At 50.9% G+C, this 253,783-nt stretch overlaps 13 protein-coding genes and 1 pseudogene across 44 annotated transcripts; 10 read left to right on the plus strand and 4 right to left on the minus strand.

Annotated features, from left to right (window-relative positions):
* Positions 1–2,788: 2,788 nt before the first annotated feature.
* Positions 2,789–23,112, plus strand: ADAM9 (ADAM metallopeptidase domain 9). Its single transcript, XM_085208448.1, has 22 exons — positions 2,789–2,980; positions 8,658–8,755; positions 9,723–9,787; positions 10,544–10,622; positions 11,875–11,951; positions 12,582–12,774; positions 13,464–13,529; positions 14,014–14,085; positions 14,304–14,473; positions 14,967–15,048; positions 15,333–15,466; positions 15,605–15,776; positions 15,891–15,983; positions 16,226–16,421; positions 16,895–17,000; positions 17,503–17,686; positions 17,891–17,971; positions 18,058–18,163; positions 19,443–19,581; positions 20,071–20,176; positions 20,489–20,616; positions 21,035–23,112. Exons 1-22 carry the CDS (start codon positions 2,893–2,895, stop codon positions 21,147–21,149), a joined length of 2,550 nt encoding a protein of 849 aa, XP_085064574.1. The 5' UTR covers positions 2,789–2,892; the 3' UTR covers positions 21,150–23,112.
* A 182-nt stretch (positions 23,113–23,294) lies between these two features.
* Positions 23,295–30,649, plus strand: LOC104914239 (disintegrin and metalloproteinase domain-containing protein 32-like). The gene is made up of 20 exons (XM_085242691.1): positions 23,295–23,298; positions 23,378–23,442; positions 23,641–23,702; positions 23,896–23,974; positions 24,054–24,130; positions 24,201–24,357; positions 24,567–24,671; positions 24,903–24,974; positions 25,071–25,237; positions 25,345–25,426; positions 25,549–25,685; positions 26,290–26,476; positions 26,687–26,776; positions 26,999–27,197; positions 27,351–27,459; positions 27,713–27,896; positions 27,994–28,074; positions 28,200–28,317; positions 29,398–29,545; positions 29,628–30,649. The coding sequence occupies exons 1-20, from the start codon at positions 23,295–23,297 to the stop codon at positions 29,734–29,736; spliced, it is 2,232 nt and encodes a 743-aa protein (XP_085098817.1). The 3' UTR covers positions 29,737–30,649.
* On the plus strand, positions 29,839–35,716 carry LOC100548260 (disintegrin and metalloproteinase domain-containing protein 32-like). The gene is made up of 17 exons (XM_085242692.1): positions 29,839–29,983; positions 30,508–30,572; positions 30,795–30,856; positions 31,318–31,396; positions 31,638–31,714; positions 31,787–31,979; positions 32,104–32,160; positions 32,309–32,380; positions 32,636–32,802; positions 32,887–32,968; positions 33,091–33,227; positions 33,445–33,856; positions 34,017–34,215; positions 34,355–34,463; positions 34,607–34,790; positions 35,023–35,103; positions 35,370–35,716. Exons 1-17 carry the CDS (start codon positions 29,839–29,841, stop codon positions 35,502–35,504), a joined length of 2,256 nt encoding a protein of 751 aa, XP_085098818.1. The 3' UTR covers positions 35,505–35,716.
* Positions 35,717–35,758: 42 nt separating this feature from the next.
* LOC104914240 (disintegrin and metalloproteinase domain-containing protein 32-like) lies at positions 35,759–41,209 on the plus strand. Of its 6 annotated transcripts, none has more exons than XM_085208451.1 (17): positions 35,759–35,884; positions 36,240–37,121; positions 37,218–37,392; positions 37,571–37,636; positions 37,888–37,959; positions 38,076–38,242; positions 38,338–38,419; positions 38,561–38,724; positions 38,811–38,991; positions 39,120–39,209; positions 39,343–39,541; positions 39,699–39,804; positions 39,929–40,112; positions 40,322–40,402; positions 40,522–40,615; positions 40,706–40,850; positions 40,982–41,209. In XM_085208451.1, the coding sequence occupies exons 2-17, from the start codon at positions 37,021–37,023 to the stop codon at positions 41,025–41,027; spliced, it is 1,953 nt and encodes a 650-aa protein (XP_085064577.1). In that variant the 5' UTR covers positions 35,759–35,884; positions 36,240–37,020; the 3' UTR covers positions 41,028–41,209. The 6 variants fall into 6 exon arrangements, with proteins under 6 accessions (XP_085064577.1, XP_085064576.1, XP_085064578.1 ...); XM_085208455.1 differs by lacking the exon at positions 35,759–35,884 and having other exon boundaries at positions 36,396–36,702; positions 37,045–37,121; XM_085208450.1 differs by having other exon boundaries at positions 35,768–37,121.
* Positions 41,210–41,765: 556 nt separating this feature from the next.
* IDO2 (indoleamine 2,3-dioxygenase 2) lies at positions 41,766–47,739 on the plus strand. Of its 3 annotated transcripts, XM_010723137.4 has the most exons (11): positions 41,820–41,976; positions 42,755–42,850; positions 43,269–43,388; positions 43,482–43,600; positions 43,891–43,905; positions 44,432–44,531; positions 44,628–44,745; positions 44,954–45,005; positions 45,962–46,110; positions 46,832–46,973; positions 47,136–47,269. In XM_010723137.4, exons 1-10 carry the CDS (start codon positions 41,878–41,880, stop codon positions 46,969–46,971), a joined length of 1,008 nt encoding a protein of 335 aa, XP_010721439.1. In that variant the 5' UTR covers positions 41,820–41,877; the 3' UTR covers positions 46,972–46,973; positions 47,136–47,269. The 3 variants fall into 3 exon arrangements, with proteins under 3 accessions (XP_019478196.3, XP_010721439.1, XP_010721438.1); XM_019622651.3 differs by lacking the exon at positions 46,832–46,973 and having other exon boundaries at positions 41,766–41,976; positions 42,759–42,850; positions 47,136–47,739; XM_010723136.4 differs by lacking the exon at positions 46,832–46,973 and having other exon boundaries at positions 41,821–41,976; positions 47,136–47,739.
* A 6,740-nt stretch (positions 47,740–54,479) lies between these two features.
* On the minus strand, positions 54,480–150,837 carry ZMAT4 (zinc finger matrin-type 4). Of its 5 annotated transcripts, none has more exons than XM_085242729.1 (7): positions 150,427–150,837; positions 118,043–118,144; positions 109,729–109,818; positions 106,226–106,382; positions 101,640–101,864; positions 98,380–98,476; positions 54,480–55,722 (listed from the first exon to the last, which is right to left on the minus strand). In XM_085242729.1, exons 2-7 carry the CDS (start codon positions 118,142–118,144, stop codon positions 55,485–55,487), a joined length of 909 nt encoding a protein of 302 aa, XP_085098855.1. In that variant the 5' UTR covers positions 150,427–150,837; the 3' UTR covers positions 54,480–55,484. The 5 variants fall into 5 exon arrangements, with proteins under 5 accessions (XP_085098855.1, XP_085098853.1, XP_085098854.1 ...); XM_085242727.1 differs by lacking the exon at positions 150,427–150,837 and adding an exon at positions 134,478–134,651; XM_085242728.1 differs by lacking the exon at positions 150,427–150,837 and adding an exon at positions 133,841–134,019.
* TCIM (transcriptional and immune response regulator) lies at positions 60,227–61,420 on the plus strand. The gene has a single exon (XM_003212461.5). It carries the CDS (start codon positions 60,305–60,307, stop codon positions 60,623–60,625), a length of 321 nt encoding a protein of 106 aa, XP_003212509.1. The 5' UTR covers positions 60,227–60,304; the 3' UTR covers positions 60,626–61,420.
* A 150-nt stretch (positions 150,838–150,987) lies between the features above and the next one.
* SFRP1 (secreted frizzled related protein 1) lies at positions 150,988–161,141 on the minus strand. Its single transcript, XM_019622653.2, has 3 exons — positions 160,426–161,141; positions 157,409–157,486; positions 150,988–154,023 (listed from the first exon to the last, which is right to left on the minus strand). The coding sequence occupies exons 1-3, from the start codon at positions 160,946–160,948 to the stop codon at positions 153,701–153,703; spliced, it is 924 nt and encodes a 307-aa protein (XP_019478198.2). The 5' UTR covers positions 160,949–161,141; the 3' UTR covers positions 150,988–153,700.
* Positions 161,142–171,811: 10,670 nt separating this feature from the next.
* On the plus strand, positions 171,812–176,026 carry GOLGA7 (golgin A7). 3 transcript variants are annotated; one of them, XM_010723143.4, is made up of 5 exons: positions 171,812–172,103; positions 172,526–172,678; positions 173,491–173,592; positions 174,038–174,101; positions 174,793–176,026. In XM_010723143.4, exons 1-4 carry the CDS (start codon positions 171,960–171,962, stop codon positions 174,083–174,085), a joined length of 447 nt encoding a protein of 148 aa, XP_010721445.2. In that variant the 5' UTR covers positions 171,812–171,959; the 3' UTR covers positions 174,086–174,101; positions 174,793–176,026. The 3 variants fall into 3 exon arrangements, with proteins under 3 accessions (XP_010721445.2, XP_010721444.2, XP_031412611.1); XM_010723142.4 differs by having other exon boundaries at positions 174,796–176,026; XM_031556751.2 differs by having other exon boundaries at positions 171,822–172,070.
* Positions 176,027–176,228: 202 nt separating this feature from the next.
* On the plus strand, positions 176,229–180,565 carry GINS4 (GINS complex subunit 4). Of its 3 annotated transcripts, none has more exons than XM_010723145.4 (8): positions 176,229–176,391; positions 176,594–176,680; positions 176,867–176,980; positions 177,390–177,487; positions 177,831–177,919; positions 178,176–178,266; positions 178,351–178,466; positions 179,581–180,565. In XM_010723145.4, the coding sequence occupies exons 1-7, from the start codon at positions 176,299–176,301 to the stop codon at positions 178,445–178,447; spliced, it is 669 nt and encodes a 222-aa protein (XP_010721447.1). In that variant the 5' UTR covers positions 176,229–176,298; the 3' UTR covers positions 178,448–178,466; positions 179,581–180,565. The 3 variants fall into 3 exon arrangements, with proteins under 3 accessions (XP_010721447.1, XP_019478200.1, XP_019478201.1); XM_019622655.3 differs by having other exon boundaries at positions 178,351–178,454; XM_019622656.3 differs by having other exon boundaries at positions 178,351–178,447.
* Positions 180,566–184,659: 4,094 nt separating this feature from the next.
* Positions 184,660–186,007, plus strand: LOC100549028 (protein phosphatase 1 regulatory subunit 3C-B pseudogene; annotated as a pseudogene).
* A 43-nt stretch (positions 186,008–186,050) lies between these two features.
* GPAT4 (glycerol-3-phosphate acyltransferase 4) lies at positions 186,051–194,932 on the plus strand. Of its 4 annotated transcripts, none has more exons than XM_085242744.1 (14): positions 186,051–186,180; positions 187,688–187,839; positions 187,942–188,585; positions 191,114–191,183; positions 191,466–191,763; positions 191,921–191,995; positions 192,414–192,503; positions 192,616–192,709; positions 192,940–193,055; positions 193,167–193,222; positions 193,389–193,474; positions 193,704–193,832; positions 193,914–193,993; positions 194,568–194,932. In XM_085242744.1, the coding sequence occupies exons 3-14, from the start codon at positions 188,421–188,423 to the stop codon at positions 194,674–194,676; spliced, it is 1,368 nt and encodes a 455-aa protein (XP_085098870.1). In that variant the 5' UTR covers positions 186,051–186,180; positions 187,688–187,839; positions 187,942–188,420; the 3' UTR covers positions 194,677–194,932. The 4 variants fall into 4 exon arrangements, with proteins under 4 accessions (XP_085098870.1, XP_085098871.1, XP_085098869.1 ...); XM_085242745.1 differs by having other exon boundaries at positions 187,688–187,790; XM_019622660.3 differs by lacking the exon at positions 186,051–186,180 and adding an exon at positions 186,975–187,129 and having other exon boundaries at positions 187,688–187,790.
* Positions 194,933–197,482: 2,550 nt separating this feature from the next.
* On the minus strand, positions 197,483–200,976 carry NKX6-3 (NK6 homeobox 3). Its single transcript, XM_003212403.5, has 3 exons — positions 198,940–200,976; positions 198,071–198,240; positions 197,483–198,002 (listed from the first exon to the last, which is right to left on the minus strand). The coding sequence occupies exons 1-3, from the start codon at positions 199,316–199,318 to the stop codon at positions 197,772–197,774; spliced, it is 780 nt and encodes a 259-aa protein (XP_003212451.1). The 5' UTR covers positions 199,319–200,976; the 3' UTR covers positions 197,483–197,771.
* An 86-nt stretch (positions 200,977–201,062) lies between these two features.
* On the minus strand, positions 201,063–250,634 carry ANK1 (ankyrin 1). 14 transcript variants are annotated; one of them, XM_085242849.1, is made up of 44 exons: positions 250,494–250,634; positions 225,201–225,302; positions 221,772–221,870; positions 221,002–221,100; positions 220,213–220,311; positions 219,915–220,100; positions 219,680–219,778; positions 219,376–219,474; positions 218,932–219,030; positions 218,521–218,718; positions 218,314–218,412; positions 217,931–218,029; positions 217,684–217,782; positions 217,353–217,550; positions 217,104–217,202; positions 216,921–217,019; positions 215,660–215,857; positions 215,371–215,469; positions 215,107–215,205; positions 214,727–214,825; positions 214,546–214,638; positions 214,252–214,324; positions 213,910–213,933; positions 213,015–213,117; positions 212,620–212,767; positions 212,312–212,409; positions 212,008–212,232; positions 211,657–211,811; positions 211,260–211,471; positions 210,939–211,143; positions 210,690–210,786; positions 210,295–210,523; positions 210,086–210,211; positions 209,886–210,005; positions 209,682–209,766; positions 209,389–209,463; positions 209,109–209,240; positions 208,775–208,921; positions 206,837–206,909; positions 205,994–206,252; positions 204,827–204,910; positions 204,372–204,536; positions 203,955–204,078; positions 201,063–203,253 (listed from the first exon to the last, which is right to left on the minus strand). In XM_085242849.1, exons 1-43 carry the CDS (start codon positions 250,617–250,619, stop codon positions 203,980–203,982), a joined length of 5,421 nt encoding a protein of 1,806 aa, XP_085098975.1. In that variant the 5' UTR covers positions 250,620–250,634; the 3' UTR covers positions 201,063–203,253; positions 203,955–203,979. The 14 variants fall into 14 exon arrangements, with proteins under 14 accessions (XP_085098975.1, XP_085098965.1, XP_085098971.1 ...); XM_085242839.1 differs by having other exon boundaries at positions 206,837–207,389; XM_085242845.1 differs by lacking the exon at positions 250,494–250,634 and adding an exon at positions 233,630–233,671.
* Between the last annotated feature and the right edge of the window lie 3,149 nt (positions 250,635–253,783).

Below are 253,783 nucleotides of genomic sequence, written 5' to 3' on the forward strand. Positions count from 1 at the left end.
AAATTGCTTTTCTTGCAAAGTGGAAATAACTGACAAGTGGCACACCTCGTTTGAGGAATTTGTTCTGTGTCTTCTCCCATCCCCTTGCTCTCTGCTTAAGCACAGGACACAGTGAACTGCAATTTTGCAGTGTCTATTGTCCAGGTCCCAAAGGCTCAATGGTCCCACAGGTATCCATATAGGCAAGATTGATTCCAGAGCTGGCAGGTTCACATTTGGCCCAAAACATGTGGTTAAAATCCTTCCCGCCTCCTTTCTGGTCTGTTTCTGCAGTTTGAGGCTTTGAGGTGTGTTTCTGTGTTGCAGGACTGGAACAGCATTGGTGAACAACAGGAAAAGTCAAAGGAGATGTGCACAGCTCTTGCTAAATGCAAAACTGGGAATGTCATGCCCCTCAGGCAGGAACCACTTTTTCATGGTATGATTCACATTTGTGTGTTATTTGTACTGTGCACAGTGATAACTGTGATCTGTGATAAGATCATAATCCCTGGGAAGCCTTATGTACCTCAGGTAAGGTAAAAGCCTGGCTTATGAGCAGCACTGGATATTACCTGACTCAGAAGTCATGCACAACTTTTATGGGGGTTGAAGATACATATCCTGTATCCCACATGGTGTTTTTCCTAACATCAGGATGGAATAAAATTTTCTGCCTTACCTTGCAGAATTACGTTACTTATTGTGCTGGCATTTTGTCTCACTTTGTGCTGTGGTCCATTAGAGTAAATAAAAGTGGCTTCAGGAAGCGGAGTTGTTTCCTCCCTCCCACAGGAACAGGAGGTTATCTGCTTGCTAGAGGCTCCAGGGAAAGAAACCCGAGTCAGAGGCTGTCTTCCTCACAGCTCTGGAAAAGAATGGCTGGAGATTTCTGGAATGTGAAGGGCCAAGCAGCCTTGCTCCTTAGCTGTTCACTGCAGCAGTATGAGCTTCCTCCTGTACCTTCCAAGAACTCATCATTAGGCCAAAAGAGAAGGCTTGCTCCAGTCGGTCAGGTATTTATTCACACGCATTCAAAAGCTATTTTTAAAACACCATAGATATCAGCCAGGCCCGTGAGAGTGTGGGTGTGTGCAGGCATACGCTGTTTATACTACAGCATGCTCTGTCTACTATACTGCAGCTTCTCCACAACCTGCTCAGTGACGTGAGTAATTTATCACATGTTGTTTATGCCATCTGCTCTCAGAGGAAGGCACTGCGCTGTGTTTTGGAGAGGTGTTTAATGCGTAGCTGTGCTATCAGAGGCAGTCACAGATTGATGCTCTGAGCGGAAGGCAGTAAACTCTGACGGTGTTTCATTCTGGAGTTTATTTCCCTTACTCACCTGTATCATGTGGGATCAGAGTGGAATGCTGATGTGAAGCTTTATCTTCACGCTGTAATGCAGGTGATTGGTTTTTCTCTAAGAAATGTAGGGCCAAACTCTAAAGCTGGATTTTGGCAGTCCTTGCCACAGGAGGAGGTGGACAGATGTTCCTCCTCAACCAGCAGAACCCTTCCAGAGCCACGGTGCTGCTCCATGTGGCTGAGGTCAGCTCAGCTCAGCCCCATGCTGCAGGGCTTATGTGCTGGGCTCTCATTCCAGCAGTGCTGCTGTGGGTGGCACAGTGCAGCTCTCATCAATGCCACACTCCTGCCCTGCAGCCTGGCTGTGTGAGATTTGCACAACTTCTTACAGGGCTGTCCTTCAGCCAGTGCCCACATCGAGTCCAAAGCTGTTGCTGCTGTCAGCTTGTGTGAGGCAGCTCTCAGACGCATTGATGCCATCAAGCAGCCAGCTGAGGGTTTTTACCTGCATTACAGTGTGAAGCATGTGAAGATAAAGCTTCACATTAGCATTCCACTCTGATCCCACATGATACAGGTGAATAAGGGAAATAAGCTCTAGAATGAAACACCGTCAGAGTTTATTGCCTTCTGCTCAGAGTATCACATCTGTGACTGCCTCTGATAGCACAGCATTAAACACCTCTCTAAAACACAGCTGAACTAAGTGTAGAACATTGACGTCTCCTGCAAGCTTGCTACCCAGCCATATCATACATAAGCTGGTTTTTGGGCCTGTCTGTGTCCTCAGGTTCCTGGAGGAATCCCGTGTCAAAGGCCCAGATCTCTCCATCTGGCCCCTCACTGCAAGAAAGACGTGGAGGCCCTGGAGCGGGTTCAAAGAAGGGCAACAAAACTGGTGAGGGGTCTGGAGCACAAATCCTATGAGGAGCGGCTGAAGGAGCTGGGGTTGTTCAGTCTGGAGAAGAGGAGGCTCAGGGGAGGCCATATTGCTCTCTATAGCTACGTGAAGGGAGGCTGTAGCGAGCTGGGGGTCGGCCTCTTCTCTCGTGTAACTGGTGATAGAACTAGAGGGAATGGCTTCAAACTGCACCAGGGGAGATTTAGGCTGGACGTCAGGAACTCTACTTCTCTGAAAGAGTGGTCAGGCACTGCAATGGGCTGCACAGGGAGGTGGTGGAGTCACCGAGCCTGGAGGTGTTGAAGGAACGTTTGGATTTTGTGTTGAGGGACGTGGTTTAGTGATTACTATCGGTGACAGGTGGATGGTGGGACTGGATGATCTCGCAGATCTTGGTGTTCTGTGATTCTGTGCTTTTGTAGACCTCCTGACGCCGCGCATCGCGCATCCTTCGAGCACCGGATTCCACGCGAGACAGAGCTCCGGCCTCAGCTCTAAACCCGCAGCCGGGGGTTGGCAACGAGAGGCAACAGCACCCCCGACAAGCGGGCGCTGCCCTCGGGGTCCGCCCCGTGTCCGCCGTGCTGCCGGCAGCGGGCGGAGCAGCCCCGCCCGGGGGCGGCGCAGCGCAGGCTCCGGCCCGGCTGCATAAGCCCGGCGCTCTGCCCGCTCCGAGGTCCGCGCGGCCGAAGCGGTGCACGATGGCTTGGGCGGCACGGAGCTGCCCCTGCCTTCTCCTCCTCCTCTTCCTGCTGCTGCTGGTCGCCCCCGCGCTGCCGGGCCCCGCGGGTGAGTGCGGGACGCGACCCCGGGGTGGAGCGAAACGAAGCGGCCTCTGAGGCCCGGGAGACGGCGGGGATTCCGCTTCTCTCCCTGCCCGACCCTGGTGTGACGGCTGTTGGGTCGTGCGGTGGGACCTTTTGTCGTGGGAAGGCCGGAACGTGGGGCTCTGAGCTGCTGGGGCTTCTCGTCATCACCTTGTGAAGCCTCGGAGGGATGCGGGGAGGGATGTGTGTTTGTGCTCCGGCTGCAGGTGACTGCTGGTCCATGGGGAATCGTGGGTCTGGATGGGCAGCGTGGTCACAGCCCTCCCAGAAGCACTTGGTGAGCAGAGAATCACAGAACGGCCAGGGTTGGAAGGGACCTCAAGGATCACGAAGCTCCAACCCCCTGCCACGTGCAGGGCCACCAACCTCCACATCTCACAGCAGCCCAGGCTGCCCAGGGCCCCATCCAACCTGGCCTTGAACACCTCCAGGGATGGACGGGGCATCACAGCTTCTCTGGGCAGCCTGTTAAATAGAAAATACAGCAGTGCTGCTGCCCAGCTTGGAGGATGCTTGTGCTGTCCTGCATGGAGGTGACCGTACAACCGTGGTGTCTGCAGTGCATTCGGAATCATAGATTCATAGAATGGCCTGGCTTGAAAAAGATCACAGTGATCATGGAGTTTCGATCCCCCTGCTATGTGCTGGGTCGCCAACCACAATGATGCAGTGGGATGATGGGGATGCCCTGCTCCTCGTGCACAGCTGCAGCCATGGCTGAAGGCACTGAGGGCATCACTGGGGTCCCTCCAAGCAGCTGCTCCCTGTGCAGGATCTCAAGTGCAACACAGTGCAGCTGTGACAATGCAATGACACCGTGCTTTGTTCGTAGGCTTTTAATGAGTTGATACTGTGCTCTGTTATAGTTTCAATTCTTTGAAGCTCATACTCTGTTTATGGACTTGTAATGAATTCAAACAGTGCTCTGCTCTGGGCTTCAAGGATGCTGATCCTGATGCTCCATGTAGATGTTAGGCTGAAACATCTCATCTGTTGTGCTCTTTCTATGGAAAGGGTAGTGTGTTAAACTTGTGTTTGTCATGAACACACAGTTTTATTGTCAGGACTTCATAATTGAGAAAGCTTGTCTGAAGCTAGTAGTGCTGAGAAGTAATTCACCTGTGGTCTGAGTGGCACAGCTGTGAGTTGCTCGCTTGGCACCCAACGTGCTGCTCTGGACTGGCTTGGAAAGTTGGCTTCTGGCTGGTCCTGGAGCCCCAGGTGTGGCACCCATGGGTGCTGTGTGCTTGTGTGTACCACAGGCTGCTGCTGGCAGAGGGTTGGTGCTTCCATCCCTGCTGGGATAGGAGGAGCTGCAGGTCAGTGGTGTTACTGGAGGTGCGCAGGCAGGGCTGCTGTGACAGCTGTATCCCAGCTAGTCATCCTCAGTCTGTGACAAAGGATAATAGACCTTTGCATCATCCACACCTCCAGCTTCTCGGGCTGAGATGTGAGCGCTGTGGGTGCTCCCCAGTGAGGTGAGATATGAGGCAGAAATGAGGTGTTGCCGGAAACTGCTAATTAAAAATTCCTGAATTAATGTAATTGTAGAGTGGCAGGTGACCATAAGGGGTTGCGTGTCATGCAGCTTTTCCCCTCCTGTTTGTGTCTGTAAAAGACCTCAGCCTTTGGCTGTGTAAATTCGTAGAGACCCAAAGCAGCGTTGCCATAGGCATAGGCTTCTTGCCTCTTGGTCTCTTCTCTGATATCAGGTTGGCCTCGCTGCACTTCATCAGTCTTTAAAGGAATTTTTTAAGTGTCTGAATGCTCAGGTTTAAATTTTAGGTGGAGGTGCAGTGTTTGGTTAAGATAATTCATGAGAATTATTCATAGTTCTTGAGAAGCACGGCCCTGCCTCCCCTGTGTTTTGAGAGATCTGGGACAATCGTTCTGCAGGGTAAAGAGGTTTTTGTGGCTATTTCCTCTGTGTGGAGAATAAAAAGAGGAAAGAAATATCAGCGTAGCTCACGTTGCCTCTTGTAGCAATTTGTTTTTGGAAAAAGGAAGTTTGAAACATGACTTTGTAGTTTCTGCCTGTCTTGAACGTTCTCATTTCTTAAGAAAAAGTTTAAAAAAAAAAAAAAAAAAAAGTTTATTTGCTCAACTCTACTGAGTTCTGTGATTGAATGTGTGCTGCGTGGTTTCCTTTGGAGACCAAACACAGACAGCAGCATTTCTGAGAAGATGCATTCCCACGAAACTCTGCTGCGAAGAGAGCTGACATCCAAAGGGCTGCTGAGGTCTGGAGGAAGTGAGTGGGCTCTGGGAGCAGCACGGGTGGGAGGGCTGGGGCTCCTGGGCCCCCAGCCTGGGAGAAAGGTTGTCTGGGTGGGCTCTGACATCTGGCACCGTGGTTTGGCTTTGCTCTGTTTCTCTTCGAAGTGAGGTGCAATGATAGAAGGTGTTAATGGTGATACCAGGAAACAAGAGCAATGGCTCTTCTTGCAGAACAAGAGTAGCTGCTGTCCTGCAGACTGATCAGTTTGGCTGTGGAGAGGGCAGAAGGAGTAGTAGGAGCCTAGGCAGGAAGCACTTACAGCATCAGCTGGAGTTTCAGCATGAGGGACATGAGAGCATTCCAGCAAATATTGCCATAGGAATGCTCAATATCCTCATTAACTTCCAGCACCTCCAGTAAAACGTTAAGAGGAGTTACATTAATCATTCTTGTCTGGTTTAATGCTAAACAAATATTTCATCAAGTGGATGAACGTGCTTCTCTTGCTGTGACAGCCGGTCATCCTTTCCTGCCTTCTGAACAGGCTCTGTGACACAAGGAGAGACACAGGGAGACCTGCCTTCCCCTGCACGTAACAGGTTGGGGTGTACCACCAAGAGATCAATGATTGAGTGTCATTCTGCAAGGACATCTGTGTTCCTGACCACACAGGTCTCTCCTGAAACAGGTGCTGCCTGGCAAAGTCCTTTGTGGTTCTGATCATGAGATACAGGGAATGCTTATGGAATTTGCACTCAGAAAGGATTAGCAGTGCAGGTAATGTGGGGGTGAGAAAAATGCCAAGCAGTGAGGTGCAGCTTTGGAAGGACAGATGCAAAGTGCATTTCTGAGGTGGAAGTAATTGTCTGCACAGTGTGAATGGGGTGCAGGAGTGTCTTGACAGGAGAGGAAATGAACCTTAGAGTAGGTTAAGCTGCAAGTGAATCATCCTTGCTGCTTGGTGCGGGGAAAAAAATAAACCAATGTAGGTAAATAAATACACAAAGTCATCTTTCACGAAGCATAGGAAGCCTGACCAAACTTTTAAAGCAGCTTCAGCCTTCCTTGGAGCAGCAGGTGGCTGTGAGGTGGGTGCATGCAGGCTCCCTGCAGCCTGCACCGGAGCAGCTGCGTGCTGGAGCTTGATTTGTGCAGCAGAACTGCAGCTGAAACTTCAGTTTGTTTATTTTTCCTACCGATGTAGGGTGTCTATCTGATCTCACTGGAACAGGCCTGGGAAGGAGTTAGGGTAACAGAAGGGTGATGAATGAGGTGATGTGTTGGTGTAGGCGACTGTGGCTGTATTGCTGTAACTGAGCCAGCAGGCATGCCTGGGCTGTGAAAGTGGGGATGCTGCCTGACCTCTGAATGCAGATCTTACCTGTCAGGGTAAGGGCCTGACGTCTCACCTTGGTGTCTGAAGAGCCCTAACATGGCTTGTTTGGAGGGCTTTCCTGCTCACAAAGTTCTCACTGCAGATCTGTGGCGGGGAGGGAAGGTGATTCATTTCTCCCCAGTTGCCTGGTAATTAAGGCAGTCTTTAATGAGACAAGATAAATACAGCGGTTGTAGTTGCTTTTTTCTTCTTGGAAATAGCGTGTGCTACAGCCAGGTGGGATGATAAGCAATGGGCTCCCAGGTACAGTGCACAAAGAGCAGTGCATGAAGCCCTGTAGGTTATTGCAAGCTGCTGTGCATAGAAGCCATTCTCATTACACTACAGTAAGATTTTTCAACAGGCAGTGGGGTAAAAGCTAAAAAAAAAAAAAGAAAAAAAGAGCTTATCTTGGGAGAACACAATGAGAAATCTTCAAACTACAGACCAGCTGAACATCAAGGTTTGGTTTTTGCTGTTACTTCTGCACCTCCTTCAGAACAAATTGCTATGAAGTGAGTTGTCTTTGTACCGAAAGTTGTGGATGGATTCTCATGGGCAGCATCCATCCGTCCGTCCTGGAGGGTGGCATCCTCCTGCAGGCATCACTGATGAGTTTTTTGCACAATGAAGGAAAAAGGAAGGCATTGTAGCCACGTTTTGATCCCCAGCATGGTGGTGGTGAAGTGGGGGAGGACAGAAAGCTGGAGGAGAGGTGTCAGGATGCTCTGAGAGCTGGAAGTGAGTTCCCCATACTGATGTGCCTCAGAGCTGCCGTTCCCAGAAATCCCTCCCACTGCTTTGTGCAATGATTCACTCTCCCAGCTGCTGGGGGGGCTGGGGTTGAGCACACAGCCTGCTGGGCGCCGTGGGGCCAACGCTTCTGTCCTTGTGATAAAGGCTGTTAAAGGTTGGAGCATGGCAGAGCGGGGCTGTGCGATGGCTTGGGGGCAGGACGTGAGCCTTGTGCCTGGAAATGGAGAGCAGTGCCATGCTGGGGCACACGGTGTGATGGGTCATCTGGGAAGGAAGCGGCCCTTCCCTGTGCTTGGGGCCAGGGAGGTTCTGACACTGTATTTTCTGTGGCCTCTGAACATAAGGGCTATTTTCAGGAAGTTTCTCTGATTATTTTTTTTTTATACTTTTTTTCCTCTCCGGCAATCACAGTAATTAATGAGAACTGTGCTGCAGAACGTGCCCCCTGTTTTTGTTATCCTCTATTTCTTGAGAAGAAATCCAGCTTGTAACCGTGTGACAGAATGGCTGCGTTACAGATGGTCGTCCTGCAATAGCTCTGCATTCTCTGAGCCGACCCTCCTGCTTCTGCTTCCACCAAAATAAAACCACCACAGGCACGTCCTGGTGCCAAGGAGCACAGCTATTCCCTGCCCCTGGGTCCTGCAGCTCGCACTCTCCTGATGAGCTCACTGATTCCATTGCCATGAGCTAGGAGAAGTGCTGCTGCTAATCCTGCCCAGGGAGCAGCTCCAGGCAGCAGCATGCTGATGGGGAAAGTGATTAACGTGTGCAATTTGTTACTGTTTACGTGCCTGTGCAGAACTTGCAAAAAGTGCTGTCTTTTTTTTCTTTTCTTTTTTTTTTTTTTAATTCAATCAGGTGATCTGTTGCATATGCAAATAATTGATGAAGGAATCTGCAAAAAGGCTGCTTGCCTGTTGTGCTTCGGTTGTTTTTATGAGGTCTGTAAGTGCTCTCTAAGAACACAAGGAGCGCTGGTTTTGTCAGCAGCTTGGTGAGATGTGCAGAGCTCCACGGGGCTGGCTGGGAGCTGAGCACTGCTGGAGCCCCAGGGGAGTCAGAGGAGGCTGCAGGCAGGGCCTGAATTTGGCACCGTCCTTCTGTGTGCCCTTGAGCAAGTTATCTGTGCTGGCCTGCTTTAGGTGCTCTGATTTCTGCTAATGAAAGGAGATGGAATATGAGATGGGACTTGCCTGTGGCATTTTCTCCCCCTCTGCCTCATCCTTCTGGTTGTTTGTTTCTTTGGCCAGACTAACTTGGTGGTGGCAATTCTCTTTTGCTTTCTAGGTTTCCAGGAGGTTTCTCAGTTGTCTTCCTACGAAGTTATAATCCCACAGAAGTTAGGAAGAGAGCGACGAGAGACCTCCAATGTCTCCTCAACACAGGTACTGGGTTACCAATGCCCTCAGTTCAGTATCTTCTTCCTGACAAGGCCTGTTCAAAATCAACCTTAAGTTCTCACACACAAACAAATCAGCCAAGTCATCTTGCAGCAAATAAGTATCCCTCCTTACAAAAGACATTGCATGTAGCATCCACTTCCAGCCAAGCTCTGGGAGATGCTTCCTTGCTGCAGAGGTTACAACAAAGGATCTTTCATCTGTGGTAGAGTTGTTAAGCACTCGGGAGAGTTTCAGAGAGGTGAAATCATTAACCTGGGAGATGCTGTGGATGTGATGGAAGAAGCCCTGAGCTGCCTGGTCCTGCTTTAAGCAGTGGTTGGATACCTCAGGGGTACTTTCCAGCCTGTATTGTTCTGCTGTAATCACATAACCAAGGGCTGCACACCTCGAGGTATTTGGATTAGCCCAACTGTCTTAGTCACAAATCTTATAACCGTGGCAGAATTTAATATTCAGAAAAACGTCTTAAAGTATATTGCAGTCATTAGTAGCACCAGTAGTGCCCTTGCTATGATATTTAATGCAGAGTTCAGGTGATTCAGCTTATCCACTTAGCAGCTAGGGTCCTTCCGTGTTAAGTGGAGCCAGCTCACTGTGTTCAGTAATAATAAAACAGTATTGTCCTCTCCAGCTGTAACTCAGTTTGTCTGTGGAAGTCTTATAAACAAGGAATGTGAAAACCATGAAGCTATTTTGAAATAGCTTCCTTCATGTGAGTTTTCCCCAACTACTCAAGAAATGCCAGATTCTGGAGGTAGGGACAGTTATAAAATAGGCTTCAGGCTCACCTCCATGTACTTATTTCTGCTGCAGTGCAACCAGCAAGATCTAACAGGGAAAGTCTGTCTGCTCAGGGTCAGGCAGCTTCCATGTGTGGAAGTGATGTGTGGAATCCTAGCCTGCTTTGTGCTGAAAGGGACCTTTAACAGTCTTTTATCTTTACATCCAGGACAAGGTGTCATATGCTATTGAGATAGAAGGAAAAGAATACACAATCCATCTGGAAAAGAACAAGTAAGTGATGAATTTCTTGATTTTTTTTTTTTATTTTTTAAATTCCATTTGTTGTGTCCAAGTAACAAGCTGGCAGGTAGCATGCTGGTTTTGGTGGCTGAGGTTCTTTAAGAGAAGGGCAGCCACAACCTAGCTCTGAGAAATCTGCAGAGAAAGTCAGTGAAAGTGAATCCAGTCCCACAGTCTTGGCTACCGAGCAGAAATGTTGAACTGAACTCTGTGATCCTTCTCAGAGAAGGAAGCAGTAGTTTGCTCAAAGGGGACCTGGGGAATCGTTGAAATGATTCTTCCTTTTCACATCTAAAAATAAACAAGCTGAGCTATATTTCAAGTAAATATTCTTGCTTTCCTCTGGGTTTTGTTTGTTTCATTTTTTCCTCTGTCTCAGTAGCAGAAGTCAAAAGAGGAAGCTGACTTTATCTCCCAGGTCTTAATATCTATAACTTACAGAGAATATGTTGTCTGTCTTGCTTTTAATTTTTAAAGGGATACTTGCAGCAGCAGCAAGTAAACATATATCAGGCTATTGCCCTTGTAATACTGTTTCACCCTCCTGATATCTTGGATTTTGCTGCAGGAGAGCACAACTTCTTTGTTAGTTTGTGAGAGTTTTCCTTTGAATGTTTCATCATTTAATTGCAATTTATGTGTTAGCGACACTCTTGGTTAGGATTGTCTTACTGTTCTGCTGTAGCATCATAGTCAGGTCCTGGTATTCCTCTGGTATTTATTCTTCTGTGTCCCCTTTCATTGCAGGGATTTGTTACCCAAGGATTTTACAGTTTATACCTACAATAAGGAGGGGAAGTTGCAATCTGAATACCCAGATGTCCAGGTAGGGCTTCTTTCCTACTTGCATAGCATTGCATTTAATCCATGCTTGCAGCTTTTTCTTGGCAAGCAGACTGCCTCTAGGCTGCCTTTGAAAATTGGATTGTTTCTGTAGGGTAAGAATTAACAGCAGCTTGTGTGATGCAAAAAGCATGAGAGTATTTCTATTGGCTTCACTGCTCTTACAAATCACCATTGCACCTTTGTAAGGGAAGCATTAGTGCCTTGATTTGTAAGATCTGGTGTTTGAAAACAGAGCACCTGAGTTGACTATTTCCTTCCTGTTAAAAAAAAGAAAAAGAGTTTAAAAAAATGAGAGAAAAAGCTTTTTCTGCACAAGATCCCAGAAGTCTCGGTGACCTTGATTATTACATGCCTTAGCATTAATTGCCAAAAGCACAGGCAACGTGATTTACCTGACCCCTATCGTAGCATTTAAAAACACACTTGCCAGATAATTTTAAATGTCTTTGCCATGTGTTGCCATCTCGGTTAGTTCCCAAAATGTCTAATGCAGAGGAGAAAATGGAAGTATTGTGCCTCGCAGGGCTGATGAGGGACGTTCTGTGTGACTGAGCTGTTCAGGCTGCACAGCGCCGTGGTGAGGACAGCAGATGTTGGCCTTCTCCTCGTTAGCAGGGGGCTGCACACAAGCCAAATATTCTCCCAACTGTTTCTGTAGATGTCTGAATGATAATTTGGCTCAAGTCTGTAGGGAGGGGCTGGCCTCAGAATATTTGGGGTGGGGTGAAAGGCTGCAGTTCAGAGCAGGATAGCTTAATGTCAGGCTAAGAAATCCAGTTGCTAGGTAATGCTTCTGAGCCCTGCTTGTCAGTGTTACAGCAGGGTCAGCTCTGAATCCAGCTTCAGGTAGAATGAGTCAGTGAGGGGGTTTCCAGCTCAAATCTAATTGGTCCTATCGAGTTGTGAGGAGCAGATGCCTTACAAACAGGATTCAGATCCCTGTCTCCCTGCATACCTGACCTTTTGATTAGCTTTTCATGTAGAAATCCTGCTGGCATTAAGGCAGGTGAAGAAGTTTAGGTGTGTGCTAGAGGAGGAAATGCTGATACACTGTAGTAAAGCCCCAGGAAAATTAAAACTAGACCAGATACAGGGTGCATGGTGGCTTCAACTTTAAACATATGATGCTGTGGAATTGCAGGCTACTGCTGGGCAGTGGCAGGCAGCAGTTATGTGATCGCTGGATGTGCAGATGGAACATGTGTGTAATGCACCTTTGTTTTCCTGTGTAGGATCACTGCCATTACCAGGGATACGTGGAGGGGATCCTGGACTCTGTTGTTGCTGTCAGCACTTGCTCAGGGCTCAGGTAGCAAACTCACCCTTTGTTGCAGCTGTCACGTGGGTCTCACAGCTCACTGAACACGAAACAAAATTCTTGCTCTGTTTTTAACTACTGTTCAACCAGATGGGAATCATTGACAGGGACCAGCTGCAATAGTGTGTGCCTTCGTGTGGTTTTACTGCAGTACCTTTTGTTCAGTGAGCGTTAACAGATACGTGCAACATCTTCAGTGATGGAATAAAATGTAAAGTGGAGCACGAGTCTGCAATTTTTACAAAAAGCTTCAGATGGGATTGGAAATTCCTTCTGCATTGGATTATCTTCCCTATTTTCTGGACTTTATTTGATACAGAATCATGTCAGGCACCAAAGTTGGGACAGTAATTGAACGAAGTGTTTCTGCTTAAGGTCTGTGATTTAATTTCTTGGGCACTGCAGAATCTTATGACTGTGTTTATTTTGCTGTATTTGCAAAAGCCCTTCCAGGTGACAGGCTGCTTCCAGGCATTGAGTGAAGCATTCTGGTTTGCAAGGGCTGAGATGTAGACATGCCTTTAGTTATGAAAGAATAACTGTTGTTTTGTTTTACTGTAAAAACCTGCCTAACCATCCTGTGTTTAATGCAAGAATTCTCTGCACGCTGCCGTGTCTTAGGGGTTTGGTGACAATAGGGAACGTCACCTATGGCATTGAGCCCATGGATTCATCCTCTGGCTCTGAACACATCCTGTATTCATTGGATAATGTGAAGAAAGAGCCCTCGACGTGTGGAGTAACCACTGAAGGCCATGAAGAGGGAGAACATACAGGAGAAAATCACCATCCTAGTATGACTCAGCTGCTACGAGTAAGTGCACCACCTCCAGTCCCCTACAGTGGATTTCATGAATGTTCAGCTAAGAATATGGCAGCAGCTTATCAGATTTCTCTGGGGCTTAACACATACCTAAAGGTTTCTGATCCACTGGGTTTTCTGCACTGCTGGAAAACAGCTTGGTTGCAGTTTCTGCTTCTGCACACGGCAGTGAGAGTTCAGTGGCTAGTGAGATTGCTCACTGGCAGAGCTTTTGGGGGCTTTTAAGGGCAGGAACATTGGAGCTTCGTTGGAGAAGCTCGTTACCAAAGTATGACGTCAGAAGCCAGCAGCATCTTGTGTTGTTTATTCCATTCTCCTTGTAATCAGAAGAACAGATTGATGTGAAGTTGTCGTTTAGAGGCTGGCTATATTGGAACAAGGTCGCAGGAAAAGCAGGAGCATAGAAAAATTCTTATTCAAAAACAAACCAGAGGGCTGCTTTGGTTGACACTGGAAGTCCTTGTATAGCTCAATTTCAGTATAAAATGCTAGTAGGGAAATTGTCATTGCTTTGGACTGCTCTTCTTGGTTTTGGCTTTGGTTTACATCTTGGCAGTATGCCTTGGGTGTGTCTCTCAAGCCACTAGTTGTATCGAGTGAAATATGACAGTATATTTTTTTTGTTGCTGTTTACACCTGAATTCATCAACTCGAAATGGTCTCAAACCTTTTTTCCACAGAAAAAAAGAGCCATCCTACATCAAACGAGATACGTGGAGCTATTCATAGTTGTGGATAAAGAAAAGGTACGGCTTGGATTGTGGGTCGCTTTCTCTTCCTTCTCCCCAGGAGATGAGTTGAAAAGCTGCCAGTCTCCATTACTCCCAAATGGATTGTTGAAAGACAGCCACGCTTTAGCCAAGATTATGCAAATGTTTTATACCAGCCTGTAACTGAAGAAACATCTCCTATATGGTACGCCTCTGGAAAACAAAAAACTGTCAGACGTGGAGAGGTTCTATCAGCAAAGAGTTTAGTAATGATGGAAAGCATATGGCAAAAGCTGCCTCTTGTGTTTTCTCTTGGATTATTGAGCAGCTGAGTAATAGCAATGAAGATGCTGTTTTCCTGATGAGTGCCTTCCAGGCAGGGATTCAACCTCATGTATTCTAAGCAGAACATTGGGAGCCTGGCAAGAATGACTTCGGTTACTAGTCTGAAAATACTTTATTCATTTTGCTAAGCCTTGTCTTTATCTGCTTTTCGTGACTGAGTTTCTTTGTCTTGCAGTTTGAAGATTTTGGGAAAAGTGAAACAGAAGTAAGAGAACATATGGTGCAGTTGGCAAACTTCCTTGACAGCGTAAGTTAAAGATGCACCATCATTCCCATTTAATGCTCAGTGTGACTTTTCAATCATCGATCCTTTTGTTAATCAAAATCTATCTCACTGGGAAAATATCGATTTGAATTGTTTAATTAAAAAGTAAGTTTTCACAGTCGGATGCATAACACAAAACCACCCGTTCTTCTTTGAAGCTCTTCAGAAATATTTCTCCTCCTTATGTTTTTCTTCCCCAGATGTACATCATGTTGAACATCCACGTCGTGCTGGTTGGCCTGGAGATTTGGAAGTATGAGAACATCATTAGCACAGATGGAGGTGCTGGTGATGTGCTGGCAAACTTTGTGCAGTGGCGAGAGAAGAACCTTGTTTTGCGCCGGAGGCACGACAGCGCCCAGTTTGTTCTGTGAGTTGAGGTTCCTTCCCTTTGACTTTTAAGAAGCTTATTCTATTCCTGTCTGCTCAGCCTTGCCTTGCTATCAGGGGTGGCTGCTCACTTTCAGCAGAGAATCCAGTGCTGTGTTTTACATAAAAACATTCCGTGCCAACTTAAGCGTTTCAAGGTTTCTCTGGTCTGTGAACTCAGCATCTTTTCTGACAGATCTATTTCTAAATCATTTCTTTTCTTGTCTCACACGTCCTGCAATGTTGTATTTCATACTGTGGACAGCTTGTAATCAGATAATCCTTTGTGAGGATTGTACACTGCTTAGACTTGTAATGTAGGGCTTTTTCACATGAAAAGAGTTTAAGCCTCGTGCTGAGCACTGCATCTGAATGGATCAAAAGCTGTTTCTGCATTTGCTATCTAGAAACCAAGAACACGGTGTGAGCTCTGACACATGACATTGTGTGTCTGTGTGGTTGGAATGATTCTCTTTTTCTCTTAATGACTGTAGGAAGAAGGGGTTTGGTGGAACAGCTGGAATGGCCTATGTTGGAACAGTGTGCTCCAAGAGCCACGCAGGAGGCATTAATGTGGTGAGATGTCTTTAGTAATACTGTGAGTATGAACAGGATTTTAAAAAGTGCCTTCCTGGAAGTGCAGAATCTTTAATATTAAGCAGAGCTGAAGTGGCACACGTGAGGAGGTGACAGGATTTCTCTGCTGATCTTTTAAACACCCCTGCTTTATGTTAATGCAGTGACAGAGTAACAGAATTGTCCTTTTGGCATTTAAGTGAACAATCACTTAAATTGGCATTGAAAACAAAAATCTCAATGTAGACTGCCCACTGTTTTTTCTCCGTTTTGCTCTTGTGCAGTTTGGAAAAATCAGTATACAGATGTTTGCTTCAATTATGGCTCACGAGCTGGGACATAACCTGGGGATGAACCATGATGATGAAAGGGTCTGTCACTGTGGAGCAAGCAGTTGCATTATGAGTTCTGGAGCATCGTAAGTAACTGATAAAACGGGAAGCTTTTCCCTTTGTATGTGCTCAGTTTTTGGAAGTCATAGGGTAGCAAACATTATGCTTGCTCTGTAACCTGAGGGGCTGATTTGATGTAGAAATCTTCTCGTTTTCTGTTACAGAGGGTCAAGGAACTTCAGCAGCTGCAGTGCAGAAGACTTTGAGAAGCTGACCCTCAACAAAGGGGGAAGCTGTCTGCTTAATGTTCCCAGGCCTGATGAAACCTATACCATCCCCTACTGTGGGAACAAGCTGGTCGACATGGGGGAGGAATGTGACTGTGGGTCACCAAAGGTTTGTAGTTTGCCATGTTTTACAAATGCTGCCTGAGTCACCTTGCCTGCTGGCTGGGGGGCAACCTTTGCATGCATGGCTGTGGGTGTGATTTCACAGAATTTCTGTTTTCAGGAATGTGAAAGTGATCCTTGCTGTGAACCAGGCACGTGTCGGCTCCGGTCCACTGCTGAATGTGCCTATGGAGACTGCTGTAAAAACTGTCGGGTAAGACTGAAATTTCTTATTTGGGAGTGCACTTCACTGCTTAAAAAAAGGAGAGCGTTTGCCTTGTCAGTGCATACGTGGGAGCAGCAGCTCTTGCTGTTCTGGGGAGCATCACCCAACACCCACAGAGAGCAGCAGATCGATGCCTTTGTTGTTGAGGGCGCGCTGTGGGTTGGGAGCACTGCTCTCTGCTTTGAGGTTTGCATGCTCTGATGCAGTTTCTCCCTCAACTGTCTCTTCAGATCCTTCCTGGTGGAACTGAGTGCCGGGCGAGTAACAACGAGTGTGACCTTCCAGAGTACTGCAATGGCACATCCCAGTTCTGCCAGCCTGACTTCACTGTTCAGAATGGCCACCCCTGCCACAAGGAGGAAGCATACTGCTACAATGGCATCTGCCAGTACTACGATGCACAGTGCCAGGATATATTTGGCTCAAGTGAGGAGGAGCACGGTGTTACTGTTTTCCTAGCAGATGTAGTTAAAAGAAAACACTGAGGCTATTTAAAATATCCAGTTGTTTTCCTGTAGCAACGCAAAGAATTTGGAACAGTGGCATTTATGGCTTTGCCTTCACATGTCTTTTGTTACAGTTAATGCTGTGCTGGTGATTCAAGTAGTGATTTTCTTGCTTTGAGCATTATAGTACAGCTTCTGGCTTATAGGGCTTGCAGAAATAACATCCAGCCTATTGTACCACTTGATAAGTGACTCTTTTTTTACGTGGGACTTTGTAGTGCTGGCATTTTTCACTCTTTATCATTTTGATCAAGCTCATAGGCTATCTGTTTTGCATGGAAATTGTTAGACGTAGGAGAATTGGGCTGGAGAATGGAAATGTAATGGTGTGAGATGTTTCTGTCTCTGTTTAACCTGGTTCCTCTGTCTGGGGGGGTGGGCTGTTGTTTTCAGAAGCCAAAGCTGCCCCCAACATTTGTTTTGCTGAAGTGAATTCCAAGGGTGACAGATTTGGCAACTGTGGTTTCCATGGCCATGACTACAAGAAATGTTCCAGCTGGTGAGTTGAACCAAATGCATTGGAAAGTTCCTAAATGTATGACTGACATTTTATTTGGGTGCCATAGTATTAAATTGGGCTTTTATGGGCAGAATCACTTGGGAGAGTAACATTATGCTATAATCTAACCTTAGTGGCAGTGCTGACATCATTCAGAAACCACCAAGAGATAGCTTAGAAAAGATCTGTTTTACTCTGAATTCTGATGCTGTTAGTAAGTAACACAAAGCCCTCACACTTCTGCATTTGTAGGTTTTGTTGGCTTTTGTTGTAGTTTGTCTGGGTCCAACTCTTGCCCATGATATTTGAAATGAGCATGAAAGTTCAGAGGGTTCTTCTGTAGCTGAGTTTGAAGCTGTTGCCTCAGGGTATCTTTGCCTGACACGTTCAGATTTGGGGCTGTAGCAGGGAGAGTTTGTGCTACATCTCCCATCACTGATCTCCTAAGCTCTTCACATACAGGAAAAAGCATCACTACAGTATTTGTGTGTTGATGTTGTAGGAATGCCATGTGTGGGAAGCTGCAATGTGAAAATGTGGAAACTATGCCTGTTTTTGGAATTAAGCCTGCCATTATCTGGACTCCCAGTAATGGCACCACTTGTTGGGGTGTAGATTTCCAGCTGGGCTCTGATGTCCCTGATCCAGGAATGGTGAATGAAGGCACCAAATGTGGTAATGGAAAGGTAATTAACACATTAAAAGTGACTTTTGTAGAAGAGTTGTGTACCTGTGGAGTTGAGGTTTAACATGGAGGAGTATGTGACTTGTCAGAGAGCAGAGCAGCTGCAGAACCATCGGTGTGGGAACAGTGAGAGGGGAGAAGAAGTGGGATATTTTGGTAAAAAGTCATCTTGTTTGGTTAGCATGCATCTCTTAACTCCCTGTAGGTCTGTAGGCACTTCCAGTGTGTGAGTGCTTCTGTTCTGAACTATGACTGTGATGTGGAAAAGCAGTGTCATGGACACGGGGTAAGTGATGCCTTCCGAGTGAAACCTTCCCAGTTTTGTTTCGTTCCTGTGTTCTTGTAATTCTTGTCTGTGTTGTTTGCATATAGGTGTGCAACAACAACCGGAATTGTCACTGTGAGCCAGGCTGGGCCCCTCCTTTCTGCAATATTAAAGGCTATGGAGGGAGTATTGACAGCGGACCTCCCTATAATGGCAAGTAAAACAGAGGCAGCTCTGGGGCTGTGGGGCTGTGTTGCTGGGGATGGTGCTGGGCTGAGTGCAGAGTGCCTGTTGCTTTGAAGCAGCTCAGTTCTGAAGTGCTGGTGTGGGGCTCTTCACCAGGTTTCACCTGCTAGCAATCCTAGCTAGGGTTTTGAGCTCGAGGTGTTGCACTTCTTTCTTTTGGGATGCTGGAGATCTTTAAAGAAACTGGCCTGTTTTAACTTTCTTCAGGTGATTTCTGCCACCTTGGACCAAGGTCAAATTGGGCTTCTCTGTATCGAAGCTGGATATTGAAGTCCTTTCTAATCTTAGATCCAAACAAAACATGAAATTTGACATAGGGTTCAAATTCATGGATGTCAACAGGCATCCCTGTAAGGATGGACTCCTAGCAGTGGTGGCAGAGATGGGTACTGCCCTGTTCTGATATCTGCATGTGCACCTGCAGGACTGTCAGCTGGCCAACACGGGGTGTTGACAAGTCACTATTTTATTAATGTTTATTATTTGAGTGCAGACAGCATGCTTCGTTGGGTAGTAAATACAAATGTAGTCCCTGCCCCAAACATCTTACGGTATAGAAGACAGATACACCATAAAGAAACGGGGAGAGACAGAGGTTTGTGACACTGCATTGTTTGCAGACTTTTGGTTTGCTTTTTTTTTTTTTTTGGTGGAGGGAAGAGATGGGTGGGGAGGAAATTTTGTCTTTGTTTCATGTTTTTCCCCTCTCAAGGAACAGGTGCTAGGTCAGTGTTTGACACAGCAAGAAGATGCTGTATCTGTGCACGTAGAAGATACCTGTATGGGTTTACGTGGGGAGAGTGGTGCCTGGGGCAGCACAATTCATGCAGAGGAGAGAACAAAGTGAAAGGCTGTGACACTTCTCACTGATAGTTTGAAGATGAAAGAGGAGGCTTTAAGTTGGAGAAGACTTCTGCAGTGAGTTTGTGGAGCGTATAAAGAAGGGCCTGGTGTGGCTTCCTAGAGGAATAGGGTGGCAGAATGAACCTGGAGACCCTTGTTCATGAGATGGTGTGGATTTTGAGAAGCTAGATAGTAACAGCTGGGAGAGTCCCACCGTAGTGGGAGGATCAGGCCTAGAAAAAACATCTGTGCCTACATCTTGCAGTCTTAATAGATGCTTTAGATATTTCTGCCACGGAAAATGGAAGCTTGTTGTAGAACCAATCCTAATAAATGCTACAAGATATGTGACGTTACCACCACTCAGTAATTTCTTCCTCTCCATCCTTTTGTCCCCCAACAGACAAAGACAACTCACTGAGAAATGGGCTGCTGGTATTTTTTTTCCTGGTCCTGCCTCTCCTTATAGCTGCTGCTTTGGCATTTGCAAGGAGAGACCGACTGAAACGATGGTTTAGAAGGTTAATGTCACGTTGTCATTCGTAAGTACAGTCCCCTCTTCACCTTCTCTTCTGCCCTTTTGAGGTAGTCCTTAGATATTTCTTTACATAAGCCATTGCTGAAGTATGGAGATATATTCCAGTCCCAAGCTGTCGAGCAAAGACAGCTGCACCGAATGATGCATGTAAATTGCTCTGGGCAATGGCAGAAAAAAATAGATCAATTTTACATAGTGGGAGCAGAAAACTTTATTTTTTACCTTTATGTTTGTTGTTATGACTTTGGTGATGGGTTTTATGTTTTTTGGGTCCTATCTTTGGCGCAGAGGCAAAATAAAGCTGTCATAGCCCTAAACAGAAAAAGGGTTATGTTGTTTCTTAGATACATGGCAAATACCATCCTCCTGACACTTGGTATTTGCTAGGATGCTCTAAATCCATCTAGCAAGTAAGAAGCACTTGGATTCGTAGCCTGCTCGGTCATTCTGTCAAGGTTATGTGCTCACCCAGGTAACATCTCTTGGGTTTCAGGTCACTTCAGTCACCACCACCTCCTAGAACAGAAGCAGAACCAAGAGATTTCCCTCACAGAGGCGTTCCACATGGCATGCCTTACCCTTCAAGAGGTGTACCCGTGGTAGGAATTACTTCTGTCTGTTTTTATTTGTCTCTGAAGTGAGTGATGAGTGCAGTTGATGTTGTTGTTGTACGTGTAGAGGCTTCAAAGCTATTGTATTTTTTCCACTTCTCTGTTAAGAGTGAAATAGAAGCAATATTTCCTAAATGGGTTCAAAAGCTCCTCAGTATTCTTTCTACTGCTTAGAAGGAAATAATAACTGTCATTTCCAGGTCTGTTTGCAAGCAATCTCAGATATCACCTATATAATGAAACAAATTTGATTCCCTTTAGTGCAAATCTGTGAACGTTCTCATTCTGTTTTATCCATAGGACATGGAGCCAAATACTTTTCCTGTGCCATCCTACCCCATTAACCAGCATCCTCAGCAGGCTTACCACCAGCCCTACTACCCATCTCCACAGTACCAGGCCCTGCAGCCACAGAAGCTGCCTGCAAGGTTGGTTTGAGTTACTGCCAGTACTGTAACCAGCTGTCCTGGTGTATATGGCTTGTTGTTGCCTTCATCTTTGTAAGTATTAGGATATTTCATCAAACACTGTGAGCAGAACTGACCTTTTAGTGAAAGGAGTTTCTCCTTTGATTCACACTTGGGAATAAAAGCACATTTGCACATTTTATGCTACAGGGTGCTCTGAGGGCAGCAGAATTTGACCGTGGGGTGTTGGAAGTGAGCCTGCAGTGAGGCAGCTGAGTGTGCTGGAAGGGGAGAGTCTGTAACAAGTGGGCTTGGGCCGTGCTACTGCAAAGCGAGAGGAAGATAGGGCTGCTTTGCTGTGTGCATTCTGGGCAGTGTCAGGGCATTTTAGATGATGTCATTGTGTGGACTCACAGCAACTTGTCTGTCTTTACCATAGGCCACCTCCTCCCCAGCAGAAATGTGTACCTCAGAGACCTCCTCCATCACAGCAGAAATGTTTACCTCAAGGACGTTACTTTCCTTCTCGACCGGCACCTTTGCCCCCCAAATAGCTTTTGACTTCTTTGGGACCTTCACATGAGCTGACCTGTTCACTGAAGCAAAGCTGAAATTGCATTTATCCTTCTTGCATCGAGTGGCCCATGGTAACCCCAGGAGAAGCCTTCCTTCTGCAGCCATGGATAAGGCACAAGAGATATTGAAACGAGGAATGTAAACCTTCAAACAAATACCTCTACCAAAGCTCCAGGAACAGAAAACATCAAACCTGTTCTTAGATCTGAGTGTTGTGGCTCTGCAGCAGGGCTGTCCAGCTGGAAGTGCAGCAGTCTGCACTTAAGCAACCCTTTAAGTACAGCGCTCAGGAGTTGCTTTAGGTTTCCCCATTTCTGCAACGAGCCCTAAAAATGAAGTTCTTTGTTGTCGTCTTTCTAAATGTCCGGTGAAGAGTTAAAGTAGTCCATACCATGTTGAAATCAAGGAAATCTGGCTAATTAATCTAAACTTAGTTTGCATGGACTGGAAAACGTTACCCATTTACATGTAAATGGCACAAGTGGAATAAGGTATCAGTGTACTTTATCAGAGAAAGATAAATATATTCTAAACACGTTTATGCATGTATATATGTTTATTGATGTGTAATAATGCACTTAAATTCTTAATTTCATGCTGACTGACACTAAACTACGTGAACGTTAAGTTTTATTTAATGATTTTAAATCAGTTATTGTGAGTTGCTAAGTGAGAATCCTGTACTAACTTCCACTAATACCACAAATGGGTAGGGAAACAAAGGTACGACGAGACGTGGCCATTTATTTTTTTTTTGGTTAAAACAAATTGAGTTTTTAGCTCTAGGTTTTAAGTTGGACCTGAAGACTCTGAAGAAATCCCTGCGGAACACTGAGAAGCAAATAATGTGAATCTGCTGAGACCACCTGAGCTTCTCTGAGCACTTTAAGCAGGAGCCTGTTGACTAACGCAGCGTTGTCACCTAATCTTCAGCCCTTGTTAGTGTCAGTCAGGATGCTTACCTAGGCTTACTTGCAGCAGGTCGGGCTGCCATCGGTTTCTGTGCCACTGCTAAACCAGGTTTAATACAGTTCCCAAAAGAAGTGCTCAGCACTTGGTGTCACGGCTGTGCTGTGGGTAGAAACTGATGCTGGAGACAAATAGGAGAATTAAAACGGGGAAAACAACCCTGGAAGGTGTGCTTGGCTTTTTCACTTTGTGCTGGCCACTGAGTACAAACTTGCTCTGCAAAGATCCCCCATAGCATTGCCAAAAAAATTCTTATCTTCTGTATATACATATATAAATATATAGAGGGAGAGCGTTTGCATTTGCAGTAATAAAATACTTGAACTCCTGTGGTTTCCTATAAACATAGACTAAGATTTATAACACTATTAAAATCCATCAGGTGTCACCTCTGCTATCAGCAGACTTGTCCATGGGGGTCTTCTGTCTGTCCCAAGATGTTCCCTGTTCCCATTGTGTCCCACTCGGGTCAGGCTCTGCCATTTCCTGGCTCTGCTTTGTGTTTGGCAATGTGGGTTCCAAAGTGGGGAACTCACATCACAAAGTAATCCAGGATGTCCTTAATTGTACTTAAAGCTGTACGTGTGAACTAAAACTATGCTGAAAACGGTGCCTTCTAATAAGTTTTTATACTTCATTGTGCATGTTAGCAATATTTACAGGGTGGTGGTGTAGGGCAAGGAGCGTGCAGTTTTTAGACGTGCTTCGATGGAAACGGCTCCGATTTTAAATGTGTTGAATATTGCAGATGACTACTGATTTCCTTTTATAAAGCATACGTTATCCCTGCCCCCATTTGATTGGGGGAGGCTTCCCACTTACAGTGCTGCCCCGGGAGCAGCATCCCCCCCCCATTCCCATGAGCTTCTGGGACGCAGTGTGTGTGTTTGTAGCACTCGGGTGCCACGGACTTGCTGTACCCAACCTTTGTAAGAGCAAGCAAGCAATAAACACGCTGGTTTTGTACAAAAACCCCCTTTTGTCCTCTGCTCCTTTTCCATCTGCGTGTGGACAGCCCCCTGGCCGTTCCGTTGGGGCCGTTGCTGGTGGGGCTGTTCTGTTGGGGCCGTTACCAGCAGAGCTTTGCTGCTTGGCGCTGAGCAGGCAGCAGCATGGGGCCGTGCCTGATGTTGGGAGCTGCACTGCTGGCTGCGATGTGTGAGTGCTCCCCTGCACAGCTGTGGGGCCGTGCTGTGATGCTGCTGGCTGTGATGCTGCTCTGCTGCTCTCTCCCCAGGTCCACGGGCGTTGTCACAGATCACAACCCCAGTGCAGCTGCCTCCCAATGTGACAGGACTGTCGGTACAGTGCTCCCTTCCTACCCATGCAGGGGTGGGTGGGTGCAGTGGCTGGGTGATGGGGTGATGTGCTGGCGGGTGAGGGGCCCTGCCTGCCCCTCGGGGAGCGTTGAAGTTGGTTGAGCTTCCATCATCTCCTTGCTCTCTGTGCTTTGCTGTTCTGCTTATAATTCTCCCCTTCTCTGCTTTTCTGCACTCCAAGGACACGCTGTCCTACATCCTCACGGTGGAGGGGAAGCCGTACACCATCCATCTCGAGAAGCAGTGAGTTGGACCTGCCCTGCTGTTCTGGCACGGGGCAATTCCCACCTGTGGGCACTGTGAAGCTGCCATTGCCCCGCTGGGGTGGAAGGGGTGGGGGGTGCTTGTGGCTGCAGCCCCAAATGGCAGCAGTTTGGGGTCTGCAGGGAGTGTGGGGTAATGCTGCAGTGTTTGACTTAACACTCTTCTTCTGCAGTCTCTTTATACCCGAGGACTTTAGGATTTATATGTCAGATGAGACAGGATCCTCGATGTCTGATTCGACCCATATCAAGGTAAGCTTGGGTTGTTATTATTTGCTGACCAGCATTTGAGACTCCCCAGCTCAAAAGAGTTCCCTCTGCTTTGCCGTAGGGCGACTGCTACTACCGTGGCTCCATCGAGGGCATCCCTGGTTCAGCAGTGACCCTCAGCACTTGTGCAGGGCTCAGGTATGGGCACAAAGCTCTCAGGTAGGGGGTACCGTGCCTGGCACTGCCAGTGGCACCGTGTCCCCTGCAGGGGTCTGCTGCAATTCCACAACACCAGCTATGGGATCGAACCTCTGGGCTCCTCTCCCATCTTTGAGCATTTCGTTTATCGGCTCAGAAATGAGAACACGGTGGGGTTCCTGTTTGCTCAGAGCCACCCCGGGGCTGCAGGAAGAGGGCTGCAGGAGGTGAGCGTGGGGCTGTGCCCTGTGGGGCTGTGCCCTGTGGGGCTCTGTGCCTGGGCAGCCTGGCTGGGCAGTGATGGCAGTAGCTTGCAATGAGCTGTCGGGTGGTCACTGTGCTCCTGCCTCGTCTAACAAGCGAGGAGCTGCCGAGCTGGAGTGGCTCTGTACATTACTGAGATTTACATGGCAGGGCTCAGGGACACAGTTCCTAGGATGTAGGAATACAGAGCATCCAGCTGTTCTCTTTTCAGCCACCATCGGATGCAGCACAGCTGCCCAAGTACATTGAGGTGTATGCAGTTCTGGACAAGGCTCTGGTAAGTCAGCAGCAGCTGTTTCCTACTTGTGTTTGCTTTGATTGTGCCATTTCCAGCTTCCACTAATTCGTGGCTTCCCTTTGGGGTGGTATTTGTGCTGAGGGTTTTGCAGGAGGGGAAGGTACACTGGTAGCTCACACTTACGTGATGGGCATGGGGAACATTTTAATGTTGTCTTGTGCAGTCACAAGCCATGCCTCGCCTATTTTCATGTCTCATGCTGTTTTTCAGTACAACTATTTGGGCTCAGACCAGAACGTTGTGACACAGAAGATGATCCAGGTTTTCAATTTTGTGAACAGTGTAAGTTTGGCAGAGATGCAGCCCCTCGGGCTGACACAGAGGTTTAACTGCTCTGAGACCAAGGTGTGAGCAGCCACTGCTGCTGCTGCGTTTCAGATCTTTAATCCCCTGAATGTGACCGTGGTGCTGTCCTCCCTGGAGCTCTGGATGCAGGAGAACAGAATCCCAACGGATGGGGCAGCAGATGAGCTTCTGCAGCGGTTCCTGCAGTGGAAGCAGTCACACCTGGCTCTGCGGCCCCACGACGTGAGCTGTCTGTTTGTGTAAGACCAAAACACCGCAATAACTGGAGATGAGCAGAACTCAGCCCCCAGCTCCCCAGCTGCAGGGAGTCACAGGAAGGTCTGTGCACAGAGCTGCTGTGTTCCAGGTACCGGGACCAGGCTGACTTCACAGTGGCAACATCTCCAGGCACGCTGTGCCGCAGTGATGCATCCGGTGCTGTGGCCGTGGTATGGAGCTGTGATATGGGGCTGTGTTGTGGGGCTGTGGTATGGGGCTGTGGTACAGGGCTGTGCTGAATGGGGGGATGTGGCCAGGCCATGCCACAGCCAACAGCACTGCTCTCCTGCAGCTGCAGCGCGCCGTGACTCTGGAATCGTTCTCCGTCCTCCTGGCGCAGCTGCTGGGGCGCAGCATGGGCATGGGATTTGATGATGGCCGGGGCTGCCACTGCCCCACATACAGCTGTGTCATGGAATCGGCAGCAATGTGAGTGCCTGGGGGTCCCTGTGTTACAGATACCCGCAGCAGAGGCTCTGCTGCAGATGTGGCGGCGGTGCAGGGATATCTGGTTCGGAAGGGAGGAAGGATAAATAGGGGTTCGCTATTGAAAAGCAAAGCTTTATTTCTGAAAGCAAGATGTTCCTGAATGCTGCCCAATCCCCATCAGAATCACAGAATGGCCAAGGTTGGAAGGGACCTCAAGGATCATGGAGCTCCAACCCCCTGCCACGTGCAGGGCCACCAATCTCCACATCTCACAGCAGCCCAGGCTGCCCAGGGCCCCATCCAACCTGGCCTTGAACACCTCCAGGGATGGACGGGGCATCCACAGCCTCTCTGGGCAGCTGTTCCAGCACCTCACCGCTCTCACAGCAAACAACTTCCCCCTGACATCCAACTGAAATCTGCCCTCCCTCAACTTCAAACCATTTCCCCTTGTCCTGCTGTTATCTCCCCTTTCCAAGAGTTGATTTCCCTCCTTTCTGTAGGCTCCCTTTAGGTCCTGAAAGGCTGCAATGAGGTCGCCTTGCACCCTTCAGCTCTGCACGGCAGTGGCAGTGCCAGCAAAACGACTCATCCTTTCTTTCAGACACATCAGCGGGACGAAGGCCTTCAGCAGCTGCAGCACTGCAGACCTGGAGCAGTTCCTCAGGCGTGATGCAGGGCGCTGCCTCCTGCACAGCCCTCAACTGCGGGGCTCCTCCCCACGCCGTGCACCCATCTGCGGTAACGGCGTGGTGGAGCAAGGCGAGCAGTGCGACTGCGGCAGCACCGAGGTGTGCACTGCAGCATCACCAGACAGAGCTGTGTGTTGTCCAGGCAGAGCAATGAGCTGTGCGAGGCTGTGCTCGGATCCTGGCATCGATCATGACGGCAGCTTTGTGTGCTCTGGTTTGATTTGCGTTGTGGGGGGTGAAAAGGGGAGAAGGTCTGATGATGGGGGGGGGACAAAAATGTGGTGTAATGTGGTGCTGCTGTGTCCTCAGGCATGCTCGAAGGATAAATGCTGCACTAAAGGATGTGTGTTTAAGCCAGGAGTGAAATGTTCCTCTGGGCTATGTTGTGAACAATGTCAGGTAAGGCTCTGATCTTGTAACCATCATCGATTGTCGGAGAAATATCATTTCTTAGGGATGGAGACAAACTGCTGCAGTGCAATTGAGGTGGTTCCCGGGTGGGGATTTCCAGCTCAGCTCCCTTAAATTCTGGATGGATGTTACTGGGGGAGGTGTTACTGCTGGGGGTGTGCAATGCCCCAAAGCCACGGGCTGCAGCGAGCAGTTGGTGTTTAATCCCAGTTCAAAGCTGCCAACACTCTGTGCCGTCCCGCCGCCGACGCTCAGTGCGATCTGCCCGAGTTCTGCAACGGCTCCTCCGCCTCCTGCCCCCCCGACGTCTACGTGCAGGATGGGCACAGCTGTGAGCACAACACCGGCTACTGCTACCATGGGCAGTGCCAGTCTGCTGAGCTGCAGTGCCAGCGGCTCTATGGGAGAGGTAGTGGCACCTGGCGCAGCACTGGGGACGGCGGGTGGTGGGATGCTGGGTGGTGGCAGCGACTGGGATTTGTGTTCTGCTGTGTGCAGCCTGTGGAATTAGGAAGCTGTTGAGGGCTGTGTGTTATGACCAACGTTACTGGCAAACGTGCAGGTTCGAGGAGCGCTCCTGTGGTGTGCTATGAGGAATTGAACAGCCAGAGGGACAGATTTGGGCACTGTGGGTACCACCCCCGGCACGGCTACAAGGCCTGTGCGTGGAGGTAAGCAGCTGGGGAAGGGCACTTCCCTGCTAAAAGCACACTGTTGGGTTTAATTCGGGCTGTGCAGAGCAGGAAAGCATCAATGCTGTAGCTGTGTGAAGCAATAAACGCAGCACTGTGTGCGTTCTCCTTGCCAGCACTGCAGCCCCTCTCCACACTGAAGCTGTGAGGCTGAAGGATGCTGATGTTTCACCACGCAGCGTCTGTCCGTATCCATGTCCACACATCCATCTCATGCAGGCTGATTTTACAGGAACCTTCGCTGTGGCAAACTGATCTGCACGTACCCACACAGCACCCCGCTGGAGATTGACAGCGCTGCAGTTGTTTATGCCCAGGTACGGGAGCAGCTGTGTGTATCTCTGGATTTCCTGAAGGCACCGCCAAGGCAGGATCCTCTGCTGGTCCCACCGGGCACAAAATGCGGCTCCGAAATGGTAGGAAAATATTTTATATGCATTTTATTTAAAATGCGTTGAAGATTTTGCTCCGACGTGGGGCACTGAGCTGAGCACTCTGACTGTGATGTTCCAGGTGTGCATAAACAACACGTGCCACCCTCACTCCGTGCTGGGCTACGACTGCAGCATCCAAACCCAATGCCACGGCCACGGAGTGAGCAACAGTGCGGGGCTGCGATTTGTCGGGGGGATTCCCTACCCACATCACACCATGGTGGGCAGCCCTGGGCAGAGCTGTGCCTGACCTGAAGCTCCTCTGCCCCCCCGTATCTCCCCCAGGTGTGCAATAACCACCGGCACTGCCACTGCTATCCAGGATGGAAACCGCCCGACTGCCGTGAGCGTGGGTCGCGTGTCGGGGGCAGCGTGGACAGTGGTGTGCAGCTGGTGCAGCACAGTGAGTGCAGTGTGGGGTTATAGAATCACAGAACCATAGAACCATAGAAGTGCAAGGTTGGAAACGACCTGCAAGATCATCCAGTCCAACCGCCCTCCATCACCGCTGCTACCACAAGCACTAAACCAGATCTCGCAGCTCCTCATCCAGACGCCTCTCGAACGCTGCCAGGGACGGCGACTCCACCACCTCCCTGTGCAGCCATTGCAGTGCCTGAGAGAAAAAGTTCTTCCTTATGTCCAACCTCAACCTCCTCTGTACAACTTGCGGCCATTTCCTCGGCTCCTGTTTGTTGCCTGGGAGAAGAGGCCAAACCCCTCCTCAGCACAACCTCCCTTCAGGAAGCTGTAGAGTGCAATGAGGTCTCCTCTGAGCCTCCTCTTCTCCAGACTGAACAATTCCAGCTCCTTCTGCCACTCCTCATAAGACTTGTGCTCCAGACCCCTCACCAGTTTTCCTGCCCATCTCTGGACACGTTTCAGTTCCTCAATGTCTTTTTTGTAGTGAGGGGCCCAAAACTGAACACAGTACTCAAGATGCAGCCACACCAGTGCTGAGCACAGAGGGATGATCACCTCCCTGCTCCTGTTGGCCACAGTATTTCTAATGCAGGCCAGGATGCCGTTGGCTCTCTTGGCCACCTGGGCACACTGCTGGCTCATGTTCAGCATCAACCAACACCCCCAGGCCCATTTCTTCTTTGCAGTCATCCAGCCTCCTGTAGCGCTGCATGGGGTTGTTGTGGCCAAAGTGCAGGACCCAGCACTTGGCCTTGTCGAACCTCATCCCGTTCACCTCAGCCTGGAGATCCAGCTTATCTAGATCCCTCTGAAGGGCCTCCCTATCCTCCCAGAATGGCCAGGGTTGGAAGGGACCTCAAGGATCACGAAGCTCCAACCCCCTGCCACACGCAGGGCCACCAACCTCCACATCTCACAGCAGCCCAGGCTGCCCAGGGCCCCATCCAACCTGGCCTTGAACACCTCCAGGGATGGACGGCGCATCCACAGCCTCTCTGGGCAGCTGTTCCAGCACCTCACCGCTCTCATAGCAAACAACTTAACTCTCTCTCTGCCCCAGGGCCCCACCAGCACCGGATGCATCAGAACGCGGCGAGGAAGGCAGGGTTGCTGGCCGCCTGCCTGCTGCTGCCCGCCGTGCCCATGGTTCTGCTGCTGCTGCTGCTGCACCGGCAGCTGCGGATCCGTCAGATCGAGAGCGGAGAGTGGTGAGTGCGGGGCGGTGCGGGGCGATGCGGGGCGGGGCTGAGCCGCTCCGTGCGCTCACATCTCCTTCTCCGTTCATCGCAGCATCGCCGAGGAGCGCAGCAAGGACGCGGAGGAGGAGCAGGAGGAGGACGAGGAGGAGGAGGAGGATGAAGCGGAGGGGAACGCGGCGGAGCGCAGCGGGAGCGAATAAAGCGTTGGGAGCACCGCGCGACCGCGTCTCTGTCCTGGGGATGCGGGGAGGGGGAGCACGGAGGGGCCGTTACGGTGGGGCCGTTACCGGAGGGCTCGCAGTATGGAGCTGCTCCTGGTGATGCTGCTGGCGATGCTGGCCGTTCTGCGTGAGTCTGGCCCTTTGCGGGGCTGTGCGGGTGGGGGTCCCGGTTCGGAGTTCACCCGCCGGGTGATCGGTGGGCAGAGGGATGAGGATTTGGGGCTTTGTAAGGAGGAGTCCTTGGGAGGACCCCGTGCCGGTTGGCTTCGCTCTCAGCAAACGCTGAGCTCTGCTGCCGGGGACTGAGCTGCTCAGAGAGCCCTTCTGCTGCCCGGGTTGAGCACGAGTTGTGCTGCTGTGCCCGATGTGCAAAGTTCGGTTCGGGGACAGCAGCACCGCGGCTTGGGGCAGAGCTGAGCTCCTCCTGAAGCAGATGTTTGTGTACAATAAACAGTGAGCGTGAGCTCCATGTGTTCTGGAGAAGGTGAGCTGACCTGGAGCCTCCCCTCGTGCCCCCATTGCTCAGGGTTCATATTGCCGGGCTCGGGTCCAGAAGTGGAAAATGAACTTTGGTTTAACCTTCATAAAAGGTGCTGCATGGCCGCGAGGCAGAGCACAGGTGAAGTTCTGCAGGCACAACCCGTGCAAAGCTGCCTTTCCTGCTGTGCATGGACCCAACCGCAGCTCGCAGATGCCCACAGGAGGTGCTGTTCATCTGCGGTGATCACTAAATCCAGTTCGTTTCTTTAGATTCACAAGTGCCTCTGCACATCACAGTTCCCCAGAGGGTGCTCTCAAACACAACTGGAGAGACGGTACTGATCAAATTATTCTCTGTGTGTGTGTGTGTGTGTGTGTGTGTGTGCATTCCTACCAATGCAGGAGTGCAGTGTGCAGCCCTTACAGTGCAGCTCTGGGAAGCGATGCTGAGCTGTCCCAACGTGGGTGATGAAGTTGGCAGCATCTTCTGTAGCTGCTCCCCGTGTTTTGTTTCCCTTTCCTAATTCTCACTTTCTCTGCTTTTCTGCCCACGCAAGGACACGCAGTCCTACATTCTCTCAGTGGAAGGGAGGCTGTACACCATTCACCTCAAGCAGCAGTGAGTTCATTCCATCCTGTTCTTAAGTTCTTTATTATGAGAGAGTAGTGAGGTGCTGAACAGCTGCCCAGAGAGGCTGTGGATGCCCCGTCCATCCCTGGAGGTGTTCAAGGCCAGGTTGGATGGGGCCCTGGGCAGCCTGGGCTGCTGTGAGATGTGGAGGTTGGTGGCCCTGCGTGTGGCAGGGGGTTGGAGCTTCGTGATCCTTGAAATCTCTTCCAACCCTGGCCGTTCTGTGATTCTGTTTTGTCGATTCCAACCTGCTGCCACCATCCCATGGCTGCACTGGGGGGCTGGGGGTGCTCATGCCTGCAACTCCAATGGCAGTGGCTTGGGGTCTGCAAGGACCGTGGGCTCCATCCACGTGCAGTGTGGCTGCAGCAGTTGGTTTGAGCTGGGGAAATCCCAGATAAATATTTCCTTGGGTGTTTTCAGAGCGTTTTGCTGTATTTCTGTTCCAGGTTCTTTTTACCTGCCGATTTCAGCATTTACACATACAACAAGACAGGATCGTTGCGCTCTGATTCACCCTATATCAAGGTAATCTCAGCTAGCTTCCCTCTGTTGGTAGTTTGCAGGGTGGCCTTCCTGCTCAGTGCTTTCAGACCTGTCTCTCCTTATTACAGGAGAGCGGAGTTTCCTTTCTTTCTCCACTTTCTGGCATCCTAAACCATGCAGGAGGTGCCGGGGTGGAACAGAAAGCTGTCTATGCAGATACACAATCAGAGCCATCGTTGGGAAGGTTTTGGATGTGCTGAGGCTTCCCTTTGCTTTGCCGTAGGGCGACTGCTACTACCGTGGCTACATCGAGGGCATTCCTGGCTCAGCAGTGACTCTCAGCACATGCATGGGGCTCAGGTATGGGGCACAGTGCTGCTGTGCTCAGTGCTGCCCGGCGCTGCCCACAGACTGATGCTGTGCCCTCTGCAGGGGCCTTCTGCAGTTCCACAACGCCAGCTATGGGATCGAGCCGCTGGGCTCCTCGCCCTCCTTCCAGCACGTGGTTTATCCCCTGGGCAGTGGGGCTGCAGCTGGGGCTCTGCTCCCACACGACCACCCTGGGGGCAGCAGGGATGCGCTGGCGGCTGACAGCAGCTCTGACAAAGCACAACCAGCTCTGAAAGTGAGTGCTGTCATTGGGACTGACCCAACACCGGCATCTCTGGGTCTGTCAGAGCTCAGCACCCTTTGCGTCTCAATTACATGGATAGATTAATTAACAATGACCAGCTTTTTTTCTCCTCCAGCTTCTGTCAAAGCACCGCAGGGAGGTTTTGCTGCATGTCATTCTGGACAAGAATTTGGTAAGCCTGGTGCAGCCAACTCCAGGCTGTGGTTGTCCTCTGCATTCCTGCAGAGCTTTGCAGTGGTCCCACATCGCTCTGTGCCCATCCCGTGGCCGTCAGCCCATCACAGCACTGCCGATAGCCATGGTGCATCCCTGTGTTCCAGTACAGGCACCTGGGGGACGACAAATACATCATGACACGGAAGGTGATTCAGCTCATCAGCTTCATCGACAGCGTGAGTTTCACCTGTGTGCTTTGTGTGCTGCAGTGGGAATTCTGCTGGTTGGCTTCAGCTCGGCGCTGCTCGGCTTTGTCTCGTGTTTGCTTTCAACAGTGCTGTGCTGGGATTACTCCCAGTCCCTAAAATCGCTTTGGTGCCGTATTGTCCTGTAACGAAATGCTCCACTGAGGGGCGATGGTGCTCCGTGCAGAACGGCCGCGGTCTCTTCCCTTCCCGACATGTGGGTCGTCTCTTTCGTTGTACTTCCAGATGTTCAGCGCCCTGAATGTGACCGTGAGGTTGTCCTCCCTGGACGTCTGGAAGACCAAGAGCAAATTTCAGACCACAGGGTCTGGAGAAATGGTGCTACTGCGCTTCTTGAATTGGAAGAGGAGAAGAGCAATCCTGCGGCCCTACGAAGTGCCCTTCCTGCTGATGTAAGAAAGCCACTACCAAAGAGCAGTGAGCTGCTAAACCTTTGTGCTTTGGATCATTGGGCATTGCACAGAGCTGTGTTCCAGGTACCGGGACCAGGCTGACTTTGTGGGTGTGACCACTCCAGGGACGCTGTGCCTCTATGATGAATCCGGTGCTGTGGCCGTGGTATGGAGCTGTGATATGGGGCTGTGTTGTGGGGCTGTGGTATGGGGCTGTGGTACAGGGCTGTGCTGAATGGGGGGATGTGGCCAGGCCATGCCACAGCCAACAGCACTGCTCTCCTGCAGCTGCAGCGCGCCGTGACTCTGGAATCGTTCTCCGTCCTCCTGGCGCAGCTGCTGGGGCGCAGCATGGGCATGGGATTTGATGATGGCCGGGGCTGCCACTGCCCCACATACAGCTGTGTCATGGAATCGGCAGCAATGTGAGTGCCTGGGGGTCCCTGTGTTACAGATACCCGCAGCAGAGGCTCTGCTGCAGATGTGGCGGCGGTGCAGGGATACCTGCTTGGAAGGATAAAGGCTTCACTATTGAAAAGCAATACCTTTCCTTTCCAAAAGCAAGATGTTCCTGAATGCTGCCCAGTGCCACAGCGGTGGCGGTGCCAGCACACAACCACCGAGGTCCACTCTTTCTTTCAGACGCATCGGTGGGGCAAAGACCTTCAGCAGCTGCAGCGCTGCGGATCTGGAGCAGTTCCTGTCGCATAACCGAGAGTGCACCTTCCTCAGGCCCCTGCAGGCGCACCCCGACTCCAAAGTTGCCATCTGCGGTAATGGCTTGGTGGAGCAGGATGAGGAATGCGACTGTGGCAGTGATGCGGTGAGCGGGGTGGGGATGGTTGTGGGGCTGGGATCCCTGCCCTGCTCCCTGTCCTGCTCCCTGACAGCAGGACGGGGCCAGCACTCATCCTGCAGTGAGGCAGTGGGGAGCGGGCAGCAAAAGTTCCTAGTGTGCTTGCAGGCGTGTGCCAAAGATGTGTGCTGCACTACGCAGTGCAAGCTGAAGCCCGGCACAAAGTGTTCCTTGGGACTGTGCTGTGAAAAATGTCAGGTGAGATGTGCGAGTCCCTGCTGGGAGTTAAGGCAAGCATCACGCTGAACACGTCAAGGCTTAAATGCTGGATGGGAGCTCAGCCCCACACCTGCAGGATGGACGGGATGGGGGTGTGGTGCTCACAGAGCCGCAGCGAGCAGTTGGTGTTTAATCCCAGTTCAAAGCTGCCAACACTCTGTGCCGTCCCGCCGCCGACGCTCAGTGCGATCTGCCCGAGTTCTGCAACGGCTCCTCCGCCTTCTGCCCCCCCGACGTCTACGTGCAGGATGGGCACAGCTGTGAGCACAACACCGGCTACTGCTACCATGGGCAGTGCCAGTCTGCTGAGCTGCAGTGCCAGCAGTTCTATGGGAGAGGTAGTGGCACCTGGCGCAGTGCTTTTGGGGCCAGGACCCCCCCACGCCTGGCAACGGGTCCCTTTAATCTAAAGAACTGATCTATGCTAAATGCAGCACATCTGTGTGAGCTTCTCTTTTGTTGCTTCCAAACTTCCAGGTGCAAAAAATGCCCCTTTGGCGTGTTATGAAGAAATCAACAGTCATCAGGATAGGTTTGGGAACTGCGGTAATCGGCTGCTGGATGGGTACCAGCCCTGCTCCTGGCTGTAGGTGTAACACAGTGTGTTTGGTTGGTGCTTCCCTTCACTTCCCAAGCAACACTTAATGCAAAGATCTCACACTGCTGCGGCGTGGCTGTGTTCTGCACACTGACTTTTTTCTCCCTTTGCTGTGCTAATGAATTTCTTAGGAATCTGGGCTGTGGAAAGCTCATCTGCACATACCCAAATCGAGTTCCCTTCACCAAATTAAAGGGTGCCATGATTTATGCTCAAGTGCAAGAACATCTGTGCGTGTCTTTCGATGTAATGGATGCACCCCCTGAGGCAGATCCTTTCCTGGTTAAGGATGGCACAAAATGTGGTCCTGGAAAGGTAAGAAATGTTTCCCAAGCATGGAAATGATGTACCATTATCACAGGGTGTAACAGCTTTAGAAATAGCTGCTATTTTGCAGTATGATTTAAAGGTGGTCTCTGCTTATTGCCTGTGCCATTGGCTTACTAATCGTCCCTCAGACCAAGGGATCTTTTATAGAGCAATGGCCAGCTTGATGAAGGGAGATAAAAAAGTGCCCAGCAGGGTTTTTTTCCTATTGTATTTGCAGGTGTGTATGAATGGCACTTGCCACCCACACTCCATTCTGAACTATGACTGCAACGTAGAGAAAAAATGCCATGGGCACGGGGTAAGTGACAGCAGTGCTGCTGGGGAGGTGGTGCTGTGCTGCTCAGTGCTGAAGAGGAGCGAGAGGTTATTGCCAGGTGTTTGGGACTTGGCCAAACCTGGGGGTCCTCATCCTCTAGAATCATCATGCAGCAGTGTGGGACAAATTAAGTGAGACTTTAATTAAGACCAAAATGAAATGGGATGGAGGAACATGGTGTATTTGCTCATGTAGATTAGCAGAAAACTGGAAACGGGGTGTTTTCCTGTCCACTCTGGCATTTGCAGGTGTGCAATAACAAGAAAAACTGCCACTGTCACCCAGGCTGGAACCCACCCCACTGCAGGATTCAGGGATCTGCGCTGGGTGGCAGCATTGACAGCGGGCAGAGGCTGCGGGAAATGGAGAGTGAGTGCCCGTAGGGGAGCCCCGAGCAGCCCCAGGGCTCTCATCAGCATCACCTGGCACTGACCTGGGGCTGCTGTGTGGTTCTGTCCCCAGGCCATTCCCCAAAGGTCTCTCCGAAGGATATGCTGAAAAACGCGCTGCTGCTGAGCTTCTGCCTCCTGATCCCCATCCTCATCTGCATCGTCATCCTGGTCATGAAGTGGAACCGGCTGATGCGGCGCTGTGCCAGGAGGGAGATGGAAGCTGCTGAGTGAGTTAACGTTGGGTTGTTCCTGCAGTGGGTGAGAGGTGAGCAGGGATCGGTGGGAGCTCCTGGAAAGCAGCTGAGATCCAGAGGATGTATTCCATGACACCCTGCTGGCTGTCTGCATAAAAGGCCTGGGAGAAATTGCTGGTACCAAGGGAAAGGAAAGTGTAGAAGGGGAAAAGTTAGATGCAGGAGGAGCTATAGGTGTCACAGCTGGAAAGCAACGCATCTGTCCTGCTGTGAAGGAGTGAGAGAGTGAGAGAGAACGTGAGAGAGCAGGGCCAGGACAGGGCAGGCATCTTTGATGCCCCTCGGGGCATCACCATGTGCTCCGTGCCGGTGTCCCCAACCCAAAATAATGGGGCACAGATTTTGGGATGCACACATTTTGGGAATGGAGATGTGATGGGGTCCGGCAGTCGGTCCGGCTGGAGGTGGGGTGTGAGAGCAGGGACTGGACTGCGCCGAGACCCCCGTGCTGAGCCCCCATTTGTTCCTGCAGCTCCACCGGCGGGGAAATCAGCAGCATCGGGAGCAACGAGAGCAGCGGGAGCAGCCAGAGCAGCCGTGCGGGGATGGAGCCGGAGCCGGAGCGTGGCTAGCATTGCGCGAGGGACTCACGCGAGCAATAAAGACGTTGAAGCAACCGGCGGTCGTTGGGGCGATGCGGGCGGCTCTGGGGCTGGCGGTTCTGCTGCCGGTGCTGCTGGGAGGAGCGGCCCAGGGGCGGCCCCGGGTCCGAACCTTCAGCATCCCCATCGCTGGCCGTCCCCGCACCGTGCGGCTGCGGCAGCAGTAAGCGGGGGTGGCGGCGGCGAACGGGGGCGGCCCCGGCGGGGAGCGGAGCGGAGCGGCACCGCGGAGGGTCCGTCTGTTCTGTGCGCAGTGTTTTCTTGCCCGAGGAGGTCCGGATTTACACCGACGGCCGCGACGGAGGCGCGCAGTCCGAACTCGCGCATCTGGAGGTAACGGTGCGGCCGTGCGCTGCTCCCGACGGCTTTGGGCAGGGCTGGAGGTGACACCCGGAGCAGCAGCGGTGCAGCTTCCCTTCTGCACGGAAGGCTCTGGGCCTCTTGCTTTCCTCGGGATGCTGTTCCGCCCCGGGGGAGCGCACGCAACCTCAGTTGGCGATGCGCTGAAGCCGGGAGGGGCGGCCACCAAATGCCGTCGGTTCGGTGCTCGTTCCTCGGAACCTGCGGGGATGGGACGGGACCACACGCGGTAGCGCTCAGCTCTGGTGCCCGGCGCTGTCTCTGCTCCCTGCTGCTCCCCACACCGTGCTGATGGTGCGGCTTCACTGCTTCCAGCGCGACTGCTTCTATGAGGGCTACGTGGAAGGTTTCCCAGGGTCACTCGTGGCACTCAGCACCTGCTCCGGGCTTAGGTAAGCTGCCCGCCCTGCTGTGACAGCAGGAGCACAAACACGGGGACTGGCAGTGCTGCAGCAGAGCCATTCCTGCCCTACACCTTCACCCTGCAGTGGGATCCTGCAGCTCGCCAACACCAGCTATGGGATCAAGCCTCTGGAGGCTGCATCTGGGTATCAGCACCTCGTCTATCAGATGGAGGGGGAGAACGTGGGCACGCAGCTGCTGGGAGGAAGCAGCTCCCTCGCCTGGGCTGCAGAGGTGTCCCTACAACCATGGGATGGAGCGGTGAGCACGGCTCGGGGCAGTTTGCTTCGGTGAAGTGATGCCGTAGACCTGGGAGATCTCCAGCTGTGCAGCTGGGTTTTGTTCCTGCATTTGTTCAGTCCCTCAAATGTTAATGACTCCCTGTTAATATGTGTATGGGGATTTTTGTTGCTGTTTAATTTGTTTTGTTCTTCTCAAGGCGAAGGAAGCTGTTCCTAGGTCCCCTCGGTATCTGGAGATGCATGTCATTCTGGACAAAGCTCTGGTGAGTTTGCATCTTCTCCATCTTAAATTGTTTTCCCTAGGAAAAACCTTCACAGAACATCAGAGGAAATGTGCACAGGGCTTGGTAGGCCCCATGAGGTGGGAAGCAGCTCCCGTGGGCATGGAAAATGACATGGAATAACAGGGGCTGCAATGGGAGAGCTGCCCAGTGTGGAGGCAATGCGTGGTGGCATCTCTGTGGGCAGACCCTGCACGGGGTGCTCCTGTGCTCTGCAATTTGTCATCTTTCAGTACGACTACATGGGAGCAGACAAATACGTGGTGACAACGAAGATGGTGCAGCTTTTCAGCTACGTGAACAGCGTGAGTGCTTTCAGTTGGGTGGGAAAAGTGCTGCAGTGGGATGGAAAAGGCCCCGCACCAAAAGAGAGTGGGGAGCAAAGGTGCCCCGACCAGCCACGGTTTCTGCCTCTTTCCAGATGTTCACTCGCCTCAACCTGACCATAGTGCTGACTTCCCTGGAGTTCTGGACAGAAAAGAACAAGATCCCAACCACGGGAGCTGCTGAAGAGTTACTGCACAGATTTCTGGAGTGGAAAAGCACGCATCGTACCTCACGGCTGCAGGACATAACATTCCTGTTTGTGTAAGGAGGGGATGGCTGGTCTGGGAATGACAGGAATAGGAGTGTTGGTGTAGTTGCAGAGCATCACTATAGGGCTCGGTTTGTGCTGTCCTCAGCTACAGGGAGCAGTCCCATTCCATGGGAGCATCCTCTGCAAGGAAACTGTGCCTCAAGGACCGCGCTGGAGGAGTAGCCTTGGTATGGAGCCCTGTGTCCATGCGGGTAGCCCTGTGCCTGGGTACAGCATTGGGCTGTGCTCACCCGGAGGGTGAGGGCTGCTGGCAGCAGGGATTGCTCTGCTGGGTGCTGAGCTGTGGTGTGGGGGCTTTGGGCTGGCAGTGCCCCACAGCTGCGGTGCCCTCGCAGTACCCTCGTGCCACAACGCTGGAGGTCTTCTCGGTGGCCGTGGCTCAGCTGCTTGGGCTCAGCTTGGGGATGAGCTACGATGACCCCGGGAGCTGTGGCTGTGTGGGAGCCACCTGCATCATGCAGAGCAGTGCAGTGTAAGGCTCCTGTCCTCCTAATGTGCCTTCTGCTGATGGGAAGGGCCGTGGAGCCCCGGCGCACAGACCTCACCCTCTGCTTACAGTCACTCAGCTGGCACCAAAGCCTTCAGCAACTGCAGCATAAGAGACTTTGAGCGTTTTCTCACCTCTGGAGAAGGGCAGTGCCTCCTGAACAGGCCACTTGTGAACGTGTCCTACAAAGCTCCCGTGTGTGGCAACAAAGTGGTGGAGCTGGGAGAAGCCTGTGACTGTGGATCAGCAGAGGTGGGTGGTGAGCCCTGGTGGGAGCTGTGCCTGGGGAAGAGCCACGCCAGGAACCCCGGGAGCTGTGTCCACATATCCCTATGGGATCAGCATGAGCTCTCCTGACTGTCTGTGCTCACTGCTTCCAGGAATGCCGGCGTGATCCGTGCTGCACCGTGGGCTGTAAGACAAGGAAAGGGGTGCAGTGCCTGTCGGGCCCGTGCTGCTCCAGGTGCAGGGTGAGCCGTGCTGCAGTGGTGTTGCATTGCTTGTTTGCAAGACCTGCGTGCAGAGCATCATAACAGGACCCTGTGCTGCTGTCTGTGGGTGTGCAGTGTGCAAAGCTCCTCTCGTTTTGCCTCTTTCTACCAGTTTATGAAAAAAGGCACCCTGTGCAGAACTAGCTCTGAGGATGAATGCGAGCTGAAGGAGTATTGCAATGGCACCTCTGGGGAGTGCGCACCCAACCTGTGGGTCATGGATGGGCATCCCTGCAGGCAGAACACTGCCTTCTGCTACAGGGGAGTGTGCCAGACAGCCGACAAGCAGTGCCAGGAGATCTTTGGCAAAGGTGGGGCAGCGTGCTGCTGGGGGAGCTGTTCTGCAGGGGTTATAAAGGGCCAAGAATCAAAACCACTGGGTGCAGCACGTGGCCCCAGTGATGATGCCCAGCTGCGAGGTGGGGCGAGGCTTTCTGGCAGTCTATAAGTGATGGTATGTGTTTGCAGATGCCAAAAACGGACCCTTGGCCTGCTATGAGGAAGTCAATGGCCAAAGGGACAGAATGGGGCACTGCGGCTCTGATCACAGTGGTTACCACAGCTGTGCCTGGAGGTGAGGGCTGTGGAAATGCCTCTCTGCTGTGGCTGCGCTGAGCCCTCCCGTGTCAGAGAGCGACACGGAGAGGAGCAGAAGGGTGAGGATGGTTTGCAAAGCCCTGTGCTCCTCGTGCCTGCAGTGATCTCCGCTGCGGGAAGCTCATCTGTGAGTACCTGGGCACTGTGCCCTTCACCAAGGAGAGGGCTGCAGTGGTTTACGTGCGGATGCAGAACGTGCTGTGTGTCACACTGGACTACATGCAGCCTCGTACAGAGAGGGACCCCATGCTGGTGAGGGATGGCAGCGTTTGTGACGACCGTAAGGTGAGCAGTGCTGAGGTGTGGGGTGGCTTCTGTGAAAAGGAGGAGCTGTTGGAAGCATTTCTGCAGCAGTGGAGACCCAGGGGCAGTGGTTTTTCCACTGGTTGGATCCCAAACGAGTTGAGATCAATAGTATGAATGCCACTGAATGGGGTGAAGCAGGAGGTGGGTGTTGGTGTCCATCATGAGCTGACTCTGTGTTTGTGCTTTAGGTCTGCATGGAACAGAAGTGTGTGTCTGCTGCTGCCTTGAACTACAGTTGTGACATAAGGAGAAAATGCCACGATCACGGTGTAAGTGACAGTGCTACGTGTCCTTGGTTTTGGAACCACTGCACTCTCCGCAGCTTGCAGACGTGAGGATGTGTTCATGGTCAGCTGATAGAAATCATTTCTCTCCCTCTGTCACGCAGGTGTGTGACAGCAAAGGGGATTGCCATTGTGATGTTGGCTGGAAGCCCCCGGATTGCCGGGAGAAAGCAGAGTCCCAGGGAGGTCCCAGTGGTGGTGAGCAGGGAGGGCTGTGAGTGCAGGAGGGGCTGTTTCCCCTCTGTTTCCCCTCTGCTTGCTGTAGGCTGAAGGAATTGTTCCTTGCAGACCCCTGGAACAAGAGCTCGCTGAAGACATGGCAGCTTCTCACCTTGTGTCTCAGTGTGCCCATCCTCATTGGGCTCATCTTCGTGGTGATAAAGAGAAAGGAGCTGAAGCAGTGTCTGTCCACAGAGCAGCCACAAGAAGAGAAGTGAGCTTGCTCCCCTCCATGAGGTGTGGGTGGCAGGAGGGGCAGAGCCCAGAGCTTGCCATCCGCATGGGGAGATGAAGGCAGTGCTGTTTGGCACTTACAGGAACCCCCTTCTGTTTCCCACTCTGTAGGTTTGAGGAAAGCATTGACGAGGAAAGGAGCACAGCGGATGCATAGCAGCATAGCTGGAAAGGCCTTTAAGGATATTGCCAAATTCATGGGTGTTTGTGATGATCTTGTGAATGGAGGCGGCAGCAGCAGCAGCAGCATGGACCCCGGGCAAGGGGCTGGAGTCTGTCTGAGGGACACTGAAAGGCTGTGTCCTTGTGTGTGTTGTTCAATAAAAGGTGTTTCTGGTGCCTGAGGTCTGTGATCCCTGCAGGGCAGGGCAGGGTGCAGGTGCTCCCTTCATATATTACTTCTGCTCTCATCTGTCCCGGAGCTGTTGCCATGGGAAGAGCATGCCATCCACTAATGCACATTTAATCCATCATTACAGCCTTGTGCTTTGACAGCGGGAATTTAATGACAACCTCAGCTCGTGTTCAGCCATTAAGAAGTTAGCTGGAAATGCAGATTAATCCTCAACCGACATGAAATGTGACTCTGGGAGCTTTGCTCCCTGCTATGCAGCACTTACTGCATGGCAGCAGCTTCAGCTGTGGCTCCCCTTAATTTACCTTGGCTGCACTGAGGCTGTTATGAGCGCGTAAATCAGCAGCACTGTGCAAACCCAGGGCTGAGGACTCAGTTGGTGCACACACCACTCCCCCAGGGACAAAATCCCCTGTCCTGTAGGGAGGACACCATTGGGGTGCCATGCTGGAGCTTCTCTCCATGTCCCCATACTGGGGGCACAGCTCACAGCCCCATCCCCAAGCCCGCTGCAGGGGTTGGAGCTCAGCGCTTGCTTATCAGCAACCTTTACTCATGTTTGCTCAGCCCCTCCGGCCACAGGCACCCCCCCAGGACAAGGTTCGGGGCTGGCTCAGCACAAAGCAGGGCAGCACAGAGTGTCCCAGCTGGGATGGAGGCCGGGGACGGGAAGGAGGAGAGCCCACAGCCCATGGCACTGAGCCGCTTCCAGCTCTCCGAGGAGTATGGCTTCCTTCTGCCCAACCCTCTGGTAGGACACGGCCGTGCCCTCGGGTCTGCGTGCTAAGGAGAGTTGGGGCAGATAAAAGTAAAGGCAGATATTGGGGTTGGTGAGCGCTGTGCTGGTTGGGTTGCCACTTAGCAGCGCTTTACAGTCGTTTATAGAACCAATGGGGAATGCATGCGAGATTTTGGCTTAGGCAGATTCATAGGACAAATTCCTCACTTTAAAAATGATTACGCTGGCTGCAGCAAACGGCACAGGGGAGAGGAGCAGGAGCTTTGCAATTCAGATAGTGGCTGTGGATTTACGAGGAGGGAATTTAGATGGCAAATCTCCTGCGCTACAAGCGGTGCCATTTGTCACCAGGCACAGCTTACAGCAGGAGCTCTCAGGGACAGGCAGACAGTTGTTTATCGGCCATTAGTTCACAATCACACGGGCTGGTATTACAAGTGGAGGAACCAGACACGAGCCATTAGCTGCAATCTGAGGGCTGGATGGATGCTCCTGGCCCTTGCCACAGAATCTTCTCCCATGCAGTGGAGCACTGCCCTGTGCACACCTGGCACTGCCATTGTGCTCCCTTTCCCTGACCTGCAGCTGCTTTGCACTGCAGCCCAACCAAGATGAAGCAGCTGTGTCCAAGTGTAAACCTGCAATGAACCAAAGTCTTTGCCCGGTACTGTGCTTATCTCCCAGCCCTCTGTGCCCTGAGCAGGATCAAGCTCCCAGCCTCAGAATGGACCTGTGTATCTCGCTGGTCCCCAGTGATGTGCTGATGCTCTCCCTCCTGCCATCTCCCCAGACAGAGCTGCCACCCTCCTACAGCCCTTGGATGGACATTGCCCATGAGCTGCCCCAGCTGATCGCCAGCCACCAGCTCCGTGCACGCATCCACCAGGTACATGTCACTGCATCTAGCTTTGGAGTGCTCTTAAACTTCAATCTGATGCAGCCGGGTCTGCAAAGGTCAATGCAAAGCAAACCAATAGTGCTCTGACTGGGTCAGGTTAGCACCAGTCACTTTTGTGCCTGCAAAAGCAAAGGCTTAATTTGGCACAGAGCTAACTTATTGCACAGCTGCTGAGACACCTCGTGATGCAGGGCAGCGAGATCCCAAGGGTTACCAGGGTTCATCACATGCAACCCAACCAGTTCCATCAACAGCAAACCCTGAAGGGGTGGGAGGGAAAGAACAGATATCCACAGGGAGAGCACAGGGCTGGGGTGTGCAAGGCGAGGTGCCAGGAGGGCACTGCTGGGCTGGGAGCACACAAGGCACGTGTGCTGCCCATTGCTCGTGAGGGTCTTTCTGTCAGATGCCACAACTGAACACTCAACACCTCCAAGGACGAGAGGAGCTGCACCTGGCCCACCTGGTGCTCAGCTTCCTCACCATGGGCTACGTCTGGCAGGAGGGCGAGGAGGGCAGCGTGAAGGTAACATCAGCCCCTGCTCTGGGGGCCACAGCCGTCCTGCAGGAGTGATGCAGAGCTGATACAAAGCCCCGTGCTGTGCTCTGTGCCCCCCAGGTGCTGCCCCGCAACCTGGCTGTCCCCTTCTGGGAGGTGTCACAAGCCCTGGGGCTGCCCCCCATCCTCACCCACGCAGACTTCATCCTGGCCAACTGGAGGAGGAAGGATCCCAGCGGGTAACCAGGCGAGCGCGGCTCCTGTCCAGCACAGAGCTCCCATCACAGCCACAACCATTTGGAACCACCACAGCCTGGGGCTGACCCGTGGCTGAGAGCCAGGGAAGGGTTTTGCCCCATGGTACACGTGGGGGCAAGTGGCCAAAGGCTGGATCCTCCCACTGGCAAGCAACCCTGTTTGCATCCTATGCAGCACAGCCCACTGCTAGAACCGTTTATAACATCTCTCTATCTCTCTGCTTCTCCCCCTTTTCATGTGTATTTGCTGTCGATGCTCAAAATGCCTCCAGGCCTCTGGAAATTAAGTAAGTATTTAAGATGCTTATTTATTTTCTAACAGCATTAGTTTTGTTTGAATTGGCATAGTGCTCCCACACTGCAGGGCTCTGCTGGGTTAAACCTCTCTCTCCCAGCGCACAACAGAAACAATTCAGTCCTTGGCACACAGACACCACTGCAACAGCAGCAATGCACCATGGCAGAACAACAACTGCTCCAACCTCTGCAGAGCAATGCTACCAGGGAAGGGTTTAGGATCCCTCAGAGGCAGAGCAGAGCATTTCTCTGCCTACCTGTGCTTGAAGAGTGGGGCATTTTGCACCTGGAAGGTTTTTCCCCCAAGGACTGAGCTATGCTCTGGCCCAGCACTGGAGCGTGGCAGCTGCACGCTGAGTCCTGTGCAGATCCTCCAAACCACTCACCCATTTCTGGGATGCAGCAGTACATTGGTGCTCAGTGCAAACTGCTGCAGCCCCTGAGCACAACACACACGTGGTGTCAGGGCTGGGGACAGGCAGGGACAGAGGGAAACAGCTGCTGGCTGCCCTGCAGGAACCTGGAGCCCATCATATCACTGCCTGGGGGAGAGAGCCTGCACGGATTCATCCTCGTCACACTCCTGGTGGAGAAAGCAGCTGTGCCTGGCATCAAGGTAGGGTGCTGCAAGCCCCACAGCCACCTGACCCCACAAGTATTCAGGGCACATCTTAGCCCATCACTTCATGCTCTCCTTCTCTGCTCCTTGCAGGCCACCATTCAGGCCATTCACGCCCTCCAACATCTTGATGACGAGCGCCTGCACCGAGCCCTGCAGGGGCTGGCAGCAGCCATTGGAGACATGGACAAAGCCCTGCAGCAGATGCACGGTACTAGGAATGGATGCACAGTAACAGCACTCTCAGGGCTCATTGGATGCACGGTGTAAATGCACTGTGCCTTAGAGCACCTCTCCAAGCCCTGCTCTGAGAGCAGAGAGGGGTCCCATCTGCTCAGGGAGCCCATGGGAAGCATTGCTGCAGGAGCCATCACCTGCATTTTCCCCACACTAACACCTCTGGTCTATTTTCCACCTAGATTACGTGGATCCAGCAGTATTTTACACTGTGATCAGGATCTTCCTCTCTGGGTAAGTGGGGTGCATTTCCCTCCACCCACATCACCTGCTCAGAGCAGCAGAGCGCAGCGCCGTGGATTTGCTGTCCCTCAGCTCCTCGCAGGGCTGCCAGCATCACAATCCACTCTGCTCTTGGCCTTCTCAGAAGGTTTCTATTTTTATTTCTGTTCAGCATTTCTCAGCATTCCTAAGTCAAAAGACTCCATGCATCCTGATGATGTTTCTTTCATATTTTTTTTTTTTAATCTGAGCTGACCTTGTCTTGATGGTCATCAGCCTGGAAAAACATGTCTTTGAATTCCCTTCTGCTTATAAGTACTTCCCACTAGTAAGGGTTACTATAAATACATCCCTGGGAGAACTAAAAATATTAAGGTATTCGATAATGAATCTATTTTCTCTGCAATTTGAGCAAAATCTGCTCCAGCAGCCAACACTGAAAGCTCCATGAAATGGTGCATTCTTCAGGAGGTCAGGAGATATTTTTGTGCCAGGCACATTATGGCTCTGAAATTATAACTCCTCTTTCCATTTGTAGGAGAGCATTTATCCATTTTTGCACAAGCAGGGTGACACGGCTGTGAGTTAATGGTGTGCAGAGGGGGAGGCAGCAGAGCAGCCCAGTTCCCGGCCTTGCTGGGATGAGCATCTTTCATGAGAGGGAGGAAATCACATTCTGGGCTTGTTCTCTGCTGAAATAAAGGCAGTGGATGAGGATGCAGCCCCGGGGCTCATAACAAAACACACCATTATGGTTTTCTCCCTGCACCACGGCCTTGCAGTGCACCTTGACGTGCTGTTTATTCCCAAATTTATCTCACATTTTGAGGACAGCTCTCAGGGCGCAGTGATGCATGGCTGAGGGCAGGAAGGCAGCACTTCATCTACCAGCCCAGGGTCACTCCTGCAGCCCAGCACTGCTTGTGCTGACCTGTCCGTGTCTGTGCTGACCTGTCCGTGTCTTGCAGCTGGAGGGACAACACGGCCATGCCCCACGGGCTGCTCTATGAAGGAGTCTCCAAGCAACCCATGGCATTCTCAGGAGGCAGCGCAGCACAGAGCTCCGTGCTCCACGCCTTCGATGAACTCCTAGGGATTCAACACAGCCAGGAGAGCAGTAAGTCCAACACTTCTCCCTTTTCTCAGGCACTGCACACAACCAACCCACTGCCATTGGCCGTTGTGCAGCTCCCATTGTGCCTACAGCAGGTACAGCAGCCCACCTTGCCCTCCAAAACCCTTCCGCTGCCTCTGGCTGTCCCCAGTACATAATATGAGGAAGTCCATAAACCAGGCTCTGGCAAACTTCCGTGCTGCTATAAATTCCCGGAGGAACAGACTTTGTTTTTTGCACGTCAGCTCTTTGCTGAGGTTATATATGGGTACAGAGCTGAGGAGAGGAGCACGCCAGCACCCTGCCAGTAACTGAGCTCATCCATTCACATCGCTCTGCCCACAACAGAATGTGTTTATCAGAAATTAGCAAAGCCAGCCTAATAGCAAATAATACATAAATGCCGAGAGCAAAGGCTAAAATCTGCCTTTTAGGGTTAAAGCCAACGCTAATGAAGCGCTGACCTAATAAGGGTTTACTTCTCAATTAATTTAATGTGCTCGGAAAGAGCTGAGGACAAGAAGCTGCGCAGGGATCTTGCTGGTACTGAACAGCAGAACTCAGTGCCAGGGGCAGAAGGGAAAAGTCAGCAGGAGGCTGGTTTGGGGGTTTTGGGGTCCCCCACAGACCCTGCAGCTGTAGGGTCCAGCACAGCCCTTCAGCAGGGCTCAGCCCCTGCATGCTCTTGTGCTCAGGGATCTGAAAGGCGAAACCTTCTCCATAGGCATCCAGGAGGAGGAGGAGAGGGCAGGAGCAGTGCCAGCAAATGTCAACTTCTTGGAGAGCATTTGCATTGAACTGTGGACAGGGACTCAGCATTCTGCATCTCCTCTTTCCTTGGATTTACATCACACCAACTTCTAAAGGTTCTCCAGTGGTTTAACATTAACTTTTCTTCCCCCCCCCCCAACCCAAGAGCATAGGCAGGCCTTCCAAGGGCAAACAAGAAGGGGAAAAGCAATCTAATATTTCCACCTACAGAAACGCCTCTTCTCATTTCTCCCAATGTCTCTGCTGGTGTTTTACAGCCACGTTCCTGCACAGGATGAGGGACTACATGCCCCCTCCCCACCGTGCCTTCATCAGGGACATCAGCCAGGCTCCCTCCCTACGGCAGCACATCCTCAGCTCTGCAGACCCGCGGCTCCGCGAGGCGTTCAACCACTGCATCACAGCACTGGTGGACTTCAGGTCCCACCACATCGCCATCGTCACCAAGTACATCGCTGTGGCCAAGGCCAGGGCAAGGCAGGAGGAGGCTGGTTCCATTGGCAAGCCCCCAGCTGCACTGGAGGCCAAGGGGACCGGCGGGTCACACGTCTTCATCTTCCTGAAGAGCGTCAGGGACAGCACCAGAGAAGGGCTGATCAGTGCCTGATGCCTGGCATGGTGCTTGCTGCACCTTCCTGCTTGTGCAGGTCTCAGCTCACTCCTCTCCACTGCATCCTTGCCTGCCCTGCAGCACCTCTTCAGGATTTCATGATTCCACGCTGCTCTGAACACAGGCCTGCCTGAGGGAGGAGAGTGCTGCCATCCATCACCCCAAAGCACCGGCAGGATTGTGCCACCCGATGGCCTCTGTGACTCTGCTGCAGGAATAACACAGCTTAATAAAGCTGCAGCTCCTAGGAACGAACCGTGCTGCTGGGCTCGTTACAGGGGCGATTCCCAGGCGCTCATCTGCCCTAGAACTCCCCAGAATCCCAAACATGCTCCCCCGGCTGAGAGCCCGCTGCCATCACGAGGTGGCAGCAGAAAGCTGCTTTTCACTCGGTGCTGTGCAGCTGCCTGGGTGCGAGCTGCCAACAGCATCACCGGTAGCCCAGGAGAGGTGAGGAGTGGGGGAGAGAGCAGATAAAACAAAACATTAGTTTGCACTTCGGGAGCGCTGACTGCGCCGGCAGATTGCAGGACAGCGTTTCCCACCGTGACCCAAAGTCTCTGACACCCAGACCTGGCATCTTTTGGGCACAGACCCTCCTGCCTGCACAGCAGCAGAGCACAGCATTGCAGTGCTGGGACAGGGCATCATTCTGAGCCCAGGGGGTCCCAGCAGCCACGTGTCACAGGCAGCTGCAGGTCACCAGGAGTGAGATACAGTGATTCTTGTGGCCCTTTTCAACCCAGGATACTCCATGACTCCATAATGCCTGGGCTGGAAACAGCAAGCTGTCCAGTCTACGAACAGGGCTCTGATTGCCTTGCATTTCATTATTGCTTCTGTGTCAGACAGTTTTGCTTACTGCAATCCCTGCTTCCAGGCTGAGTAACAGGCAGAAATCCTAAACAGACGTTGCAGCCACAGCCGGACCACAATTACTCACAGGGTGTCTGCTGGCTGGCACTGTCTGCCCAGTCACTGCAATGCTCCAACCATCCAGAGCCAGCTGGGATGGAGAGAGCAGAATGGGTGCCCTGGGGCTGCACGCAGAGCTGCAGCCCTGTATGTCTGCAGGGATTCTCAGCTACACCCTGTGCACCCCTTCCCCAACCCAGGCTGCAGGATGGGGACACGCAGCCACATCAGTGCCAAGATGGCTGGGAAAGCTTTTTCCACAATGCCTGCTGTTCAACTGGCCTGGCTTCACCGAGAGTACCCCCAGATTTCCCAGCATCTCAGGGGAAATCAGGCCATGCACATCCATGCTTTGTCTGCCTGGGTCTGCTGGCACAGCCACCAGAGACAGATTTCACACCCAATCAGTGTCTCAGTGCAAAAATAGCACTGGCAGTGCCACTTCTCCTGCACTTATCAGAAGAAAGTCAAGGTCCTTTGAAATGAGGTTTCATTCCCATAAGGGCAACAAAAAGCTCAGCACGCTGTAGCTTGAATTGTTAAAGCTCCTTGCTAAATTTTATTTGGTGCCCTCTTTTGAAAGGCAGTCTTAAAACTGGAGCTTAGGAGGAAATATCTTCAGTAAACAACCTATAGGAGCATGGCAGCATCTTTAAATCTTTATCTGGCAGCCCTCGTTCCACTCCATCTTCGTTCCTGAATAGCTGCTGCATATTTTATGTAGGAGATATTTCATGCTGATGATTGTCTTGGGCTATTACACTTCAGACCATTTCAGGCAAACAGCAAACTAGAGCGGGGGAAAAGTTAATCTAAATGCAAAAGGTAAGGAGGGCTCTCACAGTGAAATGAAAGGGGGGCAGAGGGGACATGGGATCCCCCCTGCATGGCCCTCAGCTCTACCAGTACTGCTTAGGGATGAGAAAAGGTAGAGACAACTCACAGCTTTTCCAGGCGGACAAGGAAGGGCTTATTGTACCTGTAATGCTAAAACATGATGGGAAGTACAGCAGTAACAGCAGAGTGGCAAAGTCTTTGGCTGCAGTAGATGAGGACAAGCCCAGATGCAGCAGCCATAGGTGTAAAAATGAAGAAAAAGAGCTGCTTACCTTCAAAAGGCCACAGGTAGGCAGGGATCTCCAGTGAGAAACCCTCACCTCCACTGCCAGCCTTTAAGTGAGGGCTGGGAAGGGGAGGATCCTGGCTCCAGCTCTTCAGGTCACTCGGGTGCATTGCTTACACCTGAGCTCCCCTGGTTGGCCCTGCCTTCCCATCAGATGCTCCATCACTGCTTCAGGCCATGATTTAGCATTGCCATTCCAGCACCCACCTGCAGTTTATGGAATGCTGCGTGAGAGCAGCGCAGTGACAGCGCTGGCACAGATCAGACCTGCTCTGTACAGTGGATGTGTGCAGATCCTGCAATGCTCAGCCCTTCCTGTCTGCTCCTGGCAGCTGGGACGGCTGCTGTGCCAGAGCTTTGATTCCCCTCTGTTTCCAAACCGCTGCTGTCTACTATTGATCACAAGGCACAGACATCTGAGGTCTCAGGTGCATTACAACGGGAAGCAGGCTGCATTTCAATAATTCAGTGGGCTCTCTGCCTAAAGATGTTGTGATGAGTTTGAAAACAGCACAGCGCTCCACGCTCGTTGTACAGGAGCATAGCAAATTTGGGTGAGTGGAGCACGGTGCATTGGCACAGGAGGGCTGTTTGTTGGGCTGTACTCAGCTTCATGCCTTCCCCTGCAGCCCCAATGGCTGGGGGAGTTCCTGCCATGCAAGCCCAGCACAGCAACGGTGCCATAGAGCTCAACCACAACCACAGACCCAAATTAGTGCTGCTCACACAGCAATCTGCCTTATCAGTACAAACAAAGGTGCTGCACACAATTCTATTGTGAGCCTGCAGCACAGGAGCCACCCAGCACCATGGATCAGCAGAGCATAGTGCAACACAGCATGGTGTGGCATAGGATGGCACAGCACAGCATGGCCCAGCACAGCTCCAGGTGTTTCCCAGCTTTCATAAACCCACGCAAGAGCCCCTGAGCTGCCTTCCCTTTAGAAGCCACAACCAGCTCTGCTCCACAGCACCCACATCGCATGGCACACGGAGGTTGTGTCTCTTGCTACAGCTTTTGTCCCCGTGAGCATTTGAAATCGAACAAAAATATAAACATTTGGATTCCAGACACTTCTCAGCCCTAACCTTATTTATCATACTTGGCTCTGCTCCTGGAGTCAGGGCCAGAAGAGGCTCTGAACATTTTGAGTTATTTAATATGCTGCACATAGATCAATCTTGCTCTCCCCTCCAGCCACAGGTTTCCCTTTGTGGTTTGCTGCACAGCTATTATGTCCATCAATATCTAAGTAATTAAAATCCACCATTATGCAGGTCCTGGCTGCCTTATGAGCTTCTCATAAGCTATAAAACATTTCACGGTCAACTTTCCTTAAGTGCTCAGGAGGTCTGTAGCACCATCACAGATTTCCTCAGCTGCTGCCATTATCCTGAAGGTCCCATGCACAACCACCCTGCTGGAAAAGCAGTGAGCCCCTACACCACCTGCAGCTATCCCTGCACCACCCTGTGATTTATGCCAGAGGAGACAAACTGGGAGACAAGTATTTGTCCTCCTGCGCAGCTCAGCCGCTGGTCTCATAGGGATTTATCAGTAACAACCAAGTTTGCTTTGCAGTTTCCACTTAGAAGGAACAAAAGGGCATGGGATGTAACTGCCATAACCTCCTTGGCACCTCTGCTCGCTCGAGACAAGATGCTGTGCCTAGTGCATGCACTGAGTCCCTCAGAGCACCTGGCCTGGCTGGAGGGCAGAGGGCTCTATCGCTGCCTGCGGGATTGCTCACCTTGGCAAGAGTGACTGCAGTCCAGATACGATAAAATGATGTGACTCAAGCCAAAAAGCGCTAATTACAGCTCAGACGGAGGAGGAGACAGGAACTGCTACATTATGCCTAATAAGGGAGAGGAATAAGGAACAGATTGCAGAGCCATCACTGCAGAGGTGATGAACAGGGGCTGTCCCAGTGGCACGGCACTGCTGGGAATGCCCGGGGCGCAGCATCTCTCATGGATTGCTTCCACCATTTGTGCACCTTTGCAGTACCTGCCACACCGCGCTCCTTGCTTTGGGTCCTTGCCAATGTCTTCCTGGCCCTGCCACCAAACCCCAAAGCAGCCAATGCAGGAGGCTGTGTCTGTGTTCCCATGGACTCAGTGCTGGGAACCAGAAGCACTGCAAAGCGAGCAGCCAGCTGGAGGCTGCCCCAAGGGCCCTGAGGGAAAGGAGTTGTTTTGAGCCCAAAATCCCCAGGGTTGGTGCAGCAGCTACAAAGCTTTGCACCATTGAAGCCGTTCATAAATAGAAAGAACCAGCAACTAAAACATTAGCAATTGAATAAAAATAACTTTGCAAAGCAGACAGAGCTAAAACCAGGTCTTGGCAAAGGTCTCTGGCCTCCTTCTAGGATTGAGAGTGCAGCAACTGCATGCATCCCTACAGAGCATAGGAACACCTGGGTGTGCAGGGACAGGACAGTGTGCTCCCCAGGCTGGGGACACAGTGAGTGCTGTCCATTAAAGGAGCCAGGAGCACACAGCCACCTGTATGACACTGAGCAGGGACGTGCTTTGATTGCAGCATTGCAATACCAGGGCTGTCGCCTTCTGTATTTACTCAGAGCCGTGCACAGCGGGTTCCTTCTTTATGATGAGGAGCTGGGGTAATTTGAATAGTAAATACTATGAAGAAAGTAGATTACTATGAAATACAGATTTTTTTCCAATAAATAAATCATGCCTGTATTTGCATGTATAATACCAAAAGGAGGCATCTGGGACCGCTGCTGCTAGTCGCAGTACTGCCTGACACGATGATTAGCAATAACCCAACGTCTCTCTCCTCCAGCTCCCCTGCTGCTCCACTTGGTTTCATGTTAGGGATAGTGGGGTGCTGCTGCTCAGGCAGAGCCCTTTTCCTGCATCTCCTCATGGAGAAAGCTCTGCTACGAGCAATGGCTGGGAATGGTGCAGCCCCAGCACTGCCCATGCCTGGCCACGCCATGCCAGTGCTGGATGGGCAATGCTGGGCGCAGTTCTCTGAGCACATGCAGTGCCTCTCCTGGGTTTATCACCTCAGCGTTCTGCCGATGCTCTGCTCCTGTTTGCAGTTTGTCATGCAGTTCTGGTTGCTACATTGGGATAAACAGCAGCAAACAGCGACGGCCGCATCTCCAGCAGAGCAGTGCTGCAAGGCGAGCCGCAGCATGCCTTCCATCAGCTGTGTCAAATGGATTTCTTAAATAAAAAGAAAAAAAGGAAAAAAAAAAAAAGTAAAGGCTCTGCTATTATTGCAGTGAGAGGCTGCCTCATGCTGGGCTCTGCTGCTAAATCTGTTCTGTGTTTACTGTCTGCAGGAACAGTAGGAAGCCTTCCGAAAAGGCACTGGGGTTCCTCCGTTTTTCAGCAATCAATCATGCTTTGCTTGAGCCATTTTTATCCTAACAGAAACGGAAAATATTTTCCTGGTGTAATTTCTACTGATCAAAGAATTTTCCTCAACAGAGAGCAGCCCCAGGGCCCCGCGAGGAGAAAACCACAGAGGAAACTATTTCCCTAACGAGGAGCAGGGGAACGGGTTGCATGTAGGGGGGTGAACCAGGACACGAGCCTTGCAAGGCCAGCAGCGAGCAGCAAGGCTGGCAGTTCTTTTCCCAATTAGTTGCTGAACAAGAGCCTTGGTGTGTGCCTGCATGCAGCAAAGCTCAGTGCCTGGAGGTTTCGGCACCGCTCTGCGTGCAGACGGGGCTGGCAGAGGCAGGAGCAGGCTCTGCTATTGGGGACCAAACCCTGTGCTAAAGGACAGCCACCAGATTTTGTTTACTTTCTCCATCAGCTTTCCCTAAACAGCTTCAGTAAACGTTCTTCACTGTGGCCGGAACTGACTCAGCTTGCAGCACGGAGGGGTTTTTGTGGATGGGCTCACCGCTCTCGGTAACCCCGCGATGCAATCGGTGCTGTTTATTGATGGAGGACTTATTTTAGCTTCCATTTGTGGTTGGCGTCAGAATGGCGCACGGAGCTCCCAGACCATCCCTGCAGCCCCCACACTCCTGGGACAGAGCGTCACGGGGACAGCCAGGACTGCTCCCACTGCAACACGCTCATCATCAGCAGGGTGCCCTGCAGATGTAGCACCCCCAGCTCTGAAATGCTGTCACATTTCCCTGCCTACTGTGGGAGCAGAACCCGTTTGGCCATGTCTAAATCCACGCACACGGCATCATCCTCGTCCCCTTTTTTCCCCTCTGACACAGAGCTGAAATAAACTTGCAGCACTAAAACTGTTCTTTTGTGTTTGAACTGTGCGCATAAATAAACCGATGCAGACAGATGAAAATATCCATAAAGCAGATTTGACATTTGACAAGGATTCAAGGGCAGAGCTCTAGAACAAAGACAAGGCTTCCTTGTAAACAAGGCATCAGTCACTTAGATTACAGTAATTAGGCAAAGCGACTGCTGGGAAACTTCTCCAAAGCATCGCTGCAAAAGCAAAACGCATCGGGTGCAGCGCTGGGTGTGCAGCAGCACCGCAGGACCCGCATTTCTGCCCTGCTCTGCCCTACGGACTTCAGCCCAGTGCTGGGAGCTGCCGCCTCACCTCATCCTGGGGATGGGCTTTACAGCTCTGTTATTGTTCCTGATCAGGAGCTGACGTGTGATAGGAACCAATGCTGGCGCAGAGCAGTGACCTGACCTGACCCCAGCCATAGGGCTGCGCTCCTGAGGGCAGCACAGAGCCATCGTGGGGGTCCCATTTTGGTACCCCTCCGTCTGGGAACATCCCAGACCAGCAGCCAACAGCTGGCATTCGTGCTATGACCACATGCTGTTGGTGTCACAGCCAAGGCAAAGCCCGGCAGGTTTGGGCTGTGGTGTGCCCCAGGAATAGCGCTGAGATGGGGGTGCAGAAATTGCTTTTCACTGGGTACAGAGTGAAGGCTGTTGGGCCACAAGAGAGGGTGACAGAGAGGCAAACACCATCTGTTTTCTCCAAGGAACTCTTTTATTACTGAAGGAATGACACAAGACTGATGACACCGCAATTTCAAGCCGATCTCCCACACAATTTACATTCCCACTGATTTCCTGATAAATCCCCACAGCGCAATGCTGGGTGTTTTCCCAGCTCTGATGAGTTCCCTTCACTCAGCATCACCCAGCTCAGTGCTCCCCAACCCCGCCTGCACGTTACACCCAAACAGCTGCAGCCATGCCCAAAACAACAGCCAAGGGAGGATCTGACATTGCCTTGCCTGGTGCTGGGTGGCACTGCTGTGAGATAAGGAGCAGAAATCTGTTCTTGCAAGGCTCTGCTATCGGCCGTGCCCTTGGGTGAGGTGCTGAGCCTCAAGGTTTGGGTGGCATTGTGGCCCCAGCAGCAGCACAAAGGCACACAGCCCCACTGCAGGGCAACCCAAAGGCGGTGGCAGCCCCAGAGTGGGGGGCACTGCAGACCCCCTCCCCTCCCACCAAGCAGGATTTCCTCCAGCCCATCCCCTCACAGCAGACAATGCGTTGTCTGACAGCCGCCGCCGTCGCCCTGCTGCAGCTGTCGGGAGCTCCAGGAAGATCAAACAGGAAAGTCAGCAGAGAAAGAGAAGTTATTTCGTGCCTGGAAGTCTGAACTTTCATGCTCAGCCTGACTGGCGCGGGGGGAAGATGTTGAAGTCAGCACGTTGAGAGCTGCCCCACTCCCCTGGAAATACACTACGCAGGGCCCCCACCCACCACTGCCCAGGGCAGAGCTGCTCCTTGCAGCTGTACATCACTGCACCTACACAACAGCTGGAGTGCCACCACACAGCACGGCACTGATGCCAGCCACAGCCTCCCCATCCCCAGCAGCCCCAGACCCAACGGAGCCTTTTTCTCCAGAAATCAGCGTTGAAGCACTGCTTCTCTGGAAGCAGCCTTTGAGAGCTGCCAGAAGTTTCTCTTTCTGTTCTGTTTCTTCATAGGCATGATTTACTTACTGTAAGTGGCTATTCATTATGTCCTGCGCTGCATTATTAACTCAGTGATCGTACATTTAGCAGGGAATTTATGAGAAATGGGGAGACATTCATTATCAGGAATACCACAGACCTTACTCTTATATGGTCTCCCTCCAGGCAGCAGCTGAGCAGTGCTCTCAGCCCGACGTGGTGCTGCTGTGCCAGGGCTGCACACTGCATGCAATGCCATCACCTCCCGGGGGTCACTTCCCTCCCAGCACTGCTCCCCAGAGCTGTAGAGAAAGAAAAGTATTAACCAGACTTGGCGCACACTTTTTCCCCTATTGACAGTTTGGGATTAGACCTTATCACGTCTTCCTGCTGCTGAGAAGTGTTGGCCTTTTCCCCATATTTTAGGCAGTTTTGTGAGCGCAGCTGCAGTTAGAACACACCACATTGTGCTGCACGGCTCTGCACAGTGCAGGCACCTCAAACACACTCGGTCAAGTGGATCCCCTGCTTTTATAAGCCAAGAGCACAGCCTGCACTGTGATCAAGGGGACAAAGGTTCCCAGATACTCTGCTAAAGAAACAACCACCACCAAATCAATAAAAGATAAAGGGGGGAAAAACAAAACCAAGAACAAAGCGGAGTGCTGTGCACATCACTGGGGCGCTGGGCAGAGGCTGCTGGCAGCTGGGCCAGGTGCTGCCACGAGTGTGCCTGCAGCTCTGAACATGATGAACCGGTTCCTCCCTCGCCTCCCACCACCCACAGCACTTTGGGTGCATTTCCAGATGCGTCTCCTAGCCAAGAGCAGACAAGTTATGAGCAGTTGGTATCGCTCCTAAGAAGGGCAGAGCTCCTCCAGTCTGCACAGGCAGCAGGTTGTGGCTCAGGGCACGCCATTCCAGGGGGAGGGTGGGAGAAAAGAGCTGCCCTCAGCTTGTGGCCACTGTCAGAATCTCAGATTTTTGTTCTAAATGATTGAAAGGTGATCCTTTGTGTTCCCAAAGGGAACCCCATACCATGCTGCAGTGCAGGAGGAGCTTCGCTTTGCACCGAGGTGTGAGCCCTGCATGCATAAATACAAAGCCCATGTGTGCTTTAAGGCAATAATTTCCCTTCTCTCCCCTCTCGAGAGCCTTCTAAATGCTCTATTTCTGAATATTTAAGATAGGACTTCGCCAAACGAAGATTAGAGAGTTAATCCTCGTTTCTTTATGAGGAAAGTAACATGGTTTAACAGCTCACTGCTGCTCTAAAGGCAGCTGGTCTGAAAGGCAGAAAACTCCATTCTCTAGGGTAAGTTGGCTGGTTCCCATTTTTTTTTTCCCCCTGAATTTATTACAGCTGAATTCCTTCTGGCCAATGAATCTGATAACAATTGGTGCCATCGAGCACTGATTGAGCTCCCACCCCCGTGTTTGAGCTGTCTCAGGTCTGCTGCCTTATTCCATCCCGAGTGCCAGAACCAACAGCTGCTCGTGTTCCGCTGGCAGCTGAGCACAGTGCCATCCTGCTCTGATGTCTGCTGCCCTCCCACAGCCCTCGGGAGGTGTGTGAGCAGCTCAGCCCAGCTCCAGCTCTTTCCTTCGGGAACAACAGCATCCTGGAGGATTTGAAGCCTTCCTGGAAATCTCTCTGAGGGAACAATGATTTTTTGCTTCTTGGGGGGCTGCAATTTCTCCAGCACCAACATTCTTTGGGATTGCATCTGGCAATACCGAGGCGATGTCACAAGTCATGCAGGCTCAGGCAGGCTGGTGAAAGAAAGCTATGCAAAACATGCTTTCACAAAATGCAATTCATCCCAACTTGCCTTGTTTGGAGCGATTTTGGACTGCTGCACAAAGGCAGACCGGGTTCTCTGCAAGGGTTTGAGGGGCAAAGGCAGTGGCAGCTCCCAGCTGCAGAGCTGCAATCCAACGCTATGGGGTTGCTCTGGGAGCAGCACTGGGCTGCCCTGCACTGCTGCAATGGGGCATTGGGGTCCTGCCATGCCCTGCTCCTGTCACAGACCAGCTCAGGCACTGGGGTTGGTGTAACCCACAGCAAATCATGTCAGCACCCACATCTTGAAGGCCACAACCTGGAGTGGGACAGCTGTGGGGTCAGCTGGCAAGGAGCACTACTGGTTGCTGCAGGAGGACCCCAAAACCCAGACCTGGCGTCCTGCTGACAGCCCTATAGCAGGATCATCTGAAAGCATCACGTCCTGAAAAGCAGAGCACAATTAGGGCTTTGGCTAAACTGTTCTGCAGAGACAGAAAAGTGGGTTGGAATTAATCCTCCCATTAATGTGTGAAACAGAGCGTTTACATTCATGAAGCAATTATACAATAATAGCAGGAGAGCTACGATAGGAATCACATCGTGTCTGAAGTTTCACTCCAACCCAATACATGAATAATTCCTCCTAGGCATTGCTGTGAAAGCAATATTAAAAAAAGTAGGAAAAAAACACCAGATGAGGCATGCTTCATCTCTCAATTAGGGTTGAACACAACTAAATTTATGCAAAGTGGGAAGAGAAGCTTGAAGAGGCAAAGGCATTTGTTACTGCTCGATGCAAGATGAGCTCACAAAACGCATTCTTCATCCTGGCAGCTTTCTGATGTCTTACTCCTGAAGCATCAGTTTTATTCTCGGTTTCCATGGCAGATACTTTTCTGAGCTTGTGTCTGCCATAAATACTGCTGATTTATTCTATCAGCCATATCTCTGCAGATACCTGCAGCATGATTCCATGTGCAGTCGGGGTGGTGAGAGGTGGGCACGTTAACATTCCTCAGCTCTGCTTTTCAACCAGGGGAATCAAACCTTGCAAAAGGAGCACTTATTCTCTGCTGCTACACAATCACTGCTGATCTCCTGGTCCTGACTTTGTCCTGAGTCCTTTGCAAGTGTGCAGCGTCCAATGAAACATGTTTAACAGTTCGGTCAGACACTTTGCAGGCAGATTTCGACCCCAAAACACTTTAGGCAGCAGTTGTCCTTTCTGCTGTTTCCCCCATGTATTTCATTTTAGCAAGCAGTGATAAAACTTGCGGCTCTTCATGGGCAGAGACAGCAGCTAGCCACATCACAAGGCCCTATTCTGAGGGTGGATTTACCCCATGCATGCTGAGCAAACACTGCTCGATGTGTACTTCTCTCAAACTCAACAAGGCTACAATGCAGTACGAGGCTTTTCAGCTCTTCTGGCAGGAGGAGAACTGGGAGGTTTTGCAAAGGTAGCTTTTCAGACACTGATAGACATAATAGCACATCCAAAAGAAACTCTGGCAAAACTGCAAGAAGGAAGGCATGCAGTGCAGCAAAGCAGAACGGGAGGAAGAGCCCCAACACGTGCAGTGTGCAGGAGAGCCCCGCAGGAACAACCCAGGCCAGCAGGATGCAGAGGCAGGGTGTGCCGCCCTTAGCTGTGATCCTAAACTCACAGATAGGAAAGCTGTCAAACATTTAAGTGCAACCCACTCCCTCTCCCAAAGATAAAAACCAAAGAGCCCCGCCAGAAGGAAGTGCACTGGTTCAGTTATTGTCTCAGTGCACGGGGCTGGGGACTGCCCATTGTTTTGCATCGTCCAGCAAGCAGCACAGCCCACAGTCATTCCTATTTTCTATTCTTTGCTCACACAAAGACCCAGCACGGAGACTCGGTGTGCTCCTCTCAGTCTCCAGAGGTGGTTGGTTGCAGGATGGGGTTCTGCAGGGCTGTTGTGTGGGCGCTTTGCTCAGCTCTGCAGCAGGAACCAAAGTTTTGGAGGAGGCAACAGGACTGGTGTGCAACCAGGCAGCGTCAGCACTCTGCTCCTGTGGGGGCATCCCCACAGCTCTGTAATAAGGGAACCCCCGGGGGTGGATGGTCACAGCACACGGGGACACGTTGGTTGTGCTGTCCTCCTGGTGATGAGTAACAGGGGTCATCTTGTTATTGGTAAACAAGCAACTGATTTTTCTAAACATTGCCTCTGCAGCATCCGGCCCGCGCTGAGCTGGTAAGCAATATGCACTCTCCACTGCCTTGAGTTACCTTTGTACCCATGGCCAGCCTCCGACTGTCAGAGCCACATCCTCAGCACGAGGGAGTCAGAACCCTGGGGTGCACAGGCGGGGTGCTTTCGGGGTGATTACGTTTTTAATTTGCACCGCTGAGCTGAGCATTAGAGCAAAAGGTGCTCGAGGCAGGAGCAGAGCAACCGAGCGCTCAGAGCACTTTTGCTGCAGCACTGTGCTCGAGGTGGGGCAGATGTTTCACCTGCAGCCCTGCTGCACCCAGCTAAGGGTGGAAATGTCCCAGGAAAGTCACTGTGGAAGACACTACGGAGCAGCTCCTTTCATAAAGCAGTTGCCACTTAGAAAGTCCAGCTCCTTGGGAGCCCTCAGCAGGACCCACGGCCATCTGGGAAGCAACAGAAGCATCCCCTGCACAGACCTGAGCAGGTTTCACTGTTTGCTGTGCTCCTGTCTGACACAAGCACATACCTGCAGGCACAGGCTCACAGCTAACACCCCTCATTGGCATGGCAGCAGTCTGGCACAGCTGTATGAGCACAAGGAAAGGCTTTCAGAGCATCCCCAAAACACAGAGGTGCTGGGGGTCGTGCAAAGCCCGTTCTGCACGGGGGCAAAGAAACCATCCCCATCATAACAACACAGCAAACCGTTCCACTCGGTTGCACGACGGAGGAAAGTCGGCAACTTAAATGTTAAACTTGCCTGCGACCGAGCGGCGTTGACATCAGCGTGACCTCACCGCTGTAACTTGAGCTCTCCGCTTTCCCTCGGGCTGCCTTTAAAAAGCCGTGCGGAGCTCCGGGTACCGCACAGATCCCTCCAACAGAAGGAGAACTCCGGAGCAGCGGAGGTAGATGAAAGCAAAGAGAAGGAACACGGCCTCAGCCATGTCCACGTCGCTGAGAGTGAGCCCGTCAGTGCACGGCTACCGCTTCGACACCGCCCTGCGCAAAAAAGCCGTGGCCAACATCTTCGAGAGCATCGACGAGGAGTCGCTGCAAAAGCTCTTCAAGCATTCCGGGGACAAAAAGGCGGAGGAGAGAGCCAAGATCATCCTCGACACCGACCAGGACGTGGAGGAGAAAACAAGAGCGCTAATGGCTCTGAAGCAGAGGCGGAAAGACAAACTCCTCCAGTTCCTGAAATTCCCGAAATATTCCATCAAAGTGCACTGAGCCGGAGGGAGCAAACACGGAGGAGAACGTTTGGGGACGATGCTGCCACAGGCAGCACACTCCATGTTGCTGGGACGCTCCTGTGCCCGGTGCTGCCGGCAGGATGCTGCGTGCCCAGCGCTGCAGGTGGGACGAGATGCTGCTGTCCCCAGTGCTGCTGTGCCCAGTGCTGTGTCCCCAGTGCTGCTGTGCCCAGTGCTGTGTCCCCAGTGCTGCTGCCAGAACTTTCCCATGCCCAGTGATGATACCAGATGGGAAAAAACCAACACACCCCATCCCACGACGCTGCAGCAGGGAGATGAGCCGACTGCACCCATTTGCTTCACCTGCCTGAACTTCTTAGCTGAAGTTGGAAACTTTCTAAGCCTCGCTGTTGTCTGCAGAACGGAGATCCCAGACATTGATCAGCTCCTGGTCATCCCTCATTCTGCATTTGTTGAAATGCATCGTGTGACTGCAACACATTCAGCCTTCAGGGAATGCATTGCCCTATGGACACTGTGCGACTGTGCCTTTTCTCTCTCCAGGAGTGTGCTTGCATTAAGAATTGTTTGCACAAAAAGCAATAATAATGACAGATTTCCCTGAATTTACTGTGAATTGCCTTAATATTTTGTTCACTTCCCATTAACATGAATATTTAAACACCATAATTGCAGTTCATATTTGTATTGATTACATTCGATATTAGACAAGTACTTCATGGTATTATTTTATGGCAACGTTATCATTATATTGACTATAATTTATTTCATATGGCAACCTGACATTTAATAAATTATAATGCAAATATAATTTCTCGTCTGAAATGCTCACTTCTCCAGGAGGAGGGGGGATATCCTCTTGTGGTTATTCCTACAGTTCTGTTTTATAGAAGTCTGCCCACACCTCTCCATAATGACCCAGGATCCGAGGCTGAGCTCCACTGCCAGCCAGCAGCCCCTCCTCCCCCCTGCTTTCCCCAAGGCCCCAGCACAGCACCCAGCCCAGCAGCACCAAAGCTGCACCCTCTGGCATTCCCAGAGAGACCTGAATTTGCATTCACTGCAATGCAAATTCCACTGCCAACTTCTCCTGCATAATAAAAGAGAATGGATTTATTTTCTTTCTTTTTTTTTTTCCCCCCAATATTATAATCAGAAAAGCCAGACTAAAAAATGAACAGCGAGTGGAACAGTGCTCAGCTCTCATTATTCCTGCAAAGCAGACAGAGTTAGGGCTTAGGGCTCAGCCAGCCAAAAAAGCCCTTGAACCAATAGTGCTACAAGCACTGTGACAGCAGAATCGGCCTTTCCAGAGGTTATTCAGTACCATCATGATAAAGTATGTAGAAAATATTTATAAATAATAGTCTTGGCTATTTTTAAACATGCCCTCTAGTAACCTCATCCAGAAAATAAATGTTCCCATGGCTCTGTTTAGAGCAACAAAGTAAAAACTTTTTCAAAGAACCGATTCAAGGGGGGTTTTATCCTCCAGTTCAAACTGCAAATTGCCCGTAGGACAAGGAAGAGGAGAAATAATCCCTTATATTACTTAAGAGAATGGATAACTGTGATTAATTACAGTGTGCTGCAACAGATGCAACTGCTCCCCGGCAGCATGGCATCACCACATCTGGAAGCTGAGTGTCCCCAGCACAGCCCTGGCTCAGGAAAATCTGCTTCAAGGCGACGTTTGCGCAATGGGCAAATCATTGCTTTCCTGCTTTGCTCAATCCCGGAGTGCTGCCCACTGACCCACGGTGCATCCTCACAAAAACCACTGCAGCAAAACAAAGTGTCTCAGAATGGCTGCTACCAAAAAAGGCGAATCCGGGCAGAGTCCAGCTGTGAGCTCACAGCCGCCCCCGGGTTCTGTGATGCAGCTTTTCCTCCCGTTCCAGGAGTTTTTCCCATCAGAGCCATTTCTCATACAACAAACATTTCACAGAGAAGCTCAGTGAGGCCAAAGCCTTCAGGTGATGGGGTACAGTGTGCGTCCACCACCCTCACAGGTCTGCACGGTGCTGACAGCCTTATATTGGCAGCATAGCATCCCCAGCTGCTGCTGCAGCCGCTCTCATTGCCGGCACCCAGAGCTGTGCTACCCATCCCCTGCTGTCAAGGGGCATCCAAAGGAAGTTGTGATCACAGAATCACAGAACGGCCAGGGTTGGAAGGGACCTCAAGGATCACGAAGCTCCAACCCCCTGCCACACGCAGGGCCACCAACCTCCACATCTCACAGCAGCCCAGGCTGCCCAGGGCCCCATCCAACCTGGCCTTGAACACCTCCAGGGATGGACGGGGCATCACAGCCTCTCTGGGCAGCTGTTCCAGCACCTCACCGCTCTCATAGCAAACAACTTCCCCCTGACATCCAACCTCAATCTGCCCTCCCTCAACTAAAAACCATTTCCCCTTGTCCTGCTGTTATCTCCCCTTTCCAAGAGTTGACTCCCCTCCTGTCTGTAGGCTCCCTTTAGGTACTGAAGGCTGCACTGAGGTCACCCCACAGCTTCTCTTCTCCAGGCTGAACAAGCCCAGCTCCCTCAGCCTGTCTTTGTAGTGGAGGTGCTGCAGCCCCTGCTCATCTCTGTGGCTCCTCTGGACCCTCTCCAACAGCTCCCTGCCTTTCTTGTACTGGGAGCTCCAGCCCTGGACGCAGTGCTGCAGATGGGGCCTCACAAAGCAGAGCAGAGGGGGACGATCACCTCCTTGTCCCTGCTGCCACCCCTCTGCTGATGGAGCCCAGGATCCCATTTGCTTTCCGAGCTGTAATCACACACTGCTGGCTCACGTTCAGCTTTTCATCCATCAGGATCCCCAGGTCCTTCTGTGCAGGACTGCTCTCAAGGACTGCTCCTTTCAGTCTGTGTAGATGATCATGGCAGACTGGAAGAAGTGCCAATGAAAACAGCTGCTGCTGCACACCTGCTATTGCCCAGACATTCCTGCTCTCGGGCACTTGCACAGCGTGATCAATAAACCCAGTCCCTCTTGTCTCACTGCATTTACATTACTGGCTCAAGTGGTTTCCTGATAAATAAAACCTACCTACCAAAAAGTTGCATTTATTTGATTTTGCAGCTTAGAAAAGGTGGTTTTCCTCGGCCTCAGACCGTATTCAGCTCATGAAGCTGCCAAAACAGCAGCGCATCTTCCAGCACGCTGAGTACAAACTGCAACTCATCGTTACAAAACAGCCGATGACGAGTTGGAGCAGAAATGCCCAAACACTGCAGGCACTTCTCCCTCCTGCTGCTGAGCGGGGCTGCACTGCTCTGCTGTGCACACACCAAAGCAGTTTGCTTTGCTCTGTGATCCCAGCACAGTGCACGAGGGCAGGGCACCCACATTGGGCCGGGTCCTTCCTGAGAGCTGCTGCTGCAGACTCAATGTCTGTCCAAACACGTGTGCTGACTTCATGGGACGGCTCAGGAATGCTCCTGCCAGACACAGAGCCCATTGTCACCCCACGCAACAAAAAGAGGAAGAAGTCTGTTCAAGGTATTTCCTCCCCCCAGGAGCCGGGTGTTTCCATTAATTCTTCTCTGCGAGTCAGACTGGCTGTACTGGGTGTCCCTCTGTCGCAGCATCCTGAGGAACATGCGTCCCAATAGCTAATTTTATCTGGCTTATACAGTGCTGTGCCACAGGAGAAGGGGCGAGGGGACACCCCCAGCCTGAGCCAACCAGCAGGGTCCCTATGGTCAGCAATGGGCAGAGAAGCAGGGAGAAAGGCAAGCAGAAGTCCTTAGCACCCAATCAGGGTGGTGAAAGAACAAGTGGCTCGTTGGACACTGGTGAGGAACAGCAAAGGGAGTTCAGCTCCAGCGTCACAATCCCTGACCCCATCTGACTCCAATGCCCACCACGCCATCATCCCACTAAAACTGCAGCTGTTCTGCTGATGGGAAAACAAGGCTGGAAGAAGGCAAGAGTCCAACTCTACAGCTTCATCGTCTTTGGAAAGAAATGGGATGTTCCCCGATGTCCCAACAGTGGGGACAGTGACCTTCTGTCAAACACACATTGCAGGAGCAGAGTCCGATGGGAGCAGGGCCACGGCTGTGTGCAGGGACAGGACAGGCTGCTCCAGCACAGCCCCAGGCAGCCGTCCTCCCATTGAGCAATGGGTGAGTTAAACATTGACTGCTGAGCTGAGCTCCACGTCTGCATGACCCACACGTACAAAAGCAAACGGGTGATTCAGCAGCCTGGGTGCACCCAGAGGGATCGGCACCCGTGGGCGAAGAGCTGAGCACAAACCACCCATTGGGCAGCCAGTGCCAGCACACAGCACCCAAAGCCAGCTCAGCACCAGGCGGAGCACATCTCAGCTATGGCTGCATCTCTACTAGGAAGCCCTTTAAATGCAACTGAGGGGATGTAACGTGGTGAAGCTTATGGGCAGGGCAGTGTACTTCTCGCAGCAAAGGGCTGGCTGGGGATTTCAGAGCACAAATGCTTCACAAGCAGCAAAATGATACTACAGTGCCATTTTGGTGTGATAGATGGAGGCTGTTTAGGAGAAGAAAAGCCTCCAAAGGACTGTAGCCAACAGGAGATGGCACAGTTGCCATCTATCTCTGCTAAAAATTAAAAGGTAAACTATGATCAGAATCTTAATATAGATGTTTTTCTGAGACATTGCCTTTTCAAAGCAAAGGTGCTTTTATGCCTCAAGGAAGTTGACAAGCTGGCATACAAATGTTGTACAGAACACACGGTGCTTTCCCAGCCCGCTTGCTTTCTGCTCTGGCATTGTGATGTCTATACCAAGGGACCAAGCACTGAATATATGAACTTGAACTGACTTGCATAATCCAAAGGAAAGAAAAAAAACTGCCAATGTAACGTGCTAGTGCATATTCTCCAGCTGGGCCTCTATTCAAAGTTCTCCTGCCATCCCAAATGGTAAAGAAGTTCACACCCAGGTCTCTCCCTTTCTCACACACACAACACTGATTGTCACTCCACAAATTGCCGCTGAGCCACCCAGCCCCACACCTCTGTCAGAGCTTTGGGGAGGCTCTGAATCACATCCACCCACCCTCCCCTGAATGCTGTTTTGGAGCCCAGGAGCAGAACGGCTGCAGAGGGCTGACAGAGTTCACAGACAGAGGCAGCACTCAAAGCTATGTCAGAATTCTGCCCTGAGTGAGGGCTGAAGGGCAGCGAGCTGCAGTTTGTGCAGAGGTAAAACCTTGAATAAGGCTCTTCCCAAAGCCTTGTCCGTTCTAGCAGCAATAGAAAGTATGCAGAAATGCTTTATGATGTTGGAGAGATTTATCAAAGCCAAGAAGCATATTTCCCCCAGCTAACTGGCCAGGACATAAAATAGCTTTTTAATGCTTTGTGTTTGCTTTATCTACCTTGTGAAATTAATTATCTGTGGATCAGATATAAAAAAATGTGACCTACACCTCCCCCCCACCATCCATAGGCATTCCTTAGAGACAACAATGTGCAGAGAACATTCTGTTTGCTGTAGCATTCCAGTGTCTTTTAGGGCACTTATTTTTTTTTTAATATGGCAAATAGAAAACGTTATATAAAGCAGCTTGGTAAAAACAAGGTCTGGAGATTGCTTGTAAAGCAATCTGAAAGCTCATTGATGATTTACACCTGGAGAAACTGTTTGCTGTGTGAAGTGTGCAGCTCTGGCTCATGGCTGCACTGCACTGCAGGGATGTATGGGGATGAGCAGAGATGCCAAGATGTATAGGAATGCACTGGGATACTGGGAGCAGCTCCTCCAAACAAACCCACGGACGCTTTATCTCCTGCACAGACCACAAAACTTCTGCAATGGGGTTTGAGCCTCAGCATCAGAACGTGCATGTTCATCACATGGGGGCATGGCCCAGCAGGAAGGATTGCTTAAGCCACTTCTTCTCTCCAAAGAAAACTCCTCATGTCCAAAACCACAGCGCTGTCCCAGTTGCCTCCTCAAATCCCTCATTGCAATGGCAGGAAGCAACAGAGCCACGTTCAGAGCTCTGCAAACCTGCACAGCCTCTCTTGAGTTCAGAGCCTGCACGCACACCGCTGCATTGCAGATAAACCCTCCCTGCTCCTGCCAGGATGCTCCTTCTCCTTCCCCTTCCTCCTGCATTACCCCCTCTGTTTTGCTGCACCCACAGGATGGTGTCACACACCCGTGCACAGCTGATGGGAGGGCTCGAGGTCTGCCATAAGTAAATAAATCAGGTGTGATTTGGTATTTAATTGCAAGAACCACTGTTTGTATGTTACAGCTTCCCAGGTGAGCGCTCAGTAATTGAGCTCAACCAGGTGCCCGTGGATCCTCCCAACTCAGAGTGCTCCCCTTTGCCTCAGGGGAAGCTCTCCCCTCAGCTCTGTTTGTTTTGCTCTCTCTTGCACCACCGCTCTCAGCAGCCCTTGTGCAACCTGCACGTTTGAGCCCTTCTTCAGAAACAGCTCAAACAGGCCCTCAAACCGATTGCTCCAAGTGCCATCCTGTGGGAACCACGTTTGCAACATGAGCTCTTCCCACATAGCTGCAGATAAAGGACCCGAAACCCAGACTGCCAGAGGAAAGCCAATAAAGTAACACCCACTACTTTTGGGGGGGGATTCCATGTCTGCACTTGTTTCTCGGGTCCTAACCCAGAGTTGTTCACTCTGACTGCTCCCAGGTTGGCATGCAAGGGTTGTTCTGAAGGACGGGGAGTGATGGGAGCCCATTGCAGGGTGATGGAGCTTTGATTCAGCAAAGCAGAGTCATCCCCAACTGTCTGAAACATCCCTGAGCCTGCACCAGCTTGGCCTTACCCAGTCAAAATCCCATTTACCTGAGCCAGAACTCAGCTTAAACAGCAGCTGAGCACCGAGTGCTGCAGATTGCCCATTTTCATACCATTTACATTTTGCATGAGCTCCTTTGAGCCCAACATCTGTGTTCTCCCTCTTGCCAGGGCATCCCTGAGCCCTGAGCTCCCAGCACCAGCACTGCTGCACTGCAGAGCACCCAGCAGCAGCCACTCAAACAAGACCAGGTTTTCTGTTTCAATTGCTTCTCCAGCTGCTGTAAACACACAACAGAACAGCCAGTAATGTAAAACTTCCCCCCTCCACAAGAGATTTAAAACTGAAAATACTGTTTGCATACGAATGGTGCATTGAGGCTGAGGTCCTGTGTCCAGGTCCCAGGAACAGCCTGTAAATCACTCTGGCTTCCCAGCTCCTCCAGCCTTCTTAGTACGGTTTCTGCTCTGCTGCACACTTTGTGACCTTCTGACCTTCCTTTGATACTCAAAAACTAATTTGGGGGAATAAATCTGGGTTTGAAAGCTAATTTCCATCTGCTTCTGGAAGCCACGCAGCCTGCAGAGGGGAGAAGTGCTGGAAACCTCTCCTGGTTTGTGGTTAGAACTGCTCTGCTGGTGAAGTCACCTTGGGACAAACCAAAAAAAAACAAAAACAAAAAAAAAAACAAAAAACCAACCTTTGCAATGAGTTTTCAGAGCACTTGTAGGGGAGTTTGAATATTTTAACAGTAGCTCAACCTGAGCTGCAGATGCTGTGCTGTTTGCAAGCCTTGCTGCCAGTCCTCACAGCTTGCTGTGTGCCGCAGACCGTGCTGCTCCACATCGCCTGGCAGCACGAAGCAAAGGGGCTGCAATTGGCACAAAGAAAGCCAAGTGTTTTCAGTTCATTTACAAATCAATTAATTCCCTCCTCTCCTGGGCCCTCCTGACAGCATTACTGCGCTCAGCATCTCCCGCCAGCGCTGTGAAATTTCAGCAACAGCCTCAAATGCAGCAGCAGAAACTTGAGTGTGGGGCCAGAAAGCAATCAGCTGCTTTTGGCAATGAGTTTTGGAAACGTGTGCTGTGTAAAGCAGCCCATACACACACACCAAGTGCTCCGGGCAGGTATTAAGGATCTCACCCCCCTTTTTTTTTCCTTTGAAGCAGTTTTGTTTTCTAGCAAACGCAGCAGTCTTGGCGAGCTGGGAAAGCACTTTTACCGCCCTCCTGTGGTTGCAACACTGATCGAGCTGTAATAAAATCAGCTTCAAATTGGGATGTGGGAAATTTGCATTTCTGGCCTCGGCTTTGCTTTGGCTCTGATGGAGCTCCCAGCTGGCACCAGCCTCCAAATGAGGGGCTCCATACACCACCGTGCTGAGGGCCACGCTCACTGTTTGGCTTTGTGTTGCCATAGCAGAAGTTGCACTCGAGCAGAAACAAACAGTGATTTCCAGCCCTGCGAGAAGAGTTTTTCCAGGCCTCCCTCGTGCAGACAGCAGCCCCCAGCACTGGCAGCTCCTCTGCTCCGAGCTCACACACCCAGGATGCTGCTCCTCCCGGCCTTGCACAGCTCACACAAACCTCAAGGATTGCAAGGAAAGAGATTTGGGACAAATGTTTCATTGCAGTGACTCACCCACTTCCAAGGTGCGTTCAGGGTTTCCCAGCTGTGCTATGGCAACAACCAGAACAACACATTTTTGTGCAGTGTTTCATGCCATGACCTTTTGCCAAAGTGGAATTGCTAAGAAACCACGTGGAGCATCGCACAGCCTTCAGCCAGCAAGGGAGAGCAATGCACAAAGCTAACAGCACCTTTAGAAACTGCAAACTGCTGCTTCGGTGCAGAGCAGCCATAGATGTGTGCTGCCAAACTGCTGCCCCTCCGTGTGCAAAACAGCAGATTTTAACCAAAACCAAATTCATTTTTGTTGAGAAAGTTTTGACTGAATCTCCACGGCTCGTTTCTTGGCCAGAGAACAGACATTCTCCCACCAGAAGGATTTTGGTACAGCCCAGACTAAGATCGTTTCTGCTCTTGGCTGACTTTAAGCAGAATGCCATTCAGCAAAGGGAAACCAAACACGCACAAAGCACACTGCATCGTTCATCTGATCTCTGAAGTCTTTGCTCTGAGAAAGACTAAGCAGAGAGGTGACTTTCTTCAGTAAGAACTGAGCCCTGAGTTTTGCAGACCAGCTCTGTGGGCATCAAAAGTGAGATACCAGGCAGAGGGAGCTGCTTCATGGCTACCATCTCAGCTTCTGTTTGTTACCTTTAATGCCAGCAGGGAGTTTATAACCACCCAGGAGCAAAGAAGTCTATTTGCTTTCGTGCTAGCTTTACTTTTTCCACTTCCAGAAACAGCATTTATCGAAACAGTACAAAAACTGGAAAGCATCTGAACTCACACAGCACTTGGTGAGATCTTAAGGCTGCGGACAGGGTTCAGCTCAGCACCTGCATCCTGCAGCAGAGCTGAGAACAGCCAGCACTGCCCCCATTGCCTGGTGGGTGGAGGAGCTCAGCCAAGGCATCGCCCTGGGTCACCACGCTGTGCTGCACCCATACCCAGCAGCATCCTGCACTACGTCAGCATGCACATTTCCACACCATAAACACGCTTCATTAGCCAGCACAGTCCAAGGACTGGCAGCTTCACAGCCAGAGCTGCTGGAAGCAGTAAGGATTATGCAACAGCTCTCCAGGAACACGAGTGTTTTATGGGCATCGTGAGTTGCAAGGGAATTGTGCTGCATCAACGCAATCCTGCATGGATTTGTGATTAAAAGCGGGCTCGATTCACTTAAAGGGACGTGTCAAAGCCTCCCTTAATTGTGATAAATCCCTCTCTTTCATTTGAGAAGGTGACATTTCATGGTAAATAAACCCAAGAAATTGGCTGGAACAAGGAAGAGCTTCTCGTTTGGTGATTCCCTACAACGAACAAAGCACAGCACGAAGGCAGCAGGCTGCATGCCTGCTGCTGAAGGTTTCTGAGGTCTTCGCTGATCCATCCCAAGAAGCAAACCAGGGGCCAACCCCCCCCCTCTCCAAGCAGAGGGACCAAAGCAATCCCTGGTGCTCTGGGAACTGAGCTGTTTCTCCTTCTCCTACAGAGGGGACAAACTCTTCCTCATTTACCAAACCCAGCACATTCCCACACAGAGGAAAGCACACTACCCCAATTATTCCTCGCCATTTGTCTGACATTTTCATTATCCCTGATGCAGTACCCATCAAATATCGTCTCGTACCAAAAGCCATTTCTGTCAAATTAAGTTGAAAGGAAGGAGCAGGAAACTAAAAGCTCCACATCTAATCCTACCACCTGGAAAATCAGCAGAGAAATATAATTTTGTAGCCTTTCAAATTAAATCAGATTCTGGGCTCTCTACTGATGAGTTAATCCAATGCTGCATGGAATAGCTCCATTCAGCCATGACCAGCCTGAGACACATTCAGTTCACAGCAAAGCAGTTCCAGCTCACAGACACTGCTTTTATTTCTCTTCTCAAGCTATTTCTTTTAATTTTATAATTTGCCTCAGCTGCTCCCAGTTAAGAAGCCATCAGCAGGAGGTGGCTGTTAATTGCAGAGCTGTGTGCTCCCTGAGCCCTGGGGCAGTGCTGTACCCAACCCCAGCCCTGGATCCATGGTGGGACTGGTTCAGGAGCAGGGCTGGCTCAGATTTACTAGTAGGAAATGTTTATTATTTTCCATTTTTATGTTATTTTTTAAGAGTTGCCTCTTGCGACAAGTGTCCATCGGGCTCCTGGCTGGAATATTATGAGGATTTATGGCTGCTAGCAAGAGGAACTCAATATTCATCAAGCACGGGGCTTTCAAATATTGCCTAAAGTTGCAGCAATTTGATGGCTGTGCCATTCCTTCTGCTGCAGGGCAGAGCCTGGGGGGACAGCTTGCACTGCAGGGCTGTGACTCAGAGAAGAGAGCTTTTCCTTCTGCTTTGCACGGGTTCCTCACTCAGGCATGAGCACACACAGTGCGTGCTGACAGCCCCATTATTTCTTTGGGGCTCCCTGGGTGGCTGTGCTGTGAAATTGCTCTCGGGCTGCTGCTCCCCAGCGCTGTTCCCTCTGTGAGCAGCAGCTCCCACCTCTATTTGATGTTTTATGTAGAATTGACCCGCAGACGGTTCTGTGTCACTTTATCCCCCTTTAAATGTATGAAGTATAACCAGGAGTCTCTCTCGTGCTTTATTTTATTCTTATTTTTTTTCCCCCTTTAGAAGTCTAGAATGTCACATCTGATCTCCCCTGGTTCTCCTGCAGCTCTTTGGGGAAATCTGATAGCAGCTGTTTCAGAAGCAGAAAAATAATTGAAAGTACCACGGTGCTGAGTGGTTTCCACAGCCTCCTGTCCCCAAAACACTTTGAATTGAGTGCTCTGTGCAATGGGGTGGGCACTGTGTCCTGCAGACAGCAATGCAGGGCTGCAGAGGTATTAACGAGAGAGCAGAAATGAAGGATTTCTTCAGTTATTTGAAGGGGAAGCATGGGTGAACTGGTTCGCTCTGAGCTTTTCTGATAGCAAGAGAAACAATCTCAGCACAATATGGTGTTTTTGGGTTGGTTTCTATTTTGTTTCCTTAATTTACAATGCGTTTTAGCATCTACGCAAAATATCCCTCAGGCTTCCAATGGCAACAGGACACGGAGCAGTGATCTTATGTAAGAGAAGTTGTTTCCATGTGTCATATACCCAAAGCACAGAGGGGTTAAAGCCCTTCAGGATAGGTGCCAACCATCACAGCCCTACCCACACCACGGGGAGCGATGTGCTGGGAGCAGCCTGACCCAATGGATGGTGACAGGAGGAGAAGGGAGGGCTGAGCACTGCTCCCTTCACCTGAGTCTGAACCTTTTCATGTGCAGGGAAACCAGTTTGCACTGCAGCCCCTCCTGCAATCGCAGAGGCTGCTCGAGAATGGGATGAAGAATTCCTCATCTCCTCTGGGCAGGCGGTGATGGATCGTGGCTGGGGCTGTGGAATTTCCCCAGCCCTGGTGCAAAATCAATCTCCTGGCAATGTCTCGCTGGCCATAAAAAGGGCTGTTTGGAAACTGCTGGGTCCTCCTGTGTGCGGCTCTACCTGCAATCATCTGGGCTGCAGCGTTTTAATTTGTTTCCTTTAAAGAGACCCAAGGGTGCCATCGAGAGACAGTTTTCAGGACTCAAAGGAGACGGTGGAATTTGATCTCCTTCCATGGCCTTGTATGTAATTACTGGAGAGAATGAGGCAGGCAATACAGATGCAGAGGCTCACAGAGGTGAAAAAGAGTTGTTCAGAGCCAGCAGACAGAAACACACCTGCCTGGTTTGGTGCAGGAGTGCTGGCACTGCTGAGCAGAGAGCAGAGCCAGGGCTGATCACAGCACTTTTGCACATCCCAGGGCTGGAAGCATCTTCTTGGGAGCTGAAAGGAACACATCACTGCCTTCCACCTGCAGCAAGCACAGCCCTGAACAGAACAGAACAGGCTCGGCTCCGTTCATGGCCACATTTCATTTCCCCCACCCCTTTGCAAGGTGTTTCTTCGTGCTGTATAGTTATAGAAGCTATGCAGCTTTGGATGCTTGCAATACTCCAAAGCAGTTTGTTTCTCTCTTGTTTTAATTGTACCTTACTTCAGGGCATGACCTTCAGCTAAAAACCATTGCAGGCTCTTGGCGACACCGAGCTCATCCATCTGACTGCACAGCTCTGCACTTCAACAGCCCTCAGCCCTCCTCAGCACCACCACTTTCAGAGGATTGCTTATGTGCCATCTACTTTTAGTGCCATTCTATTTCATTTGCTACCTTAGCTTAATCATTTTTTAACACTCTTTCAGTTTGCTTTTCTATCTCTTTTCATCATCATCTGTTCCTGAGATTTTATTTTTCCAATAAACTGCGTAATGTAATGGCCCTAATCCCAAGTCTCCTATTTAGAGCAGGGATGTGGAGCTGTGAAAGGAATCCCAATTTAAATCTGTCACTCAAATGTAATTTAATCCATCTCTTTACATCTAAAACTGCTTCTTTGGATGAAAAGCATGGCTGGAGTTCTGTTTACCTTTCAGACACTCAGCTTTACAGCTTCCTACTGCTTGCTTTTTTACACATGGGCTATTAGAAGATGACGAAACCACGCTTTGTGCAACAGGAAATCATCACGATTCAGGTCTAGAGGCAATCACGTGGGCGCTTAAGTGTCCGAGGACACATCCACCTCAACCTCTGCCAAAAAATACCATTTTGGAGCGTTTCTTTGCATTTCTTTCAGCATTTGGTTGCTCTGAGGGCAGCCAGAGCTCAGCACTCGGAACACCGTTATGTTTTCTCCTCTCTCATCCTCTTCTCGCCCTCCCAGCAGTGCTCAGCCCTGGGCCGTTTGCTCTGCCTGCAGCCCAACCTGCAGTGAGCAGCAATTCTTTAATTACCCTTCTGCTCCAGGCCCATCCGAGGGGCAGGAAATGTTCAACAAGGCTCTGTGCGCAAAGATTGCGCCTCTGCAATCAATCTGTGTGAGACGAAGCTGTTAATTACCACGCAGGCACATGCTGCACCTCTCAGCCCAACTCCCACACGTTGGCAGCTGCCAACACAGGAAGGCTTTTAGGCAGCTCCAGCACCGCGGAGCTGGTTTGTCATGGGTTTGTCATGACGTATATAAAGGGAAATAAAGGGAAACAGAATCACAGAATCATAGAATTGTAGGGGTTGGAAGGGACCTCTAGAGATCATCGAGACCAACCCCCTGCCAAAGCAGGTTCCCTACACCAGGTCGCACAGGTAGGCGTCCAGGCGAGACTTGAATATCTCCAGAGAAGGAGACTCCACAACCTCCCTGGGCAGCCTGTTCCAGTGCTCCGTCACCCTCACCGTGAAGAAGTTCTTACGCACATTCGTGCGAAACTTCCTGTGCTGCAGCTGATGTCCGTTTCCCCTCGTCCTGTCTCCACGTACCACTGAAAAGAGCCCGGCCTCACCGCTATGGCCGCCACACCTCAGATATTTATAAACCTGGATCAGGTCCCCTCTCAATCATCTTTTCTCAAGGCTGAACAGACCCAGTTCACTCAGCCTTTCTTCATAGGGGAGATGCTCCAGGCCCTTCACCATCTTTGTGGCCCTCCGCTGGACTCCTTCCAAGAGATCCCTGTCTTTTTTGTACTGGGGAGCCCAGAACTGCACACAGTACTCCAGATGAGGCCTTACCAGGGCAGAGTAGAGGGGGAGGATCACCTCCCTCGACCTGCTGGACACGCTCTTCTTAATGCACCCCAGAATGCCATTGGCCTTTTTGGCCACGAGGGCACACTGCTGGCTCACGGCCAACCTGTCGTCCACCAGGACGCCCAGGTCCCTCTCTGCAGAGCTCCTCTCCAGCAGCTCATCCCCCAGCCTGTATTGGTGCATGCAATTATTCCTCCCTAGGTGTAAGACCCTACGCTTGCTTTTGTTGAACCTCATCCGGTTTCTTACTGCCCAGCTCTCCAGCCTCGCTGAAAAAACCCTCTTGTCTTCTTCCACTGCTGGGTTCGGTGGGTGGAATGGAGGCTCGGTGAGGAGAGAACCTCTTCCCCCAAAGCACCGAGCGCCGAGCAGCCGCACTGCGCCCACGAGACGAGCCGTGTAACTGAGATGTCACTCATCGTGCATAATGAAAAATATTTCATCAAAGTTTTAGCAGCAGCTGGATGCTCGGCGAGGGCTGCTTGCTGCCTCCGGAGCTGGCAGCTGAACAGTGCAAGGCACCACACAAACCAAAGGCGCAGGGAATGCCTCCGTGTGCCCCGCAGCCTCGGTGCCACGGGCTCCAAGGGCACGCAGTGGATGTTTGGTTCTTCCCCTTTGCTCCACCTTGATATACAACCATAAATCTCAGGCCTGTATTCAAGCTTCCTGCAGTATATCTTCTCCATAAATATCTCCTAAATAGCCCCGCCCTCAAATGCACAGCTAATAACAGCACTTTTTATGGTTATTAGGAAAGTGAAATGTCCCTGGACTGAGCAATTACCTTCAAATATCTGCTCAGAACTGGCTGGGAGTGGAAATCAGTTTTTCTATCCCAGGTACAAATCCATAATAAGGATTTATTTCTGAAGCAAGTGGGAATGAGGTAATCTTTCTCCCTCTTAGAGTCAGATAGGGAGCAAAAAACAGAAATAAAGTGATGTAAGTTTATACCGAAGCACCTGGAAAAGCAAATGATTTGCAGGAGGAAGGGGCAGGAGAGAAGAAATCGTATCATCCAGGAATAGAAACTGTCACCCTCTCTCTGTTCCCCAGCAAAGGCAGCAAAGGTCTGCAGGAGAGCCCTATGGAAATGCAGTGATTTAAGAAATAGTGCAGGTTTGGATAAAGGCGGGCGCTTATGAGAAACAGTTGAGCAAAATGCCTTTTTGCTCTGCTGGGATTTCTGCTGATCAGCTCTGCTCGCTCCCAAACCCAGCTCTGTGGTGGGCAGAAGGGGAATTTGTTGATGCTACAGAAAATGAAGACCTGCACAGCCGTCAATAGAGAATAATGGATATCAATTACACAGCTGGAACCGCTGACTTGATCAAATTGTATCCGTCTTTACACAGGGAGTCTTTTTAATACATCCACGGAGAGAAGTGTCATATCCTTTACAGCAATATGTTCCCACGTTTTATTTTCTATGAAGAACAACTGGCAGTTTCACAAAACGCTCCTTGGAGTCTCTATGAAGGTATCAGAGCTGATGGAAGGTGGACATGAGCGATTTGTTCTTTAATGCAGGAACCAGTTCGCCATAGTATGAGCAAATTGCTGCTGGAAAGCAGATGGATTCCCTCCCTGCTGTTCCAGCCCTGCTCACAGCACCCTGCAGGTGATTCAGGGGGAGCTTTGCAAGGTGCTGAGCACCTGAAAGCAAATCACCCACTGAGGAATAGCTCTGCTGCAGTCTGAAGGCAGTGCTGTGCCACAGCTGTGCAAGCAGCTGCCTGGAGCAGAGGTAAAACAGCACAGCCATCCAAACCAGAACGGGAGCTGCAGCCAACAGGGAAAATGAATTCACCCTGTATGTCACTTGCAGACTTCTATCTGCATTTTTATTTAATCCAGTCTCCATCTCGAGCACAGGAGTCTGGAATGCAACCTTCTTGCGTGGCATCTTCCCTATGGTAAATCTAATTAAATAGCCATTAAAATGTGTGTTAGCTGGATGTTATCAAGGTGACTTGGAGCTTCTGCTAAATGTTAATAACAGCATTCCTCGCTCGCTGGCATCCAGCAGGCTGTGCCGTTTCTATTGATGCTGCCTTTGGATGAGTGCAGTTATTAAAGCTCTTTGTGTATCAGAGATTCCCAAATAAATGTGTATCTCATTTCTTGGCAGCTGAAGTGCTCCACGTGCCCTTCGTATCCATCCCAGCAATGATGTGGTGCTGCTGATGGGTCCCCAGCCATCCCCTGGACTGACCTCCCTGCTCCCCACTGGGAGCAGCAACAGACATTCTCCTCATCGTCTCTTCTCAGGATCACAATCATGTTTGCAAAACTCCATAGAACCCATCTCCAGATCTTCATCCAGAGCAAGATCTGCTAACGATCAACAGCGAAATACCTTTCTGCAAGCAGGCAGTTTACCCTGTGAAGGTTAATGATCACACAGTGCTAATGATCAGAGGGAGAGCTGAGAGCACTACTTGTCCATGGCTGCAGTTTTCTATCGTGCACTCCAAGAAGTATCATTCTGTCAAAGAAAATCTTCTCTGTGTAATAAAACAGAGATCTGCATCTTAAAAATGCCTTCCCCTGACGCTTACCTTACGTTTGACTCTACAAGTTCATCCCTAAAGCTGCAGCTGCAGTTCAAAATAGGAAACATCCCACCATGCTGCAAAATAGCTGAACAGGTGGGAAATGTCTCACCTCCCCCCTGCACATTTCAGCAGAGAGGATTTGGGCATTTGGGCAATGTGACTGCATGCAAACCCCTCCTGTCAACAAGAAGCAAAGACAAAACTAATTTACAGTCATCTCCAGCCACCTCGTGGCGTCAAACGTGGGGCTCAGAGAAGGACAACGACAGCTTCTAAAGCACAGCATGATGAGGGTCCCCACCTCAGCTCCTGCAGATCTGGGGGTTCCATCTGCTGTGCTGGAGCCCGGGTTGATGCCTTCCTGCAGGAGCAATGCCTTCCTTCCGTGGTGGCAGTTATGTTTTAGTCTTATGGCTTTGTGAAGGAACAGAGATCGCTTTGCATGATTATGCAAACAATCACCCGGGCTAACAGCTGAAAAGACAAACAAATAACCGAGATCAATGCTGAAGGATGGAACATAGCACTAATGAACTGGGCTGGATTCCAGGGCTGTAATGGTGAGCGCCACACAACCATTCCTACAAGGAAACCCAGGCACAGCTGTGCTTTGCAGAACGGCCTGCAGCACCGCCAGGCGAGTGAAAACAGAGGAATGATGAACCTTAATTGGGGGCAGAAATTAAATAACACTAAAAACCAACAAGAGGAAGAAAAGAGGAAGGCTGTAACGCAGAGGGCTGCTGCTCCGCTGGCTTTGGCACCTCTCGCAGAGGGAAATGCCTCTTCCAGGGCTCTTTTCACATTTCCTTTTGCATTTATCCAAAATAGGTTTGCTGTGAGCGCTTTTAGAGTGGTCAGATGTTAAACTGTGCTCAGCGTAGAAAATGATCAATGCACTCACACAAAGGATGGCGTGCACCAATTGCACAATAATTCTGCAATCATCGCTGCAGTCCGTGAGCGCCTTTCTGATGCAGTTTGTTGAATGCCCTTCCCCATGGCAGTGCTCCTCAGCTGCTGCTGGAGGATTAAGCAGCGTTATCTACGTCAGAACGGAGGTTGTGGACGAGGAATAATCCCAGGGCTCACTTCTGGCCTTTTGAGGCTCACTTTTATCGGGAGCACCGTGTGTCCATTGCACTGCAATTTCAACTTGGTAAAATCTGTGTGTGTGTTTTCAGATTTTTGTTGTTCTTTACTGAGTTTGTGTTTCGATTCTGAGCACAAAATTCATTTCACTTGTAAAGCATGCCTTCGTGTTAATCCTTCTGCTATTGAGATATATCTCTGCCTAGTATAGAAGGTGCAGTAAAAATAACACCCCCAACTCTCAGCACTCCCATTTATTACTATTACAGCAATACGTTAAGCTGCAAGAAGCTGCTCTTAAAGGCTCACAGCAAAGGGTGCACAGCTCATTTAGCACGTGACTGCTTGTGCAGGTGCTGCAGGAAAAGAACGGGCACCCATGGGTGCAGACCTGGGCAGCACAGCCACCAATGCCCATATGTGCAGGGGAGCAATGAGGAGAAGGGAAGGAGAAGAGAGAGGGTGGGCGTGGAGGATTGCTGTTGGAAGGGACATGTGTGAGCTTAACAATCAATTCTATGTGGGAATCCGCCGAATTTCACAGGGGTAATGAATTAAATGAAGTGGAAAGCGTAGCGCGAACTGGAGATTTGCTGTAGTGACTAATGCAATTAACCTCTATTGAAATAATTAAGCCTTCCAATTTGTGCCACAAGAGCAGCACGACCAAAGGGCCGACAGCAAGCAGGGGACACAGGAGAGGTGTGAACCATTCCTTCCCATCCCACTCAGGTCCCTCTCTCTGTGCTTCTGCTCGTGGAAGCAGAGGATCCCCATGTGCAAGCCCAAAGCATGGACCCACGGGCTCCAAATGTGCTGCTCCTCAGCAGAACATTACTTACAGCTGTGCCACCACAGAAATAAACCACACAGGTTTAGGAGAGAAGACAGCACGGCCCATTCCTTTCAGGCCTGACCTGTTTGCTCGTAAACTGACGCGCTCTCCTTCCCTCGGCAAAGCATTGCTTCATGCTGGCCTGCAAAGTGGGCTTCTGTTGTCTCTAGTTATTAATTCACTTTTATTGGCTGCGGTGCCTTTCCCTGCTTTATTACCGAATAGCTCACAGTAGCAGAATGACTGTTCTTTTAGGGTATCCATAAAGAGCGACTTTCCCAAACAGGTGCCAAGGAGAGGCAAAAGCCACCGCAGCTCCATGCTCTGCACCCATCACTGCTCAGTGCATGGGATAAACAAAGCAGAAGCTTGAGATTAATTCCTTCTCTGTCCTAAACATATGCTCCCGAGTGCTTTCACTGTCACAGCACTGCTCTCTGTGGCAAGGAGTTATTTTTCCTCCATAGCAATTAGTTTCAATACCACTACTGGATTGACTGTGCAGACCCAATGGTGTTGCTTAAGGTACTGGAGGTGGGGACTGCATGGTTGGGGGTTTGGCCACTGAGCTGACATTCCTCACCCTGCCTGTGTCTCCAGGCTGAGCACAGCTCCCATCCTGCCCACATTCTGCAGCTCTCTGTCTTCCATATATTTATTTCAGTTTGTTTTCCACTCGGCTCTGCAGCCCTGCGATAAGGCATCGTCCCGTCGTTACAGTCTGGATTTTATTGCTTCTCCTTTCCCCCCCCCAGAGTTAATTGCCACCTTTTTCAAAGAGAATCTTCTTGCTGATGGCTTTGTTCTGCTGTTTTTTTTTTTTTAATAAATATCACTTATTTGTAAATCACGACATGGGAAGGGCTCCAGGGCAGGGAGATGTTATTGGTGTAAACGTGGCAGCAAATGGGTTGGAAAAGCAAGCAGCAAACTGCAGATTTCAGGACAGTAAAATACAGCTCAGCCAAAAGAGAAGTTTATAATCAAGATGCGTAGCACTGAGGAGGTTATTTGCATTTAACCTGGACGGGAACATATAACTGAATTTACTACAACGGTTCTCCTGAGATGCAGCACGCGGAGCAGCACTTTATCTTTGCCTTTGCCAAACTTGGCTGCAACGACAGATGCAGCAGCCAGGCTGATTAGGGTCATTAGCATTCATAGATACTAAGTGGCAAATTAGCATATTCTCAGAGGGCGTGGGGATGGGATAGATGGTCCATCCCAAGGACTGCCAGCACTTGGGAGCAGTTCTTGCTGTGTAACTCCTTCGCTATGGATCACACAGATGCCATTTTCCTGTGCTTTGTTAACAATGAGCATTCACATAACTCATTTCTGCAAGGACAAAGGAGAACATTATTGATGATTTGTTTCCCCTCATGCATGTCAGGTATTTTCTGAATGCAAACTTGAAGGAGTAGATGCCACCCAAACTCCTCAAGCAGTATTTCACTGCAGACGAAGCACAGGTGCTGCTGCACTCAGAGTAATTTTGCAGCATCAAACCCATCAATTGCATACAAATAACAGAGCAGGAGGGATGGGTACCCAACTGCAATTAGCAGTGACCCATCCCCAGCTCTGAGGTTGGGATCCATCTGTCCCATACAGACCATTCCTGGCCGTTCTGATCTTCCTGGTGCTTCGCAAACCTTTAAGGTTTTATTTCAGATCTTCTGCAGCACAAGGAATGAGATTTGCTTCCAACTTTAGAAGTCTCTCTTCTGACAGAGCATTTGAGTCCATAAACCATCCTGGGAAGCTGCTCTGGTCTTCCTATACAAACTTCTAAAGTTTTTTCTCCCTAAGCTGTATTCTTGGAAGAATTTTGGTATATTGTTACTGGGGTGTCTCTCTCCAGCACTGTTCTTCGGAATTTACTTCTGTTTGCCTTATGAGGAAATAGGAAGATGGAGAGGCAATCCACTTAACAGGCAGTGACAACACTCGAGTGCAATCTTTAGATCTTAGTAAGTCATTAATTAAGAAATGCAGTGGCACGGACTGCAGGAGCAGGAGGGCCTGGCAGCAGCAGAATGGACAGGGAAAATTGTTAATATCTTTCCTGCTGCCTGCAGGCAGGTTTAGAAACACAGGACTATGAATCTATTGAAGCACTCTTTAAATGTGGCAAATTTTAAGTAAAAAGGGCCATCTGATAAGCATGAGAAAACCACACAAAACGTATTTTAGGAAGATAAAGCCATGCACTGGGAATCAGTAGCCCCTCAAATTAATATTGCCATTCTAGGTGACTGCATGGCAGTTGTTTCAGGCTGTCTTTGCTTTTACCACGTTCTTTGCTAGCCAAATCATGCCTTAAACATGCATTTAGTGGGCTGGTAAATGGCACAGTTCATTATTGCCTGCAGCACTGCCATTCTGCAGACAGAGCAGCACTGCTGCAGCACAGACCTCACACACACACACAGAAGAGACCTTCTTGAGCACCCCCCCAGGGAAGGAGGGTCAGGTGGGGGCTGCCCAGCCATCCTCAGCAGCACTTAAATGGTGCTTTGAAAGGTCTCGAGATATTAAGGCTATAAAAGCTCTCGAAAATTGTTCTCATTAAACCTTTTCATAACCTAGAGGAATTGGAAGATGACAGTTAATGCAAGGACATTTAGCTCCAAGCAGCTGAGCCTCTATAGCCACAACCAATGCACAGACCCACCAGTCCTGATTCACACTGCAGGAAACCCCCCATTGGATTTTGTGCATCCTGGTAGGCAAGGGTTGGATGCAGTAACTCAAGAGTACTTGAGCACTCACTGAGCTTTTATTCCTCCCTATTTAAATGTGCCCTACCCTTTCACACTTTCCTCATAGGCACGCATGATTTCAGTTGAAGGCAGCCATGCTTTTCTCACTTTCTGCAGTGACAAACTGCCAGACTGAGTCATAACGGGAGAGTACACGATGCCTCGGATAAATCACTGATGCATGCAGACACCCTCACAGAATCATTCTGGTGTGGTTGCTCAGAGGTTACAGAGCCTGAGATGCGATCAGCAGCTCTGACACGGGGCCCATTTGTTACATGGGAGAAATGGAACATTTGGTGTAAATCCAGGAGGTGGAGTGCAGTAACGGATGAGCTCAGCCTGCAGAAGAGCCCTCTGGGTGAGGCAGCGTATTGATTTCAACGTGATGAGGAAATGAAGAAGGATGATATGCTTCATATCACTGATCCTATCTGTTAGCGACAGCAGCGGGTCGCTCCATCCTCCCTGCTGCCCTCTGCTACCAGGGGGTGAGATCTGCATGGAAAAGGACAGGCAGCCCTGGAGGGGTTTATCCTAAAGGACACCCAGCCCACGTAGCTCCACAAACTGCAGTCAGAGCTGGACCCCTGCACAGCACACCTTTGCCTGCCCTAGATAAGGGACACAAATGTATTCAGTCTATTTCCTCCCAGTCCTCTGCAATTTGCTCTCGTTTGTTCTGATCATGAGAACCGAAATTTGGAATTGTAACAGACCTCAGATCAGAAAACAAGCAAATTGCAGATGGTAAGGTGATTTTTTTTTTTATACGCAAGTTACAGTCCATGCACTGCAGCTTAATTGCATTTGCCCTCCAGCCTTTCAATTAAAAATAAAGCAGAAAACAGCACTTAAAGGATGGAAGTGAGAATGAGAACTAATTCTCCTAAAGAGAAAAATGCTACATTTGGAGGGGAAGAATAATTACTGCCAACGATATAATGAAAAGGGAAGGAGAATCCTTTGCTTTTGGACCCAGGGGCCAAAAGGGGTTTTCCAAACGAGGCCATAACCATAACCAGAGGCAGAGAAGACGACTGCAGAGCTCGTGGGTCTGCATCACTGCTCCTGAAACGCTGAGACCCAGCGGTGCTTTGGCCATTGACTTCAGGAGCAAAGAAGAAATGAAGAAGCAGCCAAAAGATGCCCCTGTTTGGTGCCCTGGGCAGCTTTGCAAGCCAGGAGAGGCAGCCTCAGCAGGGAAAGGCATTGACTTGGGGCTCTGTGCTCCTCTGCTGTCTGATGGAGGTTTGCCCACGCTGCTTTTTAAGACAAACCGACTCCGTTTCCATTTGTGACATGGAACATTCGTTAAATCACACACGTTTCCTTCACCCCTGGCCTCCTAGCAGCAGGGCAGCTTGCACTGCCAGCACCCAGATGGCATTTGTTTCAGACCACTTATCTGTAAAGGAGACACCAGGCTGGGCAAGAGCAGAACAAAAGGGAGCAGCTTTCTGCACAGCAGGATGAACGTGTTTGGGAGTTCAGGGGGATGGGGAGCATTAGTTGTAATGGATGGCAGGGCCACAGAGCAAAGCTGCAGAACATCACCGTGCTGCGTGGACAGGACTGGGCCAGTTTTGCAAATGTTGATGCCTAGAAAACAGAAAGCATTACTGAGGATTTCCTACAGCCCAGCACAACTGAAACGAGAATGAAACCAGCAGTTCTCAGCTCGTTCCTCTAATTAAATCCATATTCTAATTTCAAACAGCATTGGAGACTTTATCTACAAGCGAGGAGGGGTGGGGGAAAGCATTTTAAATAAGGTGCCAAAAGCAAAAGCCCCTGCTACTGCAGAGCAGCAAGCAGTACGTGTTAGCAAACAGCTCCATCTCCAAAGCAAAACAAACGAGGTAATTTAGCAAGCATTAAAGACATCTCAGCAAAGCACTTCTAATTGCAGAGGAGAGGCCTGAAGGAGAAACAAACACGGAAAAACTAGCTGCGAGGAGGATACATTAAAATTCTTAGCTTTGCCACTTAAGATGCTGTCTCTGTACAAAACACACATGCACCTGCAGGCAGACTGAACTGGGATGCAGCACTGGACCTTTCCAGCTCTTGGTGTCACCAGCACAGCTCGGGCTGCTCCAGGAGCACCCAGAGCAGAACAGGAGAAAGAAGCAGCCAGGTTTTCTGCCTCCTCTTATGACAGGGCATCCAGACCAATTACATAATTCATCCTTAATTAACTTACGGTGCTACCAGCTGCACCTTCCTAACCATGCCCCAGTGACCATCTGAGGTTCTGCAGCCGTTTACTGATGGTGGAGAACGACAAATTAATCAATGCTCCACACAGGAATTTCTAAGTGTTTGTTCATAGTAGTTCCAGAATCAGCCCAGCAGAATTGCTGGTGCCACTGACTGCCTGGAAGACAATCTGTTGTGCACCTCAGGGGAGATAAGGCAGTTAATGAGCATTTCTCCCTGCAGCCACAGGCATTGCAGCAGTCTCCAGTGAGCCCCAGGCCTTCCTCCTGGGTAATGGGAGCAGAAACTGATGCTATAGAACCGCTGCTTAAAATATTTCTGGCAGAGATTTGAGCTGATTGGGATTGTAAGCACTATTGCAACTATTATAGCAATGCTGAACATGCAAAATAAGCCTCACATTTCTAAAGCAAAAGCTTTTGAGCCACTCACATACAGCACTGGGGAGGGTCACAGCCAGCACAGCAGGTCAGGAGATCTTTGCTTCTGATCCAGGGTTTACTCCTTGGCAACTCCATTGCTCCACAGCGTTGGTGCAGAGCTCAGCACATCCCTGCTGCACCACTTGAGCACTCAGGGCTGCCTCCTTCAGAACAGACCCCACTGAAAGCACAGCCCTGCAAACTGCAGCAGCACAGGGTGCCAATCTGTGGTCTGCGCCAATCCAGGTTTGCTCCAACCATCAACCCATCACCACCATACCCACCAAACCACATCACTCAGTACCACCAATAAAGTTGAGCAAACACTGCTGAGAAATTCCCAATTGTAAACAAAACAGCTCAAGCACGAGGTGCTCGTGGATGTTAGAACAGTAAGAAATCCAGCAAATCCCTCAAGTCCTGAGCATCACCGCCCTGCATTCCCACAGCACTCCATCCCCTAAGGAAATCCATCTCCCCCAAAAGAGAAAATCCAATCATCCAGTCTGAATTTCAAATCATTTATTTTTAACATTCCTTTTGAAATACATCTCTGATTGTGCTTGCTTCAGAAATGGGACATACACAGAGATGCTGTTCTCAGAACAGAAGTAGCCAGGTTGGGCACTGCCCCATACAAACACCAGGCTGTGCAAAACCCCCACAGGCAGATCACAGCGTGTGCAACCCACATCTGCCAAGGGACAGTTCCAATTTGTTTGTCCCTTCCAAAACAGTAAATGCATTTTAAATACTGGGAAATCAGGTGATGGCTGCAGCAGGATTCCAATATCCCAGATTTGAAATGATACACAAAGTTTACAACTGCTGATCTCACAGGTGCTTACTGCTAGATTTTCCTCTTAACTCTAATTTGTTGCCATAATTATGTTAAACTGAAGCAGAAATTTTTTTCCAGCCTGAATCTTGCTTGAAGCTTTTTGTTTCTGTTTCAGACCCAGAGAAGTCCTTTGAGGCCTCTTTGCCCTAAAGCTTATCCATGTCCTAACTGTATTGGATGCTCTGATTAAAAAAAAAAAAAAAAAAAAGCTGTGCATTTTGCTCTAAATTTTGTTTTTTTACTATAAACCTTAATTTGCCTATGCTCTTAGATCACCACCACCACAACAAACACTGATTTAGAGCTGATGGTGAAGGAGAAAGCCAGCAGGAACTCCCACAGTCTCTGTTCCCATTATTTCACAAAGTCTGCAGGCAGAACCCCACATCCCAACAGCCCCACAGCCCACACTCCCTATGTCTGAGGCCCCACAGAAATAAATGCTCAGCACTTCCCAGCTGTGCTCCTGCTGATTTTGCCTTCTTGCTTTCAGGCACTTATTGTTAAGTGGCCACCAATGTGATGCTGAGGATAACATTCAAAATAAAGATGAGTTTTAGCAAAATGTTGCTTTCTAGTGGTAAAAAAAAAAAAAGGGGGCTTGACTGCTTGTCTTGTGCAAATGATTTAACAGCTTGATGGAGCTGTTAAATTTCTGCTCACGTCAGTGCAGCTGGGCTGTATTGGATGCTTTGCTGATTTATACTGCCCTGCTCACTCAGGGCCTCATTGCCCCTGAGTAAATTCACTAGGAAAGAGCACGTCATCATCTGGCTCTTCAGCTCTGTTCTATAAGGATTTATCCCAGTGGTGGCTTTGGTCTCCCCTACAAGTTGCTCTGCTTTATTTCTTGCGTCCTTATCCTCCGTTTCCATTTGACTTTTCCTCTTGGAATAACATCCCATGATCAACATCTCCAACTCATCGGTGCTAAAAAAACCTTATGTCATTCAGTACCTGGCTTGGTCTTGTTCCATGCAATGCATCCCAAAGTTGGGGCATCACCAGCACAAATGCATTCCTTGAGGCTGTGTAGGACTGCACACTACGTGCCAATGCACCCCCCCAAAGCCACTGCCCCAAAGCAATTCATTCCTTTTAGCTGCACCCCACAGTGTCCCTGCAGGAACACAACAACTGTGTGTCTGCTCCAGGCTCCCTTTGGGACCCAGACGTGATTCTGCAGAAAACTGGAGTTTCCCTCTGTCTGATTCAAAGACAGAAACGAACCTGAGCAACCGGGGCAGGGAGTGGGTGGAGGATGGGGGCTGCTTTTATCAGCACTGCCATTTTACTGAGGTTCATTTTAATGCATCTCTGCATTAATGAACTAAAAGTGTGTTTGGAAGTGACTCATAGCAGGGCAGGGGGAGGCAGTGGTGGTACAGAGACTCAGCTGGGCTTGGGCCAGACCTTGCCAAAGGTGCACACTGCTGAAACTTACAGGAGTGATAGAAGGCATAGATGTGAGCTATCTGCCCTGAGGACAGGCTGAGGGATGAGAGCCCCATGGCACCGACCAAGCAGGAGCCCAGGAGCCCTCTCTCAGCAGAATCGAAGCACACAGCAGCAGAAACATCTCCACGCTTCTGCTCTGCAGGGATGAACACAGAGCACATCCTTGCAGTGTCCATCCGAGGGCCCCCTCGTCCCCAGCAGGGCACCATCAGTTCTCCCGGCTCCAGCTGAGTCTCCTGTTCATTATTTAACACCGTGCATCTGCTGCATTCTCCATTTCCCAACAATGATAATAACGCCCTCATTAAGAGTGCTATAATGGAATTGAGGCCATTCTCCTGTTAAGACCAGCTCCAGCCTCATTAAAAGCTTGCACAAGTGGGATATCACGGACAGTGCTATTTTGAAGCCACTTTTTACTATTTTTCCCTTTTGGATGCAAGTGCTGCTCTGATCTATTTCTGAACGCAGCTCCCTCCAAGCCTTTGAAACCCCCCTCCATCCCCACAGTGCTGAGCTCACTTCAATTTGGCCACCACAGCCTCCTGCAAAGAGCCCTGGGACCACCACAATGGGGTCTGTCCTGCTCTGTCCTGGCTGCAGGGCTCAGCATCCATCCTGCACAGAGCAGAAACTGCACAGTGTGAAGCCCTCGTGTGACCCTGACCAGAGCAGCAGCTGCTGGGATGCACACACACTAATTAGGGAGGCTGCTGCTTAGCGTGGGGAGATGGACTGTGACTCCCATGCCCATCTTGGATGCTACTGAAGGTTGAGGGCCAACACATCCGATAGAAAACAAATTAAGGTCATCCTGGTTATTCATTGCCGTGGGCTGACAAGGTGCAAAGCAGCCTTTTTGTATTTTCATGATACCATTATTGCTATTATTGCAGCTATAGCGATGCAGCAAAGGGCAAGCTGCCAAACTGCCACATACTTTGATTCAAGCAATTGATTAAAACATGAACTTGTAAGAGGCTTTATGCTTTGGAGAGCAAGAAAAATCACAGAGTATGGTCCTACCTAAATGCCTAAAGGGCTGTTGAACACACTGTGGGTCTATCTGATGAAATAAAGTAATTCTCCAAGAATTCAGTGTGTACTCACAAAGAATCAGCGTCGTCAAACACTAAATTTGAACTCAATCAGTTATTTACATTTACTGCGATAACAACTATGATTATATAAATGGTTTGGAGCTCTGGAGTGAAACATCCATCCCACGCCTCTGCTTGCTCTCATTACTCCATCCACCTTCTCTGCAGCGAATGCTGACGGGGATTTCTCCCACCTCGCAGCACTTTGTCCACACAGCAGTGGATGTCTGCAGGATTCAGACTGATTTCAGAGCAGCAGCTGCATTCCTTCTCTCGTGGAGAAAAGAAAACCCCTCATTCTGCACTGCCTCCCATCTAGCGGGGAGGTTCTTCTTTCAAAATATTGCCTGTTCTGCTCTGCAGTTGTGTGCCTGATGCTGCCGTCCCGCACGGCACAGGGGATGCTCACGGGGCTCTCTCTGAGTTCTGTTCCTTGCAGGAGGGCAGAGATCCGCTCCCAGAAGCCGGTGGGATCCCAAACCCCGTGCTGGGAGCTCCTCAGCGAGAACAGCTTTGTTGGCAGAGGGGAACGGATGGAAAACAGAGCTCTGTTCTCCCTCCAAAATGCCTTTTGCTGACTGCGTGCTTTGATCCCGGATTAGGAGAGCATGTTGGAAATGAAGAGATGCTAAAAGCGAGCCGGGCTGAATGCTGCTGCTCAGTCCCAGCAGCACACAGCAAGCTCCTCAGCACTCAGCCTGTGCTGGCCAAAATATTTCCTTTTCTTCCACCTGCCAGGGAGCTCCAACGGCAATTAGAAGGCTCAGGCTGCTGGGGATGCTCTTTTTCCTCTGGATTTTTTCCTTCTGGTTCCAGTTTCCTTCATTTCTCTTTTGAATTTCTCTCCTTTAACTCCTGGCTTTTTGCCTTCGGGCCATTTTCCTGCTGAGCCAAGTGGGAAGGAAGGTGAAGAGCAAAACCAAGATGCAGAAACTCACCTCCCAAAACTCCGGAGCCCTGGCAGTGTCTGTGCCATCTGACACAGCAGGGGAAGAGCTGAGAAAGGGGATAGGGAAAGCAGAAAGAAATCAAGCTTTTGCCACTTTGCAAGTCAAAAACGTCCAGTGGAAATGTGATATTTAGGCTGGCTTGGAGCTGTTACAACAGCCAAAAATCCTTTTAAATCATGCTTGTTCACTGGGGGGAAAAAAAAAAAAGCAGAAGAAAGAACACACTCATCTGAGGATATCAAGGAAAACGAAAGGCAGAGATAACTAGAGAATGGTAGATGGTAAAACATGTGCAATTGCACCTCTTTTACAATAGACGTGGTTTCTTTCTCTGCTCAGCTTGAAGGCTGAGCATGACAGCCTCATCAACAGCACTGTACAATAACATCTCCTTGCTATTAATATGCAAATTGAAATGCACACACTGATTAAAAACATATTAGACAAAGGCTATTGTCAGAGATGTACGAGCACACCACGAGGCTCGATTAGTGAGCAGCAGACCACAGAGGGGCTGCTGCTTAAACTTGCCAGCCCTGGTACGGCAAACCCCACTGATGGCCAGGGTGCCCTGTTAGCATCAGCACAGCAACACCTGCAGGTAAGGACCTGCAAATGGAGCCCTCTGATGTGCAGGACGTGGCTCTGTCTGAAGAGCCCTGCAGCTGGAAGAGCATGTAGCAAAAGGAAACATTGCTGGGACAGCAGGAATGCCTCCATCATCTCCATTCTGACACTGGAAATAGACTAAAATATGTATCCTGGAGTCTTGGGTGCAGTAATATAAGTGGGGAACATGTTGGGATGTTAATGCCTGTTTGCTTTTTCTTTCTTTAGGTCACAAATATTTAACAACCAAATTGGGTTCTCTCTGCCTCTCACTGCAGCAAACGCAGAGGTTCCAATCTGCTCTTTTGGTGGGAGGGGAGCTCAGAAGGACCCAGAGAACCACGGTGAGCACCCGGCACAGCCTGGAGGAGGGATTTCACTCATAGAACTCGAAGAGTGTGGAAAGTGGATCTAAAGGTCAGGGCTTGCTAATGAGGCTGATGCAAGAGGAACTTAACGAAGCAAGCACCATTTACACACGGGGAGCATTCTTCTCCCATGATTAATTTCTTCCTACGAAGTGGTGTGCCTCAGGGCAGAGTCACTGTACAGACTGTTGCCATAGAGCTTTATTGCCTTAACACGGGAAACCAGTTAAGAAAACATGCATTATTTGTGCTGTAATGTGTCTGAGCATAGAACAGCACAGGGAAGCAGCCCGTGGCCCTCTGAGACATCACTGGACAGCTTCACATCACAGCCTGAGGACCGGTATTGGTGTGTGCTACAGAACTTGAGCAGAACACATCTACAGCATCGCAGCTCTGGTGTTAGAATCACACCTCCAGCCACCAGCAGTGCTCCGTTAGCACTGCTCTGCAGGAATGTGTGTGTGTGTGATGCAGCCAGACCGATGGTTATTATCTTCACAGACACTTTTACGTGGAATTTTGAGCTGCAAAAATGTCCGAGCGGTGCAAAATCACCTCCTGTAATGTTCGGCTGTGCTGCATGAAAAATGCAGCCTGTGTAGCTTTAATGAAGAAATTAGAAGCGAAAGTCTTCACCCCTCAATTTAAACTAACCTTGAGGGATGCAAGGGTTTCACTGCTTCCTTTGCCAAAGGTCCCAGATATATTGCACAGCCTTTAAGCTTGGGATGCTGTACCCATCTCAACATCAGAGCAAAGTGCGTGGTCTGGAGGCATTTCTGCAGGGATTGCTGACTTCCCACCAGGAGATTTGTCTTTTTATGTCTTGCTTTGAAGGCCTAATGAACTTCAGAAAAGGAAGAGATTAGAAGGATTTAGGGACCAAAGCCTGCAGCCATGCAGGCAGGCAACACAGCTGGGGGGGCCATCCTGGCTGCTCAGCCCAGCACACTGCAGCAGGAGCAGAGCTCTCTGCACACCTTCCCAGGAAAAGAGATTGTGTTTGTGCTGTAATTAATTTTGCTGCAATTAGCTCATTGTGATTACCTGAGCACACACGTTAGGAAATTCTCCTTTCTCTTGGCAGCATCACCTCTGCAGCACCCTGAGCACAAAGTGGAAGGAGGAGGGTTGTGGGAGTCCGGGGGGAAGGAGCTCAGAAAATTCCCCACTCGCCTGCATGGTGTGCTCTATTTCTGTACCACGTTCCCTCTGTCAAGAGGCAGTTTACTTTCAGAAACACTGCCTTACATTATCACCCAGACCACGATAAATGAAAGAGCCCCATAGCTATGGAACCCAAGGAGATGCTTATTCATCTGCAAACAGCCCATTCTCCTGCACACATGAAAGGCATTGATGCAAGAGCACAAATTAATCATGTAGAGCTTCTTTAGCACTTCTACTGACCCCAGAGAGTAAACAACTCCATGCTGCAGCACATCCAACCTTTCCCTCTGCACAGCTGAAGGCAGAAGTCAGGGAAGATGTGACAGCACCAAAGGTCACGCTGTAAGGCTGCACTCCTGTCCTCCTCAGCAATGCAGTCGTTTTCCTCCACCATCTGAATTTTGCTTCTGTGCCCCCTACCTGATGCAGCTAAAAAAGAGGAGCGGCGTCTTTGCCCCATTTTCTTTGTAATCTCTATGATCAAACACGACCGTATTCATATTTATTCTATCAGCCGTGAGGATGAACAATGGTTTGTCCTGTTTGGTCGAGCAATTAGCCCAGCTATTGTACAGATGTAGCACGTCCCTTTGATTAAATGCCAAATGAAAATAAAGTGCTGATCATTGCCCATTATTTACCAATAGATTTCATATGACAGAAACAAATGAGCAAAACCAAAAACACAGACACAGGAAACCCACAATGCAAAACCACAGAGGTCTCATTTCTTCTTCGACTGGTGGGGGTCTATTGAGCTTCATTGCTGGCAGGCAAAATAAACACAGCCTTCTGCAGAGCAACGTGTGTTATTGATCTGCCTCCTGATTTAGGAGAATTATTTCTCTTCTCTCCCAAAGATTTGCAAAGGGTCCTTTAGAAATACATCTGGTGAGCTCAGGCTTTTAATTGCCTTTTCAAGGTAAAATAATCATTTTCACCAACAAAAGAGGGTTTGTTTTCATCAAACAGGTAGCGAGGTAGTGAGGGATTTCAGAGTCCCAGGTGAGATAGTAATTAAAACCGGTGGCACAGCACTGCCAGAAGGGAGGAGAGCTGAGCAGCTTCGCAGTGCCCATCGGGTGCAGCAGCACAGCCCTGCAGCAAACATCCCGGAGTGGGAGAGGCACAAAGAGCAGAGCTGCCAGCAGCAGTGACACTGTTTTCTGTTCCTCCATGAGCAGGCATTGCCCACAGCATCCTCTGCTACCGAGCTCGCTGACTTACCAGCAACCACACTGCAGACATACAGTGACAGCAGTGATGCTACCAACACATCAAATGACATTTGCACCACAGCTGCAGCTTTCCAGGTGATGTGCCCAACTGCTCCTCATCTGAAAGACAGCTCTGCTCAACGCCAAAATGCAGAGCAGCACGTTCTTCCTTTGCTTTGATTTATCAGTGTGCACAGAAGCGGGTGGAGGATGCAGATTAACCACCTCTGGACAGTTTGTTCACCAGGCAGAGAATTCACAAACCTGTGGGTTAAATTCAGTTTCCCAACACAGAGCCAGCAAGCAGAGAGGGGCACTGCTGACTTTCAGATGCTGCATTTCTGCATTTCTGCTAAATGAACTGATGGAGCTGTAGGCATCACCACTCCCTTCCAAAGACAGCAGGCAACCTCTGGTTGAGGTGCTCAAAGAGGAAATGTCAGAGCCTGTTATTTCGGAGATGCAGAAGCAGGGAAATGGGCAGTCTCAGAAGGATTGTGCTACTACAGATATATAAACCAACCAGATTGCTCTGGAAGAGGTGGTGCTTAATCTCTACCAACATTCTCAAGGCAGGTTCGCTGCATGCAAAGTGCACTAAAGGAGCTGGTAGAACACGGGGCACAGCAAGGGTTGCTCTGCATCGCTTGTAGGGCATACTTGAAAATGTGATCTTGGTTATCTCAGTTCTTCACGTTGCAGCAGGCTGGGCAAGAAATCTGGTTCCTCTCTGCTGACTGCAGCAGAAAGCCTAACGCCACTGCAAACCCCCTCATTTCCAGTGGGTAAATACTCACATCTCAGCTCACCCCAACACCGGTGAGGAATTCACACCTTGCAGATGAGCTGCAGATGAGGACCCAGCTGAAATCTGCACAGCACTCCTCCTGGACATCCGAGGCTGTTGCACTGTTTTCTTTCCAATCCTTTGTGGCTTTTTCCTCCCTGTTAGCAAGGACCCATTCCCCGCCACGGGGCCTCGGCTGTGCAGCCCCTCTGACAGGTCCGGGAGGCTCTCTGGAACAGCTGGCACTGGGAATTGTCCCCACAGGGCTCCTGCATCCATGTCCTGCAAGCAGCCTCCATGGCAGCATCCCTGCCTGGCACCCGCCGCCCTGCTGCAGAACGAGGGGTGTTGAGCATCGGCGTGCATCCAAAGTCAGCAGAGCAAACAGCTCCCATCCACCCAGCAGCAGTCCTAAAGGCATGGCAAGGATCCTACGCTTTCACTTTAGCTTCCTCCGCTCAGTGAACCGTTTGTTCCTCTGAAGACAAAGAGGAAAGGAAAACATTCAGCCGTTATTCAATCCCTGCGATTCACTTTTGGCTGGCAACGTGTCGGCACAAAACCATGCTGGAGAAGGTGAAGGAAGTATGTTTATTTCTGGTTGAAGACTGATTACATCACTACCGTGGATTAATGTGATAGAATATTTTTATACTCTCGGAAGAAATCTAAGAATAAATATGAAAAAGTAAAATAGTTCCTTTCTTCTGTCTGTGGCGATGAGTGATGATTAAGCTGTCGTATTTACAGGATAGTTATCATTCTCTAAACTCTGTGCTGAATAAATATTATCTTGAAAGGGTAAAAAAATCCATTGAAATATTTTTAACTCACCACAAAATTAAAAAAAAAAAATATTATTAATAATAATAATATTAAGATCCGTGTATCTGTCCAAAGCGAGGGTTAATTACGTGTCAGTCATCCACTGCATGGGGTCAGTGTCCAGGATAGCAGCTTTCCTCCCTGCAGGTGAGGCCTCAGTGCTTTTCCTTGCTCCAATGCCATGCACTGCTACTGATTCTTCAGGCTGCAACACAGAAATGGAGCGGGGTCACACTCAGCCCTGGTATTCCTGGTTTGGATGCAGGGCCCTGCTGGGTTTCCCTTGGTTGAGCTTTTAATGGGAGCAATGATAACGGCTCGGTTTGTAAAAAAAAAAATACTGGAAACTTTAAGCATAGAGATGGGTTTTGTGAAAGGGAAAAGGGTGCTTGGGTCCTCAGTTTAAATGGATGAGAGCAGCATCACCTGCAAACTCACCAGGAGACAGCTTTGGCCAGTGGGGAGCTCCTCGTTGGTTGATATCAGACTGATAGATCAGAAATCAAACTGATATGCTTAGCATTAAAACAACTAATCTGCACCAAGCTGTACTATTCCAGAGCTTTCAAATTATGATCAAAACAGCAGATATCGGAGATACCTTTATTTCCCCTTACTTTAAAGGGAAGGGAGACAATTTAATCCTGTAATGAGACAAAGTATTACTTGCTGCTCTTCATAGGCAGTGTAATTATTCAGCTGATCTCTGGAACCACTGAAATAATGACAAATTAGAATGCCTTTCAGTTCCATCTACCTTTTAGAACTATTCATCTTCTGGAGTTATTATCACTCCAAAGGCTTCTTTATATTTTAGGCAGTGGCCACCATACATCACAAAAAACACACAGAAAATGTTTCTGCTGCCAATAAAAGTTGCCATCAGCCACAACAGGCAGCAAATATTTGTTTATGCTTTCTGAAATAGATTGGAAAAGATATGGGAATGCAATCATGGTGAAGAGTGACATTTGTCCAGGCACGATATTTACAATATTTTGATTAGCTGTGATGGCTGAACAGCCAAGCAGCTTATGTTAATAAATGCCCCATTCCAATTAGACATCTGTGCTCTGAATCAGGATTTAAAAAAAGGAAAGGAGCCTTCGGTGGCACGAAGCCTGCAGTCATTGCTCCTGAGCTGCCCATCTATCTTCTGGGCTTTGCAGGAAGGGCTGGGAGGGAACAGTTTACATCAAAGCACAAAGAATGAAGAATTCTGTTGCTTTCAGCCCATTCCAAGGCCAGCACGTGGCTTTCTCCCAACGTTTTGATATGACACCACCTCGTTCTGCAGTTCCTCACAACCCCATCTTTTGGTTGCCACCAATCCCCATAGAAACAAAGTGCTGGCTGTGGCCAGCTGAGCTCAGCATTGCTGGGTTTGGAGAAAGGAGGAAGGGAGAAGGGCAGATTAAAAAAAAAAAAACAAAAAACACACACATCTATTTCTGGAAAGTAAGTCAAACAATGACTCAATCACCACTGCACAGTTCATAAATCCCTAATTAAAGGTTTGGAGCTCCTCCCTGCTGCAGATGTTCCACAGTCCAGCTCCAGTGCCTGCACAGCATGGCAGCACCCATCGGACTGCAGCTCCCAGCAGCACAGGGCAGATGATTCTGTGATGATTCTATGATGCTGGCAGAATGGGGAGCTTGAAAGAAACCTTCTCCATCTGGCTGGAGAGGCAGATCCCTCACTTTGGGAAGAGGTATTTTTAAAAGATGCATTTTTGCTTCATTTTCAAACTTAAAGCATCTGCATCCTGGAGAAAAAGTGGAAACTCATTACCCTGCTCTGTAAATTCATTGAGCAGAAGGATAAGGACAAGTTCAGTACCAGCTGCTTCCTCCTATGTTGCTATTCAACACCACAACATCAGGCGAGGCATTTCCAGCTACTTTTCCTCCAGCACTGCATGGAGATGCAGAGGAAGGGCTGAGCCCCACATCCCACAGAGCACCACCTGAAAGCTGCTGTGTGTTGGGTTATTTAAAGCAGCTCCAGCAATGGCCTGGATGCACGGTGCCCTCTGGAGAGCTCTGGAGCTATAATAAGTATCTGCTCCTCATCTCAGCCCTCATAAACATTCCTCTCTGCCAAAGCAGCTTTTCAGAGAACTCATCTCCCTGCTACATTATGGGTGCTCCCAGCTTCCAGCCTGCAATCACCATTCTGCCTGTCCCAAGCTAAACCTCTTCCTTTACAACTCCCTTTTTACGATATTAAGTATGACAAGCTATATAAAATGTTTTGTTGCCTTGGCAACTGCAATGCATTAGTTTCAATGTGGGTTATGAGGAAGAGGACAGCCTTGATGCTAACCCACAGTAATGAGAACGGCACAAACCAGTGGGCAAAATGCTGGACCAGGCATTGAGGGGAAGGACCCCCACCACTCACAGCACTCTGCTTCCCTGTGCCCATATAGAGGAGAACGAAGCTACAGAAATGCCTTTAAACAAAGAGAGCAAAATCTGGTTATGCATTAATTAGAGGGTGGGAAGAGCTTTTGTTTTGCACGAACCCAAGCTGCCAGCCATTGTCTCCCATTCTTCTGCACTTCCCTACAGTTGTGCAGTGCTCGGATCCTGAGGCTGAAAGACGACTGTGTAAGAATGAACAATGGACAGAGGAAATGGAATAATCAGAGCCATTTCCCATAGAAATTGGACAGACGAATGTCTCTAATTGGCATTCCGTTATTACATTTGTAACACACTTTCTTACAAATTCATTACTTTGTTTTTCTTTGTACTGAATGCCCACGAAAATCTCTGGGGACGAGATTTAAATCATTAGCAACGAGCGATAAGAAACTAAATTTGGAATGACAGATAAGAATATTAATTTGTAAAAGGAGGAGGTCCTTGGAAGAACGGTGGAAGTCCTGCAGCCTCGGAGCTGCTCCTGTGCTCCTCCTGCCCCAACTTTTGCTTCCAGCCAAAGACAACAACCCAATGCTCTGCTGCAAACACACTCCATAAGGCTCCAAGTTCAGCCAAGGGAAAAGGATGAAGCAAAGTGCCTTTGAAGTTTCTGTCAGTTGGAAAGAAGCCTTTGGAAAAGCAACAGATGAGAAAAGAATCCTCTTTCTGCAGGAATCGTGTAAGGGCTGGAGATGGGACTCTGCTAACTGCAGGTGATTGGGAAACAAAGCAGGAGGTGTGGGCACCAAACAGGGAACGCCAGGCACTCACTCACTCCATGCTGAATAAAAGGAGTGCATCTTTTCTGCACATCACTATTTCCCGTCCACGAGGCTGCTCTGATTTGAAACAAACTCCTTTTTCCTTTGCAATAACAACAGCAGCAATGACAGCGATAATAACACAAACACTGAAAGCCTGGCAGGGGAAGGATAAATTACAGCTCCGTGCCTCAGCAGCACATTGCAGCTGCTCCCACCTCGTGTTTCCAACAGGACGAGCTGTCAGCTCTGCTCTCCAGCAATGGCACTGACACTGATCCATCAGCACTGTCCCCTTGTGTAGCCCAGAGCTGCACTGCACACCCCGAGGAGCAGGGAGATGGGCTGGGGGCTGCCTGGGGCTCCCCATTCCCTGCACAGCCCCACAGCTGCCTCCCACATCCCACCCACCCGTGGCATGGAGCAGGAGGTTCATCACCACTTCCTCTCACTAATGAAGATATAAATGCAGGAAGGGTAATATGTGTAATAAACAGGACAGAGCTAAAGTGAATAGCAAAGAGAATCTCTGAAGGTCTAAGATCAGCAAGGGGAGGGCTGCACTTGTCTTTTGGTGGCTTAAGCAAAAGGAGACATTGGTGCTTACTGCCGGATCATCACTTGAACCACCCTTAAAGCTGCTTCAGGTACTTCAGTAATGAATGACATCTTTATGTCCTTCCTCTAATCTGGGCGGCCCTTGGTCCTCCAGCCTGAAACAGTTCCCAAAGCTCACATGTAAGTGTATTAAGAGAGATTAGTTCATTAATCTACTCCTTGGTACCGTGTCTCTTTATCACATCATTTTAATAATTTGCACTAATTGACAGAGCAGATTCCCTCCTAAACTCAGGAACTTGGGCAGGACATTCGCTGCAAATCACAGCACATTTTCAATTGGAAACACCTGATCCTATCCACCCCCCAGTGCTTCTGCTGGGGCTCAGCACACCAAAGGTGCTCCCAGCACAATGTGACCACAGGTACCCACAGCACCCCAACGCACACACAGAGCATCATCAGCCCTCAGCAAGAAGCATGAGGCATTCCTATAGTCAGAGAGAGCGGTGAGGTGCTGGAACAGCTGCCCAGAGAGGCTGTGGATGCCCCGTCCATCCCTGGAGGTGTTCAAGGCCAGGTTGGATGGGGCCCTGGGCAGCCTGGGCTGCTGTGAGATGTGGAGGTTGGTGGCCCTGCGTGTGGCAGGGGGTTGGAGCTTCGTGATCCTTGAGATCCCTTCCAACCCTGGCCGTTCTGTGATTCTGTGCCTCATCACCCCAGCAGGCACAGATGGGCAGAGGACCCCCGGAAAACGGTGGTACCCACTTGGTCTGATGCTTGGAGCCCTTCAGGTGCGCGTGGTACTGCTCTATGGAGTTCAGTGTGACGTTGCAGATGTTGCACGTGTAGCTGCGCTTCAGGCCTGCAAAGAGAAGCCAGGTTTGTTAGCTGTGTACCCGCTGAGCTTGTTGGTGCAGGATGAGGGTTGTGCATGGAGAAAAAGCATCTCTGTGCTGTAGGAAACGGCCTCTGCCTGTGCCACACACTGCTGTCAATGCAGCAGGCAGAGGGTGCCAACAGCTGCAGAACCAGAGAAAGGAAAGCGTACCATTTGCCCCTCACAAGCTTCTAATTAATCAGAAAGCACTCAGATCTCCCAGCTTTATAGACTTTTCTCCTTACAGTAACCTCTCTATGTACTTTTCCAGTCTGGGGTATCCAAGTACTGCTGAAGCCAAAAGGAATATTTGGAAAGGCACAAAACCACGCAGGGCTCAGAGGCGGCTGCCCAGGGACACTGTGGTCCCCTCAGCCGTCCCATGGCTCTCACAGAGCATCACCCTGCTCAGAATAACGAGCACTGAGGCCCCAGCTATTCCCCTGCTTTCTGCTGCACGGATTGGGGCCGTTCCTCACCACATTCAGAGGCTGCAACCACTTTTTTCCAAGAGGATCAACACATCCGTTCAGCTGAGGTCCCCTCCATGGCAGGGAATGGAGCAGCTCTGCATGCAGCCCTGCGTGCCGTGCTGGAACGAAGGGCAGAACAAAAGCAATTGCTGGTTTCTATAAACGGAGCAAACTTGGCAACAAGGCACAGAGGGTCGGTACAACTCGTGGGAAAGGATGAGGCTCTCCTCTCTGCAGAGTGTACCAGTTAACTTCGTCGTTCTTTCACCTTGGGAAAAGAATACAGCGGTTGCAAAGAGGAATTACAGAAACAGGCACTCCTGTGCCTCACCTAACATGTTTGCACTGCAAAGACAACGTGGCTGAATGTGCATTAAACACCCGTTTCCCTCCTGGACATCCTTGAAACAGAGAGATGGCAATCAGAGCTTCTGACTGCTGCTATGTGGGGCGAAGCTTCACATAAATTAAGCACATAAATGCAGACCTAAGTGTTCCCAATCCCCGATTCTGTTGTCTCCCTTAATAGTCTGCATGTAGGAGACCCATTTCTGCTCTCCTCCTCTCTTTTGTATTTAACATCCCAAGAATTCCCTGGGCATCCTGGGCGGCATTAGCATTGCTGCATTAAACACACATCGGCATTACAGTAAACCATTGATGCTCAAATAATTCTGTCTTGTTCTCTTAGGAAAAAAAAAAAAAGAAAGAAAGAAAAAAAAAAAGGGGAATTTTAAATTCCAGTGTCAGGTTTCTGCTTCGCACTGATTCACTTCCATGAAGATCCAAACAGAGCATTTCAAGCTTAATTGAAGGGCTCAATGTGAAAACACAGAGGTGTGGGATTCCTACCACGGGCTGCAGTTCTCTGTAAGAACAATTTTAATGCACCCTGCAACCATCCTGTTGGTTTCCCACAGCGTTATTCCTGCACTGATCCCAACCAGAGAAGGCTGTTAGGAAATTCTGGCCATATGCACATTTCCTTCGGTGTCCTTGTGACACATCAGCATTCCCTCCCCTGAATCATGACACGCGTTCATGTAAAATTGAATGCACTCATATCCATTCAATAAAATATTAAAGAGGGAAGTCATTAATGTCATTCTGCATAAAATGCATTAAAACACATTCCGGGAGAGCACTTGTTCAATCACATTTTACCAACCAAAATTGACAGCACAGAATGAAAAGTATTTATAAGGCATATGAGGAAATTATGAGCCAGGAAGGAAAATTCAACTCCTTTGCAAGATAGCATCCACACCTGTGGCAATTCATCCGTGCACAGAGAATGCAAAGGCTGTGGGTGATGGCATCCCGTGCAGCCACTGATTCTGCCCCACTGCTGAGCTGCACCCCAACCCCACGCTGTCACCTCTGCTGCTCACCCCAAGCAGCCCTCAGGCAAACACCCAGAGCCCTGGGACTGAGCACTCACGGACAGCTAAACCTCATCCAGATGGGAGAAATGGTGCTGTGACCGAGGCTCCTTTCTCCCCTCCCCTTTCCCACTTCAAAACAAGACTTCAAAACTGCAGGATGAGCGCTCGGCAAGAAGAACCAATGCTTTTGTTTCCTATAAATATCAGTTGTCCAAAAATATCTCTCTATTCTTATTTCTCGAATACGCGTTCGTATTTATCAATAAATATTTTATTACAGCCATTATCAAAACATCAAAGGCTGCTGAAGTGTTGTGCTTTGACTGACACTGCTCATCCCGGGCTTACATAACGCATCAAATGTTCATCTCCCACAGCAGACAAAATAGAATTAATATTTCAGTTGTGATGGGAAAGCTGGGGATACATGGAGAGGAAATGAGTTTGCATTCTAGCCAACACTGAGGCTGCAAAACGAACAGGGGGAGCAGACAGAACGCAGCCATGACCTGACCCTGCATTGCAGGATACCTGCAGCAGTGCCCAAAACTCCAGCACAGCCCAGCTGCCATGGAGCATCCCTGAACACTGCTCTGAGAGCAGCCCAAAGCCCCATCTGCCATACAGAGCAGTCTCCTGTCCTGGGCACAGCACTGCCCTCTGATTGAGGGAGGACTAAGCAGGAGCCCAACCATTTCTTTGCGTCACCGTGGGTTTGTTTACAGATAATGACATCCCCCACCACTCCCAACCTTGGCACTTCAACGTCCCTGCGTATTTCCACACAGTGACTCAGCCCAATGAATCATTTAGGATGTTTGAATCACCCCGGGCAGCACCGGAGGGTCGGGGTAACAGAGCAACGCACAGCACACTGCACGGCCATCGGCACTTCAAGGAAAATTATTTCATTTTTGCAAGGGGAAAAAAAAAAAAAAAAAAGTTTTCTTAAAGCATTAACCCAAGGTGGGCAAGCCAGGCTTCTCCCATGCGGTGCCAAAAATCAAACCTGCACTTTGTGCTCAAGCCCACTGCAGTCGGATACATATGCTGGATTGTAACTGGAGACCGCAGAGAACGCTTTTTCAGGAGGCCCTTCCCTCTCCTCCCGTAATTACATCTCAATAACAAAAAGCAGCTTTGGGGATGAGGCCACATCCTCATGTGGCTCAAAGCAGCGCATCCCATCCGGGTTGCACCCATTGTGCCACGTGAGCCCCATGCAGCCCCATGCAGCCCCATGCAGCCCCATGCAGCCCCATGCAGCCCCATGCAGCCCCAGGCTCTCACCTCGCAGCTCGCCCAGGTCCAGCGTCTTCCCCAGCTGTTCCAGCAGCTCAGCCCTGGCCGCGTTCTTCTTGTGCTTCTTGCCATCGTAATGCTGCTGGGCCATGACGGGGTTGTTGAACCACGCAGCACACAGCTGGCAGTAGCGATCCGAATCCCTGCGTGGCTGCGGTGGGGATGCTGCTGGAGGCCGATCCACGTGGGGCTGCTTCAGTGAACCCAAGGTCTCTGCAGGAGGAAAAACGTAGGCATCAGGCTGCCAGAGCCCAAAGCAGAGCCGTGTTGGGCACGGAGAGCAATGAGCAGCAGTTGTTTCATAGAACGGCTTGGCTTGGAAACACAGCAATGCCATCAGCTGCTTGGGATAGAGAGACAGATTTATAACCATCTCAGGATTATTGCTTTTCAGTGTGTTTGGTCTTGGAAAGAATAGGGAAAGCTGTCACAATTTTTAGTGTCACAGGTGAAAAAACTGCTCAGTAGTCATTCTGCTCGCTCAAATGTTGCATTATGGGTTGACGAGTGCAGCAGCCACGACCTTAATTTGGTCCCATTTCCCTTCAGATTCATACGAGGCCATCTGGGGTCACAAACGTGACCTAAATAACTCCAAGAGAAAGAAGGGTGATGGGTCCTCACGCTGTGAAGCCATTGGTTTCCAATGGCCTTGCTTGCCATGGGTTTTCTGCTAGATACAACATAAATCACAAAGCTTGGAAAGGCAGGACAATGTAACGTAGATAACACTGAGATGCAAAAATGCACAGCTGGTAATTAATTATCACACCTCGTTCAAAAATGCCTTCTTTTTGGTACCAAGCTTTTCCCAGGTGAGATGTCCGATATCCACACAATACACCACGGTCACTCCATGCTGAGAAAGGGCAACTTGAAGGCTGTGAGCACAGCATTCAGTGCCTGCGTGGTTCCAGAGAGTTCACATTGCTGCAAATCTTCTGCTGACCCGCCCGGAATGCACATCTATTAACTTTCCTGAAAGAAATTGTATCTTCCATCTAATGTTACTTACAACCTTATCTATTTCCAGGGCTTTATGAGCTCCCATTGTCCTGATGACAGCTGCTGGGGTTTCGGATGCTCAGTGCCCACAGTGCTGCTGGTGTTTTGCTTTGGAGGGGCACCGGGAGGAGAATTTTCTCACCTCAGCCATCGTGCCCTGCGATGCACCCAGCGCTGGCAAAATGAACTCTTTGGGGTGTTTGTTAATAAGGTGACTGCAGTAATTAACTCCTGCTGGTGATGTTTGTTCTCTTTGTTTTACCATCCAGCCAACCGCCCGCTCACTGCCTTTGGATTTATTTCACACACCCCCCCCCCCCAAGAGGATTCCCATCATATGGCCTCCAGGTAACTCTGCACTGCACCAGGAGAGCTTTCCATGCTACATCGCTGCCTTTGGAGCACCTCAAAGTGCAGCCTCAGAGCAATGTGCTCTCAGTGCTGCTTCCAGCCCCGAGTCCTAAAGTTAAATCTGATGGATCCTTTGCTCAGCTTTTAGCTGCTGCCAGAGGGGAACCACGGAGGCTTAACTCCACAGAACTGGTGGTGTCTGCAGGAGTTACATCTCCTGCTCCTTAAGGAGACCCGAAAGCAGCATCTCTGCTGCAGGGCTGAGCAGTGCCCCCACCTGCAGATCCCAGCTCCCCACCCTCCTGGTGCCTGGGGTCTCCTCAAGGCCAGTTTACAGCCCTGAGGCGTGCTGAACCCATCCTGACAGCCGACAGAAACACCCCGCGTGCTCCAAATCCTCCTGCAAACAAACAGATGAAAGCTGACTTCCCACAACGGTGGATTTATCATTCTGATCTCCGGTACGTAACAAGAACAGAACAGGAAACATCACCATTCCCCGAGCTGCAACATGAACATTAATAATAAACACTCCCAAGACGTTAAAAACGTTGCTCTGTCCTAACACACAGACATAAAAGCTGTGAGTTTGACTATTCCAAGTATTTCGAATGCTAAACAGCTCACGACACTCTGCCTTCCATTCCCCTGTACTGTGGGAGGGAAGCGAGAAGCCTCACTTTGCTGCATGAGGCAAAATGCAAAGTTAGAAACACTTAGCACTCTGCTGATGAACTCATGGCTGACTTCTTTTTTTTTTTTTTTTTTTTTTGCTTGTACAGTTTTGTATTCATAGCTGTGCGTAAATGGTGCCCAACCTGTCATCACTGCTGCTCTCCAAGAACTAAAGGAGGAGGGAGCAGCTGAGCCCCGGCTGAGGGCACTGCATGCCCTGCGTGTGGAGCAATGAAGGCAGCAGCTCCTCTCCCCCACAGCCCTCTATAACTCATCCTGGTGCCTGGATGCAAGCTGACGGTGTCGGACACGACTGCAGAAATTCATTGGAAATAGCAGTGACATAAAGCCTCTGAGGGCTACAACTTCCTACAGGAGAAGCAACAGAAAATCATCACCAATGTTCCCCTGTCGTGATCAGACACTGCTTTCCCCTTGTGAGAGCCCTTACTGCTAGGGCCCTCCTCCCTCTTCTGAAAGCACCAGCAGAGAAATTGGAGATCTGTGTTTCATCAGGATGATAAAATAGACAGGGAAGGTGTAGCCCCGTAAAGAGGCTGAGAATAAATCTAATTTTCTATGAGACTGATGAGACAAAAACCAGAATATTAAAGAGGGATTTGCTCAGCAGCAGACTGCAGCCGTCAGCTCGCACCGAGCATCTGCAGAGCTGCAGATCCAGCAGGAGGAACTGCCAGCATCAGGGCTGGGACTGAGCCCCTGCAGGTGTCTGCTGGGAGCCTGGGGGTCCCACTGCCTCCAGGAACTGGGAATGGAAATCCAGCCACAGAAATTCTGCAAATGTTTTGCTTTTTTTGAGCGCATTACCTCTTTTTCAGTGCATTTTCTTTACTGGAAAACAACGCTCCTGAAAGAGCTCCGGAATTCAGCCTGAATTTCCCTGCAGCTCCAACTGCATTCATTAGTCTTCATTCTGTCCCCTCAACTCATTCCTTTGCCACACACACCACAAACACATCCGTGTGGATGAGATAACTTCCAGAAGCGTGCACAGAATTTCACAAATTCACCCCTCCCTTTACAATCAGACCCCCCCACTAAGCAAGCAGTCAATTCAGAGCTCCCCAGCAATGCTGGGTAGCAGTGTACACGTCTGTGTAAAGCTATAAACCAGGCGCTGCCATCTGGAGATGGTTTCCCACTTTGGTGCACTCAGCACCCCAGGATGGAGCAGGACGTGTCCCATTGGGAAAGCATTGTGTCCAATGGGCACATTCCTGAGAATGGGCTGGAGAGCAAAAAGTGCTCATTAGTGTATTCCTGCATCTCAGCTTCATCAGATCAAGTGTATGGAAGGCTCAACGAGTCCTTGAGTTATTCCTTCCCAGTGATTACTGCAGCTGAAGAGCCCATTACTTACAGAGCATGTGGTGCAGCTCACTTATTGCCTCTGTGAGGCTGATTCAGATGATTAGAAAATTAAATGGAAACACAACGCGAAGCTGCAGCTCTCAGAAGCCACTGCCTGGGGACGGGAGGACCTGCTGCTGTCTGACCATCACCCATCCACACACTTCTCTGCCTTCACTCACTGCAACCTGGGACCCCCCACTGCATACCTGTGGGCCCTAGAGACAGCACAGCTCCCAGGAGCAGCACAGGGAACTGCCACACCTGCCCTTAACGAGCCCTCCCAGAGTGCCCTCGTTAGTGGGAAGCAGCAATCCACCTACAGGCACAGCCCCTGCATCCCCCAGGGAAAAGCCATAGCTTCCCTCAAGCCAATCGTGACAAAGGACAAATGATGCTTTCTGCATCAGCATCATCAGTCTGCAAAGTTAAAAGCGACAACGACAACAAAAGCACACAGACAGATTAAAAAAAAAAAAAAAAAAAATCCTTTCTATCACAATTTCTGGGATTTCTGCACACCTCATTAGGCAGGATGTAAAACACACAGCAATGCCTGGTCTAGTATTACATGGGGAGGCTGGTGGCCCTGCGTGTGGCAGGGGGTTGGAGATTCGTGATCCTTGAGGTCCCTCCCAACCCTGGCCATTCTGTGATGCTCATATCATGCTCTAAGCAAAGTGCCACCGATAGCAGCACTGAAGCACAGAGCTCAGCCTGTGGGACAGCACAGCGATCCCAGCGCAGCTCTGTGTGCTGCTGTTACGGTCAGGCACACTCTGGCACAGCCAGGTTATCTGATTGCAATGTTTGACTTTTAAAATGTGAAAGTTAATAGGCTCGCATCATTGGAACCACCGCCGAGGAAAGCCTGAACGCCCATCCGGGCAAAAATCAAAAGGTGATCGATCCAAAACATTTTTAAAGACTGCATTTCCCTCTGAGGTAAAAGCAAATGGGATTCTGCTCCGTGCAGTAACAGGAAAGGTTTATTACATGCATTAGCTAAGCTGTCAAATAACTTCTGATAGTTACGGTGAGGCTCAGCCGGAGCTGCTGCCTTCCAGGGAGCAATTCATGAACACAGAGATGGGCATCTGGCAGCAGGCAGCACGGATGAGCATCCATCTGCCCGAGCCCAGCACACAGAGCAGTGATGTCTCCCCACCTACCTGTGGCCTTCAGCGCCGGTGGCTCACCTAGCAACAGCTTTAACCTTTTGGCATGGATTTTCCCTTGGTAATGAGATTCAGCCACCACTGCTGAGGTAAAGGACATGTTACATAGCGTGCAGCATTTGTTCTTATCCACCGAGTCACCGTCGCTGCCCTGCAAGGAGATAGGAAACACAAGAAAGAGGTGCATCATCCCCAGGAAGGAGGAGGAGGACCTGAGTTATGTCAGCTCCGTGCTTCCCATGGGTCCCCCCACTCACACAGACTCACTCCCATACAGCTTGATGGCCTCCATCTCCATTTCACATCAACTCCACAGGCAGCTGCTAAATGCCTTCTGCTATTTGCCCAAATGAAGAGATAGAAGAAGACCCAGGCACTGTGGTTGGCCCAGTTCTGGACAGCCAGCGATGCTCTCAAGCATGGCTTCCCTTTGGCAACCACAGCACCCAAACCAGCAGCACTGCAGTGACACAGAGCCCCTATGCTCTATGAAGCTATTCCAGATCTATGGAATGGGACTGAGTGAGGACAGCAAGCTCAGAGCTGAACCTGCAGCCTATCCCGACCCATAGTCAGGGTCATCCTTCCCTAAGAAAGAAGCACAATTAGAAGGAGGACTGATTTTCATCGCTTTTTTTTTTTGTTATTAACTATAAATCAACTTAAACCTTAGGGAGAAATCTCAAGAGGTGGTAAGTACTGTTCTGTGTGCAATTTGCAGCTCTTTTAAGCAGGATTCTCTCAAGATATTTTACGTCTTCAAAGAGAAATCACTTGAAAGTTAAGAGCAGAGCAAAAAAAAAAAATTCCCAGCCTCTATTGATCATCAGCAGTGGTAACATATACAGAGCCTCCAACAGAGACCGTCTGAAAACCTGATACACTTCAGTGTGTAGCAATAGGGTCTCTCCTCTGGTTCTGCTCTTTGGCAATGATTTTCTCTTTCCAATCCAATTTCACAGATAGGCTACAGTTAAAAAAAAAAAAAAAAAGCTTCAAACAACCCTTGGAGCTCATAGCTTCACGGCTACACCAACAGATGCTTCTGGGAGAGCATTTCAGGGCACGGGTGGGATCTCACCACCAGACCAGGGGTGCTGGGAGCATCCTCAAGCACCCACCCCAACAGCAGTGCAGCACCACTCCCTGCCCTGCCATGCCCTGAAGGGTAATTATGCCTGGGCTCTTTGTCAGCACCTCTTTTACCTGTAACCAGATGGGCCGGGGGGAACCTGACCCGGTGTCTTTTGTCACCCGCTGATTGATGCCTCGCTGATGGGATTGTGCAGCCAAGCAGTAAAACAACATCACTCGTCAACCAGGGCACAGAGCCCAGCAGCTCCCCGTGGTCTCTGTGCTGGGGGCACAGGACTGCAGCATCCCTAACCCCCCCTCAGCCCAAAGCACAGCAAGCAGGCACCATTTAATTCCATACAACCCACAGCAGCCACTGCATGCTGCACAAGCTGAGCTGGCATGCAAGGGATTTTTCTTCCTACTGTCTGCTTCTGTAGCTTTCTCCTTGCAATCCCTCCTCTCTACCCTTTGCAAAGCTGGGGTCACAACCTCCATCAGCCACAGAGCAGCACAGTCCTGGCAATCACTGCTTCCCAGCGCTGACTCTGCTCTGCAGCAGTGCAGGACAGCCCAGCAGTGCAGGACAGCCCAGCATGCAGAGGCTTCTCTTTGTGATATTCCAAACTTCAAAGCAAATCTCCTGCGTCCAACAGAATTAGCTTCAGCTATTCAGCTGCCTGTTAACAGCTGCTAAAAGGCATAATCCTCACACAGGGCCAGGCAGCAGCAGTGCTTTGCTGGATGTTCCCTAAGCAATCCTCAAGAAAAGTATGGATTTCTGATCCGTAGATACAAATCTGCTGTCTGCATTTCCTGGGTTTTACTGAGAAGAAAAGATTATCCAAACCCTTGAAATACAGCAGTATGAAACATGGCACTCAATGCACTGCAAAGTGTCTTAAATTTGAGTTAATTTTTTGTGCATGAAGAAGGTTCTGCTGTGAAGGTGCTAGCAGGAATGCAGGATATTTTTGTACTCCCCAAAAAACAGCAGACAGAACTCTCCTTGCCATTCACAGGCCAGGTAGCAAACACTGAAACTCCCAAAGCCTTTTTCATGGAGCATCTACAGATGCAGAAACTTCTCTTTCTTGCTGTGATTTGTGGAAGGAAACCGAAGTATTTCAGTTTTATGGCCTAAAGGATACAACAGAAATGGAAGCAGCTCTGCAGCAGTGCAGCTTCTTTTTTTTTTTATGAGGCAGAAATGTACTTGGTCTGCAAGGATTATTTCTAACATTCATTGAAGTCAGCATGTCACAGCTTGACTGATACTGGTAGGCATCTGAGCTACCAGTATCTAGCTCAGATACTGCTCATGAGCTCATGAGCTAGGCAATGCAGCTGCATTCTTTATGCAGTAATGATGTTACTCTGCTGCCTCAAAGATGTCCTAAATATTTCTGTTCCCCCTGCACGCAGAATCTTGGATAAAGCTGATAAGCAACAGGGCTGCTTTGCAAACACGGAGCTGTAAACACGGGCAGATTTTCCCTGCTACGTTGTTATGATATTAATAACTTCAGAATGTAGGTCTGGTGTAGCAAATCACCCACCTGGTTCATAAGGACTCGCTCAATTCAGCCCCATTAAGGGCTGCCCTTGGCACAATCAGCACTGAATTACCTGACTTCTCGCTGTGCCTTCTTATAAAAGAAATGGGAAGTGGTTCAGCTTCGTCTTACTTAAGGTCTGTTTGCTTCTGTAGTCACCATCTCAGTGTGCTGAGTTGTCTGTGTGTGGGTCTGGGAATCATTGGATGTAAAGGAGCTCGTTAAAGAATTACGTTCCAAGTCTATATGTGCATGTCCACTCTATCTTTCACATCCTGCAATTAATCACTCAGTAAAAATAGCACGAGATCCCGTTGTGATGGGGCAGATCGCATCTGCAATTACCCTCCGTGCAACATAAAAGTTCTCCTAAAATTTTAATTACTGCGTGAAGGAGCTTTCAGATCCCTTTGGCAACTCTTTCAGGCTTCTGCCTTTAATTAGAAGATATCTTGCTAAATATTGATGGCGTGAGGCACAGCCACACGTGGATGCTGTCTGCTGGAAGCTCAGCAGCAGCTCTCATAGCACACAGGAAGGGATGGATGCAGCCACTCCCCAACCTGCAGCACACCCTGACCTGGCTGCTGCAAGCTGCTTGGTCCTTGTGAAGCTGAATAAATGTCAGATATTGGCTGCCAACGTATTCTTTTTCCAATGAAAGAGCACTGAAATAACTAAAAATGCAATTACAGCTGCTGATGCACATCATATTTCTTGTACAGTTTACTGAGAATTATTTCCAGTTACTTAGCATTGTGGCTAATCTAAATGTTACCTCTGGGGACCTGATTATCTGCAGCAGTTACAAAAAAATGCACAGAGGCAATGGTTCATGGAGCAAACAGGGACTGGAGGTATACCCACGTTTTCTGATCGGAGTTTTTTGGCTGGACAGCCTCCATCGATGGGGTGAAGCATGTAATAGAGGCGAACTTTGCTGGCGTGTTTCCGGCTCTGGAAAATAAAAAGGGAAAAAGGAAGAAATGAGGTTTCAAAAAGCAAACTGCAGTGACGTTTCACGTCCTGTTGAGAAGCGTCTCCAGGTGAAGGACACCCACATCTCACAGGGGTGTCACACAGCTGAACTTACTGTGGGCTCAGGGCATCTGCTGCCTGCACTGACAGCTCCGTGTTGCCCCTGGACGTGGAGAAATAGAAGAGGTGAGAGGAGAGCAATGGTTGTTATCAGCCCATTTCCATTCCAGGAGAGACCAAAGAGGTCGGGGCCATTTGGCTTCAAGAGGAGATGGGGTGGCATCACCAGAGATAGGACGCACCGCGCAGACAGAAGCCCGCAGTTCTTTCACTTCCAGCAGAATAAAATAAAATAAAATAACATAAAGGGAATAAAATCTCACTCTAGGAAATAAGCCAACAGATACCTGCCAAAGGTTTGAAAGAAATTTCCCCCGCGGGTAAATTACCAGATAATTGTGCATTATGTGAAACCTCCTGATCTGCTGGGAAGCAGCTGCTGCTGGCCCCGCATCACCCTGCAGACAGCACTGCCAGGACCTGGTCCAGCTGCAGCCACAGAGGGATGCTGGAGTGCTCTGTGTGCACAGGGAGGGGAAAGGTTCTGCAGGAGCAGCACGGGCACCTCCTGAGCAATAACTCCATTGGGGAGAGCAGCCTGAAGCCACTAAACGTGTGCATCCACGGCCCAGGCGTGCACGGCAGCTATTATTATGCAAATGTTTCTCCCAATCTCCATTTCTGATTGCCTCGCAGAACAACGGCCCCGTAATATTATAATTTCAGATCACAGATTTGCAATTTTAAAATATTAAATTATCATTAGCGTGTACTGGAACATTCTTCTTCCCGCGGTGTGAACTTGGAGCTAAATTTGCAGAGCTAAATTTGAATGCATAAATGTGACTACGCAATAGCTTTATTTTTTTTTTTTTAATGGAGCAAATCAGTCAAGATAAATAATGACAAATATCTCTCCCTTACTCCTCTTCCTGCATGCATTTAGGAAATGCTGTTTTTCCCTGGCAGAGCTCAGCTCTACGCCTGCTGCTCTGAGTGGGGCACAGGAAACCCCAAAAGCTCCACCTCCCGGTGATTAGCAGCCTGGATGGTGGTGGCATAATTAAGAGATGACATCAGAAACGTTTGGAAGCCGAAGGACAGGTGTGTGCTGTCTGGCTGTGTGCAGCTACAGCCGCTGAACTCAGTGGCTGCAAAGTTTTTCTGTGTTTTGTTCTGGGTATAAAACGCTTCTCACTTTATTTACGCATTTGTTCGGACTTGAGAACGCCACGGAAAAGGAATAACTTGTGTTTGGCATCATTGTAAACGACACGCTCCTTATGCAGCCTTATTATCACAGTTATAAAAGCAGAGCTTAAAATCATCCCTGGCTTTTACCAGTCAGCAGTGAGTGCCTCATTCCCTCCGAGGAAGCAGAGGCAGCACAGCCCATTTGTCAGCCCGCGTTATCTCTGGCCTTCCCCACATTTACATCTGCATTTATCATTCTAACACCACAGCCAGAGCGAAGCAGTGACCCTTGGTGTGCTGCTCGCCAACAGCCCTGCTGGTTTTTCTCCTCCCCTCCACAGAGCCACCAAACCCGCTGCAGTGGTGATGCACAGGGAGGGCGAGTGTTGGTAGCAATGCTCCGCAACAGTGATGCTCTGCAGCCACAAGATGAGCTGTGTGGGGTTTGTTGGGTTCCAGCCCTGGAGAACGGCTGGGATGAGCAGCGCTGGTGGTCCAGGAGGTGCTCAGCACCCACCCAAGTGCAGACACCAAAGGAGCATCCACAAACAGGGAGCACCAAATTGGGATGGATGGGATCACACAGATCCCATTCTGGTCCCACTCACAGCGTGCTCAAACCTTAGAAAAGAAAAAAAAAAGCTTTGACACAGACGTAAATTCATGGTCTTCAACAAGAGCACTGCCTTTGAACATGTCTGCTCCTTCATCAATAGGCACCACAACTTCATCTTAAGAGCTTCTGTGCTTCTCAGTGTTCTTTTTGTAGATCTACAAAGCGTTATGCCAAAGGCATTTTCACTTCAATCCTCTGTCTCCAGTGTCTGCAGACGGCTCCTGTAACAGGGAAGAAGTCTATAGACTACATCAGTACTGCACACCTCAAAAACACCCCTCTGTGTGGGTGGGGGAGCTCTGGAGGAGGCTGTTTTCAAATAGCAACTGCAAGCTCCTGCACTGCAAGCTCACCTATTGTTGGAAGGCTCATCCATAAAATTAGGCAAATGGATCATTCATATCTCTATCAAATCTACTCTAATCCCAAGGACTGTGGCAGAGGCAGCAGCATCCCAGAGATTCAACCTCAACGAATGAAAGGGCAGAGCCCTAAGCGATGCTAGGAAATGCAATCTGATTTTGCATAAATCAAGTTTTGCAGCACAGCTCTGTCCTGAGCACACAGCAGGAGCAGACAATGCGGACTCTGTGGGCAGACAACAGCTGAGGACCCGTGGCTGCAGATGAGCGCTGGGACAGAGCAATGATTTCTGCTTTTGCAGCCAGGACAGGAAGGGATGAGAGATGAGAGCTCGGGCTTACAGAGGATTTGCTCACTTGCTGCAGTAACTGAACAGATTTTTGTGCATTTCCCAGCAGCAGTGTCCTTGGGAAGGATCTCAGCAGGTAGGGGGTTTCTGACAGAGACTTTGGCTCGGGGTTTGCTGGGCTGCAGCCCACAGCAGCCCCAGGGTCTCTTCCCACCCAGCACCGTTGAAATGAGAAGACCTGACAGCTGCAGATATTTCACCAGCTTATAATCCCAACCACCTCACCACGTTCAAACCGCTCAGCTGCTGAACTGCAGCTGTTTCTGATCCACCTTCTCCTGATCCCAGGGTTCGTTCATTGCCTGCTCTGCACCCACTGCTCACAGCAGGGGCACAGACAGGGACAGGAGCAGGAAATGAGAGCAGGAACTGTGAGGGCAGCACTAATGGCTGTGACATCACTTCACCCGCAATAAATTCTTCCCCAGAAACCTCTTGGTTGGCTTTTAATCCTTTTAGCGTGCACTGTTACCTTTTTTGTATGCTGTCTGTTCCTTAATTAAATCATCACAAAACATGCAGTCATACAATTACATCAACTGCATTATCTGTATGTGCCCTACTTGCGACCTCCTCATCAGGGATGAAGCTCAGCTCCCCAGACCTCGTGCAAAATGCCAACCACGGCGTCCCCATGGAATGGCCCCATGGAGCCCCTCCTGGAGCTGCAATGCCCCCAGGGACCCCTTCCACTGGCCAAGAACCAGCAGTGACAGCACTGGGCATGGGAACAGCCCTTTCTGGTCAACTGGACCAGCTGACTCGGTAACACAACCAGTCTGGATTTCAAAATCTATTTAACAAACTTTCAAATTTCTACTGGAATGGAACCAACTTCTCCCTCATTCTGTGATATAACAACATCCTCTGCTTTTTTTAAATAGAGGACAGAAGTATTTTCAGAAATCTCCTTCCTTTTTTTGCCTCCCCTGCCCACACAACAAGCAAACACTATTGTCAGATCCCCGTTGGTCGCAGAGACAAACTCCGTCTGTTATTCCAGACGCTGCTGGGTGCCAATGTCCTTTTTCTCTCTTTGTAATTTTTGCAAAGCCTCATTTATAATTGATGGTCATTTCTATCCACTTCCTCTTCTTCCTCCGCGAGTTAATTTTTTAAAATGTGTCCGTTCATACTTGTGACTTTGTGAGCACACAGAGACGTGTCCGTAATTCCCAATTGCGTGCAACTGAATTTCCACCACCGGAAATGCTTCTTTATAGCAACAGGTGGAAACGCTGCCAGTTTGGACCCTAATCTGCCCACACAAAGACAATTAACTGGTGAACCACTCGACACCTGCTCAGCACGTGTTCTCTACCTGTCAAACCCAGAGCACTCCCTGCTCCTGAGCTCCACAGAAGCAGCTTTGCTGGGTGCCACAGGGACCCTCTGTGGGTTCACTGCACCGCCAGCACGCAGTAATGGTCCTGGCACCGGGTGGGAAGCAGCACCAGAAGGGTTAACACAACCACAGCATCTCCACACGGTGCTGCGAGCAGCAAACAGCAGCAGCTCCTGCTCTCATCGCATCCCCACGTGCTTGAAACAAATCACTTTTAAAGCATGTCAGTGCAAATCGCTGCTCTGCCCCCGTGCAGTACGTGGGCAGACTTTGTCACAACACAGAGACAACTGAAGGCTCTGCTTTCAAACACCTGGAACCCAAATCCAAACACGGCTTGTGAGTTTAAAATATTAAAGGAAAGCAGGAATCGATACCTGGTACACAGCAATGCCTCCCTGAGCACCATCAGCACAAAGCAATGTGCCATTGCCTCCAGCCCACGGCCACTCTGGCTGTTTGGGGACATCCCTGGGGCTGCTCCATGACCTCTGCCCCACGAGACCCCCCCTGGTACGTTTGATTTCTCAGCAGCCCAATGAACTTGGGCTGTTTTCAGCCAGAAATGAGACCTGCAGAGGAGCCATGGAAAGGGAGCTGGGTGAGAAGGCTTTATCTGCGTTGCTGCTACTTAGCAATAGATTTGGACACTGGGAGTGCATTAAAAATAATGTTTGGCCATTAATGTTGACAACAGCACAGTAACACGGAGCCTCGTAAAGCACCAGCTGAAGCTAAAGAGGTTTCCTGAAGCAGCTCTGAGCACATACTGCGTGCAGAGGGTATCACAGCAGCCCCCTCCCCATAACTGCTGACACCAGTGCACACCTCCCACAGACCCTGCTGGGTCACACACACCTCACTGTGCTTCCCTGGCTGCTGGCACATGGCACAAAGCAGTGCTGAGGCAGCCTGCAGAAGGTCTCTGTGCGCACATACAGGAACAGAACAACACCTGCAGCAGCTCTGCGCCCAAACCGTGCAAAAATTCTTTCTTTAACCTCTTTGTAAAGTCAGAGCAGCCACTAAAAACTGTGTCACGTCATCCAGCACAACAAAGCCAGTTCTCCACTACTGTGGGGAAGGACACAGGCAGAATGTTGGACACATTCTCTCCTCCTCCAGCCCCTATGAAATCAAAGGTTGCTCTCTCTAACACAAAGCCAAGGGGCAAACAGCATTGCTAGCACCATTACTGTTCCTTCACCAGCACACAGCCAGCACCAGTGGGCACCAGTGTGTCTTTTCTGACCCCAGACCCTGGAAATGCCCTCACAGCATCCCCTGAAGGGAGTCCCCACCAGACACAGAACATCCCTGCTCCCTGTGTTCTGCTGCAACATGTGTTTTATTAACAGGGATTCGTGCTTTTAGGTTAATATGTGCACCGTGTTAATATTTCATACACAAGATTGGCTTTCTGAGCACACACATCTTGCTCCTTAGAGCACCGACGAGCCAATGGTAAACAATGTTTATTATTCCTCCAGACAAGCCATCATTCTATGCAAAATATCCCGGAGCAGGACAGACTCGTGGAAGCAGATTAAGTCGGGCACCAAGCAGACGAGCAGCATTGATGGGGCTGTTGATGCTGCCCACCCTGCTCACCGTGGCAGGGTGAGAAATTCCAAAGAGCACTCAGCTCTGAGTGATGAGCCAAAGGGCACAGCACTGTATTTGTTCTCTGAGTTTGCTCTGCATTTCGATTTTAATACACCTTGCCTCTGCCCTCCCCCTGCCTCCACAGCAAGCGTTGAAGCAGCGTTCCTTCATGCCACAAGGTGAACCAATAACAGCAAATCCACGTGATGTATTCCTGGGCATCTCTTCCTATCAGCCTGCTGTATTTCTTCATTTTAAATGAAAAAGTAAAGTACTGCCTGAACACCTGAAGCAATAAAGATTACCATGAAGGAAAGCGTTATAGCAGCTTAAGGAGCCACGTAGTGATGAGCATGCAGCTCAAGGTGGGATCTGAGAGCAACTTTGCATATTTGGTAATTTTCCTGCATGATTTTCAAGGAGAAACTTGAAAATGAAAGGTAACATCTTTCTAATGGCTGTGAACGCCTCTGTGCAGCAGTGAGGACTTGGAGCTAACTAAGGAAGCTTATCTTTCTAATGTACAGAGCAGCACACCAGAGGGATTGCTACAGCCCTGTCTCAAAGACAGAAGTGGAAGGAAGTGTTAAATTATGGGTGATTGGATGCAGAAGAGCAGAAATCCTCTCCGGAGCAAAGGATTTCAGTGCAGTTGCAGCAAATGAACCACATTTCTTCCTCCCTCTCCCTCTCTGTTTGGCATGTTCCATTTCCAACGTTTCTGCTGTCCTCTGATTTCTCCCACACATGGCACAGCAGCTCCACAGAGACGGAAAGGTGAGCAAAGGTGCCACAGATGTATCAGAGAAAGCCAGAGACAGGACTGCACAAACCACATAAAATCAGGGCAGGATTTTGCTGTATGTCAGGTTGGAAGCAAAAATATGCTGCAAACACACTGATTCTTTTGTCATTTTTTCCACTACGCTTGCCCTTGGAAATAATACCGCTTAATATTGCGCGACTGACATCAAATTATTTCTTATTCCTGGCAATGTAGTGCAGCAGAAAAGGAGAGTTATTGGTTGATGACTTGGAGAAGGAGATGAGACAGCGATTGGAACTGACTATTCCTGTTTGGCAAGATAAAACATCCCCCTTTCATAGACTGTTTTCCTCTATTTTCTTACAGAGAAATGTCTTATTCTGCACGCACAAAGGAGCCAAGATCCCAACGCCTGGCACAAAGGCAGCAGATCTGGGCTGTGCTGGAGAGCTAAGGGCTGAACTGATCTTCTCCCCGAGCTCAGTGTGGTTAAGGGCACTGCTGAGCAAACCAAACCAACCACAGGGGAAAACGTTCCACAGCCCAGCAGGCACCTCAGCATCGCGGCACTGCCATGCTGGGAGGTCACAAGAGATGACACACAAACACAACACACCTCAGACTGGAAACATACAGCAGAAAACCTTGTTGTTTTCCACGGTTTGAAAACATCTGCTAGAAATTCATGATTCAGCTCATACCTACAATTAAAGGCAGGGAAGAAAAAAGGTTGGCTGAGCATCCCACTGCTCGCACGGTCGCTAATGCTGTTCCTGCAGCAACGTTTCTGCCTCCGGTGGAGCAAACCTTGGCAGCCACTCACTCGTTGGCCCGGAGCTGAAGGTGTCCCTGAGCTGCAGCCCTCCTGTCTGCCAGCCTCCGTGCTGCAGAGTGCAGCCAAGGGAGCACTTACAGGAAACGTCTCCAGGAGTTTGCCAAAGCAGAAGTGTAAAGTGCCTTATAAATAAACGTGCATTATTGTTGTTGTTTACTAATGCAGCAGAGCATCCTTGGATGCTGTGCACCCATTAAGCTTCTTGCACGTCTCCTGCGGTCGCACGGAGACAAGTGCTTCTTCATTGCTAAACGCTCGCAGCAAAACTCCGGGGAAACTCCATCTCCAGGGCCTCGTATCAACAGTGTCTGATTCTGCTGAATTGCTGCAGACCCTCTCAGTTCAGCACATGCAGAAGCAAGGCAAGGCGCAGCCCAGCCCCTCCATCCCTGCAAATACACAGACCCTCAGCCCCAGGCTCCCCATTTGTGAGGCTGCAGGGGGGGGCTCAGACCCACAGCCCCAAAAAGCAGCATTGCCAGGCAGCAGTTTTCTTTCTGGATGGATCTCACAGCAGCGTGCCTTTCAGTAATTTCCTCCCTCGTTTAATAGGAATTTATTTAATTTTGTTTTGAAGATATGCAGTGCCGTTAATTGCTGTTCTAACATGTCTCTAATGATATATCCCTTCTAATTGTTTATTGCTTGCCTACCTCTTAAGTGCTTGAATGCATCCACAAATACTAATCTGTTCTCTGCACAATCAGCTATCCCACTCAGCAAAGTACAGCGAAGCACATTTAAAATAAAGACTTGCATTTGTTTTGCTGAACTCTATAGCAATCTCCTTGCTAGCTGCATTTCTTTGCAAACCATCTTTTAGCAGAGGTCAGATTGTAGCCTGACTTTGCAGATTTAGGCAGGCAAAATAAAAACGAAGCAAGCAACGTTGCAAGTGACATCATTTACAGCATAATGTAAAGTAAAAACAGTCTTTGGAATTCTGACTCTTCAGAGAGGTGCTTTGAAGGCTCGTGTACCCACTTAATAGGAGAACAGCTGAAGCCACAGGTGTGAGAGGCACCGATGGAGCATCACAACCCAACAGTGATGAACAAAGAGCATCCTACCTCATAGTGAGCCACGCGCTGGGACTCGGATATCAGCTGTGCGCTGCACACTCTGCAGTAACTTTCAGTGAACAACTCCTGGTCAATGTCAGAAGATTTCATCTGTTCACGGCAACAAAGAGAAGAGACAACAAACAGATTTAGTTCCAAAGCAGAAGCAGTTGTGTTTGATGGAGGTCCCTGTGGGTCAGCAGCCCTTGGCAGTGCAGGAAGGATGCAGGAACCCCCTGCTTTCTGCCCACACCTCCCTCACCATGCAGGGCACCCACAGGTGTCAAACCCTGCATTACAGCCATGCTGAGCCCAGGCAGAGCAAAAACCACCATTAGGAACTTCAGAGAGAGGAAATTCAAACCAAACCAAAACAAACACCAGTGCAATTCAAGAGGGAAATAGAGGCCAATGCTTTCTGACTAATGCCAAGATAAAGCATCTATTAATTCATAATCATAACAAACCCAGGCGCAATGAAGACTGATAATGTAGTTTTTACAGCATTTATTCTGCTGATTGGGAAGGAAAACAACATGACAATAACTGAGTTATGAGCTCTCATAGCAGGAGGCAGGCGGGGGAGGCCCTGCCAGCTGCAGGAAAAGCTCCTTTTGGTGTTCTGGATCTGCCAGACAAAAGGTGCAAACCCCAGAGTTCCCCTGCTGCCCTCGCTCACTGATTCTGCAAATCACTGCTGGTTTACCCCTCTTTCTTCCTAGTTTTAATCTTCATTTACTCTGTCTGGAGTACTGCTGTATTGGGAAACTTTCAAAGACGCCAAAAGAACCTTTTAGGAGTACAAGCAGTGCTGCAAAATTGCATCAAAGGCAAAACGAAGTGGAAGAAACAACCTCTGAAATACGACAGATTGACACGAGGCAAACCAAAGAATCTCATTAAATCTTAATCCAGCAGCCAAACAGAGGCACAACGCCTTCATCTGCATGCGGTCTGCAGCACCCACAGTATAAACCCTCACTGCGAAAATCAGAGTAAGTCAGAACTGCTCAGTGTTAGCTCAGCCCTTCCTGCTCTGATAACAGATCCCAGGTCTGTTCTGCTTCTAAATTTCATCCATGTGAGTGGAGCTGTATCCCCCCCCCTTCCCCTTTATTGCAGCAGGGGCTAAATGGGCTTATCCAGGAACAAGATTTAATGTCTTTTCTCTAAGCAGTAACTTCTGACTCGCAGATAGGATTTGTTAGCTTCAATATTGTCTGCTCGGTTTTATGCACCATTGTTACAACAGAAGGATGAAATGCATCCCAACAGGTGAATGCAGTGATTATGCTGACAACGTGAAAGCTCTGCAGCTTTGTGGAGTGATTCATGTGTAACTGCTCAAGTTCCCTAATAAAGTCTCGCTGGAACAACAGACTCTAAAGTAATGCATCAGGAGCCCATGGCAGACTGCGTGAGACAATTAAATTAGTGTTAAAAGGTAACTGAGCTGGAAATTCTCTCCCTCAGTCACCATCCCCAGTATTTACACGATGTTTGGAAGTGCTGGAAACGAGGAATTACCACCGTGTGCGTGGCCTTGGTTCAGCCAAAGACCTCTGCTGTTCCCATGCTCAAGCAAAGCCACAGCTCGAGGAGCATCGCTTTCACCCAAAAAGCCAAAATCTGTGGCTGGTCCTCTGCTCAACCTACAGCAGCGTTCCCCTACCAGCACCCACCTGAACACACTGCCCTTGCAGAGCTACCACTAAATCCCAGTCACCTCGAGACTAAGTTTGAACTCAATGCCAGCTGCTGGCTTCAGAAAACAGACTCTTACCTGTCCTACATGAGCGTAACAGGAAGGCAAAAATCCCCTTCTCTTCTCACTGTGCTTCTTCACTGCTCCTCTGCTGCCTGAGAGCAGCCCCACGTAGCCTGGAGTGCCGCTCTGAGTGCTGACATTTGTGCACGTGGCTCTGTGAGCTGCTGGCTCTGGATACAGCTTTTGCGTTCACTGATTCGTTCACATTCCCAATTTTTTTCTTTTATTTTCCATGCCAGGACAACAACACGCTATGGCAGTGTATCAGAAAGGTGCCAAGGAAACACGCAGCCAAACAAATGAACGCACACACACACCTCTGCATCACATAAACCACGCTGCCGCTGCTGGAGGACGCTGGAGACCCTGCACAGCAACTGCAGGACTACGCCAGCATCAGCTGGGACCCACCTGCCCCCTGCAGAGGGGTCTGCACTGCGGGCAGCCCGACTGGTGGCATCATCTGCTGCAAGGGCTCCGTCTGCAGCAAAGGCAGATCCCAGACATGAAGCCTGGGGGAAAAGAGAACAGTTCTGTTGTGTCACTCCCTGACCTAAAAACAGTGCTTTCACGTGCTCCAGAAAGGCCTTTCCCCCCCCTCCCCTCACTGTGTCTCAGACACATTCTGTATTGTTTTGTGGGTCAGTGCCAGCAGTGATTTATTAACCTCCTCTACCTGAGAGTGTCATAAAGGGAGTCCATAAGCAATTAATATTTATGCATTTCTAATCACTTAATTCCTTTTTAACTCTCCCTGCCTACCCAGTACCTTACAGCTCGCAGAATTGCTGGGTTGGGAAGATCCTCACCTGCACCCTTTGCCAGAAGGGATCCAGGCTGTGCCCCACCAGCACCGTGCTGGAGAAGTGCTGATGCTGAGCAAAGAGAGATCTGTTCCCTGCATGTTCCCAGAGGTTTTCTTGCTGAGAGCTGAGGAATTAATGCGCAATTTACACCTTGCCAGCCAGACTCAGTGAGCAGAAGCATCGGGCTGCTGGTGTGAGCATCCAAAACTCCCTGCCTGCCCCCTCCTCAGGTGCAGGTATGGGTGACGGTGCTCCCACCACAACCACCACCACTCCTCCTCTCCCCACTGCGGGGTTTATGACTCTTTATTTCCTCATGTTGGCACTCAGGTTTTGGTGTTTTTCTCCTGCTCCATAACCTCTGCACATATCGGAATGGCAAACTGTCATGAGAGCCCTCATTTTAAATACCTTCTGCCATATGGCCACGATTCTTCTCAGCAGTTTCAGTGACTATAACGGCTTAATGAAAATCAATTTGATGGGGCTGACTCCAGTTTTTGGCAACCACCAGGAAGATGCTAAATTGCATTCAATTTTTAGAGGAGAGAAATCAACATCTTGACACCAGAGACATCTCAGCTCTTTTCCAAACGCAACGGTTCCGTGATTCTATGACGTACCCAAAGCCACATTGCTTCTTTAAGGAGGTGTGCTGCAGCTTAAACCCAGCAGACGTGGACACGTCCTGTGCCACGCTGGGATGTGAGCACCCAGCTCCGAGCCATGGAAGAGGTGCTCCATCACTGCTCAGTGTGAATTTCTGCAGAGGCTCGTTTTTCATGTTGCACAGCCAAGCACAGGGAAGGCTGTACTACAGAGCACTGAATTCAGCAGCTCCATTTCTTGCAGTCAAGAGGAAAAAAATGTGGTCCTTCATACCATTTACTCTCAAGGGCCTTAATCACCTTTCCCAAAATTAACAGCTTCCGAAACCCCTGCACTGAAGCACAGAGAAGTGACGACTGAGCATGTGCACGAATGCCAAAAGCAAGCAAGCCAAAAATTAAATGCCCTGATTTTCATTTTATGAATTATTGGTGACTGTCACTCTCTCATGGATTAACATCTCATGTAACACTTCCTGTTATCTTCAGTTGTTTAATTTGTCTTGCAACAACAACAAAAAAAAGGCTGTGCTAATAATTAATGTGCTTTCAGCAACTGTGTCACCGCGCTTACAAGAAAGCATCTGAAGAAATGCAAAACACTGCCTTTTGAAGTGCTGTATTTCAACACTATGACGGATGGCTGAGCCTGTTCCATGAGTTCTCCTTGGGCTGCATGCTTTGGGGTTCAGCTCGCTCTGCTCCAAACCAAACAGCTCTGTGCTCCTCCAGCTGTGCTGCACATCTGTCTGCAGCCCTTCCATGCTTCACTTTCCCTGCATCTCTTCCCTGGTTCGGGGTTCATCCACCACCTCCTTCCTTCTCTCCTCTCCCTTGAAATCCTCTTCAGCGTCAATTTGCCTCACTCCTGCCTTCAGTCTTTGATGCATTTTGACACGCTTTATTGGAGCTTTGAAAATCAGAACAAGATTGTGCGTGGCATGAGCTGGAGAGCGGGAGAAATGCTGCACGTGTCTGCTGCATGTGTCAAAACACAGAGGAAAGGCTGAGGGGAGTGACACGGAGGAGATGGAACACGGACACAACCTCTGCCACCCAAAAACCAGCGCTGCACAACTTCCCCATCCCCAGCAGCTCTGTGCTGGGAGCCACCTGAACAGAGACTCAGACAGCAAAGGAGAGAGCGTGCATGCAGCAGAGAGCACAACCCAGAGCCATGGACTGCTGCATGGATGGCAGCGGTGGGATGCTGCAAGGTTTAAAGGGAGGTAGGCTGCAATTTGGAGAGCAGCACCGTCCCTACAAGGCGTGCAGCTGGTTATACCTACAAATTGTTTTGATTATTCACACTGCTACGGTGCGGCAGAATTTAATTGCGAACATGCTGACTTGAATAAAAATACATTTAAAAAGAAGACTGAGCTATTGTGACTGATTTAATAAAGTTGGTGGGAACGGCACTAAGAGCAGTCGTATTTCGTGCCTCACTGTGTGCCCAGCACATCTCAAGGACGAGGCTTTGGCACCTGCCCCAGAGCAGCCCGGTTGTGCAGCTCAGGCCTTCTCAGCAGGGATGTGCCCAAAAGAAGGGGCCAAAGCAGCCCTCCTGGAGGCTCTGGGGATAAAGGGGCTGATGCAGCCAGAGGCAGCAGAAGGACTCACTCATATTGGGATGCAGGAACCGATGGGGGGCAGGAAAGTGCAGCCCTGGGGCTGTGTGCTGCACGGCGGGCATCGCGGGGCTGGCACTGGGTGCCCAGCAGGCTGGCACACTGCAGAGCCAGGGTTACCATGTGATGCTCGTGGTTGCTATGGAAACAGTAGTTTCTCATGGAAAACACGCATCAATAGTCCCTGTGCCTCCCACAGCAGAGCGCAGTCGGCACTGCCAGGCACACAGGTCATGGGCTGCCCTGTGCTGGGTGTCAGGGCTGTGCTGCAGAGTGCTGTGTTGCTCAGCCCCTACGTGCAGCGCCTACCAGCACGGTACCACCTCGGTCTCTGGGTAAGCAGGACCTACTTTTTTCCCTAATGATGTACAAAGCGGCAGAAAAGGAGTCAAGCTGAATCCCGTGCCTGCAGCTCGCAGCCTCTGGTGCTTTGCATAATCAGTGCTTGTCATTCCCCATCAGCTTCAGCTCAGAAACCCGGGAGGCAAAGCCCTGTAAGGTGCCAATGAGCTTAGAAGGATCCTTTGGAGAACAAATCTGTCCATCACTGATGGGGATTATTTTAATACTGCATTCCTTGATAAAAGTCTGCACGCTGGCCTCGCTGGCTGAGCTGAAGCACCTCTACAGAAAACAGCTTCAGCCTCAACAGCACAAACTCCGCATCAGTTTAATGTCACCGTTTGTTTGAAGCCCAGCTGCTCAAGGAGGCCCAGTGGCTCTGCCCAGACCCCCCCCCATTGCACTGACCCATGGACTCCGCTCCCTCCAGTTCCAGTCCACTGCTGTAGCAGAGCTTTTCATAATCAGTGAAGTGATTTAGAAACCAGACACCAGGAATGCAAATGCTGTGCATCTCAGTTCCCTCGTTAGCATGGAGTAGCTAAACCTCTGGCCTAATTTAATTGCACTTCCAAATTCCATGGCCTCTAAAGGGTACCAGCAGATTTCATTAAACTTCTTCCTATTATCATGTAATCTGTCAATTAACTTTGCATGCAACTGCAAACAGCAAGGAGATTTACCTTAAGTAAAACATAAAACATTCGAGTTCCCCCTAAAGCCTTTTCTTTTTCTTTGTCTACCATTGATTTTTGAAAAGAAATTCCTGTATTTGCATTCGTGCTCTTTAAAGAAGCGGGATCATCTCACACTCATCCATTAAAGAAAAAAACCACACACCTCTATTCTCTCCCTCATCACCAGATGAGCAATGAGAAATGGTTAATCAATGCCCACTGTAGTATTCCTCGTGTGAAAAGGTCTCCAGAAATGCAAACTGTTTTGTTTTTGGCAGGGAGAAATTAGCTGCAGTTGCAGAAGGGCCGTAGCCAGGTGGGCTGCAGGTTGGCAATGCCTCCTGCAGACAAACCCAACACTGGGGCTGGGAGGGCCCCAGCTCTCTGCACTGCCCAAGGACTCTCCCATTCCTATGTGATTTATCAGTGGCAGGGAGAAGCAGTGGAAAGGTATCAAAACAAGGTGATGTATTTTATGCAATTTTAGTTTCTCACAGCGGAGCAGCGACGGAACTCACTCAGCTTCAGAACAAAAAGCCCCAAATGCCAACCAGCCTGCATTACAGAAAGAGATTATGAAAATGCTGAAGAGTTTTGTAAATGTGGAGCAGTGACGATACCTGCAGATGGCACTGAGCTGATGATGGCACTGAGCTGCCTGCACCCTGCTTTGCAGAGCTCTTCCTCACTGTGCAGCAGAGTAGTGCCCTGCAAAGCAGCACCACGCACCACTCCAGCACCAAGGATGCCTGGTGGTCCCAGAGGGAAAGCAGCAGCACACCCTGATGCAAAGCCAGAGCAGGAGCAGCCCTGCTGCCAGCACAGGGGCTGTGTGCATGCACAACACCACTTAGATGTTTTTTGCATGGTGGGAAGGAACTATCCCCCTGATTGCTCTGATCCCTGCTGCTTGCAAAGAGAGCACGGATGCATCCAGGCATGGAGCAGTGCGCATGGAGCAGTGCACATGGAGCTGTGCACATGGTGCTGTGCACATGGAGCAGTGCACATGGAGCACACGGAGCTGTGCACACAGAGCTGTGCACATGGAGCAGTGCACATGGAGCAATGCACACGGAACACTGCACATGGAGCAGTGCACATGGAGCAGTGTATATGAAGCAGTGCACATGGAGCAGTGCACATGGAGCAGTGTATATGAAGCAGTGCACATGGAGCAGTGCACATGGAGCAGTGTATATGAAGCAGTGCACATGGAGCAGTGCACATGGAGCTGTGCACACAGAGCTGTGCACACGGAGCAGTGCACACGGAGCTGTGCACATGGAGCTGTGCACATGGAGCAGTGCACACGGAGCTGTGAACATGGAGCACTTCACATGGAGCTGTGCATATGGAGCTGTGCACACGGAGCAGTGAACATGGAGCTGTGCACACGGAGCTGTGCACATGGAGCACTTCACATGGAGCAGTGCACACGGAGCTGTGCACATGGAGCTGTGCACATGGTGCACTTCACATGGAGCTGTGCACATGGAGCTGTGCACATGGAGCAGTGCACATGGAGCACTTCACATGGAGCTGTGCACATGGAGCACTTCACATGGAACAGTGCACATGGAGCAGTGCACATGGAGCTGTGCACATGGAGCTGTGCACATGGAGCACTTCACATGGAGCTGTGCACATGGAGCAGTGCACAGTACTCGGCTACACTGCACATGGAGCAGCACAGCATGCAGTGCAGCAGTGCATGGAGGGCAAGCAGAGCTGCGTGGCTCCTGCTAACAACATCACTTCACATGTGCTTATTATATTTCTAATAATAGAGGAGCTCACCCAACATCAGGGGTTTTAGCTGATTAATTTACAGCTCTGGAAGTCATGGGTGTTCAATTTCATCCCATTCTGGAGTTTCTGACTGCTCTGGGTGTTGCAGCTCCAGCCTCAGAGCCTTTCCCATTTGCTTTATGGGATTTTGAAACCAGTGTGCTCTGAATATTTGTGTGTCCGTAGCCGTGCCCTTTACGACAGCCTTAAATACCCACGTCTCACTTTGCCACAAGTCCACCCACTGGTTTTAAACAGCTGGATCAAACTGAGGAGCACTTTCAAGTTCACACTGCAGCTCTCTGCTTCTCCAGCGTTGGTATCGCCTTCCACAAGGCACACATGCAGCTCCACTGCACCCAGGACCATGGGCAGGTATATGCACTGACACAGATCATGCATGCGATCTATAGGTGGAGAGCCTGACAGCCAGGCACATCTCCCATGGGCACACGGAGCCACAAAGCCATCAGGCACTGCACAACAGGCCAGCTGTAATATTGAGAATATTCATCTCCAGCCATTCCCAGTTAACGGCACAAAACAAACTGTCAAGAAAAATGGGAAACATTACTGTAAAAACAACAACAAATTAAATCCTAATGCAATTAGAGAGCAATTAGGGATCTGTCCTCTGGGAGCATTTTGGAACTCGGGGTCTTTCTCAAAATCTGATCTCTCTGCAACTTTCTTTCTTTCTAATTAATAAAACACAACGTGAGTGTCACAGCTCTCCCCAGCCCCCACCAAATGCCATCCTCCTGCTCTGCAGGAGCAGATGGTGGTGCAGGTAGAAGTGTTCACACCTCTGAGCTCGAGGGAAATGCAGCTGTCAGCAGAATGAGAAGCAAAGGCAGCGGGAACAGAAATCTCTCCCTGCAGCTGCTGCAAGGTGACCAAGGATCACACAGAGCCAGACGTTCTCCTGCAAGGGCCAGGTGGGAGGCATGAGCAGAGAGCAGAGCATGAGTGACCATAGATAAAATGTATTTCTCCTATGCACAACTTCTATAAAGGCCACAATCCATACAAATATTTATTTAATTCCTCTTGACTTTTTAAAGTGCCTGGAAATAAGCACCCTCAAATTGCTCCAGTGTGCTGCAAAAGGAGCAGGACGGCCTTTGGGCATCAGTCTCTGCTCCATCCTGGCATGGAGGACTTCCAGCATCCCCAGTGCCACACGACTGGCAAGTCTGGAGAGAGCAATCTGCATGTCCTTCATCTGGGGACAAGGGACACTGAGCTTGGTGCCAACACAGTCCCCAAGAAATTACAACAGAACTGACAGAAAGGGGCAAAGATGCAGCATCTCCCTGAGCCCGCATCTCTCCAGGCTCATCCACAGGCTGCCTGAAGGTCAAAGCTGCTAAACTAACACAGCAACACCTGGCTCTGCTAAACCTCCCTCAGCAGATGCAAATACAGTCAGTCTCACTGCAGAGGTGGTAGTGTAGCATGAGGGGAAACCTTCCTTTTGTTTCCTGAAGCTGCTGCTGTTCCCAGGATGGCTCCTTCCACACCATGCAGCTCCTGCCAGCAAAGGGCATTTTGCACAAGTTGTAAGGAATCACTGAACTTCCATATGGTGCCATCAGGAAGGCAACTGCCTCTGCACTCAGCACTGTGCAATGGAGAGAGATGGATCCCTTGAAATGTATTCATTTCTGTACCCAAATCCACCCTTGGGAGCATCTGTGGCCAGGTTTTGGCCTAGAAATTGGCCCAGTTCTGATCTCTCGATGTGGTTCTGGGTTTCACATCCCACTGTGCTCTTCAGGAGTTTAACCCAGATGTGGCACAGCACTCAGACAAAACCTGGCAGTGCTGGCCTCTCTGTGCTCCTCAGTCCCAAAGCAGAGGGAAGGTAAACCCACAATGGCCTGGCCACCAATGCTCCCAAGGAAATAAATCTCTGTGCACAGAGCGCTGTGCTGCTACCAGAGCGAGGTGTCACATCAGCAGGGATCAGCAGCTGGAATAAACCCACTGCAGATGGGTATCAACAGGCAGGTATCAACATAATATCTCCCCAGGCAGAGGAAACCTTTTCCAGTGGTTAGTCAGCCATGATGTGAATTGGGAAGAAAACCTGTTGGGTGGATGTGCTCTGCAGCACACCTGAGGAAGCAGAGGTGCAGCACTACAGCTCTTCTGGGTTCCCCATGGCTCCAGCACAGCAGGAAGAGCAGAGGAGGGCTGGAAAACTCGAGGGAGGATTGGGAGGAAAGCTACAACAGAGCAGCACAGAGCAAAGCGAAGTGACTTCTGAAAACATGCACACCCAGGTCGGGCAGGTACAGATAGAAGAACTAACTGTTATGCAGGAGCAAGGATTAATTCCTTGGAGTGACTCAGAAGTGACTAAGACTGATCAGAAGAAATCAATTTTGGGGGAGGTAGAAAATCAAGTCGTGTTTTGGGCAACATCCACCCCAGGGAGAGGGATGCAGAAGGCAGCAGGGCAGCTGCAGGGACACCGAGATCAAGAGGTTTCTGATTGATGGTTTTTTTTCCTCCAGGGGGGCAGAGAGCTCAGCTCTCATTGCTTCTGATCAAATGTTGGGGGAAGACCCATTTTCCAGTTTCACCCTAAAAAGCTCCTGCACTTCCCTTCCCTCCTGTCCCTTCCTATGGGAGATGAGTCACTGTCTAGCAACCTTTATCAAAATACCTCTTACGGAATTGTCTATTGCAGTAGCAGGGATAGCAGAAGGAGACCCCCACTCACAGCCCCTTTTCCCTGCACCGAATCCCTCCTGCCCTGCGCCCCGTGGCTCAGAGCTGCCTGTTTGTGTGTTTGCACAAGCACAAACACAGCACGTGCTTGTGTGAGAGCCAACAGCACAACCTGCAGAAAATGCAAACTGAGGATTTTTAACTGCCTACTCCAGGCTTTGCAAATCTTGTTCTGCGTTCAGTCACGCACGCTAAGGTCACTCCAGTACCGGGGATGAAAAAGGAGCATGTGGCTGCCTGAAGGGCAGCACTAGGGCACGTTCCCGGTCAGGTGCTACCTACCAGTCCATGGATAGAGATCACCAACAATTCATACGTCCCAGGAGTCATTACAGGAGAGATCTCAGGCAGCTCAAATGGCAGCGCTCATGGTGCGTGAGGACAGCTGTTCTGAGGCTCAGACCTGCAGACAGCTCCGGTGCAACACGTGGGGTCGGCTGACCCCAGGAGCACATCGAGCCCCCCTGCCAGCAGCTGCTGCAAGTTTGCTGCTGCTTTTCCTGCAGGTTCTTCAGCAGTGCCCGGCTCAGGGCTGGTCAGGGGCGGCCGTCCCGCTGCTCAGCCACCTCCCCAAACCCTGCTTTTGCTCTCAGAGCAGTGCTAGCCTGGGAAGTTCTCCAAACTTTAAGAACAGCAGAGACAATATGCTGGATTCCTGCATCTGCAGACATCGAGTCTGCAGTCGAAGGAGCCTGCTTTGAGAGCTGTGCTGGGGAAAAGCCTGCACAAAGCACCCCTCATTCCTGCTGACCAACCAATGCAGGACAAAGTCCCCACTCGACTCCGAACAGGTGGATGCTGCACTCCATAGCACCACTGGAGAGCATCCTGGCACCCGACAGGCTCCGGGACACACACAGTGCATGTTGGCTACTTCCAACCTCTGGCACAGCACGAGGGAAGCAAGTGGGCCCCGCATGCAGGCTATGCCACAGCAGCAGCACCAAAACAGCCCCAGCTGCCCCGTACACCCTGGCACCGCATCCCAGCATCACCGCCCATCCCTCCCACTGCCTTCAGACGGGCGCTGTCACTGCACAGAGCTCATTTCCCCATAAACTTTCCTCCAACTCTAAGCAGCAATCGAGCAACAAGCAGCACAAGAACCGAGAGGAGGGGCGGCGTACCTTCGCGTCGCCGATGTGCAGAGGGAAACGGCCGCTCCTGCGGTGCTGCTGGGATAGGAGCGCGTCGGAGCCGCAGTCCCGGCTCTCCTCTCCCCAGAACAGATCTCTCAGTCTCCCAGACCAACTGTGCTGGAAAGGCACTCGGTTTCATCTGCTGGAGCTCCAGCTCCACCCCTAGCAGCAGCGATTGGCTCCGTCGTGCTCTGCAAGGCTGCGCTGGCCTCGGCAGCCTCCCTCCGGCTCCAGCTCCTGAGACCATCGGGAGCTTCCCTGAGCAGTAAGCGGAGGGGAGCAAGGGGATGGGTTCATCCCCAGACCAACAGCTGACACGGGTTCCTTCAGGCAGGGCCCACACGATGCAGAAGCCAAGGAGCATTTGCTCGAGGCCAGCAGCAGATGAGAGCGTGGCAACAAATGGGGGAAGGAGAAACAAAGGGGATGCAGAGACCTGCAAACCACATGCAATGAGGGGACAATACCTAATGCAGCACCATGCACACAAGTCTGGGAGTCTGTAACGCACAGCCAGGTTTACTAACTGAACAGAGCTCTCTGAACCAGGCAATCTGGAAAAGCAGAGCAGGCATTCATTCTTTTGTGAGGAGCATCTTCCAGGCACGCCCAGCTCACAGCTCAGGCTAAAAAACCTGGGCACCATGGCAAACACAGGCACAACCTCCTGCATCTTTCCTCTGCCAGCACAAAGCCTCAGAAACGCCGTCTCTCCTCCCTCCATTCTGCTCCTAAGAAAAAAAGATGCTGAGGACTGGCTGGGTTCCACCGAGCGTTTCTGTCCCCGTTCGGCAGTCTTGGCAGCACCGCCTGTGCCTGCACGTGAGTCCCAGCTAAAACAGCTGCAACAGGGGCCAGGAGCTGCCCTTCACCCTGCCGGGTGAGCAGCAGCGCTGGATGCTCCCAGCCCCTTCCTGCAGCTTTGACTGAACCCCACCTGTTTGGTTTGGGAGAGGATCAGAGAGCTGAGGATGGTCCTCAAACAGCTGCTTATCCCTCTGCCTTCTCAGCAGCTCATAAATATTCTCTTTGATGCTGCGATAATTTCTTTTGTGTTTCATAGGCCAATTAATTTGGAGACTTAGAAAACACGCATAAAAAATATCAGAAATCTGTTACTATTTTGATTTATATTTAATACCAGATCTCCTCAGCTGCACAACGTTATAGTGACGCTCAGAGAGCACAGTGATTCTCATTTCTACACAAAGTGCTTCAAGAAGCTAAAAGCACCTTCTGCTGGCACATTAGGATGGGATCACTCACAAAGGTGGAGCAGAGGTGTTCCAAACCGATGGATTTGGGTTGTGCAAGAATCAAGCTGAGCCACGCTGCTGCGTTTCTGCTGCTGGGTGTCTGGAACATTCACTTCAGTGTCTTTAAATCACCTAGAGGACCTCAGCACCATTTTTTTTCCATTCTGTCTGACAGTGACACTTTTACAAAGTGTTTGAGTGCTTCCTGATCCCACCTGGCTCTTTAGCTGCAAATGCTCCTCAGCATTTTTAAGCTTTAGAAAGTAAGCATGCTTAGTTTTTAAGCCATATATCTAAGCATCCAAAACTGACACAAACTCCTCAGAGCTGCCACCTGCTGAGAGGTGCAGGTCAGACACTGCTTGCAATGATGCAGCTGCCATTCAGGGAAGGGAGATTCCTTAAATCTCTTCCTTACTTCCAGCCCCAATAACCCATTCCTCCAACAAAGCTGCCTCCAAGCAGAATTCCTTTTGCAAATGATAACAACGAACGTGAGTGGTGCTGCACTGCCCTTCTAGGTGCCAGCCAAAGAGGCAGAGCTCTCCATAGCTCTCCCTGATAGGTTTGGACAGCCCTGGCTCGGACCAAAGCACAACACTGGAAAATTCAGTTTTTCTCCATCCCAGTGCACTGCCAGGACTGAGGAATGTGTTTACTGGCCCTGAACTGGGCTAATTACAGAGCAACCTGAAATGCCTCAATATACGGAGCAGGAAAACAACAGCTGTGATTGATTAATCACAGTAGTGAAGCCGAAGGGTTTGATCATTCCCAAAAACACTTTAATATCTCGTTCTCCAAAGAGGGAGAGGCTACTGCAGGCACAGAACAAAGCAGAGCTCGGGCCGGGTTCTCTTCCCCCCAGTGGCTCTGAGCAGACTGCGGTGCCTGCAGCAAGAGGAGAGCACAGCACTGCATGAGCAAGCACAAGGGCACTCTGCCCCTCGGAGCAGCCCATCTGGCCAGAGCTTCAGTGGGCATCATCTCCTTGTTCCCATTTCTCCTTGCCGCACACTTAAAGCAGCACCCTGCTGGTGCCACTGAATGGTGATGGGTCGGGCGTGTGCCCACTGCTCCATGGGCACCAGGACCCAGCAGCACCCAGCACAGCAGGGTGCAGAGATCCCAACTGCAAGGCACATCTGACACTGCCAGGCTCGAGGTACAAAGCTCCCTTTGCTCACAGAGAGAAGCCAACAACCTGGCAGGTGAATAACGTCATTTCCCTTCAAATTATCCTGCCCAGAGGATCTCACTCTTCCTCCTGCACGCATTACAGCCATGAGGATATGAAATTCTCAGACTCCTTGCAAATGCTCTGCTTCTCTAGGACAGGATCCTTGCTCTGCAGAACCTTCTGAGCAGATCTTATGCGCACAGAGACCAAAGGTGCAGAGCACAGCTGACCTGAAATCCCAGCTCAGGGCTGTTAGCACTGCAGTGATCAAATTTTGGGTATCCGACGTCCTCTGCTCTCAGTGCCACTGCCAGACTTTGACCTGCCAAAAAACTGAAACCAGATTTTTCCTAAAGAAACCCCAGATCTGACTGTCTGCTGCCAGTGCAGCACTCTGTGGTGACATTCAGCTCCCAAGGCACCACATAGCCCAGTGAATCTCCAGAAATAGATTGTTGTCACAGTTATAAGCACAGCCTCCTGTTGCTTTCATAGAATCACAAGATAGCTCAGGTTGGAAGGGACCTCAAAGATCACGAAGCTCCAACCCCCTGCCACACGCAGGGCCACCAACCTCCACATCTCACAGCAGCCCAGGCTGCCCAGGGCCCCATCCAACCTGGCCTTGAACACCTCCAGGGATGGACGGGGATCCACAGCCTCTCTGGGCAGCTGTTCCAGCACCTCACCGCTCTCACAGCAAACAACTTCCCCCTGACATCCAACCTCAATCTGCCCTCCCTCAACTTCAAACCATTTCCCCTTGTCCTGCTGTTTCTCCCCTTTCCAAGAGTTGATTCCCCTCCTGTCTGTAGGCTCCCTTTAGGTCCTGCAGGCTGCAATGAGGTCACCCCACAGCCTTCTTTTCTCCAGGCTGAACAAGCCCAGCTCCCTCAGCCTGTCTTTGTAGTGGAGGTGCTGCAGCCCCTGCTCATCTCTGTGGCTCCTCTGGACCCTCTCCAACAGCTCCCTGTCTTTCTTATCCTGGGGGCTCCAGACCTGGACGCAGTGCTGCAGATGGGGCCTCACAAAGCAGAGCAGAGGGGGACGATCACCTCCCTGTCCCTGCTGCCACCCCTCTGCTGATGGGTTTTCTGCCCAGGAGAACAAACCAAACCAGTGTTCTGCTTCTCCTTCACGCTGGGACTGCATATCAGCATTATGGCAACCAAGCAGACATAACTCACAGCACCTCATAGCCACACCATCGATCTGTCCCCACTGCCACATCACCCATAGCTCAGTTCTTCCCCCTTTCCCCAATGGAGAAAAAAAAAAAAACAAAAAAAAAACCAGCTCTTTTCAAAGTCATTTTGTTAACAAGCAACACTGCACAGATGAAGGGGCAAGGCAGAGGCACTAGATGGAAGGGAAACAGCCAAAGTAGCAGTACCTGTTTTGTTTTATTTCAGAAGACCCAGCTCACAGTGCACTCACAGCTCAATGCCTGCACAGCAGAGCGTGTCAGAGGACACTGCACAGCCTGCCTGAGCACATCATGACCAGGGCCAGCGAGGTGTGGGTCACCTTGTCAGGCAGAGGGGGAACCTCTGAAAGTAGATTTATGTTGCACTTTAAAAATCTCTCGTATTCCAGTGAAACAATTGAGGTGTGGGAATGCTGTGCTGTCTGGGGAACTCAGAGCAAACGCTGGAGAGAAGATAAATGGTGCTCTGCCATGCATTGCAGCAACATCTGCTGACTGCTTACCTTCCCTTCTTTGGGCTATTCTGTATTGTCCATGCTTAGTTTTCTGAGCTGGCAAGCATGGAGGAGTTAAGAGGAGAAGAAATTTGAGGCAAAGGCACAGTCATCTGTGCATTGGTTTGAGAGAACCTTGCAGCAAACTCTGCCTGAACTGGCAACTCACCTCCAGGAAGACAGGGCACAAATAAAGCAGCTGACCCTCGCTCCAGCACTGTAAACATAGCGGTGAGATGTCCCTGGATAGCTTGCTCTGGTTTTGTTAGCTCATCCTCAACCACAGTTTTTAATCCAGGGGGATTAAAAAAAAAAAAAAAGGCTGAGCCCCGACTCTGGCAGAGCATCCTCAGCTCTGTGCATAAAAACTGCAGCACCCAGGGAGCTTAAACAAAGAACCCCAGGCAGTCCCAGCCTGAAACACTGGGAACAGTGCCATCCTCCTCAGACAGGAGATGGTTATTTGGAAATGTAATTTCCGAGGTCACCTTTCATCGTCTGGGCAAACTGTGTGAGCAGCACAGAGCACAGGCACTGTTTTGCTGAGCTGAAGGCAGCGCTGGGACTTCCCACAGCTCCAGGGCACCATCAGTCTCTGCTGTGGGTTCTGCACTGTGTTTGGCACCGTGAGCCATTTCCCACCCACCCTGGCCCTGTATTGCAGGGCACTGCATGTCTGCCCAGCTATAAATAGTTTATAGCACAACCGAGCAAGAATTAATGACTTTTCTAATTATACCACATCAGTTGGTGACAGTGGGCTTAGCATTCCGAGCCCACTCTGCATTGCTGTCTGCAGAACATACCTGTGCATCACCTCACAGTTCCAAGGAATCTCAAGTCAGAAGCGCAGCAGATGAAGAAGGTATTTCTCTTCTTTAGTATTAAAGAGGACATCAGGAATCCATGCCTGCTCTAAGTTAACGAAAAGGAGCCTTAACAGCTTTGAGAGGCACCTCAGAGCTGTGCTCGCATGAACATTATCTGTGATTCTTTCCATCTCACATGGCTCTCTCTGCATACGCAGGAGAGCTGTTCCATATCAGCTTCCCAATTAACCCTTGGGTTTAAATTGGCCCTCCTTGTTTACAAGGCAGCTGCTCACTTTGACCTCCTGGAAAGGAGCATTTTCCACATCTTGCACTGCCACAACTGATCCCTGTGCTGCTGCACAGCTGCTCACGTTTCAGCAGCTCACAGCAGAGGCTGCATTTCTCTGCAAAAGCTATCAGAAGGGAAGGGATCAGGCAAGTTATTTTGTCCAGCCATCTGGAAACAATACAAGGCAATCCTTGCAACAGAGATCCCGGTCTTTGTCAGGTTTCATTTAAGGTCTCACAGGATAACAATTCTATCAGCTCCACAGGCAGCACCTTGGGCTGCTCTGTTAGGGATGGGGACCAGAGCCATAGGAATGGCTTTCCAGCTGATGACTTACATCTCCTCCAGCCAAAGCGACCCAACACGAGGAAACAACCAACCTCTGTTTGGTTGCCAAGGTTTCTCATTTTTATGTATAAGGATGTATATTTATTTATAGTGCCCCTTGCTATCAAAAATGAGCAAAGGGAACGGCAGACAAGACAGCCCGGCAGAATTGTTTCTCAACAAAATGTTTTTCACTTTTTTCACGAGGCATCAACAGCTCTTTAAAGTCTTTTTTATTACATTCTGCATTGGAATCAAAACCATATTTCAAAGACACTTTCACTTTGAAGAACAAAATGCAGATTCTGTTCCACGCCACCTGCAAACAGCAGAGCCGTGACCCACATTAGGAGCTTCCCACAGACGAGGGAGCTCCGGGGATGAGAGATGTCCATTTAAAACGCTTTAAAAATAAAAGGTCATGGGGAAATTGCTGCCTCCCTAATTATAGCCGTCGCTCTCGTGTTACACGGCCACAACTCGGGTTCCTAATTTAAATTATCATCAAGCTTTGCTGCAGGCCCCGTAGCTTAATGAATTTTGCTCTCTGAGAGATTAAGAGCACATTCGTATCAGAGACAGCTGAGGAAAAACAACACAAGAAGCTAAATAAGGAGCAAAATCACAGCACTCCCCAGGCTGCCCTCCCTTTTTCACAGGGTCTTGGATTGATACACGATGCCCACGCAGCATGCTTTTTTTTTTTTTTTTTCCCCCCCATTTTATTTTGGTCTGCGTTTGTGGCTGCCCCGAGGAGCAGCTTAGAGCCCAGTTTAGAGCTTAGAGCCCAGACTAGAGCTCAGAGCCCAGCCTAGAGCTTAGAGACCAGTGCCCAGCCTAGAGCTCAGAGCCCAGCTTAGAGCCCAGCCTAGAGCTCAGAGCCCAGCTTAGAGCCCAGCCTAGAGCTCAGAGCCCAGCCTAGATTTCAGAGCCCAGCTTAGAGCCCAGCCTAGAGCTCAGAGCCCAGCCTAGAGCTCAGAGCCCAGCCTAGAGCTCAGAGCCCAGCCTAGAGCCCAGCCTAGAGTTCAGACCCCAGCCTAGATCCCAGCCCAGAGCTCAGAGCCCAGCCTAGAGCTTAGAGACCAGTGCCCAGCCTAGAGCTCAGAGCCCAGCTTAGAGCCCAGCCTAGAGCTCAGAGCCCAGCTTAGAGCCCAGCCTAGAGCTCAGAGCCCAGCCTAGATTTCAGAGCCCAGCCTAGAGCCCAGCCTAGAGCTCAGAGCCCAGCCTAGAGCTCAGAGCCCAGCCTAGAGCTCAGAGCCCAGCTTAGAGCCCAGCCTAGAGCTCAGAGCCCAGCCTAGATTTCAGAGCCCAGCTTAGAGCCCAGCCTAGAGCTCAGAGCTCAGCTTTGAGCCCAGCCTAGAGCTCAGAGCCCAGCTTAGAGCCCAGCCTAGAGCTCAGAGCCCAGCTTAGAGCCCAGCCTAAAGCTCAGACCCCAGCCTAGAGCTCAGAGCCCAGCTTAGAGCCCAGCCTAGAGCTCAGAGCCCAGCCTAGAGCCCAGCCTAGAGCTCAGAGCCCAGCTAAGAGCCCAGCCTAGAGCTCAGACCCCAGTTTAGAGCCCAGCCTAGAGCTCAGACCCCAGCTTAGAGCCCAGCCTGGAGCTCAGAGCCCAGCCTGGCTGTGCCACACAGAAGCACCATCCGACTTGGGCTGGGATGGAGTCTCCAACTGCTGCACCTCATGCAGCCAAACAGGACGTGTGCAAAACTCAGCAGCAGCATCGCGGTGCTCTCAGCATAAATCCTTTTAGACGTTATTACCTAGAGCTTGCACAGAGCTGCTTCATTTGGACTTCAGAATGCAAAAATTCAGGCAAATTCATCTTGCTGATCTTCTCTCAGCGTCTGCAATTTAAAAAAAATAATAATAATAAAATAAAAAAGGTCCAGAGCTGAGGAAAGAACGACTTGCGGAGCAGCGGAGCGGGGCCGAACGCGGCCGTTCGTGGACCAACGGCGACACCGCGCGGCTCCCGAAGCGTCGGGCGATCAGGGATGCAGCGTTGATGAAACCTCCCCACGCATCGATTCAGCCCTGCATCCGTGGCAGAGCTGAAAGCAGCAGCAAATCGAGGGTTTGTGCCTCTCTGAGAGACGCGGCGGTGCTTCGCTAAGGATGGACTGAAGAAATTTTGCTTGACTGACAGTGACCTTCACGTTTTGCATGCTGCTGTCCCCATCTCCCTTTAATTGAGTCGTGAAATTGCAATTTGGCTTGCAGGCTGTAATCTGATATTTGCACTGAAGTGATTCTTTGAAAGGGTTGATAACTGCAGGACAAGGGGAAATGGGTTTAAGTTGAGGGAGGGAAGATTTAAGTTGGATGTCAGGGGGAAGTTGTTTGCTATGAGAGCGGTGAGGTGCTGGAACAGCTGCCCAGAGAGGCTGTGGATCCCCGTCCATCCCTGGAGGTGTTCAAGGCCAGGTTGGATGGGGCCCTGGGCTGCTGTGAGATGTGGAGGTTGGTGGCCCTGCGTGTGGCAGGGGGTTGGAGCTTCGTGATCCTTGAGGTCCCTTCCAACCCTGGCCGTTCTGTGATTCTGTGACACAGTTAGCCTGTCCAAATCCTGCCCATTCATATATTGAGATGCTCATCAAAGAGCCAGACCTCTGCATCCCAGTTATTCTGCCAGAAAGAGCAGAGATGTGTAACGTGGGGAAGGACAGCTGTGGGCCACCTGAGTGAGCAGGCAATGACCTCCTTTCCAAAAGGACCTCAGCCTGTGCCAAAATTGCACCAGCAGAGCTGAAGAATTGATACACAGACACTGAGGAGGAGCCCAGGTGAGACAGAAGGTGCAATCACAGACATTGAGGAGCTTCAAGGATCAGATGTGGGTTGGGAATTGTGCTGGAAGGATTTGGGGAGCAAGTCAAGCTGTCCGTGGGACTGATCTGTCTTCTCCCACATATCTCAGTTATCAGATGCAGAATGTCATCAGCACATGGAACAGAACAACCACACAGGAAAAATGAGGGGAAAGCAGGTTTGCAGTTCTCTAACTTTATAAACCTTCCCCCCCCCCCCAATCTCACAGATCCTCTGAGAAGGCAACAACCAGTTTCACAGGATTGGAAAGGCATTTCAAGCACAGAGAGGTCAGTAGAAACAATGCACAGTTTTACAGTCATAAATAGAACAAGAAAAATCCACAGCTCGTGCTGCACTGGGATTTGTGCAGCCATTCTATCAAGGAAGGAAACAATAGCTTCCAACTTGCCAGCACAGTATGAGTTCCAGACTGCCACCTGGGAATGGTCACCGTGCTGTAAACAGCTACGGAGTGAGAATTATCCACTGTAAGCTTTCACCAGCAATCTGGGAGAGCAAACACACTGCATTGCTTCCAACCGCATGGGGTAAAGAGCAAAAATAACATTCAGTGTCATTGGGTTTGTTATCCACTCGAGTTGCACGTTCTGGGATGCAGGAGCTGCTCTGAGAGAAAATCTTTCCCTCGGCCCCAGCTCCACCGGGAGTGGGAACAGACTCCCACCCCACCCTCACAGCGTGTGGATTTCATGCCTCAGCATAAAAGTGATAAATAGGACCCTGTGCAGGGCACACTGAGTTCGGTTATTGCTGATGCACATTCCAGCTTTGGGAAGTCCTTGGAAGCCTGGTATTCATATTTCAGCTGAGATTTACAACCAGGAGAACAATGCTCTGCTATAGGAGGGCTTCGCTCGCCCACCCACACCAGTAATTCTCAGCAGCTTTTCCTTAGCTCTGTTCTGGCTCCCCACTTTGACTCATTGTCTATTGTCGCACATCTGTCAGGCGTAACAAGGAAAGCTGTGTAATGCCTTACCCACTGCAAGGGAGTTCCTTTCGGCATTGAAATTCCAGGGCTCCATTTCCTTAACCCCTACACTGCCACAAGTACGTTCAGAAAAAAAACATTGTGAAAACCAAAGCAAGGCAAGCAGACATTTCTTTGCCTCTTTTCCACAGGCCTTGCTTAGATGCAAAATCCCCTAGAAGGCATTAACATACTTACAAACCACATCACCGCATAACCGGAGCAGTGCAACACAGATGCAGCTACAGATGGATCCTCAGTGGCACCTACCAGGTCTGCTCTCACCTGTGGCTTTCCCTATTCAGCTGCTCACACCAGGGATGCTGTGACCAGCACAACCCTCAGCAGCCACGTTCACATCCAGAATCACACAGAGTCACAGAATGGCCCAGGTTGGAAGGGACCTCAAGGATCACGAAGCTCCAACCCCCTGCCACACGCAGGGCCACCAACCTCCACATCTCACAGCAGCCCAGGCTGCCCAGGGTCCCATCCAACCTGGCCTTGAACACCTCCAGGGATGGACGGGGATCCACAGCCTCTCTGGGCAGCTGATCCAGCACCTCACCGCTCTCATAGCAAACAACTTCCCCCTGACATCCAACCTCTGACTTCATCAGAGGACCCTGAGTTTTCGTGGGACCAAAGGCAGCACTGAGTTCCATCCCCCCAACACCGGTTTGCAGCAAGCAAAAGGGATCCAGGAAAATGTTTTCCTGTGAACGAATTACTGCAAAAAAAACTGGCTGTAAGCACAGTGTGTGCAGTCCAACGAGCATAAAGCCCAATGTTACCTGTCACAATAAATTGCAAACCTTTGTCTGTATGTTCTGTGCAGAGCTGGGAGGGGAGAGGACACCTGGGGTGCTGTTTGGGCACATAACCATGAGAACTCTCCTAAAGAAAAGGAGAGGCTGCAGCCCTCTGCTATTTGGAAAGAATAACACAGACAAATCACAGAGCTTTTCTTAATGCTGCCATGATATACAAGTAAGAGGCTTAAGTATAATTAGAGGTTGTGTAATCAGCAGGAATAAAGAAATATGTAGTAAATTATGCCATATTTTATAAATATCCTGAGTGTTTAAGAAACTGAAAATGTTTTCAAAAGAAATACGTTAGCATAATGATTATAAAGCCCTTTAATGTGAGCGAGCTGCTTTCTGAAGCCAGTTTTTGACTCAGTTTCGTGAGCATAAAATAGAGTTAATTGCCCTCCTGCACAAGCTGGATGTTAGCACATTCCAGCAGAGTGTGTATTTTCCAAAGCGTCGATTCCAACACATTCCACCCCGTGCAATATCTGCCTTTTTATGCACAGCACATAAAATGCACACATCTGGGCAGGGCTGCTGACGGTCGTGAGGCTTGGAAATGGATTGAGATATCAACTGCCTGCCCAGATGTTCTGTCAGTATTCAAGTGCAGCCCCACTGTGACCCCTCCAGGCTGCAGTAACTTTGGTGAGGGATATCCCTGCCCCACACCATAAGCTTCTTGAAGCACAAAGCTCACTTTCTCTGCATGACACGCATACCAAGTAATAGATGAGAAATGCAAACGTAAACACAACACGATTCTATCAGGAGACCTTCCAGAAACAAAGCATTTCCCATCTCCAAAAGTAAGTGATAGCTCAGATTTGGCCCTCCAGGGTGAATATAGGGCACGCTTCGTAAGTAACACTAAAAATAATCAAAACGTCCCAGTTTGGATGTGGATTCAGGGCACAGCACAGTGCTCTTTCACAAGTGCCAAATCACTGCTGCTGCCACATTTTGCACAGATGACCAATTGCAGAGGGCTGCCCCAGAGCTCAGGGCTCCTGGGGATTGGGTTTCCACATTAAATGAGCTGGTGATGAGTGAGCCCTCCCTCAATCCCAGCCTTCTCCCTAGAGCTAGGCAGAACCATTTGAAATCTAATTTCCTCTTACAGATTTTCTGCAGCTGGGAGTGAAGCACACTGCTGAGCAAGCACAAGTCCTGGCTCCACACCACAGCCCCACCACTCAACTCAGGCATCTGTCACCACGTGCCCAGCCAGGCAAGAGGTTGTTCAACGCACCTCTGCTTCCCTGTGGCTCCGTTCCATCTCTGTAGCTTCCAGACACGCCACACCCTGCTGTAATCCCCTTTCCTCTTGCAAATGAGGTACGATGCTGTCAGCACTGCCCACCCAGTCAGCATCTCATGTCCCTCGTGTGCTCTGCCACAGCCAGGGATGTGCTGAAGACAGCCCTGTGCCCACTAATTGCTTTGACATGTGGGCAGTGGGAAGATGACCAGGCTGCACTGAATTCAACTATTGCTTCTCTCTCCTTGGAATCACCTCCTGCCTCTGTGCCTTCACAGCAGCCCTTCTGCAGCAGCACACGAAGGACTCATTGCTGCAGGATACATCTCAAGGGTGACATCTGCTATTGCTATACGTTACATCCTAAATGCAACTGTTCCTCCAGAGCCAGTTTTTGTGCTCCTAAAGCACCTCTCTCAGCCTTCTAAAACAGACACGACGCAGTCAGCCATTGGAGCACTCTGTGCTGTTCCAGTTCTGCTGTTCTGTCCTTACAGCTGGCCTGAGAAAGAGTTTGTGTTTTGGGTCCTGCAGTTTAGAAAGGACAACACTGCATTTGGCTCCATGCCTGAGTTAAATGCTGCCCCATCCATCAGCAGTTTGGCTTCTCCTCAGTATGATGGGCTTGATCTTGAAACCATCTGTTTCCCCTTAGCTTGCATCCAGCTTTCACTTGGACAGCAGAGCCCTTTCCAGCTGCAGCCCCTGGGCACAGAGGTGGGAAATCATCTCCCTCTGTGCTCTCTGCAGCTAAAAAGTGAGTTTGGCTGCAAATGCATGCCAACAAACCCAAACAAATAGATTCTGAATTCTGTCACCGAGGGGCTCTGAGGGTGCTGGTTGTGTTCTGGGTCTTCTTTGGGATCTAACTCCTGGAAGCCAGCTCCAAAAATCCTTCTAACGAACTGCACAATCCTGTGTACCCCTCGTCTGAGTGGAAGGAAGAGCATTTCCTGCAGGCATTTCTCATTCACTGGGCCAAATTTAGACCTGGCATGAGCCAGTGCAGTGCATAGGGGAGCGACATCAGAAATCACCTCCCACACTGACAGCAAGTGCAGAACTCCTGCCCAGCCTGTGGGGTCACCACGTGGCATTGCTCTGCTCTCCCAGCAGCTCGCAGTGCCAAGTTGACAGAGCAGGTGAGGTACCACATAGTGATGGTAACAAAAACCATCTGCCACGGAAGTGTCTGGAGACAGCAGCCAACTGTCAGGCTCAGGATAAGCAGCTCCTAGAGCACGGAGACGAGATAGCTGCATCGCTGGGAGGGTCCTGCAGAGGTCATTTTGCAGGAATGGATACGGAGATGTTTGTGTTAACCCTTTGGTGGATTTGAAATCGCACACGGTTAAAGCCCTGATTATTACCAGCAAGCTAAACGTTCTCCATCCTCCAACAGAGCTCCTGGGGCCACATCCTCACCTACCCCTCACCCCGCATCTCCTGCCTTGAGGATCATAGAACCATAGAATCGCAAGGTTGGAAACGACCTGCAAGATCATCCAGTCCAACTGCCCTCCCTTTACCGCTGCTACCACAAGCACTAAACCAGATCTCGCAGCTCCTCATCCAGACGCCTCTCGAACGCTGCCAGGGACGGCGACTCCACCACCTCCCTGTGCAGCCATTGCAGTGCCTGAGAGAAAAAGTTCTTCCTTATGTCCAACCTCAACCTCCTCTGCTACAACTTGCGGCCATTTCCTCGGCTCCTGTTTGTTGCCTGGGAGAAGAGGCCAAACCCCTCCTCAGCACAACCTCCCTTCAGGAAGCTGTAGAGTGCAATGAGGTCTCCTCTGAGCCTCCTCTTCTCCAGACTGAACAATCCCAGCTCCTTCAGCTGCTCCTCATAAGACTTGTGCTCCAGACCCCTCACCAGTTTCCCTGCCCGTCTCTGGACACGTTTCAGTTCCTCAATGTCTTTTTTGTAGTGAGGGGCCCAAAACTGAACACAGTACTCAAGATGCAGCCACACCAGAGCTGAGCACAGGGAACGATGACCTCCCTGCTCCTGCTGGCCACACCATTTCTAATGCAGGCCAGGATGCTGTTGACCCACTTGGCCACCTGGGCACATTGCTGGCTCATGTTCAGCCGAGCATCAACCAACACCCCTGGTCCATTTCCCCTTCACAGTCATCCAGCCACTCATCCCCAAGCCCATAGCGCTGCATGGGGTTGTTGTGGCCAAAGTGCAGGACCCAAAGTGCACTTGGCCTTGTTAACCTCATCCCATTCACCTCAGCCCAGCTTATCTGGATCCCTCTGTAGGGCCTCCCTACCCTCAGGCAGATCAACACCACCTCCCAACTTGGTGTCACCTGCAAACTTACTGAGGGTGCACTCACTGCCCTCATCCAGGTCATCAATCAAGATATTAAACAAGATGGGCTCCAGTACCGACCCCTGGGGGACACCACTCGTAACGGGTCACCAGCTGCACTTCGCTCCATTCACCACCACCCGCTGGGCACGGCCCTATAGCCAGGATGGGAGCGGGACGCGGTGGGGATGCGGGCAGCAGCGGAGCCGCCAGGTGGCAGCCGCAGGCCGCGTGCGGGGCTCAGCCGCATTCCCCCCCCCCCCGCAGCCCCGAACCCCCCCGAAGTTTTGCGGGAGCGAAGCGTGGAGAAAGCCGACGTTACCCGGGTTTTGCTCAGAACCCGGGAGAGGGGAATCACAGAACGGCCAGGGTTGGAAGGGACCTCAAGGATCACGAAGCTCCAACCCCCTGCCACACGCAGGGCCACCAACCTCCACATCTCACAGCTGCCCAGGGCCCCATCCAACCTGGCCTTGAACACCTCCAGGGATGGACGGGGCATCCACAGCCTCTCTGGTTATTAATTAGTGTAGAAAATCTCCTGTGGAATTACCAGTAAAAAGATCGATGTGAACCGATTAGATTTGCTGCTTCTGGGCCCTGCTGGAAGCTGCAACACGTATGCTGTCCTTCTGCACCTCTTTTTTTTTTTTTTTTTTAAAGCAGCATTAAATATTTAATTTGCTTTATTTTTGTAAACAGGTCGGTGATGCTGAACAGAAATAATTGTGCCAGTGAATCACAAATCAACATAGTGCAGATATTAGACACAAGACAGCCCAGACTCATAATGCCTCCGGCTGTCATCTGAGTCCTGGAGGATTTATGACTGCCAACACAAATAGCAGATTCCTATGGGAGCTCCCTCGGAGGCTGTCAGTGCTGCTGCTGGGAAATCTCCTTGCTGTATTTACTGCATTGACTGTGGGCAGGGAACGAGGTGGGCAGCACTGCACAGCCTCAGCCACTGCCTGCTCAGGCAGAGCAGCTGCAGCCCCACCAGCACAGAGCATCAGCTTCATGCTCACCTCTTGCACCCTCTGCCTCCACCAAGTGCTCAGCAGCAGCTTTCCCTTTCCTCTGCCCTTTTTCTCTGGTCTCACTGCACTTTTTTTGAATCCTAATATCCCACTGCTTCAACGCGTCAGGGATTTTCAACATCTGCTCTCAGAAAAGCGCTGCCATTTCTTGCCTACCTCACAGCATTGCTGCCTCTCCAAAACCAGCTGCCAGCATCTGCACTGCGAAGCTTCTGAGCAAGGATTGGCCCGGTGTTGGCTTCAGCCCCACGTAACAACACCGAAAGAGCAAGGAGAACAAAAGCCCTTCGGTGCAAGCACATTAAATTTCCCTTCTTTGCTGCCGGCATCCCAGCACTGGTGGCATTGTCCTCAGCCAGCAGGTGACAGCGGACACTCCCCAGGTCCTGCATTGCGATGCAACGACTCTGGGCTGCACTGCAAACACTTTTTAACCTCCAAATGCATTTGGGCTCATCCAAGGGGCTGCTGCTGGCACAGAGCCCGGTGGTTTGGCAGACACCGTTCTAAAGAAAAAGAGGAGGGGGGGAATGGTGGAAAAATGTCCCCTCCGGTCCTTGTGTTGAATTAAACCACATGTATATTTTTAAAATACAGTGCAAAGGAACAACTCTCCGGCACATGTTCAAGAGCAGAGTCTTATTTCAGAGATTTCAAAAAATTAGTGGCTGAACGCTGAAACAATATAGCCTTTAGAGGAAGGCATTTGGAAATGATTAAAGAGCCTGAACTCATGCGTCCCAAATAAAATAAATAAATAAATAAATAAATTAGTGCCTCACGTTGGTAGCAACTGTCAGCTACTAAAAAAAAAATAAAAAAAAAATCAGAGGAAGGGGGAACAAATCAAACTCAATCTTGCATAATGCAATGCTCCGAGCCAAGGAGAGACCGCCAGCCTGGGGGGGCCGCGCAGCCCTGGCTGAGCATCGTGCAGAGCCCCCAACGGAGCTCCCAGCAGCTCCAGGGGATGGGGAGAATCGCACCTCGAGCTTAGCAAAGCTGCTGCTGCCTTTGGAGGGGAAGGGGAAATAAAGCAGCCCTGAGGCCAAACACTTAGCAAACTAATTGCTCGTTAATGATCTTCCAAACTAGCTCGTGAAAAAGGCTTTGAATTTCCATCGCTCCGCACATCTGGGCCAGCAGTTTAACAGCACATCAGTGTGTGTAAAAAACCCGATGAACGGACTGCAGATCAGGGGAGATTTCCCGGATCCCGCATCGCTGTCTCGCGGTGCCTCGACCCTGCTCAGACTTGAAGATTCCTCTGCATTCCTCCTCCCAAGCCCAAGTTTCCACTAAGATAACAGTGAAATCCAGCTTTTGCCTTTGGTTTTGCAAGCTGGTTTACAGCCACGTGGAGATTTGGAAAGCTGTAGTGCTGCCGGGAATGCATCATCATCCTCATCCTGCAGACACAGCAGTGCCCCAGCTGAGGTCTGGGGGCTCCTGGGCCACCCACCTCATCCCAGAGCCCTGCAGATCAGCCCTGCAGATCAGGGGGAGCAGTCAGTATGGAGCGATGCCACAGCTCAGCCCTGCCAGCCCAGGGCTGCTCTGCACGTTGGTCACAAGCTGCACAGACAGGAACTTCCCCATGCCTCATGTCTGAGACCTTAAAGACAAAGAGGTGTTCTGAATTTGCTTCGGTAGGAAGAGACTTTGGTAACATCAACACTGGGGGAGCTTGAAACGAAACCAGGCTGTTCATCATCTACAAGGGACAAACATCCTCAGCAAGGGGAGCTGGCAGCCCGTGTCACTGAGCAGCTCAGGGGACACAAAGGGCAGCTGCCCCCGAAATGGGATCCAGCTCTGAAATGGCCCCGGCTGCACACCCTGCCACGAGCTTCCTCCCTGCCTTAGCCAAGCTTGGCTCCTTCAGCAACACCCAGAAACGCATGGCATTTTAGAAACGAGGCCAGGATTTTCCATCCTTCCCATTCCTCTGCTCTGTTCCCAAGTCTGCCCGCACCGCTTGCTGCTTTGCTGGTTTTCCCTGGGCCAGGAATTTTAAATGAAATGTATTCCTTTGTAAGACACGAGGAATTATGAATTGATAAAGACTTCCCATTATCGTTTAACATCTACCACCCCGATCCTTCAGCATGGCTGTACCTTAATTGCAAGCAGATGTCTTTCTCTGCTGACACGTTAAATAGAAGCAGGAAGGCCCACTGCTATCTCCCATCAACAATTTGCACAAGAGCAGCGAACAGATTTTCTAAGAACAGAACCACTGCAGGAGAGGGGAGATTAAGTTCCTGCAGACCAGACTCAGAGCAGCGCAGCAAAACAAGGCACAGCTTGGGAAACAATGAGCCCTAACAGCCCCTAATCTCAAATAACCGAAAGCTTTTGTGAAGAAAAATGAATTTGCTGAAATTAATACTGCGTGAGCACACCGGAGAGCTTGGAGGTGGAGGCAACGCAGTACAGAAATGACACAACTGGCAGCACCGTGGGCCAGCTCCATTTCTGTGCCCCATTCAGTGCCCACCCAGGGCAGGGAAGCACTGAGCACAGGGACGTGCAGCCTGCTCCCACCTTCCCCATCAGCCCCATCCCACTGCAAAGCTCTGGGGCTGAGCAGAACCAGGGAATTCTCAATAGAAGTGAAAGTGACAGGGTGTTTAGCAAACATTAAACCCAGAAAGCTTAAAAGGTCTTCCAGGATTATTAAATAAACATTTAGGGTGAGTGAGAGGGAAGAACAGGGAATGGTGAAGAAATTGTAAACACTGGAGTAGGCAGTTAGGGGCTACAGTAATTCAGCTGGGCAGCTCCGTGCTTAATAATTAAAGTAGTATCACATGTAATTACCCTTCAGCTGTCTGGCAACCATTAATCCGGGGGGAGATTTTCATAAACATTTAGCTCAGTATTCTTTTTTTTTTTTTTTTTAAGACCATTTAACATGGAACATTCAATGTATCACCTCAGCAGCCACCCCTGGTTGCTCCCTCATCCCCAGGCTGGGCACTGGGGATGCTGAGATCTCACCCATGGGTGCCCAGCAGTGGCACTGCAGGTGAGGAGGGCAGCTCAGCCATCAGCACCTCACATATGGCCACACACTGAATTACCCTGGAACTGCCACAAACATGCTCTGTCCTCCCACAGAATGGCCAAGGTTGGAAGGGACCTCAAGGATCACGAAGCTCCAACCCCCTGCCACACGCAGGGCCACCAACCTCCACATCTCACAGCAGCCCAGGCTGCCCAGGGCCCCATCCAACCTGGCCTTGAACACCTCCAGGGATGGACGGGGCATCCACAGCCTCTCTGGGCAGCTGTTCCAGCACCTCACCGCTCTCATAGCAAACAACTTCCCCCTGACATCCAACCTCAATCTGCCCTCCCTCAACTTCAAACCATTTCCCCTTGTCCTGCTGTTATCTCCCCTTTCAAAGGGTTGATTCCCCTCCTGTCTGTAGGCTCCTTTTAGGGACTGAAGGCTGCACTGAGGTCACCCCACAGCCTTCTCTTCTCCAGGCTGAACAAGCCCAGCTCCCTCAGCCTGTCTTTGTAGTGGAGGTGCTGCAGCCCCTGCTCATCTCTGTGGCTCCTCTGGACCCTCTCCAACAGCTCCCTGTCTTTCTTGTGCTGGGGGCTCCAGCCCTGGACGCAGTGCTGCAGATGGGGCCTCACAAAGCAGAGCAGAGGGGGACGATCACCTCCCTGTCCCTGCTGCCACCTCTCTGCTGATGGAGCCCAGGATCCCATTTGCTTTCCGAGCTGCAATCTCTCCAGATTAGTGTTCACCCTGACTGTGCAATAGCAGAGGAGATTGCCCAGGCTGGGTGCAATTACTCTGCTGCTCTGTTGCAAATTGCTTTGGCTAAAGGAATTGCAGTTCATCATTGGTGCAGTTTAATGAAGTTCTGAGCACTGCAGGTCAGAGCCATGCATGTGCTTGCTCTTGTGGCAAAGAAAAATATCTTCTAGCAAATTAATCTCTCATCCATGTTAATAACTCAGGAGTTTGGTGGGGGTCACACGGAGCAGCAGCAGCAGCACTGTGACCCAGGTGTGGTTCATCCAGCCACAGCCCTGCTTTCCCACACCTCCTTGCTGAAGTGAGGACTTGGCACACATCTCCATCAGAAAAAAATGTTACTGACAGCATTTCCAGGCTGTGTACGTTTCTGCAGAGAAGTGGGACTATTTGCTGGCCCCTCACAGCTCCCTGGATCCTGGAAGCTCTGTGCAGCTGAGCTGATGATCCTGCGGGCACCGTCACCCTGCGCTGCAGAGCTGGGCACACCATTGCCCTTACATTGCCACCAAGACAGCTTGTGGCCAGCAGCCAGCCCAGAGGAGATTCCAGCCTTCTCTGGGAGGGTCTTGGAACAGACTTCTCATTTTCCAGAGACTGGGAGGCTTCTGCAGCTCAGCCAGCCGACCTGACGGGCCGACCCACGGCTGCTGGCACAGCTCTGCCCAGGGAAGCCAGTAGTGCAGGGCCACAGCCCCATGCATAGAGCAGAGGAGCCAGCCAGGCTCCCAAAAAGAGCACTGAAACGTGACTTTGTCACCTCCAGACTAGCAGAGGGGTGCAGCTCAGCCAACAGTTAGGATGCTCAGAGGCTCGGATGGGATTCCTAGAGAAGAAATGACAATAAAATGAGTCTGAGCCCTCACAAAACAGAGGCTTTTACAGCACTTGCTGTGAATTCTGAGCGATTTTCCCCTCCCTCAATCTCATAGAGGACTTTCTCTGCACTGAGGTTGAAGCAGAGCTTCCCACGTCTGCATGCCCTGTGGCTCAGGGCACACTCAGACACAGCAGGGAGTTTTGCATCTCTTTAATCCTTGATGGATCTTTTTTTTCCACAAAAGCATCTGAAAGGAAAGGAAGTATTTCTTTCCCACTTCCTGTTCTGTTCTTCATCGTGGCACGTTACAAATTCCTTGTTTTCCTCTGTGCATCTCCCCCAGTCTACGCTTTGTGTGGCCACGTGCAGCAAGGCACCCTTTGCTTTACAGAATTAGGGCATAAACACCATTCCCCACTGTGGAGACATCCACACGTCTCCTCGCCACCCCATGTAGGACTTCAGCCCCTCAGCAGCACAAAGAGGGGCAGTTCTGTCCTGAAGTTGCAGCACGTGTCCCAGCAAAGCTGAACACCACCAGAGCAAAGGAGGGCTTTGGTGGGAACTGGTGTTACACCGTGCCCAGACAGCAGCAGCACTGCAGATAAACACAGGCAGCATTTCCCTTGCAGACATGTCACCAGACTGCCTGAGCAGCTGTTGTGCATCACCTCCCCATCCTGCAGAACGTTAATAGAGCTCCTTGTCAGACACGCCAGCCTGGTATCTGCTCTTCTCCAGGAGAAACCGTCCCTAATTGCTCACAATTTCCAGCCCTGTGTTCCCCAGCAGGGGTCAAAGAAGAACACAGATTGCCAAGGACAAGAAATTAATTGTGGGATGGAAGATGACTTTTGTATAGCATGAAAGCAAACCGTATTTATTTAGAGCTTAACTATGAACTGGAGACCAGAAACTCAATTAACAGACGATACTCAACAGAAAGAATGCTGGAGCAAATAAGATAAACATACTGGGAGGATAAACTGAGTCACAAGAGGATGATATTTTATTTTACGCAAGAATCAGACAAGCCCAGGGCAGGCTGTTGGCAAGGCTGAGCATCCTCGTGCTGCCAGATCAGCTGTTACACCCTCACACAAGCTAGAAGCAGTTTTCCATGGGGCACAGCCCATAGACACAACGCAGTCACTGCTGGGCAGCCCTCAACCATCCCCAAGCCTTCTCAGCCTCCCTGCATTGTGAAGCCAGACTCAGAGCTGGACACAAGAGCCTGAAACAAAGTGCATTCGGGTCAGCAAAACTCCCCTAACTTTGGGTATTTCTTTGCACCCCCAGCACTCAGCAGGATCTAAGCACACACCTTACTTTACAGTTACATACGTGCACGTGAAAATCTCACCCCGAATTATTACACAGCAGAACTCATAAAAGTCCTGGTTTAGAATGAGCATGCTGCATAAATAGAACTCATAACAATCAGTATTTGAACCGATTATAGCATAACTCATATGTTTGAGCTGCTCTTACCTGCTCTCATGGCACCACGTGCTGTTGCTGATGTCCCTGGCCAGGGGCACTGGAAGGCAGGAGCTCCCTGATTTCTCCACTATCAAACCTCCCCTCCAACCTGAGACCAACTCCAGGCTATGCTCAGCCCTGCTGGCTGCTTCTCAAAGGATGGGTGACTGCTCTGATTGGAATAACCTGAGAGCTGGAGCCAGGGCTGGCTAATGTGTGTGCCTGCTTTCCTTTCTACCAGTGACAGCAACAACATTTTCTAGGAAATAATTCCTGCAGACAGTGCTGTTTGTTTTGTAAGGAGCTCATTGCCTTTGTTTGCACGGGTGTGAGCTAGCTGGTTTGCAACAGGGCTATTAATGTACAGATAAAGCACTGCCTAGAAGCAGCACTTTGACAGCACTTCTGTCTCAGCACTGTGGATCTATGGTTGAAGCTCTTGCATCTCTCCTTGCCGGGCAGCAGTGAAGATAAGCTGTGTCTGCATAGAGACAGTGTGCTGAACCCTTGGATGTCAGAATGAGTAATGCAACTGATATGGAAAAGGCAACAATAAAAATAACTTTGAAAGGGAGGAAAAAAAAAAACCCCAACATTTTATTGAGAGGTTTTCTTGCTCCAATCACAGAAGAGAGAGAACAGAAGCCATAATGTGTTTATATCAACCACAAGTTTAAAACAAAGCAAAACAATCAAGTACAGATTTCTTTGTCAAAATATACCATGAGAAAAGCAAGCAGTGCTCTGCTGTAATGCATTGTGCTCACATGAGAGGTTCCCACAGCAGCACAGACTCCTCACACAGCTCTGGGTAGTGCCTGCTCAGAGCACTCACACAACATCTGTGCTCTTCTTCTACGCTGTCACAATCACATTTGGAGCATTCGTCCTTCAAAACCTATTTGATGTGTAGCTTGGGCTGCTCCCCTCGAGCCTCACGAGTAAATAAGGAATGTGGAGCCCTCAAAGCCCACTGCAGCTCTGTGCCCTGCATGACCCCCACGTGGCTCTCACACCCCCAGACCTGTTTGCAGAGTGCATGGGCTGCACTGTAAGATGATTTCTGGGTTCTAAGAGCAGGGGTGCACCACTGGGGAGCGTTAAGTTTGGTTGTGAGATGCATCTCCCTCCTCTTGTCCAAAAAAGCTGCAGCACATCCAGCCCAGACATCCCCAGCATCGCATCACGTCCCACTGCACTGCACTGCACTGCAGCCACCTCTGACAGCACCCACGTGGGACAGAAAACGATGTCTCTATAAAAACAGGGAGGGGAAATCACATCGTTGTTGATTAATTTAGCAGTTTTAGTTAAGAGACGATTGATACATAAAAGACAAAGCATAAAGAACAGATATTAGTTTTGAAAATAAATGCAACGTCAAAACCGACCACTGAAATCATCTCCCATGAGCAGACTGCTGCGGCTGCAGTGCTGAACACCTTCACCACGTCTGAGGCTTTCAGCCACGCCAAGGAAGCAGATGCTGATGTTGTTCTGCAGCCTCAGCCTCAGCACTGTGGGCCTGGAACTGCAGCCCAGTGCTGCTCCACCCCAAGGACCCCCAAAGGGTGGAGGAGATGGGAGCCCAGGGGGGCACAGGCAGCAGCTGCAGCTCTGATTTGGGGCTGCCACACAGGTTCTAAAATTAATGCTCTAAAATTACGTTAAAACAAAATGGAAATATATATCCTGTCTACCACACCATGTTACATCAAACTCTTAGTGCTGTTATTTTTTATTATTATTATTAAAATCCTCCACGTACAAAGAGAGCACAAGGGAAGCAATGATGCACAGGGGCTCTGCCTGCTCCATCTGCACAGAACTGCTGGCAGATCCCACAGCAGTTTGGCAGCAGGGTGGTACAACGACCAACACACTGTGTCTGAAACATCACACACAGCTCAGCTCAGCAGCCCTGAGCTGCTTCTAAAGCTTAGGGTGGATCTTTTTTGTGGTTTTGCTCCTTTTTTTTTTTTTTTTTTTTAAATTCACTGATAAAGTACATTATCTACAATGATTAACTTTGCATCACAGTAACAATGCTAATACACGCTGTGGTCTAAGACACTTAGTGGGATTTTCTAAAGAGTTCACATCCTAAATCCATCTCTCTGCTAGTTCTGAAGCAGCATTCATCAGGGTGCTCAGCATATTTAGGGAGTTTATCTACAATAAAGTCCATGGTTCAGTCATGAAAGAAACACACAGCGCTCCCGAGCCAGAGAACAATTCATTCACCAGATCTGAGCAGAGTTAACTGCAAAGCTACAGGATTATTTCAAGTTTTAAGACAGTCATTCTCTTAAGAGCAATCATGATTGATGAGAATGATGAATAGAAGCAGGATGGTGTAATTAATGTGGAGCAATGTGGGACTATGCAGAAAAGAACACGTCCAATTAACAGAATAATGAATTTCAGCCTGGTCAATAAATGTAATCATTTGGATGCAGTATTCATTGTCTTTCATAAAACGACACAACCTCACGCTAAGGTGACATATTGATGACAGGAAAAAAAAAAAACCAACAGTACATCCAAAGCCAAGCTGTCACACATCAAAACCTGGACACCAATCAGTCCCACAGCAACTGCAGGAAGAGGAGCACGGAGATGATGCAGCCCTGTGCTGCTCCACAGGGACCACTCCTTGCCCTTCTGCACTGCAATGTTTTGCTGACAGCCTGAAGAAACTACGAAATATTGGTGGTAAGATGAGCAATGACACGAGCCAGCAAGCAGAGCCTCGCTGGGGGACACAGCCAGGTGTGTGGGACCATGCAATGGTTGGGAGTGAGACCCAGCAAATCAGGGCACCGTGAGGTCCCAGGGCTGAGGCTCAACCCAAAGGCACTCAGACTGGAATACTGGTTGGTTTGTATTTACCATGAGGGCAATTTAGCTACTAGGAGGTTTTATCAGGGGTTCGATGGATGCTGCTTCACTTGTTTATTAGCTCGTATTGTCAGGATGGAATACTTTTCCAATAGGCTGGCTCTGGTCCTGTAGGGATTAACTCGGGTTCTCCTGCAGCCACAAATACAGGTGGTCACGAGGGTCATGTCCAAAATCGTGTGGTCTCACACCCCTCTGCATCTGATCGTTGCTATTTCCATGAACTCACAGCAATGGGTCTTTGGCTACTGCAGATGTATGTGGTCCATGACCTCAGGGTCTGCTCAGTGCTCACTCTGGGAAATGCTGGCATGGGGCAGGAGGTGGGGCTGGGGGAGCTCTGAGGATGAGGAAGAAAAGGGGGGTTTGGCCCCCATGGGGGTCACTTGAAGACAGATGGGAACGTTGGGCAGTCCGGAGCTTTCACCTTCTTCATGAACTTCTTGAACTCTTTGTTCTTCTTGTCCCACTTGTAGATGGCTGTCAGAAGGTGCTGGGTCTTCACCTGGCGGCCCATGATGAGGAAGTGGTGGCCAAGGTTGTCCAGCTGGTGGCAGGGGCAGTCAGCCCCGTTCTTCAGGAGCAGCACCAACTTCTTCAGGTTCTTCTTGCGGATGGGCCCCAGCTTCAGCGCCTTCCTCTTCCGTGGAATGATCACTTTGTCCCCATTCTCCTTTTTCACCTCCTTGATGGTCATCTTAAGAGCTGAAAAACAAGCCAAGGAGAAGGGAAAAAAAAACAGGAAGTTCTCAGCACAAAACAATTTTAATTGAGAAGGAAATTTGTTCAGCAGCACAACGCGTGATTTGCTAGCAAAATGTTAGCTGAGCAGTGACAGAGAGATTCTTAAGAGATCAACTCAGCTCCTCAAACATTTGCTTTCAGGCTCTCCTGCCCTCAGGCAGCTGTGGAACACATTCTGAACACTGAGTATTGCTATGTATGAACTGGTGGGGACCTGGGGAGCAGGGCCAACCCCATCCCATACCAACAGAAGAATTCTCCTCTTTGGATTCAGTGCCTTCCTGAGTAAATAGCAACCCAAATAAAAGAAAATTAATGCTCATTTGCCATGACCATGAACAGGAATTTAGTAAGCATGGGAAAAATGATGGAAATGTGTTGTACATTAAAGTACCACTTCTGTGCCATTTGGCTCTGTCTCGTTTTTTGGGAAAAGCACATATGGCCAAAAATGACTAACATATTTCCATCATTTGGGAGTTTACTTCAGAGCTGCAGATAAATAACTTTCAGATATGTGATGGTCTGCTATCCCTTCCCATTTGATCCTCAGACGTGTGAGCAGCAGATAGCACAGCAGAAGCCACGGGCTCTGGCAGAGGAAAGAGTCCCCTGCATCACTGCTCCTTGAAGTTCTGCCCTGCTGGAACTTGTAGCAATAAATACACGTCGTATTCAGGTCACCACTGCAGACACACATGGCAGCAGGACAGCAATGACAGCCTCAAGAAGGCAGCACAGTCTGTGTGCTACCTCGTGCTCCCAGCCACTGCACTGGCAGTGAGAATAATGGTATTTGTCTGCCCACATGCCAAAAAAGGCTGTTGTGCTTGCCAAGAGCCCTGTCGTGTTATACTATTACTGTACAGGAAAGCAATCCAGGGCTGGAAACTAAAGGAAAGCTTTCTTTCTATCTGCTTTCCAAATTCAGGATGCTCAGGGAGCTAGAGATGCAAGCTTTACAGAGCAGGAGAGACCAAAGCAGCTCAATTTGCACCGAGCCCTGGAACAGCACAAGGCACAGGAGCACATCACTGAGATCACCCCCACCCCAGGTGTACCCAGCCCACACCACCTGGCTCCATCCCAGTGCTCCCCCACATGTAGGAGCCCCACACCAGCACCCCCAGGGGCAGGGAAGGGAATGTGAGAGAGTGGAAAGCTCTGCTGTTCCTGCAGCCTCATTGCTCCTTCCTTCAGGAATCGCACAGAAGAAGGAAACCTGCCAGAAGACACATTAGGGCTGTAACTGGAGAAGGGTGCAGGCAAGGAGCTGTCAGTCAAGGGGAAAAATAAACAGCGTGTATTGATCTTACTGCAGTCCTGGTTCAGCAAGAGCGTGCTGGGCAGGATCTCTCAGACCTCAGGGAAAGGGTAGAAACGATAAATACACCCACCAAGAGAAACGGAGAGCAGCAGCATGCCAGGGCTGCCCAACCCCGAGCTGCAACAAGCAGGCAGAGCACCAACAGCACAGCCCAGGGATGTGCAGGAGCCCTGCAACAAGGGCACCACGTGAACTAGGAAAGAGCAGTGAGCAGAGCCCACCACCAGCTGCCCCTCGCAGTGCACGTAGTTTAAACATTTACAGTACATGTCTGGCTGTGATGAGGTTCTGTAACCTGTCAGCTGCCGGTGTTTACCTTGCTGGATGTGCATGAGAAACCTCAGTTGGAGGGGACGGGAGTTTATGTTAGCACCAGATAAACAGCTCTCCGTGAGAAATCACCCCCACGACAGTAACCCCTGAAGACTAAACAGAGATCTGAGGATCCTGTGCTGGGAGAGCACTTCCTGGGGCCGACCCATCGCTCACCAGCTGCTCCCCACTGCCAGGCATCCCCAAAGCATCCTGCCCACATCCTTCAGCCCAGCTCCCAGCACACCAGAGTGGCTGGAGGGAACCTCTCCTCAATGGAGGAGGAAGAACACAGTGGCAGAAGGAAGAAGTGCCAAAGGCAGCAGCTTGAAACCTACACCACTGAGAATCCACGCAAATGAACTTTTCCACTGCTATTTATTCTGGTGACAAGAGAGGAAGAGGAGAACAAAAGGCAACCCAAAATGCAACCAGCTTTCCATTGTGAGGAAAGAATGATGCCTCACACGCAGCAGACACCAGTTATGTCCTGCTCAGCTGCTCTGGACTCCTCTCCAGGAAGAAGTTGTCTCGTTTTCACAAGAAAACTCCTGGGCCACAGATGAGCAGCTCAGGGCAGGCAGCTCCCAGCCACACTGAATTCTTGCACTCCGGGAGCACACACATTCCTGAGGAACTATTACATGGGTGTTCCTGTGGATGCTTTCCCCCGTTAGAAAAAGTCTGCACTGAACTTAGTTAGGCCTTTTGGCATACCAAACCTGCAGGCGTGGGGAATTCATTTCCAGCAGAAGGGGTAAAGCATCAGCACAGAGCAGGTTGGGGTTTGCACAGCACACATTCAAGTGCTAATCCCCACGGAATGCACACCTTGCTCAATGCCCCTTTAATAGCTTTTCAGGAAAGTTACAGACACTAGCAAGGATGTCAAAACCAGTTAATGCTGGGCTTGATCTGAAAAAGCTCGTATTTTTCCCTGCAACAGCTTTCTTTGGTTGTTTCTTTGTGGGTTTTTTTTTTGTTTTTAATGAAGCTCTGTTTCCCTATGATTGTCTGACTCACTTATGAGCCATAATGGATTTAGGACACAGCTTTCCAACAGCACTGCATTTTTTCCCCTTCACTTCTCAGCCTTAAAAAGGCAAGGGATGGGTTTTTGGGTTCAACACCCAGACTTGGCAAGAAGAGCAGAACTCTGCTGAGACCCAGGGATGCCAGCAGCCTGGGCAGCAGACACCCAAAGACACCTCCCTGCTGAGCTGCCATGGGGCCATGCAGCTCCAAGACCCCATTCCCCACCAGACACATCCCATACACTGCTGCCACCACGCATCAACACTGACATCTAGAGGCATGCTTGCCCCCAGGCAATGGGACTGTACTGCTGACCCATATCGACCACAAGGGTGGTGGGAATCCAGTGGTCCAGGATCCAGCCTATGCAAAGCTGCACTGCCCTGCACAGCCCAGGAAGCCTCCCAGCACCCCAAGAACACCTCCAAGCCCACAACAAGGCAGCCCTCAGCTTGCCCAGGTAGCACAGTGGTTGCTGAGCAGCTGTAGCACCCTGTAGTGCCCTGCTCCCTGCACAGGGAGATGCCCTTCCAGCATCATCTACCCAACCTGCTGCACCAGGCACAGCTGGAAGGGAAGCAGGACGCTCTGCAGTCAGGGCACCAAGTGCCTTCTCTTCTCCACAATGCAGAACCATACCAGTGAGGAATAGCAGCAGGAAGGCTTCCTTACCAAACTCGCTGGCACACAGGTGTTCAACAATGGCCTCCGACTTCATCTCGTTGTCACACGGGGGACACACAGTGGTTCCTGGTGAGAAGAAAGAACAGGTGATGAGGAACGAGCCCAAGAGCACCACAAACCCAGGAGAGCCAAGAGCAGCCTGAAGCCCTGCCCTGGGGTGCCAGCAGCCAGCTCAGCAGGGCAGCACCTGCCTGGTCCCAGCCCCAGCACAGCCTCCTGCCAGCCCTGCTCCCCCCAGCCCAGGTGCAGGCAGCTGCTTGCAGAGGACAGGACTGACACAGAACGGAGTTTTCAGGGCCAAGCTCCCGGCTGGAGAAGCTGTTTGCATGGTGAGCAGCCTGCTGATGCTCTGTCCCACGATGCACCAAGCTGGCACACAGCACATGCAAAGGTATGGCAGGGAAGGCTCACACAACAAGGGTAACCACCCCAGAGCCAGACTGCGTTCAGGACATGCACAACCCAGCTCATCAGGAGAGCTCCTCACATCCAGAGGATAATGAACTGCTTCCAGGTTCCTGCCTCCAGCCAGCAGAGACCACCCAGCAGCACAGACAGAGGTTTGTGCTACTGACGGATGAATTTATTGAAGCAGGGAGATGCTCTCGGTCCAGCACAAGGGTTCTTTCCCACACACAAGAGCTGTTCTCTGGAGCCAGACTGCAGTGCAACATCTGCCAGCCTCCGCAGGCAGACGGAGCCTGGACCTGCAGCACAGCAGCTACCAGCAGGAGGGTGCAAAGCTGCACACCTCGTGCAGACCACAGTGCTGCTGCCTCGTCCGCAGACGCCCCGTGGGACTCCCAGCTGGACATTCATTCCTGTGCAGTGCTTCTCCCCTCCCACCACCCATCCTGTTTTGTGCCAAACCCTCATTCATTCCTGGGGTCATAAGCCACGTCTTTATTAATCACACATGTAGAGCAATTGGCCTTCCAATTGTCTCGGTTTGCCAGCAATAAGGTAATCCTCCCTGCGTCCAGGAGCAGCCCTAGAAATGCCATTCCTGTTGTGTCTGAGCTGGGCGACATCCCCTTCCAACACCCTACCAAATGCCATAGCCACTTTACCAGCTTAGCTTACAGGGACATGGGGAGAAGACAGTTTCTGGGACATGATGACAGCCCAAATGCTTTATTTTTAAATGAGCAGTCAGAATCTTTCCATACTGCCTGTACATTTAACAAGCTCATGGCAAAGGGATGCTGGAGGGAGGACCCCACACTGTCTGCTGCCAGGAGGAGAGCAGCTGAGCTGCAGACCACCCGAGCCCATACCCTGGGAGCAGAGGGATATACCCCTCATCATCAGCTTATCTCAAAGCCAAAGTGCACACCAGGAGGTCGAGCCCACACAGGGCAGATAGCCAGCAGGAAAGCCACCACCATGCCAAACCTACAAGCTTTCCAAGCTCCTACAAAAAAAAACGTAAAATAAAACTCACTGTTCCCTGGTGAAAAGTCAGGCTTTGTTTGAGCTGTGTGCATGGCCCCAGGGATGCTGTAGCACACCCACAGTGTGAGCAGGGGCTGCTGCTGTGCACCCTGGGCAGCTCAGGGACCTCAGCCCAACCCCCAGCACCCTGAGAGCACCCAACAGTCTGAGCTCTGACCACCTCCCAACCTACAACAGCTGGGACAGAGCCCACGTTCTGCATGTGACAGCTTCACTCTGAGGACTGTTCCCAGTTTTTCTCCCTGCTGACCATTTTCTAATGCCTGGCTTTAGAGCTAGCTTACTCCAGGGGCAGAGAAAAGGAATGTGTAATGCTATATTAATCTGCAACTCCCCTGATGCATCCTGTGGGCCTGCAGGCTTTACTGCCTAATGCTTAAGGAGAAAGGAATTCAGCAGGTCAGCTCTTTGAGAGGCAGAAACAAATTCCAATTTTAAGGTGTTAATGGGAAAAAATACTGAAAAGACTCGTTCTTATTAATGCCCTGAGAATGGGGTGGGGGGAGGGACACTGCTGGGCTCTGACCTTCTTTGAATCAATAGGAAACACCCCAGAGCCTGAAATCCATGGGGCTCCAGGAGTACACACCAGCAGAAGTCTGCACGCAGCTGCAGGCAGCAGAGGGGCTTTGCTGTAACAAAGTCACTGCAGTGATGTGAGTGACAGTGTGGAACCGAACATCGTGCTGCTGCACAGCACCAAAAGAAAGCAATGCTGCCCCAACTGTCTAAACAGGCCTGAAAGTTCATCACAAAGACGGCTGTTGAACCACACCAGAGAAGACTGGCAGATGCTGCTTGCTCACAAGGGTGACCCCAGGTCTGGAGCTACTAAAGCCTCTGAAGACATTGACCTGCACACAGCCCTGAGCAGGGGCAGCTCTACAGGCTCTACTTGGCTGCAAGTCCCTGAGGAATAAAAGCAACCTTTGTACCTGTTCACAAGACACAGCAGCAGTCTGGACCAAGGGTCTGGGTTCACCCAGAGCAGAGATCTTAGAGCCTCCCCTGAAAACAAAGAGCTCCTTCCAGCAATTGCTTCAGTAAGTGCTGTGCTCTCCTACAGCCCCTGCCTTCTCCCTCTGCAAACACCTCTCAGTAGCTTTACAAAGTGCTTTAACACAGAATGCTTACCTTACACCAGAACGTTCATTTGATTATTTTAAAAGTTTCCAGCAGCAAACCAGACTCATTGCAACTCACTGTGCCTCCACTCGGGCAGGCAACTGAGCCTCAGTGCTGCCTGGCAAGCGTGGTGCTCTGCTGGGACCACTGCCACCATCTACTCCAGCCAGACATTCCTGCCATGTGTAAGCACGCATCCCACTGCAGCTGAAGAGTGGTCCCACACGAGCCAAGCATGGAAGAGAAACACTTCTCAGGAGAACAGGGATGCACAGATTACAGCACTGCAACTCCCCAGGCTCCACGATTACTGCTCCAAGAGTGGCAAGGAGCAGGCAGCGCATCCATCCTGCCTGGGGACAAGAATACAGCCTTTCCTGAGCTGACATCCGTTCCCCCTCCCCCCAGCTCTGACCATGCCTTACCTTTAGGCCTGGAGACTTCGGTGGCATTGGGAGCTGTCATGGCAATGCAGACATCATCTTGTGGGAACTGGTCACATTTGAGCATCTCTGGCCAAAAGAAGCCAAAGAACTGCATGACGGGCTCACAGGAATCACGCACAGCCTCGCAGAGCCAGCGGCACGGGTAGACCGGCCGGTCCAGGCAGACGGGAGCAAAGAGGGAGCAGAGGAAGACCTGGGTGCCCATATGGCAGTTCTTGTTGAGCAGCGGCACCCAGCTGCTCGCCTGGTGCTTCACCTCGGCCATGGTCTCGTGGTCCAGCAGGTTGGGCAACACCATCTTATCATAACCCACGCTGTGACACAGCCTCAGGTCGGCTGGGATGGCCACGCATTGGTGAGGTTTGGTGTAAAAGCGACCCCCAGGGTAGGGGCCCAGATCGGACTGGTAGCTCACGTAGTCATACTCGCTGGCCCCGCCGCACGCCAGCAGCCCCGCGGCCAGCGACAGCAGCGCCCGCAGCTCGCCCCGCACTCCGCCCATGGCCGCGCCGACGGCCGCCCCGACGGCACCGCCCGCGGCACCGCCACTCCCCGCAGCTTCAGCCGGATTCCCCCGCTCTGTTCCCAGACACCCCTTCCACCCCTTCCCGGGACTCCCACCCGACGTCCGGCGGCCCCTCCCGCCAGATGCCCGTCGCTGCCGCCGCTGCCCCCTCGCAAAGCCGCCCGCTCCCTCCCCAACCCCGGCCCCACTCTGGCCCCACCGCCCCGCGCCGCGGGTTTGTGAGCCCCCGGCAGCCAATCACGGCGGTACCGCCCGCCGCGGACTCGTCCTCCGATGTCAATCAGCGGCACCGGGAGCCAATCCCGCACCGGCCCGGCCGCCTCCGCACCGCCCCAGGCGAGCCCCGACGGCGCCGCGGTCCGGCGGAGGAGCTCCGTGCCTTGGAGCGAGCGGGAGGGCGAGGCACCTGCGGCACCGCGGAGAGGTGTTCGGGGAAGGCGAAAAGACGGGGAGGCTCCCTTAGGCTTAGGAAACGCGTGAGCGCGGCCGTAGCTCCTGCTGCTTCCTCCCCGGGAGAGCTGGGGGTGCCGGGGGCAGTTGTGGCACGGAGCTGAAGCAGCTCTGCAAAGCCCCAGTGCTCCTAAGCAGCTTTTCCAAGGTTGTGAATGTTTCTGAGAACCTGGAGTGGACCGTGCAGATCTCATTTCCCTGTGGACAAATTCCAACCCAAACTATGGTATTTGCAGGGGAAAAAAAAAAAAAAAAAAAAAGGGGGGGGGGGGGGGGAGAAGCAGGAGAAAGAGTAGGTCTGTTTCTTAAAGAGGAATTACGCCTGGAAGCATGCCCACAGTGCTGGAGCCGTGCAGCAGCAGCACCCAGTGCTGCCCCACCATCACATGTGGGCACAGCTGGGCCCCTCGGTTCTGGGCGTGCAGCTCAGTCACCCTGTGTGCAGGAGTTGGAACATCAGGCGGTCCCTGTGCTCCCCTGAGCCCCTTCCCTGGCCCTACACTGAGCTCAGTTACTGTTGCTGCCTTCTGCTGAAACAGCTTGTGATATTAAAAGCAGGAACTACACCTCATTGAGAGGTAAATGGAAGAGGTTCTGCAGCCTGCAAGCGTGAAAGAGCCACTTGAGGCCCAGTAGAAGAGAGCAGCCTGTTAGCACTGCTAATGAAGTGGAGAATTCAGTAGTAAACAAGAGAAGTCTTCGCCGTAAGGTGCCAGTTACTGAATGAAAAGCAGTGGGATGGAGCAGGCCCTTCCCTGCTGCTCAGGAGGGAATGGCAGTAGAACCCTGATTGCTGTTTGCACGAAGAAACAGCTGCAAAATGGGCTTTTCATCCCTGGGGAAATCCTGATGTCCTAGAATTTGCCTTTACCAACACCAGTTTAGAAACACTAAACATCTCACAGAACATAGAACATATTGCAGAGTCCAAGCAGGGTGTTGCAGTATAGCACAAAAGAGGACATGGATCTGCTTAAGGCTGTTTGGCTGCATTTCTCTCAAGAATATTTATTCACAGCCAAGTACTATGCCTGCAGGCACAACTGTCTGGTCCTGAACACAGACCCCTGCACTTCTGGGTGCTCAGAAGCACGCTTTGCAAGCAACGCTCCATTTTTAACTGCAACAGCACCAGAAAGTCTTAGAGCTCTCCATCAGAGCTGCTTACACCCCCTTCAACAGAGAGAGAAACAAAACCATTCCAGAGATGCACTGCATCACGTATCCAGAGCATCCACGCTGCTCCCTGGGCTGGCTGCATCTCCCAGGGCTGCCCACCCCAGCTCAGCCCTCCCCATCCCAGCAGAACGCTGCAGGTCTGTTGCTTTGGTTCTGAAGCATCCCACAGACAGCACGGACAACTCCATCCTCAGCCCTACAAGCAGCTCTGCTGGCACCCTTCTGTATTTGGTAGCCGTATTCATGGCAGCTGCACCTGCATGGGTATTCATGAGTGAACTGTTGGCTGAAATAGAACTGCCTCGAAAAAAAAAAGAAAAAAATCTAGCAGCTCTGGTCTAGACCACTCCATTGCATAACACACGGCATAAGCAGTATATATAGCAGTGCTCTTGCAATAAACCCTTTCCAAACTGGGCATTAACTTTTCTAAATGCCTGTGCAGCCATTTCCATTCACAATTACGTAGCCCTCTGCTGCTTCCTAAGTTTCTGCAATGTCATTATTTAACTTTACTTTACAGCCATTTATTGTTGCCTCTCCCACAGGGGCTGGCATATCCTTACTGAATAACAAGATGCCTTGTAACATGCACCCTTTTGGTTATCCTGAGTCCTCCCTGCCCTGTGACAAGCCCAGCTCAATTAACCATGCTTATTTCGGTCTCTGTTGTTTGTCCTGCAGGCTGTGGGACCCTGCAGGACCGCTTGCTTTGCTGCTTGGGTGCTCCCATCCCCCTGCCACGGGCATGCAGTGTTGAAGGTTCAGCATGGCCAGCACACTGTGGCAAACTGCAGCCCTTGAGCTGTGCCCACTGCAACTCCATCCCTTCTGGCCCCGCTGCTCTGCCCACAGTGCTTGGCTGCTGGGACTGGAATGTGCCTTTCCCTCCATGTTGTCCGGGAACAGGCAGGCATGGGATAATAGAATATATTAGCCCTGAGCCCATTCAGCCCCAGGCTCTTTACGAACAATGGCTGCTAACTGAGCTGATTTTTGCCAAATGACTGCCTTTCGTGCATGAGCAGCAAAGTGGAGCCCCCAAATAGAGTCCCATGCAACAATCCAATGAGCGCTATTGCCCAGGGCCCATTGTTCCACTGCTGCATTTGAGGGCATGGAGGAGTCGTGGCCTCGCCTGCCCTGGCATTTCTTCCCCAGTTTCCCACCACTGTGCCTGTCCCATCCCAACCCCAATGGGGCAGCGGTGACACAACAGCCACCGGCAGCGAGACAAGGCTGGCAGCAACTGTTCCATCCCCATCTCCATCCCCATTCCCATCCTCAACCCCGTCCCCACCCCCATCCCCATCATCTTTGTGCAGGGACCCTGCCGTGCCACCTCCTGCAGCAGGGCAGCTCCTGGAAAACGCAGGGAATATTTGCTTTAGCTCAGACCCCCCTGGTAGCCAGAAGAGATAGCCCCTGCTGGGGTCAGGCTGCCATGGAGGATGTTAGCTTTGCTGTGTTTGTTTTCTGGTTTTGCTCAGCAGATAGCTCAGAGCTTTCGTTAGCCATGAATGTGCCCTCACCTTCGTGCCTGGGGAGCTGCACAGAGTTCTGCAGCTGGGCAGCCCTGTGCTGCTGTCTGCACGGAGAGGGCACCCTGGCATGCAGCAGCCCATGCCCAGCTGGGGTCAAGACCTGTGCAGTTCCAGCTGACATCTCCTGTTAGTGCGAAATTAGCACCATTACATTCTATAGCTAAACACAATAAGCAAAGGGTTTACTAGCTGAGTGAGATAACACTTAAAGAACTCCAATGGCACTGCTGAAAACTCTGACCGTCTGCCCCTAATCCCAAGAGGGAACCCATGGCAAATATTTACAGGCGCTTATAAATATTTATCCCATAATAACTTGCTGCATTACAGCACATTTTTCTCTAGGAGGCTCAGCTTTGCCCTGGACCAGGTGCAGGCTGCTGTAGCATATATAAAGTTTGTCTCAATAATGTACAGCGAGTGCTGGCATTCAATAAAATAGCAGCAGCTGAGCAGCTCGTGTGAAATGCACTTCAAGTCATTTCTACCCAACAAAAGAAAAACGTGGCTCGGCAGCACAGGTGTGCAGCCACCTCAGTGTGGTGTGAGCCCTTCTGTGCTGCCAATGCCCAGGAGGTCAGCAGGGAGCCATGGATTTGCAATTCATCCCCAGCTTTTCCCAAATAAAAGCTTCTCTCTGCTCCTTCCCAGCCCTCCGTGCAGCACAACAAGGTGGAGCAGCACTGTGCAATTCTCTCTCCCCCAAGCAGTGAAGCAAACCTGATTTGCTCAGCAGCAAAGAGAGCCCAGCATTTTGTTGTGGTGGTGTTCCATTTGTTTGGAAACCAGACACTTATCTTCCCTCTAATAATTTATTGAGCTGTCTGTCCGTTTATTTATTTATCTTTCTCATGCTTGATGATTTGCAAGAGCACCAGCAGCCTGTGGTTTGGAAACCGTGCTTCAGCCTCTCTAAGCTGAACTACTAGAGATGGAGCTCTGAACTACTTTCTAACATGGATAAACAAACAGCATGGAAAGGCTCCATTGTGTATATTCTAGGTTGCTATTTTCTTAATCCCATCTCATTAAGATGGATGGAGTTTCTGCTTATTAGTAATTTGGCAAGTTCTTCTTTGTGTACATTCTGCACTTCTCACTAATGATGCTCTGCTTCAGTGATTAACAAAGGAGACTTCCAACCCAGTCAGGGAAAACACAGCCCTGCACTCGGGGCACTCGGACAGAAAGCTGATGTTCTGGAGATGTGATTCGTGGAAGACATGAAACTGCAGGGAACCCAGAAAGGGAAAAGCTGTGGTCATAAAACCTCTCCTTGCATCCAAATAATTTTGACCTAAGGACATTGGCTCTTTGATTTACATGCACAATTGCAGAGCTGACAGAGCCTATAACAAAGTGATTCAGGGCCCTTATGCTGCTGTTCTGAGACATGTCCAATGGAGTTGGAGTTGGCACTGCTACCGTCTGGATTTACAGCTGGCCATTAAAGCATGTTTACAAGCCTTTAGTACAGTGTACACATCTGGTAAATCATTGATCGAACAAATAGCTCCTGTTGTCATGCTCTCACTGTCAGATTTTTGCACCTTACCCAGCACAGATCCATCCACACCAGAACCCCTCCATGCCCCTGTGACCACATGTCCCAGTGTCAGCAGATGCAGCCACCAACCACACACCTAAACAGCTCCGTGGCACACGTTGGGCAGGAATGGAAAGAGGTGCGTGAGAGAAGAGAAAGCAATCAGGAGATAAATCCTGCAGCGGTGTAGAGCAAGCCCCAGGAGCTGCACCACAGTCTCATTGTGCTGCTGTGGGATCATCTGCCCAGCTGTGCAGTGATCTGTGGCCAAACCCTGCCTCCTTGTCCACACTGCTGGGCAAAGGTCAAAGGGTAAAGGGCAAAACGGGGCAGCAGAAACAAAGCTGGGTCAGCTCATTCATGCAAAGCTTTTCAAGAGGCTTTGGACGGATGGACAGACAGACATGGGAGAGCAGGTTGTGCCATGAATAGCAGCAGTAACTGTTGTGGCATCCGCACTGCCACCCCTGCATCCATCTTCTGTCCTGGTCCGTGGTTGTGGAAACTGAGCCATGCATGAACGCAGCACAGAACTGCTCTGAGCTGAGGCAGATTCTCTATCCTGGCACATGGGCAAGCACAGCTGCCACAAATCATTCTGAAACAACAAAAAAATGCAGTGAAATGGAACTGTTAGCCATAACCTCTGAAGGCAGCAGCTCATTAGCCCCAGTGTCAAATCCAGCAGTGCTTGAATCCACTCCACTGAGGGACCTCCAGATCATCCTGGAAGCCGAGGTCTTGCTCAACTTTTCTGAGTAAAAGCTTTTCAATTTTGCAGAGAAGTGCCTGCAGGGCAGCAGCAGCCCTGCTCCTGTGCCTCCTAAAAGGGGTGGGAAAAAGTGCTGGCCATGGCCCAGGCAGCAGTGCCAGGGGTGCAGGGAGGAGGTGGATGCTCCCCCGAGCCCCACTGCAACCCAGTTGGGAGGTGTTGGCTTGAGGTGGGTTTTCTGGGCCACAGCAGCCTCCAGATTTCAATTTTTTTTAATTGCAATGCATCCCGGAAGGATGAGAAGAAAACAGACTTTCCCTTCTCCCATAAATAGTTTTATGGAAGATTTTAAGACAGAAGTAAAGGAGAACCTCTTCCTTCTCCACTACACTGCATTTCAAACCATTTGCAGAAGGGAATTAATTAACACAGCAGCAGAGCCCAGAATTGTGCAGCTCTGAACAATGGAGATCCGAATTCTTCTCCCCTACCCGAGAAACACGAGCCCAAAATCCAAGTCCATAATTTTTTTCTAACCCGAGTCATTTTCTAGATTGATGGAGAAAATCTATAGCAAACATTTATGACTTTGCAATAAATAACCCTCACAGAAGGCAGGAGGAGCTCTGGCGAGTCTCAAGGTAACTTTCAGTGAGTGCCAGGGGTCAGGGCAGATCGGGATACGCAGCGTACAGCCTTGGGCTCATCTGTTTTGAATTATTGCTATTAGCCAAGCAAGCAGACCTCTCAATGGAGCGGCTGTGCCGCGATTCCACGCCGTATTTTACTTCTGCGGTAGGAGAGGAGCTTCGGAACTTCGGATCTGCAGGCAACAGAACTGGGGATGCGGAACGGCCCCGAATCGTCCCGAACCTCGCTGCGCACGGACGGGGCGATGAACGCCGACATTCGCCGTCGGAGAAGTTCCCCGAAAAGCAGCACAAGCTTTGTTTGGTCATTAAAGCAGGAAAAAAAAAAAAAAAAAAGAGGGAATCCGAGGAAATGCTTGAAGCGATTAGGTGATCTTAACTCCGAGGCGCTAAACAAATGCAAAGCGGTTTCCCCCCCCCCCCCTCCCGACCAACTTCCCCCCCAGCCCCTCGTGCGGCTGCAGAATGTAATCTCATTTCTAAACACACAATTACAGAAAATAAAAAGAAAAGAATAATTAATTTCTGCTTCCTCATGCAAATCCTCTGACCAATCATTTAGGGATCAGGGGCAATTCAGCTTCTTGTGCAAATTCCAAGCTGAAAGCCTGGAAGAAAAAAAAAAAAAAAAAAAAAAGCAAGTGAATGGATTTACTTTTCTAAGAACCAGAATTAACAAAGGTTCCATTTTCCACGGTTATGTGCCTGGCCAGACAGCCCTTGCTGACAAGCTCTCAAAAAACATGTGTTGGCCTGTTGAAAAGGCCCCAGTGTTGACTGACAGACAATCGAAGTGACAAATTGTTTCATTGTACTTGGCAGGGAGAGCGCGGTATTAGATAATTACAGCGAGGGGGGAAGCGGCAGGTCGCAGGTCAGAAGACACGTCTGACCCCGTTTTCTGAAAGCCCTGAAAGGAGCCTCCTTCGGGAGAACTCCCCTGGCCCGGCGGTGATTAAGAGCAAACCAAGGCGGAGGGCAGCAGGGATCGCCCGTCCCGACGATGGGTCGGGTCTCAGATGGCAGCATCCCAACCGGGAGATGCGTTGCTGGCAGCACGGATGCAAAGTGGCAGGAAAAAAAGCTCTTCTTTTTAATGCAGCAGCCTTCAAACTTCTCACTTGCTCCATCAGTAGGTGCGTGGAACCTCATTCCAAAATAATACGAGGTAGATACCTCTGTTTTCAGCTATTCATCGTTTTCATTTTTGGGGGCAGACATGAATTCTTTTGCTGGAAAGCACTGCGAAAGTGTTGCGAGGCTCCTGCTCAACGACAGATATTTCATTGCATGAAAACCCCTCCAAACTGCTCTCCAGAATGCCACTCTCCAAACTTAATTCAAACCATACAGGGAGCCCCGACGTAGAATCTTTCAGGCCTATAAAATGAAACAAATTGCCTTTGCGACCATATCTCCCCATCTGAGCCATGGCTGTAAATTCATTTTGTCCTCTCGGATCCATACAGCATTAGGTGACCTGAAAGGCTCCTTTGTTCCCGAGTCCTCCAGTCCCTTCCTCCAGCCCAGGTGCTGCTCTGTGTCACATCAGGATGGAGGAGGCCCCAATGGGTCCCAGCAGCCCCTCGGATGCACCCAGCATCCCGACACCAAGCGAAGGGGAACAGCAGCAACGTTTGGTGTTTCTCACAGGAAGGATCTGTGGATCCAGCAGCCCGTGGATCGCAGCTGGTTTGATTTACCAGTAACAAACACAATCCTGTTCCTCCCTCTTGCTTTTTCTGTGTAACACTCAATGTGGTACCCAGCAGCACAGGTTCAAATTGCCTTCCTGGGGCATAGGAACCTCCTCCTGCCCACGTGTGCTCAGTGTCCCATGGGAACACGGCAGCCTGGGAATGCCAGGGGTTGGCAAACAGCTCCTCCTGCATTGCTCCTCCTCACCCCAAGGTGCAGGCCATGGAAACACCAAGGTCTTGAGCCTGGCAGACCCAGCTTCTGCCCCTTAATGAAGCAATGCATTGCTTTTCTTTAATATTTCGTGCACACTCACTGTGCAATTTTAGTGCACTTATTCTTTATTTAAAGATGGTGGATCAGAATAAGCTGTTAAAATTATGAAAAGCTCCTCGTGCTTATGCTTGGTGTCATAAAACACTAAAACAGTGAATGGATCTTTCAGAAAGAGACACATTACATGGTTACCATTTCCAGGTTCAGCCTTCGTGTTAGCACAGCAAACCCAGGAGGTTCCTCCTGTGGTCACAGCGTTTGCCAACTTTTTATTCCAAAAGCTCAGCAGCGGATATCTTTACGTGAAGATCCAGACACCCTGAAAATATATATCTTTTGTTTTTCTATAAACTCCAGTAAAACTGTAGTTGGATCAAAGTTTGCATCCAAAAGCACATTCTTCTAGAATATTTTATATGCGCATAAAACATCTGAGAAAATTTTAACATCACGATCTTAACTGTTTTCACATTGCAAGCAGCTAAAGGTTAAGGAAACGCACTCCATCTGGTGCAGCATTTTTAAGCAGATAATTTCTGAGAGCACTTCAGGCAGGCGAGGGCTGCAGGAATGGGGCTCAGCCCATGTCACACTTTGTCCCCATGCTGCTCCAACTGACCGGGGGCTTCCTGCAGAAGGAGCAGGAGTTGTTTGTTCAAGCAAACCCATTAGGTGTTTATTAGTCTTCATTATGGAGTGCTAGAGGGTTAATTAGTTCAGGCTGTTCCTATAGGGGGAGGCACAGAGATCACAGCAGCTGATACCCGGGTTCCTGGGACACTCACCACTCAGAGAGATCTCTATTTTTATTTTTCTCCTTTTTATCTCTTCCCTGAGCAAATTAAGGGTGTCATTATCACATTTGCAAACTGCTTAGCACAAAGAAGAGCCCTCCTCCGGGCCAGAGGGGTGCCTCTTTCTCAGCTGCCACCCCTGGGCTTTGTGCTGGGGACAGTGACAGCGCTGTTTACTGTCTTTTATCATTGCAAAATTGTTAGTTTTGTTCGGAGCATGACATGGTGTCTGCTTATTATGCTCTGTTGAAACTAAACAAAATAAATCATTCTTGTATTTGTTTCCTCTGTGTTGATTTGTGGTGTGGTTGGCAGGGGACAACAAATGCTTCGTAAATCTCTGCAAGGCATTGAACCCTACAGATCAGAGGCCATGCAGCACTCCTGCCCAGCACTTGGGGCTTTGGAGATTAGGAGTGATGGAGAATGCTCCTGACCACCAGCACGTTGCCTCAGCCATTAATTGCCCTTCCATTAAGGCCTGAGTTCATCTAGTTTCAGCTTCCAGTCGACCTCAGTATATACACATTTTGCCTGCTTTGATCAGAACTCTGCTCCCTTTGTAAATAATTCCATTCTGTGGGAGAGGGGTAACTTACAACCTCACAAGCCTCAGCCACACATGCTTCCCGACAAGCCTTTGTACCAAGCTCCAAGCCAGGCACAACAGCTACAACGCACCTCCCCGTGGAGGGCTGAAGTCACCTTGCATCAGCCAAGAGAAATCCAAATCCAAAATTGCTTTGCTAGAAAAGCAAGGCTGTGTTCTCCCTGCTTATGAGGCAGAATCCATCCAGTTCCAGCTGTCTCTGGTGTGCAATGCTGGCATCCTGCTGTGCACAGGACATGGCAGTCCCAGTCTCCTGATGGACTCTGTTGCTCCCAGCTAAGGATTAAGGGTTAATGTTTCCTGCTGCTCCACACTGAATACATCTTGGTCATCAAAAGTCCTCTTCCAGAGAAAGGACAGCCCTGCACCACACATGTGAACAAAGCAGCCTGACGAGGACAACGTGCAAAATAGAAAATTGCTAATGCTAAAAAACATAGGATTGGAGGAAGGCTTGAAGCTCCTGGGGTGGCCCCAGCTTCCTCCAGCTGTGCCCTTCATGCAACCCAGGTGCATCCCTACCCACAGCCCTCCCAAAGCCTCCTGGACAAAGGCAAAACGCAAGCACAAAAATATATCTTTAAAATTGTGTGGTGGAGGATGCAGACAGTAGCTCAAGGCTGTTTACAGCACGGAGGAATGCAGCAAGAAAGCTGGGCAACTCTTTGCTATATTATATTTTAAAATAATGAATACAGGCATGCTGGTGGAATGCCACTGTCCTGTATGCAAAACGTGAACGTGTGTCCCATGGAGACACCCAGCACCCAACCAGGCCGTGTCCTGCAGCTGGGGGCACTGACTGTCTCTGAGCCCAGGTGCTGGAGCCTCATTCTATGACCCACATCTAGAATTACAAATGCCCCCGCCGTAGATAATGTTTGAATTAAATCTGCCTTCCATTTTTTCCCACGGCGTTTTTAATTAGTAAAAAAAAAAAAAAAAAAATCCACAACAAAACAGTCGTTTATTACCGCAGAGTAAAATTCTACGACCGTTTTCATCCCGCCTCGCACCAGCTCAGCGCACACGTGCGGATTCGCGGGGTCGAGAGTGGGCGGGGGCCGGGATTGGATGGGGCCGAGAGTGGGCGGGGCCGGGATTGCACGGGCCGGGATTGGACGGGGCCGGGAGTGGGCGGGGCTGGGCTGTGCCACGTGATTTCGAGGCAGGGGGAGCGGGGCCGTACCATGCCAGCGTACGTTAAGGGGTGTGCGCCACGGCCGTGTCATCCGTGCAGGGCTTTGGCAGAGGTCACGAGGGCAGTGCCTCAGTTGTGATTGGCGAGGGAATCTCCGCGCAGCCAATAGGAAGCGGGGAGCGAGTGCGCACGCGTGAGCTCGCCGCTATGTTTTGCGGTGGCACGGGCGCATGCGCACTGCCGCACTCTGGGCCCGATGAGGCTACGGCGCATGCGCACAACGTCGCTTCCGCCTTTTTCCCGGTCCGGAGCTTACCGGACGCCTTTGCGAGCAGCCTAAAGCGAGCGGCGGCGCCTGCGGGAGCGGAGCGAGGCGGCCGCGGTGCGATGAGGCCGCAGCAAGCGCCCGTGTCGGGCAAAGTGTTCATCCAGCGTGATTATAGCGGTGGGACCCGCTGCCAATTCCAGAGCAAGTTCCCGGCCGAGCTGGAGAACCGGGTAAAGCGGATAACCGCGCTGCCCGCCTCTGTGGTATTGTGTCGCTTTATGGGGTTTGTCTGAGCAGCCAGCGAGGGGTTACTGCTGATCTTTGGAGCTGCCTGGTTTGCTTTTTCCTGCTCTTTTTAATCTAGCAGCCTGCTGTGTATGAAGTAAGCTGCTTTTGCTGTTTTTCCTCTTGGTGGAATTGCAGTCGGTAGTTATTTAATTGCTTTGTGTTCAGGTTGTGTTGGAATTCACACTTGATCTGGGCAGATTTTTGATAAGAAGTTTAAGGTCTGTAATTCACGGCGTCCTCTGGACTTTGCTCTAAACACAGCGGCTGTTTAAATTGTCAGCAGGTGATATTTCTGTGAGGAAAGACAGAAAAAGTGGAAATAAGTGAAGTTTTTAGAAGATATTGATGAGTTCTGGAGTGTGAAAGGTGTGATGGCTAAATCTGTTTTCTCTTTCAGATTGATAGGCAGCAGTTTGAAGAGACTGTCCGAACACTGAACAACCTTTATGCTGAAGCTGAAAAACTTGGGGGCCAATCGTACCTTGAGGGGTGTCTGGCCTGTCTGACAGCCTATACTATCTTCTTGTGCATGGAAACACATTATGAAAAGGTAGGTTTGTTTTGTTTTCCTTCTTTCTTATGCTCCAGACTTCAGGTGATTTATGTCCTGTAAGTTTTCTGTTACTTGTGCCATCACTGTATAAATTCCATATAGGCTCTGGATCTTACTGTAGGGTGACTTAACAGAGGAGAGCCAAAAGATGATCAGGGGGCTGCAGCACCTGCCTACAAAGACAGGCTGAGGGAGCTGGGCTTGTTCAGCCTGGAGAAAAGAAGGCTGGGGGTGACCTCAGTGCAGCCTGCAGGACCTAAAGGGAGCCTACAGACAGGAGGGGAATCAACTGTTTGAAAGGGGAGAAACAGCAGGACAAGGGGAAATGGTTTGAAGTTGAGGGAGGGCAGATTGAGGTTGGATGTCAGGGGGAAGTTGTTTGCTATGAGAGCGGTGAGGTGCTGGAACAGCTGCCCAGAGAGGCTGTGGATCCCCGTCCATCCCTGGAGGTGTTCAAGGCCAGGTTGGATGGGGCCCTGGGCAGCCTGGGCTGCTGTGAGATGTGGAGGTTGGTGGCCCTGCGTGTGGCAGGGGGTTGGAGCTTTGTGATCCTTGAGGTCACTTCCAAACTGGGCCATTCTGTGATTCTGATTCTGTGACAAGTCTGTCTGATATATGAGCAGTGTAACATTTTCTGTACATCGTGGAATAATGCAATTTCTGTCTCTAGTGGGTACTGGTGCTCTCATGCTGGGTTCTCCTAACGTTGTTATATTTGTGGTATTGCTGGTCTATGGCTCTAAGATAGGGAAACCTAGTTAAGAAACCTGACTTAATAAACTGTGACTTCTCTGCTGTTCTATTATCAGGTTCTAAAGAAAATTGCCAAGTTCATTCAGGAACAGAATGAGAAGATCTATGCTCCTCAGGGCCTCCTTCTGACCGACCCCATTGAAAGAGGACTAAGAGTTGTATCCTTGTGTGGTTTCTAAGATTATTTCCTAATTTGTTAGTCTACAATATGCAACCTGTTTCTCTGTTAATATGGCATCCTCTAGTCATGTTCGGTCTGTGATACTGCAGAGTACAAGATCAGTCTGGTCACTCTCAGCTATGTGTTGTTCTTTAGTCAGATATTTATACTTCTGTCTGTTGTGTAGTTTTTCCTGAGATTTAGAAGAAGATGGCAAGGTTCACAAGCTCTCTGTGTGCAGAATTTTGTGTTCTTGTTGTTGGAACAGTCCTGAGCTGCATAGGTGACTGGTGTGCTGTTCTGTTTGCTTTGTAGCTCTGAAATTAACCTCAAAAAAACAGCTATGAAGCAGAAAGATCAAAAGTTCTAATATCCTAATGATTTTTCACTTGTGTTTTTGTAAACTTCGTATAGTATATTTCCCTAACAGCCTTTCTACGCAGATTGAAATTACCATTTATGAAGACAGAGGCATGAGCAGTGGAAGATAAAACTGTGGAGTCTCAGGTACTTATCATTACAGTAGATGCCAACCTCAACTTTCTTTTTTGTGCTCAGACTGGTAGACTGTCTCCTGCTGAAACAGAATATTTATCCAACTTCTGTGTGTAATCAGTGGCTTTTTACTTAAGTCTTGGGTGGTGTAGGTTTTCTGAATGTATAGCAATATATATGATTAATTTTATGCTACTGGATGTTAAGCCACCTCAAACAATAGCAGATTTAACTTAAACGATCAAGATTTGAGTTTGGTAAAATATGCATAAACTTAACTTGCACTGTATTAAGCCCAAAATGGCTTTCTGTATTTAAAGGATCTTTTGATTTTTCACAAAGTTTTCCTGGCATAAGTTTCTGAACAGACAAATATAAGACTTGCTCTTAAATCTCAACTTTAAAACAAAGCACTGTTTGAATGCTTATTTTGGTTTTCTAAACAATTTTCAGATTGATAACGTAAGAGATGAAGAAATACTTAAGAAAATCATTGATGGCACTGTGCTAGCAACTGTTTTTTCTATACTGCTGTGAAAGATGCAACTTTTCTTTTTGAATGTTTTTAGAGGTACCTCGTAGCAAGCTCTGTTTTAAAAGGTTTTGTGTTTCAAGTATCTATGAAATCAAGGTTATAACCCATGTTAAGAATCCCCTTGTATTTTACCTGGAAATCAATTCTAACATGTACCTTCTTTTCTAGCAGACAGCTCAACAGTGGACTTGATGTATCAGTTCCCCTACCTCCTACTTTAGAGCATCATTCCTCTTTTTGCTGCCAGATCCACAGTGCCATTTTCTACAGGGACTGACTTCCTAAAACTACTCCACGTGGTGTGACCCAGCTGGTCAGCATACATTTTGTGGCAAATTATTGAGCAGTGAGATCTCTCTTAAGTTTCTCAAGAAAAAGCAGAAGTGGTGAAGCTGCGTACTCTTCTGACAGAACCGCTTTAGCCCGACAGAAGTCTAGTCATGTAAATGTGGTGCTGTTCCTCCCTACTTCTTAAACCTTTCTGTACATCGATTGGGCTTTGGATATCTACAAGTCAGAGTGGAATTTTCCAGAAGAAAGGCTTTCCCTCAGGTTCAGTATTTCAGTAAGGGGATGTGGTGCCTCTTCCTGATGAGAAGTGACTCAAGGCAATGAGCGTTTTAAGCATCGTGTACTGATTCTTACAGAAAACTAGAAGGCAAAGCGTTTCTTGTTTTAATGTTTTGGTTATTCCTAGAAGAGAGGGAGGAATAGCTGGACTTTATTCCTAGTGTTTTTTCTACTGCTGTGTATGTGCTGTTATTGTAACTGTCAGGGCTGATCAGAAGAGGGAGTCTATTCATGGATAAAACAGGAACTACAATAAAATGGATGCTGAACCAATAAATATAACTCTTTCCCTACTCTGATTAATATGTGAAGTGTAAAACTGTTTCTTTATGAATTTATTATAACTTAGAGGAAAACGCTGATTCGAGAAACTTAGCTGTTGTGTAGGATGGTTTCTTAACTCTTGTCTGCTGGCACACTTTTGAGAAGTAGAGCTGTGCGTTATTTCCTATGTTTGTGCATTAACATTCCTCAGCAATACCTAAAAGCACGGTTCCTTAAGGAAAGGATGTTTGGATTTCAGTTCTGAGTGCCATTATCCAATTGTGGAAGGAATTCAAGAACTTAGAAACTGAGAAATTGTACAGAAGTGATGTTTTGGCTTTTGGTGGTGCTGTAGGTGCTACTGCGTCTGAAATTCCAGGCTTGTTCCTCAGCCACTGGTTTCTGTTTTTTTTGTTGTTGTTGTTTGTTTTTTTCTTTTTTGAGATTTGTTTAATATTCTCACTGTATAAGACTTGTTTTTTCTAAACTGTAACAGTGGTTGCCTTTCATGTCTGTTGCAATACTGGCAGAAGTACTAATGGATCAGTAAATTTTTTCTTAAACTGTGTCTGTGTCACGTTCAGTAGCGCTGTTTTTGAAACGCTTTCTCTTCGTAGCGCGAGATTGGGTAAAGGCACGTTCGCAAGGCTCAGCGGGGCTGCACCGCGCTAAATCCCGCCCCCGCCATTTTGTCGCTGTTCGCGCCGGCGCAGTGGGGAACGTCCGGGTCACGCGGCGCGCCGGCGCAGTGAGGAGCATCCGGGTCACGCGACGCGCCTGCGGAGTGAGCAGGATCCGGCTCACGCTGAGCGCCTGCGCAGTGGAGCTGTGGCTGTTGGGATGGCGGCAGCGGGCGGTGAGGAGCCGGACTCGGATGATGGCAGCGAGGAGCTGGTGCTCACCCCACTACAGCTCATCCGCAGCCTGGAGCAGGTAGTGCGGCCCAGGGATGAGCCTCGAGGCTTCCTGGGGACCTTTTAGACGATCGGCGGATGGGGCTGTCCGAGGAAGGCTCGGGGAGGCTGACGGCGAGGCCTGTGGGCCTGCTGGGCGGGAAGGGGCGACTCAGGGCCGGGGTCCCTAAGTGCACGATAGGAGATGTCTTCGCCTTTGCTCAATGCGTTCCTTCTCCTAGGCCTGGCTGAACGAGAAATTTGCCCCCGAGCTGCTGGAGAGCAAGCCTGAGATCATTGAGTGCGTGGTGGAGCAGCTGGACCACATGGTGTGTGCTGCGGGCTGGGGGAAACGGGGGGATGTGCTGCTGAGCCTGTGTAGTGTTCATTCCTGAGGAGAGCACTGGGAAATGTAATCAGTTTTTATTTTCCTTATGTGTCAAATGGTCATCTTTCTCTCTTTTTTTGTTGTTTGGTGTTTCAGCCTTTTCAGTTTCTTTTGCCTTTCTTTGCAGGAAGCAAACCTAAAACGGGCAAAGAAGGGAGACTTGAAGGTCAGCGTCCACCGCATGGAGATCGAAAGGATCCGTTATGTGCTCAGTAGTTACTTGAGATGTAGACTTGTGAAGGTAATGCTGTACAGAGCATAGAAAAGGTTTACTTAACTAAAACAGGCTAGGAATCACTCCTTATGTCCTCCCAAAGGATTTCAATCCTTGGGCACACTTTTCTGTTGTGGAGAATCACAGTATTGCTGTGATGTTCTGTTATAATGGCATGTTTTGTTTTGTTTTTTTTTACCTAAGCCAAGGTATGTGATCCTCCTGGGTCCTGTCAGATACACATATATCTGTGCAGCTTTAAGACCCCAGCTGACTGTATTGTTATCAAGTCAGCAGCAGGTATTTGGGCAGGCCTGTGTTTACTGCATACACCTGTTCAGGGGAGGATCACTTGTCAGGGAAGTCTGGGGGATTTTAGGCACTGAACTACTGAAAAGTTGGGTGTTAATTTTTTTTTTTTTTCTTCCAATGGCAGATAGAGAAGTTTTTCCCACATGTACTGGAGAAGGAGAAATCTCGAGCCAGAGGGGAGCCTTCCATTCTATCACCAGAGGAGTTTGCCTTTGCTAAGGAGTGAGTGGGCTTTCAGTCCATCTCCCTCTCTTTGCATGTGGTACAGAACTTGCCCTTGTGTTATACTGAACAGTTCTTAAGCCTTAGACAAGGTTGCAGTAAGATTCAGGTGTTTAGCCTTCCTTATGGACAAGGAAAGAGCTAAAATGAAATAGTTCTTCTGAGTCTGTGGCATACTTAGCATCTGAGCCAGTTCTGTCAGAGGGTTGCTTGTAACTGGATGACCAGGAGGTGTCACCTGTTGGCACTTTTGAGCAAATACTCTCCAAGCAAATTTGCATTTGACTTAGTTAGTAGATGCTCCAATGTTGTGGGTTTTTGTTGTATTTTTTTTTTTCTTCAGGTACATGGCAAACACCGAGACTTATCTGAAAAATGTGGCCCTAAAGCACATGCCACCCAACCTGCAGAAAATAGCCCTCCTAAAATCAGGTGAGTACAGGCAGACTACAAGCACTCAGGAAAATTACTGCAAATGGGATATGGAGAAAGCTCTGGGCTCATGTTAGCCACCTCCATCTGCTTTTTTCTTAAGCTGGGGCAATGCAAACTACCTCTTAACAGAAATGTCTGGCATTCCCTTTGTTGGCAATGCATTTGCTGCCCCTAATACTACTTTCTTCACTGAGCGTTCTGCAGAGGAACATGAGTGAGTGTTGAATCTGTGCTCTGACTGTTGTATCTGCAGTCCCAAAACCCAACCTGGACTCTTTCGTGTTCTTGAGAGTGCTGAAGAGACAGGAGAACATCCTGGTTGAGCCAGAAACTGATGAGCAGAGGTAGGTGGTCCTTCCACACTCAGAGCGTATGAACAAGACTTGTTTCACAAAAGCAGCTTAACGCCCTGCACCTGCCTCTTTCAGAGAGTACACCATCGATCTGGAGGAGGGCTCACAGCACCTGATCCGCTACAAGACCATTGCCCCTCTGGTGGCCTCAGGAGCAGTGCAGCTCATCTGAGTGAGTGGTGAGCGCCGAGGTAGGGCTGTGTTGCCTCCTGTACATGGCCCAGGTGGCAGTGAGGGGGGCAGGGCAGAGCTGGGCTGAGTGCCCCGCAGGGTGTGGCTTGGAGAGGACTGGTTGAGGGTAGCAGCAGGGCTGGGAGGTATATCTTTGAAAGCATTCAAAGCATTCTGCGTCCAGGCCTGGGGTCCCCAGTACAGGATGGATGTGGAGCTCTTGGTGTGGGTCCAGAGGAGGGTCACTAAGATGATCAGAGAGCTGGAGCATCTTTCCACTGAGGAAAGGTTGAGGGAACTGGGATTGTTTAGCTTGGAGAAGAGAAGGCTCCAGGGAGACCTCATTGTGGCCTTCCAGTACGTGAAGGGAGCGTATAAACAGGAGAGGGAACGGCTGTTTACAGGGGTGGATTGTGATAAAACAAGGGGGAATGGTTTTAAACTGAGACAGGAAAGGTTTAGGTTGGATATTAAGAGGAAGTTTTTCACACGGAGGGTGGTGAGGCACTGGAACAGGTTGCCCAAGGAGGCTGTGGATGCCCCATCCCTGCAGGCATTCAAGGCCAGGCTGGATGTGGCTCTGGGCAGCCTGGGCTGCTGGTTGGTGACCCTGCACCTAGCAGGGGGTTGAAACTCAGTGATCATTGTGGTCCTTTTCAACCCAAGCCATTCTATGATTGAAGTAAACGAGCAAGACATCTTCCCTTCTGTGTTTCCAAGGGGCTTATTGCCCCCCATCCCTCTGACATAATCAAGGTCTTGATTGCTTATGACATGCTTGGAATGCAGCCAGGCTTCTTTCTCTCAGCGTTGCTGAGTGAGGGCAGTCACAGCACTCACTCACAGGGCTTTGGCAGAGCCCTGCCATAGTCCCTTTGGAGCCCCAAGGGATGGATGAGTGTAGACAGCATTTCTTGAGATCTCAGACTAGTTTGACAGCAGATGTGTACAGAGCACATATATCTTCAGAGGTAAATAATCCCTTTGTAAATGCAAGGGTACGCTTCTTTAAACCTTACATATGTGTTCATTCTTGCCCCAGTTCAGTGCTGTTTGTTAAATTAGGCTATCAGGTGAAAATTGGCTGCTGGAACGGTGTGGTTAACTTGTGTAAACTCCACCTTTCCCCATCAGCTTTGATCTCATCACAGCCTGTACAACCTTGGATGTTGTGCAAGTGCCCAATCCCTCTGAAGTGAACTGGAGGGATACTTCTACACCACCTTTGCCACGTGATCCATTGAGCAAAGAACACACATGAAGGTATTTGCTGGCAGAGCAAATCTTGATTATAATGCAAGGAGCAGGAAGGATTCGGAGCAAATTAAGGATGGAAACTGCAACTCAGAACAAAGAGAATGTCGTGAGCAAGCAGGAGAGAACCCTAGGGTCATGTGAGTGATACTTAACTCCAGTTTGTTACCAGCAGTAGGAAGGGGGGTTGGAGAGTTTACCAAGTTTATCTCTTGTCTTTCTCAAAGTATTGCTTGGAAGATGCCATGAGCTTAGGAATTTGGTTTGTCTGCTCTGAAGGATAGTTATGCAGGCCAAGCAGCAGGTCTGTCCTTCTTTGGAACGTCTCAAGGCAGAATTTACCTTGCAGATGGAATGAACTTTGTTCTGCCTATGCAGCTTCTGTCCCAGTGTGGACACAGTTGTCCACAATGCCTTCTAACTTGTCTAGAGAGAAATTACAGTGATTTTATTTTTTCCTGGTGTTCTGGCAACAGTAGCACTATTCTCATAAAATATCTACCTTTGCTATTTCAAGTATCTCAGATTTGCCTGCAGTGTAGGCCTGGATTTGGAATTGCTTCCTGGCCTTTGTGCTGATAGTGGCTTTTCTTGCGTGGTCCAAAGAATGATTGCCTACAGGAGCCCTGAGCATCTGTGTTTTCTCTGATCAAGCTGTGACTCATTACGATTGTGATGGAAGCTTTGGAAATGTCAAACAGCATTTGTAGGTTTGTCACAAACCTTCTTCACCAAGCAACTGATTCACATGTAGTATGTCTTGATAATGCCCACGTACAATTTGTATTTCATTCCATTGTTTTGTTACATGCACAAGCTTTGCATAAAACCAATATCAGAGCAGAATCTGCACTGAAGATTTAAATGCTGTCATTTCACCTCTGGAAATTCCTGGATGTTGATCAACTCCTGCAAGGGGAATGAAAGGCCTTTCTGCTTTTCTGGCCTTTTCTGACCCCCTTCTTTGAGCTGACGGACTTCAGGGAGATTACAACACGGTTACAGTTAATCCTCAGGTTTGAGGCTGCCTTTGTCAGTGAACTCCAGGGCAAACGGGGTCTGCGTGATCAGCAGCTGAGGACTAGAAGAGCTCTGAGGAGTTCTGTAAGCTTGTGTTTCATGCTGCTTGCAGTGGTAATGGAGTACAAGTTTGGCAGGGCTTTCCTAGAACAGTCTCTTGCTGCAGAGTGAGAACAGAAATCGTCTTGATTTTTGCCTTACCTCTTGTGCTTTGTATGCTATTCACATTACTTCCTCTAAGGCTAGCATGCTGCCTTTGATTTCTGCAGCAGAGCATTCAACTCGGCGTGCAGGGAAACTTGGATCAATAGCACAGAGTGCAAAGTGACAAGGCAGAGGGCATATTCGGGAAAGCTTCAGTGTGCAGTTGGTGGGATGCCTTATTTAAGAATTGTAGTGATCAGTTTCACTAAAATGGAGTTACTGTAATGGTGGCTCAGGATAAAGCAGCTTTCTGCTGTGTGCGCTCTGAAGATCCTCCTTCCAGAGAATGTGGGGTTCTGCTGCATTCTCTGCTTGTAGTTTTGAGGGTGGAAACCATCCAGTTACTTTTGTGCTGAAACAAATGCTGGGGTAAGGGAGACAAGCTGTTCCTTCATGTTGATTACATGGGGCAAAAGCTCTTTTTGCCCTGCTGACCCTCATGCATTTCCTGATTCCTTGCTAATACAGCCTGGTACCTGTCAGGTGTATGGACAGACAGGCTCACTTTCCTTCAGGACAGGGCCCTCCTTGCACCATGCTCTGTGGGGAACAGGCTGGTGTTCTTCTGTACCCCTTTCACTGCCAGGCAGGCAGGGTGTGACGCAGTGCATCTTGCAGTGCGAGTGGCTTTGCATGTGTGGTTTATAGTGTTCCTAATGAATCCATTTAGATAAAGTGGATTCTTTTTTAAGTATAGATGTTAAGAGGAAGTTGTGTTTAATCCTTAGGAATCAGTAGCACACACCTCTGCCCAGCCCTGAAGAAAAGGCTTTGGATTGTACCCTGCTCATGCCTATAGCTCAGGCAGCCTCTCAGAGGTGACAGAAGCTCTCAGTCAAAGTCATTCTTAATCTGCTGCTGCAAAAACGTGCTCTAGAAGAGCTGCTTGGAGAATGTCTGTAAGACTTTCTCCTTAGCCCTATTTAGTTTGACTGAACAGTTGTCCAGGCAGCTAGTACTTGCCCTACTACTGCACCTCACGTGGCTGCTGCAACGTGAGCATCAGGGGCCCATGCCCTGTCCTAGAAGCCAAATCTTCACCAGGGCTGATTTTTCCTAGAATGCCTTGAGCATGGCTCCTCTCTGGAGTCTTGGAGCCAGCAAAATTACTGCAGGCTGTGCAGGATTTTTCAGAATGGCTGTTAGGCTGGAATTGGTCAGGCTAATGGTGAGATTCAGTTTAAGCGCATCTGAAAATGCTTTTTGTGTCCTTCCATGACTGAATACCTGGGATACCTGTGGGACTGGATAATGTTTCACTGCTAACGCAGTGCTTCTGTTGCCTCATCTGCATTGGAGGAAGGGGAAACATCTGCAACTCAAGGAAGAGATGCTTTTGGCTTGTATTTTCAGATGGAGGGGAAGACTCATTCATCCACTTTAGTTTGTGCCTATGATGAGAGTGGGAGCAGCTTCTCTAGGGGCTGCTGTAGAGATTGGACTGAAATATATCACCTGTTCTCTGTTCCTTCCAAGGTGTTGATAACTTGGGTTTGCTGTGCAGTGAGCTCTAAATGCAAAGTGGGTGGATGGTGAAAGAGGTCACAGGGAAGGCACTGGTTGGAGTTGTGATTTCACAGTTAAGCCAGATCTGCTCTCCTGAGGGCAGGAGAAATGTGGAGTAAGTACATAAATTAGTAGGAACCTTTTTCCATGTCTCTGTTGACACCCCCAAGTCACTGAAGAGGAATACGTGCTGTCAGCCTGTGAGGATGTGATGAAGGAATGGTTCTCAGAAAGCAACAGGTGAGAACTAACAAATTGCCTGCACTGTATGTAACTACACGTGCAAAGCTGTGCAGTTCCTGCTATGCAATCCATCTCAGCAGTGCATAGAGGCCCAGCCATATTTTAGCATGGGCTTTCTCTTTCACTGCCCTGGCTCACCCTGCTGTGCTGCTGTGTGACAGTCTTTCCCAGAACTGAGAAATAGCTGCCTTAAAGCTGACACGAGGAACCAGTTGGAAATTCTGCTGGAAAGGTTTTGAGAAGTCAAAGGTCCAGAAGCAGACAGGTTATGAATACCTGAGAAATAGCCTTTAGTTCTGTAAAAAAAAAAAGTCAATTTGCAGCCATGCCTCTGGGAGATGTTGTTTGGGTTTGTAATTTGGGCAGGTGCAGCCACAGTTACCTGTTGCAGGGTGAATACAATGTGGCTTGTCCTCCAACACCCCTTCCTGCAGGCCCTGCCATACAAGTGTATCTGGCTCCTGGTTACCCCCAAAGGGTTCTGTTGTGCTCCTCCCCATGCAGGAGTGTCTGACCAGCAGTGACCTGAGTGCCACACATCCTTGTAGGGGAGAGTACAGCTTTGGCTCTTTCTTTTTTTGATGTTTCTTATGGACTGAGGTCAGGGCTGAACTCTAGGCTTCTCCCAGCCACACACAGAATTCATGTTTGCTTCCAGCCATTCAGAGTGAGAAGCAGCATCTTGCATTGTGCTGAAGCAGTGGCAATGGAAAGCTGTGTATAAATACTGATAGATGGGTTGTGTCATGAGCTGATCAAGATCTGTGCTGTCAGCAGGAAAAATCAGGTCTGCTTAACCTAAATGGCTAGACAGCTCTGGAGAGATTAGCAGGTAGTACAGGGCAGGGGTGATCTGACTTAGGTGACAGTCTTTTCTATCAAGGAGTCACATGTGAGCTAAACAGTGAAGGTGATTTTGAATGTGAGTGTCAGGGACCTCACAGCGCCCTGTTTTTCAGTGCAGAAGGGTAAGAAGCTTCTGAATTGCGTTTTCATACGAAGCACCTATGAAGGCAGGCTGAGGGAGCTGGGCTTGTTCAGCTTGGAGAAAAGAAGGCTGTGGGGTGACCTTATTGCAGCCTGCAGTACCTAAAGGGAGCCTACAGACAGGAGGGGAATCAACTCTTGGAAAGGGGAGATAACAGCAGGACAAGAGGAAATGGTTTTAAGTTGAGGGAGGGCAGATTGAGGTTGGATGTCAGGGGGAAGTTGTTCGCTGTGAGAGTGGTGAGGTGCTGGAACAGCTGCCCAGAGAGGCTGTGATGCCCCGTCCATCCCTGGAGGTGTTCAAGGCCAGGTTGGATGGGGCCCTGGGCAGCCTGGGCTGCTGTGAGATGTGGAGGTTGGTGGCCCTGCGTGTGGCAGGGGGTTGGAGCTTCGTGATCCTTGAGGTCCCTTCCAACTCTGGCCGCTTTGTGATACAGAGCGAGTCCGGAGTCTGGGATTTTCAGTGCTTTTAGACACCTGGAAATAGTTGTTTCAGAGTAAGCACTCGAAAAGAGACGCATGAAAACAGTTCAAACCTCCCAACGCCAAAGAGGAGCGCACTTTTCTTCCTGTAGCTCCTCGTGGGGTGGGGGTGGCGGCGTCCGGCTGCGGGGCTCCCTGCGTGCGGGGCCGCCGCGGACGGGCGGGCGGTGGCGCCGCTGTGCCGGGGGAGCTGGGGGGGGGGGAAGCAGCCCAGGCCCTCATTGGCCGATCCGGAGCGCGTTCCCGACGCCTATTGGCTGCAGCGACAGCCGGGGGGTGTCCCGGTCGCGGGCGCTTCTACGGCTCCATTGATCGCGCGGCGCCGCCGGTGGAGCGAGCGGACGGGACGCGATGAGCTGCGGCGAGTGAGCGCGGGTGGGGCGGGCGGAGGGAAGGGTGCGGGCTGGGAACGGGGCTGCAGCCCCAGCTGTCCGGCAACCAGGGCTCATTGCCTGACCCCTCTTCACCTCTAGGCTTTTCCAGGTCTATAGCACGCGAGCTGTCACTCCCCCAGCTATGCCTGTGGACCTGGCCATGCGGCTCTGCCTGAGCCGCTCACCCCCTATTCGCAAGCTACTGAATTCCTATGAGGAGCTCCGGGGCAGCCGGGGACGCAAACCCCTCCGCTCCTGTCTGAACCTGAAACAGAGCACAGATCGTGAGCCTGAATGGAGAGAGAACACCAAGAGCTCTAAAAATCAAAAGAAGAAGAGGGTGGTATTTGCTGATATGAAGGGGCTCTCGCTGACAGCTGTCCGATTCTTCTCAAAGATCGAGGAGGACCTCTGTGATTTGCAGCATGCCCTGTCAGACCTCACCTGCTTCCGGCCCAGGCTCCGGGACTCGCACTCAGAAGCAGGCAGGTATGTGCTGGACTTCCCACAACCCTCTGCAGACTATGCAACCTTCCGCAGCCGCCTGCTCAGCAACCTGGTTTGCCTGGAGAGCTGCCTGATCCAGGACCATGCCCTGTCTGGGACAGTGAAGGTCAGAAACATTGAGTATGAGAAGAAAGTCCTTGTCCGCATCACCTTTGACGGCTGGAAGAGCTTCCGAGACATCTCCTGCCAGTACATGCATAGCACGTATGGCTCAGCAGACATGGACACCTTCTCCTTTGAGCTCTCCCTTCCCAAATCCTCTAGCTCCTGCAAGGCCACAGAGTTCTGCATCTCCTTCCGCTGTGGGCAGAAGACCCACTGGGACAACAACCAGGGGAAGAACTACAGGATCTACCACGTGGGTGTGATTCGTTCACCTTCCCATGCTGTGAAGAGTGCCAAGGGGGCCCGGGAGCACCTTGGCACCTCCCGGGCTGCTGCCCTCGTCCTTTCTCACCTGCAGAGCTGGCGCCATTCAGAGCCCCAAGCCCCGTACTGGTAGGGAGGTGCTTTGGAGGGGCTGTAGGTTCCTTCTGTCCCTGCTTTGGTACAAGGGCCCTTGCGGGGGTATGGGGGCAGTGGCAACAGCAGCAAGTGCTGCTCCCAGCTCTGTTAGCTTCTCCACGAGACTGGCTGGCTACGGTACAAGCAGCTGCTGGACTTCAAAGCTGGACCCCGCTCTATTGTCAGCTGGAAGCCGTTTCGGTGAAATTCCTGCCGTGCATCGTCCGGGCAGCGCTAGCGCGAGAGTACAGGAGTGACAGCGGGGTGAAGCGGGCTGTCCCCGCGTGTCCTCCGGTGCGAGCCTGCGGTGCGATCAGCGGGACAAGTGCCTTCGTGCAGCCGGAGGGAGCGGCTCGGGGCCGTCGCGGCGGAGTGGAGGCAGAAGCGGCGGGCGGGACGAGGGCGGGACGAAGCCGCTCGGTGCCGCGTCGGCCCGGCCGCGCTGTTACGGGAGGCAATAAAGTGACGGCGCAGTGCGAGTTCGTCTCTCATTTCGTCGGCGTGCGGCGCCCCCTGCCGACAGGGAGGTTTGCGGTGGCGTTGCGTGCGCGGCCCCGCGGGAGGCGTGATGACATCAGCGTACGCAGGGCGGAGACGCGGCGCGCACGGCGCGTGGCGGGGGCGGAGCCGGGCCCGGCGGCAGTGCAGGCAGGTGAGTGCGCGAGCGGCCCGGCCCGGCGCTCCTCCTCCTCCTTCCCCGCCGTCCCGCTCCGGTCCCGGCCGCGATCTCCGTCCCGCTGCGATCGGCGGAGGAAGCGGAGAGACGGGGCCGGGCCCGAGCCGCCCGCGGACCGTTAACCGGCGCCCGCGTTACGAAGCGCGGCCTCCTCCGCGCCGCGGGCCGCGCCGTACCGCCCCGCGCGCCGTGTGAGCGCCCCGGCTCCGCCCCGCCCCTCCGCACCGGCAGCCGCTGCCAGCGCGCACGAAGGTCGCCGCCGGTCCCGGCCCTGCCCGGATTCGCTGCGCCCGTGGGCGGTGTCCCGTAGGCCGTAACAAAGCGCTCCCGGCCTCGGCTGACCGCGTTGGGTGGAAGGGCGCGGCCTCAGACCCGGAGCGCGGGGCTCCACGAGAGACCGGGGGCTGCCGCACCGTGGTGCTGCTTCGGGTTGAATCGGGCACCGCACGTGGCCGCCGGCTCGTAGGGCCGGGGCACGGCGGGGACGCGGAACTGAAACGTGGAACTGAACGGCTGGCGGGGCCGAGAGCTGCTGGGGCCGGGCCGACAGTGAGAGCTGTGACCGATGGACGGTCACGCGTGTGGCTGCAGAACTGCTGCTGCCAGGGAGTAGTTTGTGAAGGTCTGTAGAGGTGTAGTTTGTGTTCTCCTGAAGCAGTAACGCTGCAGTGCCAACAGCTGCAACACTACGTAAAGGGGAGCAGAATGGTATTCTCACCTTCATCCTCTGAGTTCAAGCACTGTTCCATCCCACCCTTAGGCTGACACCGTGCCCTCTGGCAGCAGGCAGAGATAATATCTGGAGGGAGTTCTCCCCTCAGCAGTCCCTCCAAGCAGTGTTGGCCTCACGCAGACCTGTTCTGCCAGGTCATCCCCTGCCAAGGCTGCAGCGCTGTGTTGACCTTTGACTGCTCCCCGTGTCCCGGTGAGTTCCACGGTGGCTAATCATCAGCAGTAATTCTCCCCTTGGGCTAACTTCCTGTCATGCATTGTTTGTAAAGCTGCCCTGTGTAAGCAGTAGGTGAGCCACGCCCCAGGAACCTGCGTACAGGGGTAGAGGAAGTGATTCCTTCCCAGGAATCCAACACACAGCTGGCTCCCCTGAGGTTGGATTCCTCTGAAATGAGAGAGGTGGTGAGGGCTCTGTCATTCAGAAGGGTTTTCTGCTACTTCATTGGCTCTTTTCCTGTACTTGGGACCTGTTTAGATACACTCAACATCCTGTGCTCCAGAGTGGCTCTGATTGGAGCCACTCACGTCAAGGTTTGTCTGGGAGGAAGGCGCAGGATGTGTGTCTGATGGCGTGAAATGGAAGCTGGAGTATTGGTCTGTGCCTGAAGTGTCTCAGGAGCTGCTTGGAGTGATGTGTCCTCAGCCTGATCACTGCCTTCATGCTTTCAGCACCCACTGTCCTTGGCCTTCTGCCACTGACGTCTCCGAGTTGCGTGACTTGCCTGACTTCAGTTTCTCTTTCCTCCTCTAGTGCTGGTGACATGTGAGTGCCTGGTCTACCAAGAAGCCAACACACTGTTTGGAGAGCTTTCCAGGGACACGGGTTTCATTTGAGTCAGTTACAACTCTTCAACGTGAGTGGATGCCAGAAGCCTCTGGAATTAAACTCGTTACAGGCGTCATGTGAGGATCTGAGCCAGTCTCTGTATCCTGGAAGGAGCAATAATAGCTCCACATACAGCAGGCTCCTGCAAGTGCCAACTCCCTCAATTTCCTCCAATGCAGGCTCAGAGATGGACTTCATCTTGTCCCCGTGAGGAGACTCTGCATACTCTCAGCAGCTTGAGACGAATTCTACTGCCAGTGTCTTCAGAAGCTGTTCCTCAGGAGGATTTGCTCAGCAGTGCTGTGGGAGAGCCTGAATTCACACAGTTGTTCCAGGACGGTACTCACTGCAAACCCATGGAGGAACCTGCCTGCACACTCCATCTTCTTTGAGCTCCTTAAAGTGCACTGTTTGAACTGTTTGGGACTCCTGGCAATATTTACTTGTTTTCCCAACCTCTCTCCCAGATACTGTTCGTTCCCTCTCTCACAGGGCCCAAAAAGGATGTGAACTTTGGAATGGGGTCTGTGAGCAACAGCGGACTCAGTGCATGTGTGAGACTATTACTGAATAGTAGGAGGACTGTTTAACTGCTGCAGGCAGCCTTCCTCTTTGGCTGCAGGGTCGCAGGGCACCAGCCTTGCTTGGGCCCTTCATCATGTTCCTCCTGCTCCCCTTTGACAGCCTAGTTGTCAATCTCTTGGGAATCTCCATAACTGTCCTCTTCACTCTACTCCTGGTTTTCATCATTGTGCCAGCAATTTTTGGAGTCTCCTTTGGCATCCGCAAGGTTTACATGAAAACATTATTGAAGATTTTTCAGGTGAGTTATGTTTTCAGAATTTTCTGTGCTGAAGGATGTTTACAGGGGTCTCATCAAGCATATTAATTGTAGGAAGAGAACCTTTTCCCATTCTGTAGAGCAAAGCAGACAACAGGGGCGGGATATGGTTTGCTGTTAATGTGCTGGTGCCAGATGACCTGCTGCAGTCATCTCAGCCAAGTGCAATTTATTGGATTTCTGTTCACAGGTTGTGTTTTTTTTTCTCTGTGGTTAAGCCACTGAGTCTTCAAACGAAGTAGTAAGACAGCATAGCCCATAAGTATGCAAGCAGTACAGCAGTACCAGGGGATGTGCTGGGAGGAGGTGTGTGCTTGGCCAGGTTAATGTCCCATGCAAGGCTGAGTGCTGTCACAGTTTGATATGGAGGGAAGCCAAAAGGGGTGCAAGATGTGACAGAGAGGAACTGCAGTCAGTGTGCTGCTCATCTCCAGTATGCTTGGATGAAGCAAAAGCAGGCAGCAAGGTAGAACTTCATGTGCTGCAAGCCCTGGGCAGTCTGTGGCCAGAACGCAGAGCTCCCAGGTCCCAAAGTGCTGCCTGCTTATCTGCTGAGCCCAGCAGTCACAGCTGGACCTGCAGCCTCTGAGGACAGCAGCAGCACTTGCTGCTCCTCTTGGCACAAAAAAGCCAAGTGGAATTTTCCATGTTGGGGTCATGCTGTTCCCCTGGCTGCCTTCAGCAGACTTATTTCTGGACCGTCTCTGCCAGCATCTCTCCTTGAATCAAGTCCCTGGTGAGACCAGAATTTTTGCAAAGCTCCCAATAGATAAAACCCAAACCAACCCAAATCAGCCCAAACCTTGCAGCCCGGGGAAAACGAATAAGATAGCACTGAGCATAGTAGGGAAGTTTCAGGCTTTTAAATGTGATGTCCAAACTTCTACAGTATTCAGTTAGCTAGGAACAGAGCTGGTCTTCTCTGGGAGCATCTCTGTACTGGCTGGCTGGAAAGGGCAGCCCTGCAGCTTACTATTTTCAGTGCTTTGTCCAAGTCCTCCCAAAATTTGTGGTGTGAGGGAGAAGACCCAGTGCTTTGTGATGTGCTTCATTATCACTGGTGTCTGAAGATCTGGTTTTTAATTTAGTGACTGAACTGCGAGAAAAAAAATAAGAAGAATTTTGGCTTATCTGAAACGGAACATTTTGTTTTACTGTAATTATTTTTCCTTTCTTTCATTCAATGAAGGAACATTTAATCTCAGCACATTTTGGTGTTCAATTTTGCAAGCATTTTTCTGAGAAGAAATCTAGTTCAGCTTTTATCAAAGAATCTTTGTGGTGGGAGAGAGGAGCGCTCTGGCAGAATGTCTCATAGATTGATGTAAAGCTCAGTGGCTGGGTCTGGTCATTCAGAATTGTATGAGGAGTATTATTCACAAGAAATATTTTTCAAGTTCTTGAGGCCAATGTTGCAAACACAGCCCAGGATGCTGCACCTGAATCTGGCAACATGGGGGGCTGTGGGGCCCTGGGTGGCAGCCACACGCCTGTGTTGGTGGGGAGGGAGACCTGCCCACTGTTTCCCATGTGGCAGGCTGGGTTTTTTGCCATCGTGGTCTCTACTGTAGGGCTGGCAAGGAATGTGCCTTCTGTACAGGCTTCCCCACTTCTGTTAGGTCAGAGCTTCTCTTTTGCCTTCTCCTGGGAATGGCAGTGTCTGGACAGTCTTCTGCAATCCTGCAGTTCCTTCTACTGGCAGAGGAGGCTGCCAGATGAGCTAGAAGCTCCACCCACAGTTAACATTCCCACATCATTGCTTTCTCATCTAATAGTGTCATGGGTTGAGACTGGGAACCCTGGAGTTCCCAGCAGTTTCTGCTTCTTCATGGATGACTGATGGAGTGACTGAGGGCGTTTGTCTGAGGGTGCTTGCTGCTGCTATTTTGGACTGACTATGAACTGAGAAGCAGCAGGGAGGAATCCCGTCTCCTGATGAGGCTGGCCTGATAAGCTTAGCAGCAGCCTGAAAACACAGTCTCTGCTTTGAGTTTGGAGGAATTCAATAGTGGAAAATAGTGCTGGTCCTGTTATCTGCTTGCTGAGCTACATCACATTCCAGCAGGAGGGCATGCAGGATGAAGGTCCATCTGGAGGCTGTACAGTGGCAGCCACGTGCAATCAGCAACAGCCTACAGGAGGCTGTAGAAAGACTTGCTGGGCCATCTCACCACTGAATACCATTCCAACTTCTGGCACTCATTCTTCCCCTGCTGTGCAGAATGGTACACAAGCGTGTGTAGTTATGTCTTTCCTAAGTGCTGGTCACCTTCCCATTACTCCTCTTGTTCCATTATACACAAATCTCTGCTGAGAAAACTTTCTTCTCAATCTAATGTCTGCTTCCACTTCAATTCAGCTGCGTGTTCATCACTTACACAGCGTCCTGCTTTCATCTCATTTGGTCCCCTTAAGCATGGTCTTCTTCAGAAGGCAGCTGTGAATCAGGAATAGTATCAAGTGGAGCTGCAGGTTTTGACAGTTTTGTTTGCTGTGTGTGTCTCTTGCAGTGGGCAACACTGAGAATAGAGCGTGGTGCCAAGGAGAAGAACCATCCGTTATACAAGCCCTATGTTAATGGTAAGATCCTGCCCTTCTTGGGCACATCTGAAGTTCGTATTTCTGTGTGGTAAATGAGAGCTGAATGATGGGATGCCCTGTCCACATAGAAGGATTTGCAGTGGGTGTGGAAGGGTCTGGTGCACGAGGCACCCAGGATGTGCTTCATGTCTAGTAGTTGGGAGGGCTGGAGGAAGGAAGGGAGCCTTGTGGAAGGTGGGTCCACAGAGGTCCCCCTGGCCCTCAGCTGTCATTCAGCAGGCCAGTCAGACTTTGCTCAGAGCTGCCTGTGGCTCGTTGCAGGTATCATTGCCAAGGAGCCAACATCTCTGGAAGAGGAGATCAAAGAGATCCGTCGGAGTGGCAGCGGCAAAGACCTGGACACCCCTGAGTTTGAGCTCTCAGATATCTTCTATTTCTGCCGCAAAGGCATCGAGACCATCATGGATGATGAAGTGACTAAGAGGTTTTCAGCTGAAGAGCTGGAGTCCTGGAATCTGCTCAGCAGGACCAACTACAACTTCCACTACATCAGTCTGCGCCTCACTGTACTCTGGGGACTGGGTGTTCTCATCCGCTACTGCTTCCTTCTGCCCCTCAGGTGGGTGTTGCTGCAGAAACCTGCCTGTGACCTGTTCCTGGTGCAACTGGTCCCCCAGCTCACAGACCCTGCTTGACATGGCTGGGAGAGACAGGTTATGTGATGGGCAGAGCCTCTGGCCTGGATTTGCTAGCATGTAGCTTCCATCTTTCTGCAGGATAGCCCTGGCGTTCACTGGCATCAGCTTGTTGGTGACTGGTACTACAGTGGTGGGATATTTGCCAAATGGAAGGTGAGTTGGCCTTTGAAAGAAGTGATGGGCAGCTCCCTGTGCTGTTTGAGACCTGATAATTAGGAAATTTTCCTGCAAGGCCTGTCTTTTCTGCGTGCTGCAGATGAGGCAGGTGGTCCTGTCATCTGTAGCCTGTCAGGAATGTATATCTTACTACTTTAAATAAAAGGCCTAGATGTGAATATTAAGCCTCTGACAGAGCTCTTAGCCCAGGTCTCTGAAAGGAGTAAAACCAGAGAGGAGCAAAGGCAAAAGTTTGGTTCTCATGAGCTATGAATCAGTAAGCAACCAGCAAAACCGAACAGGAGGTGTGTTTATATGGGCATGATGTGAAGTGGGATCTCCTGACCTCAGACAGCTGGGCTGAGTGGCCCCGATATGGACAGCTGGGGCTGATGGTCTCTGTTCTGGGCGGCAGGTGTAAAGAGTTCCTCAGCAAGCACGTTCACCTGATGTGTTACCGGATCTGTGTACGTGCCCTCACAGCCATCATCACCTACCACGACCGGTAAGGCAGCACTGCTGCAGTGTCTGTCCCCACTGGCTGCATCGTGCTGTGCCTCTTGCAGGCCTCACTCTTCATTCTTCTGCCCCAATCTTTGCTTTTGTTTTGCATTTAGAGAAAACAGACCTCGAAATGGAGGCATTTGCGTGGCCAATCACACATCCCCCATTGACGTGATCATCTTGGCCAGTGATGGCTACTATGCAATGGTAAGGTCTGCACCCCAAATCTACCTGCTGCTGTGTTGTTTGCTTTCCAGCAAGCTTGACCTCCCTTGGTCCTTGCTGAATCTTTACATTTAGAGCCTGGAACTTTTCCTCTCAGCCTTACAAGGACTGGGGTAGAAAGATGAACTTCAGCTTAGCAGCAAAGCTATAGGAGCTGCCTTGACCTTCGTATGTCCCAGGTCTTGTAACTTATGTTTTCTCACCCTGTTCAGGTGGGTCAAATCCACGGAGGGCTCATGGGTGTGATACAGAGAGCCATGGTGAAAGCTTGCCCCCACGTTTGGTTTGAACGTTCTGAGGTCAAAGACCGTCACCTCGTTGCCAAAAGGTGTGACAGCTGCAGCTACAGGAGGACTCTGGAGGCTGGGAAAGGGTTGGGGGCTGCTGTGTGGGTTGCCAGGACAGCTCCCGTGATAATTGGTGACTCTCTTCTGTTTAGGCTCACAGAGCATGTCCAGGACAAAAGCAAACTGCCTATTCTTATCTTTCCGGAAGGTGAGTTGAGGAGTTAGGCCAGGCAGGCATCCTGTCTCAGTGATGTTACACATCTTGTGCACATACAGAGCAGGGTTTGCAGTGTCAGGGGCAATTGCTGAATACCTGTAGGTGTATAGCTCAGACTTCTGGATTGACTTGCAAAGATTGTGCTTGTCTCTTACAGGAACCTGCATCAACAACACATCCGTGATGATGTTCAAAAAGGGGAGCTTTGAAATTGGAGCCACAGTTTACCCTGTAGCCATCAAGGTATGAGAAGGCAAACATTTTTACAGCAGAAATAATTATCTGCTTACAAGGTCAGCGTTGGCACTACTGGGTCACAACAGCGTGGTCTTCAGACCATGGGATGTGGGGATGCTGAGCACTGATGTGCAGTGGGGGAGGGATGGCCCATAGTTGGATTTGATGTAGAACTCAGAGCCTCGGGGAAGGTGCGTCCATTACCTGACATTCACAAGCTCTCCTTCCTCCACAGTATGATCCACAGTTTGGAGATGCCTTCTGGAACAGCAGCAAGTATGGCATGGTAACCTACCTCCTTAGGATGATGACCAGCTGGGCCATTGTCTGCAGTGTGTGGTACTTGCCCCCAATGACCAGACAGGTAAGTAAGGTGAACCTGCCCTGTCTGATCTGCTGCCTGTTTGGCCTCATGCTCTGTCTAAACAGTGTCATTTTCCTACAGTGTGATGAGGATGCTGTCCAGTTTGCCAATCGAGTGAAGTCAGCTATTGCCAGACAGGGAGGCCTTGTAGATCTGCTCTGGTGAGTCTTGCCAGACATTTCTCCTCCCAGGTCTAGTGTTCTCTGTTCCTGGGTCCTGATATGTGTTTGTAAGCTGCAAAGCTAAGTTTGTGTCTTGCACTGGGCAGAGTAGACCTGTGTAGAAATGGAGGTGCATGTCCTAAACTGCCTTTCTATAGTCAAGACCAACATTTTGACTTCTGTTCTGTGTGTTGGGCACCAAAATTTCATTCTCTGAATGCAGCTTGCTCTGGGATGCCCCAGTTCTTACTTGATGTTGTTCAGCAAAGCATGAGAACCTCCCTTGCCAGGCATTGAGATCTTTGGAGCCTGAGAGGTTGAGGGCCCCTGCAAGCAGCACGCTGCAGTGGTGATAGATGTGCTGAGCACTGTGCAGGGCTGTGTGTGACATTGTTGGCAGAGCATGAGGTGAAAGGAGCTGCCCCTGTGGACAGTCAGCCTTCAGCATGCCCTGTCAACCTAAGGGACAAATGCACTCATCAGGCTGATGTGGGAGTTCCAGTCTGCTCAGAGCAGCCCCAGTAGCAGTGTCAGTGTGTTCCTTTAGCTCCATTGTAAATAATTCTTTTTCTAGGGATGGAGGTCTAAAGAGGGAGAAAGTGAAAGATACATTCAAGGAGGAGCAACAGAAACTTTACAGCAAAATGATTGTAGGCAACCATGAAGACCGGAGCCGCTCCTGAGTCCTCTGTCTCCAGCACTGTTACCTGGCCAGAGCTCTGTGCCTCCAATCTGAGCCAGATCTTGTCTGAAGCAGCTCCATTTCTTTGGACTTTGGCTACTCCAGAGCTGTTTGGACTTACTCCTTCATCTACTGGCTCTTCTTTCCTGGAGGCACTATTACTGCCTAAAGCATTCAGGTCTTGGGCAACTCTTGGCACAGATGCCTTCTCGTTACTGTTACAGTAAAGCCCCTTGCAGGGGCAATATTAAATGAAACACTTCTGGTGTCGTATGCTTCCATATGGTGTTTACAGGCCCAGGGGGAGGGCTGGTGTGTTGATGTGCATGTGTGTCAGTCACAAGTCTCCCACGGCACAGAAACTGGTGAGCTGTGCTCAGATAAGCTGCCTTGACAACCAAGGGAATCTTATAAGCCTGTGCCTCTCAGGGCTGCAGCACAAAACATGTATGGCTGCTCCAGCCTCCAAGCTCATGGAGCTTTTCCCTGCCTCAGGTCCTTCACACTGCGCCCCCCAGGTGTGCCCTGCTCTGAGTGGCTTTGGAGAGCCACAGGGAGGATGCCCAGGTTGTGCCATCCCACCTTGGTGTCCCTGCACTGAGCTCAGTCAGGCGTGCTGCACTGGGCTGGGGACATGAGCATCACTGCTCATTTGGGGCAGGTCCTCCAGGCTCCCTTCGCCTTTCCACAGCCACTTTTCCCTGTGCACTCATCCCACCCAGCGCTCCCCTTTTCCAGAGGGACAGGGCATTGCCTTTGCTGTGCAAATAGCTGCACACAGAGGCAGGGGCTGTGCCAGGAGCAGGCGTTGCCATGCTGGGTGCTCAGCACCCAGAACTCAGACCTGGCTGCAGTTGCTTGCCGCTCTGCCTGCAGCGTGCCCCTGGCTCTGTCACAGATGCTGTGGTGGCAGCAGCAGTCTGTGGCTCCTGGCTGCTTCCATCCTCCTCGTTGTGCTTGGGGCCATCTTCACGGTCCTGCTGCTGCTGCTGGGATGCTGTGCAGCAGGCTGGGCAGGTGAGCAAGCACGCATCCATCTTTCCTCAACTCCCCCTCCCTTTGCTCCCAGTCAATATGTCTCTCTCCGATGGGAAAGTTAATAAATTTAGCTCTAGATTAAAAGTATTGATCATTTCATTTGTAAGCGATAAATAACCGGGGGGAGCGTGGGGCAGCCCTTGGGGTAGGGGCTGCCGGCCCTGGCAGCAGCAGCCATGCAGCCCGTTGGGGCTGGGGGCCCTCATATGCATTCTGCCCAGATGCTGGCATTGATTTGCTATTAGTCTCCCCACACCACCCAGTAGCACATCATTCCCGGAGCCGCTATTAATGGCCTTTTGATAAATAATCACTTGTAAGTCAATAAATTTTTATTAAACAGTGTGGCGCTTTGATTTATGAAAATCCGACGGGGTTTGTCTGGGAGAAAAGGGATGTGGAATTGAAACGGAGCTGCCATCCATCTGCCTGCCAGCCCACCCTGCTCGCACACCAGAGTAGTGCCCAGTGAGGAGCACAAGGAGGGCCTGGGATGCAGTGCTGGCTCTCACCCTGGGCTGGACTCTGTGAGCCCTATGAGCTCCGGTGCTGGCTGGAACTGCCATCAGCCATGGCACGAGGTTGGCACCATCCATTGGTTCTGGCTACAGGGCTGCAGGATGAGGAGAGCTGGAGGTGGGATTAATCCTGCACTGCAGCCCCGTGAGCAGCTCTGCAGCTCGGGTACAGCCGTGGGATGCTTAAGGCAGCCAGGCTGTGGCTGCGATTTGTCACTCCTGGGCTGCAGCCGGCCCTTTGCCACCTGCTTTATTTGTCTCCCAGCACTGACGTGGCATCAGACAGGTGTTAAACTACTTAATCACTTTAAAATTGTTTTAATTTTCTGTTTTCTATTGATCTCCACAGCACCAATTAATCAGCTCACTGGACCAGGCAGTTAGTACATTAAAAATTGTCAGCCACGTCGAACAGCTTAGAAAATGTCAAAAAAATATCCCAGCAGCAGCCTCACACTCTGGCCACGCAGAGAACGCTCCTGCACTGCAAACCCAGGGATGGTGCATGACTCCACAGCTCTGCAGCAGAGCAGCATCAGCTCAGGGGAACCCAGGGGCCGCGTGGTTGGGGTAGCACTAAACCTCCCATTCTTGCTGGGGTAGTTCAGCCTTCCCCAAGCCCCCAGGATGTGCAGCAAAGCTGTCCGGGATACCTGCAGAGCTCAAAGTGTGGTGGAAAGCAAGGACTTGGAGCTGTGTGTGTCCTGGGGCCGGGCAACTGGGGGCCCGGTGTCAGCCCGCAGCATCCCAATGCCATAAGGGAGCACTGGGGGCTGCTGTGATGCAGGACCTGCACTGTGCAGGTGGGGACGTGGACACCAATGCTGCCTGCAGCTGTCAGAGGGGCCCCCAACAACACCTCCACTCCTGTCCCACACTGCCAACCACTGCGCAATGGCCCAGCAGCACCTTATCATTGCCTATTGATTTCTCCACCAGGACACCGCAGCACTGTTTGCTTGCACTTTGTCAGCTCTTGGCGGCCCCAGCAGCAGCCCCTTGGCACCTCAGGCAGCAAGGACAGGTGGTGGCCCTGTGCCATCAGCAAGAAGAAGCTGAGCCAGTGGGAACCAGGGGGGGCATGGCCCCAGGAGTGCATGCAGCCTGCACCGAGCTGGGTGCAGCATGGGGGGGCCCCCACAAGTTGGCAGCAAACAAGCCAGGGCTATTGCTGTCGCATCAATCCTGCAGCTCCGACAGGTGAATGGGCTCTCACTCACACAGTTAAGATAAATGATATTTATTTGCTGCTAATAGGTTCCAACAAGAGGCCCTAACGAGTGACTTTTGGACAGCACTTCTTGCTACCAGCACACACCCAATCTGGGGAAACTCTGGGAAGGGCTCTGGGGGACATTCCTGCCCCATACATGGACCCCCAGCCTCAGCCCCTTCCCCAGCCCAGCCTTTATGCACCCGGCACTGCAGACCCATGTAGTAAGTGCTGGGGCAGGGGCCTTTATTTCACTGCTGCTGTTCCCAGACCCTGAGCCCTGGGCAGGAGCTGCAGTGGGGGCACAGCAGAACCATTCCCAGGTGCTCAGCCACTGTGTGTGCCCAGCCCCAGCACAGAGAAGGCTGCACGGTGCTTCCTCAGCAGCAGCCGGATCTTCTCATCGTCAGAGTCAGGGTCCAGGGGCTTGTTATACTCATCATCCTCGGTCTCAGAGGCTGCTCGCTCTCCACTGGAGCCCCCCGCCCGCTGCGAGGAGGAGGAGGGCTCCAGGGCACTCTTCTTCCTCCATTTGGTGCGTCGGTTCTGGAACCAAACCTGCAGCCCAACAGGGCTGTTAGCAGCCGCCTGCCACACAACCCACACACCGCACACCCCCCACTCACCTTCACCTGGGACTCAGTCATGCCGAGAGAATATGCCAGCCGTGCCCTCTCTGGCCCTGCCAGGTACTTGGTCTGTTCAAATGTCTTCTCCAGAGCGAAGATCTGATGTCCCGTGAAGGTCGGACGCGTGTGCTTCTTCTTGTGCAGGCTGTCAGTCAGGTGTGCAGGGGCTTTGGGACAAGGGCAGTGGGTGAGCACCGGACTCATGGCTCTGGGCAGCCCAATCCCCACGCCCCTTTTATGCTGCTGCTCTCCTCCAAAGTAAAACAATATCCTGGCTCCACAGCTTCGACCTTGTCCCGGGAGAGCCATGTTGCCTCCAAGGCTGGGCTCTGCACCTCCTGCCTGGGAGCAGAAACTATTTGCTGTGCTGAGAAGGGAACAAGCATTAGGAGCAGCATGTGACTGTGGAGTCACGCTGCACTGGGAGCACCATGCCCATGCCCCCCACCTCCCTAAGTTTGCAGTGGGAAGGAAGTAAGAGCTGATCCATATGCTCCATGAGCTCACCTGGAGAGGGGAACAGGGCTGCAAGTACTGAGCCAGAGCCCCAGCCCCTGGGTTTTCTGTGGGCTCCCCACGAGCTAGTGTCTGTGCTCACTCAGCACAGTCCCATCATGGCAGCAATGTGCTCCACAATGCCCCTGCCAGCTGCATGCCAGCCAGGACCGTCCTTGTCCCTGGCATTCATCAAGGGATGCTGCCAGAGGTTGGGAGTATCTGTGAGTAGGGGGTCTGCCTGTGCTCTGCCTAAGCTCCCCAGCCGTGCCCCCCCAGCACATCCCCAGGTGTCAAGCTGTGCCTCACACAAAGCAATGGAGGAGATGGGGTCCCACCAGCTGCCCACCCTCTCCCAGCCCCGTACTTACGGCCACCACACTGCCGGCTGCCCTGCCAGTCGGGTGCCTCTGCCCAGCAGCTCCTGCCCCGCGGCACGTAATCGCTGCTGGCTTTAGGGAGGGCCCCCACCTGCGGCCCATAGTAGACGCCTGGGGAGCTCAGTCCGTTAAATCCACCTGCATGGGGGTAGCTGGGCAGTAGGCTGCTGTTTGGAGTCGCTGTGGGCCGGCCGAGGATGTCGGAGATGCCGTGTGGGGTGCCGGCGGCCAGTTGGGCGCCCAGCCCGGGGGGACCCAGCTTGTAGAAGGAGCTCTGCACCGAGTACTGGCAGACAGGTGCCTTGGCCTCAGGGAAGGGGGCCAGTGAAGGGCCGCTGAGCAGGAAGGTGCCTGGCAGGTTGGTGTCCATGGCTCCTGGACTGCTCTCAGAGGCTGGCACTCCGAGGGCATGATGCGCAGCCCATCCCGGTCGGCCTTGGGGCTACCGGCTCGCAGCGTCCACACCAGCTGCCACGTTGCCAATGGGCAGCCGAAAGGCTGGGTGAGCTGCCCCGGGGGGCCAGGGCCACGGCAGCAGGGGTTCACTGCCTCGGTGGCAGCTGCCCCCGGCTGACCCCGCACCCGACGTGGCACCGGCACCGGGCACTCAACTTGGGCTTGGGAAGAGGCAACATTTCTCTGATAAAGATGAGGTCTATTAGAATACGGCGCTCCCATTGGCCGAGAGGCTTCAAAGGCTAGCGCCCATTGGCAGGATCACCGCAACCTCGATTCCAATTGGCTACGCTCACGGGCAGCCCGGGATTGGCTCTGCCCAGACAAATCGTGCTTTGAGAGCCGGCGGCGAAGGAGCTGCCGCGGGGCCCGGGCTGCGGGACGCGGCGTTGCAGCACCACGGCCGCTGGACAGCGCCGGACGGACCAAAGGGGGGAAGGAGGGGGAGCTGTGACAGAATCACGGAAACACAAGGTTGGAAAAGACCTCCGAGATCATCCAGTCCCACCATCCACCTGTCACCAATAGTAATCACTAAACCACGTCCCTCAACACAAAATCCAAACGTTCCTTCAACACCTCCAGGCTCGGTGACTCCACCACCTCCCTGTGCAGCCCATTGCAGTGCCTGACCACTCTTTCAGAGAAGTAGAGTTCCTGACGTCCAGCCTAAATCTCCCCTGGTGCAGTTTGAAGCCATTCCCTCTAGTTCTATCACCAGTTACACGAGAGAAGAGGCCGACCCCCAGCTCGCTACAGCCTCCCTTCATGTAGCTATAGAGAGCAATATGGCCTCCCCTGAGCCTCCTCTTCTCCAGACTGAACAACCCCAGCTCCTTCAGCCGCTCCTCATCAGCCCTGTGCTCCAGACCCCTCACCAGCTTTGTTGCCCTTCTTTGAACCCGCTTCAGGGCCTCCATGTCTTTCTTGCAGTGAGGGGCCCAAAACTGAGCACAGTACTCGAGGTGCGGCCTCACCAGAGCTGAGTACAGGGGGACAACCACTGCCTTGCTCCTGCTGGTAACACTGTTCCCGATGCAAGCCAAGATGCCATTGGCTTTCTTGGCCATCCGGGCACACTGCTGGCTCACGTTCAGCTGAGCATCAACCAACACCCCCAGGTCCATTTCCTCTATGCAGTCTTCCAGCCACTCCGCCCCAAGCCTGCAGCGTTGCCTGGGTCCCGGCATTTGGCATTGTTGAAACTCATCCCATTGGCTTCAGCCCAGCTCTCCAGCCTGTCCAGATCCCTCTGTAGGGCCTCACTACCCCCAGGCAGATCCACACTTCCAGCCAACTTGGTGTCATCTGCAAATTTACTGAGGGTACACTCAATGCCCTCATCCAGGTCACCAATAAAGATATTGAAGAGGACTGGCCCCAGCACCAACTCCTGGGGGACACCACTGGTTCCCAGCTGGATTTAGCTCACCACCACTCTCTGGGCCCGGCCCCCCAGCCAGTTCGTCATCCAGTCAAGAGCATACCTGTCCAAGATGTGGGCTGCCAACTCCTGCAGGAGAGTACTGTGAGAAGGAGAATACTGTGAGAATACACTTCCCCACCCCACATCCTGCAGGGCTCGGCTGCCTGCTGGGCTTCACTGCAGCACCCAGCAGCCTCCACCTTCCCCTTGGAAAAGCAGAGACAAGACGTGGTCTGTGTTAGTTTCTTTATTAATTCATAGTCCGATAGCTGGTGTACAGGGATATGATCTATACATCAGGGGCTAAGACAGGGAGATCCAAAAGGCTTGTTTCCATAACAATTAAAAAAAGGAAATAAAAGTAATTTTTAAAACTTCTAAAAAGCTTCTAGTGTGCAGACTGCAGCATTCTCTAGGCTCAATGTTGGGTGCAGCCTCCCCCTACCAGCCCTACGAGCAATCTGAGCGCAAAGCAATGTCACTGCAGGTGCCGGGCACAGTTGCAGCACAGCACATTCCCTAAGGCGTAGACTAGGCCAAAGCACAGGACCCACACACAACTCTACGGTGATGCTACAGGGTCAGCTGTTGCAGTGGGTCTAGGTAGGTTATTGTACACAGCAAGGGTAATGGATGGAGTCTGTGCCTACTTCAAAGTGGGGTGAGGAAGGGGTTGCCTTGCTTTCCATGGCTAAGCTGGGCCATTTGCTTTGCTGCATCCAGGCTTTTTGTCTAGACTGCAGCAGAGCCAGAGACTTTCCTGGCATATGTGCACCCACTGTGAGACAGGGTTGCCCTGCCTGAAGCTGGAGGTGGGCTTGTTCTGCATGTGGCCACCGAGAGCAGCATCAGGCCCTGTTAAACAAGTCCACAGCCACCTCTGGGGAAAGGGCAAGGGGGTCTCCACACCACGATGCTACAAAGGCCAGGCCCCCGCATTGCTTAGGTAAAGGACAGAGCTGGGGACACAGATCTACTGCTGTCTGCATCCTGTCCTTCCGGGTCAAGTTTTGTAGCAGATTTGTAACCTTCTGCACATCTCAGTGCTGCCTGGGCAGCCCTGAGCACCACGATTCTCCTGCCAGAGCAGCTGCCCCAGCACTGCCCTTGCTTTCAGGGTGACTGCTTAGCTCGGTGGCTGCAGAAGGGCATTCACTTGGCCAAAGTGCAGCCACTCAAGGGAGCAGCTCCCCCCATTTCTGGGATTGGTCCTGGGTGGGCCAACATCCACGGGGTCAAGGGTCTGTGCTCATTTGTGCCCTCACAGGGAGGCCAGGAGGCCCTGCAAAGCAGTGCATGGCTTCTGGCTCCTGCCAGCTCCTGGCCCATCTCCTGAGCAGATATTGTGCTGAGTAGAGCTAGGCACAACCCAGTGCGTGGCACAAGCCTTCCCTGCTCTCACTACCTCTCCTCCCTGGGCCCCAAGCACCTCAGTGCAGGCTGCCAGCCTCACCCCAGCTGAAGCCAGCACAAACTGGGGCTTGCACCATGGACCAGCCCATAGGGCTGCCCCCGTGGGCCTCTCTCTTCAGGCCAAGAAGGGTCCAGACTCAGATGGAAGGGCAGGACAAGACAATCTGCCACCCTTTCACACCTGTAGGCTCCCAGCTCCATTCACCAGAGCTGCTCACATACTCCAAAGGCTTTGCCCATCCTGCAGCCTGAAGAGGTATTTGGGAGTGGAGCTGTTAGTGCTTTGTACATACTGCTAGAGTGTCCCTAGGTGTTTGCATAGTATTTATTGGTTCATATACACAAGGCTGATTGCTGTACAGTTTACACTTTCAACATAAGCAACGAGCTCAGTGCTCGGCCCAGAGCCCTGCCCTGGCAGGAGATGCTGCACATGCTGGGGAGAGGAAGGGCAGCCCTGCATCAGGCAACATTGCACCCACACAGCCCTCCTCTCTCACATCCCCAGTTGCTGCCCTCCCCCTGCCCCAGCACTCACTGAGAGGGATGAGAAGCGAGTCCAGCAGAGGCAAGAATGGTGACGGGGATAGAGCCCCTCTTCTCCTTCAGTGAGCAGCCCCAGCCTCCTTCCTGCCACTGGAGCACTGCACAGGGATGTAGTGACGCAGGCGGACGTGCGAGGGTGGATTCTTCTCCCCTCTCATTTGCTGCCAGTCCAGCTCTGGCCTCCCAGAGGAGCCAAAGGATGCCCCTTGTGCGTGCTGCTGTCTTTAGGCTCCTGATGGCAGCAAGGCAGGGACAGGGTCCCTCTGTTTGCTGGAAGTACTGTAGCTCATGCGTCTTGCAGTCAGTCAGTCATGCGGATAGGACGGTAAGTATCTCGTACAGAAATCATGCCATTAGCCTATTGAAACATGTACAGCCAGCCCTGCTTCCCTCCAATCTCTGTCTTCCTCTCCTCTCTTCTCAGGTTGGTGTGGAGATCAGTGGTTTGGTGTTGAGGTGAGATCCTGGAGAGAGACAGAAAGACACAGAGATGGGGTTACCAGGCTCATATAGTCCCAGCCTACACTTACTCCACACGCATCTGTTCTGACCACCCACAAGATGAGTTTTACAGCAGTGTGCCAGAGAGGCAGCATCAGAGCATCGATGAGTGCCCTGCCTGGAACCCGCAGCAATGGCACAGATGGTAGCAGTGGTGCCACCTCAGATGCAGAGAGCAGCAACAAGTAGGAGCTGAGCTTCACCAAAGCCAGTGCAGCACTGGAAGGAGCTGGGAAGGCTGCTGTAGAGCCTGGGACAGGTATATCCCATCCATTGGAGGCCAGCCCTGTTTCAACGAGGGTGACTCACTGCACCTTGTTCTCACAGCAGCATAGAAGACCGCATAAGTTGTTAATGCACTTCCTGAGCTGCTTTTGCACGCTGTAGAAAATAGCAAGAGTAAAGCAGCAGGAAGACTGCCTCAACTGAGGCTGGCCCAGGGACTCTCTAGGGACAGCTGCAGACAATAGACACTGTCTGTATGACCGTACGTCCACAAACACAAAGGTCTTCACTATCGTGAACCACAGATATCTCACTGACATAAAGCAGAAATTGGAGAGAGAGAGGAGACAGACACCATCATGCACAAACATCCCTGCTACCTTTAACCCAACAGTACAAAGAGCTGGCACAAACGGAATTGCAAAGGGGGGGGGGTTACCTCCAAAGAGGCCATTTGAGGGGGGTCAATGCTTCCCCCTTTTCAGACTGGCTCGTTTCACTATCTGAGCCCCCATCCTGCTCCCGGAGACTTCCAGTTTTGGGACACGCACTTGCACCTCCTCCTGAGGGAGCCACAGGGACAGGAGGCAGGACATCACCCAGGTGAACAGACAGACACAGAGAAAAGGACAGGAGAGGGAAAGGCTGAGTCAGTCAGCAGAAGACACCAAGCAAGAAGACTGGTGCAGGGGCAAGAGCAGCCCCTGGCAGCCTTAGGAGGGAAACAGGTGAGAGAGGTGAGCAGGACAGAAGAAAGGACAGAGGATGGAGGAGCCCTGGAGCCCACGAGTCCTGCAGAGGCAGTGCTGGCCCCGAGAAGGGCACTTGCAAGGCACAGCCATGAACCACACCGTACCTTGGCCCCCAGACCGTCCCTCTGTAGGATGGAGTACATGAAGTGATCGGCCTCTGTCTCCAGGTCTTGGGGCTCCTGCAGGGAGCCCTCCAGGATCAGGTCCTCATGCTCCTGCCTGTCATCTGTGTCACTGGGGCCCAGATGACGCACCACCTTCCGGATGACCTGCAGAGACCCATATGCAGCCTTCATCACTGCCAGCCCCGACACCACCCCACACAAGAGGACACGACCAGCCCCGACACCATGCCTTCCTTCTTGCAGGTCTGGCCCTCAGCCCCGTGCACACCACCCCCTGGCAGAATCTGGCTGGAGAAGAGCCACGACAGTAATTGGAGAAAGCAGAATGCAAGCACCCTGTGCAGAGCCCTGGGCTGCAGAGAGGGACCACACGGAAAGAGAGAGGAGGAAGACTGTGAAGAGCACCCTACAAACACTCGGCCCCAATCACTCACCTTCTTGGTGATTATATTGCCTTGTTCATCTGTGAACTGCTCCTCAGTCACGTGCTCCCCAGGTAAATGGAGGACTTCGTTGCCCTGGAGGGACAGGAGGAAGAGCATTTCAGGGTGCAGCAGAGCTCTCCAGCACGCAGCCCGGCACACACACAGCCCCAGCCCTGTCTCTGCTCTCTGCTGTGCACACCCCAGCACTGCTCCCTGCCCATTACCTTCACAAGGACACGCCGGCGGACGACTCTGGTAGAGAGAGACTCCTCGTCGTCCGCCAGCCCCTGGCTCTCCCCGAGCTCCTTGTCCAGCTCGCGGTGCGCATGATTGAGCAGGAAGCGCACAGAGCCCCTGACGATGTACAGGACATTCTGGCAGCTGACCAGGAAGAAGGCCAGCAAAACCACGACAATCAGCAGCTGGACCAGGAAAGACCACATCCTGCCCCTGCAGGGTCTTGCATGTGCCCCACACCCACTCTCAGAGCCCAGCCATGCTGTCGGTTGTGGCGGGCAGAGCTCTGGGCACAGGAGCTGCCCACAGGTCCGCACGCACCCTGTCTCTGCAAGCACTGCTGTAATCCTAGCTGCTGCAGATCAGCTGCCCGGGGCGGGAGAAGGGAGAAGGCAGGTGGGGTGTCCTTTGCACTCACAGCCTCTGTCAAAGTCATGGGATTGGGACTGCAACAGCAACACCCGTCCCCTGTCAGGCAGTGACAGGGACAGCCATGACCCCCTTCCCCAGCAGCCTGACAGGGCAGAGAGCAGTCATCTGTCACAGGACAGACGGAGCTACACGTGGCACAGAGCTGAGCTCTGCTGTGTTGCAGCTGCAGTCCTGCTGTGCCTGCTTGGGGGCACACGCCTGCTCTCATCCCATCCCTATCAGCTCCACATGGCCGTGGCAGGATGCCCATCACCCCTTCTGGCCCCCAGACCAGCTCTATTTCTGGCCCAGCAAGCTGTCCGGCCAGCGGCCAGGGCAGATACTCAATAAGGAAGCAAGCAGGGAGCCTGCCTGAGTTATAAATGGAGAGCAAGAGCTCACATATTGGGTGTGCAGCATTCTATTCTGGGCCAAGAGGCCCCCCAGGGACCAGGGCAGCAGTTCTGCCGGGACTTCTTGATCTGGTGGTGGGCAAAAGGCTGCATCTGCTGCTGCTCTCAACCTCACCTGCCCAAAGCAGCGGCTGTCGGGCTCCTCTGGCCAGCTGCCCGCGGGGTGCTGGGGCTGCCAGTCGCTGTCCTCTGTGGAGCTGACCCGCATCAGCTCCACGTCCGGCGCCAGGACCTGCTCTTGCTCCTGGCCCTGCGCCCCAGCAGCCACGGTGTGTGCTGGGCCCAGCCGTCGGGTGACCCCCTCCTGCCAGGAGCCCTCTGTCAGGTCCTGTAGGCAGGAGATAAAGGAGCCTTCTGCATTCCAGTCCCTCAGCCTGGGCGCCGGAGAGGGACAGGGAGAGAGAGACAGAGAGAGAGAGGCAGTCAGCTTTGTTGGAGTGAGTGTTGCACCCAGAACACCAGCTGACAGCTGGGCACAGCTGCACCCCGCCAGGCACAGAGCTCCTGGTGCTGCCAGTGCCTGGCACAAGCAGCATACAATGCAGATGCACAAAGGGCACGGGCCTTCTTCCTGCCACACTCTATGCCCATCCAACACCCCCGTCTGCAGGCTTCTGGGCCATGCCTCTGAACATCACTGGGCTCTCATGGGACCAGTGCTGCTGGGAAGATGGCAGAACACAGCCCTGTGATGGTGCTGGGAGGCACAACCCACATGCAGGGCCTGGCTGTCTGCGGGGATTTCCCCCGGGGGCTTTTCAAGGAGCCCCCAGAGAGACTCCAGAAGGTTTACAGGCACTCTGCCCAAGCCACTGCTCTGTGTGGGGTGCTGGGCTCCAGAGCTGGAGGTTAGCAGGGAAGCAAGCGAGGCTGGGAAGTTATTGCAGCTGGCCCAGCACAAGGCAGTAGCTGGCAAAGCTCCCCTTCCACTGCCCCCCTGTCACTGGGACCACCATACCTGTCTGCACTCCTCTCCACTGTGTGGCTCACAGTCGGCGATGCCACGATCCTGGCTTGTACCTTCTGTTGAACTGAAACAAAAGAGACTTCACTCTCTGGGTTTTGCTCTCCAGTCCCCAGCTGGTGGTCCCTGGCTGGCGTCTTCCCTTCTGGCCTCTGCCCTTCCTCCTGCTCTAGCAGTTCAATCAGCCCGTTCATGGCATCTGAGTCCACTGTGTCATCCTCAACTAAGTCCATAGAGCCCATGTGGTCTGGGCCGTGTGCGTCTGTCAGAAGTTGCCCTGGGAAACGACCTTCGCTTGTGGCATCCGAGTCCTCAGCCTTGCTGCACTCCAGAGAGGAGTCCTCAGCCGTCACCAGTGAAGGGGTGAGCCCTGAGGACCACACCTGTATGTCAGACATCTCCATCAGGGCGTCCTGCTCGGTGGCGGCCATAGGGATGGCGTCCATGATGGCCACCTCGTTCCAGTACTGGTCAGCACGCAGAGGGGATGGCAGCATATAATGCAGGGAGGCAGGGGAGAGCAGCTCGTCCTGCAGCGAAGCATAACCTACATGGGCAGACAGAGGCGATGTCTCCAGCAGCCATCTCACACACACACAAGCACAGCGGGGGCGAGAAGGGAAGCAGCCTCTGGGAGGTGGGTGCTCACAGCGGCTGCTGCCTTCACGCAGTCCCTCCTGTCCCTGCAAGTGCCCCCGTGCCTCACCCTGAGTGCTGGGGCTGGGCAGCCCATGTGGCTGTCCATTCCCCTGGTGAGGACAGGCCTGGGGACTGGTGATGCCCCATTCCCACTGCAGGACATGGTGCCCTCTCTAGCACCCTGCTCAACCAGCCCCCAGTCCCTGCCCACAGCCCCCAACCAGCATCTGAAGGTCAGCCTGGAGCTCAGGTAGCCAGGTGCTGCAGGCACCAAATTCGCAAAGCTGACCCATAAGCAAGGAAGGATGACCCTGGCAAATGTCATGCAGCGCTGAAGCCCTGCAGGATGCAGCCAGGGCCCTACAATCCCACTGATGTCCCCAGGTCTATAAGCGATCATTGTGTCCTCATCACTGAGGGCCTCATGCACAGCCCAGGCACACCAATAGAGACTACAGCCAAGCCAAGCAGTCTCAGGCATGCAGGCAGCATTGTTTTTCCTTTACTGAGCCACAAGCCCTTTGTTAAGTGCTTCAGAATGAAAGAGAACTCCTGCTCCCCAGCAGCCAGGGATCGTCAGCAGCAGCTGGAGCACAATGTTCAGCCAGGAGCCCCCAGCCTCCCCAATGCAGGGGGAAAGCAGTGCAGGGCCACTAAGGGAAGAGCATGACACAGCCAAGAGAGAAGCAGTCCTGGATGACATGCAGCTGCTGGAACAGGACACTGCTCCCAGAGGGCTCAGCTGAGGTGTAGACAAGCAGAGGAGGAAGATGAGAGGAGAGGCCAGGATGAACTCGGAGGTGACAAGAAGTGGCCCCCAGGAGTGCCCACATCTGATGGCAGTAGGTGGCACATTTGAGAGAACACAACAAGGGCAGATACGAAAGGGGAAAGCAATGAGCCAGAGCTGCATGGGTGGTGCCTGGGTGCAGGACAGCAACAGCCCCATCCCTGCCCATGGCACCTGGCTCTCCTGTGGGACACATGACAGTGGTTCGGCTCCCAGGCACAGCCATGGCCGGGCAGGTGGTGCTGGGAGCAACAAGCCAGGCACATCCCACACTGGTACCTCAAGAGGAGGAAGCCCCATGTGTCTGTTCTCCATGGAGAGCAGGACCAAGGTTCCCATAGCACAAGTCCCCATGGAGAGACTGCAGCTGTCTGCAGCAGCTGGCACCCACCAAGCTCTTAGGGGCAGTGCAGCTTACTTGGGACAGACATCAGCCCTACTGTGTCCACAGCGACTCCGCTCCTAGCCCCTCCGGTATTCCCTGCACAGGACAAGGGGCTCACCATTCATCTGGGAGGGTGAGAGTGAATAGTCCCTGTCTGTGTAGCGCCAGCTGCCCTTCAAGCTGCGGCTCTGCCGGCCGGAGCCCTCCAGCGTGCTGACAATCTCGCTGCGGTCAATGTTCCTCAGCGCCGTGTACAGGTTCTCAACTGCAGGAAAAGCCGGTGTCAGCAGCAGGCAGGGCAGGCTGGCAGTTGTGGCCATGCCCCAGCTGCCCTCCAGGCAGGTGTGCAGGAACTGGTGGCCCAAACTCAGCCAGGGAGCCCTGAGCACACACATATAGGCTGCACGCTCAGCCCTGATACCATCACCCTTGTAGTGGGAATCAATACTCACTCTTGACACCCTTGCCCTCGCGGCTGACCCAGAGGTTGAGTAAAGCTATGCTCTGCTCCAGCAAGGAGTTAGGGTTCTCCACACGAATCCTGTTGATGTCATCCACCCCAAACTGCAGCTCACGTGCCAGCTCTGGGAGAGACACGGCATCTCAGCATCACATCCATGGGCAGCTCCCCAGACAGCATAAAGCACATTCACGCAACCCTGCAGCATCTTTCTAGTCTTCCTAAGTGCTGAGCTTCAAGGTGCACTGAGCATCCATCAGCTGGGGACTCACCTGCCCAGCTGAGGCCGAGCTGCTCTGCGATGTCGATCATCTTCTGGTCTGCCCTGTCAGTGCTGCTCAGAGAGCCTGGAGGAGAAGAGGGGGTCACAACTCCAGCTGTGGGTTGGGGTAGGAGTGAGGTGCAGGCTGCAGGGGCTCCCTGCAGGCAGGACCAAAGAAACTCCATGGGAACAGGAGGATGCTACACACGCAAGTGCAGCAGGGTCATCCCAGCCCTTCCTCCTGGGCTGGGCAACCTAAGCAAAGGAGGTGGAATGCTTGAACAGACCCAGTAGGCTGCGTACCGAAACAGCTCTCACTTAGGATGCTGTATCGCTCCCTCAGAGACAAAGGTGTCAGTGTCCTCCTTCGCTCCTCTGTGCCACTTCCCTGCAAAGTGGGGACAAACCAAGAGGTCACCAGCCAGAAGAGAGAGTAGCAGCTCAGCCCTGGCACCTGCACAGCCCCAGCACAGCGTGGTGTGGCCGCTTTGAGAAAGGAGGGCTGACCTTGGTGCAGGGTGGAATGCTGATGTTGAGGTGGCAGAGCACATGCTGCAAGTCCTCATACTTCATGGCCTTGCGCAGGAAGGACAGGGAGCCACTGGCTTCCCGGCTGCTGTCCCGGACCTGCACACCAAGCACCCAGGTAGGGGAGTTGGAACAGGGCACAGGGCCCCACCACAGCCCAACTCTGCACCTGCCATTACCTTGATGGGGATGGCGAGGCGGTTCTCCCGGAAGGACTGGAAGTGGAAGGTGCGTGACTGCGTGGCCTTCTTGACGGGCACCAGGTTCCCTGAGAGCTCGACATGCAGAGGCATTCCCTCCACCACCTGTAGGGAGTGAAACAAGGGCTAGGACCCTGCACAGAGCAGCTTCTTCCTTCTGTCCTCCAGGAATGCTGCAAGAGACAAACCTCAATGTCCCTGCTGCGGGCCACCTCAGTGAAGTTTTCGTGCTGCTCCAAAGTCTTGTCCACCTTGTCATCAGTCATGCAGTAGCAGCGCAGCCGGCCTTCCCGTCCATCATTCATCTTGGCAAACACCACAAATTTGGCCATGTAGGGCACAGCTGTCAGTTCCTTGTACAGCATGGTGGCAAAGTGCACAGCCTCAGCAGTGCGTGGGCAGTCAGCCAGCCAGAACCTGTGGGAAGGGTGGGTCAGTGTGGTGCACCGGGGGGGAGGGGGGGGAGGCGGAAACAGCACCACATAGGGTGTGAAGGAGCTCCAAGTGTGGAAAACCCATCCAGGGCAGGGATCTTTCCCAGGAACAAGAGTCCCAACCAATTACATGCTCAGCCATAGCTCACCTGGCAGACACATTGGTGGTAAAGTTAGCGCACTCCTTTTCATAGACCAGCTTCGTGGTGCCTGTGATGTCTTCCCACTGAGCTTGTGCTGTCCCTCCTGCAGCAGCAGAAAGCAGGAGTAAGCACGTTGCTTTCTCGCTGCAGTGGATCTCCTCTCCCCACTGGACTGTGCAACCTGTCCTTGGCCTCCAAAGCTGCATCCCACCTCAGCTCATCCTGTTACCAGCCCACTCGTGCACATAGCCTCACCTATCACAGAGCAGAGCAGGCGCAGGCTGGTGGTGTCACCCTCGCCACTGTCTCGGGGATTGTCCTTCCAGGATGGGGGCAGAGGGATGCGGAGGCCAATGGGGCGGTGGAACTTCCTCCGGCGAGGCTCCACTGTGACGATGGGGCTGAAGGTTGCCTGGTTCCCCAGCAGCTTGGTCACCAGCTCATCAGGCACGGGCTGCGCCTGTGGGCAGCACAGGTGGGGTGATTGGGGCCAGCTCTCTGCAGTGCTGGGGTGCAGCTGGATAAGCTGCCTTTTCCTGTCTGCTGGTCTCCAGACCAGGCTCTTCAGCACCTCACCTGCAGAGCCAGCCTCACTTTCTTGGTGACAGCGGTGTCTGGGAAGGTGGCCTGCACCATAGGCACCAGTGTGCTTTTCAAGCACCCTCCCTCGGGGCCAATCATGTCACAGTCTTGGCAAATCCGGGACATGACCACGAAGTAGAGAGGAAAGTCAGTGGTGATGATGCGGCAGACCCTCTTCTTCTCCAGCTCCTCTTGGCTCTCCAGCTCTGCAAGTGCAGCACAGGCATCAGTGCTCCTCCACAAACCAAACCCATGGCTCTCATTCACCTCCTCTTCTGGCTGCACCAACCATGCCACACTCGGTCCCATACCACTACCTCCCAGTGCTGGCCATTCCCAGGACAGCTGCAGTTCTGAATGGAGTGTCAAGCCCCCAGCCTGGCACGCTCACCCTCATCCATGCCATTGAGCAGTTGGTCCATGTAGCTCTCCTCATAGCGGTTGCGGTGCTCCTTCCAGACAGAGCCATTCTCACTGCGTAACACCACCAGCTCACGGTCCCCACGTCCGTAGGAGGCAAAGTGAGGAATTTCCACGATGACGGGGCTGCAGATAAGGGAGGAGCATGCTTACACCATGCTGCAAAGGCCCACCCCAGCATTGCGCTGCACGTGGCCAAAGCTAGGACAGCTCCTGCAGCAGAATCCCCACAGACAGGCAGCAACAGCCTAGCCCCCAGCCCCTAGAGGAGCCCAGATCTGTCCCTAGCCCAAGGGATGGCCCCATTCCCTTCCATGCTCACCTGAGGAACTGGGCACCAGCTGGCCCCAGTGCGATGATGCGGCTCGCCAGGCCTTCCTCCTCAGCCAGCGGTGGGGGTGCAGGCAGTTTCTGAGGCTTCACCAGGCGGCAAGTGATGCGGGTGGGAGCGGCACAGGCACGGGGTGGGATGACCACACGCAGCCCGTGGTGCCGGCTGCCCCGCATGGAGCCGCCGCGTGCATCCACCATGAAGCTCACCAGGAACCTGCAGTGGGCAGAGGCATAGGCAAGCAGTGCCCTGCAGCCAGCTCACACACGCAGTGCTGCCTTGGGCAGGCACTTACCCTGTGTGAACGGGGCTGGCCACGGGGCTGATGTTGTCTGAGGTCTCGGTGGCCGGGCTGCTGGGAATCAAGGAGTCCTCATCGAACTCCTTGGAGGGCTGTGCAAAGGCAGGGAAGAGTCCTGATGGGCATAGGGTCCTGTCTGGTGGTGCTGAGTCTGCTCAACCCTCTGCACTCTCTGCTCCCATTCTGCCTGGGCAGCCCTATACCATCAACCCACCCCGTCCACCCGCGACGTTTTGGCTCTGGGCTGACAGAGGAGGGATATTCCCCCGGCAAGAAATACACTAGAACTGTGTCACACTCACCTCCTGTGGGGACACCGAAGGTGCGTGCAGCAGGCTGCCTTGCTCAGCTTCAGTCTCTACAGATCCCACCTGCTCAGGCTCCTCTGCTCTGGTCACCACAGTCTCAGGGGGCACGCAGGGGACCTGTGGGATAGCTACAGACTCCTCCCTGGCAGGAGAGAACAGTGACAGCCACTGCAGCAACAGGTCAGGGCCCCCCAGGCTCCAGCCACCCCCCAGGGCCACCAGGCACAGCAGGACCCTGTCAGGGAGATCAGGGATCCTTGCCCACAGTCATCCTTGATCTGCTGGTACCCAATGCCTGCAGCTGTCCCTGCCCTGCTAGCATCCCACCCCAGCACCAGCCTGGCCCATGCCCTGTCCCCACTCCCTCCCCACCATCCAGTGCCTCATACGTTTGCTCCAGTGTTGTCACGGTCACAAACTCCAGCATCTCCCTCTTGACCTCCTGCTCCCTGGGTTCAGGTGTTCTGGGTTTCGGTGCGATCAGCTCCTCCTCTGAAACCAAGAGCTGGCTCAGCACACAGAGGCAGCAGGACAAGGGAGCACAGCTGCCCAGCTTTATTCCCATCCCTGCTCCCACCACTGGCCACACGCATTCATTCCCTGGGTCTCAGCAGTGGGAAGGCTCTTCCCTCTGCCAGAAGCCTGGGCTGTTAGTGTGGCAGGAGCCATGGCAGCTGTTAGGAGCCGGCCAACCCCAACCTCACAACACTCAAGCACAGAGCCAAGCCTGCTGGGGCCCCCCAGCACCAGGTGGGGCTGGGGCCATAGAAAGGACTCACCAAGGCCACCAAGTTCACCCACACATGTCTCTCTGGGGGCACGAGCCCAACCATCCTCACCTGCCACCCAATTAACACCTGCTAAGGAATCCACCGGGGCTGAGCTCATGCTAGAGCCCTGCTGGAAGGAGCCCAGCACCTCCCAGTGCAGGGAGAGCCAGAGTGGTGAGCAGCACAGGGACCTTCCAGTGCTCCACTTCATACCACCAAGGCCAGAGTGGCATGGGCTGGCTGTGGGCAGGCTCCAGAGCTTACAACAGGAGCAGGCTCCTGCTGCTGGGAGCAAGGCTGATGACAGCCAGGGCTCCCTCTGCTCGGGGATAGTCCCCTTCATGCAGTCACACCACAGCAAGCAGCATGGATGCAGATGGGCAGGATGGCAGGGCCTGTACTGGGTAGCACCAGCCCAGCAGCAGGGTTCAGCAGATGGAGGCGGCGTGCGGATGGTTAGTGGCCATGGGGTGAAATGGGCCATTGAGCTGGGGCACAGGGACAAATTTCATACCCATTACTGTGACATGAGCAGTGCCTGCAAAGTAAGAAGAGGCAAAAGTGAGGTCTTGGTGGGAGGGGATAGGAGCAAACCAGCTTCAGCCAGGCTGTGGGCTGGTACCACCCGGAGAGCATGGTGCGGTGCTCAGAGTGCCCAACTTCTCTCTGCACACCATCCTCAGGTCTGGGCACCACCCTCCTGCACAGCACAGGGGAAGACCAAGCCAGGAGGCGGCTGCTGGGCTTCCGCTTCCTTGTTGCAAGACCCCAGTGGGGCAAGGCAGCTCCCCACCCTGTGCCCATCCCTGGGGCTGCTAGCAGACTATAAGGGCATGACCCAGCTCCAGCCCCTCACCTTCATCCTCCGACACATCCAGAATCTCATCCACAGTCTCCGGGAAGCTCATGCGGTACTTGTCACTGACTGGCTGTGGAGCAGAGAGAGGGCAGTCAGAGCAGGACAGCACGCAACCCACAGCCCCTCTCCACATGCCTGGGCACTCAAACTGCTCTTTGGCAGCCCACACCCTGAGCTGCCTGGGGCTCACTGCCTGTGGCCAAGGCCGGCAGACCCTCACTTGGCTGCTCCCAACCCCAAACCTTCTCCGCATGATCCTGCGCCCAGCCAGTCCCGTGCCCAGAAACTTACTGGGATGCTGGTCTCCTCTGTGACTATCTTGAGCACATCTGTGACAGAAATGTAACCGAGGCGCTTCGCGATGGCCAGGGGAGTGGTGCCATTCTGTGCAAGGGGAGAGGATGTAAGGGAACCCAGGCGTGTGCCCAAGCATGTCACACAATGAGGAAATGCAGCAGTTTGCCCTACTCACCGTGCTGATCTCGTTGGGAGAGGCACCATGCTTCAGCAGCAGGGTCACCACGTCCGTGTGACCCTGCTGTGCTGCCTGGTGCAGGGGTGTGTAGCCCAGCTGTAGGGAGAGCAGAGAGTGCTGCATCAGCTTTGGGGAATGCTGCCCCACAAATGCCCCCCAAAGCTTCACACGATGCTTCACATGGGCTGCCTCTTACTTTCTGTGGTTAGAAAAGGGCTGTGTAGGATCCATAATGCGCCCAGGGGCACTACAACAGCTTCCAGCCATGGGAACAGGAGGACTTGGAGTAAGGTATAGGGGTTGTAGTAGTACAAAACCTTTCCCATCAACCTGCACACCGTTCCCCAGGGTCCTTTTAGCACAGAGCATCATTGTACCTTAGTTTTAGCATTGACATCAGCCTGGTGCTGCAGCAGAAACTTCACCAATTTGATGTTCCCATAGTGGCTGGCTACGTGCAGCGGGGTGTAGCCCATCTGAAAGACAAGATCAGGTCTCAGTCTGCTGTCAGCGCTGCTCCTGGGGCTTTTGGCTTGGGTATGTTGAACTGCATGGGCCAGATCCAACAGCTGAAGGGTAGGGTATGTAGAAGTAGTTCCCAAGTGTTTTGCACCCCAACCATGGCCAATGCACTACTTTACCCTCGTTGTTGCATCCACTGTGACTCCGTGTTTCACCAGAACATCAGCAACTGGTACGTGTCCCTCTTGGGCCACGAGATGGAGAGGAGTCAGGCCACTCTGCAAAAAGAGCACATCACATGCACAAGAGAAGTACTGCAGCTCGACCAGCAGAGAGAGCAAGTTGGGTTGTAAATACGGCAAACTGCCCAACATTATGTTATTGGCCGAGGCACTGCTATTTGAATGCAGGGAGGCATTAGATCTGCTACTGCCTGCCAGCCTGGCAGGAAGCACCAGCACAACATACCTTGTTGCCTAAATTTCCATTGGCTTGCTTGGAGAAAAGCAGTGCTACCATGTCTGTATGCCCCTCCTGAGAAGCCAGGTGCAGAGGAGTGACTCCCTGAACAGACTCCGCATTTGCAGAAGCACCATACTGCAACAAGCTGCTGGCCACCTCCATCTGGTTCTGCTTGGCAGCAATGTGCAGAGGGGTGTACCCGTTCTGTGGGAGGAGACCATGGCAGCTCTCAGCACCCACTGAGCAGATCTGCCTGGACAGAAGTACCACCCCATCTCTTCAGGCCAACTCTGCCCTCCCAGGCTACTTCCAGGGCTCAGGGACAGAAGCCCACACTCAAATCATCTCCCTGACAGCAACTAAACCTATCACTGAAGCCAATCCTGCTTCCCTAATCCAGATAGTGAGAGGGCTCCAAGACCACCTGCTTCAGGTCTGGTTAGTGTCAGCTGTGCTGGGGTTTTCTTTACATGAGTTTCTAGCATGCAGCCACTTGGGGCTGCAAGAGTCAGGACAGGCAGGCACTACTAGGGCTGCCCGGTAGAGGTGTGGGGCAGAACCCACAACACACAGGATTAGTATTCAGGCAGAGGCTGCATGGCCTTGAGCACTGCTTGTGCAGTCATTTGCCAGCAGAGAAGCAGACGCCCTGTGCCTGTGATGACGCAGGCTGCCGTGACGCAGACCAAGGGGAGATCGGCACCAGCACCAGCTGCTCTGATGCCAGCCCAGCAGGCCTGCCAGCAGATGCACGGGGGAAGAAGGGAGGGTCACATGGTAGCACCAGCAGCCACTTGTCTGCCGAGATGCTGCAGCTTCTGCAAACAATATGAAAAACAATTCTGCTGGGCTGATCCATGAGGAAAGGCTCCTCGTGCTCTGCCAGAGCGCAGGATGCTCACAAGCTGCTGGATTTTCTGCCTTCACGGCTTCCCAGTTGCATGGAAACATTCGTGTGTGGTTTCCCAAACTGCCAGACCGCAGCACTGCTCAGCAGGGCTTGCCATGGAAACACATCCCCAAGCAACAGCCACTAGGCTGCCAACAGGGAATACCCCTGAAAGCCACTCTGCTGGAACTGGGTGAGTGCTCAGCATCCCCATGGGCACAAGGACAGGCCAGCACAAGCAGCAGGTGGAGGAGCTATGGTGGGACTGGCAGGTGTCTCAGAGTTGAGGTGTGACACAGCACGGGGCATTGTGAGCCTCGGCTGGAGGGTACTGGGCACACACCATCCTCCCACCCCAGGGATCCCATCCAGCCTTACCCAGGCTGAGCTGTGTGGAGAGCTCCCCTTGGGAAGCAGGAGCTTGACGATCTCCAGGTTGTTGTGGTACACAGCTACGTGCAGTGGGGTCAGGCCGTTCTAGGGAAGGGAAGAAGGCACGGAGCAGTGAGATAGAGTCTCAGCCCATACTCATCTCTCCCACAGCCCCAGAACAACCCTCACCTTCCCTGCTGCATTGGGGTGAGCATCATGCACCAGCAGCAGCTCTGCCACATCCACCTTCCCATACTTGGCTGCAACGTGGAGAGGGGTAAATCCTTTCTGAGGAGATAGGCAGCCCATCACTGGGTGTAAGGGGATGATGAGGAGAATGCAGATGCACACTGCAGCACAGGAGGCTGTCCCTTCTGGGACGGGGACACTGTCCTGCAGCCCTGCCAGCCATCTTTCTGCAGCATGCCAGCAGCCTACCTTGGTCATGCAAGTCTGAGAGGCTCCCATCTCTAGCAGGGCCAAGGCTGTGTCTACATGCCCCTCTCTGGCAGTGATGTGCAGAGGCGTGTGCCCTGCTGTGGTGGCCAGGTTGGGGTTGGCACTGTTCTCCAGCAGAAGTTGGACCATACTGGTGTGGCCAATGCGTGTAGCACAGTGCAGAGGAGTCTGGTCATCCTGTAAGGGAAGCAGAGAAGCTGCTGCTCATGGGCTTGGATTCAGTGCTTCCTTGCAGCACTCCTGCTGCTTCACAACCCCTCACAGAGCAAAGGACTCAGCACTGGGTGAGCACGTGGGAGCTCCTGCCTACCTTGGCCTTGGCGTTGACTTTGGCTTTGTTCTGCAGCAGATACTTGGCCACATCCATGTGCCCAGCTCTAGCTGCCATGTGCAGGGGAGTCTCCACTTTCTGCACCGTGGAACAGAATAAAGTGGTGAGGCCACAAGAGGGGACATGTCACCAAGGAGTTGCCCAGGAACACAGAAAGCAGGGTGCAGCCCCTCCACTACACCCCACCACAGTGAGCCCCAATGGCTCCAGCCAGGCCAGGACTCACCACATTGGACACATTAGGAGATGCTCCACGCTGCAGCAGGGTTTTGACGATGGGCAAGTGCCCCATGAAGGCAGCCACATGCAAAGGGGTCAGGCCGGACTGTGGAGAGAAAGCACCAAAGCGTCATGTTGGATGGCCTGACACAGAGGTAATCCCTCCATCCTCTCAGCCTCTGGGAGCCCCTAGCTGAGCCGATAGCAGTGCACAGAGCTTCTGCCTTGCAGGAAACAGGCTGTGGATGCCACCTGCACAGTGGGTCTTGAGCTGCAGTTCTCCCAAGCCACAAGGAAGAAGATGCTGGGGGGCAGCAGGGCAGCAGTGACCCAGCCCTGCTGTGCATGGGCAATAACAGAAGGGCTGGGGCTGGGCTGCAGCTCACCCACCTCCGTGACGGCATCAATGGAGGCTCCTGTCTTCAGAAGCAATTCCATCACCCGAACGTGGTTCTTCTTGCAGGCGATGTGGAGAGGCGTGAAGCCATTCTACAGACAGAATGACCATCAGTCAATTGCAAGCACATCCCCTGTTCCTCTGCCTTTTTCTTCCTCCACTCCCATTTATCCTTTTCTTGCCCACCCCTCCTGGCTTACCAGGGCTCTGGAGTTGGGCTTGGCTCCCTTTTCCACCAGCAGTTTAGCCACACGGTGGTGGCCACAGTGCGCGGCTACATGCAGTGGTGTCAGGTGGTCCAGGGTGATGTCGTCTATCTCAGCACTGTACTGCAGGAGTAGACGCACACAGTCCAGGTGATCACCCTGTGCTGCCATGTGGATCGGCGACAGACCGTTCTGGGAGCAGGGAGCGGAGCCTTAGGGCTGAGTGGAGGGCACTGGGCATCCCACCCAGCCCTGCTCCCTGCCACAGCTCTGAGCAGAAGGATCAGGAAGCTCTTTGCCTCTTGAGGGCCAAAAGTTCAACCCTGGCCCAGCTACAGAGAGCATCCAGCAAATGCATGCAATTTGTGGCCCCTGCACTAACACTGAGCACAGTCCCACAGGCACCTTTGTTTTGGCTTGAATGGGAGCACCGTGGTCCAGTAGGATCTCTGCAATTCGCACATGTCCATTGCGAGCTGCACAGTGGAGAGGCGTCAACTCATCCTGGGGAGAGAGAAGGGTTCACAGGCTCAGCAAGGGCAGGGAAAGGCAAGGCACCCCAGGCCGGAAAGGAACAGAAACTTGAGGCTTGTTTGCAAAATAAGACCAAAACTGAGCCTGTCCTCAGCTTCCAAGGCCCACCACTCATGCAGCTTTCTCTCAACCTGAACACACACCACTAAAAAACCCAGTCCACCCCCTTAGGACACCAGGGACTGTGCTCATGCCCTAGCATGACATTCCCAGGGTATGGATTGAGGAGGGCATTGCATCAGTGCTTCCTGGACACAGGTAGAATGGAGACAGAGATGGCCTGTGCAGTTGCCAGTGGTTTAGGAAGGGTCTCACCTTGGTCCTTGTCTCTATCTGGGCTCCACGGTCCAGCAGCAGCCGCACCATGATGATGTTGCCTCGACGGGAGGCTATGTGCAAAGGAGTGATCCCATTCTAGCAGAAGGAAGGACAGCTTATTATAGGAAGCAACCCCTCCTCTCTTCCCTGCAGGGCTGCCAGGAAGCACGGGGCAAACAAGGGACAGAGGGCAGTGGAAGGCTAAATTCCTGCGCAAGGATGGACAGGTGAGAGGCAAGCACATGCCCACCCGTGGCTGAAAGCTGTAGATGCCATAGCAGCCACCCCACACGGCACTCACCTGGGGTGTGAAGTTGACACTGGCTCCACGATTCAGCAAGAGTTGGGCCACACTGAGATTCTCATAGTGGGCTGCAATGTGCAAGGGCGTAAATCCAGTCTAGGGGAAAGAAGGGGGATCAGCCCAGCCAGATACATGCTCCCTGCTGAAAGGATGGATATATACAGCATACCAAGCTGCTGTTCCCCCTGGGAGGTGGGAAAACTGGCAGGGACAGGGTGGGAGAGCCACGCACCTTGGAGAGGACATCAGCATTGGGGTCATTTTGCAGCAGCACGGCGGCTGTGCGGGTGTCATCGTTGCGAGCTGCAATGTGCAAGGCGGGCAGGCGGACCTTTCCCTTTGTCCCATAGTTGATAAGGTGAGCAACCACATTCTCATGACCCTGCTGCAGAGCCACAGCTAGCGGTGTGAAGCCATCCTGCCAAGGAGAGGCAGGTGAGTGGGGAGAGCCAAGAAGCCATGGCAGCACCTGGCACATCTGACAGCAGCCTCAACAAGTAGAGCTGCAGAGTTCTTCCCAAGGATCGTACCTCTGTGGCTACATTCTGGTTAGCTCCATTTTCCAGCAGGAACTTGACAACTTCCAGGTGGTTTTCCTGTGCTGCCATGTAGAGTGGTGTGAATCCCTTCTGCAAACAGAGCCATACACATCAACACAACCCTTCCTCCAGCTCCTTGAAGAGCTGCACCCCACCAAGCTTACAAGTAGGAGGGGGATTGACTTTTTACACAGTCTGACAGTGGTAGGACAGAAGGAATGTCTTTAAACTAAAAGAGGGGAAATTTAGGTTGGATGCTAGGAAGAAATTTTTTGCTCAGAGGATGGTGAAGCAATGGAACAGGTTGCCTGGAGAGGCCGTGGATGCCTTATCTCTGGATGCATTCAAGTCAGGTTGGATAGGATGCTGAGTAGCCTGATCTAGTGCTCTGCAACCCTGTGCATGGCAGGGGGGTTGGAATTAGATGATCTTCAAGGTCCCCTGCAACCTAAGCCATTCTGTGAACACCCACATCCCCGGTTCATTGTTAGGGAGCATCTTTAATGAGTTCTGCCAGGAAGAGTTCAGCGTGCTTGTGTGTGCAGCCACGGACTCCCACCAGACACAGTCCATCTCCTCACCTCCCCCAAGCTTCTTTCCCCACCACTCACACACTTGTGGTCCTTCAGAGATCAGGCAAAGCCATCCTTGTCGCTGAACAGGACCAAAGAGACACTAAAGGGCTACTGCAGAGCCCTTGCTGGGCGCAGCTTTCGCCACATGGACATCATCACCACACACATGCTGGAGCTTTGCCTACCCCAGCCTGGATCACTGTACCTGTGACTGAGCATTGACATTGGCCCCATAGTTCACCAGTTCCCGGACTACGTCCTGCTGTCCAGCGAGAGCAGCGATGTGCAGGGCTGTGTTTCCCTTCTGAAAGACATCACCACAGGGCAGCACTCAGGGGAAACGACAGACCTGATGTGCGTACTAACGTAAGTGTGAAAAGGGCTGCTGCCATCCTTGCCAGTGCCAGGCGGTGGGGCCATGCTCTGCACCCCATTCCTGCTACACACACATTTGCTGGCTAAGGAAGAGGGTGACTTCATATTTCTTATGAGGTCACCAGCAGCCAAAGCTGTGCGCACTGTCAGGCCCTGCATATCTCCAGCACCAGGAGGTGAGCAGGGGAAGGGAGAAGGGAGCACTGAGCTGGCAGTCCTCAGGCAAAAGCACAGAGCATGTCCTGGGAGCCACGGCTTCCCAGTGTTGCTCAGGGAGAAGCAGACTGAAAGACACAGACTCCTCCCTACAGTGCGTGCCCTGGGGCGGTGAGGGCAGGACACCAGGCTCTGCTCTGCATCCCAAGCCTTGCTAGGGCACAGAAGTGACATGCCAACCACTGCAGCTTCCACAGCCTTCCAGACACTACCAGAGGCTGCTCGTTGTCCAGTCCTGCTGGCTCATGCCTTTGTCACAGAGAGAGAGAGCCACACCTCTCCGTGATGATGCAGGGAGACAACTATGCATTATTTATGGAGCACCAGCAATGGCAGGCTGTAGAGCAACAACTAAGGAATGTGACCAGACTCCTCTGTTCTCACCTTGGTCGTGGTCTCCAAAACAATCTCCTTGTGCAGAAGCTCCACCACCATTTTCGCGTGGCCTTCCTTGGAGGCCAGGTGCAAGGCGTTCAGCCCATTCTGCAGGGCACAAAGAGGGACATTAGTCACAGGATGAGACTGATGATCGCTGGGAACCACCCTGGAGCTCCTCTACAGACCTGGCTGTGTGTGCTTGGTATGTACTGAAGGAGGTGCTGGCTGCCAGGAGTGCAGTTGGCTTCACACTGCCAGGGCAGCTGCATGCAGCCCTGGGCACTGAGCTGCTGACTAACGCTGGAGGTTTCCCTGTGACATGCAGCCCTCGTGGACTGGTTCCTATAGATGGGTGTCACCATGGCTCAGTGGGTGTGCATGGCTCCACAGGCACTGTTTGAGCTCTCCTTGCTCATGATGCATTCCTGTTGTCAGCTCTCATCTCTGCTCCAGTGACTTCCCAGGGGTCCCTGAGATCTCCCGCCCACAGCCACACTTGTCACAGCCAAAGCCCTCTGGATGGCCCAGAGTGAGGATGCACACGCTGTGTAAGTGTGACCCTGCCAATTCCATCCCACAGCCCATGCTCAGCACCGGGGCTGCTTTGCTCCTCCAGTACTGAGCTGCAGCAGAGGCTCTGGGGAAGCACTGGTTGTGCAGCTGCTCAGCTCTGTCACATCCAGGAAGCTCCTGAACAGTGCAGGTGACTGCTTGGGAACACTGCTACAGGTGCCCCAGTTCAGCCCTCCTTTTCCAAGCTACAACCACAGTCCCAGGAGCAAAGGGCTGAAGAGCACCCTTGGAATATCCTTGTGCTGTCAAAAGTGGGGGGTTAGGCCTGCCAGCACCCCAGAGGCAGTTGAGAAAGCTTGTGTTCCATTATTTCCAACTTCCCAGACGTGAACAAAAGGGCTGAGATATTTACTGGCAGAGAGGTTAAATATTTGCAGGCAATTTCAAATGGCACTTTTTTTCTCCACAAGGGAAAAGTGCTGCACTTCTCCCAGATGGATGCACTGTGCTTACTCACCCCTGTGCAACTCTCATGTGGCAAAGAGCTGCCAGCTCCCCAGAAGCACACAATGCTGCCCAAGCACTCCACCTCCCAGCCATCTGCTTTGGCTTTTGGAGGGTGCTGGAAGGTCACTTTGCAGGATTGCTTCATCCCCATCTGAATACAGGTAGGGGAGCAGAACATGCCAGGGAAAGCTCCAGTTGCAGCCTTCAACATCCCAGTTAAACTCACAACAGCTTCCAGAGGGAGTTTATCATAGCACAAAAACATCTTCCACCTCTCTCGTGCTCAATCCACCAACCTTCCAAGATCACAGACTCTTTTCTACCTCTCAGGTATGCACAGATAGCAAGTCTACAGGCTATCTCAGCACACCAGCTCCAGCATCTCCTAGAGCTCCAAGCACAAGGGGATGGCTGCCAAGGGAAAAACAAGCAAGAATGCAGCAGCTCTTTGACTAGGGCACAGCTGCACAGCTCTGCACCCACATCTTGAGAGCTTACCAGCTGGGTAAGAGCCACAGATACAGCACATGCTTTTTCCCTGTTATATCCATGTAACAAGATGCAGGGAGGACAAAATCATGAATACTCAGCTGCTCCCCTCGCACATATGTCCTCTTACGCAAAGGATTCATAAATAACCTTTTGAAAGCTGAAAGCCATTGAGGAATCGTTATTCTCCACCCTTACAGCGATAAGCACAGTGTTTACTGAAGGCTGTTTCCCAGAGGCCCATCGATATTTCTGCCTCAGGAACAATGCAGGTTGTTTTGCAGGTTTGCTCTGGTTTGACGGCTCGTCTGACCCAAAACCGCCATGGGATGCACTTGATCTGAGCAGTGCTGCACTCCCTCACCAACTGCAAATGCTTGGGTGCTGCTGCCAATGCAACAAACTCAGCTCTGCAGAAAAATGCTCCTTCGTGTTGCTGTACCCTGAGTGGACCCTGCCCTGGGTTGTGACCCAGAAAAGATTCCTGCCCACACAACCAGGACTGCTGGGTTCTGGCAGCCAGCTCAGCCCTGCTTCTCAGCTCCAACTCCTCACCGGTGACGACAGTATGCATGGATTCAGAACACAATAAGGATACTGATGCGGATGGCAACCATGAAGAAGATGGTAGGATGAAGATCAGATGGCATGTCAAGGTCTCTGCACGTGTGTAAGAATACAGGGCCTGTGGGATAGGTCTGACCACATATATCCCTCCTTATTCTATACAGGACATGTGAGGTTGGACCTTTCCCACAGGTCTGATATTCCTCAGAAGGAAACCCCAAAGTGCCATCTAACCTCAGCGAGATGGCAAGAAGCAGTGCAAAGGCACCACCAAAAGGAGCACCTCATCCTGCTGCAGCCACGTGCTCCCAGCAGGATGTTAAACCCCCTCATCGGCTGCAGGAATCTGGCTGGAAGCAGGACTGCTCCCAGCAAACGGGGACTGCCCCTCGTGGGGAAGAAATTGAAAACTCTTTCATCTTCAAAGGACTGAAACACAATGTTTTCTATTTCTTCTCCCTACAACACCCTTCTGGTTTCAATCCTGTCCGTGCCCACACAACCTCAGGACAGGAACACCTGGATGCTGGTTATGCACTGACAATAATTGGGAATGAGGAACAAAATGGGCTCCTCGTGAGCTTTCCCCAAGCCTCCTTTAGCATCCTAGGGAGGAGAAAACAAGGTGCAACATGCCCCAGCGGCCAGCAGAAATCCAGCATATCTGCACAGCACTGTCAGTCAGAAAAGAAAAGGAGACAGCAACATTTCCTGGGGGAAGATGTCTGCAGCAATGCACCGGCCACTGCAGTGCATAGATTGATGGGTCTGAACCACGCTTGGTTTGGGAACTTGATACTGAACCAGAGGAACATCCGCTTGTGCTACCTGCCAAGTCAGCCTCCCCAGCATCACTGATGCTCTGGAAAGCAGCTGACAGTGCCGTCTGCCTGTCTGTCCCCCAGCTCAGCCCAACTCCCTTGTGTCCCTCCCTGCAGCACCTACTCTGATTCAGGCTGGGTCGATGCATTTGGCAGCTGCACAGGTAACAAAATGTTCTGTCAGTTATGTGCAAACCATTCCTCTGTGCCTGCAGCTCTCCTTTCCAGGGGCAGAGCTGTCCCTGCTCTGTGTTAGAAGGGGCTCCACCTGAACAGCACCTCCTGAGGCCCCCGCACTGGCGTTCTGCAAACATCCCTGTTTTTAAACACCTCCCACTGCTTTTAAACTTGCTCTGCCCACCTCCCAGTGCTCTGTACCAGGATCAGGGCTAAGCTCCCTGGGGCCTTTCTCTGTCCCTCTCACACAGAACAGAATAAGGAAGGGACAGTGACTGTCAACTCAGCCTTGGGGAGCCACAGCATGGCAATTTTCACATGAGCTAGAGGTGATACCAGAAACCTCGTGGGTTTCACCTACCTGATTACAGGTGTTAATATCTACCCCATTCCTGAGATGATCCAAGGCTTTGTCCAGATTCCCAGATCTTGCAGCTCTCAGAAAACTGGTCGCAGCATCAGCCTTGGGGAAAAAAACAGCAAAACAGAAAAACAGAAAAACAGCATGAGGTTTGGCATCATACTTTGTGCTCTCCCGTCAGCAATATGGGATCATCCCAATGCTTGGCTACAGAGACCCGGTGGGAAAGATAGAGGCCAGGCAGGCAGAGGTGCTCCTCATCAAACAGGACGAGGCAGGGCTGGGAGTGAGGCTCAAGGGAAGAACAGCCTTTGGCCAGGCCAGGGAGGAGAGATGTATGGGTCTGAGCAGTGCTGGTAGGGCAGGGAAGGTGCTCTAACAGGATTGCTGCAGCCTTCCTAGGCACAGGAAATGCTTTCTGTCCTGGCTGAGAGTACAGCAAGGGACAATATACTGCAGCATTGGTTGTGCCTGCCTCTGCTGTCCTCCAGAAACCAGTACAGGAGCCACAGTGGCAGTGGGGACAACAACCCCAACTGTGCACACTGCAGCCAGGAAAATCACAGCAAGGCAGTGTCACCACCCCAGGCAAGGCACAGCAATAATTTGTATAACACTATTAAGGCAGTAAATGAAGACAATGGGATGGCTCACCAGAAGCTGGAGAACAAGGTGGAAATGCAGTGAGAGCTCTGTGTGGCTGTGCCTGTGAACTGGTGCCTGCCTGGTAGGTCTCGCCCAAAGGGCTGTCCACAGCACAGAGCCATGAGACATCCATGGCAAAGCAGCAGGACACACTCCTCTGTCCTTGGCTCCACTAGAAAATCAGAGCCCCTTTCTTACTACTCATACTGGGACTGTCCAAGAGACCTCCTGTGCTATGTGAGCATACATCCTGCCATCCTCAGCCCTCCAGTGCCCACAGCCCTGGGGTCATCAAGCTCGTGGGGCAAGCACTGGAAGCAGCATAGCCTTGGCAGCAGACCCAGGCAGAATGGTGCAGGTGAAGTGTTCAGAGCTCCTGTCTTACCAGCCTCAGTCATTCCAGCTCAGACATGGAAGCAGCACTGCTCAGCTGCCCCCTGCTTTCCTCCATCCTTTCCTCATGCTCCTACCCAGAGAAACACAGCCCAGCACAGGGCCCACTGCCCTGCTGCCCCTGCAGAAAGAAGGCCTGCAGATGGGTGTCCCAGCCCCCAGCAAATGCTGCAGACCTCCCCAGGACAGAGGGACGAGCAGTGGAGGGCAGCATCGCCATGCCCCGTGCTGGCGCAGTCTCTGCACGCAGGGAAACACGTGCAGCTGGCATGCCTTGCTCTGCCAGCTGGCACCACAAGCTGCTGCTTCGCAGCACAACCCGGTCTGCCTGGGAGGAGCCCCCACATTTGAAGCTAGGCTGCCAGCTTCACGGAGGGCTGCAGGTGCGTTGGAGAGTCAACACGATGCCTGGGTGCACTCTGCTCATTCAGGCTGATCTGCTGGGAAAGGCAGAGCACGGTGCTGGTGCTGCCCTTAGAAATGCACATTTGCACTCAGAGCCCTGCATGCTGTCTAGGGTCAGCAGGAAACACTGACAGCTCCAAGAAATGGTTAAGTGCAAAGGGTTTTTCTAACTCCAGCTGCTGCTGGAAATCTCTGCATCTCAGCTCAAGCCCTCAGCTACACTGCAGGCATGGCAGCCTCAGCACAGACCTACAACAGCAACCCCCTTGGAAATTCAAAGCATAGCTCAGCCAGACCTGGGATCCCACCCACGGGACACGCATGGAGCTGCAAAGATTAATATGGTAAAACTTGACATGCTCCAGCAGCAAAGCACTTCCAAAACCCTGGTACACCCAGCAGCAGAGACCACAGGCAGGAAGCAAGCAGAGAAGCAAAGCAGAGGTCTCTTTGGGCATGAAGGAGAAGCGCATTGTATACTCACAGCCACGTCTGGACCAGACTTGCCCTTTCGTGCTGCCATAGTCCAGCACTTCAGCTGAAACCTGAGCCCGGTGTCCCCTCTTCCCCTCCTTGGTTATCTACTCCCCAGCTTTAAGAGAGCCAGTAAGTTGCATTGCATTCTCTCTAAAAATACCAACTCCCTCCTCGCTCCAACGCAGACCCTGCAGGGATCGCCAGCCACTAATGGAATTTGTTCGTTTTCTTTCCATTACTGTGTCAGACAGGATATTTAATAGCAAGCTGCCTGTGGAAAGCAGATGCTTCTGCCAAGCACAGGGAACAGTCAGAGCTGCAGGAACTACCTCGAGAAGAGCAGAGAGGAGCAGCCCCACAGACATGGTCAGGAGCATCTTGCAGGTAACACTACCCTGGAGGAGAGGGGTGGAGGGCCCTTCCACATGGCTGAGGCGTGGGTGCTGCAGAACGACTGCCCTTCTGCTTCCCAGAACCAGAGAACTGATGGGAGCCGGGCACCGGCAGCCATGGGATGGAGATACAGCTCAGACAGCAAAAGCAGACAACAGATATCTGCAGTCATATTCTCCTCTCAAAGTCCCTGCATACACTGGGACTGCCTACCTGGCATTCGGTCGTACTCTTTCACAACAGCTGATTACTCTGGGGTGTCACAGGCAGCCTGACAGCATGAGATTAGCCAAGGAACTAAAGTATAGATTGGGTCAATGCCATCTCCTTTTTCAACAAAAGTTGAACGGTGACAGCAAGAAATGCAGAGACTCCATGGGCATAAGTATGTATGCGTATAAAAAAGATGCATGCACATCCCAGGCAGCACAACACAAGTGCTCCTTAATGCAGACATACACACTGCACACTTGCCATCTGCAGCTAAGCACAAAGTGCAGCGCAGACACACTGCGTGCACTTGCTTGGCATTTGTGCTCATTCTGCTGCCTGCACCCACAGTTGCTTGCTATCCACCTGCCCCAGGACATACAGCAGTTGCTTCCAGATGAAAAAGAATGCCCCCAGTGGTTTTACTTTTTTTTTTTTTTTTTTTTTTTTTGGCAGCTTGCAGTGTTTCCATTCTCCTTCTCTTTCCCAGCCATTTTTCAGGAAGGAGTTATTCCAAGCTGAGGAGGTAAACTTGCTTATTTGTCACCGTGTACCTCTGGCACCACTGCTAAGCCCCACATAAAGGTGCTGTGTTCCATGGACTTGTGGATCTTCAAGCTGTGAAGTGGCAGGATGCAGCTTCCAGCACTTCCCAGATCTGGACTTTGCAAAATGCTCCCAAGACTTTCTAAAGTGAAAAACACAACTCAGTGCAGCTGTGCTTCTCCTTCAGTTTCTCTTCTTTCAGGCAACAGTCAAATTATTTCTCTTTCCCAGCCCTGATGGGAGACTTTCAGTCCTTATTCACAGGGTATCACCACTGCCTGATGACTGCTCCTTCACCCCAGCAGAAGCCTGGATCTGACCAAGCTCCTTGCACCATAGCTGTGGCTAAGGCAATATGCAAGGGGGATGTTTTGCCAAGCCAGAGGTTCAGGCTGGATTTCGCTAATCTTGCTCTATTTGTCTCCTGGACACAGTCAAAGTCTTCTCTAATCTTTTCTGGCAGTGCCATCACTCTTACTTCCACCTAGGGAGGAGCTCCTTCTGCAAATTACTGATAAAGGAAAGAAGAGTCTCAACATTGCCTCTTGCTATGTTTGTCAGGAACATACTCTGTAGAGGCTGTTAAATGTAGCATGTTGATGATTCCCAAGAGCAAATGAGTTCAGAGGCTCACACTGCTCTCATGGTGCTTTCTGGGCCACGAGGAAGGAAGCAAATTGTCCTGCTGTTTCAGACTGGCAAAAGGCACATATGCATGCTGTTACACTGCTCGTGTGCACCATGCCTGGGCCTTGCCAGACCTGACACTTGGTCAGTTTGCTTTCTTCCAGGCCAAGCTACTGAAAATCATTGCCACTCAGGAGGCTCAGACAGCAGGCTTTGCTGCAAGAAAAGCTTCCTGTGTGTGCTCTGTAGCAGAGGTCTTCAAGGCAACTACACCACTGCATAGCTTTCTATCTCATGAATTTATCACTAAAGATAACTGCATCTTCCAACTTTTGCCACTGCTGTATTCTTTGGAAGTCATTTGGTTCTCCTGCCAGCAACTCCTGCTCTGCACACTTGGTGGCATTTGCAGCTCCACTGCTCTAATGCTCCTGAAACCCCACATCTGGAGCAATATGTGCCTCTTATTCCCTGGTATGCATTAAGAGTGAAGCCAGCGGAGGCATCTTGAAAACCAGGATGGGCAAGCAGCTTGTGAACAGCAGAGAAATAGTAACAGAAGAGCCAGATGCTGCTGCTAAGAGCAAGGCTCTACCTGGGGATCCCCCACAGGGGCTTGTGACCCTGCTAAGCAGATGTGCTCCCCCCAGCCTGGCCTCAGGCTGCCAAGTGCTCATGGATGTCCAGCAAGGAAAGACGAATTGGGTGGGGTAGCACACAATGCTCCAGCAGTGCACAGAGCCCCAGCACCACCAGGGAGATGCAAGCCTGACTCCTGCACTGTGGCCGTGTGTTACAGAGGGCATCCTATCCAGACAGTACATAAAAGGTCCAGACCACATCCCAGGAGATCACCCAGTCACTGTCAGCTGTTAGTACCAGGGCACAGTCAGCACTGCCAGCTGGGGAGGAAGTACAACAACCCTTGCAATAGCCTTTCGTTTGCTTTGACATTTCTTTGCTCTTGTGGGCATATGTCCAGCAGCAGGCATGGTCCTCAACCTTGAGGTATTGTTTCCAACAGAGAGAACAATGTAGTGCCTTACTTTAAGCAGTTCTCAGCCTAAGGACTTCTTTCAGGCCAGAGTTCCCCATGTTCTCCCTACCCTGCAGACATCAAATGCCCAGGTCAGCAGGTGCTAATGGTGATCCTTTCTCCTCGGATGAGAAGAATATGTCAGTTCTGGAAATAAACTAAAGGCAGCTACTAAGATTAAGTGCAGTTAGAGATGGCTCCTGGGGTCTCTCTAAAAAGATAAGGGAAATTGAATTGGATTCAACTTGGAATGCTCAGAAACCGAAACCACAGCATCTGATCAGCAGGAACTTTCTCCTCTATCTGCATTCACAGAAGCTTGACGCGGGTGGTCCCTGCAGTGGAAACAAAACCTACCAGCAAGTTTCAGCCTTCCTGGTGGAAGAAAGCATTTAATAGTGCACAGCATCTCCAGAGAGGCCACAGGAGCGAAGCCTGAGGCAGGCAGCCAGAGCAGCACAGAGAAGAGGCTGCCAGGCACATACTGCAAACTCAGATGAAAGAGAAAAGCAAGAACACTGGGAAAAGCTCATCAGATGAAAGGATAAATCCATATACCCAAATTCTACCCTCCCACCATCTTCACCCCTGCCCACGCGATTTAGGACAGGTCTGCAGATCTTAGTAGAACTTACGAGAACGAAGGCATCAAGATGTCATCTCTGGAAACCATTTGTCAAGTGATTTTGCTCTCCTTTCATGCACCACCCTGAGCAAAACCTTTGTCCATGCTCATTGTTGCTGAGTGGAGATTTCATAATACCCCAGGCCTCCCCAAGGCACAGACTACCAGAGGCCATGGCTGATAGGTGCAGCAGTGATCCCCAGTCATGAGAATGCAGGGGTGGACATGGCACTATAATCTGGCAGCAGGAGAATCGAATAATGCAGAAATGAAAGATCTGCACATGTTCCTGCATCAAGGGGCTGTTAATGCTGGAAGAGAATTTGGCACAAGTGGCAGAGCAGAAAGCCCAAAGTAAGGGAGGAGGGTCCCTGTCAGGTATCTGAGAAGGGAGGCAACTCTTCGATTAGTTTTTGAGCTTTGACTTTAGTGAAGTGGGGACACATTTTCAGGTGCAGTCATTTGACCCCTCTGTCAGGCACAGTCCTCCATCCTTACAGTATCACAACTAATTAGCATTTGGAAAGCCTGTTTTTAGGCACTCTGAATGGGACAGGTTGTTCTGGACTGTCACTGGTGGTGTAGTTAAGGGCCAAATTAACTCTGTCCCTGCTGAGCACGTTCAGATGTAGACAATTGGCCCCTTTCCTCCCATCTCACAGATCCCTTTTGCCAGATGCTGAAGCTGGAAGGGGTTCAGGACTGTGAGGAGATGGATTTCTCCTTAATCTGCAATGAGCAAGTACTAGGGAGCTGCCCCTACATAGTGAACTGACCCTTCCTGATAAGGATCCCCTAGTTCTATGAAAGCCTGTCTGCCTGTCATTTCCCAGATAGAACTAATGGAGTTTCTAAGCAGTAGGATCAAGATCTTTTTCTGAAATTTGCAAACCAGCACTTGTCAATGAAGTACAGAGCTGAGTCCAGCAGCAGGGACTGGACAGAGGAATAGGGAGCTGAAGATCAGAACATTGTTCCTCTTGCACAGAGCCAAAGCAAAGCAAGAATTAGCACAGCGAAGGCTCCTGCCAGCTGGGGCAAGGCGCATCCAGGGGAAAGCTGTCACACTCCTTTGATGTTAGCAGGAGCCTCTGCTCTCTGCACATCCTGAAAAAGAAAAGCTATTTTTACCTCATCAGAAAATACATAGACTGTGACTGAAGACAATACACCGGTGCTTGTCACTCAGGAGCTACACCTCTTCTTACAACATAATAGGATTTACAGCTGTGAGAGATGCAGCAGCACTGAGACTGCTTTTTATCTCCTTCTTTCCTACTGCACTGCCTTCCCCAGCCGTGCCATGGCTCAGGCAATATGCGCAACAGACAATATCAGTACAAAGGAAGACAGGGACATGCTTTGAGGGACTGCACATCCTGCAAACCAGCCCCAGGCTCTGTGCAGTGCCATTGCACTCGGCAGAGGCCAGAATGTGCCATCAAGGTCCGACTCATGGAAAAAAATTCTCTCTCTTTGCTAGTATTTTGAATCAACTGTTCTTAATGCCTGCAATCTCTTCTGGCTGATTCTCTACCTCTGCTTCAGCGGGGCCAGTCCACACCTGCTTCCATGAGCAAAAGTGCTGAGGATGAGGCTTTCTTCTAGGATGGAGAGGCTGCGAAGGATCTCAGCACAGACTCAGTGCATGGTTGCAGATTCACTGCTAGCAGTGTGCAGCCAGGCTGCCTGGGCTCAGTGTAGCCTCCAGAAGCCATGCAGGGAAGAAAGCACTGACAGGAAAGTTCCTGAAGCACAGCCTGGAAATCGATTGTTGCCAACTTATCCCCGGTGAGGACATGCAAGCAAAAGCTGTGGCAGCACAGCCACCTGCTCCTCAGCAGAGCTAATACAGCACTGTGCCTAGAGAGAAACGTCATCCTGTGCACCTGTCCCAGAGCTTCGTGTGGGTGAAATAAGGAAGATGATAGCACAGAAATCAACATGTACCATTGAGAGGAAAACAAACAAACAAAAAAAACCCCCTAACAACCACAACACCTGAGGGCACCCCCATATCCCAACTAAGCAGCAGCAAGAAGGACAAGGTGAGCACAATTCCAGGGGGACCTAGGAATTCTGGATTTAATGCCAGACTCCATTGCTGAATTCCAGCATGACCTTAGGCAAGCTTCCAGCAGCCTAAGAAGGGCAGCAAAGCCCTTCTACCATTCCAGGGCCCGTTTAGGCTACCATACTTTGGGGACAAGGGCCATTTTCTCTGGGGCAGACATAAAACTATTTAACTGCCCTGGATGCACCTAAACTCCTGAATGCAAGAAAAAAAAAAAAAAAAAAAAAAAGTAAAATAAAAAAAATAAAGAAAAAACCCCATCACAAAACCAAAGCAAATATAAACACCCCTCTTTGAGCTGACCTGATTCCTCTCCCCCTAGTGCAGCCCAGCAAGCCCCTGACCATGGCAGGGACTGCCCAAGTACTCACCCTCAAGTAATGCAAACATGGCATTGCTGCAGGAGAGTCAGCTCACCCTGGGCAGCCAGGGTCTGCAGGTCTGATCAGCTCACTGATGCTGAATGCTGCAGCCAAATAAATTGTGTGAGGAGCCAGACTGGAAGAGTTATCAGCAGGACTGAACCCTATCATCTCCACTCACATGTGTCTGCTGGAGTGGCAGGAGGCACTCTCCCTCCCAGGGAGGTAATCTCCCTGCCTGCAGCTGGAAGATTACAGCTGCCCTGCACGCAAGCACTCAGCCTGTGTTGCACCTGAAGCATGCTTCATAAACATGCCCCTGAGCTGTAAACAGGGAGGAGCTCGCTTATGTGATCCCTGTTCTTCAAACAGCAGAAGGGAAGATGGAGCTTCAGAAATACAAGGCAAAATGAAATAATCCTGTGGCCTGAACCACACTGTTCTCTTGGTTTGTGCTGCGCAGAGCCCAAACAGCTCATTGGTTGCTGCAGACCTTGGCTGGGGCTCGGTCCCAAAATGGGGGACACTGAGATGGAACTGAAGTGACAGATGAATTCTGGTGACAGCAGCTCCAGGCCCTTCGTAGGGCCTGAGGCTCGCTGCAACACAACGAACGCGCCCCTTCCCCCCTTCTACCTGCACAGCAGACTCCTGCTCCAGCATCCCTTCAGGAGATCCTTGCTTGCAACAAGAAGGCAAGGGGTCCACAGTGGTTGGTGCATGCCCTCTCTGAAAGACACGCAAGGGAGTCACACCAGTTGTCCAAGGAACAGCCCTCTTGGAGACCACTCCCATCCCACCCTCTCCTCCTGCTCGCACACCACAGAGCCATGCTCACCTGGCACTCTGTGCATTCTTCTGCCAGTGCTTTGCTACCCTATTTGGGGTCCTTGAAAAAGCCCTGGGGTGGTGCAAGGAAGCCACACAACTCGGTTTGTGTTTCTAGCTACCAATCCGCAGGTCCTTGATACCAATTACAAGTTCAAGAACTTTCTCCACTGGGACAAACTAGCAAGGCTGTGACCTGATCACACCTAGAAGAGCTTGGGCATCACACTGATAAATACAGCTTGTGACACTTTCAGTTGCAGAGGGAACAAAATCAGCTCTGTCAGCTGCATTCCTCTAGGGAATTCCTATAAAACAGACCAGCCCACCACTGGCAGAGTTTACACCAGTTGGAGCAGAAAAAGAAAATCAAGAGAACCTGTTAGGATAGAAAAATGCTTTGCACTATGTAGAAGTTGAATTTTTTTTTTTTACTGAGCCAAAGCCAAGTTGAAACATTAGAGTAGGAATAGTCCTTATCTCAGTCCAAGGAAATACATTCCCCTTGTCCAGTGCAATTCAGTACTTCACAGGAAGTATGGGATCCCTTAAGTGTCTGACCTATAATAAACTCCTCCTCCCATTGAGGCAGAGCTCAAATGTTAATTATCAGAAGGATGAGCAATGTAACTGCTGCCTGGCACACTGCTTTTGCTCTAAAATGTATTGCTGCTCTGAACCTCCAGGCAACATCGGCCATGTCTCAGATCCTGCTGGTTTTTTTCCCTGTGTAACTGCATATCATGAATGCAAATACGAGTCCTCTGAAGATAGAACCCTACCAGCCAGGGCTATGAGTCCATCCAGAGCTACTGCCTCAGCATAATGCAAACTTTCTGCAGGTTCTTTTCCATGAAAACACTTCAGAAGTCTCAGGCAATGCTTTAACACCTACCTGTTTTCAGAGCATGAACTGAGATTGGCTGGATTGCTCACTCCCTGGGATTTTACACAGTACCACACTGTACACCTATGTGAACATCTCCTTAAAGGCCTCTGAGACTGCACAAGTCAGCATCACGTTGCATGTTCAGTTAGCTAACACAGAGCTAAACCAGAGCTCTGAAAAGGGAAGAGATTTCAGTGGATGCAATAGAAACAGTCTGTTAGAAAGTGCAAACCAACGTCGAGAAAAAGCATCCAGAAGAAACAGTGAATAATTGCTGTCAGCTCCCTTGTGCCGCTGTGTGCACCCACAAGGACTTCAAGGAGATTTTTACCAGCCAGGGCTCTGATATTGTCATAGCACTGTTCCCCAGATGCTATAATATCTATCACACAAGGCAAAAACAATTTCTGCTGCTGTCCTGTGACAGCACACAGCAGTCCTGGTGCTTCAGTGCCACAGCATTACAGGTTTACACCTGAGATTGAGCTCCAGCACCAACTGCAGACAGAGGTGGGACAGAAGGAAGTGATCTGTGAGCAGTTAGGAGGAAGAGGGGATCCCTGAAGAAAACTACTCCTACAGCTACAAAAAGTTTTGGTGTTTTTTTTTTTTTTGAGATACGGAGTCCTGCCTCTGACCTTTCCTGAGAGCCTCTGGAGAAGATCTTCAGCTGCACTATGATGTAGCTGTGAAGGAATGCAGGGCTCCTTTCTCTGCCTTGTTGTCTTCCATGTAATCAGAGAAGGGATCTCCGGGCACCACAGGCTGCTGCCAGTCCCTTCTCAGCTGTTATTTTCCTTTCATTTAAAGGAATGGAGAGTGCATGAAGCAGAGTACCTCAAACACATTGCCTTGGGGAAGAGTAAATACCTCTCTTTAACAGTGGGCTTCAGTTCTTTGAGGAAATAGCATGGTGCTTTTGCTCAGAGAATGATGTACATCCTTTCCTGCATTCAGCAGCTTGGGAAGCAGTGCCAGGACAGGTCCAGGGCTGAAGTCACTGAAGGGAAGCTGCTCTTCCAAGCCCTCACTGCAGCCTCCTGGAGCAAGGACAAGGGTGCAGCAGGGTTTGTTTTATCCAGCACATCCCCTTTCTGCTTACTGAGGACAACAGTCCCTGTGCTCCAGTCACCTGCTGAGGCTCTGAAGAGCAGCCAGCTCCCTGGATCCTCTGGTCAACAAGCTGTTATCTTAGGAAACATGAATGCAATTTTAAGGCTGAGTCAGGCATAAAAGATGAATAATTTAAATCCTTAGCAATTCTGTTGCTGCTGCCCAGCTGTGGGTAATGGAAGGTACTGAGCTTCATGCAAGGAGAGAGTTGCAATGAAAACCAGTGCTGCTGTCAGGCTGCTTCCTCCTGCTAGGAGAGAATAGCCATGATGCAGGCATAAATAAGCAGATAACAGCACTCTGCAGTGCTGAGCCAGGCACTCTGATGCTAGGAGCAGGCAGTTCTGTGAGCATAGCAAGCTTGTTTTCCTGTGGCATTTGTTGTTTCTGGCATCTGTCATTTCACAGAAAGTCAGTGAGAACTGCTGGTGCCTCCCCTCTCTAATGTCAATTCCTCGGCTTACAAAGTGCTGGAATCATCAGCCATGGGCCAGAGGAAGGGCATGGAAGGGGCCACACTGACACTTGCTCTTCAGCTCTCTGTCAGAGCAGGAGCTGTGCAGTGTTATGTGATGGAAGGGGAACAAAGATTTGCTTTGCGCACATCTGCCAGGCCGTGTTGTCATGCTGGTTGCCTCCCCATCCTCTTGTGTGTGTGAGAGAGAGAGAAAAAGGGAAGATACTTGTTCTGAAATCAGTCTAAAAATCTGCACCCAGAAGCATGAGACAGATTAAAACTTGCAAGAAAACCACTGGACTGCATTTACAAAGCTGAGCAGCAGATAAGTATAGGTAATCTCTTCCCATTGTACCCCTGGATCAAATAAATCTTTCATGGCTTTCCATAAGTTCAGAACTGTTTGAGCTGTGGAATTCACAAAGGAAATCCAGAAATGCAAATTGAAAAGAGCAGCCCGCTCTTTTACTCCAAGAGACAACTGCCTACTACCAGCATCACCACTGCTTAGTTCTTAGAAGAAACAGTCTGAGCATGAAATCAGAAAGTTTGGGCAGCCAGTGCCCCTCATTACATTGACACTGATCAAACAGAAGGCTTCACTGTGTGTGCCCCTCTGACATTTTATGATATGAGCCATAAGATGTTCTTTTTGCCCCTCATTTGGATGAGCCAGGCAATGCAGCTGAAAATGTTATCACACCAATTCATCTTACGCTCATTCATGCACAAAAATCTCAGAGACTCAGATTCACAGAGTGCAGACATGAAAGAAGTGCAGAATTCTCACATAAAAGCAATATGGACTCTTGCCTATGCTACAGCTTAGCTCTGTGCTGTCCTGGCTGCAGAGACAGATAGAAAATGCTCAGCAGCCTCTGCATTAGCTCCCCATCCTTTGGACCAGAAGAAATCTTGCCCACAAGATTAACAACTACTGTTGTGTTTTTTGTTTTGTTTTGTTTTGTTTTTTTTTTTTCCATTTTTTTTCCCCTCTGCTAAAGGCCAAGCAGTTCTGAGAGCAAAGAGTATCACCTAACTCAGCCTGAATCGGAAAAAAATCAGCTCTGGGAAATCAGTTTGGCATTATGCCCATAATGTGGGCCAAGGGCAAATCACTTCTTAATTACTGCTTTAGGTACAAGTTTCTGCTTTCACTCAAGTGGGTACCAATCTGAAAGACATATGGAGACCCTTATCAAGCTGCTGCTAATTAAGCCCAGCTATTGATCCTATTGAATCCAGTGATTCTGCTGTAACAGTGAGATTACAGATCCACCGAGATTCCCAAATGTTATTATGCCTATTTGGGGATCTCAAGATGGAGAAACATCCAGCATTGAGCTGTAATGCATGCCTGGAGGCAGTGCAGACTGACATCCTGTGAGAGCAGATGAATGCACAGTCCCCACCTGGCAAGATGCTCTCTGCTCCTCTTGGCAAGAAATTTCTGACTCTGCTGCTAAGCATCAAGGGGAAGGAAAAACCTTTTGCTGTACCTTTACTCTCAGCAGCCACCTGGTCTTTGAGTCTTAGTGTACCTAAATGCCACGGTCCCACCAAGATCCTCCTGTTCAATCAGGTCACTTCAAGCAATTGAACAGAACGTAGAAACCAGTTCTGTAAACCTTTTCTATTTTTATTTCCCAAATTATTTTCTTCTGAGTTTGCACCAGCAAGAAAAGCCTTCAATCAGCACTTTGTGGTGTATGCAGTCCTGTCACCAGCTTTGCAGCAGTCCGACAGGTGTCAGGAGCTCTGCACAGAGCTCAGAGGGAGTTATTTTGATATTCAGAGCAATAAGCAAAACAAGCTGTACACCTGTGATTTGACACAGAAATTCTCTAGAGTTTGATGAAAGGCTCAAATATCAATAGCAAGGCAGGAAGGTTTGCACCAAAAATTAAAATAATTCCAATCAATATTCATGCCACAGTCAGCTGCAACTTGTACAGCTTTTTCCTCTGAATAGTCATGGATTGCAGCTGGGCAAAAATAACAAAATAAGGATTGACAAGAGACTTGGTGGCACTGCAAGTGCAGCACAGCCATTTACAGGAACATCTGTGGTGTGACAGTGCTGTGCTGCAGGTTACAGAAGGGGTGGTTACAGAATCAAGGCACAATCATAGAAAAATAAGCCATGGGAAACCTCCATCCTCTTCGTACCTGTAATTGATTGAGGTTGTTAGATGCTCTTCTCCTGGGAGGTGGATGAGCAATATCGACTGGGTTGTGCCATCATCAACAAAATCCATAAAAGGCATTGCCAAGAATATTTGTGAAAACTATAGAGTACTATCAAAATTTGTTTGTTGCTAATATTTAGTCCTGGGGATTGTTCAATGGAGAGCCATTGAGATTATGGTGAATATTTGTACTGCAGAAGCTCACAGAGCAGGATTTGTCCCTGCTTTTCTGGCTCCCATGCAGAAAGAAAAAAAAACCCAACAACGCTAACTCTTCTCCTTGGAGCTCAGAGCTTCATGTACCATCAAAAGCAAACTCTGCACTCACAAGGTCACTCCTCTTTTTTCTACAGATGCTGTCCAGAGGGACTGTGACAACATAAGCATGCCTATCCTGGCACAGAGCTGCCCTATATAGGTGTCCTATATAGGTGGTCCCCACCAGCTTGCAGTGCCAGTGCAGAGGAGACCCCAGAACAAAACCTACTTGAGAATTGGCTTCCTACTCCTTACCAGAATCCCAGAACTTAGAAACATGTGCCTTTGCTGATCACCTTGCTGAGCAAGGAAAGAGGCCAAATGCTTCCTTGGATTCTTTGCCACTCATGTTCTGATGACTGTGCATCTTGTGGGCATGACTATTCCAGATACCATTGATTCATCTACTTCCTGAGCATCCTTGGCATGCCTGCACAACATGATACGAGCATGACAGCAAGAACAGCGGCTCACACCAGTGAGCTGCTCACAGTACAACAGCCAGTTGTTCTCCAGTTACTGCAATGCTCTGAAGAACGGTTTGGCAGACCTGCAAAAACTCCATTTGAAATCTTGAACCTTGTGGGTTCCATTTAAGGATAATTAATGAATGATTCAGAAGAGACATGCACACCTCTGTTGTATGCCCACAGCCCTGTTCTCAATGATTAGCATTTAGGATGATTTCATCTCACAGTATCTTTTCCTATGGTCGAATTCAATTACATAAGATGCTTCTGGATGACAGAAGAAGAGTCCCAGAAATAGTCATTTGTACATGACTTTGAGAAGGGAGCAATTCTGTAGAATAAGAGTGAAGATAGAGCTCTACTGACCTAGCAGAGCTAATGAGAGTCTCACAATTGTTCGAAACTTGAAGGAGATCAACTATTTTATTTCTCCCAGTGGACATCTTTCACTGAACACCTGCAGTATCAGCACTTTTCCCTGGCCTCAGCAATGGAACTTTGCCCCTGAAAGCTCCATCAGCTACCACATGGGAGATGTGGTGTATTCACTGTTGGAAAATGTCACGGAGTTATCTCTAGATCTATCTGTGTCCGTGACAGGGGGACAGCAGGCCCACAGGACCACCAGCCCAGAAAAGGTGGGAGGGTGCTGACAGTTTACAGGTTGGTTTGGTCCAGCTGTGACTAATGGGGCAGGGACCCATGGACCCACACCCCAGGAAAGGGGAAAGGGGACAAAGGGGAAGGGTAAGGAGATGGGAGATGGGCCTAAAAACAGAACAGACCTGAGGAGGAAAGTTAATTTACTAAATATGATATCGGAATGCAAGATAACACTATATAATATAACATAACATAACATAACATAACATAACATAACATAACATAACATAACATAACATAATATAGCATAGCATAGCATAGCATAACATAACATAACATAATATAATATAATTGGGATTGAGGCTAATCAATCAAATAAAATAAGAGAGAGTGTGTCCAAAACTGAATGCCTTACTCTAGAGATGAAGGCAAAATGGTCTGAGCTTGCATAGCTGATATGAGCAGCAAGAAAAAGAAAATCTTGTGACTTGTGAGTTTTATCTTTCGCTCTGAGCGCAAAGTGCTTTTGCACTCAAAGAGCATTATTTTGGAGATATAGACAAAATACATAGCATCAGTTGGAATGCCTATGCAGGAACACAGTGTCCTCAGTCGCACTAGGGAGTCTAGTCTAGCCTAAGAGAAGCAGAGACTGCTGTGCTCCTGGAGGCAATGGAAACAGAACGCATCTTTTGATGCACATGAGTTTGGAATTAATTCAGCTGATTGCAGAGAAACTTGCAGTGATGCCATACCCACCACAAACCATGTGACAGCATTATCTCTACCGTCTCATCATCTCCCAAAGGATGCAGCAGCACAAGGAACAGGAATGGCAACTGAAATGACCTGCTTTCCTTCATCGCACCAACCAGCAAGCACTTCTGAGGCTATAACTCAGCTGACCTACTTGCTGTGCAGTGCAGCATCCTTCTCTCCCAGACCAGAGGAAGCTGAGGTGGGCAGTCCAGAGGCAGAGGTCTGCATCACAGCACCCCAAAATGGGGAGACAGCGCCTTGCACTGGGCAGATCTATGAAGGTGCCGGCTGTGGCCAGCAGTCCCCTCTGCCCCAATGCACCCAACAGCACCATCCCACCCCAGAAACATCCGAATCCTCTCAGCTGCTGCTGCCATGGAAACGCCAGAGAGAGGCTCCGCCAGCCTTTGATGTGCTGATCTGTTTAAAGCATGCAAAATGCAATTCAGAAGCTGGGGAGCTGTGTGGGGTGCATCTGGCTGCCCTAAAGATGGAGGCTCTCTGAGGAGCGGGGATTAATGCACGATGGTGGGCACCGTGGCCATCCGCTGCTAGAGCAGTCACAGCGTGCTGCTCTCTGCCCTGGCTCACACACTTAGCAGAGTTTAATATTTAACATCAGACAAGCTGCTGTTTCACAGGGTAATTTGAGTTATTAATAAAAAATCTGCCCTAAATAATTCAAAAATAAGATGCTGTTACTCCAGTTTATCAGCACTGGCAGCAAGGGCTGGGAGCTGAGCACCAGAACAGCGCTGGCCACAGAGCAGTTAATGAGGAGCCTGGAAAAGGCTGCTGCAGCGTCACAACATCAGTGGAGCCAAGCAACTTAATACTGTCCCCATCTCCTGTCACATCATAGGCAGAGAAGTAGGAAGCAATTCCCGATGACGAACAAGGAAAACACAGGACAAGCAGGCTGCTTGATCCCCTCTCAGGAGCACACAGAGATCCCCTGCCTTGAAAGGGCATCTCCAAGCTCAAAAGGCACTGCACAACTGCATACCTTCATAGATGCTACTACCTATAGCATTTAGCACTACGGTTCCCTGAGGCTTTGCTGTCAGTAACAGACAATGTGAGACACCATCCCCTGCATCCCAATGTACCCTTGGTGGGCTCCCAGATTGTGGTGGTCCAATGCAAGCCAAAGAGCCCTGAAATGTGAGGGCACAAAGGGAGATTTCATTTATTTGAGGAGGTTTTATGCCAGACTTCTAACAGAATATGCTTTACATCATGAAAAGCAGGTACCCAAAGTGGTCTCCTACAGAAATAATGTCTATGTCCTGCACTCTGCCATTCCCAGCACATTCATTTTAATGACGTCCTACTCCAAAGCTGCAGCTGAAAGCCCCCAGCTCTGTAGTCTCTTTTCTTACCTTTTTGCAATCTATAGTACCTCTTCAGAAGCATCTTCCAAACAACATGTTTGTATGCATGTTTGCTCATGCTGGCCTTCAGAACCATCGTCAAAATTAGGTCCTTGTTTTCATGGTTCAGCACCCAAAAAGACTCCTTGAATCTCTACTGTTTCCTGGCAGCTCATAATCACGTCACTGGCATGCCGTACATCTCTCTTCATGTAAACATGAACATGATCAGTGCATATTTTTGAGGTACTTTTTGCCTTACACCCTCACGTTCTCCCCATAACCTGCTGGCAGAGCTCAGCAGTTGGCAGTACGGAGCAGACAGCTGGAGGAGTGGGAGCTAACCGTAGTGGCTGCAGCTCCAGAAAAAGTATAAAAAGCACACTACTTCCTTTGGGCTGGTGTTTTTTTTGTTGTTGTTTTTTGATTGATTGTTTCCCCTGAAATCTCACAAGAACAACAAAGGCAATTCTGAGGATGCTGAGCTCCTTTCTTTATCCCAATAGGTCGCAATAGATTCTTTCTGTCAAGAACAAACTACAGGATCGTATGATATTTCTGAGCCACCTTCCTTTGTCTTCTGTGTACAACGTTGCATTTATTTGCAGCACAATGTGTAAAAACACACCTCTTCTTCAGGGAGGAGGTCTGCAGACCACAATACCCAACATGCAGTGTCCCTTTCCAATGCAGACTTGATCTCCCTGCTCTATAAAGGAAGTGCTTCACTACTGCAGTTGTGGACTGCTTGCTGGCTGGTCTGAGATGCATTTCTCCATGTTGACCTTATTGATGGGGATGAGTTCAACAAGTTATGTGAAGGAGTTGTGCTGACACAGTACTGATGGGCAGCAGATATTTTATACTTTTGTCTTATGATACTGTAGCTCCTTTTACTGCAGTCTTAGCACTGCAGCAGGCTTGACGGGAAGCATTTTTCCTGCTGTGTGCAGACAGGGATCAGCCTGCTGGCCATCACGTTGTTTTTTTAACAGGAACACGTTATTGTGCATCAATGCATGGCCAACCTGTGTGTGAAGAGAGCTGCCATGCCATGCTTCACTGAGCAATTTCTGCTTGGACCAAATCTAGCGAGCTGAGCTAATCCTGCCAGGAAAAGAGCTGAAGAAGGGAAGAGATTAGAAAATCGTAGCCTGCAGGACAAATATAGACCCTATGAAGGCATCTCTTGCCCAAGAGCTGAAATATTGTCATGAGAAAGACAGTGGCCTACAGATATATTTCCTATTTTAGCATTTAAGATGAGAAGCAGAACCGTAACCGTCCCCACTAAAGGGAAAACAAGTACAGCATAGCAAGCCAGTCAGATAAGTTTTCCCTTACTGAGAGCTCTCCAGCACATTTCCCATCCCCACACCACCGCTCCTCAAGCTCATCACCAGCCTGAGTTCTTTCATCCACCACAAGGCAAATTAGGAGCAGAGAGAAGCAGCTGAAAAGGAGATCCATGCAGAGACTTGCAAGGACAGGGAATGGAATGACTGAAGTTCAGCATCATATTTAAGAACAGACTATTTACTCCTATAACGAAAACCATGGAAACAATTTACAGCAAAACATTATTGATTCAAATATCAGAGTAAGAACCTAGAAATGGAAGAGGCATGCATGTAAAACTCACGCCAGTCATCAACAAAGCAGAGCTGATTCCCAGGCAGACCAAAGGAGGATACCTTGCACACTCTCCCCTCCCCATTCAGAAGACTGAAAGAGCAAGTTTAGTTGGCACGTGGTCTCTGCCTAAAGTTCTGACAGTGAGAGAAAGGTAGAGCCCAAAACAGCCCTGCTCTTCTTGTCCAAGAGATTCTGAAGTTTCCCAGTATCATTCAGAGCAACTATGCTTTAACTGACAACGCAAAGCTGGGCTGTGGAACAGCAGCTACTGCTCAGTAGAGCAGTTCTCTCCAAGTAGAGCAATGTGAGGATGCTAAGGCACAGTGCTTTGCATGAGAAGCAGTGCCTGCAGCTGGGGACACAAGACATCGAGTTTAATCACAACATGTTTGGAGATGGAAAGGTCAAATGCTTGGGAAAACCCAATATAACACTTCCCACCACACTCACCCAAGGTTTGGAAACCCTCTGTGGGGATCATCCACAGACAGGGGCAGTTCCTGTCCAGTTTCTGTTCAGAGATGCTCAGTGCAAGTAGGAAGTGCATTGTCAAAGCTGAAACTGTCCTCAGCTCACCCCAAACCTGTCTGTCTCATCCACCAAGCAGCATTCCTCATAGCATTTATCTTATTCTTTGCTTTGTGTTGTAATCAGCAAGTCCTGGGTAAGACACAGAGCTCCCCTTCCAGGCATGGCATCAGGACAGGACTAAATGGACTCTGAACACACAAAAGTTTTCCTGTAGATTATTTAGAATCTTTTGCTTTCTGAACAAACATCACTGTATGAAAATTTAGAAATATGTTTACTATTCCTTTGCAGTTTATACTCTGCAAAGGCTTTAAGCACTGTGTTCTCTGCATTTCCCATAGCAGAGGTCCAACATACAGATATGAGCACACCCTGCAGGACCTCAAAAGTCCCGTTACCACACTACAGTAGAGGACTGTAACCATCACTTCTATTTGGTGTTTTGCTGCAGTACGTTTTTGCTTAAATAAGAGGCTTCTCAGTGACCTGAACAGACAGACATACAGACAGACAGACACGCACACACTCTCTCCCTCCTCCCTCATCGCTGTATAAATATAGAAGCCTCATCTGTTTTCTGAATGCTCTCCTGCTGCTGCATTCTCCCCCTCCGCCTCCCCAAGACACTTTGGTGAATACCTGCTACTTTTGTTTTCTACTGTAGATTTCTCACTGCAACATTCAAAGTCCTAGATTTAACACAGTCCCCTATATTTGCAGCCCTACACAGAACTGTATGGCTCTGGCTTAGTGTTTCAGCCACTCAGCAAAATTTGGTTTGCAAATAGGAAGGGAGCTCGGATTTTGCTGCTGTTTGCAGCACTGTGGCTCAAAACATGACACAGTTCATCTGTGAAAGGAAATGTGAATTTTCAGATAGTTCTGCTGTGCGGAACTGTCCCTTTATAGAGAGATGTCAGAAATCTGCCCGTGTCCAGGAGGATGCCCTCTGCACACCTCAGATTTGAATAAGACTATCCAGCCCAGGGGCAGTGTTTTCAGAACCCACCCCCATGGCATTCTGAGAGCTGGAGGTGACGGTTGCTACAGAGATAGAAGTAGGGCAGAGGACCCAGAAATCTCTGCAATCCTTGACCCATCCTTTCATCATGCCTCCAGTGATGCTGCATCTTCCCAGACCAGCAAAGTGACTGTACATTTCTGAAGAACACTGACATACTTAGGCAATTAAAATGAATTAGCATAATTCAGACCAAACTTCTAATTTTAGCTCTCTGTAAAGCTGCTTTCCTTTGAGCTCACATCTAGCCTGCTGTACCTCAGCTGCAGCACAATAGAAGCAGCTTCTTATCATGAACAAAGCGAGCTGCACGTGCTGCCAAGCTCAGGTCTGTCACAGAATGCACTACCCTTGGCCTCATCCCCTGCACATAGGAATTGCTCTGCTTGGGCAGACCCTTGGGATGCTCCGCACTGCACAGGGGACCAGGTACAGAGGACAGGGCGCAGTTAAAAGACTTTGCAGCAGAAATCGATTTTGGAATGCTGCAAGGTTTAAAATGTTGCTTGCCTCCTCCCAGTATCTTGATATCCGGAGGGTTCACCAAGCATACGTGGATACCGTTGTTACCTGAATAATTTAAGAACCTGCAAAGCAGCAGTGTGGAATGGAACCAGCTTTATCTGTGTGCCTCCTCCCCCCGCCGATGCGTGCCTGCAGCAGCAGGGGCTGCTCCGACCTCCCATCCTTTCCTTCCAGATGCCTACATTCAGCTCATGTTTTACACGCCAGCCACTCCCCCCTCCCATCACCGGCGCTGCAGTTCCTTGTCTGGAAATGTCAGGAAAGGACAGATGCACAGGCTCTGAAATGCCTTGCTAGCTCAGCAGTGTACACGCTGTTCTTCACTTACAACTGACTTGAGTTTTTGTGCGCAATTTGGGAAAGCAATCAAACACGGTCCATTATACGTTAGCTCCCTTTACCTGAGAGATCAGCTGAGCACCACATCCGCCAAGAGCCACGGTGGACAGTGAGAAAAGTAAAAGGGACTGCTACTGAATATGTGTTCTGATTTTTCTAACTGGGCCATCTGAAAGATCTCTTGGGCTGTGCCCATTGCAACGTCACGTGCTCAGCCACAAGCTCCTGTAACCCCTCTGCTGTGCAGGAGCACGGAGAGAAGTCTAATTTCTGCACTGCCATTTTGATTTCTGCACATAAATATGCCACACCCTGCCCTCTGCCAGCCCTTCCCCGTACTTAATGTCATCGCTGGAAAGAAAATCCAAATGTTAGGAGGACAGATGCTCCCATTATAACCAGCGTACACTGCATTGCAACCTAATGGAAGAAATGCTAGAGGGTGGTTGTGAGTGGCAGCAAGTGAAATTTGATAGAGTTTAGTCAAAAGTAAGTTTGAAAGAGTCTCCTCTACCTTCTGACTCCACACCAGAAAGAAACAGAGACACAGAGAGGGTTGGAGGGGAGGCCTCAGTGGGTGCTCACAGAGCCCAGCACAGCGCTGATGCTTTCTCTAATCCTGACAGCTTTTCCATCCGCACAGCACTCCAGTGGCAGGTCAAATAAACAGCATCAGAGGAAGCTGTCATCACACACAGCCCCCATACTTCCCAAGCCAGCCTAAAACACAAACTAAATGTTTATTACGCTTCTACAAAGTCTGAGTCTCCTCACGGTGCAGCCGGCTGATGTAATCCTCCCCAGATCCTGACAAGACTTGCTTCCCCAACAACCTTGACAGTGCTCGGAGGGTCACAGTTACCTTCTTGTCACACAAATCAATTCCTTGTTGGCACACTCGGCAGACAGAGGCGGGGATGTAAATCCTCCACCACTGCGACATCAGTCGGTGCATTGGATCACCTTAAAGGAGCTCAGTTTTGCCCCAGTCTATCAGCAGCTGTGTATACAAAACAGTTTCCCAGCTTTACACCCTGGACACTTACAGCAGAAAAGATTCATCCTTGCACTGCTGTCTTGAGCCCAGCACAACACACACAACACACAGAAAGATTTAAGATGGCAATGCAATTGCAAAGTTCTTTTCTAAGCCCAGATAATAGCTAGATGGCTAATGACTGAGCCCATTCCTAGAAGCACACTCTAATTCTTTGCCTACACACTACCCTAGTTACATTCACAGTGGTACTGCCTTGTCTCAAAGGCTTTGGTTGCCCTGATACTCCGTGCCCCTCCTCGCTTCCACAGCACAGTAGCATCAAGCTTCAGGCAGAAGACAACAGTGGAGTTTCTTCTGACTCCTTCTGTGATGTATTTGAGTATAAGGTAATGAGCACTGAAGTATTTCCTGCTGCAGCACGTAGAGGATCTGCACCAAGCACGGGTTGCTATCTGATAGCAGGGAGACATATGCCTTCAAAGTAGTCTGTTTTGTTTCCTGGAAATGGGCAACTAGGAAAACAGCCAGAAGTTTTATGCTGAAAGTTTCTCATTAGGAAACATTTTCCTTTAGCATTCAAGACTGTGTTGTGTGAGATACTGTACAAATTCAAACTGAGAGGCTGTCCTAACCTTGGACAATTGCAAGCCAAAGGAAATAGCAGTGAAAAGAGAAAATAAGTGGCTTGATTCTCCTTGTTCAAAGCAAGCAAAATAGAAGCAGCGGTACAGCTGCTGGGCTCTGTTCTCTAGAGCCCAAGCAGAACTTACTCTGAACGTACTGAGAGGATGTATCACAGGACACACAACATACACAACAACACAAAAATGGCTGGAAACGCTGCAGAATGCAAACCACTCGTGCCCCAAGATATAGATAGCATCAGCTTGCATGGAATTAGAAGAAACTTTTTCTGTGGCTATCATCTCCTTCCTCTGGCTACCTCCACTGCTTTCTTAGCACCTCTTAGGATGTCTGGTTGTCCCTCTGCTACTGACACCAATAAAGTGAATTGCAGGTATAGACCAAGACATAAACATACAGCACTGTGTGCAAACACAGGGAAAACAGTCTCTGCCCACAGGAGCCTGTGTTTGCATATAGAGCAAGAGACAACCAGCTGGCACATGTGGAGAAGTAGAAGGATCCAGTAACACAACAATGTTTTCAGTCCATACTGATGGACAGTGTGAGAGTATTTTGACAGAGAGGCCTTCTGCATGGATATATGGTAAGCTGCATGCAGACTTCCAAGGCACCAGCCAGGTACCCAAGCTAATATAGAGACCCCCTCAGCTGCTGCTGCAAAACAGGGTGAGAAACTCCAATATGTTCTGGTAGCCCTTGCTGTGGTGCCAACAGAGACTTGTGCAATAAACTGCCATCACTGCAGACACTCAGGCAGTGGGAAGCAAGGGATAAGAAGAGAGGACTTTTCCTATAGCAAAATCTCCTGGTTCACAATAGAACTCCTTAACTGTTTTCTGATAGCATAAGAGACAAGCTGCTCTGTAGAAGAGTAAAAGGCCCTGCAGGGAAAAGCTGTGAGCCTGCACGCAGTAAGCAGTTATCACGGAAGAAAGCAATGTTTGACTTGCCAGTGTGGTAGTTAAAAGGCCCCATACCCTGTGACAAGCTGCTGCCTACAGACTTTATATCTGTCTTCTGCTCTTTCCTGTTTCACTGTTCTCTGCAAACACAGAGCCCTCCTGGGCTGCCCTGGTCAGGCATCCCAGTGCTCAGCCCCATGCAAAAGCATCCCTCACCCCAGCTTTGGTCCCAGAAGAAATGGAGGGCAAACAGGGGCTCTGTCTGCCCTGGCTTTAGGCTGAGCTGTGAGGCAGCCCAGCTTCCCTTCCCAAAGCATGTTCCCAGGGCATAATGCTCGGGAAGGGAAAGCTGAAGCTCAGGTGCTCTGCAGTGTGCCAGAATCCTGCTGAATTCTCCAAGAAGACCTTGCACCATGCCCCCAGTGCTGTGACAGTCCTGAATAGTGCACTGCAATGCTTACGGCTGCAAGATCTGTTTCATCTCAGGGAATCAGAGCCCCTGGGTTTATTCATGGGAGTTTTGCCATCTCCATTGTTTATGTCACTGTCTTGGCAGTAAGCATAACTCAGGTCTCTCACAAGGAGCTGACAAGAAGGTCCCCCCTGGTCCTTTCCACCTGAAGAAGCCCAGACACTTTACAGAGATCTTTGGATTTCCCAGTCCATCACTGAGACACACTGACACTGTGATTCCCGGTGAAGGGCAGAAGGGAATAGGATGGCTTTCTCAAAGGCTCATAAGGGATGAGCATTCTCTTCAAACAGGCATGAATGCAATTGGGATTTCAGTGCCCAGGACTAGCCCAGGCTGCCTAAATGGGCAGCGGTCTGGCAGTGGGGCAGGAAGAATAAAACTCTGATGGCTGCTCAGCAGTGCCTGCTCTGCTCCCTCAGCAGGACATCTCTCATGGCTGTGCAGAAGCAGCCGTTGACACGTTCTAAGCAACAGAAGTCTGCTGTAAACCTCTTGCTCACAGGAGACACGCAGAAGTCTCAAACTCTTTTGCTAAATACAGAGGAGAAGCCCCCTAAGACATCTCTGTGTTGCAACATCCTCTCACACATACCCTGGATTACCCTTGGTGTCACCTCATTCCTCTTAGCCTCTCTGCATTGGTGTATAGCATAGACATCAGGCCCTGTTGTGAGAAGAACAAGAGATCTCCAAGCAGCGGCAAAGCAATCTTAGCCACACATCTGCTCCCGCGGAGAGCTGGCAGCAAGAGAAAACTGACAGTGGCTTTCCAGAAAGGTGCTACAGCTCAGAACAGCAGGCAGAGCCCAGGCTCCTGCATGTTGATGTCGGCAGAGGGGACAGGCACCTTTCCTTGTTCTGGCCCCCTGTTGCCTGCGAGCGTGATGCCTTTGCTGGGAGGGATGATCCACATCCCCCTCACCAACACCATCTGTGTTGGTCTGCTGTCTACGCAGCAGCAGCAGAGCACTCGGTCCCTGCACAAAACTGCTCCTTCTCCCCAGGTGGCCTGCTGTCACTGTACCCTGGGTGCAGTGCCCTGGCAGTAGCAGGGCACAGAGAGAATATTAGAAACACTCCTTGCTGGGAAAAGGGGTAAGTGTCGCCTGCTCCTTTGCAGTCTCTGGGAGATTGCATGCAGCTGAAAGACAGAAAATTTATCCCAGAGATCAAATTCATTACTGGCATATGATGAAAGGACTTGGAAATGAGCTAAGTGAGACTTTGATGTTTACACAAACCCTTTGCTTCCTCTCTCCCTTCAGCCTCCTTTTTTCTACCCCCATCCCTGCACTGTCAGGATAAACAGCAGACTCCTGGCCCCAAAAGTTGTCTTCTGTTTTGTAGGGACTGTTCCTTGTGCACATGGATTTGTACTGGGAACAGAGTGCCCCTCATCATCTCCCCCCCTCCAAAAGCAAAAAGCACCCACTGCCACAAGAACAGGCATCTGAATATAGGGCTGCTCACCCCAGCATCACTGACCTTTTTCTTCCGGTCCCGAGAGCGGTTTCTGCGCTTGCGATTGGATTCTTCCTTCTCCTTCTGCTCCTGTAGAGCCTGAGCCTCAATGTCTTTGATTTTCTTCAGCTGCTTTGCTGCTTGAGCCATGGCTGGTCAGACTGCAGCTGCTCCAGAGCTCGCAGCGGCACTTTCTGCACAGCGCACTCCTGTTCCTGGCCAGGAAGGTCCCTTTCCAGCTCGAATGCTGTCGACCCAGATGGATGTGAAACCAGTAACGAGAGGAAGATAGAAAGCAGACAACAAGCCCCAAAGGACAGACGATGTCTCCAGCTAATTGCTAGATGGAGTCCAGAACACCTTTATAAAGCATTAATAATCCCAAATCCAGCTGTTCCAGAGGTTCTGTGCACCATTGCAGCAGCCCCTGACTGCACTGGCACATCATGCAGAACCCTCCTGATGGGACAGGGCACCAGGCTGTGCTGTGCTCGCTTCCTCACTGCCTCTCCTGCAGTATGAAAAGAGATGCAGGCAGCTAGCCATAGGAAGAAAAATAACTCTCAGCAATTAATGCACGATGACAGCAGAAAAACAGAGGAAAAGGAGGCCGGTGCATTTCATCTCGACTTCTGTTCTCTCCGTAGCAATACATTGAAAGCAATAACCTGCATGTAGTCAGTCGGTGGCTCTACCACTGCAGTGCTGCTGAGGCAGGCACATATTCCAGTCTCTCCGATTCCCTCAGTCACTCTCTGTGCAGCGGGCGATGCGGCTGGTTGTGATTCCAGCTCCTTTCAGGGGGAGCAGTAGGCGATCGCTGCGTTGCTTAGAAGGCAGGCAGCATCCCTGCTCAGAAAACAGTCAGTGCTGCAAAGGCTGTGCCAAACGTTGGAGCAAAGTGCAGCTTAACAGCATCCTTTTCTGCTCACATCTCTTCACTGAGTGAACAGCGATGGGAGGGGAGGGATCTTGGCTGTGAATGGGAGACAGAAACCAGGGGCTAGGTTTGCTCCTTGACTACACAGCTGCAGGAAAGAAAACCAGAGACCCCAGCTCGTGCCCCACAGGCATCAGCAGACAATCTCTGGTCATGGCACCTGGGGACAGTCACCTCTTGTCCATGCACATCTGACCATTTCACCTGCAGCCTCCCTTCCAAAGCAAAACAAACCACAGGTTGGAAGTCAGGGATCTAGCTCAGAGATGTAATTTTTGTTCCTGCAGATTGCATCAGTGCAGGAGGGGTCTGGGAACAAACCGGGGTCTGCACTTTTATCGGTTCAATTCTCTGCTCTGCTTCTGCCCCAAAAATGTCACCCATCTGCAAACTTACGGGCAGAACACTGGGAGCATTATCTGCCCAACATATGCTGCAGGTTTCTGGCATAGCTCATCCTATTTTAGACAGAAAGGTCCCTTTTGTGTCAAAAGATGGGGAAGTAGGGTTTAATGTCAATTCCTTAGCAACTGGCAGTCACTTACAGGTTATGTAGAGAGATGGGAAGCTGAGAAATGCAAAATTAACTGTAGATAATGTAGCTCACTTTTCTGGCTAAGTTTTCCTGCATTTCTTTTCCCTTTGAAGTCCTTCCAATTCTCTTGCTTTACCCACAGACCAAGAAGACTCCAAATAACAGAAAACAGGTTTACGTATCTGAGTTTTTTTCAAAATGTGATGGGTGAGAATACAGAAAAGGTTTATGGGGTCTTAATAAAATCTGAGAACAGGAAATCATCAAAGTTTACAAGTCTTTTCCAAGAGCAACTTTAGTACTTTGACCTGCACCCATCTGGAGAAACACAACTCTCAGGTTCAGATAGAGCTACACATCTTTATACATCTTGTGAATGTGCATATAAAAAACAACAACAACAAAAAGACAAAACAGAATTAAATAGAAACCAGACAGCACAACACTCCATAGACGGGAGATGCCATGTGCACAGCTGCAGTGGTCAGAGGCACCATATTTAAAATAACTAAAAATCTATATTCTTTCCATTCAGTGTCAGAGCTTCCAGATAGTGCTTTCTCAGAACATCATCTCTCCCTTTCTGCCTCCTTCCTGCACCATCATTTGCTGCTCGGACTCATCCAGCCCTGCACAGGATTTCCTGAGGACAGTGGTCACGTTTGCTAACACACTGAAGTGTCTTTCTTACAGCTGCATGCACAGAGAGGTCACCAAGAGCATCTGCAGTGGCCTCTAAAGGGACTATTTTCAGCTTTCTTTTGTCTTCAGAGTTTCTACAATCACCCGCAGACCTCTTGCTGTCTTTGCCAGGGCAGGTCTGAGTGCTTGCTGAGGACCAAGCTCTGCAATTTGCTTTGATTTTAACAGCATGCTCTTTTAATACAAACCAAGAGGGAACAAGGACAGTCCTAAAGTAACCGCAATCTTGCCTAAACTAGGATGCAAAAAATGACCACAGACATTGATTTTGAAACATCTATTTTGAATGCTGACAGTATCATTTAAGAGACTGAGTTAACTGGAATTCGTTCTCTCTGTTTCATACACAAGGTTGTCCTTCTCAGAGGCTTGCAAATGTAATATTCCAAGTTGTGAAGCACTTGCCCTGGGTTGATGTTGAGCTTTTGTGTGCTGGTGTGTGGTGTATGGTTGATAAAAAGTGACCATGGAGATCTGCTATACATGAGGAAGAGCTCATCTTCTTCAGTGTTCTTGCTGTTTCAGAATGGAGCCAGGGCTCTGTTCAGGGGTGGCAAGAAATGTTGAGGAAATACAGAGGAAAGAAGAAAACACTTTATGGATCATATTCTTGTTGCTGCTTGTTCCTGGTGGAGAAACACAACAGCACTTCGCAGAATCACAGAATCAGAATCACAGAACGGCCAGGGTTGGAAGGGACCTCAAGGATCACGAAGCTCCAACCCCCTGCCACACGCAGGGCCACCAACCTCCACATCTCACAGCAGCCCAGGCTGCCCAGGGCCCCATCCAACCTGGCCTTGAGCACCTCCAGGGATGGATGGGGATCCACAGCCTCTCTGGGCAGCTGTTCAGCACCTCACCGCTCTCACAGCAAACAACTTCCCCCTGACATCCAACCTCAATCTGCCCTCCCTCAACTTCAAACCATTTCCCCTCATCCTGCTGTTATCTCCCCTTTCAAAGAGTTGATTCCTCTCTTGTTTGTAGGCTCACTTTAGGTAGGCTCCACTTCAAAATGGAGGATGGCAGTAAACAAACCTCCTCCTTCAGCTGAAAGATACCACCTGCATGTATAGCCAGCACAATACTAGAAAAGAAGATTTTTAAGAGCCTTATTTAATTATTTGACACAGA

The sequence above is a fragment of the Meleagris gallopavo genome, chromosome 24 (genome assembly GCF_905368555.1).
Source record: "Meleagris gallopavo chromosome 24, MGAL_WU_HG_1.1, whole genome shotgun sequence".
NCBI classification, from domain to species: domain Eukaryota; kingdom Metazoa; phylum Chordata; class Aves; order Galliformes; family Phasianidae; genus Meleagris; species Meleagris gallopavo.

What these genes read in the sequence shown, in the direction of transcription:
- ADAM9 (XM_085208448.1), top strand. Translation starts at nt 2,893, where the DNA reads ATGGCTTGGGCGGCACGGAGCTGCCCCTGCCTTCTCCTCCTCCTCTTC. An exon ending in AGCACTTGCTCAGGGCTCAG is followed by an intron (nt 11,952 to 12,581) that starts GTAGCAAACTCA and finishes GCCGTGTCTTAG; the next exon opens with GGGTTTGGTGACAATAGGGA. An exon ending in ACGCAGGAGGCATTAATGTG is followed by an intron (nt 15,049 to 15,332) that starts GTGAGATGTCTT and finishes GCTCTTGTGCAG; the next exon opens with TTTGGAAAAATCAGTATACA.
- LOC104914239 (XM_085242691.1), top strand. An exon ending in CAGGAAGAGGGCTGCAGGAG is followed by an intron (nt 24,358 to 24,566) that starts GTGAGCGTGGGG and finishes CACAGTTCCTAG; the next exon opens with GATGTAGGAATACAGAGCAT. An exon ending in CCCAATGCCACGGCCACGGA is followed by an intron (nt 28,075 to 28,199) that starts GTGAGCAACAGT and finishes TATCTCCCCCAG; the next exon opens with GTGTGCAATAACCACCGGCA.
- LOC100548260 (XM_085242692.1), top strand. Translation starts at nt 29,839, where the DNA reads ATGGAGCTGCTCCTGGTGATGCTGCTGGCGATGCTGGCCGTTCTGCGT. An exon ending in TGTGCTGTGAAAAATGTCAG is followed by an intron (nt 33,857 to 34,016) that starts GTGAGATGTGCG and finishes GTTTAATCCCAG; the next exon opens with TTCAAAGCTGCCAACACTCT. An exon ending in CCAGCAGTTCTATGGGAGAG is followed by an intron (nt 34,216 to 34,354) that starts GTAGTGGCACCT and finishes CCAAACTTCCAG; the next exon opens with GTGCAAAAAATGCCCCTTTG.
- LOC104914240 (XM_085208451.1), top strand. Translation starts at nt 37,021, where the DNA reads ATGGTGCGGCTTCACTGCTTCCAGCGCGACTGCTTCTATGAGGGCTAC. An exon ending in TCATTCTGGACAAAGCTCTG is followed by an intron (nt 37,637 to 37,887) that starts GTGAGTTTGCAT and finishes GTCATCTTTCAG; the next exon opens with TACGACTACATGGGAGCAGA. An exon ending in CCAGGAGATCTTTGGCAAAG is followed by an intron (nt 39,542 to 39,698) that starts GTGGGGCAGCGT and finishes ATGTGTTTGCAG; the next exon opens with ATGCCAAAAACGGACCCTTG.
- IDO2 (XM_019622651.3), top strand. Translation starts at nt 41,781, where the DNA reads ATGTTTGCTCAGCCCCTCCGGCCACAGGCACCCCCCCAGGACAAGGTT. An exon ending in TCCGTGCACGCATCCACCAG is followed by an intron (nt 42,851 to 43,268) that starts GTACATGTCACT and finishes TCTTTCTGTCAG; the next exon opens with ATGCCACAACTGAACACTCA. An exon ending in ATCAGGATCTTCCTCTCTGG is followed by an intron (nt 45,006 to 45,961) that starts GTAAGTGGGGTG and finishes CGTGTCTTGCAG; the next exon opens with CTGGAGGGACAACACGGCCA.
- TCIM (XM_003212461.5), top strand. Translation starts at nt 60,305, where the DNA reads ATGAAAGCAAAGAGAAGGAACACGGCCTCAGCCATGTCCACGTCGCTG.
- ZMAT4 (XM_085242729.1), bottom strand. Translation starts at nt 118,144, where the DNA reads ATGAAATCTTCTGACATTGACCAGGAGTTGTTCACTGAAAGTTACTGC. An exon ending in AGCGCGTGGCTCACTATGAG is followed by an intron (nt 109,819 to 118,042) that starts GTAGGATGCTCT and finishes TTTATTTTCCAG; the next exon opens with AGCCGGAAACACGCCAGCAA. An exon ending in AAAAACTCCGATCAGAAAAC is followed by an intron (nt 106,383 to 109,728) that starts GTGGGTATACCT and finishes ATCTCCTTGCAG; the next exon opens with GGCAGCGACGGTGACTCGGT.
- SFRP1 (XM_019622653.2), bottom strand. Translation starts at nt 160,948, where the DNA reads ATGGGCGGAGTGCGGGGCGAGCTGCGGGCGCTGCTGTCGCTGGCCGCG. An exon ending in CGAAGTCTCCAGGCCTAAAG is followed by an intron (nt 157,487 to 160,425) that starts GTAAGGCATGGT and finishes TCTTCTCACCAG; the next exon opens with GAACCACTGTGTGTCCCCCG. An exon ending in CCTGTGTGCCAGCGAGTTTG is followed by an intron (nt 154,024 to 157,408) that starts GTAAGGAAGCCT and finishes CTTGTTTTTCAG; the next exon opens with CTCTTAAGATGACCATCAAG.
- GOLGA7 (XM_010723143.4), top strand. Translation starts at nt 171,960, where the DNA reads ATGAGGCCGCAGCAAGCGCCCGTGTCGGGCAAAGTGTTCATCCAGCGT. An exon ending in TGGAAACACATTATGAAAAG is followed by an intron (nt 172,679 to 173,490) that starts GTAGGTTTGTTT and finishes TTCTATTATCAG; the next exon opens with GTTCTAAAGAAAATTGCCAA. An exon ending in TTGAAAGAGGACTAAGAGTT is followed by an intron (nt 173,593 to 174,037) that starts GTATCCTTGTGT and finishes CTTTCTACGCAG; the next exon opens with ATTGAAATTACCATTTATGA.
- GINS4 (XM_010723145.4), top strand. Translation starts at nt 176,299, where the DNA reads ATGGCGGCAGCGGGCGGTGAGGAGCCGGACTCGGATGATGGCAGCGAG. An exon ending in GAGTTTGCCTTTGCTAAGGA is followed by an intron (nt 177,488 to 177,830) that starts GTGAGTGGGCTT and finishes TTTTTTCTTCAG; the next exon opens with GTACATGGCAAACACCGAGA. An exon ending in AATAGCCCTCCTAAAATCAG is followed by an intron (nt 177,920 to 178,175) that starts GTGAGTACAGGC and finishes TTGTATCTGCAG; the next exon opens with TCCCAAAACCCAACCTGGAC.
- GPAT4 (XM_085242743.1), top strand. Translation starts at nt 188,421, where the DNA reads ATGTTCCTCCTGCTCCCCTTTGACAGCCTAGTTGTCAATCTCTTGGGA. An exon ending in GGATATTTGCCAAATGGAAG is followed by an intron (nt 191,996 to 192,413) that starts GTGAGTTGGCCT and finishes TCTGGGCGGCAG; the next exon opens with GTGTAAAGAGTTCCTCAGCA. An exon ending in ATCATCACCTACCACGACCG is followed by an intron (nt 192,504 to 192,615) that starts GTAAGGCAGCAC and finishes TTTTGCATTTAG; the next exon opens with AGAAAACAGACCTCGAAATG.
- NKX6-3 (XM_003212403.5), bottom strand. Translation starts at nt 199,318, where the DNA reads ATGGACACCAACCTGCCAGGCACCTTCCTGCTCAGCGGCCCTTCACTG. An exon ending in CAGCCGGCAGTGTGGTGGCC is followed by an intron (nt 198,241 to 198,939) that starts GTAAGTACGGGG and finishes CTTGTCCCAAAG; the next exon opens with CCCCTGCACACCTGACTGAC. An exon ending in TGACTGAGTCCCAGGTGAAG is followed by an intron (nt 198,003 to 198,070) that starts GTGAGTGGGGGG and finishes GTTGGGCTGCAG; the next exon opens with GTTTGGTTCCAGAACCGACG.
- ANK1 (XM_085242839.1), bottom strand. Translation starts at nt 250,619, where the DNA reads ATGGCTCAAGCAGCAAAGCAGCTGAAGAAAATCAAAGACATTGAGGCT. An exon ending in AGCCCAACTCCAGAGCCCTG is followed by an intron (nt 218,413 to 218,520) that starts GTAAGCCAGGAG and finishes TTCTGTCTGTAG; the next exon opens with AATGGCTTCACGCCTCTCCA. An exon ending in CTCCCAACGAGATCAGCACG is followed by an intron (nt 214,639 to 214,726) that starts GTGAGTAGGGCA and finishes CCCCTTGCACAG; the next exon opens with AATGGCACCACTCCCCTGGC.